General features: G+C 38.1%; 2 protein-coding genes, 1 long non-coding RNA gene and 1 pseudogene across 6 annotated transcripts; 3 read left to right on the forward strand and 1 right to left on the reverse strand.

Moving 5' to 3' along the window:
• Positions 1 to 7,360: 7,360 nt before the first annotated feature.
• Positions 7,361 to 66,759, forward strand: TARP (TCR gamma alternate reading frame protein). Of its 3 annotated transcripts, none has more exons than XM_074379805.1 (6): positions 7,361 to 7,859; positions 7,969 to 8,292; positions 44,527 to 44,580; positions 50,806 to 51,135; positions 56,516 to 56,563; positions 63,129 to 66,759. In XM_074379805.1, the coding sequence occupies exons 1-6, from the start codon at positions 7,817 to 7,819 to the stop codon at positions 63,149 to 63,151; spliced, it is 822 nt and encodes a 273-aa protein (XP_074235906.1). In that variant the 5' UTR covers positions 7,361 to 7,816; the 3' UTR covers positions 63,152 to 66,759. The 3 variants fall into 3 exon arrangements, with proteins under 3 accessions (XP_074235906.1, XP_074235905.1, XP_074235907.1); XM_074379804.1 differs by lacking the exon at positions 63,129 to 66,759 and adding an exon at positions 58,157 to 63,122 and having other exon boundaries at positions 7,610 to 7,859; XM_074379806.1 differs by lacking the exons at positions 7,361 to 7,859; positions 7,969 to 8,292; positions 44,527 to 44,580; positions 63,129 to 66,759 and adding exons at positions 25,277 to 25,489; positions 25,598 to 25,903; positions 48,627 to 48,686; positions 58,157 to 63,122.
• STARD3NL (STARD3 N-terminal like) lies at positions 66,753 to 115,221 on the reverse strand. 2 transcript variants are annotated; one of them, XM_010341319.3, is made up of 10 exons: positions 115,007 to 115,221; positions 110,493 to 110,577; positions 90,015 to 90,297; positions 83,175 to 83,252; positions 82,539 to 82,616; positions 80,608 to 80,661; positions 80,376 to 80,493; positions 78,001 to 78,096; positions 68,542 to 68,614; positions 66,753 to 67,492 (listed from the first exon to the last, which is right to left on the reverse strand). In XM_010341319.3, the coding sequence occupies exons 3-9, from the start codon at positions 90,237 to 90,239 to the stop codon at positions 68,559 to 68,561; spliced, it is 705 nt and encodes a 234-aa protein (XP_010339621.1). In that variant the 5' UTR covers positions 90,240 to 90,297; positions 110,493 to 110,577; positions 115,007 to 115,221; the 3' UTR covers positions 66,753 to 67,492; positions 68,542 to 68,558. The 2 variants fall into 2 exon arrangements, with proteins under 2 accessions (XP_010339621.1, XP_003930801.1); XM_003930752.4 differs by lacking the exon at positions 110,493 to 110,577.
• Positions 115,222 to 115,375: 154 nt separating this feature from the next.
• On the forward strand, positions 115,376 to 206,556 carry LOC141579974 (uncharacterized). The gene is made up of 7 exons (XR_012511966.1): positions 115,376 to 115,686; positions 115,935 to 115,986; positions 175,202 to 175,502; positions 176,032 to 176,228; positions 200,583 to 200,645; positions 201,439 to 201,506; positions 205,997 to 206,556. It is a non-coding gene; the product is annotated as an uncharacterized LOC141579974 (long non-coding RNA).
• On the forward strand, positions 163,891 to 164,298 carry LOC101042069 (small ribosomal subunit protein eS25 pseudogene; annotated as a pseudogene).
• Positions 206,557 to 283,909: the final 77,353 nt, after the last annotated feature.

Genomic DNA, 283,909 nt, shown 5'->3' on the forward strand with positions numbered 1-283,909 from the left:
AGGGCTAAGGAAATTGGGCTACCACAATGGTATTCCACATATATATTCCATGTATACATATATGCTGTATATATGTAATTGTAACCTATCAAGAGAAGATGAACAAAAGAGTGATGTCAGCTGCCCCTATTCTCCAGCCCAGAGTCCTTTGAACGAAGGGGAAGGCAGATTGCCTTGAGGGAGAATCTTATAATGTTCTAGTAAGTATATACGGTAGTGATTCTCCCTGCCTTTCCCCCAAAAGATCGAAGACCAATTACCTGAGAAATTTGTACACCTAGGAAAGGGAATAACCAGGTCTTTCAAGGCTGGTGGAGACAGCATCTGAGCTAATTTTGATACCAGAAAACCCATATTGTCCACGTGGTCCCCCATTAGAGTGAGGACACATAGAAGCTCCCACTCTTAATATTAGTTTTAAAGGCCCAAGTCTATCTCAAAGTGCGGTCAAATAGGTGGATGGACTGACTGTGGCCACTATGCTATGTCTGAGAATATGAGAGTGGATATGATGAATGGGCATAAAAAGGAGGCTGCCCCACCCCCGCAGAATCCAGGTGACCGTCATTCCTTTATTTCATTTGGAATCCATATGGCTTATTCTCTTTCACTGACTGGAACTCACACTCTGGCTATTGTAATCTGTTTTAAATCTTTTCTCCTGAAAATGTCTTGACTTTGAGACAGGTCTTAGAAAATGACTCTGCCTGTCTCAAAATGCAGTCACTTAGTCTCACTGATGAATTAGAGGCACCTGGCCAGTGTTAAGAATGAGAACATAATTATAAATGAAGAAACAGCAGGAGAAGAAGAAAGGGAAGCAACACTTACCGTGCAGAATTAATTTTCATTTAGAAAATATCACAGCTGTTATGCAGGAAGGAGATTAAACAAGTGTGGTCATGAGAAGAGGCTTCTGAATAATGATAGAGAAGCTGGAGATCACAAGAAACCCAGAGTCCAGAAGACTGAAGGGGAGCAGTGCTGGGTTCATGTGTATCTGGTCTTTTGCCTATTGGATCCTCTTTCTTCAAGAATTCTGAATCTTGAATTGGCCTTATAGTCCTGGCTTCTAGAACAGTGTTTCTCAAAGTGTGGTCTGTGGACCACCTGCATCAAAATCACATGAGGCTTTTAACTGAAAAAGTATAGGTTTGGGGAAGCACCCTGTACAATAAGACACAGTCTTGGAAGGAAAGCTGAAAATGTACATTTTAAAATAACCTCCAGAGCTGATTCTTATTCAAACTGATTTTTCAAAACTGCTGGCAGAGGATGAACTGCTCCTGCTTCCAGCCCTTCTCTGTCTGCTGGCCCGACTTAGCCTTCTTTCTTTACACACACACACACACACACACACACACACACACACACACACATGCACGCACACACACACACATCTGGTTCTTGAAAGCTGCCTTAGTCCCTATAATTTCTACTTTGTGCGAACCCCAGAGATCATATACTGGAAACCATCTAGTTTCCAGGTGAAGCGACAACACCCCCTATTTCTTGAGCATGGTCTACGCAGCTGGGACTGTGCTGTGTGCTCTGCTCACAGTCTCCTGTTTACTCTCCATGTGGCCCCATGACTCCCCTCTTTACAGATGAGGAAAAAGAGGTGAAATATCTTGCCCAAGACTACAGAGCTATCACGCTATTTTAAGGGACTGAAAACCTCCTTCTACTAGGACCTCTGAGTGACACGCTCCAATGCTGGCTCAGATGGTAGGCATGGGTTTTTGTCAGGAACTGCTGTTTTCTGCTTGTCCCTTCCTCTGGAGTAAGCAGCACACTCATGGGTCTATAGCAGGCATCCCCAAACTACAGCCCCGCGGGCCGCATGTGGCCCCCTGAGGCCATTTAACCGGCCCCCCCCCCGCCGCACTTCAGGAAGGGGCACCTCTTTCATTGGTAGTCAGTGAGAGGAGCACAGTATGTGACGGCCCTCCAACGGTCTGAGGGATAGTGAACTGGCCCCCTGTGTAAAAAGTTTGGGGATGCCTGGTCTATAGCGTAAGATGGTTACATGAAGCAGATTTGTCACCAGCCAGGTCTGGCTTCTGTCACAACTTTGATTTTCCTTAGCTGTTACAGACTTGGAAAAGCTATTTAAAATAACAGCCTTACTCCCTCATTTTTAAACTGAAGACAATATTTCTTCTACAGAGTTATTCTAGGATTGAATAAAGTAATGACCATAAACCAACTAGCACCATGCTAGAGTTTCACCGGTGTCCAACCAATGATTGCTATTATTGCTATTTATGCCATCAACATTCTTTAAGCCTTTCTCAGAACTCTAGCCATTGGTCACTCCTCCCTTCACCCTGTGGTCAGATTTCTGTCTCTTCTCTGGGACGTCTTTCTTCTTCCCGCACTTCTCTCATCAGTTACCTCCTTGTACCACCAGGGAAACAGCAGTTCGGGCCCTAAGCCGGCCGCTGCCATAACTCGGGAAAGTATGACTCAGGCTCACAGTTTGAAGCATGTCACTCTGGGCTCCTCTCCCCCGGTCAGGATCAGAGATGTGCTAAGCCGCCTTGCCTTCCTTTGGGCCGTCCTGTTTCCAGGTCAGTTTCTTACCTAAGGACCTGCAGAGAGGCAGCGAGGCTTTGGGTCATCCCTGCCTCACTGCTCTCTCCCTGATAGCTGGCTGGTGGCTCATCAGGCTGGAGCAACTGGCCCATGTCCTGGGGCACCAGGGAGGCTTGGTCATCCTGCAGTGCTTGGCCTGCACCAGGATCAGCTACATCCACTGGTACCAGCAGCAGAAGGGCCCGGCCCTGAGGGGCTCCGCCAGCTGGCCATGTCCAAGTTCGATGTGCAGTGGGATTCCATCTTGAAAGCATATAAAATCACAGCCAAGGGTGGCAGCAGCTGGATCCCTGGCAGTGCTGAAGCTGGAGACAGGCATCAAGGGCGTGCATTACTGCACTGTCTGGGACCTGGGCAGCCCACACACTGCCCCAGCCCTGCACAAAAAGGACTCTTCCTCCCAATACAACAAGGCCTTGGGCATTTTCACTGACTCTTGGTTCCTTGGATTTCCCTGGGGCGTAGAAGGAAAAAAAGTCCTGTCCCTTGTCCCTCAGCATCCCCATCTATCCTAGATGTCCCTTCCCTGGTCCCACTACAGATGAGGCTCTCGGCCTGTGCAGACTCAGAAATCTGTCTATTTTGTTGAAAGGGGCCTGTTTAAAGATGCTCCAGTTCAGAGTCTTTGAAGCCTCCGCAGGGTAACCTGTGCTCCTGAATCCAGGCACCATTAGCCACGTGGACTAGTGGATTCAGGAGTCCATTTAGTTGGACTAAAACTAATTTTACCTGTTTCTCTTTGCTTTTGTTAAATGCAGCAACTAGAAGAATTTAAGTATGTGCCTCACATGGGTGACTCATATTTATTTCTATTGGACAGTACTGTTAGAGACTGATCATTTAAGAATCTGACCATCTCCCCTGGAGAATGCACAAATATAATATTTTGCAAGAGATTTCAAGGGTGGAGAACTCTCTGAGATTTAGCACAAAATGATTGAAAAGCTGGGACTGGAAGCCCATTCCTGTTTCCGGCTTCCAAGCTCTTGCCCCTGGGACTGTTACCATTTTGCAATAGGATCAGCAATTGGAAGCAAAGGAAACAAGATTGCCCACTTCTCAGTATTTTCCTCCACGGACAGGGTGCACAGGAACTGATGTGAGCAGACAGTCAGCGTGGCAGGGTGATGCAATACTCCCGGGATGAGACACTGGGACTTTGCCTTCCACTTCTCCTTGAATACCACCCCCACTTCTCGAGACTTTTGTTCTCCCATTTGACAAATGAAGATGTTCAGCCAAATGTCTACTAAATTATGTGACTATGATTTTTGTATTAAAGCAAAAACCATACAAATAAGAACACTATGCCCGCTACCTTCATATAATGCAGTTTTCTTTAACAGAAAAAAATGAAAGAAAAAAAAAAAAAAAAGAAAAGAAAGCTTGTGTTACTGATCCTCAACACCAAACAGGAAACCCCCTGCCAATTTATGTGCAGAAGAAAAAAAAAATTCTTTGAAGTATAAGCTGAATTTAAATGCCTTTTCAAGGGAATGCTTACACACTGTTGATGAGAATGTAAATTAGTACAATCTCTCTGGAAAACAGTATGGAAATTTCTCAAAGAACTAAAAATAGAAATACCACTTAATCCAGCAACTCCATGACTGGATATCCACCCAAAGAAAAAGAAATTATTATATTAGACTGCACTCATATTTATTGCCGCACTGTTCACAACAGCAAAACTGTGGAATCAACCTAAATGTCCATCAGTGGATGACTGGATAAAGAAAATGTGGTATATATACATGCACACAATGGAATACTATTCATTCATAAAAAATGAAATCCTGTTTTTTGCAGAAACATGCAAGAAACTGGAGGCTATAATCTAAGTGAAACAACTTAGAAATAGACAAATACTGGATGTTCTCACTTGTAAGTGGGAGCTAAATAATGTGTACATGTGGACACAGGGTGTGGAATGAGACTTCGGTGGCTTGTAAGGGTGGTAGGGAGCAGAAGGAGTACAGACAGAAATTAAATAATTTCATATCACAGTGCATATTATCCAGGTGTGGGGTATACTAAAAGCCAAGACTTCACCACTATGCATATTATGTGTGTAACACAATTGCACTTGTATGCCCTAAATTTATGCAAATAAAAAACAAAAACAAACAGCGTTCCAATGGGAGACTGAAAGTTTATGTAGGACTTGATGAGATCAACGAAAAAGATGAATGAATGTAAGTAAAGTCCAAACCATCCTGAAGAAACTCATGTTCCTTCGCTCATCATAAGTCCATCATGTTCCTTCTCTCATCGTCCACCTCCCTCAACTTCAGTTTTTGTGCCTGAGATTGCTAATTAAGACACGCCTTCCTTCTGAAGCAGCCCAACGTCTCCAGCCTCTACTGAAGGCTCGAGTCAGGGCTAAGGCCTTTCAGCTTGTGTCAGAAGGACAGGGGCAGTAGAGGAGTAAACTTTCATTCTGTTTTGGGGATGTTCCTTCATTTCATTTTTCTGATTGTGCTGATAAAACTGAATGGGCACAGAGAGAAGATATCCCCTCCGCTTCCTGCCCCCTCTCTCAGCGCTTGACTCCGAATAAGAGGAAATTTGGTGAAATGGTGATTACTGAGATGTGGCCAAAAGAGGAGCAAGCTCCCCGGTCCCCTCCTTACAGAACAACATCTTTCATTTCGTCAAGAGGAGATGCTTCTACTGCAGTGATCCTTCACCACCACAAACCTCCACCTTCACTCCTTACCAGTACCTGCTCCACTCTTCATGAGTGCTGTGACCTTGAGCGAGGTCTTACATTTCCTAGTCATCATCTCCAAAATAGAGGAAATGACAGTGTCCAAAGTTTATCTCCCTCTGAATTATACCACTTGGTTTCAGCCTCAACCTCCAGGGTAATAGACTAGCTTAGAGACCAAGATTGTATCTCTCTTAAGTGATATCACCTTCAGGGTCATCATCACCAGACTTCTCAACTTTTATTTCTTAGAAATGGTCCCAAGTTCTTTCTCTCTCATCGTCACTTGTGTCGGGGAGCCTTCCAGCTAGTCTGTCTCAGCAAGACAAGAGCGTGGCTGGTGCATCACTGCTGATGACCTGGGGCAAGTTCACAGAAGGCAGTGTGGCAGAGGATAAGTTTCCAAGGGATTGGTCCGTGTCAGGCACTGCCCTAAGCACTTTACCTGGGCTAAAGTTTATTCTTCACAACATCCAGTAAGGTAGGCCATGATTTTATTCTCATTCGGTAGATGAGAAAACAGAGGCAGGACAAACTATTCAAAGAGCCCAGGCTTTGCAGCCAGACAGAATGAATCTTAAATCTGTCACCAAGGTTTAATAAGTGTTAAACCTTGACCCATTACCTGACCTGCTTTGAGCAGGGCCTTGTGAAGATTATACTAAATTTATGGGATTAAATATGATAGTGGCTACAAAGTTCTTGACACATTACAGGCATTCAGTAAGTGTCCATTGCTTGGGAACTCTTCAAAAACTGTATTTTAAATGGTGAAGTTTTGTTAATATCAGAACAACAAATAAATACTGCAATGGCCGTCCATTCCCTCACTCCTTCAGTCTTTTATCTATTCAACAAACAACTGGGATTAGAGAGATAAACAGCACCTGATCATACTCCCCTGGGAACTCTAACTGGAGTCTGGCATGAGAGAGAAATGGGTGAACAGGCCAAGGCTTGGGCAGGAGGGAGGTGCTAGGAGAGAGGAAGGCACTAGGTGGCACTAAGAGAAAGCAATTTGAAGCATCTCCATCCCGGACTTCCTGGGTGAGGGAAGCTTCCTGGGGAAGACTGCCTGAGGCTGAGCCCAAAAGAATGAATGGGAATTAGCCAGGAAAAGTGTAGTAGACAGCAGTCCAGACAACACATTGCCAGTCAACCCATAGAAGTGGATCGTGGAATTCTAGGCAGACAGTGACTGAATGAAGATGGAAGGACAGGGAGGTGGTAGCCGCATCATAGAGAGCCTCTTATCCAAAGAACCCTGGACTTCATCTTCCCAGGCAGGCAGAAACGAGGGAGGAATTTAGAGTAGGGAAATGACTTGACCAGGTCAGTCTAGTGGGCATGGGGAAGGTGGGTAGGAGGGGCCAAGATAAGGCGCAGGGAGGTGCATGAGGTGGAGGCAGGGGTGAGCCAGGAAATGTTTAGGATGTAGAATCCTCAGGAATTGGAATGTGGTAAATAACTTAGAGGGGACAATTGAGGCTGATGCTCAGGTTCCCGGCTTGGGCAATGTGGGAACTCAGAAGTAGTTATGGACTGGAGGAAGGGAATGGGTTCACTTTGGCTATGAGCAGACTTGGTTTGAGGTCTCATGTCAGACGTACTTGAAAATGTGTAAGAGTTAGCTAGATGTGTGTACAGACAGTTTTTGATTTAACTGAGGTCCAACTTAAGAAAGATTTTTTTCTACTTTATGATGGTGCAAAAGTGATACAGATTTGATAGAAAACGTAATTTCACTTTTGATCTTTCTCCAGGACAGTGATACAAAGTTATGATACTCTCTTGCAATGCTGGAGCTGTGGCAGTGAGCCACAGCTCCCAGTGGGTAAATTAAGAATGGGAATCTGGAACACAGAAGCTTTTAAACGGTGCATTGGGGAAGTTCAGTTTATAGCAATACTCTGGGACAGATGAAATTGTCTTGGGTTAGAGAAAGAACAGACAATAGGAAACTGTGTCATCGAGGAGAAGCCGGGATTCGGCAGACATATATTATTCAGGTAGCTGAGGGAGGGGACACGAACCCGAACCTTCAACAGAAGCAAACCAACCAGAATGGAGGGCCCAGCCCCATGAAGGTGACCAGAAGGACCCCATGCTGCAGGCTGTGTGGGTAGCTGAGCAGAGCTAAGCAGCTTGACGAACCAGCATCTCTCCAACTGGTTGAAGACAAACTCTCGGAAGACAGTGCTCCATGGCACATCCCTGACAACCAACACCACCAGCCTGACAACTTGCTGGGGTGACCGCCAGGGGGTCTGAGGTGGCCGTCTGAACTATGTGGTCTGATCTCAGGCAGCAGGCCTTAGAGCACTGCCTTCACACAGACTGGAAGTGCTCACAGGTGGTGAGGACACCGCTTTACAATGATACAGGAGGCCTCATGTCACCCTCACTCATGGGAAGTTTGACTTGGTGGACTCAGCCAAGCCACAGAGGTCTAACACTTCTCTGTGGTGATTTCAGGCTGCCCTGGAGGAGAGCACAGTGCCTGCAGACATGTCACCGCTCCACGCATCGATGCTGGCAGTCCTCGGGGCTCGTAAGTAGTTTTGCTCCCCCCAATTCCTTGGGACTGTTATTCTCTATTGTTACCTATTTTTATAAATTCTACATTCTTGGTTTATTTACTCTTCCCCTTTTTCCCCCAGTGTGTGTATATGGTGCAGCTCACCTAGAGCAACCTCAAATTTCCAGTACCAAAACTCTGTCAAAAACAGCCCGCCTGGAATGTGTGGTGTTTGGAGTAACAATTTCTGCGACATCTATATATTGGTATCGAGAAAGACCTGGTGAAGCCATACAGCTCCTGGTGTATATTTCGTCTGATGGCAGTGTCAGAATGGAATCAGGCATTACGTCAGGCAAATTTGAGGTGGATAGGATACCCGAAACGTCTACATCTACCCTCACCATTCACAATGTAGAAAAAAAAGACATAGCAACCTACTATTGTGCCTTCTGGGAGGTGCACAGTGGCTGACAGTTACAGCTATCTCATTCAATAAATGTTTATTGAATCTGTATTTATAATTACAAATTGGGAAGCCACAGTTACCATCGGTGTGCTTGTAAACAGTCTTCTAGATAAACATTCATGTGGTGACTCTAGCTGGAGTTGCTAAATTCTATATTTTCTCAAAGCAGAAGCTTTGCATAAGTCTATACAAGTGGCCAGTCTCATCTTTTACAAGGTTCTACTCTCTCTCCAACAGCTTTTCTAGGTCACCCGTGTTTATTCATCTGGTTCAACCTCTCCTACTCACTATATTTTTTTTTCTGGCATAACATACACACATTTTTAGTGTGATTCTTTTGTACTAGTCAGCATGCATTACATCAGTTTTCTCCAATCTTCCTATCTCTCTTGAGTAAAAAATGGACATTACATTAAATGGTATTCATTTTTCTGAAGGTTAGCATGTAACAAACACAGCATGATCTAACCATGAGCAATGACAGATATAGCTCCTGCATACCTTGAGTGGTGAAGTTTGATTTTAATTCGTAAACACTTCCACTAATTAAGTCTATGTCAAAGTCTGCTTTGGATTGGGGTTTGAGGAAAAAATCGTTTTCTGGCTTAAGATTTCATTTATCCAACAATTACTTTTTTTTTTTTTTTTTTTTTTTTTTTTTTGAGACAGAGTTTCGCTCTTGTTACCCAGGCTGGAGTGCAATGGCGCGATCTCGGCTCACCGCAACCTCCGCCTCCTGGGTTCAGGCAATTCTCCTGCCTCAGCCTCCTGAGTAGCTGGGATTACAGGCATGCGCCACTACGCCCAGCTAGTTTTTTTGTATTTTTAGTAGAGACGGGGTTTCACCATGTTGACCAGGATGGTCTTGATCTTTCGACCTCGTGATCCACCCGCCTCGGCCTCCCAAAGTGCTGGGATTACAGGCTTGAGCCACCGCGCCCGGCCACAATTACTTTTTGATAGACTACTTTGAGCTGGGCATTACACACGGCAGAAATGACAAGGCCCGTAAGCTCTGCAGAGGCTCGAGGTTGCTTTCGTTAAACTCCTTTCTGCTACTGGGCTGCCATTCACCACTAAAATGAAAGTCCTCAGTTTGAATATAACTCATGATTGTAAATCTCTCATGAATTTTTGTTACTTGTAGTTCAACTTAGGCTTTGTGATTTATTATTATTGGTGGTGGTGTTTTAATTTATTGTTATTTTTTTGCCATGAAACGCTTTCTTGAAATGTGATCTTACAAATATAAAATAGAGAAAAGTAGATTTCCACCAGTAAAGAGTTGAGGGATGGATGATTCTTAGTCTCATCTTCTCAAATAGCTCTGATACTTTGATTTTTCAACAGCCCAATAATTATCTGAGTATCACGTATAATGTACAAAGTGGTCAAGGTCCAGATAGAACTCCCCTTACCACGGACTAGCTGTGTGGCAAGGCCTTTAGCGTCTCTGGCTCCATTTCCTCACCCGTGAAGCAAAGGTCCTGCAGTTACCATATGGGGTGGCTGTGAGAACTTCAGAGCTGATGTGTATAAAGGATTTGGCCCAGTGCTTCACATATTATGACAGCCCAGTGTTATCTGACAAGAAACAAAATTAGATACAACAGACAAATAACAACAAGCACACATATATAGTCTTGTGTCCCTTAATGACAGGAATATATCCTGAGAAATGCATCTTTTGGCAGTTTCCTTGTTGTGCAGATATTGTAGAGTGCCCTTAACACACACCTAGATGGTATAGCCTGCTACGCACCTAGGATATATGGTATAGCCTATTGCTCCTAGGCTACAAACCTGCACACCACGTTACTATGCTGAATACTACAGGCTATTGTAACTCTGATCAGTATTTGTGTATCTAAGCATAGCATAGAAAAGGTATAGTAAAAATACAGTGTAAAAGAAAAACCGCTACACATGTATAGGGCAGTTTTATTATAATTTGTCCATCTTTGACTGAAACATGCAGTGTATGACTGTATATACAAGAAAACACACACACACACACACACACACACACACACACACACACACACACCCTTCATAGATCCAGGGCTTAGTACTACATCTCTCATAGTGTGGCTATCACACTTTGTAGAGAGAATAGATAAATACGAAGAATCTCTTACAAGAGGTCATCCCAGATTAATTTAATTCTAACATTTTGGTCATGGTTCCCTAAGATTCACACACAGCTGGAGAGGACAGCGGCCTTGTGTATAGCACAGACCACCATTATGGGGAAAAAGTCCAAACTTACAGTCGTTTACTCCTTCCCACTTCTTCTTTTGGCTAAGGTGAGCTTCACCAGGGACATTTTGGACACACCAAAGGAAAACTAGCCAGAGGCAAAGCAGTTCTGTCTAAGCTAATATTTGCCAGTTAAATGGTTTAAATTTCTGAATCATAGAAACACTGACAGCATCTTATTAGAATATACTGTACTGCATATAGTAGGGGCTCAATGAATATCTGTTGAGTTGAGATTGATATTTTCATTATTATTGAGGTGTTCATTTTACCAAATGGGTCAGGGGGTTGTATGGATGGATGCTGTGAATATTCTGATGATTTGGATTCAACTTATTTTCTCTTATACCTGAGGTGGGTGAGATACAATGACTCTGGATAATAGAACCAACATTATATTATCTAGTTAACATAAAATTTGAATAAAATCTAAGGAAATCTTGGAAAGCAATATTTTCATATACCATATCATTATCATTATCTTCCTGGCTGATCCAGGAGAAAATTAGAAGGGAAAAATAATGGTCGCGGATTTCTGAGGAAGCAAAGCAAGGTAGAGCCTCTTTTTATCACCTGGCATTGGCAAACCCACCTCTTCAGCATTTTTGTTTAACTTTGGATTCAAAAGCATTTGCCAATAAAGATAAACGTCATATACATCATTAACAAAATATTGCTATAATAAGCCATGTATGAATGTTGCATACCACTTTAGGGTTTGCATTTAATCCTGAAGTGGTCACTTCCCTTCATGTCTGTTTATACTATTTTCCCATTTACTGAGCGGGGAGGGGTCTCCTTATATAGTGCTTCATTGTTAATAAGTCAATATCTGTTGTTTCTGGGATGTTCTTTTTGTGCATTAAAAACTTAAAAATTTAAAAAAAAAAAAAAAACAAAAACGGAGCCGGGCGCGGTGGCTCAAGCCTGTAATCCCAGCACTTTGGGAGGCTGAGGTGGGTGGATCACGAGGTCAAGAGATCGAGACCATCCTGGTCAACATAGTGAAACCCCGTCTCTACTAAGAATACAAAAAATTAGCTGGGCATGATGGCGCGTGCCTGTAATCCCAGCTACTCAGGAGGCTGAGGCAGGAGAATTGCCTGAACCCGGGAGGCGGAGGTTGCGGTGAGCCAAGATTGTGCCATTGCACTCCAGCCTGGGTAACAAGAGCGAAACTCCGTCTCAAAAAAAAAAAAAAAAAAAGAAAAAGAAAAAACGGAAACTCCCCACGCATACAAGTACTATAGAAAAAGTAATGTCTACTGCCCAAGAGTCATTGTACAGAAACCACAATTCTAGAAGTTGCTGTATCCACCTGAAAATCCATGTTGACTGTTTTTTCTTGGGTGCTTTTTGCCTTCAGTCCTGTGAATGGGTTCACAAAAGGCAGCCTGGGGTAGGGAAAAAGGGCACAGACTTTGAAATGCTTATCTCCAGACATTGCCATCATGAGTATTTTTATTCATGTCATCTATGTACTTTTGAAATGGCTTAATAGAGAACACATCACTTTTGAATTTTATTTTAAAATTTACTTTAAAAAAGAAATCATGTTTCATAATATTAAACATGTCTCTGCATATGACTGAACACCTAGAGACAATATGTAAAATTTGTTGGTTAGAATGGCCTGGAAGGGGCCTGCTTGACTGCCTTTTTTTTTTTTTTTTTTTTTATTTTTTTGAGACAGTGTCTCTCTCTGTTGCCCAGGCTAGAGTGCAGTGGCACGATCTAAGCTCACTGCAACCTCCACCTCCTGGGTTCAAGCAATTCTCCTGCCTCGGCCTCCCAAGTAGCTGGGACTACAGGTGCATGCCACCACATCCAGCTAATTTTTTGTATTTTTAGTAGAGATGGGGTTTCACCATGTTAGCCAGGATGGTCTTGATCTCCTGACCTCATGATCCTCCTGCCTCGGCCTCCCAAAGTGAATTTTGCTTCTCTTTCAAAATGAAATCTTATCTTTTCTCCTGTTTCCTACTGATCACTCCACTGAGCTAAAGAAAATGTTAGTGATTTGAGTGCTCAAGGCAGCTTATTGGACTTGTATGTCTTTGTTGAGCACTAGGATTTTCAAGCCTGTAGATCCAAGATCTTGTGAAAAAATAAACAACTTTTTTTTTTTTTCAGTGAGTTAATTGATATAGAAGATAATGGCCACTCCCACCCACGCCTTTTGGATACTGGGCATCAGCTGTGGAGTAAATGGCCCTGTATATTGGCCAATGGAGGAGGATGCAGTCAACTGAAGGTCTCTTGTCAAGGAGAGAATGCTGACCCCACTCTCCTATTTCCCAGCTGCCTGCTGGTACACAAAGAACACCTGCAGGGTAAGGAAGAGCATCCATGCAGCCCAGCGTGGTCAGACTTTTAAGGCAGAGTCAGGTGGAAAATGGTCTTGGATGAGCAAAGGAGGAAATCATTCAGATGGCCCAATAAGTGGGTTATGTTTGACCCCAAATAAGTAAGACAATCTAAAGAGCAAGACGGTTTTATCTAGTTTCGTTTCACTTTCCACAAAACCACGAAGATCCCATCTCCAACAGAACAGATGTGTGACTGTTCCCTGAGTGAAAAAACAGGAAACTGGACAAATCTTTTGAGATCATCATCAACTGGTACTTCTTTAGATGATTTCTTTTTTTCTTTTTTGGATGTTTTATGTGACTTTAATTTATCAGTTTGTTTGAAGTTGTTCATAGCATGCTATGCTGAAAGTATTTACAACTAAACTTAAACAAGTACAAGTCAGCGCAACAAAAGACTATGAATTTACTTTAGTCAAATGATCTAATTATATTCCGTGGAATTTCCATTCCACTGAGACATTAATCAGCTAAGGTATTTATTGAACCTCAGCATAGACACACTGTATTTCAGCCTAAAGTGTTTGTTGGGGGAGGAGAATGAAGTAACAGTGCAATCATTGCTTGAGAAATTTTATTTCACTCGTTGGTTGTGGCAGAAAATACCAACTACATATTTTTCTCTAATCTTCCTATTTTTTTCAATATCTCCATTTATATGACATACTTATTTCAAGAGTATCAAAACAAGAATGATTTAAATAGGAGCGTGTATATTATTTGTAATGCCTTTGTTCTTCAGTTAAGTGAATGGGTATCAAATACTTGTCTCATTAAATAAATCACCAACATGTAATAGAATCAAATAAGAAATGTAAAAGTGATACACATTTAGATAAATGATTATTATGCTTTATGATTATAATGATTCATGAACTGATAATATGATTAATCCAGTTGTGCTCATAGTGTTCTTTAAAACAATAACTAAGTTTAAAATAAGGAAACCACCTCAACTCTCATTAAATGATTGAGACTAGAGAAATGCCTGTCACGTTCATGTCAAGTAGAATTTATCCCTCATCCCCATTGCTATAATTGATGTGTCTCTTCTGTAGATCCCTAATTTAATTTCTTGACACCTTTAAGTCAACTTTTAACTAGCAAATTAGCAAAGTACTAATGGATTCAAAGGGATTGAATCACATGCTGACCATTAGTAATTTACTGTAGTCCTGTTCTCTTTATTTTTTACTTACTTATAAAGTTGGGCTGGGCTACACCTGTAATCCCAGCACTTTGGGAGGCTGAGGTGAGCAGATCACCTGAGGTCAGAAGTTTGAGAGCAGCCTGACCAACATGGAGAAACCCCTTCTCTATTAAATACACAAAATTTGCTGGGTGTGACAGCACGTGCCTGTAATACCAATTACTAGTGAGGTTGAGGCAGGAGAATCTCTTGAACCTGGGAGGCAGAGGTTGCAGTGAGCCAAGATCGTGCCACTGCACTCCAGCCTGGGCAACTAGAGTGAAACTCTGTCTCAAAAATTAATTAATTAATTAATTAAAGTTCCAGAGTAATTATTAAAACTCCGTATTTGTATTCTGAAATTGGTATAATTTGAATTTGTAGTCTATGGGTCAGTAGATTTCTCTGACTTTCCTATTTTCTTTGTTTAGCCACAGATAAACAGAAAAATCAGTGAGTATGTGTACAGAGTTAAATACAGACTATTCTCTGAATAAGCTCAGTTCTTTGTGAAAATAAAGAATATAGTAAATGTTCTGATAAGAGTATAATAATAGTAGCTATTGTTTATTGAGTCCTTATGTGCGTGGTACTTTGTACTGCGTGCTTCGTGTCATTTTTTCCTAACAAATTACTGGAAGACAGCTATTATTATTATTATCTCCTTTTTATAGATATCTTCTAGGAACAAATTTTAGACTGATAAATTAAGACACTTGATAGCCAGCAGTGAGGCTGGGATTTGATTTTATAGTCAAATAGACTGTAAAATCTATTGCCTCAAACAGACTATAAAATCTATTGCCTCAATTTCCCAGTGATAAGAAAAACAAAACCAAACATGTACTTTTAAATGGAGACATTTTGGGGGGAAATAGAAGATTGTATTATTCATGTTATGATTAGTTTTTTTTTTTTTTCCACCTGCAGCATTAAGCGCCATTCTCTAGGGTCACATGACCCTAGTTAAATTGATGCTTACAGGGTTTATTTACTCCAAGACAATCTGCAGAGCATTCTCTACAGAGAACTTTCTTATGCAGTCAAGTTTTTCTGACTTCCAGATTCTGAGATTGTTTTTTTCAACAAGAAAAAAAAGCATAACCAAAACTGTGTTTATTGAGCAACAGAAAAGCAGCGAGATGGAACACAAAGATGTTCCTCCTGATTATCACCTGTCTGCTGCACTCCCTTACTGTCAGTCTGCTGGGAAGCCCAGAAATGTTATCCAAAGGTGGACAGGAAAGTGAGGAAAGGCTGAGACCCAACTGCAGCCTGGCCTGAGATGGCCACATCATGTTCTGCTTCCTGTGTAACTGCCCAGAGAGGGCTTGGATGGGCAGAGGGCCAAGTCAGTGTCAGGCCTGGAACTTTACATGCTTTTCTCACTTAGATATTATCAACCCCTTTCTTAGAGAAGGAACTGGGGATTCAGAGAGACTGTAGCCTCCAAGATCACGTAGGCATCACTAGTAGCAGAGAAGGGAGGTAGAGCGAGTGTGACTGTCAATGAAACTTACCCTCCTTCCACCACACCACGCTCGCCTAGCAAGAACTGGCATAAATGACAAGGGAGGAAGAGGGCCTCAGACTTCTCCGTATATTCACAAGGATGTGGAATGTGTTCCTGTAAGTGTTCCCAAGCATGGAATTTGGTCCTTTAATGTAAAAGGTTGAAGCAGAAAGACTTCCAATTTACCAGATGAAACATAATGCAGCGATCAAACAGCCTGACTCTTTGGAGTAACTACCAATAGGATTACCACTATACTATTCACTTATTCTTCAAAGGAAAAAATGAAACGTAGTCCTTGATTCCATGACATAGATAAATGTTCTGAGAAGGAAGAAGTTAATGGATCACTGGGAAGGCTTCATAGAGCCAGAAGATTCAAGTAAAAGTCTTGCCAAGTAAGAAAACGAGAAAGTTCATTTGTGCCACACACAGCCTGGTTGCAACAGTAAAAACTAGCTTTTGTCATCACATTTTCTAATACTGAAAGGACGTATCTTAAGAAAAAAGCATCCCAAATTTACAGATATGCTTTTATTTATAGGACTTAATTATTTTTTGAATCAAACTCTTCAGTTAACTAATTTTACTACTTCCTTGGGTACAGGATAAGTGAGACATTTGCAGCCAGTTTCCTCCTTGCCATGTTTGCTGTGGACATGGGAAACCTCTCTGGGGGAAGAGGATGGGCACAGCAGACCCATCACTGGTCATGCTGTACGCCACCAACCAGAGCCTCCACTAAGAGGGCAAGGCTGAGGGCCCCACCACGCCTCGTGACGGGGAGTTCCTTTGTCTAGAGATGTTATTTATTATCATTCAAGTCAAGGAACTAAAATCCTAAGAAGAGCATACCCCAAAGCCAAAATTAGCTCTGTGCTCATCCCGTTTCAACAAGGAGGCAGAGGAGAGAGGATGGAGGTGAAGGATATGGAATCCACTGAGTTTCCACTTGATGTCAAGCCTGTCATGCACCTATTCAAGCCAATGTTTGATAGGGCATGTCAATGTCATTTTCATAGTTGAGGACACTGGGCGTCAGATAGCAACAAGTCAAGCTAACAGCAGGCTGAACTGGAATTAAAAGCAGGACTGAATGATTGCATGCTCACCTGTACAGAACACTATGTGGACTTGCTTGGTATTGAAGAAACAGGGTTTAGTTCCAACTCTACCATTTACTAGCTGAGAGGCCGTACATTACCCCCTCTTTCCTGTGGAGAATCCCTTCCTGTCTCAAACTGTTGTTTGGATTAAATGAGCCAATGTTTGTCAAAGTGTTTTGGAAATTGTAAACACTATATCAAAGTAAAGAGTTCTAGTTTTATTTTAACACATTTTATTCATTCCAGTATGATTTCTCATATGAATTATCTCCTAGAAATAAGGGGCTTTAACAATCCCTAAAACATATGACTTCGATGTAGCAAAAATGAAATGAAAGTAGCAGGTAACAAGTGGTCTAGCAAAGCCGCAGTGATGTATGCTGAGTGATAGAGGTATTTGCAGTAATATCCACTCTAATTCCTCAAGAAAAGCAGATGGTAGCAAAGAAGAGTAGATGATATTGCCCATTGAGTGATTCGCATTTTTACATAGTTCAGTGGGAGTTTCATTTTGTCGCAATCTCAGCTGACACTCAAAGCTCAGGGCAATGGTAGTAATCCAAAAGAAGGGGACTGAACCAGAGTTTCTCAGTGGTGGGCAATCCCCTTTCCAGCAGATACTGGCAATGTCTGAGGACATTTTTTGTCGTCACAAGCAGAGTGAAAACGCTACCGGTATCTAGCGAGTAGAGGCCAGAGGTGCTTCTCAACATCCTGCAATGCACAGGACAGCCCACAACGAAGAATTATCCAGACCAAAATGTCAATAGTGGAGAGGCTGAGAAACCCTGGGATAGCTGGCTGTGTTTCTCAAAGATTTGCTAAGAGGCAGACAACGTTGATAACTCCAACCTTTGGCTCATGAACAATATCCAGCCTAAATACAGTAAGAGCTGAGAGAATTCCTGGGGACTCTAATTTTGCAAAGACTTTCTGTGAAAAGCACTGTTGGAAGTTCCCTGGAAACCCCTTCCTTTCCCAGTGAGGAGGTGACAAGGTAGCCCTCCTACTTCCACTCCCAGGTCCTGCAGCCACTATGGGTCCAGGGCAGAGCCCTGTGTGCAGATCATGGAAGTGTTGGGTCTGTGCTGTGAGCATTTGGTGGGCAGAGAAACCAGTGAGGACTCTCACCTGGAAAAGTGGACAGGTGGCTTCAGGTCATAGCACACTTGGTAACTTAGTTAGATAATCCTGATGAAACAACAATAATGAAGAGGAATCTTTCTAAAAGTTTCTAAGAATGAATAAGATAACAAGGTGAATAACTTTTACTGTGGCAAACGGACTGATTATTATGGTGTCATATAGTTATGGGTAAAGGTCCATTTGCTGCTGACCAATTAACTACCTCAGAAATGACTGACCTGGGCACAGGGCCGGGAGACACCCATTTTCTCTGTGAACACTCTACAAGTTTCCCTTTCCTCATCCTGGAATGGCTTCTCGGCTCCGGGTCACCTGTCTCCTCAGCCTTCTTGGGCACCCAGCCTGAGCAGATGGGATGTCACAGCTACAGATAGATACACGTGTGCTCTTCACTCTGGGAATGTGAACTTGTTCCCCTAATACTCAGATTGGCTGAGGGATATATTTTTTAAGATGTATGTTTTATTTCTTGATAACTTTGGTTTCATTGAAAACACTATTTTGTTTCTAGTTGAAATTGGCTAAAAACAGTTGAAGCAAGTGAAAATCTTTATTTCATTAGCAGAAATGAAGCGTATATTTTCACTGTAGGGCATCCAGATAGAACTTTTCATACACACTCAGATACTAACAAATACCAAATCAGGCTTTTGAGGATCTTACATCTTTTCAAGGTCAATTATAGACAAAGAGCTGCAAGCATATATAAAATTCTGTATATAAATTCTATATATAAAATTCTGTCTCCTCTCCTTTAGTTGTTAATATAAAATTCCCAGAAAAGAAGAAGACATGATGACCCAATATAATGGTCTCCAGGAACCTCGCATGACATTAGAGCCAAGGTAATGAGCACTTGCCCCGTTATCATGTGTGACCACATCCTTCCCAGTGTGGAAGAGCCTCATCCAGCCCTCCACCCTGGCTAGGCCTCAGCCTCAGCTTGCAGCACTTCCTGTGTTCCTCAGGCGATGCCTCTGTGATCACAGGAAACCAGAAAGGGAGTCAGATGACTATCAATTGCACCCCACAAATGCCAGTAACTTTACCCCTAAGTGTCTGATTTGACATCATTTCCTATTGACTTAGGCTCCTATTTAGAGACTATATTTGTTGAAACTGCATGATTATTTCAGAGAAGGCAAGATCCATTATGTCATTTCTTAGAGACTTCTAGTCATGGTGAAATACTCAGGGTGAAAATGCTGGCAAGGAACAATATGGAATTCATATCCACTCAGCTCCCATTGGCTGCCAGAAAATGTGATAGATACCCTACATGTTCAGAATCTCGGGTGATTGTCATAAGAACCTGGTAAATAAACTTTATGAAAGAAATAACTGATGCTTAGACAGGGGCAGGTATCTGTCCAAATAGTTCATGCTCTTTCAATTGCACTATTGGGCCACTTTGAATGCCTTTAGTGTTTATTAATTTTATAGGAATAGGGCCAGGTGCCATGGCTCAGGCCTATAATCCTAGTGCTTTCAGAGGTTGAGGCAGGCAGATCACTTGACCTCAGGAATTCGAGACCAGCCTGGTCAACAGGGTGAAACCCTGTCTCTATAAAAACACAAAAATTAGCCAGGTGTGGAGGGGCATGCCTGTAGTCCTGGCTATTCCAGAAGCTGAAGTGGGAGGATCACTTGAACGCAGGAGGCAGAGGTTGCAGAGAGCCAAGATTGCACTACTGCACACCTGCCAGGGCTACAGAGCAAGATCCAGTCTCAAAAACAAACAAACAAACAAACAAACAAACAAAACTTTATAGGAATGAACTGTGGCATTTGTGAGGAACTATAGGCTGGCCCAGACCTACTGCCCAGCCCTGCAGAGCCAGGTCAGACAGAATGGGCAGTGACTCAAGAAGCCAAGGCTAAAGAGTCATGTTGAACAAATATCTGGAAGAGTTCCCCCCTCCCACCCCATGCTCACCCTGCCCCCCCACCAGCATTCTGCCTTAGGACCCTTCTTACTGGAGGGAAAAAGGCTAAGAAAACAGAAAATTCTCTCTGTTCTTGTGAACTTGCTTTAGCAGATAATACTATGGGTGGGATACATGGAGAGGGATCAACACTTCATGGCCCAGACTTAAGGAAATAATCAAAATGTGTAATGAGGATCATGTTTTGGAAACATGTGGCCAACATATTTTTATTCTCCCAAATAAATCAGGTCGCCTTTCGCCCTTTCTTTATTATAGCTATATTATAGCTATCTTTATTATAGCTAATCCAAATATAATATGGATTATATTTAGCTAATTATGGATTATAATAATTATAATAATTATATATAATATAATATATAATATAATAATTATAATTATTATAATAACTATAATCCATAATTTTCTACCCATAGAAAAATATGGTAGTTTCCCAGAACGAACTCAAGATTCGAATTAATTGTGAGATGTCGGGCTTAAAAATTGGGTTCAATTTTTTTTTTAAGAGTTTTCTAAAGTTGTGAATCTCTCATTCATAGGCCAAAAGTCCACCCTGGCAAACTAAGAACACAGAATTTTCTTTCAGGTGTTAGATATGAAGACTCAGCATATGACGTCAGTGACATTAATACCCACCCAGGGAGAAGCATTGTTCCTTCTGGCTGGGAAGTGTGAGATGGTGGGGAGAGTGAGAGGGGCAGAGGGTTACCTAGAGGTACTTCCTGGTTCCCTTGCCTCTGAGGTTCTTATACCAGAGGGGATAGAAAGCCCAATGGAAACCCAAGATAGACGGAAGGAGAATCTACGTGTGTCTGGTTCCGGGCAAGCTTCCCTGATACAGCCTGATAGAACTTCATCAAAAGTGGAAGGCATTTGCAAAGCTGAGGCCAAACCAGTACCACTTTCCACAAAGGCTGTGCGTGTAGGAAGCCCAGATGCCTCTCAGGGTCTCTGAGATGATATAAAGGTACTGAGGGGGCCAGGAGAGCACAGCGCCTGGGATTCGGATGAGAAGCTGCAGGATGGGAACTTTGCATCCCAAGGCCATAGTGTGGAGTCAATTGTGGCAAGTTCAGTCTGGTTATTACACTAGCCAGTTCAGAGGAAGAGTGAAATCCCCGAGATCAGCAAGGCAAAGTCCTAGCAGTTGTTGAGGATGCAGCGAGCAGCAGGAAGACAACTCTGAACTCGCTCACACACCCTGGCCCTGAGTAGCAATGTGATCCTGGGGATGAGGAGGAGGAAGAGAGAGAAACGCAGAAAAGCCTAAGCAGGCACCACAAAGAGACAGAGGCCATCCGAAAGAGACTGCTCTAACCTGGTGGAAATTCTTTTAAGTTGGTAAGTTTAGTGCCTCTCCGCAATGTCAGAACGAGCAAGAGATGACAAGTATAGGTTGTATACATTTTCTTTCTGTATTGAATGATAGCCTGTGTGTGTTCCACCACTGTGCCCCACTCAAAGGTACCTGGGTGGCTGTGCCCTGCTCCAAGTCACTTGGGTAAGGGAGGGCAGAGGGAACCAAAATCCCATCTCACACACCCCCACCCCCACCCCGCTGCACATTCCGGGGCTGGGTGGTGACAGCCTGGAGAAAGGGCGTCTTTATCTAATTACTCTGCCCAAAGGCATCCTTTTGTTAATTAGCAAAAAGGAGCCTGTTTTGAGCTCTGGGCAGTGCGGGTGCTGTTAGGAGGTAATTAGTGATAGAGCCACACAGACAAGATACAAGGTTTTAAACAAACTGAATCCATGTAGCTTCCTAACCCCAAGGAAAGACAAAATTCGTTTACACAAAAATAATCATTAAAAAACTAATGAAAATAATGTGTGAATTCAGCCACCAGACATTACATTCCAGAGCCTTGAGAAAAATTGATGGTCAAGAAAAAAAGTCATTCGCATAAGCGACACCATGGCGTGAAGTCAAGGAGCGCGGACTCTGGAGTCAGAGGCTTGAGTCCACTTGAGCATCTACAGCTTTGTCTTCTCTTTGGCAGAGAGAGTAGTTCCCCTGCCAGTGACTGTTGTGAGGATCAGTTGAGATAAATAGAAAATGCTGAGCCTCCAGCCTGGAGTAGAGAAAGGACTCAATAAGTACTAATTACCAGTGCTTGTTATTTAATTTCACTTTTGTCTGTATCCCCTTGTGCGAAATGGTTTGAGCAATTAAGAAAAGCCTTCCCTCAGGGACATTGCCTTGTTTCAATCTTCACTAGATACACTTATCTCTGCCTCCACCTCCACCTCCACCGTGTCTATCTCTATCTCCCTGTTGTCCATCTAATTATTTGTAAATGAGCTGGTGGGTTGGTGTTGTTGCAGCCTGGCTAATGTTATCCTGAGATTTCTGAAACCTCAGGAGTGGCGCGTGGAATGGCAGCCCCTGCTGGAACCATTTACCTGCTTTCCTAACACCTGCCACCCCACACAGCTCACACTGACCTGAGGCCTCTGGCCTGTCCTTGGAGGCAAAGACCGTGTAGACAAGATACCTGGTTACCAGCAATCATCTGCAGTTTCCTCAGAGCTAATGATATTGCTTTTCTCTTTGCCCAGATTATGTGAGAAACTTTTAAAAAATAATTTAATGTGCTCTCTTGATATTTCAGGTGTTCATTGAAAAGTCTATGCCATTTTCCATCTCCCTCTCTTTTCCTAGTTGGCTAATCAAAATAATACAACCAGAAATATTTGTATCTGCAACAGAAAAGGATAAATTTATTTGTGCACATTATATACATATTATATACATTATGCATATGTGTGTGTGCATACATATATATGTATAATTGATATATTTGGAAGAAATAAAAGGTTTTGTTAAGCACAGAGGTTCTAGAGTTAGATCCTCTGTTGCAAATTACTGAGGACAATTCACTTCACTGTTGCCAAAACAAAGTACATGCTTAAACAAAATGCCTGCTCTGTAAAAACGCCTTGGTCTTGAATAAATTGCCTGCTGTGTCAAAGCCTCTATTTTCTCATCTGGAAAATGGGACCAGTAATAAGAACCCTCATTTAATTGATAATGGACAAAAGTCCTTGCAGCACAAAGCCTGCCGCAGACAATGCCCTCAATTAATGCAAACTATTGATATTATGAAGTGCCTATTTTCTGACAATGTTTTCAATAATATAAATTGTCCTTTTGTTCACTTGTTTGAAATAATAAAATACAAAAAAGTGTCTTAAAAGTGGCCATTTGTCTTTCTTCTTGACTCCTAGTAACCCTTTCCCGCATTTAGGGAATTTTCACCTCATGGGCTTTGGTGAATGAATTCATCTCCCTCTACAGAAAAGAAAAATGCCTAATGCATTTTCTCAGTCTTTATTCCAAGTAGTCAGGTAGACCCTGGACTCCAGCAATTAGACACACTCCTCACAACCTCCCCACCACACACACACACACACACACACACACACACACGGCTGCTGGAGTGGCAGGGTCTGGAAGGTACTGTCTGGCAGGGTTGGAGTGTGCACGGGTGAGTTCCAGGTGGCCAAGGCTGCCCTAGCTGTGGCAGCTCCAGGGTCCTAAGGCGGGCCCTGCAGACTAGCTCAGCCTGCGGCGTGGGCACCCTCTCCTCCTCATTCCCAGGACAGATCCTGTGCAGGAGAAGAGTGAGTCCTCCTACTTGTAGCCACAGGCCCATTGGTCTACTGACCTCTGCCTCCTCAATATTCAACTCCCCAGCACTGAGTGTCTCAGAAATGGTATTTATCAGAAAAGAGGGTGAAGGGGGCAGCTGCTTTAGGAGGAGCCATCCGAACCAGCCATTTCCTCTCCTGTCTCCTCAAAAGGAGCCAAGCTGTTGGTGTTCACACCTGTCCCACACGACATGAGCCAGAGCTGGACAGAAGTGTCAGGGACAACCACTGTCCAAGGTTAAAGGAGCCCTGAGGCACCAGAAGATCTCCAAGAAAACCACATGGAAATCATCAAATGGAACTGACTGGAGGAAAAGAGAAGTTCTGTAATGTGGGAAAATGAAGTACTAACAATATTTGACCAATTTCCCTTGATTTAGCCGGGTTACTACTTCAAAACAGTCAGCAAAGCACTTTAGCAAAGTTGAGGTGGGAGGGGTTGGAAGTGGAGGGATGGAACTGTGCATGGTGGTGCATGCCTGTAGTCGTAGCTACTCAAGAGGCTGAGGCAGGAGGATGGCCGGAGCCTAGGAATACAAAGCTGCAGTGAGCCATGATTACACCACTGCACTCCAGCCGGGGCAGCATAGCAAGACCCTATCTCTATAAAAATAAAAATAAAAAGTAAGGGGGAGATAAAAATGTAGTAGTAGTAGTAATATCTAATAATTACTGGAAATTTACTGTATGTCAGGAATTATACTATGTGTATTTAATTAGTCTGCATAAAATTTTGATATAGCTGTTATTATTATATTCATTTTCAGATGGGAGATTTGAGGCACAGATATTAAGAAGTTTGCACAGGGTCAGGCATCCAGTCCCTAAGTGGTAAAGGTGAATAGATAGACATTAAAAAGTGTTTCAGTGGGGCACAGAGGCTCACGCCTGTAATCCCAGCCCTTTGAGAGGCTGAGGCAGGCCGACCACTTGAACTCCGGAGTTGGAGACCAGCCTGGGCAACATGGCGAAACTCCATCTCTACAAAAAATACAAAATTAGCCAGATATGGTGGTGAGTGCCTGTAGTCCCAGCTGCTCAAGAGGCTGGGGTGGGAGGAGGCTGGGGCGGGAGGATCGCTTGCGCCTGAGAGGTTGACGCTGCAGTGAGCTGTGAGTGTGTCATTGCATTCCAGTGTTTGTGACAAGAGCTTGTCTCAAAAAAATACAATAAATAAAAAATGCTCCAATGATGTGGGTAGTTGCTCAGAATATAAGATGAACTGAAAGAATACAGAACACTATACATGTAAATATATCTACAGTCAATAAAATCGTATTAAGATTTACACATCTGCAATAAAAAAATCTACAAGTGAACATATCATAATGCGAATAGTAGCAGGCCTTAGTGATATGACTGTGGACGTTTTTATCGTTATCTTTCCCCATTGCTTTGAGTTTATCTGACAAGCACCGTTACCAGCATCTTCTACCTATCAACTGTGTGACTTCTGTGGAGTGACTTGATGATTCTGGGCCTCATTCCCTCCTGAAAATGAAAATTCCAAGTCTCCATATTACGTGATCATTGTGAAGATTAGAAAGGTGAAAAACACGTAGAAAAAAAAGAGCTAGAAAATAGAAAATGCTCATTAAGTTTTTGTTATTATAAATGTTAATGCTTATAAATATGCAATAATTAAAAATATTATGCTGAGGAAAAGTGTTCATAAACAACTAGGCAATTAGAAATCCTTCTCATTTCCATGGAAATTAAGGAACACTCATGGGCCCCCTCGCATTTGTGTGGGGGACCCCGTGGAGACTGCTAGCCTAATCTGAGATACGCAGGGTGAGCAGGATGGGGGCGCAGTGCTGAGCCTGCAGACGACACTAAAGGACCCCGAAAACCACTTTCTTTTTTCTCCCCAATTCAGGCCACGCCCTCCAGCCCCTTACCCAAGGTGTCTAGCCACTAGGTGTGCGCTTCCGTGCCTTGTCCTTGGGGACACCGCCTGGCAGACAGAATGTCGCTGCTGGAAGCATTCGCCCTCTCCTCCTTCTGGGCTCGTGAGTCGCTGTCCGAATATTCCAGTCTAGATCAGTGACTAAAATCATTCTTCGTTTCCTTCTTCCACTCTCAGATGCTCACTGGAAATTCTCCTCTTTTGCTTACAGTTGGACTTGGATTATCAAAAGTGGAGCAGCTCCAGGTATCCATTTCCACGGAAATAAAGAAAAGTATTGACATACCTTGCAAGATATCGAGCACAAACTTTGAAACAGATGTCATTCATTGGTACCGGCAGAAACCGAATCGGGCTCTGGAGCACCTGATCTATACTGCCTTAACGAAATCCTCAGCTGGCGGCAGCATGGGTAAGAGGAGCAACAAATTGGAGGCAAGAAAGAATCCTAAAACGTCCACTTCAATCCTTACCATCAAGTCCATAGAGAAAGAAGACATGGCTGTTTACTACTGTGCTGCCTGGGAATACACGGTATCAGAACTGTTGAGACAACACGCACAAGTTCCCTTCCCCGGGGCTGCGCCCACCACATCCTTCCCGACGGGGGCAACCACAGCCGGTCCCCAGCTGGGCTCCCAGACTCAGGCTCGCCTTCTCTGAGGCTCTTCCGGGGGCTTTCCAGGAAGCTGTTTCGGGTTGTGCTGACACCTTCGTTCCAGGCTGATCCCAGGAATTGTGCTCCCGAATCTTTATTTGATACTATTTCTTAATGAGTGTTAAAGACTTGTCTGGGGACTGAGAGGACACAGGTCATGCCACCGTCCATCATATCACCACCTAGAGACTTCCCGTAAATAGAAAGGTGCAGTTGAGAGAGGCATCCTTATAACAGACAGTCAAGACAACCCATCTGCAGAGTAACTATCACTGGCACAGTTTACAACTAAAGAAATGAAAGCTTAGAGAATTGGGGTTGCATGATCTGCCAGATGAGTCATGCTCTTTGAGCTGGTCTATGACATCATACTGAACAGTTTAAGGATCGCAATTCTCTGAGTGAATGACAGGATATCCGGGATAAATTTGGGAAGGAATAAGTGCCTTTTTTTACTGGGAGGGGTAAGGAGGAGAATTTGCCAGCATGAGATTGTAGGAATAGAGCTCCAAGTCACCCTAGGCTCCACTGGGACATGTTGGAATAACCCTTGATCTTACCTGTAAAGGAAGAGAGAATGGTATCGTGCTTGTGCGTGTGTGTGTGTGTGTGTGTGTAAGTTCTCTACAGTGTTCTCAATTATTTGCATATATTAGCTCCTTTAACCCACACTATCTATAAGATCTGGTTGGTTGTTCTCATCAAACATATATAACTCCTGAAATAAGTGGAGTATTATTAGTTCATGCACTTGTCCAAATCACAGAGCTGATATGTGGCAGGACAGTCTAGGGACCCAGGTCATCTGGTTTCTCTTGAAAATGACACTAAACTGTTTCTTAGTCACAGGAGTAAAAAAGAAAAGAAACATTGCTCCTATCCCTGTGGAGGAGACAGAACTGACCATCATGCAACTTTAACTGACACAAATTACTACTGCGTGCTGAAACATGTGCCCAGGATTCCAGTGATTAGATGTATTCACAGAATAAGTAAAATGCCAATAAACTTCCAATTGACTTTCCAGTATAGAAACATAAAAAATTGGGGTTTTTCATTTCTATGTATGTGACAGGTACTGTTATCTACACTTTATGTTCATTATCTTTATTAAGTGATAATGTAAATTTCTTAAGTCTTGGAAGCCATTAAGACACTGATAGCTGTAGAAAGTAAGACACAAAAATTTCAAATAACTCAGCTGATGTTAGATAGGGTAAGTGGTCTTAGAAGGGTGCATATTGTCATAGGTCACTAATAGTAATATTCAGATGAGCTTTTGAAGGACCAAATATATTTTCAAACATAAAGTTAAAAGAACAGAATGTAAAACTGTAAATGTAAAACCCATTAAAAATGTTGAATCCTGTGTAATAATCCAAACAAATATATTGCTGTTATAAACTTGTAGAGAACATGCTTAAAAATAACTACTGATTGCTCTTGTATTCTTTAATTAATTAACTAACGTTCTGCTAGAGTCTTCTCAAAATATTTTCATCACTTTGCAACACATTTGGTCAGATTTTCTTCAGGGAGGATCAGGTACTTATCCAAGCTTCATGTTTACCAACTTTGTGATCTGGGATGTCATGTGTGCCACACTGTTCTTGTCTGTCAGAGGGAGATAAAGTGTAAAGGAAGTAATGCAAGAAAATGTTTAGAACAATGTTAGCAAGCCTACAATAGATGTTTGATATAACATTAATTTTAAAGTGCATGTAAAAATGAACTTTATTTAAAAACTCCCCTCTCTGTGACATAGTGTTGATAAGACTGTTCCGAAGTCCAAGGTGAGTTCCCACAGATTGCCCTGTGGGTCCCTCCAACAATTTCAATCAAGTTTCCTCCTGAGGTGCACCCTCATTATAAGTGAAACTGGATTTCTCTGAGTTATAATCTGCATTTTGACATCGCAATTAATTATAAAGCAAATACTCCACTGTATTTCAAATAGAAATGACTATAGCCTTTTGAATGAGGTGTGAATAATGCTAGTGTAAAATTTCAGTTTGCCTTTTTTAAAATTGTAAAATACCGTCCATGTTTTATGCTCCTGGGTCCCAAATCCCCAAAACATTAGCAGAAGGATCAATTTTACACGAGATAAAGAAAGCCATATGCTCATATCTCTGGAACAATGTTGTACAGTCTGAAAATCAAGGGGGGAACAGCTAAGTTTGAAGGAGAATTAGTTCAACTCCAGAGCTGCCTCCATCCCGTTCCACAGATTCATTGCTGTGAGATCATGGTCTCTACTCCATCAGTGGTCAGTGCAATGCTCCTGGGAACTGGTCAGCTCTGCAGTAGGCCATGAAGTCCCCCGAGGCCACCTGATCCACCACAGTTTTCTCTCTCACCAAGTCACACCCTCTCCCCACTGACCAGGGCCAGCCAGCAACCAGCATCCTTCTCCTGGGGAAATGGTTCAGCAGACAGGAGGATGTCCCTGCTAGGAATATTCCTATTTTTCTCCCTCTGCAGCTGTGAGTTGCTCCTCAATTATTTCAATATAGATGAGCAATGAAAGTGATTTTTTTTGTTGTTGTTCTATCACCCAGGCTGGAGTGTGGTGGTGCGATCTCAGCTCACTGCAACCTCTGCCTCCTGGGTACAGGCAATTCTCTCTCATGCCTCAGCCTCTCAAGTAGCTAAGATTACAGGTGTGAACCAACGTGCCCAGCTTATTTTTGTATTTTTAGTAGAGATGGGGTTTTGTCATGAAGAAGAGAAAAAGAGGCCACCACCAACTCTGCTCAATACTTTACCCCTATCTCCACGGAGTAACAAGTTTTAATGTGCAGAAAAGTGGGTGTCAAAACCATAGCCTGAGGACATTGGCGGATGCCTCCTATGGCTGGAAATGCACCACCTCTGGAGTAGGAGCAGCAACAATTGTGAAGATACATTCTCAAGTCCCAGTTTCACCCTGCCTGTTTAAGACAGGAGCTGAATGAAAATAGCAGAGAATGTCTCCGTTCCCCACCTCTCACCACCATATTGTCTTGAGTAAAAACAGCAGTAGAATGCAGTGAAGAGGGCTTCAAAAGACAGACTGTATCTGGGGAGTGGAACAAAGGGAAGACTCAAAGCCAAGAACAAGGGACGACCAGAGAAATCTAAAGTCTCTGACGTCCTGTGAAGAACTCCAATCCTGGTAACTTAGCAGCAACAACAAACTTCTAACCCAGTCTAACTCCTAGCTAGATTAGCACAAACTCACATTAAAGGTCTGGCAGAAGGAAAGATGTAGGCATTTTTAAGCATCAAATGTAATTATCTCAATATCTATTGTGTTACACAATGTAGTCCCCTTTTAATAAAATGTCTAAGTAGCTTACCCCAAAACAAGAAGGAACACAGTCTGAAGCCACCAAGCAATCATTCAGATCAGACTCTGATATGACTCAGATGTTTGAGCTGTCAGGCAGGAAATTTAAAGTAACTGATGAGTACGTTAAAGGCTGCAATGGAAAAGGTAGACAACATACAAGATCAGATCAGAGAATTTCAGCAAAGAGACAGCAATTACATTTTTAAAAATCGAATGAAAGTGCAAGACATAAAAAAAAAAAAAAAGCCACAGTAACAGAAATCAAGGATGCCTTTGAATGGCTCACCAGTAGACCCAATAGAGATAAGGAAAGACTTGGTTAACATGAAGGTAGGCCACTAGATATTACCCAAATTGCAAAGGAGATAAGAAAGAATAAGAGAGAAAGCATATCTTTATGGAACAACAGAACTATGGACAATATCATATTTTCAAACATATTTGTAATGAATCCTAGAAACAAGAGACAAAGGAGCAGAAGAAACATTTGAAAAAGTAATGGCTGAGAATATTCCGAATGTAGTGATAGATATCAAACCACGGAACCAAAAAACTAAGAAAACACCAACCAGGCTAAATATTAAAAACAAAACAAAACACCGAGTCATATTAGATTTAAACTGCGGAAAACCAAAAATAAAGAGAAACTCTCGGAGGCCAAGAGGGAAAAAGCAGATTTTCCGTCAGAAACCACGCAAACAGAAGACATTGGAGTGAAATCTTTAAAGTGTTGAATGAAAAACTATCACTTGGCATAAAGACATCTTCAGGCACGGTAAAAACTGAGAGAATTTATTGCCAGTAGATACACTTCACAGGAAATGTTAGAAGAAGTTATTCAGGCAAAAAAAAATGATATGGGTCAAAAACTTCACCTAAAGAAATGATAAGTACTGGAAATAGAATAAATGAAGGTAAAACATTGTCCTTTAAATCTTATTTCTAAATTGCTGTAAAACAGGAGTTGGCAAACTATTTTTTGTAAAGGGCTAAAGAATAAATATATTCTATGTTGGCAGACAACATAGTCTCTGTCCTAACTACTCAAATGGGCTATTGAAGCACAAAAGTCCTTGCTACTCTTAGGTCTGGAGGGACGTGGAACTGTTAGAACAACCAGGAGGGCATCTGTATTGAAAGGGCCACAGCCAACCCGTCTTACTTTGAGTTCCCCAGGAAGTGAACCTCAGGCTAGTGAACCTGATGAAAGCTAATTTGCTTGGGAGATGCAGGAAGACTAGAAGGAGAGTGAGGAATTGATGTTAAGAAAAGGAAGGCAGATCGTTAAGTTAGTTTAATTAACCGGATAATAAATGAGCAATAGGCGCCTCATAGAGGTTCAAAAAACTAAGTGATCAACTAAACAATAATTTCTTGTTCTTCTGTGCCTGTAATTTGTGGGACTGGTCATGTAAAATAAATGAAATCACAGACCCCTATGTTATCTGATGGTCAGTGTGGTGGTGAACCAGGGAATCTTGCTAAGTGTCAGAACATGACAAGAAAGTAACCACAGAACAGAAAAATGTTCCTGGTGTTATCTTAAGTTATAAAGGCAGATCTTAAAATTGAGCACACATCTTATATCTACCCTGTGAAACAAATGAAAAGGATGAGCATATATTAGCCTGTAAGGAAATACACCAAACTTTTCATAATAATTGCCTCTGGGTGGTGGGGACAAAAAGAGATTGTTTTCTCCCCTGTGTTTCTTTATGACTCCTCTGAATCTACGCTTGTTTTATTAAAAGAAATAACAACGACCTTCGTTTTTGAAATGTATTAAAAACGTTTTGTTTTAGCGGATCACCTGAGGTCGGGAGTTCAAGACCAGCCTGACCAACATGGTGAAACCCCATCTTAAAAAAAAAAAAAAAGTTTTGTTTTAAAAGTATACTTCGAGGACACCTGTAAGTTCCCATTTAATGGTAACATTTGAAAGTAAGAGAATCTGAAGCAAGTTTTCTCTGGCTGGGCTGTCTATAGGATAAAGCTGGGTCTTACGTAATTTAGCTCTTCCCTTAGCCTAGATTTACAGCTGTGAAAAACAACCATGTTATAACACTTGCCCCAGCTGGGTGCAGTGTCTCATGCCCGTAATCCCAGCACGTTGGGAGGCCGAGGCGGGTGGATCACGAGGTTAGGAGATGGAGACCATCCTGGCCAACTTGTTGAAACCCCGTCCCTACTAAAAATACAAAAATTATCTGGGCATGGTGGCACGTGCCTGTAATCCCAGCTACTTGGGAGGCTGAGGCAGGAGAATCGCTTGAACCAGGGAGTTGGAGGTTGCACTCCAACCTGGTGACAGACCAAGACTCTGTCTCAAAACAACAACAAAACAAAACAAACAAAAAAAACTTGCCCGTGAGGCACCTCAAAGGCAGACTTTAAGGTTTCTCTCTTTCTCTTTCTCTCTGTTTTAGACCAATAAAGAATGTTTATCCTTTAACAAGAAAATGGCTCTTTACACAAACATCTTCAGATAGTAAAAATCACACAGCAATGAGAAATCTACTGATATGATATATTGAGTTAGAAAACCGGTTACACAGGATGTTTGAGTGAATAGCATGGGTCCCTTCCCCTGCAGTCTACAGGTATTAGCTGTGTGTTCAGAGTGCGCTTCCTCTTTTCACATCAGACCTCAGATTTTCTCTGTGATTAGAATACCCCATATTTGGCCACCTCTCTGGACAAGTGCTTATAGAATGCTGCTCCTGCTCCCGGGCATCCTGATGGCCTCCCTGTGGACGTGTGAGTTGCTTTAGCCAAGGGACATCTCGTTCATTGGAAGGGAGGCACAGAAAGTGTGGATATTTATTTATTTTTATTGTAGATATTTATTTATTTTTATTGTTTTAAGTTCAGGGGTACATGTGCAGGTTTGTTATATAGGTAAACTTGTGTCATGGCGGTTTGTTGTACAGATTATTTTGTCACCCAGGTGCTAAACCTGGTACTCATTCATTATTTTTCCTTATCCTCTCCCTCCTCCTACCCTCCGCCCTCTGATAGGCACCAGTGTCTGTTGTTTCCCTCTTTGCGTCCATGTGTTTTCAACATTTAGTTCTCACTTATAAGTGAGAACATGTGGTATTTGGTTTTCCGTTCCTGTGTCAGTTTGCTAAGGATAATGGCCTCCAGCTCCACCCATGTCCCTGAAAGGACATGATTTTGTTCTTTTTATGGCTGCATGGTATTCTGAGGTATCCCCATCAATCCCATTACTGGGCATATACCCAAAGGAATTTAAATCATTCTATTATAAAGACACATCCATGCATATGTTTATTGCAGCGCTATTCACAATAGCAAAGACATGAATCAACCTAAGTGTAGACATTTAAATAGCACCATTTTCAGGTGGAACAAAGCCACATGGTCATTCAAGCTAAGCTGACAAATTCCACCATTACCTTGAATTCTTCAGGAAGAAAATGTAAACTTTACACTCAAGCTTTCCCTTAATATATAACAACCATACTATCTTAAAGAACATCAACATTTCATATTGAAAAATTTCAAAATTTTTGTTTTTTCTTTCAGACACAAGTGGAGACAATCTCATAACACAACTTGTAACATCCATCACCAAGAAAAAAGGAAATACAGCATTTCTTGAATGCCGAATAAAACCCAATACCTTTAAGAAGAATGTATGTGTACACTGGTACCACCAGAAGCCAGACCGATCCCTAAAACGAATTCTGTATATCTCCTCAAATGAAAATATTGTCCATGAACAAGGTTTTAGTGAGGAAAGATATGAAGCAAAGAAACGGCAAAATGACTTGTCCTCCAGCCTGAGAATACACCGAGTCACAGAGGAGGACGCAGGGATGTATTACTGTGCTTGCTGGGACACACTGTGTCAAATGCTCCACTGTAACTGAACAAAAAGGCCTTCATAGCCCCTTACACCTGTGCAAACACACACACCTCCTCCTTTCTACCTCCCAGAGGCAACCTGGCTGCTGGCTACAGAGCACTTTTCTCTGGTGTGTTTGTCCTGAGCAAAGTCTGAGCAGGATCCCAAAAGCCCAATATCTGATGCTTCTTTCAATGAGAAACTTTATTATCCAGCCTCACCCCTCTGCAGCCTGCATTGGATTTTGGGCTGGTTTATTAACTTTGAGTGAATGAAAGAGTGCTAGAAAATACAAGGCCTTTTGAGTGACATAGACCTGGGTTTCGAATTGCTGCTGGGAATACTGACAGTGTGATCTAGGAAAGTTCCTAATGCTTTTTCATTCTGTTTAGCCAGCTTCAAGTGGGGCTAACATTAGCCACCTCATAGATTCACTGAGGTTTGAATGAGCCTCCATATATGAAAGTTTCTGACCTAGTGCTCAACAAATCACTTCCTTTGTGTCCTTTCCCATTATGACTAAATCATTGAGCCATCTCAGCTAAAATAGCTAAAATAAAATTATTAAAATATAAAATAAAAAGCTAAAATAGTGATACTTAGAGACTCTATTTTGAGGTGAAGTTTCACTCTTGTTGCTCTGGCTGGAATGCAATGGCATGATCTCAGCTCACTGCAACCTCCATCTCCTGGGTTCAAGTGATTCTCCTGCCTCAGTCTCCCAAGTAGCTGGGTAGCTGGGATTACAGGCATGCACCACTCGCCCAGCTAATTTTTTTTTTTTTTTCAGTAGAGATGAAGTTTCTCCATGTTGGCCAGGCTGATCTCGAACTCCTGACCTGAGGTCATCCACCCACCTCAGCCTCCCAAAGTGCTGGGATTACAGGCATGAGCCACCACACCTGGCCGCTTAGAAACTCTTAAAAAATAGGCCAGGCATGGTGGCTCACACCTGTTGTAATCCCAGCACTTCTGGAGGCCAAGGTAGAAGGATCGCTTTAGGCTAGGAATTTCAGACCAGTTCAGGCAACATAATGAGACCTGTCTCTGAAAAACATGCAAAAATTATCTGGCTGTGGAGGTAGTCACTTGTAGCCCTAGCTATTTGGAAGGCTAAGGTGGGAGGATTACTTGAGCCCAGAAATTCGAGGCCTCAGTAAGCTATGATGGTGCCCCTGCCTCCCAGCCTGGGTAACAGAGCTAGAGCTTGTCTCTAAATAAATATAAATCACGTCTTACATCGTCCCCCAAACAACAGTAAATTATAACATGAATTCTGAAAAACTAAAAACGCACATGGGAAGAGTGGAGGGTAATGAACCAAAAAGGCTTCTTTCCTCTAAAATTTTGCTTCAGTCACAGCAGAGTATAACATCACAGTGTCTAAAGCAGTAAATACACGAATTGTTAATATTTATCACACTGCAAGTTTTGGGCACACTCCTAATCTATAAACATACATAGTATTGCAAGAGGTTGCAAGAGTTTAATCCCATTTGTTCCTCCAATACTCCTGATCATGCATAGTTACTCACAACTCTGACTAAATATGGTGAAAACGGGAGAGGAAACAGAGGTCAAAGATAGAGGTATTTGAAGTAACACTTCATCATTCTCAGCAAACCGACACAAGAACAGAAAGCCAAACACCGCATGTTCTCACTCATAGGTGGGTGTTGAACAATGAGAACACGTGGACTCAGGGAGAGGAGCATCACACACTGGGGGCAGTTGTGGGGGTTGGGGAGAGACAGTTGGGGTGGGGAGAGAGGGGAGGATGGGGAGGGATAACACGGGGAGAAACGCCAGATATAGTATGCACCTAAAGTAAAATAAATAAATAAATAAATACAAACAAACAATAGGAGGGAATTGCTCCAAAGGGGAAGTTAACATTGATTTATTATAAGCGAAGTGTTTTCATCAGATCTGGGATTTGATAGTTTCTTCACACCAAATACCACTGCAGCAGCTCTCACTGCGAAGGACTTTTCATTGGTTCCGAAACAAACCTTTCCCTCCCCGTCACACAGCAAGGGCTCCACCGCATCTTCAGTCCTAACCTGTGGTCCCTTGTAGCGGCTACTCCAACTAGCCACGGGCAATGTCAACCTCATGGGTTTTCCTTGTGTCTTTGGCTTGAGTTTGTAGGTTGACTTTACTCCTTTCTCATCATTTCATAATAATTTTTGTGTCCACAGTCGACTGTTTTCAGAGCCTCTCATTGCTCTTCCTCGCTTTTCAGATGGAGACAACAAAATGAGAATATCTCAGGACCAACTCTCCTCCAGCCGCAGAGTAGACAGAGCAGTGCACATAGGCTGCAAGCTGTCTGAGCTTCCCCTCGAGAACAGCACTGTGTACTGGTATCAACGAAAGGAAGGGGAGCCCCTGAAGTGAATCCTTTATGGCTCAGCAAAAAATGACAAGCAAGACAGGCCTAATCCCCGTTTGGAGGCAGATATAGATGATAATATCTTTTACCTGATCATTAACGATGTTGCCAACTTGGATGAAGCCACCTATTACTGTGCCTGATGGGATATCACAGTGTCACAGCGTCAGAAGGGACCTGTAAGAAAATCTTCCTTTGACCACCCCCGACTGCTTTCACACTCATGCAGCCACAGCAGACTAACGCTCTTGTTCATTGGTTCACAGCCTGTTTGAACAGGGAAGGCCTTGGAATATATTTCGCCCAATGTCCCCACTTCAAATGAGGAAGCTGGGCCACAGACAGCAAGTGACTTGTGTCCAGCTAGTTAGCCACAGAGGTAGGGCCACACTGCGTTTCAGATTCTCAGTCCAGTGCCTCTTCCTGCCTCCCTTGTGGTCAGTGCTGAATTTCTTTTGGCAAAATCACATTTTTTTCAAATGGGAACTGTGACAACTATGTGTTGTCTTCCTCAGTGGTACCCCCAGGCCCCAATCAAGTCGGATATAGACCAAACATGTATGTGATTACCACACTGCTGAGAAGGGGACAAAATGTCAGCAGGGATGAACTCCACGCTCCATCTACCCATGTCGTTTTCCCACAGCTACTTACTGCCCTTTTTTTCTGTAGCTTCCTATCTGTTATGAAACCCATACTAATTGGAGCGATTGCCCTGGTGTACCCATCACACATATGGGCATGTGAGAAGTAGAGATTAACTTTTTATCTGACTAGATTAGTAAATTCTTATAATAGAAGGATCTGCTGAACCAAGGCTGGGGTTTCCTCCTCTTCGCTCTGAAACCTGAAACCAATCCTAACTGTCTAGCCGTGCACATGGTTCACATTGGGCAGCCCTGGCCTGCTTTCTGCCTTGAGAGAGTGACTTAGGACTTGTTCATGTCCTAGGCCTTACCAGCTACACCTTGAAAATAGCAAGAACAATAGTAGCAACCGTATCTATATGATTACATCATAGCTCAGTACCTTTCTTTTTGGATGTCTGATAAATAGCCAAAAAAAATTATTGATTCCAATTCCACTCCCTTCCCCTAATCTCCAAGCATGTATTATTTTTCTCTTCAGACTTTCTTACTGCGGTACATGGCAAGCATATATTGTATCATCTAATGCAATGGCAAGGGTGTTTTCTCAAGCAGATAGTGTTTTGTTGATCTGCATTTTTTATTTCTCCTGGTAATGAGAGAAGAGGTGAGGAGACCCAACTATTATTGAGTTTCCTGTGATGTAAGATCTGAAGGGAGGTTATGGGAACCCTGGAAACTAGTTTCACCTGCCAGAAAGTCACCCACAAACCAGGCCCAACTCTGTGTGGCCCAATCTGAGATTGGAATAGGCTGTGTCAACAGGGCTCCCGACTGAAACACTGTGGACTCAGTGCAGAGAACACCCAGTCTTCTCTCTAACTTACTGCAGGTTTAGAAACTCTTTGTGTTTCCGCTGACATGTGCAGGGTAATAGACAAGCCATGACAGCAATGATTGTCATTCTGAAGTGCATGGCCCAAATGGTCCCATGGATGCTATAATCTCCTGGTGTCACTGAAAGACAAATAAAAAGAAGGTAAATTGTAAGATATAATTCGTTATTCAGATTCAACTAGCCTCATTCCTCACAGATTATTTTGCTAGGTGTTTGCAGTGACTACGCATTGCTTTTGAGAATATCCAAGTTAACCATTTCATCTGCTTTTTATTTCATTTGACATGTTCTGTGATTCCTAGAAAGCAACACCCAGTATCCTACATATGGCCATTTGAGATACAGATTCTCTGTATTATACAGACCTAGACTACACCTGGAAACTGTGTTTCTCCCATGCACATCTTTCCAATTACATTCAAACAGTGAAGTAATTGATGAACAGGGTTTGGGATCTTGAAAACTTGAGTAAAATCCTAGCTCAGTTTGAACTCCCTAATTCTGTTTCCTCACATGACTTTTAATGGTAATAACAATTTATGGGGTAAAGCTGAAAGAGATAAATGCATAATTGGTGCCTGATTTTTGGTAGACCCTATATTTATGAGTTTTCTTTCACTATCAGAGAGCACAGGCTTATGGATTGCCATCCTGGATCAGGGGGAAGGGAAGTGAAAAGGAGATTTGGGGCTTAGAGTAGAATATTAATTTCTCAAGACATTCCAGACACAAGAGTCTTTTATGTAAATGTTTCTTGTTTGCCCAAAAGACACAAGTGTTTCATCAGGCATGTTTGCCTGTGGGGGCAATATCAGTTGAAAAGTGGCTATAATATGCATAGTGGCGTGTTAAATACCGCAATTGCAAAAGAAACCCTAAAAGACTAAATCATCAGGTTAAGAATGAAGACAGATGGCAAAATTGCTAAAAGGCAGAATCTGCTTGAGAGTGCAGTGACCTGACCTCTTGCAGAGACTGCTCTGGTGTTTTCAGAAACAAGTGAAGATCTATTGTACTATATTGTAATATATCTGATATCATCCAAGTGATAACATATGTGAAATCAAATTATGCTAAATTATGAAAGTTAGTGGTTCAGAGATTGTCAATATGTGATTTTTTTTATCTCTTGTACGTATCAGATAATGTGTTTATTTCACTTCAGGCAGTTGTCTGCCCATGTTTCTTCTCCGACGTGTCTTAACTGACTTCTATACCCAATTTAGTTAAGATCCGTTAAAATTTCTAAAAGATAAACCAATGTGAAAAAATGTGCAAATGATTATTTTGGTTCATGTTGGCAACCAAATCCTGAAATGAAATATGAGATACATCTTTATTACCTTTTGATGGTCTAACAAATTTGGCTGGAGCTGTTCTCTATGAAAGTGATTAACACCAAACTTGAAAAAGTAATGCAAAACTTCAAGCAATGCAGTGCCAACTTGTGCTTTACCTCACTTGATTTACTTGTTGTTTATATATTTATTCATTCATAACCCATCTTCTTGGAAACAGGATTTAAGTTGCCTCAGTTAGTTATCTCAAGACATGACAAATGTGGGAGGGGGGAAGTTTGTGTTCCAAAGCATAGGGTTAGAAGCAAAATTTCTCATCTTTATACACATTCATTTAGGTTTCATTTTATGCCTTTAATAAAAAACTGGACATTATGGTCTTCACATAGCTCTTTATTTTTTTGTAAATTTAATAAAAGATGTTATAATTTGTTACTTACTTTTTTACATTTTATTACTTACATCCTTCTCTTGAAATGTAGACACTTTCTAAGACTTCTGATACTTCCCCACGTGGTCCTGGGATAAGGAAAAGCAGAAGACAAATAGGAATTGAGTGGGCAGCAGCCCGTCTGTGACAGGTGCAAACGGTAATTGACAGTCTGAAGTAACAATAACTTAGAAGTTTCAGATAAAAAGACACAGAAACAGAATATTTCCATTTTACCTTGCGAAGTGAAGTCTCTCTGTCTGAATTACTGCATAATCAGTTTTTAGCACCTGCTGTGTCCCAGGCTCTATTATGAATATCGTACAAAATTCCTGGGAAATAGGTCTAATTCTCTTCTTAAAAGATGAGGAAACCAAGGCTCTTAGAAGTGTCTGCTCAAGGGCACAGCACCAAGAATGGAAGAACTGGAATCCGAACCTGGGTTTTCTCATTTTAAAGTGTCTTTTTTTTCCTCATTCCCAGCTTCCTGAGATAATAATTTATTGCATAAGAATCTTTTAAAAACTCAAGTAAACCTGTTAATGTTTATTGCTCCAGCCACTCTGTCCGTCGCCACCATCACTGCAGCAACGCAGGTCCTCGGTTGCCTCTTACTGGTTTCTGGGGACCACCTGTACAGCCATCTGCTTCACCTTAACTGCTGTCCTGGTCACTGCCCCTTCCTTTCTGCTCGACATTTATCTTCCCAAAGTGCAAATGTGATCATGTCACTTTTCTCCCTAAATCTTCTAGCAGGTCTTCCATTATCTATCCTTCTTTGAAAAACATTTATTTGAAAATACTATAAAAACAGAAAATCTTCCACATTCTTACTTTTTAAAAATTAATGTGTTAAGATTCTCCTACCCTATATCCATCCCGTGCCCCTTTACCCAATGGATACAATTATTCTCCTACATGTTCCTTCTAGCTTTGTAATTTTAATCTATTTGGGTCCTATGTTACATGAGGTGAGGTAGAGTGGTATTTTTATTTTCCCAAAGAATTATTTTCCTAATGTCCATTTCTAAACAATCCATCATCATCTTACAATTTTTTTTTTTTTTTTTTTTTTTTTTTGAGACGGAGTTTCACTCTTGTTACCCAGGCTGGAGTGCAATGGCACGATCTCGGCTCACCGCAACCTCCACCTCCTGGGTTCAGGCAATTCTCCTGCCTCAGCCTCCTGAGTAGCTGGGACTACAGGCACGCGCCACCATGCCCAGCTAATTTTTTGTATTTTTATTAGAGACGGGGTTTCACCATGTTGACCAGGATGGTCTCGATCTCTCGACCTCGTGATCCGCCCGCCTCGGCCTCCCAAAGTGCTGGGATTACAGGCGTGAGCCACCATGCCCGGCCCCCATCATCTTACAATTTTAAAATGTTACAGTGTGTTTTAAATAGCCACACATACTTGACACATTTTCTGGAGAATTTCTGTTTTATTTGTCTGTCTCATTATTCTTACATCATTATCTTACTATCTCAGTAGCTTTGTGATAAGTATTAAGACCTGCTATGCCAAATGTCTATTTGCTGAACCATTTTTTAGAAAATTCTTTTTCTATCATTTCATATTTATTCATCCCTATACAATTTAAAATGAACTTATCTAGCCCAGCATTAAACCTTATACCCTAGAGCAACAACATGTCATAGTAATTTTGACTGAAATTGGTGAAAATTTATAGATGAATTTAAGATGTATTGGCCTCTTTATGGTAGGAGCTTTTGATCCATCAATGTATGTTTCTCCATTTATTTAGATTTTATTGTATGCCTTTAGGAAAACTGAATACTGTGTTCTTCATATCGTTGTTGTATTTTTTGTAAATTTAATAAAATAGTTTACAATTCATTACTTTTTTACATTTTATTACTTAAATCCTTCATGGCTCTTGAAATATTGACAGCTTCTAAGACATCTGATGCTTCCCCTCATGGTCCTAGAATAAGGAAGACCAGAGGACAGAGAGATTGAATGGGCATCACTCCATCTGTGACAGGTGTAAAGGGTAATCGGCAGCTGCAAGTAATAATTTTGAATTTTCTATTAAAAAGAAACCCTTTCCAAACATAATTTCCACTCAACCCTGTTGTCCTCTCCATTGGATTGGGAGCTGTGAGCTGCCATGGATGGATAGGTGCCCTCTGTGACCTCATTCTTACCTTCCTGAATGAGGACTCATGGTACTTCGGCTGGAGCACGGGTAGATCTTGAGTGGACAGAGAGGTTGTCACGCACGGCCTGTCCTCAGTCCTTTCAACTGAACACCTCATCTGTACTCAGGAGATCACACAGCAGACTCTGGTTTAAGATTGCAGATTTTTCAACATATCAGATAACTGGATTTTGGAGGGGGGTGTCATGGCATGGTTTAAATAAAGAATCTATTATTTCATGGGAGATAGAATTCTACAAATTTCTTCTGCTATTCCAGGAAAAATAATAGTCATTGCAGAACACATTTTCTTTTTTGGCATTGCTTTGGTAAAGTATCACGTTGCCAAATGGTAGAGGTGGCTTTTTGAAAGTAGAGACCTTTGTTTAAATTTCTCAAGTATGTCTGCGTTGACACATTTGCATTTTCAGTTACTAAAGAGCTTCCTCCTTTCAGAACTATCTTCCCAAATCGCTAACAGAGAGGCCCTGGTGTTTGTGAGAACAGGAGAGCTTTTCCTTTGATGTAATCTCAAAGCAATTTCGACAAATTCAGCACCTGGAAATTAAAAGAAAAAAAAGACAATTCTGAATACTCTTCCTAGTAATTTAGAAAAATAGTGGGTTGACCCATTGAGCCTGCTGTTTTCTCTTCCTGCTTCCCCCCCGCCCCCATTTCCCTTTTCTGTTGGTGCTTTTCAAAAATTACTACCTTAAAAGAAAACAGGTAATTTATTAGGGAAAATGACAAACTATCAGATGTCACAATACCTATATTCAAGGACTTCCAAAAAAGCCAGAAGATCAAATTGCTACTTCAAAGTTGTTGGATTGCTAGTCATGTCATGAAGATCAGAAGGTTGAGATTTTTGTAGAAGCTTAGACCAGTGTGATAGCACCAGTTGGATCAAGATATTTGCAGAGGGGACTAAGCTCATAATAACTCCACCTGGTAAGTAACTTTTTTTTTCTGCTTTTATCCCCGTAATGAAAAACTGATAGATGCTTTATAGAAAAAAATGATCAACCTTATCTGAACCTTTCACATTCCTGGCCTCAGTATACAAACAGCAATTTTGCCTGTCTGTAAGCAGATTGAAATTCTACACACACACACACACACACACACACACACACACCCCGTAGACTCTGGCTAGAAATTAAAATGTTTTGAGAACCGTGTCTGTATACCATTGGCGTAAGTCCTTGGTCCAAGGACACTTTTTTGTAGGTCTTTTAAGTAAGAGACATAAAAATGGAATTTTATTAATTACCCCTTCTCTGTATTTTGAGATATAACATAGTGCTCCCTTCTTCTGGTAGCCTGCCAAACCCATATTATTAATTTTTATCTCATCCTGAGAAACAGTGAAGAAAAAATGAATTCTTATAGTAAATTACTATAGAAGGTCAATACATCCCATTTGTTACTGCTCTTGTTTCTTTGAAGGAGGTTAAGGTCATTCAACATTTATACTATTGGAACTCTGCTGTATCACCTGGAAATGGCCCAGTTTAATAGAATTTGTAAGTTCAAACAGCCATTTCAGCTCCATGGTGAATGAAAAGAGTCTTCATGATTTTACATCTTCATTTGTTCATTCATCCTCTCAGCAAATATTAATTGAATTGTTCTGGATGTTAGAGATAAAAAGGCAAACAAGACGCAGTCTCAACACTCAAAAGCTGCCAGTCTGGCAGATAAGTATTCTAGATTCTGGCTTGGCTGGGCCCTGCCTGTGTTCTTTGGCCTGTGGCTGCCAGAGAAGCGAAGGTCTTGGGTTCATGAGCTCATTTTCTTTCTTAATTTGTGTAGTAGTTATTGCTTATAAGATCTATGTATTGTGTTTGGTGGAATAATTTGATAAAATGACCCAATATTGTCCCCTTAAGGAGAAAATTAATATTAGTAAAGTTTATTGAGAGCCAGATACCATCCTAATAGTTTCAGTGCATTATCTCATTCCTCATCAGACCTATACAGGAGATCCTCTTATTTTCATTTCACAGATGAGGATACCGAGGCCTAGAGAAGATCAGTTATTTTCTTAAAGTCACATGACTAGTCACTGTGGCAGTTTAGGATCTAGCTAAGGCTGTCTGGATATTCCAAAGTGCCTCATCTGGACCCTTATGTGATGTTTAGAAATATTAAGTCATATTTTTATACTTTGAATATTTCCTCTTCTGTAGCTTGATTGCATGAATAGACACTTTAGTTGACTGTTTTTGTAGTAACAAGTCACAATTTGTATTACTATTTGTACATGAATACAATTCTTCTGCTTCTAATTATGACACTGAAATGCTCTCTCCTCCAAAAAGTCATGTGGAATGTGAATTTATTAAATACTCAAAATATAATTTTTAGGTTATTTCTATAGAATGGGTCATTTTGACATCATTCCACTCAGTTGTCTTTCTGTATTGGCATCAAATTTGCTAGATATGTTGAAACTAATAAAGGAGCTATTGCAACTATGCTATATTGCAGTACTAAGCTGCATAACTTGGAGCTGCCTCAGATTCTCTGGTGAGTAGCACAAAATTTAATTCAATGATCGGGAAACTGTAAGGGTATTTCCAAGTCAAAAGGAGCAGTCTTTCAGCAATGAATCATCATTAAGAATTCATTTTTGTAACAACTCTTCTAGTATTCTATCAGTGAGAACTGGATTCTAAAAAGAAGTTACTTTATTTATTTTTATTTATTTATGTATTTATTTTTTGAGATAGAGTCTCTGTCACACAGGCTGGAGTGCAGTGGCATGATCTCTGATCACTGCAAACTCCACTTCCCGAGTTCAAGCGATTCTCTTGCTTCTGCTTCCTAAGTAGCTGGAATTACAGGCACCTACCACCATGCCTGGCTAATTCTTTTGTATTTTTAGTAGAGACGAAGTTTCATCATGTTGGCCAGGCTGGTTTTGAACTCCCAACCTCAAGTGGTCTGCCCCCACCTCAGCCTCCCAAAGTGCTAGGATTACAAGAACGAGCCATTGCACCCGGCCAAAAAGAAGTTACTTTAGAATCAATCTAGATACCCATCCCTCCATACATATGAATCACAAAATACCTGTAAATCATATTGAATTATCTATTTATTAAATGTCAAACTTAAGTATACTATTATTCTTTCTCTTTGAAAATTAGGAAAATACTAACTCTAAATTACACTTAAGACAAAGTGCATACACGAAAACTCTTTAGGGAAGATTTAGAAGATTCAGGCAAAATCATGAGAAAAGGTAAAATCAGACTCTCCAATGTATATGACACAAGGAGAGAATGTACATAACCCAAAGTGTGCAGGATAGGGTAAGGTCGGTTCTTAAATTCCTAATTACATTCAGGTCTATTGTGGTTTTGTTTGAGCTTTGTCTTGGCTTAATGTCAACGGGGCCAATTTTTATGTATTTATGTAAATACTGAAAAAAATGTTGGCACAATTTTAAAACAAACACAAAGGGAGTTTCTTATAAAGGCTTCTCAGGTGGTGGGCAAGAGTTTGGCAAAAAAATCAAGGTGTTCGGTCCCGGAACAAAGCTCATCATTACAGGTACGTTTTCTTTAAATTTTGCAATGTAAAGAAGGATGGGAGGTAGGCATGCAGCAGCTGGCTCAGAATTCTAGGATCCCCTCCTGGTTTGGTCACTAATCATGGTGAAATCTCTAGAATTCAAGTGACTTAGATCATGCCTTAGGAGTCAGACCTTCTCCTGCTCTAATATGGGAGACATTACTAAGAAGCTTTGACCAACTGTGGCTCTCTAAAGGAGGGAGACCTTTGGTATCTCTCTTTGAAAGTTTTGTAAACAAGTTTAGTTTAGAAATTTTATTTCTTCAATTTTAAAAATAACCAATGGAAAAGAGTGAAAACGAATCAGCTCTCCTCATCATTTGGTCACTGAAAGATGAAATATTTGATAATTTGACCAAAGGATGATTAACATCAAGTGTCAAAGTATTTAACAGTGTGACCATATTCAAAAGTGACATAAGCTGCATTTATTGTTTTTATAAATCAGTTCAATAAGTTAATTTATTATTTGTTAGCCTAAGCTTAAAGATGCAATTTTGCTTGGATGAGAGAAAGCATCTTATAAAGATACTCTTAGTCTATTAGATCCACTGAAATGAAGGTTTTCAGAGAATTTTCACAAAGTTCATAAAGCATTGAAAAAAGGGAAAGCAATTATATATTTTTGTTTCCTTAGTGGTTGAGATCATATGATAAAAGGAACTTATAAATTAACAAGTGACCTCCCAATTCTCTTTTATTCAAATGACTTAATGTAAATTATAGCAATCAAATTCATAATTTGTAATTTTCTGAGAAGTGATTTTTCAGGAAAATGTGGTACAGGAAAAAGTACAGACTTTCTTTCTTGATGACTCGTGGGTCTACTACTTTCTATGTACTGTAACTGTGCTTTAGGAAGAGTGCTTTGATTCACCAATTATTCAAATTATAAAAATAATGATTAATTATAGAAAAATTGGAAAACACACAAAAATAAAAAAAATTACAATTTTAAGTTCACCCTCATCACATTATCATTTTATTATACTTTCGTTTCAACATTTTTCTATGCTTTTTGTCTATTTTAGAAAGTTGGAATCATAGGAAATACACAATAATAGATCTGGCTTTTTCACCTTCACACTACTTCATAAACATTTTTTTCAAATGTCCTTAATATTTTTCAATAACAGAACAAAGTTGAAACTTCTGATTTCCAGTTGATCTGTACAATAAATATAATGGAGATTATTTATCTCATATGAATGTTGTAAAGATTAAATGAAATTAAATATGGAATTACCTGCCAGAATGCCTGGCACTTGGTAGGTGATAGAAATATTAATTTCTCTTCCAGAATTCAAGTTATGACCCATGAGAGGTCTTTATAAACTCGGGAATACAGATAAATGTATCAATCCCCATCTGTTCAACAGCTCACTTCAGAACAAATATCACTATCTGTAAAATGCTTTCTATTTCTAAACGACTAACTGTACTTGCTTCCAAAAGTAATTAGAATGTTTTGTGTATTATCTCTAACATAATCTGCCTGAATAAAAGGTGATTTTTCATTTTCCAGAGAAAATATATAGAAGTTTAAGAAAAATCTATATTTTTCCCTTCCCCCAACTTCATTATGTAAACTTACAAGAATCTAGTAAAACAGTCAAATGTCTACTTATAACTTCAATTTCTTAACTGGATCATACCTGCAAAGTTAAAAATTATATCAATAGCAGTATCAGTTGAGAAATATTACCTTTTGTGCCCTTATATTTAATTAAAAATTTTGTTTCAATGCTTCACATGCATCTAAAACATCTACCTTAGAGCAAATTTCTAAGCCATCTGAGGTCTCAGTGTCCATTTTGGAATCCCCATAGGATGGTGTCTCTGAATATTTTATCCCAAGAAACAATTATCCACTCACAAAATAAAAGGAATTTCTTTTTTTTTTTTTTCCAATTTATTCTGTTCTTCTACATTTGTATGAAGTAAGTAAAAACTGCAGGGACCTTAGCCCCACTAATAATGACCAAATCCATGATAAATTTCTTTGCTTTTTTTTTCTTTTATCAGTGCATTTTACCAAAACTAGCATTCATTGAGTTCATTTCATGTTGATATCTCATCTAGTTCGTACTTTTGGATCAAAGCGGAGTGTTAGAAGAACATTTTTAAATATGAGAGGTTACACAAGGACTGTAACATACATTAGACAACTCCCCATATAACGAGAGAAAATTTTGGGAAAGAAAGCCTCATTTTATGTTCTGGCACTTTCTATCTAAATTTAGTATGTAGGTGTCCCTATCACAGAGGTAGGATTTGCAAACATAATTCTCTATTCCTGTGTCTTATGTGAGCCTGATCTTACAAAACAATCAACTGCTGGAGACAAAAGAGAAGCATGCTATAATGCACAAACCATATGTTATTTACTTAAGCTACCTGTTTTCAAAATCTATTTGAGAAGACCTAAATTAAAATACACAAGTATAGTCAGACCGTTAGGTAAACACAGATGATCAAAAGCTCTATGGAAAGGAGAAGGAAAAATGCCTGTGATTGTCTAGCAAGGAGCACAGGTTAAAATTTTATGCTCAAAGGCAGGAGAAAAAGGTAGGGGAATACATACTTCTTACTAACTGTAAAAAGCAGCACACCAAATCTTCAAATATAATATATTTTCCATTACAAAATTAGAAAAGGTCTTTGATGCATGAGTCCTTTAGAAGGAAATAGAAGAGTGGGCTTTGCCTTCAACTTCCGTTTTGGAAAATGAAAGGAATGGCCATGAAGCAAACCCATTGTATATTACTGCATCCGTTCTGTGGGAATCCCGACATTTAATGAAATGAACAGACGGTGATGCTCAGCAGACATGATCATGCAGATAACATGTAGTGATTTAAAGTGATAACAGAAAGATGGATTTGAGGACCATGCCTCCTGCCATTTCTCTAGCCATTCTGCCTTGAAGGGCCAAAACAGGAGTTTTAAGTTGGACTTTTGCATGAATTCAGAAGACAGTCTGAGGCTGAAATTTCTGATAAAACTTGGAATGCAGATATGTCGTGCTGCTGACTAGGAAAAAGAGCCATTTGTTTTGGAAAACACAAATGAAGAATTTCCATACACTGACTGCATATATTAGACTTTAGTCAGGGTTCCCTTTGATTTTCTTAACACAGCAGATAAGGCAAATGATAGCCTATTAAAAATTGGGCGTGTGGAAAGCATGTTTCCTGTGTTGTTGGGGATGGTGGCTTTGAGAATCCTAGGCACGTCAGAGCAAAGTGGAATGCAAACGGAGGAATTGAGAAATGATTCCTCCTGCTTAATTGCTGTGGATTTAACTGCCACTCCAAAATGCTGATTTTTTTTTTTTTTAGTAAGGGATTAAAATGCCATGTCAAGGCACACAATAATAGCAAACAGATTGCTAATCGTAACAATGATGATGATATCATCACCATAACCTCTTGTATTTCCATAGCATTTTTTAATTTTTTGAGACAGGGTCTTCCTCTGTTGCCCAGGTGGGAGTGCAGTGGTGCAATCAAGGCTCACTGCAGCTTCAAACTGTTAGGATCAAGCGACCCTCCTGCCCCAGCCTCTCGAGTAGCTGGGACTACAGGCATGCATATCATGCTCAGCTGATATATTTTTTTTAATTTTTAGTAAAGATGGGGTCTCACTATGTACTATGCTGTCCAGGCTGGCCTCGAAGTTCCGAGCTCAAGCAATCCTCCCACTTCAGCCTCCCAAAGTGCTGGGATTACAGGCATGAGCCACCGCACTGGGACCTGTAACATTTTGATCAAATTGCTTGTTTATAGCTTCTTTCATTTTGGTCTCACTTCAGTGCCGGTAGCGATGTTGAACTGATTTCCACTAGTATCGCTGTTTTTAGATAAATAAAACACCAAAAGCTTTAAGCTATCTGATTTGTTGAGCAACATAACTTTTATGAGCAAAATGAATGACGACTGGAACCCTGGTGTTTTGAGAATCTCAGACCACGAGAATTTGAAGAACTCAGGGAAACTGACTTAAGTTTTTGAGATGGATTGAATCACTGTGGGATTATTATTTTAAGAAACTCTTTGGTAGTGGAACAACACTTGTCGTCACAGGTGGGTATCAGAAGAATACAATATTTCCAAGGCAATAGAGGGAAGGGAAGAAATGATTAAATTGGAACAATGTAATAATGTTTAGAAAAAAAAGAGGAATTTGATGGGGATTTGATGTAGAAATCTTAGGAGAGACTTTAGAACAAATGCTTATACTAAAAGAGAACCGAGATAATATTGTACAAATATCATGATAGGATTTGGCTTTGTGCATATATGGACTTCTATAAAGTACTCACATATGATGTATGAAATGTTATTAAAATATTTGTTCCTGAGACAAAATGTATTATGACAGGTAAGTCTGTGATAGACTCTATCAAGTGGACACATGTTCACCTCTGATGGTCCAGCATGTTGTGAAAGAACCCAGGTGTTGGAGTCAGGTCGACCTGGAACTCCAGCTCCACCACTCACTGCTTAGCAAACTTGGGTGATTATTCTCTGGCCTCAGTTTTCTAATCCATAAAATGGGATAGCAGTATGCATTCAGCATGGTTGTATGAGAATTGTAGAAGATAGTGTGAATTAAGTACTTGGCACACTGTCCAAAAACAGTGGTTTTTAGACAAAGACAATAATGGAGCTTTAAAACAGTTACATTACATATAGGACAGATACAAATTCTGGGAGAGACATCAAAAGTCAAAATATAGATATGCTGATTTATACAGACTTTCTCATTAATAGTTACCCTATTAATTTATTAAAAACCAGTCTAAACAACATACCCCTGGTGTGTTCTTAGTTATGCTTAAACTTCAAATGAAATTCCAAAATAAAATGTGCTTTTGGTTAATATTTTCTAAAGCAAAACAAAATTTTGATAAGTGCATTACTGGAAAAGATTAACACAAGAGTATTTCTGAAAATCAATAAAACTTTTTAATAGGAGTTTTGCAAATGTTGCCATTTTGCTTCTAAATTCAAGACATGGTGAATAATTTGGAGGTACAGCTGTAAATACTGGCTCACCCAAAAACCTGGAGGGTGCAGATGTGAAATTGAGATATTATATATATAAAGTTAGATATTAACCAGAAGGACTGCACATGGTATACACATTGAAGCTACACAGTCAACTTGATAGACAGTATGTATATGTGGAAGTAGATTCCCACTAAAGCAAGTGACTGTGTATTTATTGTTAACAATAAAAGTGAAAAAAATGGCTAGGCATAGTGGCTCACACCTATAATTCCAGCACTTTGGAAGGCTGAGGCAGGCAGATCACTTGAGCGCAGGAGTTTGAGACCAGCCTGGTTAACATGGTGAAATGTGTCTCTACAACAAACAAATAGGAGTTTGAGACCAGCCTGATTAACATGGTGAAATGTGTCTCTACAACAAACAAATATTAGCCAGGCATAGTAGTGCATGCCTGTAGTCCCAGCTACTTGGGAGGCTGAGGTGGGAGGATCACTTGAGCCTGGAAAGTTGAGGCTGGAGTGAGCCGTGATTGTGCCACTGCATTCCAGCCTGGGCAACAGAGCAAGCCCCAGTCTAAAAAAAAATAATAATAATAAAATAAATATGGCATATCACAGAATAAGTAAATGAAGAGTGGGAGTATGCAAAATTGTGCAACATAAGAATGTATGTTATTTGGCCAAAGACTGTAAGTTATAAAGGATGGGAAAGGGAAGTGGGAAAAGGACCAAAGAGTCTCATCTGTAGAGAGATCTTTAAAGTTATTTGATCTTCTTTCCCTTTCCCCTGCCATCCACTTTGAAAACATGCTTCACTGTGATGAAACAAGAGATTAAAAAATAAAATGAATCTGTTCATGAACGTTGGAAGCCTTGGTAGGAGGCAGGTAAAAATCACACTCCATCACAGCTTGGGCAAAATAAACAAAGGCCAGGTTTTCATCCAGCATCTGACAGTTGAGAGCCGTGACTTTTGGCAAGTTATTTAGTTTCTTGATCCTCTTTTCAACGTCTGTAAAATAAGCACAATAATAAGTACTGTGCAACCTATCCTGGGTGAAAGGCCATGGTGGACACCAGCTCACTAGCAACTTCTCTTTTTGTTGTTATGTACTAGGCCATTCCAAACCATGCAATGTGTGTGTTTCTCTAATAATTCTTTTAAATTCATATTCCATTTCTCCCCATAGATGAATATATTGGTGCAGACATTTCCCCCAAGCCCACTGTTTTTCTTCCTTCAATTGCTGAAACAAACCTCCACAAGGCTGGAACGTATCTTTGTCTTCTTGAGAAATTTTTCCCGGATGTTATTAATATACATTGGCAAGAAAAGAATAGCAGTATGATTCTGGAATCCCAGGAGGGAAACACCATAAAGACTAATGACACATACATGAAATTTAGCTGGTTAACGGTGCCAGAGAAGTCACTGCATAAAGAACACAGATGTATCATCAGACACGAGAATAATAAAAAAGGAGTTGATCAAGAAATTATCTTTCCTCCAATAAAGACAGGTACGTGTCTATATATATCATCTCTCAGAACACTTCTTTGAAAGGGAATGCTGCACCTTTTGTCTTTCAGTATTAATGAAAAACAAATATAAATGTTTCTTAAATGTTGCTTAGTGGTAGCATAAACGCCCTGCTATTTTTCTGCAGAATTAAAATGGTATAGGTTTTGGAGAAAACAAAAGGGAAGAAGTTACTGAAGCTTTCTCAGACTCAGCTCCATTATCCAAAATAAGAAAGTGAAATGCTGTTTTTTAGCTGTTAGATGGATTAAAGGAAAGAACATACACGGAAGCATCTAGCAACCTAGCACATGGGAAATGCTCAAAACGAGTTCTCCCTTCTTGTGATGACTTCGCTTGATTGGAAAATAAGAACAAGTATACGTCTTTCAGGAATGTTCTACCCAAGCAGGCAGAGCCACTCACCTCACTCTTGCTACCCACAAAGTTTAACCTAGAAATGATGGGTTCGTTGTTGACAAAATGACATTTATCTGAAGAAGCCAAAGCGTGGCTCTACGCAAAAGAGAATAGTCTTGGCCCCTGCAGTTTTATGAAGGCCTTGGGTTTTTCAGATTTTTATTTTCTATATTACCATACGGTAATATTTCATAATTAAAGGTTGGTAAGGCTTACGTGTACAAACGTTCGTCCATTTTCCATAATAAATGCATTTTCTGCCATTGGTAAGTGCAGCTTAATAAACATTTATTGTACTATGATGACATGCCAGGCTTAGGCTGTGGAAATGTAGATGAATAGAGGAGGATGAGTTACTGTCCCAGTGAGGATGCATGGCAGGGCAGAGAATGTGCTTTTTTCCTGATCTCTCAGGATCACCCATGATTCATGCATGAGGTCCCAAAACAGTGCCTTCGGTGCAGATTGTGTAGATCTCTAGACAATCAGGCAGAGGGCTGAACGTGCCCTGGCCCAGTGGTCCAAGCCCTCACTGTGTGTCAAAATTCTGAGTATGAGTGTAACAGTCCAGCAGCTCCAGAGTGGCCACGGAAAAGACCAATTTTGTGCTTTTCCCTATGGTTAACAAGTCCTTTTCAGCTAATGGGAAATGAGCATTAACAATATGTTTGCAGACCTTTGCCATGTACCATTCCAGATATCTAGGGCAAGTCTTTAGCTTCTCAGATCCTAAGTTTCTGCAGTGATCAAATGTGATTTCAAAAGTTACCTTGACTTGCTCCTGGGGCTACGATGGAGAGCAAAGAAAACAATGGCAGGGAAAATGGTTTGCTTTCAAAACGCTAGCATGGATGTGTTCATTTGTGTATTTAGTGTATTAGGTACAGCCTTTCCTAAAACTAACTGAAGTAGGGTTAAAAAACAATCCCAATTTTCTATTTTCTTTGCTGAGACACAAAGGGGAGGCAAATGTGCAAGGCTTGAGGTTAGTCTTACCACCGTGCTTAAATGTCCAATTAGTAAGTTCTGATTTTTCTTCTCTTTTCATTTTCTTTCTTTTTCTTTTTTTGAGACCGAGTCTTGCACTGTTGCCTGGGCTGGAGTGCAGTGGTGCGATCTCAGCTCACCACAACCTCCACCTTTCAGGTTCAAGTGATTCTTCTGCCTCAGCCTCTCAAGTAGCTGGGATTATAGACACATGCCACCATGCCCAGCTAATTTTGTATTTTTAGTAGAGACGGGGTTTCTCCATATTGGTCAGGCTGGTCTCAAACTCCTGACCTTAAGTGATCTGCCCACCTCAGCCTCCCAACGTGCTGGGATAACAGGTGTGAGGCATTGCGCCCAGCCAGGTTCTGATTTTTCTAGTGATCAGTGCAAAATAAAAAGTATAGTAAGTTACAGGGCAGTGAATATCATACAGGAAAGAAGTTACAGTTTTATAATGTGTTTTACTTTACACTAAATTCTAAAAGTAATTTTTTTTTTTTTTTTTTTTGAGACGGAGTTTCACTCTTGTCGCCCAGGCTGGAGCGCTGTGGTGGGATCTCGGCTCACTGCAACTTCCACCTCCCTGGTGCAAGTGATTCTCCTACCTCAGCCCCCTGAGTAGTTGGGATTACAGGCACCTGCCACCATACTTGGCTAATTTTTGTATTTTTAGTAGAGACGGGGTTTCAGCATGTTGGCCAGGCTGGTCTCGAACTCCTGACCTCAGGTGATCCATCTGCCTCGGCCTCCCAAAGTGCTGGGATTACTGGTGTAAGCCACCGCTCTCAGCCTAAAAGTAAAATGTCTTTCATGCTCTTCTCAAGACAACTAAGTTAAGAAGGACACTTCTCTTAATGTCATTCAACAGTAGATTTCTAATGCTCTTTATTGGAAGTTTGTTTTTCTGATAAAAGCTAAAAATGTAACAAGGAAGTGATCATATTATATAATAATGAAGTACTTCTGAAGCACTTCAATGTGACAAGTCACAATATCAATGTGACTTGACCTTGACCTTACTTTCTAGTCCCAGAAATAATCGCACTAGGATGCTGAGCTCCTGTAATAAAAAGGAGATAAAACTAATCTAGTCCACATTGGCAACCAACCTTGATTGTGAGAGAGGGAACTCAGGATACACTTACAGATTTTATTATGAGGAATTGTTACTTTGTTTTTTGCCTCAGTCAATGCATAGAAATAAGTTATAGTCATTTTCATTTACCTTTTAATAAATAAAGCCACCATAAGGAAAATAAAAAGACATTGAAAACCCTTTAAAGTCAGACCTTAAAGATATTTGGACATGAGACATGGTAACTAACATTTTCATCTGTGGGACTTACCCAGAACCTATACCTCACGCCCATTTTATAGAATACACGAAATAAAGATCTTACTGAACAGAATCATATCCGTATAGACAGGAATACATCTACTCGAAAAATAATAAACCAAAACACCAATGTGACTCTGTTTTCTCCTATCTGTTTAAAAATATGTTGTCTTTGTATCCATATTTGTTGCTTCCTTTTTTTTTTTGTTTTTGTTTTTTACATCACAGATACTTTCAGCTCTCACCTCAGGTTTTATTCAGAGAACTATCAATGTGGCTTGACCTTGACCTCTCTTTCTAGTTCCAGAAATAATTGCACTAAGATGCTGAGCTCCTGTAATAAAAAAGACCATCTGCTGAGAATAATTAACATACTGAAAGAGATTTTCTTAGAGTACACAATGGTGAAATTATATTGTCTCTTTATAAATTACTTTATATCTATTTCTGTGGATTATTTCTACAAAGTACTTTTCACATGTCCAGTTTCGTTATTTTTATTTTTCAAACCAGAACATTTATTGCGTGACTAATCATTGAAATTCTTAAGATGAACTGGATGCTGCAACAGCTGCCCTCTTGGTTTTAGGTGTTGTTCCCTCAGGGAATCCATGCCTGAACCTGCAGTATACAATTTTTAGGTGCCTCATGCGACCACTCCTGGTGGTATTTCATCTTTCAGCCTTGGCACTCCAGTTATACTTTCTCTTGCGCTTGGCGGGGCAGCCACATTTGCCACAGGTGGACTTCTGAAGGTGGTAGGTCTTAGAACCACAGTGGCGGTGGCCGGCCGGGTGCGGTGGCTCACGCCTGTAATCCCAGCACTTTGGGAGGCCAAGGTGGGTGAATCACCAGGTCAAGAGATCGAGACCATTCTGGTCAACATGGTGAAACCCTGTCTCTACTAAAAATACAAAAAATTAGTTGGGCATGGTGGCGCATGCCTGCAATCCCAGCTACTCGGGAGGCTGAGGCGGGAGAATTGCCTGAACCCATGAGGCGGAGCATGTGTCTTATTGCGAACCTTCCCGAAAGGTTGACACTCCCTTCCTTGTCTTGCTTCTGTGGCCGAGACTGGAAGACGTGCAATTTTTTTTATTCCCCTACAACTACTGTCTGAATACTGGCTCTGCTATTTACTAGTAGGATTCTCAGCAAGTTGCCTGAACCTGTTTTTTTTTTTTTTTTTTTTTTAAGACAGAATCTCTGTTGCCCGGGCTGGAGTGCAGTGGTGCAATCTTGGCTGACTGCAACCTCTGCCTCTCGGGTTCAAGCAATTCTCCTGCCTCAGTCTCCCAAGTAGCTGGGACTACAGGTGCATGCCACCAGGCACGGCTAATTTTTTTGTATTTTTAGTAGAGACAGCGTTTCGCCATGTTAGCCAGGATGGCCTCAATCGCCTGACCTTGTGATCTGCCCACCTCAGCCTCCCAAAGTGAGCCATGGCGCCCGGCCTGGCCTGCACTTTTTAAACGTTATTTCCTCATTCAGAACATGGGGCCATTCATAATACAACTCACTTAAGTGTTATTGGGGAATTAAACAAACAAACAAAAAATGCATGGGAAGCATTTAACATAGTGCCTGGTGCAATAATAAGCGCTCAGTAGATGTTAGCTTTTATTAATATTGTCATGTTCAGAAACACTATACCTCCAGAAAACCATGTGTTGGAACTGGGGGCCTTGGGGATGTGCATGATTTGGAAAGGTATGGCTGCTTTTTTCTGGTTAGATGAGAATTCTCCTAAGCCAGACTCCTTCAAACATGTAAGATTCTGTTGTGGATTCTAGAACTGAAAGGATTCTCTGCCAGGTGTGGTGACTTATCCCTGTAATCCCAGCATTTCGGGAGAACAAAGCAGGAAGATTGTTTGAGCCCAGGATTTTTGAGACCAGCTGGACAAGATGGTGAAATTCTGTCTCTACAAAATCACAAAGATTAGCTGGGCACGGTGGCGTGTGCCTGTAGTCCCAGCTACTCGGGAGGCTGAGATGGGAGGATCACCTGAGCCTGGGGAGGTTGAGGCTTCAATAAGCTTTGATGATACCGCTGTACTCCACTTCAGTCTGGGTGACAGTGAGACTTTGCCTCAAAAAAACCCCCAAATTATTCTTTTTGCTGATATCATGACAGCAGTGTGCGCTAAAGACTGTAAAGCAGCCACTTGCTCTATTTTTCCATTGAACAAGCATTTATCAGAAACAGACTTTGTGGCAGGCACTGTGTTAGGAGCTATGAATATGGAAGGAAAACCAAATGGTCTTGGATACTATACTCCAGTTGTGATAAAAAAAGAAAAAGATGTGTTCTTCATGAACGTTAACATTTTTATGTACAAAACATAAAATATGAATTAGATCTACCTAATTACATAGAATCAGACCAATTATTTCTGGAATTGTGGGTTCATATTTTTAATAACTGTCCTCCTGCTTCTCTGTTGACAGATTTTTATAAATATTCATTTAATTACACAACATGCATGCGTGCATGCACACACACACGCACACGCACACATGCACACACACGCATGCACACACGTGCACACACACGCACACACACGCACACACACACACCCCTTGACAAATAATGAGCATGAACAATTGACTAGCACTTGCTCTCATTCTTCTAGATGTCATCTCAATGGATCCCAAAGACAGTTGTTCGAAAGATACAAATGGTAAGTTTTGTGTTTTTTATTTCATCCTGATCATTTTAACTTTTCAACTTCTTGAGCTTGAAAAATCAGGAAATGGATTTTTCTAGGTTGGATGTTGCAGAATGAACTTAGTGATATTTTACATTAGGCCCTCATTTTCTGAGAGTTGTATTAACAAAGCAAACTGCTGCTTTGGGTATGAGATGACTGTAAATTAGAGGATACAGTGATATGATTTTAATTATTTCAAAAAAGAGACTTCATTTATTCCTGTGTCTTGTTTTCATGACTAGGGAAACATGATACCATGTTGCTTCTAGAGTTGTTTGGTTTTAGTCTTTGCACTTTCTACTAGCTAATAACACGACCTAGTGTTTATCAAGTGCTTTTTACACAGAGGGGCTTGGGCTATGTTCTGTACTTTCTTGTTTAATCCTCTTAATACTTCTATAAATTGGTACAACATTTTATTCTCCCATTTTTACAGTCCCTTTAATTATACAAATCCTTTATACATGTCACACAGCTAGCTCGGGGATTTCAAATCAGGCCATCAAGTAAAGAGTCCATGCACTTACTAAGTTCTGTATTCTTTTTCTGCAATAGAGTCAGATAGCAAGAAATTCCAGAGCCAGGGACCTGAGACAAAATGGACGTAATGTGAGGATGGCTGGGTGCCTAGGCTTTGGAGACTGGACTTTAACTCAGGCTCTTTTAATGATTAGATGTAATGACCTGTATTTTGTGAGTAACATGTTTCTCATCAGCCAATCAAGAACAATTACACCAAATTCATAGTTATTGAAGAGATAAGGGCATGCATGTGAGATGTCTGGCATAGTGTTTAGCAGACACAGAATCAGTACTGGTTTCCGGTCTTTTCTCTCTGCATTCGCACAAAGAATGTGACTAGAAGCATGGACTCTAGCCCTGCTCAACTTTCCTCTATTTCCAATACCAAGAGGGCTCTGGACTTCAGCTGCCACACCAGGCAAGGAGGGGCAGTAACATCTCACTTAACCAAGGGCAGGGAGTTATAAACACATCACTTCTTGAGATCCTTTTCCACACCAAGGAGTGATGTTTCTGGAGTTCTGACTTTAGGAAGACAAAACACGTAATGTGGAAATTTCCACAGGAAGAGACTCAGCCTCGTAGCTCATGGACTAGCCACTGTGGTCCACCATCATTGTCTTTACTTATTCCTTGACATCACATATATCTTGCAAAACTTCAAATGATATTCAATGATATCACCCAATAATAGCATAGCCATAATTAGAGACATTTAGGAGAGACAGGTGAGTGTGCCACAACTACCTAACACATCAGCGAATCTGGATTAACCACTTTCTTTGATTTTCTATGGTGCAACCTTGCTTATTAATAGTTTGCAATGTTTAACTGACTTTAGCAGAGGTTGTTAATCAACTTGAAAGCTGAATTCTGACTTGTCTTGCTCTTAGTGGTGGTGGAAGTAGTAGATGTTTACTTTTATGTTTTGGTGGTGGTGGAATATCACTTCAATGTAGATCATCAGAAGTAAGTATTTGTGAACCCCTCTCCCAATAACATGTCTTAGTCTGAAAAAAGATCATGTGAAATTTCTCTTAGATGCACTGCTGCTGCAGCTCACAAACACCTCTGCATATTACACATACCTCCTCCTGCTCCTCAAGAGTGTGATCTATTTTGCCATCATCACCTTCTCTCTGCTTAGAGGAACGGCTGCCTGCTGCAAGGGGGAGAGATCGTAACAGACGGCAGCATAAGGAGGCCATCTTTTCTTCATTGTTTATTGTCTTTAGAAGCGTCTGCTGAGGATCTAGCTGGGCTTTTTTCCTGGGTTGGGGCAATCTCAGTTCTCATGTGTGTGCTATTCTATCATTATTGTACAATGGTTTTCAAACCAGCGGGCACACAGAAAACCTCACTCTGTAATAACAATGAGGAATAGCCATGGCAGTCTCTAGCATCACTCTCTCCATATTCTCCACAGCTCCTTCAGCCAAGCCAAATAGCCACAGTGTAGACAGCCTGCGGCTTCCAGCCTCCTTCCTCCCTTAGTGTTCTTTAATCAGATAACTGCCTGGAAGCCTTTCATTTTACACGCCCTGAAGCAGCCTTCTTTCTAGTTGAATTATGTAGTGTGTTTATCATAACAGGCAAAATAAATTTTTTAAAAATGAAAAGCTGACTTTTGTCCATGTGTATTTTAATTGGGTGACATTGAATTGAACATCCAAGGTAAGACACGGCATGGCAACTGGGCTATGGAATTCTATATTTGTTGTAAGAATGGTCCAACACCTCATTTCTAATTATTTCCCTGAGATAGTGGTTATGACACCTTCTAAGAGGACTCACAACCAAATGAAGGAGCCCATGTGCTTTTCTTATAAAGGTCACCCGAGTAAAATTCATTTGGTTTAGGACATTCCAGTGGCAATCGGACACCATCTACTGTGACGCGTACTTTGTGAGCTCAGCTCTAGTATGTTTCACAGACACTGTATTTCCTGATCCTCACAATATCCTCATGAGAGCTGTCCTAACACCAAAGAGGCAGTGTGACGGAGAGGTTAAGCACATGCTCTCTGGTCTCAGGAATCCTGGGTATGGTATTTAGTATCTGTGTGGCCTCAGGCAAGTTACAGGAACTCTATGTGCCATAATCTCCTCATGCAAAATGAAGTCATAATGCACCGTTTCCTGGAGTTATGTGGATTATATGAGTTAATAACACCTGGCACATGCAAGTCCTCTACAGTATCAGCACGAACTGTTGGTAGTTTTACTTTACCGTAATAAACCAAAAAGTATCTGATACAAGCCTCAATCATCTGAGAAGTTTATTTTGCCCAGGTTAAGGGCATGCCCAGAAGAAAATAACACGGAATCACAGAAACAGTCTATGATCTGTGCCTTTCTCCAAAGATGAAGTTGAGGGCCTCGACATTTATAAAGGATAGGTGAGCTGGAGAAGAAAGAGGGAGAGTGTCACAGTCCACATGTTGTAAGAGCAAGAGAGCAGGCAGGGGAAGTGCCAATTATGTATTCATGTTGCGCTCAGTAAATCAGCACTTTACATAAGATAAGGTGAACATAGAGTAGCTACCTCTGGAGCTATTTAACCTTTTATCTGTAGCTGTCTGTGTAGGCACAAAAGGAAAGGCACTTTCTTGCATGATCCAGTTTTTGGGTTCTTTATTTCTTTTTTCGAGACAGAATCTCGCTCTGTCGCCAGAGTGAAGTGCAGTGGGGTGATCTCGGCTCATTGTAGCCTCCACCTCCCAGGTTCCAGTGATTCCCCTGCCTCAGCCTCTTGAGTAGCTGGGACTATAGGCACGCAGCACCACACCCGGCTAATTTTTAAAATATTTTAGTAGAAACGAAGTTTCACCATGTTGGACAGGATGGTCTCGATCTGACCTTGTGATCTGCCCACCTCGATCTCCCAAAGTGCTGGGATAACAGGCGTGAGCCAGCACCCCGGCCTGGCTTATTTTTATTCTAAAAAATAGCATGGTGAATTGGGGTCCTGAGTTTTTCTTTTCCTTTCACAGTAGATTCCACACATATGCAAAAGCACTAACAGTGAGCTCTACTCTTACCTCTCTGCAGAAAGGTTAGGTGATGGGAATAGGGACTCAGTGAGTATCTACTATGTACCAGGCATCCAGAAAACCTTGATTAGCCAGTTGAGGTCAGTACAGTTTATAGATTAGAAAGACTAAATTATCTACTCAAGGTCACCATTTTTAAAGTAATAGTCATAATTTAAAGCTAGGTTTCTCTGAACCCAGAGCCCATATATTCATACACACACACAAACGCACACATATTTATCCAATATAACATCTTTTCTTTCATCTTTTCAACTGGGGAAAACAAAACGAAAATACGCATTGTTTCTTTACTAAAGGCATCCTTCTGGGAGTCAATGAGAATTTTCTTAAGGAAACGAAGGAAACTTGTGTTTCTCCTCATCTATACTCCAAGCTACTGGTTCGTCACTCATTTCCCCTTTGTTTTTCTCTTTGGGTAAAATTGACCTACTCTGGAATTACGATAATTGCGTCGCCGGCTGTAAAGAGTATAGAAATTCTATCTCTGTGTGTGTCCGAGATGTGTAGCTGCTCTTTTTGAGGGTGCTAATGGACTGTCTCCGGCGCAGTTAATGGTGCTCTCTGGTTATGGATAGCATTCTGACACCCCAGCTCCTCCCAGAGACTAATCAGGCCCAGAGATCTGCAGAATCACCTTGGAGGAGATTCTTTGGAACATCTAGGTGCATTTCTGAGTTAGGAGGTAGAAGAAATTATGCATCTTTCTCGGTCTAGTACATTTCTACCACAGCACAGCTACCACCTATAGGGAGGGCACATGGTGCAGGAGGAATACTAGTCACCCTTCACAGCTAGTTAGAGCCCTGGCCACTTAATCTGGCTCTAACTCTCTGTACCATTTGTTTTCTTTTTCTTTTCGTTTTTTTTTTTTTTTTTTTTTTTTTTTTTTGAGATGGAGTCTCATTCTGTCACCTGGGCTAGAGTGCAGTGATGCAATCTTGGCTCACTGCAACCGTCACCTCCCAGGTTAAAGTGATTCTCTTGCCTCAGTTTCCCAAGTAGCCAGGATTACAGGCTCCCACCACTATAACTGGGTAATTTTAGTAGAGATCGGGTTTTGCCATGTTGGCCAGGCTGGTCTCGAACTGCTGACCTCAGGTGATCTGCCCACTTCGGTCTCCCAAAGTGCTAGGATTACAGGTGTGAGCCACCACACCCAGCCCCTATTTGTTCTTAATCATCCCACATTGACTAAGGTCATCTATCTTTAGAAGAACGTGTTTAGATTAAACAATTTCAGATTTCTACCTAAAGTTACAAATTCAGTGATTAACATCCTGATGAAGTAATGACAGCAGTCACTCATATAGTACTCACCAAGTATCCAGTACTGGCTTAAGGATGTGTTCACTCATTTAATTCTCACAAAAACTCTGTATGTACAATTACCTTTGTTCTGTGGGTGGAGAAACTGAGGCAGAGGGGGCTAAAGAACTTTCCCATAGCCAAACAGCTACTAAGAAACAGGGCTGGGATTTGAACTCAAGCAGCCTGGCTCCAGGAGCGCTGCTCTTACCTTCTATATTATTTCCTCCTAGAGTGAAAACAGATTACTTGTAGTTTCAATTAAAACAGGAAAATGTTCTTCCTTATTATGCTAAGAACTAGGAAGAAAACTGTCTCTTTAGCTGTTCACATTTCCACCCCTTGCTCCTATGCTGTTCAGATAATTAGAGGGTTGTAGGCCAGCTTGCCAGTTTTTCGATGCTGGTGAGACTTACATGCTGAACTCCCATCCACCAAATAAGACTTCTGTGATTAAAGACCAAAGCACGTGGTTGGATTAAATAGTACGGAACAGGCAGCACTCACAGGTGTGCAATGGAAAAATTAGGCAAAGATTTATACAGTTCGACATAAAAGCATGTCTCAATGGTCACCACAGAGCTAGCGTATTTCATACACTTGTCAACTAAAAAAAGAAAAAAATTATTAAAACAACTCCACATATTTCTCAACTATAAAAAAGGAAAACTTCAGTGCAACAGTTCTCAAAATATTTATAATTATGCATTCTTTCTTTCTTTCTTCCTTTTTTTTTTTTTTTTTGAGACGGAGTTTCGCTCTTGTTACCCAGGCTGGAGTGCAATGGCGCGATCTCGGCTCACCGCAACCTCCGCCTCCTGGGTTCAGGCAATTCTCCTGCCTCAGCCTTCTGAGGAGCTGGGATTACAGGCACGTACCACCATGCCCAGCTAATTTTTTGTATTTTTGGTAGAGACGGGGTTTCACCATGTTGACCAGGATGGTCTCGATCTCTTGACCTCGTGATCCACCCGCCTCGGCCTTCCAAAGTGCTGGGATTACAGGCTTGAGCCACTGTGCCCGGCCAATTATGCATTCTTTCTACTGTTTTGGAATTCCTTTCCTCAAAGATTTCATTTTTGAAGGTTTTTGGTCTATCAAGAAGGTCATAGTCAATGCTTTATTTTCCCTGTTGTACTAATCAAAGTCCTGTATAACTGCCAGTGAGAAATTCTGCGTAGTGCGATAACCAGATACTACACCAATATAATGCAGCCACACAGCTAGAAACTCAAGCTTTTCCTTAGCCATGAAAAATTATTTGAGTAAATACATAGCTTCCATTATGTTTGGTTAGGTTCTTTTTCATTTGTTTGCCTTTTCTGCTGTGTTTGAGTAATAGTGAGTAACAACCACTTACTGAGCACCAGGAATTCTGCTCAGCAACTTGCGTTCTCTCTCTCGGATGCTCTCAACTGCATCACCTTACAGCTATTATACTCATTTCACTGATGAGAAAACCAAGCCTTGAGGTTAAAAAATATGCCCAGTTAATCACTGAGTGAGTCCCAGAGTTCACATGATTCCAGGACTGTCTGACTTAAGACCTGCTGCCTTATCCATCGTACCAGGGGCTCTCCTTTTGGGAGCCTCTATCACAGACCAGGCATCAGGGCTTTAGAAAACCCTGCTTTCATAATTCTAATGTGCAGCCATGGTGGAGGCCGGCAAGTGACTGAAATGGCGCCTGAACTCCAGCTCTGCTCCATGCAAGCCATGAGGAAACATCACGGAGCCCACTACACACGTGTGGAACCCATGCCACCTGAAAGGCGTTGTTTTCATGGAACCCATCTATTTCTCAAGGAAACAAAAGGTGTGTACCAAGATTTATGTGCAAGGATGTTCATTCACAATGGCACTATTTCAAAGAGCCCCAAAATAACCCAGATGAACAATCAGAAAGTCATAGGGTCCAACGTGCACCTTAAAAATATGTACCTGGTTTAACTCATTTCCCGTTCAGAAAAAGGGCAGCTCGCTACCAGTGCTCATTTCATTTTACATGAACATGCGCTTTGAAGCTGAAGTAAATCTGACTGGTTTTCAATGTGAAAATAAAACATAAAAACTGTTGTTGGAGTTATTTCTAAACAGAACTTGTCATTTGTCCTAATGCAACATCATACGCATTTCTGTTACATTAGGATTAGAGATGAGTATTTTGGGGGCAAATAAGACATGAGTTAAAAACTGGAAAATAGATGAGTGGTGTTGTGGTGCTGAGAAATAATATTCATAGCATAATCCTATTAATCCTATTGTGCAATAAACACATTTGAATGTTTACACACTTCAAAAACACTCAAATTCTTTAGATAAATCTGATGTACATATATAAGTATATATGTACATGTAGATATGTTCTCATTTCTCCTTCTTACACAGAGAATATACAATATACATTATTCTGCACATCTCTTTTCATTTATAAATCCTAGAGCTCTTTTTATGTCTGTATACAGGGACACTTCACTACAGGGATTTTTCTTTTTTTTCTTTTTTGAGACAGTCTTGCGCTATTGTCGAGGCTGGAGTGTAGTGGTTGATCTCGGCTCACTGCGACCTCCGCCTCCTGGGTTCAAGCGATTCTCCTGCCTCAGCCTCTTGAGTACCTGAGATTATAGGCTCCCACCACCATGCCCAACTGATTTTTCCATTTTTAGTAGAGACAGGGTTTCACCATGTTGGCCAGGCTGGTCTTGAACTCCTGACCTCAAGTGATCCACCCGCCTCAGCCTCCCAAAGTGCGGGGATTACAGGCATGAGCGAGTCAACTTGCCCAGCTAACTACAGGTATTTTTCACTGGTTATCATACTTTTAATCAATGTCTTGGTTTAGTTCCAATCTTTTGCTATTATAAAAAACACTGAAATAAGTAATAGTGTTTTATGTCATTTGAACATGTGCCCTGGTAATTCTGATAGGTACTGCCAACCTGCCCTCCATAGAAATAGCCCTAGTCCCTTCTGCAAAGTGTGTGTGCTGAGAGCGTACTGCTAACATTGAAGTTTTGCTAATTTGACAGGTGAAAATAGTATCACACTGTGGTTTCAATTTGCTTTTTTCTTACTGTGAGTGAAGATAAACATCTTTTTATGTTTAAGATCTATTTTATATTATCTGTGCCATATTTGCTCATGTCCCTTGACCATTTCTTTCTAGAGTAACAGTATAGGCATGACACTCATTTATTTATATGTGTGTCTGTGTATTTCTGCAGACAAAGATAAAACAAAATGTTCAATCTACGGTAGGTGGGTGAAAACATGACAAGTGATTGTGTGTTTTCTGTTTTCTCTAGTGAATCCTTTTAAAACGTAAACAGTTACATACATGAGAATTAAAACAATGTGTTATTGAACATTGAGAAGGTTTTTTTGTTTGCTTACAATCAGCTTCAGTTTGTGTGAAACATGTTATTTTGGAAACTGTAAGTAGAGAATCCTATCTGTAAAAGTAAGACCAAACAGACTTTAAAAAGATCAAATTCAATTTAGATATATTCCTTGATCCTCATGAATTGACTGGATCTCTTTAGGACAAATACCTGGACTCTCTAAAGAAATCTGGAATGATTTCTGCATTGGGAGAGGAAACTTTCAAATCACTAATGGCTTTGTGCGGCTGACATCACTGGCTGGGGTACTGGGCAATGCCTCCTGTGGTTTCACACTTCTTAGCAATTTCCTTCCCCAACGCAGGCTGGGCTGCCCGGAACTTCAGCAGTGTAGACAGGGAACGCAGTGGTGGTGGCGGAGGAGGCAGAGTGGCTGGCGGGAGGGTGCTGATGTGGCTGTGTTGTATTTTCTCAGGCTTCTTTTGTTTACGTGCTCTGTCAAATGTGGTTGATTCGTGGAAAATGCTCAAAGTCAAACCGGCCCCTACTGGCTGGGGCTGTGCAAGGGGTGGCTAGGGTGTTGTAAGCCAAAATGAGGACAGTTAAACCACAACCAACTTTGCTCACTTTCAAGAGCCCACGGCTAATGGAAATAAAATCTCCATCTTCACACATACACGATTGCTATCAAACACATTCTGCACACTGTGGGTAGGTGGGGCTCCCTGCATCTGCATTTGATATTCAAGGTTCATTAGCTACTAGGAGAGTTGGGAATCTGATGCCCAGGACTGTCCAGACACTGCACCTTGGGTCCATTCTCATGACACTGTTCCAAAGAGCAGAGGACATCTTGCATCACAGAGGTGATCCTAACATTCCATCCAGTGTCTGTACTTCCAGAAGTATCTGATTCAAAGACGCTACTGCCTTTAGTTTCATTTCCTCAGTGTAAACAGGGTGACACAAGACTCCTGAACCTATTAGGACAGGCAGATCATAGATGTGGGGAACAGGGTTTTGCTTCTTTCTCCATAGGAATTCCAGGATACAGAAGCCCTGAGTTCAACTGTGTAACTGAATGTCATAAACGGAATCATATGAAGTCCTTCTACAGAGACAAAATGACTTCAGCGCCAACCAGAGCAAGGATTACTAGAGGACATTAACATCAGATAAATGAGTGATAGGGGTCCATCAGAGGATTGCTCAGCAATGTGAGCATAAAGGAAAAACGGCTCCACTCCTACCCCACCAAAACATGGCAGAGTGGGTGTTCGGGCTCCTGTGCTGAATCTATGCAGTCCCAGGGGAAAATATAACTCATCGTTGAGATAATCACTGTAGGCTCCCACAGTCTGACTTCCTAGCATATTCAAATGCTATACCTCATTCCTCTTGGTCTGTGCTTAGAGAGCTGACTTCTGAGCCAGCTTTGGCTTCCTTTGAGGATTGGCAGCATCCTAGGGGTTCACCCCAGCATGTCAGGGTGAGAGCTCCTTCTCAGGTTAAATTAACAACCTGATGGGCAGCTTAATCATCATCTATGGGCTTGGTGCCTATGTAACTCCAATTCTGACACAGGAGATTCTCACTCAGATAATACCATTGAGTTCTAAGGTTTTAGTCTCAAGGCCAGACATTGGAGATTTTCCTCACCTTTTCTCCACTATGAGACGCTCATCCTGGTTAGACTCCAGCCTCCTAGCAAGCCTCCCTGTTGCACTGTTGAGATCTGATCCACTCTTAGAAGAAGCACAGATAGAAGTGACGTGATATGCACAAAAGGTCCGTTTCTACCCATGATCATCACCGCTACAGGCAATTAGGTTTTTCTTGAATGACACAATGAATGATGAAAGAAAACTAAGACATCCTGACTTCCCATGAATTATTAAGGGGAGTATTCATGTTTGAAAAAAATAACACACAGTATAATTTGGTTCATTTTAATTGAAATTGGCTGAACCCAAAGGAAACATGATATGAATGGTTCAAGTCATTTTGTGCATTCAAAATATGAGTATTTAGAATATTTCAGAACAATCAGAGAAAAACATGATTTCATGATAAAAATAATATAAATGACGGGTGACACTCTACACATATTCACAATCTCTCTTTTTTCTTTGCAAGTCCAACACTTTAGGTCATATACATAATGCAAAACAAGAAAAATAAAACTAGCCACAGTGACATGATGCATTCTATTATACTTTTTAAAACTGTACAAAGAGCACATGTGCATGAGTTAAAAAACACAAAGGGAATGTAGGGTGTTAAAAAAGAAATACAAAATAAATCTTGAGACGTAAAACAAAAAAATGCCATTCTGCAAATTGAAATAAAAAGGTATTTTGCTTACTAAAAAAGTGTTATTTCAATATATTAAGTCTTCTGATTAGGAATACGGCACAAGACTTTCCTCACCTATTCATTAACACATCAGACTCAAGTCTCACTGAAGAGAGGATGAATCATGACATTACCTTACAAGCCACAGGCAGGCGACTAAATGTGCATGGATATGGTACAATGTCTGCGAGGTATTACAATAAATAAATCTTTATTAGCTGTTAAAGTCAGCAGTGGATATCACCATTTTATTATCAACAGGGAGACTCCATTGCCAGCCTCTTTTTGCCTCCGATGACTTTCTGTGAGGGTTTTTCACACTTAGAAAAAGAGAAAAGACAAAAGTATTTGAGAAATAGCATTAAAAGACAAAATGCCACAGTCACCTTAGGTGTACATAAAAGTCTGTGTGCCGAAGAGGGGCTGTGACAGATACACGAAGGATCATGGGTGTGGCCACACTAGAATTTATGTTAAAATATTTCAGAAAAGGCTCAACTACCAGCACGCCCACATTTTTGCTTTGTGTCTACGTGACTGTGGTGGAGAGATGCGGTGGAGGTATGCGGGGGACTGAGGACGCAGGCACAGGGGCTCCAGGCGCCGTGACCTTGACTGCCTCTACCACCCAGTCAGCCTCTGTCCCGGCTTCCCAGTGACTTACAATCTGGCAACATTTTCCTTCTGTGGTTAAACTGTCAGGCAGATTTGCTGCTACTACAATTTACTTCTTTTGCCTTCTGTGTATGAGGTTGAAATGATTTTCATTGATGATTTAGAGGAATTTAACAATGTGTTTTACTTTGAAGCCCATTAAGCATGACTGCTTTGCATGTACAGCAGCTTGCATTTCAGAAGCTCCAAAATCCTTGAGAAATATCCCAGTGTGGGGCTGAAGTGGACCTGGTACCAGACAGCATGGGCCCAAGCCCCAGCTCTGCCCCTACTTCTAGCCATGCAACCTGGGATACGTGATCCATTCTATGCCTCTGCTGCCTCAGGCGTCAAATGGAGGTGATAACAGCACCTGCGTCTCACAGGACTGCTGTCCTTTAACAGAGATTACCACTTGTCATTGAAACAATGGCATGTGACTTGCATGTAGACATTCTGGCTAACTAAACAAACATAAATTCATCTTTATTCCTCAGAAATTTAGAAATCTGAGTTCGTTTTCAAACCTCACAAATGTATACCTATACAAAAAATGTTGAGACACTTGACATTAATATAATGTGACTGATAAATTCATTCAAGACGAATCTGGTTATACTTATATTCTTATTCTCTGAATTCTACTTTGTCTCTACTCAAAGGAAATCCCCATACTTAACTATTTTGTTGTTACAGTTTCATTTGAAAAACTTACTTTAACAAAAGTAGTACTCATAGTTCTAAAAGTGGTTTCTCACTGTCTTGTTTTTCCTCAGCTTCATCAGATCCTACATGGTACAGAAGGGGAAGAAGGAAAAGTATTTCATTCTATTACAGTAACAAACTATTTTAAATAGTTTAAATATGTTTAAAATTATAACATATACACATAAAAGCATTAAACATATGTTTAATCCTCAAGAGGTTTAGGTTAACAAACTGCTATTTGAAAGTTTTACTTTATTTCTTGTAAGAGGAAAGCCTTTAAACAATAATCTATCACTTAAACTAATCTGTCAAAATGGATTTCACTTATGAACAAAGAATATTCATGGAGACCAAAATTATTATCAATCACTGTTCTTCCTCCATCTCTTTGCTAACAAGCTTGTATATATTTTTTACATGCAAAAATGTTAAGCTTGGCACAAATAATTGAATCTAGGTGTTTCTAGCAATGGCTGGAGCAGGTGAGCAAGACAGCAGTGAGAGAGCACTGTGGCAGTGACCACTGTCTGGCCCTTCAGGATCAATGTCTAATGAGCTTCAGGATATTCCTAGATTTGACCTGGCCATTCCACTCTGGAATTCTTTCCTTAGGATATACCTATCCCTGATGAAATAATGCTTATTATTTATTATGTAGATTTTCCCACTAAAAATTAGAAAAGAAAGCTAAGTATGTGAGAATAGAAGAAAGGTTAATGCTATAGTCCCATAAAATATCTTGCATGCACTTAAAATTATGGTTATAGATAATTTGTAACAAACATAAAAATGCATACACTGTAAGGTAAAAGCAAATGTGTAACAAACAAAATTTTATATGCCATGAGATCACATTTGATAAAATTAAAAAAATACATGTGTACAAACAAGAAAGAGTAGGAGAAAATAACCACAAAAGTTTTATATATTTTTCTGGATATTGCAACATTTCTACCATAAACCTGAATTGACTTCATTATTTTTGAATTATAATTTTAAAAAGCAGAATGTGAATAATATAGGCAGCATGGGCACAATGATGTGAGTGCACACACCACGCACACACACAGAGCAAGAAGGAAACTAAACTGTCAACACTGATGCTATGGCTTAGTGTAAAGGATAGGTGATTTCTAATTTTTGTTCTTTCCACTTTTTTAAATGCATGACTTTCATAATCAGGGAAGGGGGATAAAACAAAAAGGGGAATCCTGAGAGAAGACCAAGATAGTAGGTGAGATGCCATCAATTCACACATAAAAGCCACAGCCTCTCCTAACCGCATCTGAACCTTGTTAGATAGCATACTTTAAAAAGGATATTTTTTTTCCTTAGGAGAATGTCTACTTGAATTATAGCCAAGGACAAACTTGGTATAGGGCAAGAATGCCTAAGAATCTGAAGAAAACATTTTAACCTCATAAATGTCACATGGTTACGTTGAATTTATAGGAAAATCAATAAAGACATAACTGTTGAATGTTTTACTTTCTAGCCTATTAACGCACTGTCCACCATAGAGGCAGGAGGTGGCGAACTGCCTGATCTCACTGTGGAAGGAGGCTGAGGAACATGGTTAAACCACATCTTCCTGTTCCCAGGCTCACTTTCACCTGCTAGGCCAGCGGCACTGAAACTACAATGAGTTGCTGTGTCTTGGAATTATCTGGGAGCCCTAAATAAAGCCAAACCTTTAATTAAAACATAACAGTATGTCTTCTTTACATATTTTAAAAGGGACTTCTGGCTATGGCCAAGTGAAGAAGTCAGTGAATCCTCTCCCTGACAAGCACCCCCAAAATGTGGCAAAATGGGCAAAACTAGGATCTCACCACTGGGAAAGTGACCAAAGGTATACAGCAACCGGAGAAATGTTTATGTCTGAAACACTGCAGAATTCAGGGAACAGCAGTGGTGTCTCGCCTGGAGCCGCTCCTGTTCCTCCCCAACCCCCTAATACCCAGCTCAATAGGCATGGAGGCTCTACCAGGATGGGGCAGGCCGTGGGGACTGGCAGCAAAGCTACTCCATTGAAGGGAGATCACTTAATTTGGAATGGGGAGCCACGTTCATGCCCAGTGACGCTAATAGTGAAGTGACAAATTCAGAGACAGGCGAGCAGAAAGGGCCAACTACTCTGGGAGCCTGAATTGTGGTCACCGCTGGGACAAGCACATGCCCGGCTGGGGCTGTCTCTATGCACAGAGGAGACCCGAGACAGCCTAAGCCAGCCAGCCAATTAGCCTGAGCTCTGAGCATATGCAGAGAGAGCAGGAAAGGACTTAGCGGAAAGTAAGAGCTGGGGGAGGACTTGAAAACGGCCTGAACTCTGAAGGTGCCGTCCGACCCGTGTACGTTTCTACCTGGCAGAGGACAGAAGCCTGGATCCAGGTGTTTGAGTGTAATCCTCTTGTCTAATCACTAACTAGGCTCTGCCTAATCAGTAAGCTCTAGACGTGGGTAACTCCCATGAAGCTAGGCTTAAAAATGCAGGTAAGAATTAAAAAGGAAAAAACACAATGGGCAATAAAACAAAAAAAACTGAGAGAAAACAGAAGCATCCACATCGTAGGATGTGTAGATTTCACGGATTTAGCACAGACGATTTACTAAACAAATCAAGAGCAGTAACAGCAAACTTTTATGAAGAAAATAAAAATCCAGAGTCACTTTATTTTCAGCAAAATACTTTTCATCAAAAAATACAAGATATGCAAAGAATTAAGAAAGTGTGAGCATTCCCAGGAAAAAAAATTACAGTCAAAACAACTATCTCTGAGTGAGAGAAAAAGACTGAAGAAGAGCTGAAGAGCTCAGAGACTTGTAGATAACATCAGGCATCAATCAACCATGTAATGGGAATCCCAGAAGGAGGGAAAAGTCAGAAAAATGTTTGAAGAATTAATGGTCTAAATTTCTCAAATTGGTTGAGAAATATGAATCTATACATTTTATAAGCAGAATAAACACAGATTAGGATACATACAAAGAGGTCAACATGTAGACACATCCGTGTCAACTTGCTAAAAGCCAAGGAATACATTCAAATGAAAACACAACATATCAAAATTCACACAATATCACAAAAGCAATTCCTAGAGAAAAATTTATGGCTTTAAATGGCTGTATCAGAAAAGAAAGAAAATAGCATCATACCAATCATATAAGTATTCACCTTAAGAAAGCAGAATTAAAAAAATAGAAATTGGCTTGGCACAAAATCAGTTTATAGTAAACTGATTTTGGCAAATGTGTCAACTCAGTTCAATGGGGAAAAGTTGTCTTTTCAACAACTGGTGCTGTTCAACTGGATATCCAAAAGCAAAACAATGAATTGATCCTTTACCTTCTCCACATTTGAAAGTTAATTCAAAATGTATTATAATTTTAATTGAAAGATGTAAAAGTATAAAACCTTTCGGAAGAAAACATCAGAAAATCTTCATGACACAGAGTTAAGGTAAAGAGTTTTTAGACATGACCACATATATTATTCATAAGAGAACAAATTTATAAACCACACTTAATCAAAATTTAAAACCTATGCTTCAGAAGACTCTATAAAGAAATGAAAAGGCAAACAATAGACTGGGAAAAATATTTGTAAATCATATGTTAAAGAACTTTTATCTGGAATGTACAAAGAATTCTTACAACTCAAGAATAAAAAGACAACACAATTACAATTATGGCAAAAGGCCTGAAATAGATTTTTCTCTAAAGAAGACTTATGAATTACATATAATAGAAACATGAAAAATATCTCAGTGTCACTACAGAGATACAAATTAAAACCACAATTGGATACCACTTTAAACCTGCTAGCCTGGCTATAATCAAAAAGACCCAATACTAAGCATTGGTGAGTATATGGAGAAACTGAAATGCACATACAGCAATTCCCCTTATCCCTGGATGCCTGAAACCACAGATAGTACTATCCCCCAAATATTATGTTTTTTTCTTATACATACATACCTATGAAAAAGTTTACTATATGATGAACATGACAAAGTTCTGCATAGGATTTTTTTTTCTTATTAAGTTTGGAACGGTCACTTTTTCACTTAAAGGAAGCATTTTATGGCTTCTCTTTGGCATATATGAATTGACGGAGTTACTACTTTGCCATTATTAAGTGAAATAAGGATGGCTTGAACACAAGAACTGTGATACCGGGATGGTCGATCTGATAACCTGGATGGCTCCTAAGTGACTACCAGGTGGGTGTGGATCCACAGTGTGGATCTGCTGGACACAGGGATGATTCATGTTCTGGGTAGGACGAAGCAGGACAGTATGCGATTTCATCATGCTGCTCAGAACAGCACACAATTAAAAACATAAGGACTTTTTATTTCTAGAATTTTCCATTTAATATTTTCAGACCTCGGTTGACCTCAGGTAAGTGAAACTGTAGATAAGAAGAGACTTGGAGGGAACGTAAAATAAAACAGCCATGATCAAGAACAGTATGACAATTTTTTAAAAAGTTAACAGAAACTTGCCACAGGATGTGGCAAGTCCTCTGTTAGAAATATATTCAAGAAAAATAAAAATAAACATCCAAACAGAGGCATGTATATAAATGTTCATAGCTGGATTACTTATGATAGCCAAAAGGTGGAAAAAAATCTAACTGTCCATCAACTTGTGAATACAGACAAAATATTGTATATCCATCTAATGGAATAATATTTGGGCATAAAGAGGAACAAAACACTGATATGTGCTACAACATGATTGGTCCTCAAACCATATGGTAAGCAAAAGAGGCTGTATGCAAAAAAAAAAAAAAAACAACCATGTATCATATCACTACATTTACATTAAATGCCCAGGAAAGGTAAATCTGTCAAGATACAAAGATCAGTGGTTACTTGGGATCAGAGGTAAAAGTGGGGATTAACTGCAAATGAGCATGAAAGAAGTTTTTCAAGTGATGAAGCTGTTCTAAAATTACTCTGTCATGTTGATTAAAAAACTATGAATTTACTAAAAATCATGCAATTATACATTTATAATAGATGAATTTTATTATATGCAAATTATATCTCAATCAAGCTTTTTAAAAAAGTGAACATTATTCAGTATCCCTGGCAGTAATTTTTCAATAATTTTCAAAATTTTAATTCAAAGATGGAAAAAACTGTGCTTCAAATCTATTTGATACACATAGGGTGATCACAGAAACGATCATTTAAACAAGAACACTGCTGAGAGCTACAGGGGATTCTAATAGTAACTACACAGGGGAACCAGAAGGTGGCAAGGCTGCTGCCTGGCTACTCTGGGGAGCTGGCAACCTAGAATTGTAATGAATGTCTTATCTAGACTTGCATAGGACAGGCTATATTATGCAATTGAACAACTCCTCATTTTAAGTTGGTCTTTCCATGGTCTAGGTCGGGAGGTGACAAATTATCCTTTCTTTGCCATCACAACTAGTTCATTTAAGTGCTCTGACCGCACAATTTCAACCCAGTCATCTGAGAGAGGATCATGCTTCCTTGTTCTTTCTATTGAATACACAGGGACGCGGGATGTGGTCTGATCAACAGGCAAGTCTGCAAACAAACTATTTGTATACCCTTTATAAGTATATCTAATAAACCATTGCTACTTCTCTGATACTAAAATTCAGGCTGCTCCTTCACAAGGAAAAATGCTAACATTTTTGTTTACGGTGCCTCTGATTTCTTTCCTTTTTCTTCTCGTCCCTTTCTTCAACAGTTAATAAGTCTAATATAAGCCAGGTATTGTATTAGGTGCTGGAGAAAAGAAGACAAAAAAGGCACGTCAAGCCTTTTTTGGACACCCTCACGTGTATTAGGGAAGTCAGTGCTGTAGCAGGGCAACAGCAGCTTAGAACCTCAGCTACTTAAACGCTTGAATTTTTAGCTATTGGCATAATGGAAAAGCTTTGCTCTAGAGTAGTCTTCTTTCTCCTACGTATATAAATTTCAGTAACAGTTTTCGATTTTAATTATTTCCTAAATTGAACATTCAGACAATGCAAATATAATAAGGTAATCCATTCTGACCACTCCTTCTCTGCCTATTACTAATCTGTCTTTTGTCAAACAAAGCAGCTACACAGTGCAACATCATGAAAATGTTTTCATTCTTCTTTACCTTCCTAACTCAAGGAAATAGTAGTGCTCCAGAGTACCACTAGGTGGTGGTAAATGACAAAGGTGAAAGGCCCGGATGGCTCCAAGAACTAGAAAGCTGGATGAGGCATGCTTGAGGCGGTGTTCCTAATGTCACTACTGTTCTATGTTCTGAAGTCTAGTTGAGAAAATACATTAGTACTGAGAAACTGTATTAGTCTTAGAAAAAGAAGTAGAAATGCATGAACTCTAATATGAACTTTCTTTTTTCAAAAAATCCTATGACACAAAACATCTCAATGAAATAATCCTTATAATGAGGCAATCAACGATTTAATACCTAATTCTAGTTTTTACTATTCTAGCAACAGATTTTCTACTAATCCATTATCTGTACTACACCTGGCTCCATGTTTGTGTGTTGTACACTGCTTTCACCAATAGTCCGGAATTTCAAGTTAACTTGGGAGTTCCTCTCGCACACTGCTATTTCACATTGCTGCACCTTCGATCGTTCAGCTCTTTCTGCCTGGAATCTGTTTTATCACTTGTGTGTGTGTGTGTGTGTGTGTGTGTGTGTGTGTGTGTGAAAATATTAACTAGGCCTAATACAGGGAATACAATGATGTAATCTCTAACTCAAGTTTACATCCCAGCAGTAGAAACAGACCAGTCAACATGGAAGGCAGTGCAGACAACACAGGATGATGGGGCTGGGGCAGAGGTCAAAACGAACACACAGGGGACATTCTAACTAAGACTGCTGGGAGTGATGGGGAGGGCACGCATGGCTGGAAAGAAATTGGGAACATGTGAATGGCGACTAGGATTGCAGAGGAGATCAGAATGGAAACAGCAAGGTGGACAGTGGCTGGAGGCCTCTAGAGCACAGCATTTCAGAGGAGCCATGAACAGCACACGAGAAGGCAGTCACAAGGTGAGAAGCTAGACAATGGTGACAGTGCCTACAGGGGGCGCTTTCAGCCAAGCTAACATCTATTGATTTCTTTATCCTTTATGCTAAGGCTTTTGAGCAGGGACTGGCATGACTAATTCTATATTTTCATAAATACCAAGAGGTATTTAGGAGTTATAAGCATGAACTCTAGCAGTGGACCCCAGGTTCAAATCCCAGCTACACCGCTTATTATCAGTGTGATATTGGGTAAATTGCCTCAATTCTCTGTGCCTCAATTTGCTCATCTCTACATTAGGCATAATATGAGTTTTACGTCACAGAGTGGAGGCAGTTAGCAAACATCTAATATGCCAGGCATTAAGAATATGAAAACAAGTTAGACACAATATGACAAGAGATCAGTGGTAAGACACAGAGCTCTAAGAAATGAATGTAATGGAGGAGTGATTAGACGCTACGGTTTGTAATCTGTATCTCAGAAGATAAGCAGATAAGGGAGAAGTCAATGACTGAATATTAATAATGCTTAGACCAGCACCTAACACTTAAAGTGTTAGCAATTTTTAAAATAATGTTTTTTTTTAACCAAAGAAAAATACATTTAACATAAAATTTACCATTTGAACCATTTTTAAGCATGCCATCTAGTGGCATTAAGTTCATCTATGCTGTCATACAGCCATCAACACCATCCGCCTTCAAAATGGCAACCCCTATTCTACTTTGTTTCTGTGAATTTCACTTCTCTAGGTACCTCACATTAAGTGAAATCATACGACAGTCCTTTTGTGTCTGGCTTATTTTACTTAGCATAATGTGTTAATAGTTCATATATGTTACAATATGTGTCAGAATTCCATTCTCTTTTTAAATAGAGACAAGGTCTCACTATGTTGCCCAGGCTGGTCTTGAGCTCCTGGGCTCAAGCAGTTCTCCCACCTCAGCCTCCCAAAGTGCTGCGATTATAAGCGTGAGCCACTGCATCCAGCTTTCCATTCCTTTTTAATGCAGAATAATATTCCATTGGATGTACATACATTGTGTTTATCCAGTCATCTGTTGACGGCTGTTGGAGCTGTTTCCATCATTTAGCCACTGTGAATACTGGTGCTATGAGCATGGGTATACACATATCTGATGTAGTCTCTGCTTTCACTTCCTTTGAGTACATACCCAGAGTGAATCATATGGTAACTTTATGCTTAATCTTTTAAGGAAACGCCATACTGTTTTCTACTGGGGCTATACCATTTTACATTCTCACCTGTAATGCACAAGGGGTCCAATTTCTGCATATCCTCACCAATACTTATTTTCTGTCTCTTTGTTTTGCTTTTTGTAACAGTCATTCTAGTGGGTAAGAAGTGGTATCTTGCTGTGGTTCTGATTTGCATTTTCCTAATGACTAGTGATGTTAAGCATCTTTTATGTGCTTATTGGCCATTTGTATATCCTCTTTGGAGAAATGCCTATCAAAACCTTTGCATATTTAACCAGGTTGCTTATTTTTGTTGTTGAGTGTGATATTTTTTTTTTTTTTTTGACGGAGTTTCGCTTATTACCCAGGCTGGAGTGTAATGGCGCAATCTTGGCTCACCGCAGCCTCCGCCTCCTGGGTTCAGGCAATTCTCCTGCCTCAGTCTCCCGAGTAGCTGGGATTACAGGCACGTGCCACCATGCCCAGCTAATTTTTTTTGTATTTTTAGTAGAGATGGGGTTTCACCATGTTGACCAGGATGGTCTCGATCTCTTGACCTCGTGATCCATCTGCCTGGGCCTCCCAAAGTGCTGGGATTACAGGCGTGAGCCACCGCGCCCGGCCCTGTGATTGTTATTTTTAACAGAGTACTGTGGTTGCTGGTTAGTGAAAGACAAAACCGGAGGCAGGGAGACCAAGGCTGCTGCAGAAACAGCAGAAAGTAATGCTGAAATGAGGTTGGAGCTGATAAGAAGTGGTAGGATTTGAATGAGAAAATGGAGGTAGAAATAAGGGAGAGAGGCTGGAAACAGCTTTGTGAATGATGAGATGTGAGCTATAAGAAAGGGGTGGAGCCAGCAGTGAGGCTCTGGTGTTTGATCTGGACAACTGGGTGAACAGTGCTGCCATTCTCAGACACAGGAGTCCTAGAGGGAGGCTGGTTTGGTGCTGAACAGGAATAATGAGAGCACTAGGACCCTTCCTGTTGTCTGTGTGTCTTCTAAGATACATACCACAAACCATGGTGTCTAATCATTCTTCCCTGACATTTATTTTTACAACTCTATGCCTTACTGCTGGTCTCAGGTGAGACTGTGCCTCACCTATTTTCACATTCCTAATTCCTGGCATGTTAGATGTTAGCTAAGTGTATTGAGAAATAGAGGTGGTAGGGGAAGGGAGGAAGAGCAGAGCCTTTGAGAGATACAAGCACAATAATATTCAAAGTTTTTTTACCTGCTTCAGATTCAGGAGGGGAATAAAACTGACCATCAGAAAGACCACCAGGTATAAGTGCTTCCCTCTCTGAAGCATCCTGAACTATCAGAAGTCCTGGAAAAGAAGAAATTCAGATGTTGGGAATGAGGTCGCCTTTCTGGTAGTTTCTTGGGAAGATTAAGTAAAATAAAATGGCATTATTTTTATAACGAAATACTTTTAGAAAAAGAGGTACTTAAAATATTTTTCAAGCAAACAGTAAGTTTCATTAACAGATGACAAACAACACTCTAAGGACAGATAACCAGGCAGTTTAAATAATTGTCTCATGAGGCTGGGCATAGTGGCTCACACCTGTAATGGCAGCACTTTGGGAGGTTAAGGATGGAGGATCGCTTGAGTCCAGGAGTTTGAGACCAGCCTGGGCAATAAGCAAGACCCTGTCTCTATAAAAAATTTAAAAATTAGCCAACTATGGTAGTGCATGCCTGTAGTCCCAGCTATTGAAGAGGCTGAGTGGGCGGATTGCTTGAGTCCAGTAAGTCAAGGCTGCAGTGAGCTGTGATTGTGCCACTGCACTTCAGCCTGGGTGACAAAGTGAGACTCTGTCTCAGATTAAATAAATAAACAGCCTCATCTTAACTCAGTATTTACCTCTTTCCCTTGTGAATACCCACCTTCCTACAACAAAGCACACCATCAAAACCAAAACACAAAGTAAAATAAAAAACACAGTCAGCTCCTACAAATGGTCTACTGGCTACATCTGGTGAGATATGTCAGATGTAAAGTACAATATAGGGATGGTCTTTTATAAATATACAAAGAACAATTAAGATGACAAAGAAATATTTGTGCAACAAGAATGTTTCAAAGAAAAGAAGTCTCTTATAAAACAAAGGAAGGGGAAGAAAGCAGGATGCCAACAGCTGAGGAACCCTAACATGTGAAAGGCCATTGAAACTTAAGTTCTTTTGACTGAAAGCTGAGCTAACCTTAAGATAAAGTAGGAAGGAGCACCAGGCCAAACAGCAGATGCCAGGTATGTGTGTCATACCTGCTACTGACAATGAAGAGAAGTACTATTCCAGGATTTTCATTAATTGTATCTTCTGCTTTATTAGTCACTTTGAATGTGGTTTAATCCCATAACCATTCAAACCTCAGTCATAGTAACAGTTGATATGTTTTCAGTAAAGTTCGGTTTCATATTTACATACAATTTAAAAAGACTTTGATTGCCTTTACTTATACCTTCTCCGTAATACACTTTCACAAAGGAATAGAGGGCAGAGGATAGAAGATACCCCTTGGTCTCATTAATGTGTTTTTAAAATCTACTCTCGAATTATAATTCTTTTCTTATATATTTCTTCTATGTAAATGAGATTTTCCAATAAAACCATTTGCAAGATTATTTTTCATCCTGATGTTTCTTGAAGTTAGAGTCATGCTTAACTTTCTGTAAGATACTTTTTTTTCCTATGAGGCAGGGCAAATTGAACCAGATGACTAGAAAAAGTATAAAAACAGCATGTCTTAAGACTGCATGGGTGTCTGAAACGAGCTTTGATAATTTTACCTTTAAGATAGGTGGGTGGGGCATGTGGGCTTCCATTAAGGACATTATATGGAGAAGAATTCCAGCTCGGTAATTTACCATAAAGCTCAATCAATCATTTGGCCTTCCTAGTTAACATTCTGGGATACTCAAAGCCACGATGAGATTATAGCAGCTTTGGCAGGACTCATGAGTACACCATGCTAGCTATGACTCAGCTACTCAGAGGATGGTAAAAGGCTGAGCATCGCTCTGGCTTGCTGTCATCCTCCTGTGAATAGCCTTCATCCTAAACCCCCCAATCATCTCCAGCCCTAGGCATTTAACGGTTCTAACTGCGGACCACCTGAAACCACCAACTAATGTATGGATGACCATGGGAGACTGAAGAATCACTGGCTTGTATTTAGCATAGTTGCCTCTACACACTTAAAATTAGTTTTATTTTCTCTGCTCCTAAACAGCACAGTTCTATTTACATGCACAAAATGCTTAGTGTCCTGCCTATTGCTAACGGGGAGAAAAGAACAAGGTGTCTGGGGAGAAAGAGGTGCTGGCTAGTTTTTGTTATTGCTTCAATGCCCTCTTCACCAGGGTTCACATTTTCTTCCCGGTGAAGCCCGGTCCAACAGCTAGAGAGGGGAGCTGATTTCTATTACTTATCTTTTCATCCACCCAACCCTTCTATCAATTTCTGCTGTAGCCACTAAAGAATGGAGACCCCACCACTGCCTAACTCCACCCATCGGTAGCTCCATTCACATCAAGACACCACATCTCTTCCAGCCTGATACCCAGCCAGGCTCAGGAGGCTGATTTGAGAGGAACTTACTGTTTTCTTCTTCTGCTTCTTGAGGTAACACTTTGAAATCTAGGAACCATGTCTCAATCCAGGCGAGTATGAATGAAATGATGGGCAGCACATAGCCAAAAGCCCCTTGAGAGAAAAGCTGGAAGAAAAGATATGACCAGGAAAGGGAAATGCAGTTACCACAAACTCACACTGGACAACAAGGCTTCGTCACTGAAGATAGTAACTATATAGAAAAAGTGGTAGGTCATACCTTTGAAAGGATCACTTTTGCTAGTAAAAAGGCACTGGTCACTGCCGTTGTCAACTGCAAGACACATGATCCAGCACTGTTCACATTAGGCATCTCACACTGTGAAGGCACCTCCCACTCCTCAAGAGACCCGTCTGAGCTAGGAGCAGGCAATGCCTAAAAACCTGTGTCTAGCCCTGCTCCTCCCCATATCACTCAGTCTCTATCCCCAAGACCCACACTGGAGCAAAACAGGCTTTTATGTGACACAATCCCAAATGACTGCATGTCTTCTCCCACATTTCGGTAGGCTGGTGTGCTGGGTAACTGTTTTATCCACCAGAAGGTACAATTCCAAAGCTTCTACAAGCACATGAAAAGAGACCAGTAAAATGCGTAGGTGGTGTCTTCCCAGGGGTTATGAAGCCCAGACATCTCATCACACCTGAGTCCTACCACTGTGTCCTTCAACTAATATTTTTAGCATGATGAAATCTGACCAAAATGAATACCAATAGTAGCTTGATTGACAGAAGGGTGGAAAGGGAGCACCAAGAATCTTGCTCAGTAAGTATTAACAAAGTTGCAGACACACACACACACACACACACACACACACACAGTAAGCTGCTTGGGAGAGGAGGTGGTTTAGCATTTTACATTCTGACACTAACTAACTTTACAGGCACTAAGCACTCTTTTCATTCCAGCTGACTTCTCCTCCTTTCAGCTTCTAGACTTTTCTCTGAAAATGTTTTTTTTAAACAAGAATCAGAAGCAATAAAATGGATTTGCTAAATTAGACTTATTCTTCAGATAATCTGAAAGCAGATATTGAAGACACTGTCTTACAGCTCTCACTGAATATCTGTATGTCAAACATGCTTCTAAAGCAAACATTGAGAGCAATGGTCTGACAAATACTAGCATACGTATGGGGACTCAGGAATACAATATTCCAAAGGGGTTTGATGTAGAAAACGTAGAAAAATGGGAGGGTACAATCATCAAAAGCTATGATGATATCAGCAAGAGAGTACTCAGTATTCAGGAAAGGGAGTCAAGTCTGGCCAACACTGTCAGCCTATATCCGTGAAATGAGAGCTTCCAGATTAACAGACAGTCTGATCTCTGCTCTGTGATTCTGCAAATGCTCAGAAGAGATGGCCCAGGCTGACGTGGCCCCCTGGTGGACTCAGGAGGGCAGCACAAGTCCTATTCCCAGCTGGACAAACCCAGGCCTGGGCCACCCAGACCCGAGGTCTCGCCCTCTAATGGCAGAACTGCAGGTTATTTCTGAGCAGTTTCCTCTAGTCTGAGGAGCTCAACATTTTCTTCCCACAAAACTGACTTACTAAAGCTTTGCAAAAGGTGAATATTCAGACATCTGTCAGGCAGAATTGCTAGTAATTCTTCTATCAATCTCTAAATATTTATTGAGGGTAGCAAAGCCCTCTGTGCCAGATGCAAAGAAACAGAGGAGTAAAAAGGTCCTTGTCCTTGAGAAGCCCAAGGCAACAACAGAAAGAGGGAGAGCTCTTCCCTCCAAGATGGGGGGTCAGAGGGAAGAAACGAGGGGGTTAAGGCTATTATCTAAATAAGTATGGACCATGTCATGAAAACAATCACTAAGCATTTTTAACCCAATATTTTCCAAGTATTTTTGTGACAGAGGTACCACTCCCATCTCTTACTTGCAAAATGAGGTAGAGGGTGGCTTGGTGTTGGGCTTCTAGATTCCTCATTTGGCTCAGCACCAAGAGACAAATTGAGTTACTCATTAACACTGGAAAGAAGCCCTGGAGTTTTAAGCCTACTTAAGTATGGAGGAAATGGGACTCAGGAAAGCTAGTGGGATTACAATCATATCTTCTCCCAGCCCAGACCTATTGAGAGCAGGACCTGGCCACCAGCACTGGAGGAGACGACCCACTCACACAGGGCATACTCACCGCTATTGCCCACCAATGGCGCAGTCTGCACACAGCGTATGCAAGTATTAATACTTTAAATCGAAAAACTGCCAAAAGCTGAAAACAATAAAGAGATGTTTTAAAAAATATATATATATAAATGACATAGCTTTATGAGGAACTCACCAGACTGTCTTCCTTATTGTGATTTAGCTAGAGACTAGTCTGTAAACCAGCATTTGGGAATCCCTTGCACTAGAACTTAATGTAAGAGCAAATTAGGTTTCACATTAATCTTCCATTATGAAAGAAAGAACAAGGCAAGAAAAAGGGTAGCATTAACAGGTGAATTTTCCTTTCAATGACTAGATATGTCCATGGGTTCTATTTCAGCCATGTGAAAGAAGAAAGGCTCTCCACCAAGAAAACAGGAATGGCTCCTTCTGCTGCCCTCCCTTATCTGTCATTCATTTTTTATTTTCTTGAGATGACCAGACAATTCCTTAGTAAGAGAGGGAGAGAACACTGAATGGGTGGGGAATTAAAAGAAAAGGAAAATATGGTCAGTGTTCAAAACAAGAAAAAAAAAGGCATAGAATTTGAAGTCCATTTAGAGGAAATCTGCCTTTTGGGTCAGTTTTATTACATTTCAAATGAAACATAAAAAATACTTACAAATATATCAAAATATGAAGAGTAGTAGTCATACTGCACCACCTCTTTCTCTAACGTATTCTCAATGCCTCCATTCACCTAGAAAAGAGTAAGAAGAAACAAGGAGAGGTTTATGCGTGGAAATACAACAAGGGTAAGATTTCCTATCCAACTTTCCTATTTTCTCAGAACCCAGAAATGTTAAAATATGAAAGAAAAGAACTCTCACAATTTTAATAGAAAAGGCCTGGATAGCACTTTCTGATTCCTCAATTCTGAATTCATTCATTCAACAGATATAAATGTATAGTGAAAACTAATGACTTCCGTAGTTCATATTTGGGCAAATGGTAAGAAAATTATTTTTTCCCTTCTAAGATAAAGTCTTCCATCATTCAAATGTATATTTTTAGAGAAAGTGATTCACCTTCATCCAGGACTCCCTCACTTTCTGATCACTCTCCACAGTCTTATGTTCTGGAAAGCCAAGGCTCCCCTGACCTCCTGCCAAACATCAGTGATGACCACTAGCATGACATAGGGTAGAAGTGTAAACATTCTCTGTGGTTTCTCATTTTTATTTTTCCTGGCATTTAAAGATTCTGCACTTTTATCAATTTAAATATTTTTTAACATGAATAGATAACGAAATAAGGACAGTACTAGACCTGAATCCTAAGGGAGAAAGTTACAGTAAATAATGAAACTCAAACCTGATACAACTTTCTGTCCTCTCCCAATTCTACCATCAAAATAAATTTTAAATTATCGAGTTCAAAATTGGACAAATTAAACTATGGAGCATAATATTTTTAAAAAAAATCCAGTAAGGGGGCATATGTCGGCAGCTAATGCAGCACCGAGCAGGGTTAAGCGTTGGGGCCGTGGATGAGCCTAATCAGAGGAAGATGTGCAAAAATAAATTCAGATTTCCAACTCGGAGCATGGTCCTGGCAAACAAATGCAGAGGGTCTGAAAAAGGACAAAAGGAAGGACAGTTAACTAGAGATCTGGATAAGAAGGAAAACATTAATTAGGAACACCTTTGCCAGGTTCCGATTTGAATGAAAGTTGTCACAAGGGAAGGGTATTCTGGGCTTAGATATCTTTTCAAGTATTTGTATTTGTTATGTAAATGAAAGCATACTATAAATACTCTCCTTTTCCCTAAAATCCCTTACACAGGTCTACATTTCTGTGTAATTAGCACAAATCATTTGTAGACCCACTTGGCAATAGATCATTACAAATGAATAGAATTGAAAACCTGGAAGGAAGGAGGAATAATGATTGACAGACACCCAACCACCCAGTCTCATTACTGTGTCTCCAGACTGAGGAAACTTACCAATATCCAGAATATTAACAGAATAAGTATTCCAAGCAGATACAGCAAAGAGGGGCTCTCTACCACAGAGAGACCTCCCCTTTCTATTCCTGGGAGAACAGGAATCAAAGCTGCCAATACAGTTTTGCGACAAATAGCCCACAGCTTTTTTCTGATATCTGCATACCTTAAAATACTCTCATTTCAAGTTGCCTTTAAATAGACATTATCTAAAATTTATATCTCTAGCCCTATCTTATACTCTAAATCCTCATTTCAAAATTTTGTCTCTAGCTCAAGACGTCTTAAACAGCCTAGTTTAGTTTCATACAAAATCTCTTCCCAGTCAGTTCTGGTACTTCTCTTCTAGGTTTCATCACTGGAAACTTTAGAGTCATCTAAAGACATACTGGGAATGATAAAACCAGCCTATCAACAAGTCTTCTCATACTCCTTCCTCCAGTGACTCTCAGATTAGTTCTTTCCTTCCTATTCTCACCACCTTGTGTTCTTACTGCCTACCTATCCAGCCTGCACACCACTGCCACAGTGATCTCTATCCATTCCCCAAATATTTGCTGATTATCTATGATGCACCAGGCACTGTTCTAAATCCAGGAAATACTTCAGTAAACAAAATAATATGTCTTCATGGAGATTATATTCTGGCAAGGTGAGAGAGATGGCAAGTAAGAAAATAAATGCTCCCAGGCCCTTCTCCCTCCCCCCAAAATAAATTAAATAAAATAAATAAAAAATAAAATAAAATAAAATAAAATAAAATAAAATAAAATAAAATATAAAATAAAATAAAATAAAATATAAAATAAAATAAAATAAAATAAAATAAAATAAAATAAATGCTACACAGAAAATAGAAGCAGGTTATTGTGACAGAATAATGAAGACATTTAAATTGATACTGGCAAGATAAGAAGTTGATTTCTACAAAAAGATAAAGGAAATTAATCATTTCATATAGAAGAAACAACTAGTAGAAGAGTCCCAAGATAGAAAGAAGTTTATTCCTGTCTGAGAACAGAAGGAGGCAAGTGTGCTCCTCCTCTGAGAGCCAGGAACAGAGGGTGGGAAGGAGTCTGAGAGGCCTCTGGGGGCTCTGCAAGCCAAGGCACAACATTTGGATTTTATTCTAAATGCCATGGCCTGCCAGTGAAGACTTGTAACAGATCGTGACAGGATCTGACTTTTCTTTTTCACAGGTTACCCTAACTACTGTGAGAAGAATGGACTGCAAGGTGAGTGGAAGCAGGCATCAGGAGTGCAGTCTGGATGAGTGATAAATGAGACTTGGTGGAGGCTGGAAACAGTAGCAATGAAGAGAAGCGGTCATATTTTGAATATATTTTAGAAACAGATCTGACAGGACTTACTTTTAGACTGGATATGAAGCATGAAAAATACAAAACAACAAGCAAATCAAAAATGCGTTTTGACTTTTGGCCCGTCTCTGTGTTGGCTTACTGATGAAGAAGGGGAAAAGCAGGTGTGTGTATGTGTTGGGGGAAGCATGTTAAGTCAGACATCCAACTGGAAAGGTCGAAAAGGCTGTGATGTAGATTGTGAGTCACTGACTTCTGAAAAAAAAATCTCAAAATCATGTTTTCCAATCTGTTCCAGAACCTGTAACAGCTCACCATTGCAGTAAATACAAATCCTTCTATATCCCTTTTAATAACTTGAATAACCTAGCACCAGCCTATTTATACAATTTCATTTCCAGTAGGCACCTTACTTTCTGGCCAGGCTAGTATTTTCTCGGCCTCTGTTCCTGTCCCTTCCAAATACACACACTTGAGCGCACACGCCCCATGCATAAGCACACACTCTTGCATCAGTACTTCCATGCACCTTGATCTCCAAACCCTCTCCTCAAGCTCCCAAACTGAAGAATCATCCTTCCCAGATCATCCTCCCATCTTCACTGCTACCTATCTTTCCAAACCCAATTCATAGTCCATCTGTTCCATTCACTCCTTCAAACAGTCCAAGCCACTGATCTCCCTCATCTGAATTTCTGTTATACTTGGTCATCACAATTTATGGAGCACAGTAGAAATGAAGTAACAGAATCAGAATTAGCAGGGTAATAAGTACCTGAAACTTAAATGTAACAATAGTGAGAAAACGGCAACCAGCATTTTTTTCCTCTTTCTGGGTTAAATTTATTTAATAATAAATTATATAACTTCTAATTGTGCAGACCTTTGTATCTTCAAAGGGGCTGCTGTGTACATCTTTCCATTTGATCTTCACATGGACCCATGAGGAAGGCAAGACCAGTATTAGTTTACTGAACTGATGGAAAAACCAAGGCCCAGAGAACTTATTAAACAGCTTGCCTAAGGCCAAAGACCTGGTCATGACAGCTCTAAGTAAAATTAGGAGGATTCTGACATTTTCTAGTATACCAGTTAGAAAATAAGAAGAAAAATGTCACTAAGCACTGATAAAGGCTTTTTTTCTGAACCATAGTCTCAATCGAGTATCAAAAGCTAAAAAGAAAACCAACTTCCTTTCGACTGTCACTACTTTGATTCCTGTTGATACTGTCTGCAGAGTCTAGGAGAGAGTCTGTGGAGGGAACAGAGTCCTCAAGGAACCCAAGCCATGATTAATTCCACATCCAACTTGGGAAATCAGTCTACTCAAAGGTGGACCAAGAGGCTTTGGATAGAATCAAAACCATCCTTTTGACTGACCAAAAGGAGATCAGCAGCCCTAAGACCTTCCAGAAGGAAAATGAACTAAGGTGGTATTAGGCTTCTTTGGCTCACCAGAGCCCTGCACTTGAGGCCGGATGGTGCCCGTCAGGTCCCTGGAGCAAGGAGGGAAGGTGGCTGACTAAGGTGGAAGCCATACATGAAGGCAAAGTACTTTGGTTATTGTTATAATGGCAGAGAACAGCTGGCTACCCATATTCTAAAGGCTTAGCATCCTTTATGACATTTTCTTTCTTCTTTTGAAGACTACATTGCAAGGCAGTATAAGATTATGTGCCATATTTATTCAGCTAAACTCTAAATCCCATATAGTTTTTTTTTGCTAGAGCTTACAACACCTGAATTAGAAACCTGTTCTCTGGTACTCGGTAAATGTAAAGACATGTTACAAAAAAAAAAAAAAATGGGTTTGAATGATTAGAGATTTATAGCAAGACAAAAAAACAAAACAAATGCTACTGTATGTAGTGAAAATGCCAAGTCAAGATGACAATTCAAAACAAACAGAACTAAAAACTGGACGTTGAAAAACAATCATACTAAAAAAAGTTAAGATGTTCTTGCTTAAAGATCATATACCCTTTTCCAACTTTTTAATTTTACAACTGGGGCAACTAGTAATTGGTGGGAAAGTGAGGATAAAAACACATTTCAAAATTGCTAGGCCTGATGATTTTTCATGTATGACATGTTGCATGCAGATGTAAATACATAACTTGTCTGTGAACAAGAACAGGGGGCAGCCTACCTCATTTCCACTTCCCTGAAGAAAATAGAAAGGAGGGAAATGAGAAGTGTGATCCCTTGAACCCCACCACAGTTCTGCCCCATGACTTCCCTCTTTTAAAGGCACACAGTAATATATGCAGCCAAAGAAAAGAATGCCTGGACTTGGTGTTGGCGATAAAATAACTTTTAAGTGTGCCCCCTTAAAACTGCTGCTGTGTTTACTGTTAAAAGATGCATTTCAGGCCAGGCGCGGTGGCTCAAGCCTGTAATCCCAGCACTTTGGGAGGCCGAGGCGGGTGCATCACGAGGTCAAGAGATCAAGACCATGCTGGTCAACATGGTGAAACCCCATCTCTACTAAAAATACAAAAAAATTAGCTGGGCATGGTGGCACGTGCCTGTAATCCCAGCTACTCAGGAGGCTGAGGCATGAGAATTGCCTGAACCCAGGAGGCGAACGTTGCGGTGAGCTGAGATCGCACCATTGCACTCCAGCCTGGGTAACAAGAGCAAAACTCCGTCTCAAAAAAAAAAAAGATGCATTTCCTTTTCATCTCTCATTATATAGCTATCGTTTTGAAAACATACTACTCCTTTAAAATATACATTAATTATTTTCTTTAATGTGCACATATATATGAAACAAATAGTAAAAAGAGACTCTAAATTACTATGTCATATCAATGTCCTGTCTGGTTATAAACAAAATGTAGGTATTCCCACAGTGCAAAATTAACAGAAGAAAAATCTGTTTATAGAAACATAACAGTGGATTCATGTTCCATGTCACTGTGATTATGGGACAAATATTATTTTCTATTGTAACTGTCTACTTTCATAATGAGTTTTATTCCTCTATTAGTATTCATGATGAAGTTAAATGAGATTTGATGACCCTAATTGTTAAGAGATTAGAGTCTAGAATTGAAATTACTGCTATGAATTAGATTATCAAAATTTAGATTAAGATGTTGCTTCTTGCTGTTAAAAGGCAAATTTTAAAATAATTTTCAAACAGGAATCTCAGCATCTTTTCATATCTTCTATATTGTAATAAATTCTCATAAAGCATCTAGTACTGTGCCTAGCAAAGACTAAACCCCTAAAAATAAACAATAGGTAATAATTATTACTAACTAGGTCATAGCAAACATTTCCTGGAAATAAAGGAACTGCTGAAAATAGGAAAGCAGGTACTTTTTGCCTGTGAGGAAAAACTTCTGGAGGAGTTCACCTATTTGTTGGTAAGGAATGTCAACTATCAGACCAAAGGCTTTGGGAAGAAAACATATATATTGGGTTATATAAAAATATTATTAAAATGAATTTCATCTGTTTATTTTGATTTTTATTAATGTGGCAACTAGAGAATTTTAAATTACATATATAATAAGTTGCATTATATTTCTATTGGACAGTACTGGTCTAAACAATTAGTTGGTAACACAGAATAACTGCATAAACCTCCAAATGCCTCCAGGACAACTTTTCTGATGAAATATAAGTAAGTAATCTCTTTGCAAGAAAGTAAAGAACAAAGATATGCAAAATTTTAAACGTGGGAATTAGAAAAGTACATGAAACACCTAAAATTTATTCCAAAAGCAGTCTACACTTTTCTGGCAGAAGGATGGGCAAACTTTTTCTGAAAAAGGCTAGAGAATAAATATTTTTGCCTTTGTGGGTCAGAGGGTCTCTGTCACAACTATTCAACTGCAACTACTCAGTGCAAAAGCCAGCCATAAACAATATGTAAACAGACAGGCCTGGCTGTGTTCCAATAAAACTTTATTAAAACAGGCCTACTGAATCTGTCCCACAGCCTATAGTTTTTCAACTCCCGTTACAGAGCAAAACACCAGTAATTTAAATTTCTAAATCTCAGACAACATGATTTTTAAACTGACCACATTTGCCTTAAACAATAATATTAAAGAATAAGAAAGGTCCAAGATGGAAATTACTAAATGAGATGATAAATGACAAGAAAAACAAACAAACAAAAAAAACCCTGTTGTCTTTGGAAACATTTCTTAAAAAGTCAAGAAAGAACCAGCAACTTACATTTAATTCTATTATCCACAGTAATGTTACAAATAAGAGGTCAAAGGTGACAAACAAACAGAAAGTCCTCCTGACATCAGATATGCCTTTCTTTTCCCTTCCTTCATAGGACTCAATCCTGGCCATGAGTTGTGTGGGGTTGATGGAATGGATGTCTCGCAGAGAAGCATGGGAGCTCTGGCTCCCGGTGAGAGCATTCTCCATGTTTTCTGGCAGGTGGTTCATCCTGGAGGAGGGTTACAGGAGCCTTCTTCCAACCTCACCATCCCTAAAGAGAGGACACCTTTGGGAAATAAAAGAGACACAAAGTTAAATCCGAGTTGATCAAATTACAACTGTGCTACCCTCTCCACTGTGGAACAATTTCTCTAACTGAACAACAGAGTACCTTGACTGATTTATGTTTTCATGAAGACATAAAGAGAAAGAGAAATGAGAAGTAACACTTAATGTTTTAGAGTAATACTACTACAAAATAGCTGTTTTAGCAAAGAATGGCAACAGAGAAGAAGCAAACTGACTGTAGGAAAGAGCGAAAAGAGCATGTTAACCGCAACTGAACGGTGTTTCTGATGACCTGAAGTAAGCCACTTGGCGAATAAATCATGCCCATTATCTTGCTGTGCCAGGGAGAAAACCTCCACAGTCCTGTACATATAATTATGCATGGGCTAGAAAATCATTTACTGAATGCTTTCCTTAAGCAGAGCGTGTAAATTAGCTATAAAAAGCTTATTTCCAAGCCTGGGTAAGATGGCAAGAACCTGTCCATACAAAAAAGAAAAAACAAAAATTAGCGGAGCATGGCAGCACATGCCTATAGTCCTAACCACCCAGGAGTAGGGTAGGAGTTCCACTTGAGCCCAAGAGTTGAAGTTATGATCATACTGGATTCCAGCCTGGGTAATAGAGTAAGACACTGCCTCAAACAAAAAACAAAAACAAAAACAAAACAAAAATCACACAAAAATCCTTACTTCCTGAGGAACTTCTTTCCGTCAGAAGTACCTAATAAACTAAAGTTAGCATTTCCCCATCCTCTTAATAAACAAGCATGTTTCTAGGCCTCTTCTTGGAAAAGAAGTGCACACACTCCAAAAAGTTTAGCACCATGCAAGCCACCTGACCGATAATCGCAGAAGGTATAGTCCTATACAGAGATGCAGACCCCTCAACATCAGAGAGTGCTTTTATAATAAAAATAAAAGATGAGTAATTGAAATCATCTGATCTGCTTATGGATGGGACAAAGACATTAAAAAAAGTGTGGTGGTCAAACTGCCTAGCTTCCTTTTCTGTAGGACCTCTCCCTGTGGGATTATATACAAGAACGAGAAGCATTGCACTAGCTTCTTCATGAGGCTTGAAGCGACACAGCACATTAAGGGCAGACAGGTACATTCAGCTAGGTGACACATTTTGAGATGGGTGAAATGGAGAAAGCATGCCTCAGAGCAGTGTGGGGTGGAGAGCGTGGGGGGCAACAGGAGGAGGACTACATCTACCCAGCTGCTTCTTGCTGCCTATTGCCACCTGTCAAATTCCTCCTAACAGTGGCTTAACTCTACTACATTTCTAGTTACTTCATCTGGACAAGGTGGCCTTTCTTTAAAGCCAGATAGAACATTCCTAGATATGGCATTTCATTTGAATCTCGATGGAAGACACAAAAACTGGGTGTGGGACTGGCTAGCCTAGGTGCTGGAACCCTACAGACTGGAGTCAAGCCGCCTGCCCAGCAGAGCCAGAGGCTGCAGGTTCTTGAGGCAATACCAAGAGAGCTGACAAAGTGCAGAAAATGTGTCATGGAATTTTCATATGCATATGCAATAAAGTTATAAATTTTTGGTATGCATATGCACCAATATCATGTGTGGATCTTGGTTAATGCCTAATACCTGAACCATGTGATTCTGGCACTCATTGAGAGAGAGTGAGCACTTCCTTTTAATGAGTAAAGAGAAGGATCATTTCTTAAAGCCACTTTCTACTCTCTGGTTATTGGATTTCATCCTAATCATATTCTTCAGAAAGCTGAAGTATGGTGTGAGTTCCCTCAGAGAGGTTTTTCTGAATGCTCCCCATATTCCAACCTGCAGGAAGCGTCAGATGCATTTCCCCCAAGCTCCCCTAAGACTGTGGATGTGCCACTTATGGCACTGCTTACCACACTAGGCCTTAATTATCCACTTCGCTGACTCTCCCACTAACTAGTATACTCCTTAAAGGCCCTAAATTTGACCACAGTACATGACAGACAGCAGGAACAGAACAAATATCAACTGTGCTAATTCTATCTAGCATCTAGCATAGATGCCAGCAGAGAGCAGGCTCTCAGCAATCTCTGTTGAGTTCAGGAGATGACAACTCTTTGTTTTTGATTCTGAAAAACAGCCTGGGTATTTTTCCAGATGTCATTTCAGATGTATTAAATATTCAGTCCAGGGTACTGAGATCCTCTCTGGGGTTGGCTTAAGGAAACCCATACCTTTCTAAAGAGGGTGCTAAGTATTGATTAGCTGTATATACAGGAAGCTAAATCTGCAATTCAGGATTTATCCCAACTGTGTGGAAAGTATGGGAGTGAAGAATTAGAAAATAAATAAAAACATTTGTGTGAGAAGATGAGAATCCCTTTGGTTGTTTTTTGAAAAAGAGGCTGGTACCTTGTTTTATAGCAATGTGTAACCATCCTCCTCTGTGCTACAGTATCAGTCAGCTACTTCTATTTATGCTATATTAACAAACCACTAAAAAAATCAATGGCTTAAAGTAACCTGCATTTATTCTCAGGCTCACAGGTCTGTAGGCTGCCTGCATGTCACCTGATTTTCACTCTGTATCCATGATGGGTACAGAGCCGGACCAAAACATCAGCTCCATTTGCTTCTGCACAGATGTGACACTACCCAGATAGTGGACAGCAGCTGCTTTGGGGCCGGAGCTATCACTAGCTTGCATTTTACAGCAGCCTCACAATCTCTCAGCCTTCCTAGGAGGAGAAGAGAGGGACTGTGCACCTCCTGCTGACAGCCAAGCCAAGTCTCTCAACCCAACCACCCAGCCCTCTCAGCACTACTAATGGCAGCAGCCAGGACACTGGATGTTTTCCTCCAAGAAAACGTTGGAATAACAGACATTAAAAATATTTAATTTAGACAGGCCTTAGTCATTATCTTAGCTAAAGGTCTGGGGATGATTTGGCTTAGAGACATGTTTTGCTTGGTCTTGTACAGTGTTTCTTAAGATACTGACTTAATAGCTAATGTTTTAATTAATTACCTTTTTCCCAGATTTCCAGCTTCTCTTGAGAAGTCAAAAGGTATAGAACCACCAGGCCTACATTCTCTCACCATGATAATAAAGCCAAGCTGCTGACCACTTTGAGTGGGGCATGCACTCTAGGCCTCAATCTTTGGCTGGCCTGGAGGCATTTGAGTTTGCCAGCCTGATCTTTCTGACTCTTTTTACAGGCAAAACCAGTGGGGCCTACATGGCTCCATTTAAGAGATATTTCAAGATGGCATATAGTTAGGATTAAAACTTGGCTCTTTCCTCTCCATTGCCCTGCCTCACCCCAGGTTCATAGAAGGAAGTAGGAGACACATCAGGAGGTGTTCACTTGGTGTGCAAAATACAGTCATGGGATTTGAGAGTCCCGAAGGACAGGCTGCCATGGGTGTGCCCACTGTATCCTGGGACTGGGTGCCCCTGAAAGCAGGAGGCAGCCTGAGCCGGCTGTCTTGCAAGGCCCCCATACTGTTATGAGACCTGGCTAATGACATATAAGTCCTGTTTAGAGCCCTCACCTTCCAAGATGAAGCACCTAGAAGTGCGGAATGGGAACAATGAGGGAAAACCTGACGTTTATAAACTTACCTTGCCAGTATGAGAAAGAGGCCTGAAAAAACACAGATGCTTTAAAAATAAGCATGCATAGAGAAGAGAGGGATGTGGGGAGGAAGCTCATTCAGAGCACTAAAAACACAGCAAGACAGAGTCACCTTCATATTCTAAAGGCCCCCATGTGACATGAGGAACATTATGCCATGCTACGAAGACCTGGACAACTGACATGTCAAATTTAACCAGTAATCCAAAGTTTCATAAAATAAAAAGTTCTGCTTAATGTTTGCCTGTATGAGGCTGTCTACATTTTGAAAACACCTCAAAGGTGGTTTGTAGATAAGATATTATTAAAAAAAGAAAAAAGTGGCTGGCACAGTGAATCACAAATATAATCCTGGTACTTTGGGAAGCCAAATAGTTTGAGAGCAGACTGGGCAACAGAGTGAGTCCTCATCTTTACAAAATATTTAAAAAGTAGCTGGGCATTGTGGTGTAGTTTTGTAGTCTTAGCTACTCATGATTCTGAGGCAGGAGGATCACCTGAGCCCAGGAGTTCCAGCCTACAGTGAGCTATGATCATGCCACTACACTCTAGCCTGGGAGACAGAACAAAGCATTGCCTCAAAAAAGAAAAAAAGAAGAAAATAAAAAAGAAAAGGTAATGCCATTTCACATTATCAGAAATTCATGGGAAAGGACTGGCAGTGGGCAAGGTTAGGGAGCTAATGCCTGTGTATGACATTCCAGCCTCCTGAGTCTGAGAACCTTCACCAAGAAGCTCTATAGGAAGTTTCATAAAGCCAAAAGCAAACAAATCTTTCTTTGGCAAACTGCCCATTACAACTATGTTGACATTTCAAAGCAGCCTTGTTTTCCTGTATGCCACATATGCTCCACGTTAAATACAATGTCTAGAGAAAAACAGGTGTTTAAAAAGTCATTATTATAGTCCCAATTTTAGAAATGGTTTTTCTAAAAATTTAGTTTCATAGATTACATCCAAATTAATAGCTGAGGCAACAGAGAGCCACTATATAGGAAAATATGGGTAAAAACCAGTCATCTCAAAATAATATGTGAAAAATTCTATAAGGCATTTAAATAAACTCACCCAGCCAATTTGGTATTACTTCAAATTAAAAAATATTCCAGAGTCAAAGAATCAAATTTTGTCAACAAACTCCTAATGTGCCAAGTGAAAATGAGTGAAATGTTTTAAAAAATAAATTTTAAAAAGGGGTTTATGTATAAAATGCTACGAAGCATTTCACAGATATATATCATCAGGTCTACAATGGGGAATAATTTTGAAACAAAGTAAGACTGAGAGTTACACTATTAAATCAACACATAATGAATCAGAGTAGATGTGCTATATCCTTAAAGGAACAAAACAGCTCACAAGCCAAGCAATAAGAACAAGCTGACAGGCACATGCTCAGGCCTAAAGAGAAGAGGAAATGTGCCCATCAGAAAGAGGATGAGTCGGCCAGGAAAACACAGGAAAAGGAATGTCATAATCCAATGTGACACTCCTGTAAGTATCTCCCATCCACTGGCCAAGTAATTCCTATAATTAATTGACAACAATTTAATAATCCTCTGCATACCTCTCACATCCTTCTTCTAATTCCATGTTTCTGATTACAGTGGCACAGTGAATAACAAATGTAATCCTGGTACTGGATTACAATGTAATATTTTAGGTAAGGAAACAACTGACTGGTCAGGTTGAAGCAAACAGTCTACACGGCAGTTAAGGTGTTCACTGCAGACACTGAGATATGTGCCTACTCATGCAAGGCAAAGCCACTTGCAACTAGGCTGCGTAAGCTACTGACTAATCAGGTTTCTCTGTCAATAAAAAGGAGGTCTGGGTTCAAACACTAATAAGGTCACAAATGTGATGAGATGACATTGAGTAGTTTTTTTGGGAGATGTGGTCTAGATGTGTTTCTAATGACCTAAATTGGCATCGTCAGTTACAAACTGCTCTTTGGGAACTTCTAAATATATTATTCAGACACAATCTAAGTGATGGTAGCTATCACAAAATATTGGCACATTCTGTATATAGTAAGCAAGTGGTAATTCCAAATAAGAATTATAGAAAGGTTGAATCATCACTCATATTCTTCTTGTATCTCTTTATAAATTTATAGGTAATTATCAATAATTTTCCTTAACTGGAATTATCATGTGGATTACAGTTAGCAAGCTCAAAACAAAGCTAGAATCACTGAATCTACTATACGATAATACTACCACATTTATTTATTCTGATTTGCAAGTATTTGGGTATGATTACTAATTTATACCCAATAAAAGTCAGAGGAGGTTCAGAGCCCACCCAAAGATTTTTAGCAAGTACACAATAACTCAAGGTGTATAATTAACCTCTGAAAATTCTGACATATATTCTTTCAACTCAGCAAATATGGCTAAGACTTGGATTTTTAAAAATTAAGAAGTTTGGGTGGGCGCAGTAGCTCACGCTTGTAATCCCAACATTTTGGGAGGCTGAGGTGGGTGGATCACATGAGGTCTGGAGTTTGAGATCAGCCTGTCCAACATGGTAAAACCCCATCTCTACTAAAAATATAAAAATTAGCCAGGCGTGGTGATGTGCGCCTATAGTCCCAGCTACTTAGGAGGCTGAGTCAGGAGAATTGCTTGAACCCGAGAGGCAGGGGTTGCAGTGAGCTGAGATTGTGTCACTTTACTCCAGCCTGGTCGACAGAGTGAGACTCAGTCCAAATATATATATATATATGTCTCTCTTTCTCTCTCTCTCTATGTGTCTGTCTACCTATCTATCTGTCTATCTCTACATGTGTCTATCTACATGTCTATATATAGACATACATACATATATAAAATCAGGTTTAATATTCACCCCTCAGTATCAATGTACATGTTAACAGAAAGAATAGAGATACTAAATGTTTTAAAATGGAAGATAAAATCACAATGAAAGGTTTTGACCTTTATTTTTTAGCCTATTTGATATTTTGATAATATGAATACAGATTATTTGAATACTATAATTAATTTTATAAAAGAGATAATTATTTTTACCTCTACAGTCACAGACTATATGCTATTTTGAGAGGATAAGCCATATTTACAAAATTGATCACAAAACTAGACTACCAAAAACACATAATAAATCTTGCTATAAGGAACTCTACAGAGAACTAGAAGTGCATAAAATAAAATTTCATAACGTAGTAATACTTTCTAAAAGAACACTGAGCTAAAAATATTTAAAGAGTAAAACAAACTATAGAAAATGACAATAAAAACAGTGAAAAGCTGTAAACTTGAGCTTACTATCAAATTCACTACCTTAAAGTACTTTAATTACTTTTAAAATAAAGAATAAAATTAAATAATTAGGCACTTAAATAATAAAAGTTAGGAAGCTGCAACTATTCTATATGGAAAAGAAAAAAGAAAAATAATGAATATAATTAGTAAATTCAAAAGGAGAATGAGGAGAACTGTTGCAAGCTGGGGAGTGGGAAGAATGTGATTCTTCATAAGAAAAACTCTACTTTTGTACTTGATGAACACTTCATAAACAAATTAAAAATATATAGATAAACCCAATAATCAGTCCTTTTAAAGGGTAAATATAAAGTACTAATGAAGGGAGTACTAACAAAGGAAAACAAGTACCACTACAGAAGAGGTCACTTTTAAAGTATAAGTAATATTTTAATTCCATTTGAAAACCATAACTAAAGTCAATACTCTGGAAATATATAAATTACAGTAAGACGAAGCAAATGACCTGAAGAGAATAAACCATCCCCCCCCAAAAAAATATTGAAAAAAGTGAAAAAGAATTATTTAGCAAAGGGACTGGAGTCTGACAGTTTTATAGGCATTTCAATATTTGAAATAAAAGACAAAATACTACATATTTATTAAGAACATTAAAAAAGAATGCTACCCTATTATTAAATAAAGCTAGGATAATATTGACATCTGAACAAGAACATGTAATAACACAAGAATATAAAAGACTGCAACATACAACACAAGTATAAACTAAACTGACATATTAATACAACATAATTATACATTACATAACACTGTATATCACATATTAACATAATAACAAAATGAAAAGAGCTTCCTTACACTAAGACTTACTGTGTCGGGCACAATGCTGAGTACTTAAGATACATTACGCCATTTAAACCTCAGAACAGCTCCCACGAGTAGGACAAAGATACCAGAGCTTATTCCTAAAACCTCACATAATTCAAATCGCACGTAGATAAAAACTAAACCTAGTAAGAGGACAGACATTTCTGTTTACTCATTAAAATGTTTCACTGCATTTCAAAAGCATGCACGAACACAAGTTACAATTCATTTGGGCCAAAAGCTTTAAAACTGTGTACATTTTGACTGGTTTTTAATTGAAGGCAGGGGGCGGGGAATGTGAATAATTTCAGACTTTGTAGGACAACTCTTAATTTCTAAACAGGTATCTGTTTCACTCCCTTAAAATGTGGCTCTCCACATCTCTTATTCTGAAAGAGACATAAAAAAACACATAGACATAGAGAAGGATTTTGGAAAGAGCCACAGAGAAACACATCCCTGACATAAGAAAAACAGCACTGTAAGCTGAAAGAAAATTGGAAACTGACCGCTGGCCTCAGGTGACAAGGAGGAACAAAGAGGGAGGAGTGTGTGCCCAATCTTCAGGGGCCATATGTGTGGAAATAGAGGGCAGACTTTTATTTATCAGTGGAAGCCAGAAGTCTGAATTTTAATAGGAAATTTTCCAAATATTAAGCATTAGTTCAATTTTTTAAAAAAGCACTTAGTCGACAGCAGATTTCTTAGATAAGCAAATTAATTTTATTTATTATTAAATAAATAATCATTTATTAAATGGTTTCTTGGGACCTTCATTCAGGTAGACCTCAAACTCTTTAATCTTGCCTAATCTAACACTGGCCTACTTCTCCACAGCCACTTCATCATGCTAAAAAATAACAAGCAGTTCTCTAAAGACATCACGTTCTCACAAACCTCTGCTTGCATTTTTCTCTCCAGCAGCACCTCAAGTGCCACTCTCCTTATCTCTAATGTGCTGATTCATTTGATAAGACTTAATTCAAAGGCCATGTTCCCAGGAAAACTTTTGTTTCCTCTTACTCTTCTAAAGCTCTCTGCCCCTACCAGAGAAGAGTGTATACAGACCTCTATAATTACATCTATCATGCCACATCAAGATTACTTTTTCTGTCTCATTTAAAAAAGCAAGCAAGCAAACAACAGCAACAACAACACTTTGTTAACAAGAGCTCACTTTTATGATTTTGTGATTCACACATTTACCAGTTCCTTCAATCTGGAGGAGTGAGAGAAGAAACTAGACACAGAAAGAGAGAGTGAAAGAAAAAAAGGCAGAGCAGTCAATTAAAATAGCATCAGAAACAAAACACTAAAAATAAATTTAATAAAAGATATGTAATATCTCAAAACTGAAAGCTACATAATATTGCTGAGAGAAATGGAAGAAGCTAAAAATAAATTGTGAGCTATACCATGTTCGTGGATTGGAAGAATTCATACTGTTAAAATATCAATTCTCCCCACACTGATCTACAGATTCAACTCAATGCCAATCATAATCTCACCACACTTTTTTTTTTTTTTTAATAGAAATGGACAAGCTAATTCTAAAATGTATACAAAATGCAAAGAAATGAGCTGTCCAAAGCAATCTGGGAGAAGAACAAAAATAGAAGACACATTACCTAGCTTAAAAACTTTCCACAAAGCTTCAGTATTCAAAACAGTATGGTACTAGCATAAGAATAAACAAACAGGTCAATAGAACATAGAGAGTATAGAAACAGACCCACACATATATGGTCATTTCAGTTTTGACCAAAATGTAAAAGCAATTCAATGGTGAAAATAGTCTGTTTTCTGCAAACAGTGCTTGAATAACCAGGTATCAAAACTGAAAAAAACCTTCAAACCCTAACTCACACTACGTAAAAAATAATTTAGATGATTTACAGACCTAAATATAAAAATTAAAAATACAAAGCTTTTAGATGTGCAGGACGGTATTTTTGCAATCCTTTTTGCAAAGCTTTCTTAGAGAAGACACAAAAAGCTATAATCATTAAAAAAATTATGTAGGCTGTCATGAAGGGGTTCCCCCTGGTCCATTTGGGACAACTTAAACATGAAAATGAATAATGACAGTAATGTTGGAATTTACATTGGACAAATTAAAAAATTCCATGAATCCATGATAATATTGTAATAAAAGACAGACGGGATGGGAAGAATTCTTCTATACAGAAAAAAGTCAGATAAAAATGTAAAAGGAATAATAAAATTAGAAAAATCAATGGTTTGCAACTCCCAATGTAGTAACCAATTCAGGCAAGGATCATTTATGGATGCTAGCAATTATTAAAATGTTGTTGGTGAATACGATATTATAGTTTCAAAGCAGCATCTCTCAGATTATTTAATAATTTCATTGGGGATGGAGATGATATGCTTTAACAATGGAGAGATCTGGTAGTCACCACCTGAACCAAGTAAGCAAACAGCATCACCATACTGGAGCAAGCTGGCATTACCCGCCTTCTGATATGCTGCAATAAGAACTACATAACATCAATTATGATAAACCCTTGCCAGAAGTGTTTTATTTGAATTTAGTCATTAAAAATAATCGAGAAAAAAAAAACAGTATATGGGACATTTTACAAGTCAACTGGACTCTATCCTGGACTCTTCAGATAAGTCAATGTGGTGAAAAACAAAAATAAAAAGGATAGTGGTGTAAACACTCTTCAAATAGAAAAGAGCATAAAGAGACACAAGCATCAAACGCAATACACAAGCCTAGACTGAATCTTGAATTAAAAAACAAACACCACAAAAGACAATTGGAGAACCGATCACAGTTGAGTATCCTAGTTATGTAGGAGAATTCCCTTTTTCTTAGGAGATGCACATGGAAGTGCTGAAGGGTAAGTGTCATCATGTATGCAACTTATTTCCGATTCATTTGGAAAAGTGTGAGGGCATAAGGTTGCTCTGGGATGGCACTGCTGTGTCTGTACCTGTCTATATATGGTATATACATATATACACACAGTATAAACACATTTAAACTCACATTGCATACAGTATACATATGCCTATGTGCCATAGTCCCTCTCCCCAACCTTATCTGCAGTTTCACTTTCCAGTTTCAGTTACCTGTGGTCAACTTCTTGAACTAAAAAAATACTACACAGAAAATTCCAGAAATAAATGTTCATGAGTTTTTAACTGTGCGTCATTATGAGTGGCGTGATGAAATCTCCCACTATCTCACTCCATCCCACCCAGAACATGAATCATCCCTTTGTCCAGTATGCCACACTGCCTATGCTATCTGCCCATTATCGCATAAGTGAAACCAAATTGTTTATAGGGATTTGGTACTATCTGTTGTTTCAGGCAACCCCTTGTTGGGGGGCTTGGTATTTACTGTCCATGGATAAGAGGGAATTACTGTATAGCAAAGAAAGCAAAGGCAAATTGTCAAGGCAAAGAAAATCATTAGACCAGCTTTGCTATAAGTATGTGCTATACTTGAAGGCAAAGAAAAAGCAAACATCCTCAAAAATCTCTTAAATCCTGCAATAAAACAGAACACATATGGATCTTGTAAACCTTTGTATAATAATTCTTATGTACACAACATTTTGAGATGCACTAATAGACTTACAGGAAAACCCATATAAGAATTCCGGACACCCAATCATTCCACTCTTAACACAACTACCAAATAACCTAAACACAAATGGAGATAGTTAAAGCCTTCTAAAGTGTGTGTGACTAAACACAGAAGTCATTCTATTTGCATTTTGAGCCAATGTCACTTATGTAACTGAAAATGGTCTTTTATAATTGCTACTTTATAAGGCACATGTCAAATAGTGGAGTCACATCATGCAATGGTTTGGGGTCTAAAGTTTCCTCAGACCTTTAGTAAAAACACATATAACATATACCACAAGCTTTTACAAGCTAGGTTGCTCCTTTACTTGTTCCCTGCACTAGAACTCTGGGACCCCTGGGGAAAGACAGATCGTTTACAAACCACCACCAAACATGGCTCAGATACACCATGTGTTATTTAATTCACTTGGCTGACTTATTACACTTGGTCCCACATTTCATCTGCACTTCCTTCTGCTCCTCCCTTTACTTTCCTTTAAGAATATCAACAGCCCAACTCTATGCTAACATCTTTATATATTATTTCCATGGTGTTATTCGTAATTTTTATTTTCTAGGTCTATTTTCCAGTGTTACATTCATTCAGCATGTAATTAATGCTTTCATTCCACCTTAATAAATCTGTCACTCTTCAATGCTTTGTGTTCTGCACTTTTCCCAAACATACACATCCAAGGCTGCCTGTTAAAAAGTTTGGTCTTTGTTTTGTAGTCTTGTTTCATTCAATGATTTCTGTTACCACCAGCAGAAAAAAGTAATTGTGTGCATATAACAGAACTTAACCTTTCAATAATATGCTTTGAGACTCAGATACATTTAGAAATTAACATCAGTGACTTAGAAAAATTAAAGGGAAAAAATACATGCCATGGTCCTTTTAAGTCACTCCTCTGGCAGACATGAATTTATCTCCTGAACTCCATCTTTTTTTTTAAAGCAATGTAATTTCTATGTGATCTATTTCCTATAGGAATATTAAAACTATTACTAAACTTTCATTTGACATATAATGCAGAGAGAAATATTAAGATTTAAAGATGGCTGGGCAAATGCATATCAATGTTTTTGTAATTTATGAGACAAACCTAAAATGTATATTGAGAAGCTGAATCTGGATGTGATCTACATGGTTTAAGGACTGCACTTGATGCTGTTTGAAAATTCAAAGTTTGTCAAGAATATACCACATCTACTTCATTCACTCCACAAATATGTTTGAGTACTAAAATTGTGTCAGGTCCTCTTCTGAGCGTTCCCATGGTGATTAACAAAACAACAACAAAAAAAATCTATCCTCACAGAGTTTACCTTCTACAGGAAGGGGATAGAAGACAAAGTAGGGCTGGAAACATTGTCATTTTAAACTGAGAGGTCAAGATGACTTCATTGAGCAGGTGGCATCCGAGCAATTACTAGCAGGAGATAAGGGAGAAATGCCAGGTGGATACGAGGAGAAAGGGCATTGCAGATAGAGGGAACAACAAGGGCAAAAGTTCTGAGGATGGGTGGAGCTGGTCACAGATGAGTGCAGCCAGAAGGCCAGCCAGGCTGGAGCTAAGTGAGAAAGGGGAAAAGCATCAGACGATGACAGATCAGTTAACAAAGGGATGAGCCTTGTGTACGGGCCACTGAAAAGATTTACTCTGAATGAGATGGGAAGACATTGGAAGATTTTCAGTAAAAGAGAAAAATAATGTAGCTTAAGGTTTAAGAGGCTCTCTGGTTGCTCTGCTAAAAGAAGCAAGCAAGTGGGGAAACCCGTTAGGAGATCAAAGCAATAATTCAGGAGAGAGATGATGTACTGAGCCCACAGAATAGGGTGAGGGCAATGGAGGAGATGAAAATAGGTTGGTTCTAAATAAAGTGCCCAAAGCATGTGGTGACAGATTAGCCACGGAGTATGGGAGAAAATGAGAACTAGAACAGAACTGCAAGATTCATAGCTTGTAGTGGTGGAGATGCTATTTAGTAAAAGGGGGAAGCTAGAGAAGGGGCAGTTTTAAGCAAGAATATCAGTTCAGTTTAGATATAAAGTATGAGATGCTTATTAATATCCAAGTCAAGATAAAGTAAGCAGCTAGATATGAATCAGGAACCCAGGGGAGCAGAGATGAAATTTTAAAACATAAAACATGCAGAAATAAGAATATTCTTCTATGCCACACAAAAATGAAAAAAAAAAAAAACTAATAAATTGTATCTATTTGTAGAACAAAAAATAATTATAAAGTGGCCCCTACATAAGTCCACTAACAGTTTCAATTTTGGTAAACCGTAGGTGTTGAACACTGAAAAAAAATTAACACCACACAGGCATTTAAAAGGATTCAAAGGTAATACAAGAGCTCTCATGCTCTCAGCAGAACCTACATCTAGCCAAGAGGAAAGATATATAAATAATGCAAGGCAATGACTGAAGAGACAGAAAAAATCAAGTATATATTATTGACAATAACCACACTATTAGGGCTGTTGCTTGGTCTAGGGAAAGAAGAGCAAGCCAGAAACAGGACAGGCATTTGACAATATATGTAAGTTGTTCCATAGACTACAGGCTGGCAAAATGGGAGGAAGCCACACAGTCATTCAGTAATGTTGGGTGGTACGAAACACTTGTTAGCTCACCAACCCTGCAGGGGTCAACAACTTGGTAGTCAGTTATTTCACTGGCAAGGCCTGAGTCAGACAGCTGGCTGGCATGATGGAGCTGGATCTCAACACTCATTCAATGCAAGTCTCACCTCAAGAGGGGCCCTGGGGATTAAGAATGTTCTTTCATTTGTTTCTCTCTCTTTTTTTAGAAGCTACTGTCAGGTAGCCCAAAGTAACTGAAACAACAGGGTCTCTATAGCTACCTTCCTCCAGCTTCTATTGTCTCTTCAACCTTTCATTCTCTGCCTAGCGGATTTCTCCTGGCATTCAAATTGATTTTGCAGCTATTCCCCCTTTTCTCAGCTTCAGCTCTAACTCCTAAACTTAAATACAGCCATGTGTCACTTAATAACAGGGATACATTCTGAGAAATGCATCATTAGGTGACTTCCTCATGATGCAAACATCAGTGTTAACTGACACAAACCTAGATGGTAGAGCCCACTACATACCTAGGCTATATGATGCAGCCTATTGCATCTAGGCTACAAATCTGTATAGCATGTTATCGTGCTGAACACTGTGAGCAACCGTAACACAATGAGAAGTATTTGCAGATCTAAACATAGAAACAATACAGTAAAAATACAGTATTATAATTTTATGGGACCACCATCATATATGCAGTCCACTGTTGACCTAAATGTTGTTATGCAGCACCTGGCTGTATTTTCTCCACAGCTCACCTAGAAACTCCTTTGTCTTAATCTTCCAGGTCACAGAGCTATTTGTAACCCAATTTTTCCTTTAGGAGACAAATAAGGTCACATCCACAAGTACAAAATACTGCTGATTTTTTTGGTTGCTGTCTGTCATTTTCCAGAACTTTTCCTTGGTCCTCCATAACAAAATCTACCTACAGTTTTCCTTAAAAAGTCACACAATACATCAGTTATAAAATACCTGATAACTAGTGTGAAGTTACCACTATTTTTGCCAATTTTGACTCATTAGTTCTGTCACCCATCAGTAGACCAGCGCCCGAGGAGTCGCGGTGCTCCTCAGTGTACATACAAATATTCCTACAAATAGAGATGTATCTACCAGCCTTGGCAATGAATGAGTCAAGAGTCACTACTATCTAGACAGGTGAAGGTCCCTCAAGTAAGGAACTTGAAATATTTCCACTGCATCTGAGGACATTTCTGAATTACATGCCATTCCTTCAGTACTTACTATAAGCAATTTTCAAACAAATGCTGTCAACTTTCAGCACAGAACCTGAGATCTTACTAATCTAGATCTGAAAGTCAATAGTATCCATGGCAGTGAGCTCACTGCTCTCCTAGGAATCATAGGCAAGTGGTTAAAAGTGTACTCTTCTTTTAGTAACTATCCTTCATCCCAGAGAATGTATTCATCACACATTCTTCAAGGCCTCCCTAGACCTATCTTTCTATACAGAGAAAACAGAAGCTGAATTCCTAGGGGCCAGCTGGTATGTAGTCAGCAAAGCCAGCACAGCTATTCATAGACAAAGCTAGGTTTCTTTTCATTCAACAACATAAACCTCCTCAAGAATGTGGGAGATAAGTGTTCTTGAAAATGTCACTCCAGCTGACAGAGCCATCTTCTACTCACTGTCCCTTTAGTGGCTCTTGGTTGGTGGAAGTGGCAGACTAACAGCAATGCTAGGGAAGATATAACATCAACTGCCCCAGGAGACAGCTGAGACCAACTCCCTATGTCACAAAATAGAGCAGGTTAATGAAAGGCATGCCATTCACGTCTATGCTCAGGAGTACCTACCAACAGGCAGAAGTTACATATGATATCTCCTATGATGTCATATACAAGAACGGCACAGATGTCCAAAAAGAAATTATGAATCATACCGCAGATGAAGGTTTATAGTCCAAAGCTTAGTGCATGTGACAGATAGGGAACATCAATCTCAAAATCTTGATGCCTAGGTTTTAAAGATCCCAGTATCATTTTTTTCTCAGAGGCTTCTTAGGCAGTCACAGAGAAAATCAGACCCTCAAGAAGATCAGCATCAGAAGTAACCTCCTGATCCCCTTTATCAGCCTAACTCATGCTTCAGAAAACAGCATCACACAAAGACCACTAATCACAAGATTCAATTCAACTACAGGCTAAAATACTCAGAAAGTAAACTGCACTTTACAGTCTAATGAGAACAAACTCAGAGCACGTTACAGAGGCAGAGAATACAATGAAAGTAGTAGGATCTCTAACTTCATAAGGCTCTCAATAAAGGTTTGAAACTAGCACCATTCCTGAAAACATTTGCTCTCAAGTGATTTAACAAAACAAATTTATAGGAACCATATATATATATATATATATATATATATATATATATATATACATATATACACACACACACACACACACATATATACACACACATAATATGTATATACTATATCTATTATAATACATATAGTGCCTATAAATACTTTAAAATGATTAAGGTAAGACTAACCAATAATAATCAGTAAAATCTTCTTTACAGTTTACCTAAAGAAAATGTATTAAATTTGATTCTGCTGACTCCATCCTCCAAAGAGTCAGAATGGAGACCAACTCCATCCCTTTACTATCTCTCATCAATTTCCCTCACTATTTCTCAATCATCTCTCACCCACATTATTCCAACAATTCAATCTTACTTATCTCCCAAACATTCATCTCTCTACTCAAAATACTATCTCCTTCACCCAGTGCTTACCATTTTTAGTTTCCTTGCATAGGACATGATAGGATTGGGTCCCCTCCAATTCTTATGTTGAAATGTAATCCCCAGTGTTGGAGGTGGAGCCTGGTGGGAGGTGTTCGGATCATTTGGGTGGATCCCTCATGGCTTAGCACCATCCCCTTGGTGATGAGTGAGTTCTCACTCTATGTTCATGTGAGATCTGGTTGTTTAAAAATGTATGGCATCTCCCTCCCCTCTCTCTTGCTCCCACTCTTGCCATGTGACATCTGCTCCCGCTTTTCCTTCTGCCATGATTATAAGCCTCCTAAGGCCTCACCAAAAGCCAAGAAATGCTTCCTGTACAGCCTGCAGAACTGTGAGCCAATTAAACGTCTTTTGTCTATAAATTATCCAGCCTAAGATATCTATACCAAGTGACACAAAGGGACTACCACAGGAAGCTTCACCATCCTGCCTTTGCCCCAGTTCTCCCTCTGCCTAGAATGCCTTTTCCTTGAACCACCAAACTACCATATTAACAGCAAGAATAAGCCTATTCATTTTTCAAGGTAGCTTAAGTATCACTTCCTCAATGAAACTTTTTCTGACCACCTATGTCTGATATATATTTGATATACCTTTCTTTAAGAGCATCTCTAGTCTTTCACGTTTCACATATTGTTCATGTCTTCTTCTCAGTACTATACTGAAAACTCCTAGAAAACATTCTATATTCTTAGCACCCAAAGAAATGCTTGGCATGTGTTAGGCATTCGGTTAGTTTAAAAACTGCAACTAACACTGTATGAAAGTACAAAGTCTGAGTACTTGCTCACTAAAGTTAGACAAACTTACACATATGGTTGGAGTTTCAACATATTATAGTCTTCCCTTGGTATTTGCAGGGAATTGGTTCTAGGACCACCTGCATACATGGATGGGTTCCATATCCTGTGAAAACTACTTTAGGTCAGGTCCCTGTTTTCTTAAAAAAATTCACATACAACTGGAACTGTACAGTTCAAACCTGTGTTATTCAAGGGTCAGCAGTATATTAAATAGGCCAAGCCAAGAATAACCTCCAGATAATTTCATTTACAATGAAATTCTGTCTTTGACTTTACAGACAGAAATCACTACACATGTAGGAACCCATCTAACCCAAACAGACATATTTATTAAACATCTCCCATAAGTAAAACACTATGCTAAACGCTGTGGGAGAAATAAAATGGAAAAGACACAGTCCTGATCATCAATCTTACATAACTGAGTTCTGATTATTTATTACCCCCTTTATCAAGCTTGAACAACTTGAACAAATTGATAAAGGAGATAACACAGTTACATACATAATTAAAATCAGAGTCAAAAATAATTCTAATACAAAGAAGATCGAACTTCAGGTTTGTATGACCAGAAATGCTTAATGAAAGGGCAGCCTTAGAGAAAATGAGATTTCCAAAGAAATGAAAAGTCATGTTCCAAGGAAAAGGTAGACTATATTAAAAAAAGCAGCACAAGCAGGTCTGTGAACAGCAAATAGCTGGACAATCTGGAGAGGCCCATGTGAAGGAGCCACAGGAAGTGCAGCTGGAATGGAATGTGTACACAGAGCACAGAGCACCAGGAAGTCAGCCTGGAAGTGTGTGCCTGCCTTTACCCCAAGGGCATCGGAGGAGGCCAGGGTCCTGAGGACAAGGAAAATGTTCCAAAGGCCAGCAAGGGTTCACTGTTTCTAAAAAGCTGGCAAAGAGCCTCGTCACTGAAACACAGCAAACATGGACTCCTCCAGTTACAGGCTGTCAACAAAGGGGTATGGTCATGGTTTCTCCAGGATACAGCTCGTCAATTCCAGAAATGATGCTTTCTCAGTGTCCTGTAAAATATCTATTTTAATACCTAGACAAGTGGAAGTCATGAAAGAAATAGTTATGAATAACGCTTTTCAAAATTAGGAAGAGTAAGTAACTTCTGAACTGAGTCTGTGGAACACTCAAATTTCAGATTGGGCTGGATGGTCCCTTCTAGTCCGGAAGCCCCACCTAACCCGCCCTCATTTCCACAGTCTTCAATGAAGAGGATCCTTTGCCCTCGAAACAGAATTTACCTCATTTCCTAAATCAAATGAATGCACACTTCCCTATGACGTCACACTGCTGCAGTCCACACAAAGAAGGCTGCAAGCTGATGGCCTTGGGCCAAATCTTGTCTGTATAGAGGTGATGGTATTTGTTGGCTTGCACAATCTCTCTTTCTTTTTCTCTCTCTTTCTTTCTGAAGGAGTCCTGTTCTGTCACCTAAGCTAAAGTGCAGTGGTGCAACCTTGGTTCATGACAACCTCTGCCTCTTGGGTTCAAGTGATTCTCCTGCCTCAGCCTCTCGAGTAGCTGGGATTACAGGCACCTGCCACCATGCCCAGCTAATTTTTGTATTTTTATTACAGACGGGGTTTCACTATGTTGACCAGGCTCGTCTTGAATACAATGTTTCTTAAACACAGAATGAACTGCAATATTAAAGATGTGAGTTTTTCACATAAATAAAATCCAGATTTCATGCTCCACTTGAAAGTCAGGCAATTGTGGCAATACTCCCCCATTTACCAGTCTGCCACCTAGCCACCTCGCTCACTCCCAGCCCTGCCTGGTCCCTGCCAGCATGTATTTTTCCTCCTGGCTTATAAGGTCCGTGAAGCCCTAATAGTTGGTAGCCAGTCTGAGTCAGCTTTGTTGAGTGAGAGCTCAGCAAGAGCATTTCCTCGTTTCACATCCCAGTATTGCTGCTTACTAGTTGTGTAACCTTAAACAAGTTACTTAACCTCTCTATGCCTACATTTCTTCTTCCATAAAGCAGGAACAATTGTACTGCAACTTACCTTAGAGGGTTGCTGTAGGAATCAATCAGTTTATATAAAACCGGTTCTCAATGGTGTAGTCAGGGAAGAATGGGGCATTCTGTGCTCTCCCTGCCACATCCCCAAGACCTGAGGCATCTGGCAATGTCTGGAGGCATTCTTACTTGTCATGACTAGAGGAGGTGGCACTAGCACCTAGTGGGTAGGGGCCAGAGATGCTGCTAAACATCCTACGATGCATAGGACAGTCCCACAACAAAGAATTACCCAGCCCAAAATGTCTACAGTGCTGAGGAATAGAGCCCGTGACATAAAGCATTTAGAACAGCTCCTGGCACCAAGAAAGCCTTCTATATGCATCAGTTATTACCACAAATGCGGAAGGTAAGTGTTGGGTGGTGGTCCTCCCTCGGCTAGAGAAAAGTTTAATGCCCTCTGTGTTACCTTTGAGGAATTTAACATACAATAAAAGTATAAAAAGGTACTTGAAATTCTGGTTCTACATCATTAATTTAATAAGTGCTTAATTAGAAAAAAATTCTAAGAATATATTTTCCTGAAACAAAAAGCAACCAACAATATACTTCGGTGAGCAATAATGCACAATATTTGAGAAGTATACTGTCCTGGAAAATAAAAGACACAGAAACCCATGATTACTGCAACTTACAAGGTCCTGGGCCAAACTCCTCCAAACTCCAGCTTGAACACTGAGGATGCTTGCTAGTGTCACAATACTATTTTGAAAACTGTAACTAGAAAGGAAGAAGAGAAGGGTTTTAAACTAAAGAGCCTACTGAACTTGATACCATACCCATGCCTATTCAGGAAGATCCTCCGGGTTTAAATAGCTCAGAGTCAGGGATTCCTGGTGAGAGTTAAAGCTTTTATCTTAATTCACCACAAGAGGTATCTTCCAGATCCAGGTCAACTCATAAATAAAGCAAGCAAAACAATTGGAAAGGCCTGACACATCGCGTCAGAGGCTTCCAGGAGTTCCAACACAGGACATCAGAACCTATAACAGCCTGCTACAAGCCCCTGAAGCCATGAACCACATGTACTGACCAGGCTTCTTAGCCCAGCACTGCAAGTAACACAGGGCCAGTCTCTCCCGGCCTCAGTTTTCTCATCTGTCATATTAAAAAGTAGAAATTGTTGTTACTGTTTTCCAACATCATAAACACAGAGAACATTGATTTTATTTGTGACAGTGTGCCTTCAACACTTATAGCCCAAAGATGTGAGTTCCTCTCAAAGGACCCCTTGATAATTGCAGAAGGCAGACCCTTAACTAAAACAGAAAAGAGGTTCTATGGAATCAAAGCTGAGAAAAGCCTAACAGTGTCTCTCTCAAAAAAAAAAAAAAAAAAAAAAAAAAGATAGAAGTGTAAATAAAACAACAGGGCTCTACAATCTGCAAAAAAAACTGTATGCATATAACACAAATTGTCAAGTCTTTTAAGCTCTGGTCAACACATATTTTAACATCTGTGTATATAATAGTGCACTACCAAAGATATCAGGATTGGTAACAGGTGTTGAAGAAAGACTCCCAAAAGTGCTAAGAGAAAAGAAGGCTTCTGTTAAAGAGACACAGGAAATGCTTTACTGACAAAGCAGCATTTGAGTGGACTTAGACAGGTAGAATTTTGGCTGGCTGAAGTTGTCTATCCAGAGGGCATTCCAGGCACAGCAAGTAATGGCACTGAAGCTGGAAAGCCTGAGGCAAAGACCAGGAGTCCAATTAGGGACGCTGGGCACACAGCAAAATATGGTGGTCAAATCATGATGACTTGGGTCTTCAGAATGTGGGTATTAGTTGCATGAACAATCTTAAATAACAGAGATAGTCAGAATGTCCAGTTTTGATATTTTGGTCTAAATAGCACAAAGTGGCTTTTGCTTAAACTTAAGGATCTTCCAATATATTTTTTTAAAAGATACTAATCCCCTTAAATTTATTGTAAAGAAAAAGATAATTTCTATTAAGTTACAGGACAGTCAAGAAGACATACAGAAAGTAAATTAAACTATGTATTATTCTGTTGTTATTCGTCTACCATATTCTACTCATAATTACTAAAATAAGTAAACCTTAGAAATAAATAATAGGTATTTTAAAATTTTAAGACCATTGTAACAGCTTTCTCAACCATATTAATTTATAAACTGATTTTGACTTATTTTTAAACATAGTACTAAGAAAGAGAAGTTACATTACTGACCTAAGGGCTTTTTCAATTATAGGAGGAAACTCTACTTGCTAAGAGAAACTATGAGTTTGCAAACTCTAGGCAATATTCCCATACCTCTAAGCATAAGGTTAAGGCTCGGAAAACAGTAACACATTTTAAATTCCTTTTCAAACATTTCTAAAATTAAAACAAAAATTTAAAAGTCATTTTTAAACCACAGCTTTCTATTAACAGAAAACGGACTCATCCAGAAAGTTTATATACCTATTCATTGTTTAGAAAAGGGAAGGAAAATAAGGCAAAGGATTATTGTAGCCCAAGAAGAAGCAATGTCACATGTTTTTAAAACTAACTTTTACAGATTTAGGGACAGTAAGTTCATGATGTTGAATTATATTTTTATCTACACAGAAATATCTTGATAGGGGACTTTCATGAAGAAATATAGCAGAAAAAACACAAGCCTCAAAATGAGCAGGGTGAAAATCTGGTATCAGTTTGGCCATTATCTTCATTATTTTAAAATTCACTGACCTTCTGTGGCCCTCCACAGCCCCAGCTCTAAACTAAGAGTGGTGAATAACGTGATCTCTAAAATGCCACATCATAAAACATAATTTTAAGTAATAGAGATTTGTAGCTGCGCAGGGTAGCAAGCTTGGGGGTATGTGGGAATACGGCAGCGGGGGGGGGGGGGGCGGTGGGATACAATGAATTAGGTGTTGGAGTAAAGCTAACGGGAGTTCAAATCCAGGCTCCATCAGTACTAGCTCAGTAGTTGAAGTATAAGTTTCCTTTACTGTCAAAAAGGCTTAATATTTTCCTTTGCAACATGTTGGAACAAATAGAATGTTATGTAACATACCCGGCATATCATAGGCACTAAATAAAGGCAAGCGTTATGTTCCTGGTCAGTGATACAAGTTCTAATGCAAAACAATAATCAATGTGCCAATGCAGCTTCCTAGAATTTGGCTTGGAGAAGCCAATTTCCAAGTGGACGGCAGGTACTTGGAAATCGCCCTGCTTTCCAAGTGGACGGCAGGTACAGGTAATAAGAAAGAGGATTCACCGTTGGAAGTAGCAAGGATTAAAAGCAGGGAGCTGATGAAAAAGCAAAGACTTTGAGTTCTGCATATAACAATGGAAAGGAAACAAACTACATGGGGTAAGGTGCTGTAGGAAACAAGATCTTTTCATTTAAGAGGGCCTCTGGAGAAAAAATACATACACAATGAATTACTGCAATGATCTCATAATGAAAACAAAGCAGAAAGTTGGTTAGAGTATATGGGTATCACTAAAAGAAAACAAGACTTTGTAACATACAAATTGTCTTTCCCTTGCCTGCCTGTAATTCTCACATGGGATGCCAGATGATCCAATCCCTGGACACCTCTCCAGTGTCACCTCTGACCACTGTCTCCTCACCTGACCCTCCCCTTGGATCACTCAGCTCCAGCCACACGAGCTTCCCTTTGTCTCTGGAACATGCCAAATTCATTCTTCCTTTAGCTCCTTTGCACTGTTTATATCTCCGTAGAAACTTCCAGCCCATTTTCTCTTGGCTTACTCAGCTAAACATTCAGTTATCACCAAAACCATCCCCTCCTCAGGGAGGTCTTCCCTGACCACTCCATTTCTCCACACACCCCAGCCACTCTCAAGCTCCTTACCCAGTAATATCTTTTCTGACATTTATTCCTATCTAAACTTATCTTTTTGATTTACATGTTTATTGTATTCTCCAACAAAAGTTAAAATCTTTGAGGGCAGGGGCCTTATCTAAATTGCTCACTACACAATCTCTAACACCCATAACAATGGGTGGCATAGGCAGTCATCAGATAAACTGCCCAATGAATAAATCCGAATGATGTTAATCACCATCCTTCTGTGAACATTAAGTAAGATAATATCCCTCAGAGTCTGTTTCATTTCATTTCTTTCATGCCGTTTTAGGCAATGCAATAATGCAGTTTTAAAAGATCTGTATTTGATACAGCTAGATTTTAAAGGGAATGACTTCTACATGACAACATTATTGTACGTTTTCACTTTATGAACATTAATAATCCACTACCTTGATTATCAGAATCCATAAATTAAAAAAAGAATAGGACAATTTGTCTGCTGAGATCCTGCTTCTAGAAAGAGGCGTATGCATAGATGGTACATAGATGGAAATTACCTTTCAGAACTCTTCCTAACAAGGAAATACAGCAAACTAGACTAATTCCAGTAAAGATTTAATTAGACTCGTTGCTAAACTTATCCAAACTAGTACTGTGTCAAGTGATGAATTCAGTGATTCCATCTGTGAAATAGAGGACAAATGACATAGTGAACAAAGAAAAGTTCCACAATGTCAACCCATGTTTAAACTAAAAGAGAAAGAGAGAAAAAAAAATCCCTAACCCTAAATCAGAAGTAATCAAGCAACTAAGATTTCAAAAAATGGTGAGATATCTATGAATAGGCAAAGCACTGAACTGAAAACACAACGAGAACATTCATGATTTGTGCTTTAATTGTTGTTTTGAACACGACTTTCCTCAATGAATAGAAGAGGCTCACAACCGCCTGTGTCTGGACAACCCACGCATTACACCCCATCACCAATTCCTGGTCCCTCTGGCGGGCCTATAGCGCCAGCACGAGGTCGACCCCACCGGGGACTCCTCGGGGTCCGCAGGCTGGAGGAATGGGGACCACCACTACCTGTAATCATCCCTGAATGCCTGGCCCACGCCCTGAGAGCAGCTGGGCTCACATTCTGCAACTTCACTTTTGTGTCCATTATGAGCACAGCCCGCCTGGCCCCTCCTCCTCCCCCGGGGGCTCGCGCAGGGCTCAGTAAACAGAACAGGAAACGGCTACGGCCTCCGTTGGCTAGTCTCCTGTGAGCAACCCCCATGCAAGTCCTCTGACCCGCGGGACTCAGTTTTCCAACCTGTCAAATAGGGGAACAAGAAACCCAGCCTACCTCAACGGGTGGTTCCGGGCCGGCCGCCCCAGGCTGGCCCGGAGACTGCGGCTCCGCGGTCGCGCCCGGGCCTGAGGGGCGGGGCTCGGCAGGGCGGGACCCGGGACCCAGCCCACCGGGCAACACACAGCCAGCCCACCACCCGCACCCAGCAGCCCCGGGACCTCCGGACTCGTGACGTCAGCACGCTGACGTCGACGCACAGAACTCGCATCTCGCTCGAGGTACCAAAGACCCGGCTGGGGCCTGAGTGGCTCCTTAGAGGAGCCAACCGATTGGTCAGATGACCTGTTAATCTTTCACTGACCAGTAAACGCCCTGGAAAGGAGGCAGAGGGCGGGCCGGCCTGCCTGGAGGATGGGTGGGAAATCTGGGAATCCAGCTTTGAAACACAGAGCTGGTTGGACTTTCCCTCATTTTGCATCACACCGGTTCAGTAAGCGTTCGCTTCCTCTTCGTCCGCGATTCTGCGCCTTCCGCTTCCCTTCAGTCATTCGCTGGGGGTCTATGCTTCAGCTCGTGGGAATGAGTTTCAGGGCCCCTTGGGCACCTCATGCTGAACCCTTCAGGAATGAAAACAGAGCATACCATTTCTGTGCCGGTACTCATCCCAAGAGTCACGTCTTCTAACTCTCACCTCCCCCAGACCTATTTAGGACACCCTTTCTCTGCACTAAGAGGTAGTCACATTTAATTGTAACTATATGGCTGTTTACCCACGAAGTTGGGCATCTTTTATTGTTTTATTTAAAATTTAATTAAACTTTTATGCCAATAGATGCTATAGTTATGCACATTTTTAAAAGTACAGAGGTATACAGTGAACATTCTTTGGCTCCCCATTTGATTATTTTAAATTATACGAATAAGATTATGTACATTCTAAAAAAAGTTTAAACATTACGAATTATGCTTATATCCCTTTCAGGCACTAATTACAACCCAGTCCCTAGATGATGACTCCTAGTTCCTGTGCATTTGTAAGTGTACATGTTATTTTTTTACACTCAGCATTGAGATCTTTCCATATCTATATATAAATCTACCTCATTCTCTGAAAATGCTGCATGCCTTCAGAACCAATATGTGTGTGTGTGTGTGTGTGTGTGTGTGTGTGTGTAGGTATATATATATATGTGTGTGTGTATGTGTGTGTATATATATATATAATTAATATATAATTTCCCCACCCTCAGATATGTTTGGTTATTAATATGAGAATCAGTGCTACCATAAACACATGTGTAAGTGCCTTTTTGTACTTATGTCCAAGTACTCTCTAGAGTACAGATACCAACAAGAGAATGTACTGCATCATAGAGTATGCACGACGTAAATCCTTAATAGATTTCACTGACTTGTTCCCTTGACTATTTGTTATAACTTACATTCCTTACCCCCAGTATTTGAGCAATCTTTTCCCTGTATCCTTGCCAAAATTGATAAAATACAATTTAAAAAAATATTTCTAAACTGATAGCTGTGAAAACCTTTTAAAGGATAACACATATACAAAATAAGTGCAATAATCAATAAGTGCTTGTCTTGGTGACAGTGTGAACAAACTTGTGTAACCATGCTTCATACCAAAAATTTTAAATGTTTACCAGCAACATAGAAGCTTTCCTCATGCTCAGTCTTAGTCATTATGTCCCTACACACAGGTAGCCACAATTCTGAATCATATCACCAAATTTGTTTTGCCTTCTTTTGAATGTTTATACATAGTATGTGCTCTTATATGGCTCTTTTTGCTTAATACTATATTCGTAAGATTGATCCATATTAAAGAATGTAATAGTTTCATTTTCATTTTTGTATATAATTCCAAAATTTACTTGTCTTCTGTTGTTTGACATTAAGTTATTCAAAGTTTGGGGTAATTACAAATGACACTGCTGTCAATATTCTTGTAACTGTCTTATGATGCACATAGTTATACATTTGATTTTGAAAGATCCCTAAACGTAGTATTACTCTGCACAGGGCATATTTTCAATATACTCAACATTAGTAGACACTGCCAAATAGTTCTTATGTTTTACTGATTTATACATGCACTAACTGTGAATGAAAATTTCAGTTACTCTGCATCTTTGTCAACACTTACTATACTCATTTGTGTTTTGTGTTATTCCTTTTTCTTTTCCTTTTTAAATGTTATACATTCTGGTGACTATGTAGAGGTGTCACATTGTGGATTTAATTGAATTTACTCATGTGTGGCCTCTGGAGTCTCAGAGAAATTGGTGGAAACCATTCCTGAGGAAGCCCAGATATTAGACTTACTAGACAAAATTTAAGTCAACTATCTTACATATGCTCAAAGAACTAAAGGAAACCACGAACATAAAACCTGAAGGAAACTAGTGGAATGATGTATAAACAAAAGGAAAATACCAGTAAAAAGATAGAAATTATCAAAAGGAACCAAATAGAAAATCTTGGGCTTGCAAGTACAATAACTGAAATGAAAACTTCACTTGAGAATTTCAAGGGACAATTTTAGCATGTCAAAGGATGAATCAGTAAACTTGAAGATAGGAAAATTGAAATTATTCAGTCTTAGGAACAGAAAGAAATAACAAGAAAGGAAAATGAGCAAAGCCTAAGGTACCTATGGGACATCAACAAGGATGCCAAAATACATATTACAGAAGTCCCACAAGAGAGAAAAAAAAGAGAAAGTACATTAGAAGAGAAAAATGTCTCAAAATTCTCCAAATTTGGAAAAGAAAAAGAGAAAGATTTAATTAAAGTCAGAAATGAAAGTGGAGACATTGTATCAACCTTATAGAAATAAAAAGGATTATAAGATACATCTGTGAACAGTTGTGTTCTGACAAATTAAATAACCTGAATGAAAAGGACATGTTCCTGGAAACACACAAATTACCAAAACTAACTCAAGAAAAAAGAGGCAATATAACCAGATCTATAACAAATAGATTTAATCAGTCCTTTAAAAACAACTGCAACAAAGCCTAAAAAACAAAAGTCAAAGACCAGATGGCTTCACTGGTGAATTCTCCCGGACATTTAAAGAAATAACACCAATGCTTTTCAAATTCTTCCAAAAAATTGAAGAGGAGGGAACATTCCTAACTGATTCTATGAGACTAGTAGTAGTCTCAGTTAGGAATGTTCCCTCCTCGTCATCCAAAGCCAGGTGAAGACACCATAAGAAAAAGAGAGACCAATATTTCTGTAGGAATGTAGAGTCAAAATTCTCAACCAAATATCAGCTATTTGAATCCAAGGGCAAATTAAAAGATTATACACTATGATCAAGTGGGATGTATCCTAGGAAATGAGACCACCTACCTTACTTCATTTACAAAAATTAACTCAGAATAGGTCAAAGACTAAATACCAGAGCTAAAACCATAAACTGTTAGAAGAAAACTTAGGGGTAAATCTTGGTAAAGCTTTGGATTTGGCGATGGATTCCTTGGTAGCAGAACAAAATCATAAACATCAACAAAAAAAATTTTGCTATTAACGGTACTCATCAACATTAAAAAGGCTTTGCATCAAAGAACATTATCAAGAATATGAAGAATCAATCTACAGAATAGAAGAAAATATTTGCAAATTTAGCTGATAAGGGTCTAGTATTCAGAATATATGGAGAATTTCTCAACTCAACAACAAAAAGACAACTAAAAGGAAAATAAACAGAATAGACATTTCTTCAAAGAAGATATACAAATTGCCAACAAGACATGCAGATATGATCAAAATCATTAGTTAATAGGGAAATGAAAATCAAAACCACAGTGGAGTCCTACTTCACAACCACTAGAATGACAAGAAATTGGAACCCTTGGGCATTTCTGGTGAGAATGTAAATAGGGAGGCTGCTATGAAAAATATTTTGGTTATTCATCAAAAAATTAAGCATAGATTTAACATATGACTCATCATTTTCAATTTTATTTTATACCCAAAAGAATTAAAAGCATGTACTCAAACAAGTATAGGTACACATATGTTCATAGTATCACCATTCAACAAGAGCCAAAAGTTGGAAACATCCCAAATATACATCAACAGATTAATGGACAGAAAAATAATATGATGTATACATACTATGGAATATTATTTAGCATTAAGAGGAACAAAATGCTGAAATACGCTACAATGTGGTTAAACCTGAACATTATGCAAGATGAAAGAAACCAGACACAAGAGATTACATATTTTGTGATTCCATTTATATGAAATATTCAGAATAGGTAAAGCCATGCAGACAGAATACATATTGGTGCTTATCAGGGTCTGGGAGTAGGGGGAGGATGGGAGAAAGTGCTTATGGGATAAAGGGTTTTCCTTTGGGGTGATGAAAATATTTTGGAACTAGATAGAAATGGTAGTTGTACAACATTTGATATACACTAAGTAAACACTAATGAATTGTTCACTTTCAAATGGTTAAGTTTATGTTATGTGAATTTCAACTCAATTACAAAACATTAATTTAATGGCCCAACCACTACAAAAAGAAATGTGTTCAGAAGAAGTTTTTTCTCTTCCCAAACTTCCATGGACTGAGGTAGTAGGGAGCTCTATAGATATTGTAAATATGAAAGAACTATCTAAATTACTTGAAATATTTGCAATGTTCCACTTAAATTATGACAGTGTAAAAATTGAAATTACTAGGGAAAGTTCTACCGTTATATCCCTGATTCATCTACCAGTCATCCTGCCACTTTGCATTTTAAACTAGGTATACCTTTTGTTTTCTGCCCCAGAACTGGGGCTTAGAAATATTTGTTGAATAAAATGATACAATTAACATGTTAGTTTATAATTTCATGAAAATACAATGATTTTTTTCAAATACATTCTCTATACTGCCTCTACTGAATCCATATGAGACTGATGAAAGCCTGAAGTTTTGCAAGAAAAACCTTGATAATGGAAATCAGTAATACCCATTAGCGTAGATGGAAAAGGAGTTTTAAATGTGTAATCTATTAAAGAAGTAGAATTGACAAAAGCTGACAATTGCCTTTGTTTGGGAAAATAAAGGGGTGGGGAAAAGTTGACTGGTTAAGGAATTTTGCCATTAACTTAAACCAGGAATTCAGGAGGAAGGCTATAAACTCACTCTTGAACAGTTCATATCTGAGATAGGTGTAGTTCATCTGGATGTCTAGAAGACAAGTAGATGATAAACCTGGAGAGCTGGGGAGAGACATCATCATGTGTATGGGAAGAGTGCACAGACTGAGAAGGAAAGAGCACCAATGGTAGAATCTTGGGAATACCATTATTTAGAGTAGGCTGAAGCAGAAGAGACCAAAAGGAAACATGGACACAGTGAACTCAGGTCAGAGAAGAAACATAGGGAGAAGTCATGGCTGACTAGAAAATATAGTGTCCCGAATGTGAAGTGATAAAAATTTTAAATCAAGTAATAAGTGATATGGAGCAAAAATTAAGAGAACACAGAATAGAAATCCTAACAGAATGACACAGATATTTGAATATTTACTTAAATAGATCAATTGCAGTTTTAATCTTCAAAGATGTAAGTGATATAAAGCAGTAAGTGGAAGAAGAAAAAAGACAAGCATTATGGGAAAAAATGGAGGGAGCAATGTGTGAGTCTACCATTCATTCAATCTTGACTGCATGTAAATTTATATAGAACTTACTGAAAATTCAACTTCAACTGCAGCAATTTAACTATCAGAAGTGGAAAAGACAGAGCTAATGATGATTTATGAGCCCAGAGCTAATGTTAGAGCTTTGTAGAACTTTGCCAACCCAAACCATCAGTAAATTTGGTCATTTCCATCCTAGTCTCTTCTTCTCTGAGGGATTTGATTGCATTTTGGTGAAGCAGTTTAGCTCACTGCGGTCTATCATGTGACACAGGACCACAACTCCCATGAGAATCCTCTCCTGCTTCACTGAGTGAGTCAAGACAGCCAGGAAGGAGGCACTCTCTGCCACTCTGACTCACCATGCATGGGACTGAGCTGGTGACCTGGGGAGGGAGCTGCTGCATCTCTCTGACTTGTGGACCCAGTGTTAGCCAAAGCTGGTCAAACCACCAATTCCACACTTCAAATTAGGCCTCTGACTTGCAAAGCTGCCAAGAAGTCATACAGAGGTCATTGGTCTATTCTTCCCAGCTATGTTTGTAAAGATTTCACACAGTTTATGTTGGCAAGAAGATGCTCCTAAAGATTCTAGTGGTAACGTGTGAGGAAGGGCCAACATAATGGCAGAATATCCAGGAAAGCAATGTTTACAGTTTTCATTAATTATTTTCAAAGGGAGTTATCCACATTGCCTTTTGGACTTATTGGGGATTTTCTTAGTCTTTTTGTAAGCATGTGAAACCTGATGCTGATTCTGTGTTTAAAAAAGAATTCAAATGAACCATTGTTAGTAATTCTTAACTTTTGGCAGCAAAATATTCCTATAAAAGTTTCTCTATAAAATTATTCTATCCATAAAAGTTGCTTTTTTAAAAAAGAAAAATAATACAAATGGATGAAATTATAATAATCAATATTCATTTGTGGTGAACTCACTAAAGAACTTTTTGTTTGTTTGCTTTAAAAATTAGCCTGTTTAAAATTTTAGGGAAAAGAAAATTGGACCTATATGACTCTCTCCCTCCCTGTTTTTCTTCCCTTCCCTTCCCTTCCTTCCTTCTTCCTTTCTTCCTTCCTTCTTTCCTTCTTTCCTTCCTCTTTTAGCTACAGAAAAAAGAAAATTTAGAAAAACAGTTTTCACACCTGGCTGTATTATCAATGCTGGATTCCAACAGTTTCAAAAAAAGTTTTTCTTTCACAGAAGTTCACTAATATCTGGTTATAACAAAGTAGACAGTACTTAGACCAATTACCTACATGAGATAAACTTGCATAACGTGTTCATTTCAACTTTTGACTTTAAAAATACATCACTTACATAAGTGTCATAGGAATACATTCTGCTTGCGTAAATGTGTAGTGTGTGTAGAGTGAAAATCTTCTTTCATATACACCCTTTTTCAGTCCCTCCCCAAAGATGATTACTGTTAACTATGTAGGTATAGCCTTTATAACTTTCTCCCTATATTAACATTGTATACATTAATCTTTTAAAATAGTATACTGAACAGGTAAAACACATAAGCTATAATTTTAAAACATCTTTACTTTTGTTTCCTATAGTCTCTCCTTAAACAAGCTAAGTAGGATTTTTTTTTTTTTTTTTTTTTTTTTTTTTTTTTTTTTTTTTTTTTTTTTTTTTTTTGCCAATGGAGATTAAAACTGGGCATGTCTATTGACTCTTCTGTTCATTCCTAGCTCACTCTAAGTTGTAAACTATAGTCCTATACCAGAAATTTGAATGCCTAGTCTTTTATATTGATCAGCATTTCATTCTCCTCTCAGAGGAAAGCTATCCTCTTTCTTTTAGCTGGGTCCTTTACATATAGACATCTTGCTGCTGGATAAAAGCATGCTGTCTTTTTCTCCTGTCTTTCCAACTAGCTTCCTTCCCCACTCTCTGACAGTGATAGTTGATCCCAATTGAAGTTGGAGCTGGAGGGATGGAGAATGGAGGAGAAGGAGAAGTCAGGGAGAGAGTCAGGTAGGAATGTTGTTAATTTTAATGAAATTTTGTAAGATGGCCCTGTGGTCTCTGGGCCAGGGTATTTTGCTTTGTTTTGTTTTGTTTCAATGTGGTTAACAAAATTTTATATCATAATATAAAATTTACCATCTTAGCCATAGTGTTAACTATATTCACATTGTTGTACAACTCATCTCTAGACCTTTTTCGTCTCACAAACTGAAACTCTATATACCTGTTGAACAACAACCCGTTTTCCCCTTTTCCCCAACCCCCATTCTACTTTCTCATTCAATGAGTTTGACTACTTGAGATGCCTCATCTAAAAAGAATCAGTAAGCCAATCTGCTTGTGATTGATTTGTTTAAGTTAGCAAAATATCTTCAAGGTTCAACTGTGTTGTAGTGTGTGATGAGATTTTTTTTTTTTTATGGCTAAATAACATTGCATATGTATTCCACATTTAAAAAATCCTTTCTTCCTTTAATTGACATTTGAGCTGCTCTCACCTCTTGGCTATTGTGAGTAATGCTGCAGTGAACATTGGTGTGCAAATATCTCTTTAAGATCCCACTTTCAATTCCTTGGATATATACCCAGAAGTGAGATTGCTGGATCATATGTAACTCTCTTTTTAATTTTTAAAAGAAACATCATGCTGTTTTTCATGGCAGCTACACAATTTTACTTTCCTACTGTTAGTGCACAGGGGTTCCAATTCTCTATATCTTATGACATCAAAATGTCTTGACAATGCTTGTTATTTCCTGGTTTATTTTGTTTGTTTTTGTGATACCTATTGTGGTTTTGATGTGCATTTTTCTAATGTTTAGTGATACTGAGCATCTCGACATATGCTTTTTGACCATTTGTATGTCTTCTTTGGAGAAATATTTGTTTGAGTCCTTTGCCAGTTTTTTAATCGAGTTACTTGGGTTTTTTTTTTTTTCTTTTTTTGGGTTGCTGTTGAGTTGTAGGAGTCTTTTATATATTCTATTATTTATCCTTTGGCAGATACATGGTTTGAAAATATTTCTCTCATTCTGTAGGTTGCCTTTTCACTCTGTGAATTGTTTCCTTTGATGCACATACGTTTTTAAGTTTGATATAGTCCCATTTGTCTATTTTTGCTTTGGTTTCCTGTACTTTTGATGTCATAATAAAATAATTTAAGAAATTCTTGTGTTAAAAAGGAATTCAAATAAAAGCATTGTTAATAATTTTCAACTTTTGGCAGCATGATATTGATACAAAAGTTTATTTATAAAATTATGCTATCCATAAAAGTTGCTTTTTTAAAAAAGAAAAATAATGCAAGCAGATAGCAGCATAATAATCAATGTTCATTTGTGATGAACTCACTCACTATAAGCAAACCATTACTAAATCCAGTATTATGAAGCTTTTTTACTATAATTTCTTATCAGAGTTTCAGAGTTTTTGATCTTCTGTTTAAATGTTTAATGCATTTAGTTTTTATCTATGGTGTAGCTTAAAGGTCCATCTTTGTTCTGTTGCATGTTTATAGTCAATTTTCCCAGCACCATTTGTTGAAGAGATAATCCTTACCTCATTGTATGGTCTTGACATCTTTGACCAAGATCATTTGACCATATGCACAAGGGTTTATTTCTGGCCTCTATATTCTGTTCCATTGGTCAGAATGTTTGTCTTTATGTCATTATGACAGTTTTTATTACTGTAGCTTTATAACGTTTTGAAATTGGGAAGTGTGAGGCCTCTAACTTTTTTCTTTTTCACCCTTTTGGCTATTTGGGAGTCCCTTGATTTTCTGAGTGAATTTTAGAATTGTTTTTGCTATTTTTGCAAAATAAAATGACATTGCTGTTTTTATAAAGATTGCCTTGAATTTGTAGATTGCATTGGGTGGTATTAAGCTTTCTCATAAACATAGAATATCTTTTTATTTATTTGTGTATTTTATTTATTTATTTATTTATTATTGCATTTTAGGTTTGGGGGTACATGTGAAGAACATGCAAGATTGTTGCATAGATACACATGTGGCAGTGTGATTTGCTGCCTTCCTCCCCCTCATCTATATCAGGCATTTCTCCCCATGCTATCCCCCGCCAACTCCCCAACCCCTGCTGTCCCTCCCCTATTTCCCTCCAACAGACCCGAGCGTGTAGTGCTCCCCTTCCTGTGTCCATGTGTTCTCATTGTTCAACACCCGCCTATGAGTGAGAACATGCGGTGTTTGATTTTCTACTCCTGTGTCAGTTTGCTGAGAATGATGGCTTCCAGGTTCATCCATGTCCCTATAAAGGACACGAACTCATCGTTTTTAATGGCTGTGTAATATTCCATGGTATATATGTGCCACATTTTCCCTGTCCAGTCTATCATCAATGGGCATTTGGGTTGGTTCCAGGTCTTTGCTATTGTAAACTGTGCTACAATGAACATTCGTGTGCATGTGTCCTTATAGTAGAATTATTTATAATACTTTGGATATATACCCAGGAATGGGATTGCTGGATCAAATGGAATTTCTATGTCTAGGTCCTTGAAGAATAGCCACACTGTCTTCCACAATGGTTGAACTAATTTACACTCCCACCAACAGTGTAAAAGTGTTCCTATTTCTCCACATCCTCTCCAGCATCTGTTGTCTCCAGATTTTTTAATGATTGCCATTCTAACTGGCATGAGATGAGTTGGCAACCAACAGAATGGGAAAAAATTTTTGCAGTCTACCCATCTGATAAAGGGCTGATATCCAGAATTTACAAAGAACTAAAACAGATTTAGAAGAAAAAAACAAACAAGCCTATTCAAAAGTGGGCAAAGGATATGAGCAGACACTTTACAAAAGAAGACATACATGAGGCCAACAAACATATGAAAAAATGCTCATCATCACTGGTTATTAGAGAAATGCAAATCAAAACTATTTGTGTATTTTTCAATTTCCTTGAGCAATATTTTATAGTCTCTAGTGGACACTTTTTTCTTTTCCTTGTTTAAATTTATTTCTAAGGATTTTATTTTTTTATGGTATTGTAATTGAAATTATTTTCTAAAATTTCCTTTTGGATTGTTTATTGTTAGTGTATATAAATGCAACTAATTTTGTGTGTTGTTTGTAAATCAACTTTGCTGAATTTATTCATTGGTTCTGACAGGTTTTTTGATGAACTTTTAGGGTTTTATAAAATATAAAACCACATTGTCTATAAACAGGAATAATTTTACATTTACCTTTTCAATTTGGATGCCTCTTGTATGTTTTTCTTGTGTAATTGTCCTAGGACTTCCAATGCTATGTTGAATAGAAGTGGTGAGAATGAGCATCTGTGCCATATTCCTGATCTTAGAGGAAAAAACTTTCAGGTTTTTATCATTGAGTATGATGTTAGCTGAGGGGTTCTCATATATGGCCTTAATTATATTGAGGTATGTTCCTTCTTTTCCTCTCCTATTATGTGTTTTTATCATGAAAGTGTGTTAAATTTTGTCAAATGCTTTTTCTTCATTGATTGAGATGATTATGTGGTTTTTTTTTTTTTGGTTTTTTTTTTTTTTTTTTTTTTTTGAGACGGAGTTTCGCTCTTATTACTCAGGCTGGAGCGCAATGGCACAATCTCGGCTCACTGCAACCTCCGCCTCCTGGGTTCAAGCAATTCTCCTGCCTCAGCCTCCTGAGTAGCTGGGACTACAGGCACGTGCCACCATGCCCAGCTTATGTTTTGTATTTTTAGTAGAGACGGGGTTTCACCATGTTGACCAGGATGGTCTCGATCTCCTGACCTCGTGATCCACCTGCCTCGGCCTCCTAAAGTGCTGGGATTACAGGCGTGAGCCACCGCGCCTGGCCGAGTATGTGGTTTTTATCCTTCACCCTGTTAATGTTATGTTTTACATTGATTGATTTTCATGTGTTGAACCATCTTTACATTCCAGGAATAAATCTTGCTTGCTCAGGGTATATAATTCTTTTAATTTGCTGTTGATTCAAATTGCTAGTATTTTGTTTAGAATTTTTGCATTAACATTCACTGTAGATATTAGTCTGAGTTTTTCTTTTCTTATAGTAATTTTTCTTTTCCTATCAGGGTAATGTTGACTTCATTAACTGAGTTTGGAAGCATTCCCTCTCAATATTTTGGAAGATTTTGAGGAGTTTTGGTATAAATTGTCCTTTAAATATTTCTTTTTAGAATTCTTCAATGAAGCCATTTGATAATGGGCTTTTTTTGGGAGGGGAATTTTTGATAACCAGTTTGATCTCCTTACCAGTTATAAATATGTTCAGATTTTTAATTTCTTCATGATTCAGTCTTTGTAGGTTGTATGTCTCTAGCTATTTGTTTCTTCTAGGTTCTCTATTTTGTTGTTGTATAATTGTTCATAGCAATCTCATATAATTTTTATTTCTGTTGTATCAGATGCATCTGTTCTGTTGAGGTGTAACTTTACATCATTAATTTAGGATTTTTCATATTTTTTGATGTATGCATTTACCACTATAAACTTCCCTCTTAGTACTGCTTTCATTGTATCTTATCAGTTTTGGTACATTGTGGTTTCATTTTCCTTGGTCCCAAGATATTTTCTAAATTCCTATATGATTTTTTTTCACCTTGTTTAAGAGTGTGGTATTTAATTTCCACATATTTGTAAACTTTCCAGTTTTCTTTCTGCTATTGTTTTCTGGTTTTATTCCATTGTGGTTGTAAATGATACTTGGTATGATTTCAGTCTTTTTAAATTTGTTAAGACTTGTTTTGCGGCCTAACATATTGTCTGTCCTGAAGAATTTTTCCATGTGCATATGAGAAAAATGTATATTCTACTGTTTTAGGTACAGTGTTCTGTATATGCTATAGTCCAGTTGATCTATAGTGTTTGGCAAATTCTCTGTTTCTTTATTGATCATCTGTCTGGTTATTCTATCTACTATTGAAAGTAGAATATTGAAGTCTCCTGCTATTTTTGTTGTTGTTTATTTCTCCCTTCAATTATGTCAATTTTTTCCTTATATATTTGGGACCTCTGATGTTAAGAGTATGTTTGCTTATGATTGTGATAGCTCTCTGGTGAATTGAACCTTTTGTCATTATAAAGTGTCCTTCTTTGTTGCTAGGGCAGTTTCAGACTTAACCCATTTATGCCTGAAGTTGCAATTTTTGAATTTTTGCAATTAGACCTTGGTGGTGACCTTGAGCAGTAGGTCCCACATGCTTAGCATTCCAATAATGGATCATTAAGTATAAATGGCTAAAGTCTATTTTGTCTGATATAAGTCTGGCTACCTGATATGGTTTGGATTTGTGTCCCATACCAAATCTCATGTTGAATCGTAATCTCCAGTTTTGGAGGTGGGGCCTGGTAGGAGATGGTTGGATCATGGGTATGGTTTTTTACGAATTGTTTAGCACCATCCACTTGGTGCTGTTCTCATGATAGTGAGTGAGTTCTCACAAGATCTGGTTAAAAGTGTGTAGCTCCTCCCACCTCCATCACTTTTGCTCCTGCTTCTGCCATGTAACAATTTGGCTCCCCCTTTGCCTTGTGCCATGTTTGTAAGTTTCCTGGGGCTTCCCCAGAAGCTGTGCAGATACCAATGTCATGTTTTCTGTACAGTCTGCAGAACTGTGAGCCAATTAAACCTCTTTTTGTGATAAATTACCCAGTCTCAGATACTTCTTTATAGCAATGCCAGAATGGACTAACACACCACTTTTGTTTCTTTTGGTTACTATTTGCATGGAATATAGTTTTATATTCTTTCACTTGCAGTCTCTATGTGTCCTTAGATCTAAAGTCTCTTTTATATAGCATATAGGTGGATTTTTAAAAAATCCATTCAGGCAAACTATGCCTCTTGATTGGTGTTTTAATCCATTTACATTTAAAGTAATTACTGATAGAAAAATACTTTTGCCATGTGTTAATAGTTTTCTGTATGTCTTGAAGCTATTTTACCCTCTTTTCCTCTCCTGCTGCCTTCCTTTTGTGTTTGGTTGATTTTTATAGTGACATGCTTTGATTCTTCTCTTACTTTCTTTTGTGGATCTTCTATAGAAATTTTCTTAGTGGTTAGAATGGGAAGTACATAAAACATCTTAAGGTTAAAACAATCTATTTTAAACTGCTAAAAACTTCAATTGCATATAAAAACGACTCTACATTTCTGTCCCCTGCTGATTTTATGTTATTGATATCACAAATTACATTGTTTATATTGTATATCTGTTGACATAGATTTATAGTTATTTTTATGCTTTAGTCTTTTAAGTTCAATACCAGAATAAAAGTGATTACAATACTAGAGGATTCCATATTTATTTATACATTTACGTTTCCCAGAAAACTTTACATTTTCATATGCTTTTATATTGCTGTTGTAAAGTAAAAATAAAAAACGAAGCCCCTCAGTACTGAATGGACTCCCTCCTGGCCAAGGGGACTCAATAAAGACCTTAAAAACTGAGTTCTCGGTCATGATGGGGTGGGAAATCATATATGCCTTATAATACCGCCTCCCTTTTGGGGTTTAGGTTAAAAAATCTGACCATAATTAATATTAAAATAGAGATTATAAGACTAACAGAACAGGCTCTCCATGACCATAAGATACCAAATTATAAATAGGATCTAAGGCCATACAAGTAAGGGTTTAAGTCATTTACTCCTACACTTAGATAATAAACTATGTTTTAAGTGCCACAAGGTTTTTCTCTTTCTCTAGCAGCTAAACAAGCACTGGCCTTGAGGTAAGCAATGCTGAAGCACTTGCAGCTCACCAAACATGGACTAACTGTGCCCCTCTCTTCCTCAAGCCATAACTACAGTGTCGATTGAACAAGACACTGATTTTAGTTACTTTCCTCTGAAAAGAAGACCACCAACAATGAACTGTTTCTGGCCAGTTTACAGGGGTTATGCACTTGAGTGCCTTTGTGTCCTGAAAAGATCCTTTGACATACAGGGCCTAATTGTAATATAGTTACATGTTAAGGCTCCACCCCAAAGTGAACATGGGTTATGACCCATGTAATGTGCATGTATGTTCAATACACATGCATTAGAACCACCTTCATGAATATTCATAGCTCCTCCTATAACCAGTTAAGTATGTATGTTTAGCCAACTTACTCAGCATAAACCTCCTACACTAACCCCTATTCCTTTGAAGTGCCTGTTTCTGGGTCTTTGTCAGAGGCCATGCTTCCTAGTGTCCAGAATGGCCACCTTGCATGCTGTAACCCTTTACAATAAGAAAAGTCTCCTCCTCCAAATCTTTTGAGACAGAATCTTGCTCTGTTGCCCAGGCTGGAGTGCAGTGGCAGGATCTCAGCTCACTGCAACCTCCACCTCCCAGGTTCAAGGGATTCTCCTGCCTCAGCCCCCTGAGTAGCTGGCACTACAGGTGTGTGCCATCACACCTAGCTAATTTGTGTATTTTTAGTGGAGATGGGGTTTCACTATGTTGGCCAGGTTGATCTTGAACTCCTGACCTCAAGTGATCTGCCTGCCTTGGCCTCCAAAAGTGCTGATTACATGTATGAATCACCATACCTAGCTTCCTTCTCCAAATTTGTGAAGAGTTTGTAATTTTTTTTTAAATTAACATCTAATGTCCTTTCATTTTGACTTGAAGGACTCCCTTTAGCATTTCTTGTAGGATAGGTCTAGAGGTGTTAAATTCCCTCAACTTATTTATCTAGAAAAGTCTTAATTTGTACTTAATTTTTTGAAAAATAGTTTTGCTGGATAGTGTTTTTGATTTGCAGTTATTTTCTTTTTTCAGCACTTTGAATATATTACCCCACTCCCTCTGGCATGCACGGTTTCTACTGAGAAACCTGCTGATAATCTTACAGGATTGGTTCCTTCGTCAATGATGAGTCACTTTTGCTGCTTTCAAGATTTTTTCATTGTGACTTGACAGTTTGATTACAGTATGTCTTGGTGTAAACCTTTTTTATTTTATCCTAGGTGAAGTTCTTTGAGCTTCTTGAATTTGTATGTCAATTTCCTTCCTCAAATTTGGGAAGTTTTTGGTCATTATTTCTTCAAATAGACTTTCTTCCCCTTTCCTCTCTCTTTTCCCTCTTGAATTACTGTAATGTGTATATTGGTTGGCTTAATGGTGTTCTGTAAGACCTTTAGTCTCTTTTCATTTTTCTTCATTCTTTTTTCTTTTCACTCCCTAACTTAATAATTTCAGATGAACTGTCTTCAAGTTGACTGATTCTTTCTTCTACTTGGTCTACCATTAAATACTTAATGTAAATTTTTAAAGTTTAGCTGTTGTACACTTCAGCTCCAAAATTTCTGTTGTTTTTTTTAATGTTTTTATCTCTTTGTTGATATTTTCATTTTATTCATCCATTGTTTTCCTGATTTCATTTAGTTGTATATCTTCATTCTCCTTTAGTTAAGCAAGCAGCATTAACATGATTATTATTCCTTTTTAACTTTCATTTTTAAATTTTAGGGATACATGTGTGGTTTTTTTAAACCTTTATTTGAAATTCAGAGGTACATGTACAGGTTTCTTAAGGTAAACTTGTGTCATGGGGGGTTGCTGTACAGATTATTTCATCACCCAGGTTTTAAGCCTAGTACTCGTTAGTTATTTTTCCTGATCCTCCTCTTCCTCCCATTCCTCCTCCCTTTGGTAGGCCCCAGTGCATGTTATACCCATGTATGTGTCCATGTGTTCTCATCATTTAGCTGCTACTTATAAGTGAGAATATGAGGTATTTGGTTTCCTGTTTCTGCATTAGTTCACTAAAAATAATGGCCTGCAGCTTCATTCATGTTCCTGCAAAGGGCATAATCTTGTTTTTTTTTATGGCTGTGTAATACTCCATGGTGTATATGTACATTTTCTTTATACAGTCTAATACTGATGGGCATTTAGATTGATTCAGTGTTTTTGCTATTGTGAATAGTGCTGCAATAAACATGCATGCATGTGTCTTTATAATAGAACAATTTGTATTCCTTTGACTATATACCCAGTAATGGGATTGCTAGGTCAAATGGTAGTTCTGTCTTTACGTCTTTGAGAAATTGTCACACTGTCTTCCACAATGGTTGAACTAATTTGCATGCCCACCAACAATGTATAAGTGTTCCTTTTTCTCCACCACCTTGCCAACATCTGTTATTTTTTGACCTTTCAATATTAGCCATTCTGACTGGTATGAAATGGTATCTCATTGTTACATTTCTCTAGTGATCAGTGAGGATGAGCTTTTTTTATATGCTTTTTGGCTGTATCTGTGTCTTCTTTTGAAAACTGTCTGTTCATATTCTTTGTCCACTTTTTTATGGGATTGTTTTTCTCTTGTAAATTTGTTTAAGTTTCTTATAGATGTTGGATATTAGACCTTTGCCAGATGCATAGTTTGCAAACATTTTCTCCCGTTCTGTAGGTTGTCTGTTTACTCTATTGATAGTTTCTTTCGTTGTACGAAATCTCTTTAGTTTAACTAGATCCCATTTGCCAATTTTTGCTTTTGTGTGATTGCTTTTGGCATCTTTGTCATGAAATCTTTTTCCATTCCTATGCCCAGGATGGTATTGCCTAGGTTGTCTTTTAGGGTTTTTATATTTTTTGGTTTTATATTTAAATCTTTAATTCATCTTGAGTTAACTTTTGTCTATAGTATAAGGATGGGGTACAGTTTCAATCTTCTGCATATGGCTAGCCATAACCAGCACCATTTATTGAATAGGGAATCATTTTCCAATTGCTTGTTTTTGTCAGAGTTGTTGACTATCAGATAGTTGTAGGTGTGTGGTCTCATTTCTGGCCTCTATTCTGTTCTATTGGTCTATATGTTTGTTTTTGTATCAGTACATTCTGTTTTGGTTACTGTAGCCCTGTAGTATAGTTTGAAATCAGGTAGTATGATGCCTCCAGCTTTGTTCTTTTTGCTTAGGATTGCTTTGGCTATTCAGGCTCCTTTTTAGTTCCATGTGAATTGTAAAATAGATTTTTTCTAGTTCTGTGAAGAATCTCAAGTTTAATAGGAATAGCAATGAATTTATGTTACTTTGAGCAGTATTTCCATTTAAAAAATAATGATTCTTTGTATCCAGGAGCATGGAATGTTTTTTCATTTGTTTGTGTCATCTCCAATTTTTTGAGCAGTGCTTTGTTGTACTCCTTGTAGAGTACAATAAAAGGACTTTTTGTCTCCCTAGTTAGCTGTATCCCTAGGTATCTTATTCTTGTTGTGGCAAGTGTAAATGGGATTACATCCTTAATTTGGCTCTCAGTTTGACTATTGTTGTTATATAGGAATGCCAGTGGTTTCTGTACATTGATTTTGTATCCTGAGACTTTCCTGAAGTTGTTTATCAGCTTAAGGAGCTTTCGTGCTGAGACTATAGGGTTTTTTGGATATAGCATCATGTCATCTTCAAACAGGGTTAGTTGACTTCCTCTCTTCCTATTTGGATGCGCTTTATGTCTTTCTCTTGCCTGATTGCCCTGGCCAGAATTTCCAATACTATGTTGAATAGAAGTGGTGAGAAAGGGCATCCTTGTCTTGTGCTGGTTTTCAAGGGGAATTCTTCCAGCTTTTGTCCATTCAGTATCATATTGGCTGTGGGTTTGTGATATATGGCTCTTATTATTCAGAGGTATGTTCCTCAGTACCTAATTTATTGAGAGGTTTTAAAATGAATGGATGTTGAATTTTACCAAAAGCATTTTCTGCATCTATTGAGATAATCATGTGGGTTATGTCTTCTGTTCTGTTTATGTGATGAATCCCATTTGTAGATTTGTATATGTTGAACCAGCCTTGTAACCTAGGGATAAAGTCTAGTTGATTATGGTGGGTATGCTTTCTGATGTGCTGCTGAATTTGGTTTACCAGTGTTTTGCAGAGGATTTTTGCATCAATGTTTATCAAGGATATAGGCCTGAGGTTTTCTTTTTTTGTTGTATCTCTGCCTGGCTTTTATATCAGTATGATCCAGAACTCATAGAATGAGTTATGAGGTGTGCCTCCTCCTCATTTTTTTTTTTTTTTTTTTTTTTTTTTTTTTGGGAATAGTTTCACTAGGAATAGAACCAGCTCTTCTTCTTCTATCTGAATTCTGATAGAATTCAGCTGTGAATCCATCTGGTGCTGGGCTTTTTAAAGTTAGTAGTCTATTTATTACTGCCTCAATTTCAGAGCTTGTTATTGGTCTGTTTAGAAATTCAATTTCTTCCTGGTTCATTCTTGAGAGGGTGTTATGTGTCCAGGAATTAATGTGTCTCTTCTAGATTTTCTAGTTTATGTGCATAGAAGTGTTCATAATATTCTCTGATGGTTCTTTGCATTTCTGGGGGCTCAGTGGTACTATCTCCCTGATTGTGGTTTATTTGAATCTTCTCTTTTGTCTTTTTTATTAGTCTATCTAGGAATCTATCTATTTTGTTAACACCACATGTTCTCACTCATAAGTGGATATTGAACAATGGGAACACATGGACACAGGAAGGGGAACATCACTCACCAGGGCCTGTTGGGGGATGGGAGTCTAGGGGAAGGATAGCAGGTGGTGGGGGGATTGGAGAGGGGTAGCATTAGGAGAAATACCTAATGTAGATGATGAGGGGGTGATGGATGCAGCAAACAACCATGGCATATGTATACCTATGTAACAAACCTGCACATTCTCCAACTTGAAGTGTTAAAAAAACAAACAAACAAACAAAAAACTTTCCATTTTGTTGGTCTTTTGTATTCTTTTTTGTTGCAATTTCATTTATTTCTGCTGTGATCTTTGTTATTTCTTTGTTCTACTAATTTTGGGCTTAGTTTACTCTTGCTTTTCTAGTTCTTTAAGATGTCTCAATAGGGTGTTTAAATTTTATACTTTTTGATGTAGCATGTATTGCTATAAACATCTCTTTTATACAGGTTTTGCTGTATCCCATACATTTTGGTATGCTGTGTTCCCATTTTCATTTGCTTCAAGAAATTTTTCAATTTCCTTCTTAATTTTCATAATGACCCAACTGTCATTCAGGAACATAATATTTAATTTCTGTATGTATAGTTTCCAAAGTTCTTCTTATTGATTTCTACTTTTATTTTATTGAGGTCAGTGAAGATACTTGGTATGATTTCAGTTTTCCTTGAATATTTTAATACTTGTTTTGCGGCCTAACATATAGTCTATCCTTCAGAATGATCCATGTGCTGAGGAGAAGAATATATGTTCTGCAGCCATTTGTTAAAATGTTCTGCAAATATCTATTAGATCCATTTGGTCCATAGTGCAGATTATGTCTGATGTTTCTTTGTTGATTTTTTTTGGTCTGAATGGTCTGTCCAATACTGATAGATGGCTGTTGAAGTCTTATGTATTGGGATTTACATCTAGGTTTAGCTCTAATAATATTTTATTTATACATCTGGGTGCTCCAGTGTTTGCTGCATATAAATTTACCATTGTTATATCTTCCTGTTGAAATGACCTTTTTACTAGCGTATAATGACCCTGTTTATCTTTTTATAGTTTTTGTTTTGAAATCAATTTTATCTAATAAAAGTATAGCTACTCCTGCACTGCTTTTATTTCTGTGTGTTTCTTGTAGGCAGCAGATAGTTTTTTTTTTTTTTTTTTTTTTTTTTAAAAAAAGCTTATTCAGTCACTTGGTTTTTTGACTGGAGAATTTAGTCCACTTACATTCAATGTTATTATTGGTAAGTAAGGACTTATTTTGCTATTTGTGGTATGATTGTTTTATGATTTTCCCTCCCTCCCTTCCTTTCTTCCTTCCTTCCCTCCTCTTTCATTTTTTCCTTCCTATCTTTCTTTTAGTGAAGGCGATTTTCTTTGGTGGTATATTTTAATTTCTTGCTTGTGTGTGTGTGTGTGTGTGTGTGTGTGTGTGTATTTGCTATAGGTTTTTTTATTTGAGGTTACCATGAGGCTTGATTATTACATCATATAACCTGTTATTTTATACTGATGACAACTCTGATTGCAAAAAAAATGCAAAGAGAAAATGAATAAAAACTCTTTGCATTTTAACTTTATCCCCATTCACTCTTAAACTTTTTGTTTTTTCCATTTATATCTTATTATTCCATGTCTTTAAAATTTGTATAGTTATTATTTTTATGGATTTATAGATTCATCTATTTGTATTTCTACTTAAGGTAAGAGTAGTTTACACACCACAATTACAGTGTTATAATATTCTGTGTTTGTGTATTTAGTTTTGGTAGTGAGTTTCATACCTTCAGGGTTTGTTTTAAATTGCTTATTAATGTCCTCTTCTTTCAGACTGAATAACTTCCTTTAGCCTTTCTTACAGGACAGATCTACTGTTGACGAAGTCCTTTAGCTTTTGTTTGTCTGGGTATGTCTTTATTTCTCCATCATATTGAAAGAATATTTTTGCCAGATATAATATTCTAGAATAAAAGTTTTTTTTTTCTTGCACTTTGAATGTGTCATGCTACTCTCTCTTGGCCTGTATGGTTTCCACTAAGAATACATCTAATCTAATATATCTAATCTACATCTAATTTGAGAATTGTATTAGATCTGAGAATACATCTAATCTAATACATCTGCTGCCAGATATATTAGAACTTCTTTATATGTTATTTGTTCCTTTCCTCTTGCTGTTTTTAGTATCCTTTCTTTATTCTTGACCCTTGGGAGTTTGATTGTTAAATGTCTTGGGGTAGTCTTATTTGGGTTAAATCTGTCTGTTGTTCTATAACCTCCTAGTGCTTAAATATTGATATATGTCTCTAGGTTTATAAAGTTTCTGTTATCTCTGTGAATAAACTTTCTACCCTTATCTCTCTCTCTACCTCTTCTTTCAGGTAATAACTCTTAGATTTGCTCTTTTTAGGCTATTTTTTAGATATTGCAGGCATGCTTCATTATTTTTATTTTGTATTCTTTCACCTTCTCTGACTGTATGTTTTCAAATTACCTGTCTTCAAGCTCACTGATTCTTTCCTCTGCTTGATCAATTCTGTGATTGAGAGACTCTGATGTTCCTCAGTTTCTCAATTGGTTTAGCTCTAGAATTTCTGCTTGATTTTTAAAAATTATTTCAATCTCTTTGTTAAATTTATCTGATAGATTTTGAGTTTCTCCTCTGTGTTATCTTGAAGTTCATTTGGTTTCCTCAAAACAGCTATTTTGAATTCTCTGTCTGCAAGGTCACATATTTCTGTCAATCTTGGATAGGTCACTGGTGCTTTGTTTAGTTTGTTTGATGAGGTTATGTTTTCCTGGGTGGTCTTGATTCTGGTGGATGTTTGTGTCTGGACATTGAGCAGTTAGGTATTTATTCCAATGTTTGCAGTCTTAGCTTGTTTGCACCCATCCTTCTTAAAAATACTTTTTCAGGTATTCAAATGAAATTGAGTGCTGTCATCTAAGTCTTTGGTCACTGTAGCTATACCTGCATTAGAGGACACCTCAAGCTCAGTACCATTGTGGCTCTTGAAGACTTGTAGTGCTACCACATTGGTGGTCTTGGGTAAGATCTAGAGGAATTCCCTGAATTAAAAGGCAGAGTGTCTTATTCTCTTCCTTTACTTTCCTCCAAACAAATGAAGTCTATCTCCTGATGTTACATTGAGTAGACTTGAGAGAGGTGTGACACAAGCATTTTCATGGCCACCACTGCTGGGATTGTGATGGGTCATACCTGAAGCCAACACAGTACTTGGTTTTGCCCAAGACCTGTGGTGACTGCTGCCTGTTACCACTGATGTTTATTCAAGGCCCAAGGGCTCTTTACTCAGGAGGTGGTGAATCCTGCCAGGCCTGCATCTTTCCCTTCAGGACAGCAGAGTCTTTTTTGGCCCAGGGTGGGTCTAGAAATGCCATCCAGGAGCTACACCCTGGCATTGAAAACCTTAGAAATCTATTTGGTGCTTTATTTTACTGTGGCCAAGCTGAGACCCAAGTTGCAAGACATCCTTTTCACTCTTCCCTCTCTTTTCCTCAAACACAAGAAGTCCCTCCTCATGGCCATCATAGTTGGGAATGTAGAGAGTCACACCCAAACCAGTACAATCATGGATCTTGCTCAGGGCCTGTGGCAACTACTGCCTGTCTACTGCTGAAGTTTATGTGAGGTCTAAGGGCTTTTTAGTCAGCAAGTGATAAATCCTGCCAAGACTGAGTCTTTCCATTCAGTGCAGCGGTTTCCCTTCTGTTATCTGGGAACCAGGGCCTGGATTCTTAGCTTTTGGACTCTGCTGAGTGCTTTATTTTACTGTGGCCCACCTGGTGTCCAAGTTTCAGAACAAAGTTCTCTTTTTTCTTCCCTTTCCTCTCTTCAAGCAGAAGAAAGGAGTCTCTCTCAGACCTGTGAGTGGTGATGCCTGGGGTTGCAGGAGTGATGATACAAGCACCTCTTTGGCTGCCCCAGCTGGAATGTCACTAAGTCACGTGTACCTCAAGACCACTGGCTCTGAGCCCAGCATAGTGCCGAGTTTTGCCTAGGAATTGAAGTTCTCGTGACCCAGAATGCCTTTCAAATTAATTTAGGAGCCTAGAGCCTTATAGCCCGCAGCGGTGGAGCTTGCCTGAATTCGGGTTCCAACGGCTGGGATAAATGGTTCCCCTCTGGCTAGCACTGATCCACATGCTCCCTTTATGGATGCCAGCTGAATTCTGCCCTGCCTTGTCTTCTGTTGTGACAGGCCAGCACTAAGTTCTAATGCAAATTTCCACGATTATTTTGTTATCTTTCCCCCAAGCAAACAGATTCTCTCTTGGTGCCACAAAGTCACTGCGAGGAATGGGAGAGGGATGGTGACAACAATTAGAGACTGTTTTTACCTATCCTCTTCAGTGCCTCTTTTTTTGTTATGATGTTAAATGTTATGATGTTAAAACTAGTTACTGTGTTCACTCACCTAATAGTTGGCTCTCATGAAGGTGCTTTCTTCTGTGGACAGTCGTTCAGTTTGGTGTTCCTGCAGGTGAGTGGGGGACAATTGCTGGGGGGTTGTATCTGGCCATCTTGCTGCGTGTCCTCCCCTCCCAGCTCTCTTTATTGAATGGTGTGTTTATTCTCACACGTCTGTCATCTATGGTTTCCATATGTAAGTAGATCTACTTTTGAGCTCTCACTTCTATTTGCTTGATTTGTCTATCCCTGAGCTAGTACCTGACAGTCTTAAATACTATTGCTTTATATAGTACGCCCACTCCCCTTCTTGTTGCTTTTCAAATTTGTCTTTAAAATTCTTGGTCTTTTGTCAACTTCCATGAAAAAGTCTGGTAAGACTTTGTGTTTATATTTAATTTGTGGATTTATTTGAAGATAATTACTGACTCCTTAATATGGAGTTTTCCAGTCTTTGGAGTTGATAATTTTCCCCATTAATTTAGGTGTTTTTTTTCTGTCCTTCAGTAATGTGTTTTGGGGTCTTTTGTAACAGATCATTAGAATGATTTGCACAATAAGAGATTAACAACTACTAATAAAATACAATTATAAAAATATACTGTAAGAAAAAGTTTGTGAGTGAGGTCTCTCTCTCCCTCAAAATATCTTATTGTACTATACTCACCTGCTTTTGGACCTTGATTGAATGTGGGTAATGGAAACCAGGGAATCTGGCCACCCAGATTAATTTGTAATTGTGCCTAATTTATAAATTAAACTTTCTTATAGGTAAGTATGTACAGGAACAAACATATGATATATAGAGTTAAGTACTATCTGTGGTTTCAAGCATCCACTAGGGGTCTTGGACCACATCCCTTCCTGATAAGGGAGAACGACTGTAGACAGTAATGGAATATGATAATATAAAGACTTTCATCCATTCTTTCCCAATTCATGTATCATATATTTATCTTTCTTATTTTATTGTTTTGACTACAATATCAGTGTTAAAAGGCAACTGTGAATGCCCTCTGCTGTTTCTTTTATTTTCTATTTCAATGATTTTTATTCTAATCTTTACTCTATATTTTTTGTTTTCTTCAGGATATTCTTGTTCTTTTATAATATCTTGATTTGAATATTTAATTTTCATTTAATTTTTAATATATGCTTTCAATTCTAATAAATTTACCTCTAAGTGTCACTTTAGCTGCATCTCATAAATTTTGATATATAGTACTTTTATAGATGTTAATTTATGACTATTCTATTGTAATATCCTCATTGCATTTTAAAGGTTTCAAATATTGAAGCTTAAGGGAAATTTTCCTTGAAACAATCTTTATTGTTTATTTCCAATTGTATTGTATTATAGTCAGAGATTATACATGCTATTCATTCTTTGACCAGATATCAGCAAAGAATATTCAATGTGTTTCCACTTTTCTGAAGGATCTATGTACACATTAAAAGAATATATTTCATAGCCAGTGTCTTGGCTCACACTTGTAATCCCAGTACTTTAGGAGGCTGAGGCGGGAAAATTGCTACAGGCCAGAAATTTGAGAACAGCTTGGGCAACATAGTGAGACATCGTATCTACAACAAACTTAAAAAATTAGCTGAGCATAATGGCATATTCTTGTGGTCCCAGCTACTCAGGAGGCTGAGATGTGGGGAATGCTTGAGTCCAGGGGTTCAAGGTTTTGGTAAGCTGTAATCATAACACTGCACTCAAGCCTGGGCAGCAGAATGAGACTCTGTCTCTAAAACAAACAAACAAACAAACAAACAACAAACAAACAAAGCACATTATTCATGTATTTGTTGGGAGCACTGTTTATATACATACTGCATCCATCCATCCAATCAAGTCGTTTAGTTTTATTTTTAAATGTACTATATCTTTTGATATTTTTTTGTCCACTAGACTTGAACCTTTTGATAGATGCATGTAAAAATCTCCCACCATAATTCTGGATATGTATTATTTCTCTGTATCTCTGTCAATTTTTGCTATATATATAAATTTATTGTACTAAGGGATGCATAAGATTTACCATTTTAGCTATTTCTGAGAGTACAATTCAGTGTCATTAATTATATGCATGATGACGTACAACCCTATTTCCAAAACAATTTTATTGCCCCAAATAGAAGCTGTGTAACCATTAAGTAAAACTTGCTTAATCTTCCTCCTATGATCTCTGTTACTTTCTAATCTACTATCTGTCTCTATCAATTTGCCTATTCTTATGTAAGTGGAATTATAAATATTTGTCTTTTGTGCTTGACTTATTTTACTTAGTATAATGTCTTCAAGGTTCATTCGTGTTGTAGCATGTATCAGAAATTTGGTTTTAATGGTTGAATAATATTCCACTGTGTGCATATACCACACAGTAGTATAAACAAAATTTTATTTATTCATTTATCTTTTGATGAATAGATGAATTGTTTCCATCTTACGGTTATTGTGAGTTGTGCTGCTATGATCATTGGCATACAAGTATCTTTTTCAGTCCCTGCTTTCAATTCTTTTGTGTGTATACCTTGGCATTGAATTGATGGCTTATGTGGTAATTCTGTGTTAGCTTTTTAGACAATATTTTAATGTAATACACATAAAATTGACCATCTTAAGCATTTTCAAGTGTACAGTTTAAAGGCATCGAGTACATTTGCATTGTTGTGCTACCATCTCACCATTCATCCACAGAACGATTAATCTTGCAAAACTGAAATTTTGTATCATTAAACAATAATTCCTCTCCTCCCCTCCCACTAGTCCATGCAAATCATCATTCTACTTCATGTCTCTGTGAATTTGACTACTCTAGGTACCTAATGTAAGTGAAATAGTACAATGTCTATCCTCTGGTGACAGGCCTATTTCCTTTAGCCTAATGTTTTTGAGATTCATCCATGCTGTAGCTTGTTTTAATTCTTTATTCCTTTTCATGGCTGAACATTCCATTTTATGTCCATACAGCATTTTGTTTATCCATTAATCCTTCAATGAACACTTGGGCTGGATATCCACCAGCAATGCACAAGGTTTCAATTTCTCTACGTCCTTGCCAATATTTGTTATGTTAATCATTGTTTTTAAATAGCCACCCTGTTGGGTATGAAATTATATCTTGTGGTTTTGTTTTGTATTTATCTAATGATTAATGATGTTGAACATTTTTATGTGCTTATTACCAATTTGTATATTTTCTTTGAATCAATTTTGTTGGTTTGCAGTCACATACAATTTATAGAGTCTTAATAGATTCTTTATTTTATTATTCCATGATGTATATCCATTTATCTCTACTGAACATTGCAAACTTTAAAATATGTAAGTTATCTCTACTGTTCCCTTCAGTCTTTCCTTTTGAAACACCTACTATGTATGCATTGGAGCTTCTCATTCTCTTCTGTATGCATCATAATTGCTCTTTCATTTGAATATGTTATTATTTTATTTCTGTACTGCGCATGGAACTTCCTCAGTACCATCCTCCATTTTTCTAACTTACCGTGTCCCATTACTTTCATTGACTTTACATTGCATTTCTGAAATCTTTGGTTCTTTTTCAAAATTGTCATTTTCAGTTTCATTATTTTTATTTATGTCTAATAGATGCTATTACTTCTTCACATACATTCGAAACCCACTGATTTTAAAACTTTCATCAGAAAATTGTGATTATTGAGTTTGTTAATTGTCTTTCTTATGTTTTGGATGGAAAGGTCTCTCTCTCTCTCTCTCTCTCTCTCTCTCTCTCTCTCTCTCTCTCTGGGTCTCAGGTTTGAGGTTGCCTCTACTAGTATCACATGGCTTCCCAGTGCAGAACTAGGTTTCCATAATATAATGAGCTCTTAAGTTCTTCTGTGATAGTGACATAATACAGATTCAGGTGTGAGCCAGTGAGCAGTTGGTTTTCGTTTTTGTTTGGAAGGCTGTTTCTGTGTCCTCCCATTTCCTATGCTTATGCCCATTGCTTCCTAAAAGCTGTAACCACATGCTTTTTGGTCACAGTTTGTTGGGTATTCCTCAGCCCCCTTCCCCTAACTCCATTTCCTTTCATGTCCAGGGCAGCTTTACCCCAATTCCAGGCATTAAGTCTTGAGTGAGACTCTCTGATTCCTTGTCTTGAATGGATCTTTTTCTGGCCTCTTTGCCTCAGGTAATTGGCATCCTCAGACCCTGCTTCCACATCCAGGTCTCCAGAGGCCTGTGAGTTTAGCACTGGTGGCCACTTTGAATTTTCTTGTTTCTGGTTCAGAGAGTATATTACTTTCAAGCTCAGTTATGTCTTTTTATATCTTTCCCTGCATTGGAGTGATAAAAAATTTTGTTAACACTTAAAAAAAACCAAAAAGATAGAATCTAGTTGTTATCCAGGCTTGAGTCCAGTGGCAGGATCTGTGCTCACTGCAAACTCCGCCTCCCAGGTTCAAACAATTCTTCTGCCTCAGCCTCTGGAGTAGCTGGGATTACAGGCATGCTCCACCATGCCTAGCTACTTTTTGTATTTTTAGGAGAGATGCAGTTTCACCATGTTGGCCAGGCTGGACTCGAACTCCTGACAGCAAGTGATCTGTCAGCCTTAGCCTCCCAAGTTGCTGAGATTACAGGCGTGAGCCACCGTGCCTGGCCACCACTTTATTAATAAATCTATAGGTTGTATTTCTATTCTTTTAGTGGCCATGATTAATTTTTTTAATGTGGAGAAATATAGCTTTCTTACAATGGAGTTTATGAAAACATATTAATTCTATTTAAAGAACAATTGTAAAATACTAAATGTATTTTGCATTTCTGTTTTGTAAAGAATAATGAATTTTCACATTTGTAGAAAGAAAATTCGTGATATTGTCAGTAGTTATGGTGAAGCTAGGAAGTATAGACTGTCAGAAAGAAGTGGATTAACTCATTTTCCATGTTCTCAGAGAAAGAACATACAAAGTAGTCATTTTGCAATAAATCCTGTTTTTTTCTTTCAGCATTACAGTTGAAAAAATTATCTGTGTATCTTTTCCTTTTCCTTCATTACTTTCTATTTTTTAAAAACAAACTTACAGAAAAGTTAAACAATATGATAGTGAACATTTATATTAACATGCATCCATATCTCACTGGTTAACATATTGCCACATATTCTTTCTCTCATACACTCTCACACACTTAGTGTGTGTGGTGTGCAAGTGTGTGAGCGTGTGTGTGTATGTGTGTATCTCCCATGAATCATTTGAAAGAAAATTGCAGACAGCATGAGATTCACCCTAAATACTTCAGCATGCAACTACTTAGAATAAGGGAATTTTCTTACATAGTCACTCTATGGTGGCACACCTAAAAAATTATAAATAATTCTGCAATATCTAATATGTAATCCATATTTAAATTATCATGAATTGTCCAAGAATTACTTTTATTTTGTTTTATTTTTCTTATACTAACAGCTTGACTATACATTCCCTCTGTTTTCTGTAAATTGTTGTTTGGGTCTAGAGGCTTTTCAATAAGATTCAGAGCAAATATTTTTGGCAGTAATACTTCATAGATGATTTTTTAGCCCCATTATAATCACATCAGAGGGCCAATTATGTCAAAATGTCTTAGCAACTATTAGTGACTCATGCTAAGTTCGATCACCTTGTTAAGGTACCGGATTACAGATCTCCCAATTTTAAGATACATTTCTTTTTCTAATTAGTAAATTGTAGGATAATATTTGTCATATTCTGTTCCTTAATGACTTGTCCCTTAATAATTTTATGAGACATTAATAAAACATGTATGAATCATTGTACTTGGGTTTGCAAAATGGTAATTTTTAAATTTTACCATTCTATCTATATTTGTTAGGTGATATTTTTGTAAAGAAGACATCTTCCTTCTCTTTTTCTCTTTTTCTTTTTTGTATTCTTATAGAATATTACTATGGACTGTTTGATTAAAAATTATTTTAATTGTTCTAATCACTTACAGTCTTTATATATATTTTTTTGATGTTTAAATTGTCCCAAATGTGACCTCTAGGAGGCACATAAGTGTAGTCACTGTGTCTTTTTAAATATGACTCCACTAACCATTGAACCTCTTCTTGCTTTTTATCACAAGTTGTCCCAGGCTCATCTTGCTCTTTTCTATCCAAAGATCTAGAGGAGCCATTTCTCCAAGTACTGGTTCCTTGTAAGTGGGGAACTGTACCCAGAAACTAAGATCTGAACATTAAGTATGCTAATTACTGTTTCAGTATTATTCTTTATAGGCTCTTTCATGAATTATAGCTAATAGGTATATTTTTTAAAAGTAGGACCTCATATTGATATCTCCATTTCAAACTTAATATTGCATGCATTTTTCTTCAACTTCTTTCATTTTATATTTGACAATCTTTTTCTATGACACTAGAATAATGTTGGTTCTTAATAATATTAAAGTATTTGTTTGCTTTATTTCATAATATGCCTAAGATAATTTCAAAATTATAGTACCAATAGTACTGCTAATAATGAGTTTATGGGCTAAAGTTCAATATTTCTTTGCAGATTTTTTGTCTTTATAAATAACACTAAGTACATGTAGTCAGAGTAGTGTGTTACAAAATTACTTGAAATCATTATATCTTTCCTATGTTGTTGTCTGATCAAAACTGAATAATTTGGCTTATTTGTTTTGTTTTAGAAAGAGTTAGCTTTATTGAGGTATAATTTACACAAAATAAAATTCATAAATTTTAAATGCAAAATTGATGACTTAAACAAATATATTCATCTTCATAATACAGAACATTTCCACCACCCCCAAAAAGTTGCTTTATGTCCTTTTCAGTGAATCCCTTCCTCCATCCCTTAGGCCCTGGCAAACATTGATTTCATTTTTACTACGATAGTGTTTTCTCTTTTAGAATTTCATATAAGTGACATCATACTGTCCATAGTATTTTGGTTTGACTTCTTTCACTTAGCACAATGCTTTTAACAGGAGTCCCTGTTGTTTCACGGAGCTGTTGTTCCTTTTTATTGCTGAGTGGTATTCCATTGTATGGATGTACAAAGGTTTGTTTGGTTTACTTGTGTAGTTTCCCATTTGGTTGACTATTAAAGTTGCTATGAACATTTGTGTGCAGATTTTTTTGTGTGAATACAAGTTTTCATTTTTCTTGGGTGAATGCCTACAGTGGGTTTCTAGATTATATAGTAAGCATATTTATAACTTTATAAGAAATGGCCAGACTTTTTCAGAATGCCTGTACCTTTTTGCATTCCCACCAGCAGTCTATGGAACTTCCAGTTGCTTAGCATTCTCACTTCATTTGGTCTTGTTAGATTTTAAAAATTTGAGCCATTATAATATGCTGTAGTCATATCCCACTGTGGTTTTAATTTTCATTTTTCCAGTTACTAAAGATGTTGAACCTCTTTTTAGATGCTCATTAACCATCCCTGAATCTTCTTTGCTTACGTGTCTATGAAATCTTTACCCAAGTTTTAATTGAGTTGTTTGACTCATTATTATTGAGTTGTAAGACTTTTGTACATATTCTGGATATAGATCACTTATGAAATATGGATTTTAAAAATGATTTATTCTATTCTGTGGTTTTTCATTTTCTTAACACTGATTTTTAAAGAGCTAAAATTTGTAACTTCATAAAGTCTACTTGATCATTTTCTTTTATTGTTTGTGCATTTTGTATTTCTGTTTAAAAAATCTTTGCCTAACCTTAGAGCAGTAAGGTTTTCATAGATTGAGATTCTTTTATTTGAGTATGGATGTACAAATGTCCAGTACCATTTATTAAAAGGATTATTCTTTCCATGTTGAATTGTTTTGGCACCTTTTTTGAAAATGAATTTGCTATTTGTGTATGGGTCTCTTTTCAGATCTCTGTTTTGCTCCATCGATCTATATGTATATCTTTATACAAATAACAGTGTCTGAGTTACTGTAGCCTTAAAATTAGAAGGTGTGCATATTCAAATTTGTTATTCTTTTTCAAAATTGTTTTGTTTACTCTACATTCTTTGCATTTCCATATAAATGACATAATCATCTTGTTCAGTTCAAACAAGATTGTGCTTCACAACACTGATTTGACTTTATGGAGTGGTGGTTATTTTGTTACCGATTCTGTCTCATTTTAAGTTAATCATCTGTTTGATTTCCAAACATTATGCCCTTATCTCATCTAGCTCTTTCCTTATGAGCTGCCTGTAAGGCCATTTTCTTTACATTGCAGTCTGAAATGACAGATCAAATATCAAATCCATATTTTCATTCATTTTTTTAACATTTATTTGAAAGGTGTCTTTTAAATACCAATTATATTTCTCCTCTATGAGTGATGTCATGTCTTATGGTCTAGCAGGAACAACAGCCAAAAAAGTAAATAAATAAAAGATAACGAATGCTGTAGTGAGAATAGAAGATGAGTAGATGGTTTAATGAGCCCACAGCAAGAACATGTAACCTACCTGGGGTGAGGGCATGGGTAGGGTATGTCTAGGGAGGCAGTAAGGAAAAGCACCTCAGAGGAAATGACATTTAAGCTCAGTTATTTGAAAGATAAGAAGTTAGTGATGGTGCCACCAGTAGAAGTAGGAAGTCCCAAGAAGAAGAAATAGGATACTGGAAGATGACTGAGTATGGCAAAAGGTAACATCAGAGGACACAGTGTTAAGCTACAAAGGGTCCTGTCTGTTATTCCTGTGGAGTGGCTGGGTCGATGGAATTACTTAGAACTTTCTATTATTTTGACAAGACACACGTATGACATTTATGTATACATGTTACTGATACAGAACAATGAGCATATACTATCTTATTGAATGGAGGGAAGGAATATACTGATTTTGACCAGGAGAGTATGAGAAAGGTTCATGAAAATGTGAAACAGGCTGTGAAGGCAGGATTGGGCCTGGCTGAAGTCCTGGAGTACAGTACTCAGATTCTTTACGTCATTCATACCTGTCAGACTCAGGACGACTTCTCATTGTTTCCAATTCAATTGCAAACTGTTTGTCCCACAGGCATACAGACATTAGGGTCTTGGTCCAGAACTAATATGACCTTTTCTCTGCCAAAATGATTTCTACGTTAAAAAAGAAAAATGGATTCAGTTTTACAAACATACATCTGTTACAGTGAGAGCATATCACATTTTCTTTGCACTGAGATCACTTTTCAAAATGCTAGAGCAAGGGGCATTATTGCTCTCAGAAGGCTCCCACAAGGTAGGGAAGAAAGATTCACTGCCTCAATCATTGGCCGGTTCATAAACTATTGTCTCCAGCTTCCAACTCACCTTTTCCTACTCTCCTTTCTCGTTCAGAGATGAAGCTCTGCAAGCTGTTTTCCTGGTTCTAGCACACTTCCTGTTAGATCATTTAATAGCCTAACCTGGGGCAGCTGCCTTACAAATAGAGACTGATTTTTCTCAAAATCTACCTCAATTATTCATGTTCTGGGGCCAATTAGAAGTCGAACTTAGGAAGAAATAGTTTATATTCTAAAATAATGATAAGATTTTGGTAATTTATATTAGCAGAAACCTTGGACATATGTATGAGACCATGGAGGAAAAGAATATAACACTGACAATGTCTATACTTATTGCTACCCATAGCAATTGTCTATATACATTTACCAGACATTCTGAATTTAATGTGTGAACCTCTGCAGGCAGAGTAGCTCTGACAGTCTACATAAACCTTGGGCTCAGCATTGGCTGACTTTCAACGAAGTTGAGATGCCGGGACTGCCATGGCAAAAGGAAGGAATCCAAAAATTTAGGAATGAATTAGGGTGAATTCATTGTATGCAGAATATGTACCCATACCACTACCCTATCTCCCCAGAGGGCCCAGAGGATACTCTCTTCACTAAGGCATTGACGGTTTTATTGATGAGTGATTGAGTGATGAGAGGAGCACCACTCTTTTTTTTTTTTTTTTTTTTTGAGACGGAGTCTTGCTCTGTTGCCCAGGATGGAGTGCAGTGACACAATCTGAGCTCACTGTAAACTCTGCCTCCCAGGTTCAAGTGATTCTCCTTACTCAGCCTCCAAAGCAGCCGGGACTATAGATGTACTCCTTGCCTGGCTAATTTTTTTACTTTTTATTTTTTATTTTTAACAGAGATGGGATTTCACCATGTTGGCCAGGCTGGTCTCAAACTCCTGACCTCTACCCACCTCAGCCTCTCAAAATGCTGAGATTACAGGCCTGAGCCACTGTGCCAGGCCAGGAGCACCAATCTTAACCTTAATGCTTTATTATGGGTGTATATGACAGTAGGAGATACCACCATTGAGATGTGCTTCCTGATGTCAATGAAGATATCGCGGTCTAGGAGCAGCAGAAGTGAAGTGGAAATGCTTAGCTGGCAAAGAGAACAAGAGAGTATTTTCCACAATAGGCTGCCGGGATGAAGTGGCAATGAAACATTTTTATATGAGATATTTGGCAGTGGTTTATTAATTTCAAGGACCCGAGGAATAAAATATACGGTTACCTTATAAAAGGGTCATGTGATCTGATCTATGCAATAGAAAAATCTCCAGGTCTAGTGGCTAGAAGCTAGCAAGCAAGAAGTAAACCTTTATTGCATCAAGCCACAGAAACTTTGGGATTGTTAGGAGTTTACCTGTCTTCACTAACGCAACTGGGGCATGAGAATAACACTTACTATTTTTCATTAGAAATAAGAATTGCCTATTGTCTGACACTGAAGCTGAAGCTTCTTTTAGTCTTTGTTTCTGCTTTGGTGTTGGATGGTTGGAGGGAAGAAGGAGGGAAGAGCGTGGGAGGGAAGAAAAGAGCCCCTCAGTGCATGAGTGAGAAACAGTGAAGGAAGGAATTACTCGAAAAACACGTAGATTAACTCTGAAATATAATCCAGCCACAAAGGACTGTGTGGCCAAGTTACCTTCTCAACCTTCACTGTAATTAAGTTTTCAGCCCTGCAGGCTTCAACCCACTGCTAAGTCTGAGGGAACAATTACTGAATTTGATCACTCTGTGACTTAGACAAAATGTAATTTTAGTGGTTGACTTGCATATATACACTTTCCCCCAATCAGCAAAATGGCCAGATCAGCTGATGCACTTTTTCCTATTCCTGCCTGATCATAAGAACCACCTGGGGTAACAGACATACGGATTTCTTCCCTGGCCCAGATACATCAGCCTTTCCAGGGGAGGGGTTCTGAACATCTATTTTAAAGAGTTTCTCAGAAAAACTTCATGATCAGGCAAGTTTGGAAACTTTGAGATACCATGGGGAAATATTTCTGAGAAAGAAAATAAGAGAGCTGTCAATTTACAAATGCTACAACATGTATTTGGCAATAACTACTCCCTTGACTAAACATATTTTTAAAGCAAAAAGTTTCCTGCTGATATCTTAAATTCTTTTCTGAGTTTGAAGATGAGTTTTCAGCTTCTCAATTCCGAATTTTTCCATGCCTCAGGTTCTATATCATCATCATGATGAATTGTGCAATTAGCATCTTTCATTGAGAATTGTAAGTAACCACTTATAAAACAGTATGTTATTATTATTATTTTTTTTTAAAAAGTACCATGACAGGTCGAGGTGGGAGGATCGCTTGAGCCTGGGAGTTTGGGACCAGCCTGGACACGATGGTGAACCCCGGTCTTTACAAAAATTATTAAAAACTTAGCCAGGCATGGTGGCACGTGATTGTTTTCCCAGCTACTCGGAAGGCTGAGATGGGAGGATCCATGAACCCAGGAGTTCAGGGTGGCAGTGAGCTATGATCACGCCACTGCACTTCAGCCTGGACAACAAAGGGAGACCCTGTCTCAAAACAAAACAAAAACAAAAACAAAACAGTGGAGGGAGAAGGGATTTTTAGAATGAAAAGGAAAAATAACCCATCTCACATGAAGGGAAGGAATGCTCTTTTTGAGCACTTACCATGAATGTTATATGCCACTATACAATATAATTGTCTTGGAAGTGGGGCAGGGGTGTCCATTTTACTGATGAGAAAACAGAAAAAAGAAGAGGCTTTCCCATGGACATAGGGTAAATTGTGGGCCAGGTATAAACCCAGATAATTTACTAGATAATGAACTTCATAACAAAATGGAGATGAAAGGTTGAGAATTCATTTGTATTTTACAAATAAAATTTTCTATAGCCAATGCAAGAAAAAAAATCTTGCAAATGCCTATGCTGACTTCTAGAAAATCTATACTGCTTTTGTATTGGTGATTGTGTTGATTATAGCAAGATCAATAAAGTCACAGACTGGTAGAATCTACAAGGGTGATGAGTGAGTTTAATGAACTACAGCAAACAGATAATGAATAAACACCATTTCCCACAAAAACAAATAAAATAAATATTGTCTAATGGATTTTAATTATGCAAAAGCAAACCATAGAACATTTTTTGGAAAAACTAATTTTTTGATGTTAGAATGTAAATTAAATATAATGGGACTTTAAATATTCTCTAGCTTCTCTCAATAGCTGGCTCATTGTTTTTAATTCTCCAGATGCTCTTTTGAATTTAGTGGCCTCTTATTTTCACTCTAATTTAACATATAAAATCAAACCATTTAGCTGTATACTTTTCTAATATCACTCTAAGCAAGATCTTCTAATTAAAAAGTTACTTTCTTGTTTATATTACTTTCCCTTCAAAGATAAAATATAAACATCTACCATAATCTGTGTCAGGCTATACTTTGTGGCAGACAGTATGTGAAGTATTTAAAGGGAAGATGTCAAACTGCTATGATATCAGACAACTTTCTAGAGAAGCATTACTAGTAGAAAATAATGCCACGGTATATTTATATAGTCCTTTAGAATTTATACTTGGCTTTCACAGAGATTTTGACTCATACTTATCAGACATGTTTATCATGTATACATTATATAAGTAACTTATTTATTCAGGTAAATTATGGAGGAAAGTACCAAGTCACCTTTTCTGTTGGAATAAAACTGTGTGAGGATTAGATTGAGATAATGTGTATAAGGAACACCCATAAGGTCTGCTCCATTGCAAATCTCTGGTAAAATTTATTCAGTGTTCAAAGTTGTTATAATTGTAACTGCCTCTGCAGCATGTTTATTTTGAAGTGAATAGTCCTATTGAAAATAGAAAATGTTACACATATTTGTTTTGATGATGGATGTGGCAAGAAACTTGAAAGTAGCATGTGATTTTGTTTAAAAATTGTATATGAAATACTGCAATAGGATCCTTAGAAGAGACGAGGTATTTATTTATATGAAAGCATATCACATATAGGATGGAAAATTACATTTGTATACAAAACTGGAAAGAAAACTACAATGAACTCATCATCAACTTTAACAAGCTGTCAAGTCATGGCTGGTCTTTTAAAATGTTTCCTTAACCCGTTCTTCCCTTTACTCTACCCACACACGTAATTTTCAAGCAAATTGGAGACATCATATCGTTAAATAACGTTTCAAATAAACTTTGATGCTATTAAATAAGGTAAAGTGTCACAATATAAGTCCGTTTTAAAGGATATGAGTCTTACGTCAATGTGATCTAAAGAACAAAAACTTGAGAAGTCTCATACTGTAAACATTAATCTTCTAAAAGAAAAGAAAGAAAACAATAATGATGTCTTATTTGGAATAAAACTCAAAATTATGTACATGTTTATTATGAAGCTCTCAAATATATGATTGGTGAAATAATAAAAATTGAAATTTTCAATATTGGTTTTTTTTTAATTGCATTTTAGGTTTTGGGGTACATGTGAAGAACATGCAAGATTGTTGCATAGGTACACACATGGCAGTGTGGTTTGCTGTCTTCCGTCCCCTCACCTGTATCTGTCATTTCTCCCCATGCTATCTCTTCCCACCTCCCCACCCCCCCGTCCCTCCCCCATTTCCCCCCAACGGACCCCAGTGTGTAGTGTTCCCCTCCCTGTGTCCATGGGTTCTCATTGTTCAACACCCGCCTATGAGTGAGAGTATACGGTGTTTGCTCTTGTGTCAGTTTGCTGAGAATGATGGTTTCCATATGTTTTTAATGAATATTACTTGAGAACACTACTTATTCTTTTAAAAAAGTAACAGAATATTAGAATGGTGATCAATTTAAAAATCTGGAGACAATAGATGCTAGAGAGGATGTGGAGAAATAGGAACACTTTTACATTGTTGGCGGGAGTATAAATTATTTCAACCATTATGGAAGACAGTGTGGGGATTCCTCAAGGATCTAGAAATAGAAATTCCGTTTGACTCAGCAATCCCATTACTGGGTATATATCCAAAGGATTATAAATTGTTCCATTATAAACACACATACGTTCATTGTTGCACTGTTTACAATAGCAAAGACCTGGAACCAACCCAAATACCTATCGATGATAGACTGGACAAGGAAAATGTTGCACATATACACCATGGAATACTATGCAGCCATAAAAAATGATCAGTTCATGTCCTTTGTAGGGACATGGATGAATCTGGGAACTATCATTCTCAGCAAACTGACACAAGAACGGAAAATCAAACACCACGTGTTTTCACTCATAGGCGGGTATTGAACAATGAGAACACATGGACACAAGGAGGGTAGCATCACTCACTGGGGTCTGTTGGAGGGCTAGGGGAGGGACAGTGGAGGGTAGGGAGGTGGGGAGGGATAACATGGGGAGAAATGCCAGATATAGATGACGGGGGGATGGAGGCAGCAAACCACATTGCCATGTATGTACCTCTGCAACAATCCTGCATAATCTGCACATGTACCCCAGAAACCAAAGTATAATTTTGTATATATGTGTGTATATATATATATATGAAAAAACAAAAAGTGACAAAATATTCTAAAATAAATGTTTCCAGTTATTACTGGTTCTGTGTTATTTGGTAAGCAGTATCTAGCAAGGTATGATTCACATTTCTCAAAAAGACAAATGAATCAGCAATTAAAGTAGAAATGACTATTTTTTTTTTCTTTTGAGATGAAGTTTCACTATTGTTGCCCAGGCTAGAGTGCAATGGCGTGATCTCAATTCACCTCAACCTCCGCCTCCTGAGTTCAAGCGATTCTCCTGCCTCAGCCTCTGAGTAGCTGGGATTACAGGCATGTGGCACCACACCTGGCTAATTTTGTATTTTTAGTAGAGATGGGTTTTTTCCATGTTTGTCAGGATGGTCTTGAACTGCTGACCTCAGGTGATCCATCTGCCTTGGCCTCCCTATATGTTGGGATTACAGGCATGAGCCACTGTGCCTGGCCATAACCATTTTTTTAAATGTATTTTGTTGTGATAATGAGAAATATGCATTTCAAAGAAGAAGATATGTCCAGGTGCATTGGCCCTGCATGGCATTGAACTGAGCTAATGACTTGGTGCAGGAATAGTCTCTGATAAGCACTGTAGGATATTCACCATTTCAAATGCTAGCAGAATCACAAACTAGCCCCAGAACAATGTGCAAAACATTTCTCTCCTATAATAATTTGTATTAGTTATCAATTGCTGTGTAACAAATTGCACCAACATTTGGAGGCTTAAAACAGCACATATGTATTATTTCATAGTCACTGTGGATTAGGAATCTGGACCCAGTTGGGTCCTCTCTTTCAGGGTTTTTCACAAGGCTGCAATGAAGGTGTTGGCTGCAGCCACTTCCAGGTTTATCTGGGGCAGGATATACTTATTCACTGGTTGCTGGCAGGATTCGGTTCCTCTCTCACTGTTGTAGTGATGGCCTTAGTTCCTCTCTTGGCCAGAGGTTGCTCCCAGTTTCTTGCCATGTGGGCTTCTCAGTTAAGTCTTTAAAGCTAGCAATAGACTATGCTAGCAAGACAGAAGTCTTACGATTTTCTGTAACTTAACCAATGGAAGTTTTCTATGCATTAGAAGTAAGTCACTAGATTCAGCCTACAGTAAAGGTGAGGGCATTATTCGAGGGTGTGGATACCAGGAGATGCAGATTATGAGGTATCATCTTGGAAGTGGGCCTTTATAGACTTCAACCCTCATACCCCTTTTCTTTCAGCCTTAAGATTTCTTTGTTTTCTACCATAACCTGTGAATGCCTTTGGCCTGAAATCTACTAAACTAAGACATTCACAAATGTAAGAAGATAAAGGAAATTGTGTTAATATAAGAAAAATTGAGGTTCTTAGGTAGAAATGATAAAATCAAGTCACAGAAGTAGATATAGAACATGATGTTCATCTTTATGGCAACGATTTCAGTATAAATCACGTGAATGTGTATAAACTATTAGTGTTGATTGATCAGCACAGCACCTTTTTGTGTTTTGAATATGAATGTGAACATCTTTTGTGTCCAGAATGTGCATGTCTTTAGGTGTGTGTCATCTAGTTCCCTACCAGCCCCTCTCACTGCTTCTTGGCATCTTAGAACTCTGGGTGACTTCTTGGGTTAATTAAGTAACCAGCCCAGCCCCAAATCACTGTTAGGACTCTGTGACATAAAATACCAATTGGCAAGAGTAGTCCCAGCTATTCTATGTATTTGAGATACCCCCATTTCCTAGTTTCTTTGTGAAGGAGTCTTTTTAGGACATCTTTAATGCTCTGGAATTGGATATTGAGTAACAGCACATAACTTTCATTGTTATGCTTAGTATAGGTCAGCAAATCCAGATAGTAAATACTTTGGTCTTTGTGGGCCGCATACGGTTTCTGTCACATGTTCTTTGTTTTGTTTATAACTCTTTAAAAACTAAAAACCCTCCCTAGCCCCGAGGCTGTTAAAAAAACAAAACAAAACAAAACAAAACAAAAAACAGGCTGCAAGCTAGATTTGACCTATGGGTTGTAGTTTCCCAACTCTGTTAGATACACTTTTTGGCCATTTTTTGATGTTCCAAAGCTGAAATGCCGTAATCCTCAAATTTGAGACAGACGTACTGCAAAGAGTGATTCAAATTTGCCTAATGAATGTGGTTAATATAATTCTTTTATATTAACTAAAATACTGGTTGAATATCAAACAGAATGAGAGTCATGGTGGCCACTTTGTAGGCCACTCTGACCTGGGAATTTACTGTGGGAAATTTGACTGCATTACCTTTGACATAATTTCTTGCCTTTCTTTTTTCTCTATTATTTATGAACTTCTCATTTATAAGATAGTGAATCCCTTGAATTGATGTTATAAGTAAAATTTCTTTTTTTTTTTTTTTTTTTTTTGTGAGACGGAGTTTCACTCTTATTACCCAGGCTGGAGTGCAATGGCACGATCTCGGCTCACCGCATCCTCCGCCTCCTGGGTTCAGGCAATTCTCCTGCCTCAGCCTCCTGAGTAGCTGGGATTACAGGCACACGCCACCATGCCCAGCTAATTTTTTGTATTTTTTAGTAGAGACGGGGTTTCACCATGTTGACCAGGATGGTCTCGATCTCTTGACCTCATGATCCACCCACCTCAAACCTCCCAAAGTGCTAGGATTACAGGCTTGAGCCACCGCGCCCGGCTATAAGTAAAATTTCAATGTCAAAAAAGGAATAGCACTCGAAGATATGTCCTCTCAGCAAGGCATTTTACTTCTATAGAAGGGTGGGGGGCACACAGATGGAGCATGGCCAGGCTCGCTTGGACAAGGCAGGGAGGGGTACTTATGCCTCATAGGGGGTTGTCCCTACTGCTGTGTCGACCCTTATAGGCTACGGTTAGACCACAGAAGCTAGACTAATCCTGATTGGCTACTTTTTTTTTTTCTTTTTTGAGATGGAGTCTTGCTCTGTTACCCAGGCTGGAGTGCAATGGCACGCTCTTGGCTCACCACAAACTCCTCCTCCTGGGTTCAAGCAATTCTCCTGTCTCAGTCTCCCAAGTAGTTGGGATTACAGGTGCAGGCCACCACACCTGGCTAATTTTTGTATTTTTAAGTAGAGAAGGGGTTTCACCATGTTGGTCAGGCTGGTCTCGAACCTCTGACCTCATGATCTGCCTGCCTCAGCCTCCCAAAGTGCTGGGATTACAGTTGTGAGCCACTGTGCTGGCCCCACTGTCTATTTTTTTTTTTTTTTTTTTTTAAAGAGTAGGGGTCTGAGCTGCAGTGGCAGGGTGGGTGTTTTGGCAGGAAGGACGGTTTCAGGCGGGTCAGAGCAGGCAGCTCAGGTAGCCAGGAATGACCAGGTGACTCGAATGAGTCAAGATGGGGGGATGGGGGAGCAGATGTGAACTACTAATTAGAACCAGTGGAGAAGGTTATTTACTAGAATTCCAAGGAAGTTAAACTTTAAAATAGAGAATTACAGAGTAAGAGAGCTGAACATACTGACATACTGACTCTGAATAGAAACTTGAGGTTCACTATAACATTGATTATCTTTTCTATCACATTTCCCACCTCTTTGTCTTTTGGTCATGCTTTTGGTGAGATTTCATTAATGTTTTTCTCTTTTAATTTCTGTAATGACCTTTAAAGTTACATCTCTAAAAGCTCTTTTCTGTTTTAAAAGTATTCATTTTTCATACCACCCTGTTCTTGTTTTATACATATAAAATCTTCTCTGATTGTTCTGAGGATATTAATTCAAGATAACAATTTTGAAGAAAACATCAAAAAACTCTCAGTGTGGGGTTCCCCCCCCCCCCAGTTATTCTGCTATTTTTTTTATTTCCTGTGGACAGTTTACCTCAAATGTCTCATAATGTTTCATTTCATTAACATTTCACAGTGAAGCTCTGAAAAGCAGATTGGAAGCTCTGTCTGGTTTAACTTGAGGGCTCCTCATTCATTCGCTGTTCTTGTTCCAACAAAATAAGTCAACAGAGGTATATCCCAACACTTACTAAGTTACTCAGAGAAGAAACTGCCAACTCTTGCCTTAGATAGGAGTTGGGAAGGAGCTTAGCTACCAGCCTTCCATGCATGTAGCAAAGAAGGAGACTGGAGGAGTTAATTGTATGCAATTTTTGTGCTGCCTACAGAAATTCAGTTTTGCCCTCTGCCTCATCATCACTTTCCTCTGCACTTAGTGTCCTCTAGTCCCGAGTCCCCCCCAGTCCTGGTGTGTGAACTGTCACTGTTCATGCTTGCCTTTGTGAGCATGGCTGCTTCCTTACCTCATTAAATCCATACATGTTCCGTTTTCTACAAATCGACTGAACTTGCTTTGCTGTTGCTGTCCCCATTTCCATGTTCCCCTTGTATTTGTCAGTTTAGATCTTATTTTCTCTTGAATGGTCTTTTTAGAGTATTTTCAGAGGGGGATTAGAGGCATAGTTGACTGACTCCATGTATTTATTATGTAATTTGGCTTCCTCTTGTTTTTGCTAATTTTAATTTTATTGGAATATATTCCTTAGTCATTCTCTTCAATGCAGACAGTGACTGGTAAATTGTATGATGTTTAATCAGTTAGGTTGCCTTTTCATTTAAATATTTGTTTAGCTGAGAAAAGATATTTTTTCTCAGAACTTAGAAGATTCTACTCCATTATCTTCTAGTGAGACACCTCATTTCCCTCTGACATAAAGTATATAAATAATTTATGGTTGTTAGCTGCCAGTGGACAGAAGCTTGAGAAGTTTTCCCCAACTTTATAGTAGGAAAGTGTTCCAATAAGTAGGAAAGTTAAAAAATGGTACAGGAAACACCCATGTACCTCCTACCTATGTAAGCCTTTAGCTATATTTGCTTGGTATCTCTCTCTCTGTACATTCTTTTGTGTAACCATTTGAAAATAAGTTGCAGCCCTCATGAGACTTCACCCCTAATTATTTAGCAAACATCTCCAAAGAATAAGGAAAATCTTCTATTAGCCACACTCCTCTTACTATAGCTAGGAAAATTAATACTTATTATTTTATGAGAAATATTTTATATGTTGTTCTCTCCTACTTTTTAGAATTTTTCCTTGACATTTTGATATTTTACTTTTGTGTGTACTAAAGTTGGAGTTTTCTTTTTCTTAAAAGGAAAGTTAACTTTAACTTTATTTTTTATTTTATTAAGAAAACTTTTAAGTTCAGGGTACATGTACAGGTTTGTTGTATAAGTAAACTTGTCATGTGAGTATGTTGTACAGATTATTTTATTACCTGAGTATCAAGCCTAGTACTCATTTTTCCCGATTCTCTCCCTCCTCCCTACCTCCACTCTCCAGCAGACCCCAGTGTATGTTATTTCCCTCTTTGTGTCAGTTCTCGTTATTTAGCTTCCATATGTAAGTGAGATCATGCAGTATTTGGTTTGCTGCTTGCTAAGGATAATGGCCTCCAGCTCCATCCATGTTCCTGCAAAGGACATGATCTCATTCTTTTTTTAATGGTTGCATAGTATTCTATATTGTGTATGTACCACATTTTCTTCATCCAATCTATCATTGATGGGCATTTAAGTTGATTCCATGTCATTGCTATTGTAAATAGTGCTGCAGTGAACATATGCATGCCCGTGTCTTTATGATGGAATGATTTATATTCCTTTGGGTGTATAGCCAGTAATGAGATTGTTGGTTTGAAAGGTAGTGCTGTCTTTAGGTCTTTGAGGAATTGTTACGGTGCTTTCCACAATAGTTGGACTAATTTACACTCCCACCAGCAGTGTATAAGCATTCCTTTTTCTCTGCAACCTTGCCAGCATCTGTCATTTTTTTTTGATTTTTTATAATAGCCATTCTGACTGATATGAGATAGTATCTTATTGTGGTTTTGATTTGCATTTCTCTAATGATCAGTGATGTTGAGGTTGGCCTCAATATCATCAGTTATATACTTGTTGGCCACATATATGTCTTCTTTTAAAAAGTGTCTGTTCAGGTCTTTTGCCTACTTTCTTATGGGGTGGGTTATTTTTCTCATAAATTTGTTTAAGTTCTTTTTAGATGCTCAACATTAGACCTTTGTCAGACACATAGTTTGCAAATATTTTCTCTCATTCTGAAGTTGTTTGTTTACTCTGTTGATAGTTCCTTTTGCTGTGAAGAAGCTCTTTAGTTTACTTAGATCACATTTCTCAATTTCTGCTTTTGTTGAAATTGCTTTTGGTGTCTTTGTCATGAAATCTTTCCCTGTTTCTATGTCCAGAATGTTTTCGCCTAGGCTGTCTTCCTGGGTTTTTATAGCTTTGGGTTTTGCATTCAAGTCTTTAATTTATCTTGAATTAATTTTTGTATATGGTGTAAGGAACAGGTCCAGTTTCAGTCTTCCGCATATGGCTTGCCAGTCATCCCACGGACATTTATTGAACAGGAAATCATTTCCCCATTGCTTGTTTTTGTCAACGTTGTTGAAGATCAGATGATCCTAGGTGTACGACCTTGTTTTTGGGCTCTCTGTTCTGTTCTGTTGGTGTAGGTATCTACTTTTGTACCAGTACCATCCTGTTTTGGTTACTGTAGCCCTGTAGTGTGGTTTGATGTTGGGTAACATGATGCCTCAAGCTTTGTTCTTTTTGCTGAGGATTGCCTTGGTTATTTGGACTCTTTTATTATTACATGTTAACTTTAAAATAGTATTTTCTAGTTATGGGAGGAATGTCATTGGTAGCTTGTTAGGAATAGCATTGATGGCTTTGGGCAGTATTGCCATTTTAAGAATATTGATTCTTCCTATTCATAAGCATGGAATGTTTTCCATTTTTTTGTGTCATCTCTGATTTATTTGAAAAGTCCTTTGTAGTTCTCCTTGTACTGCTCTCTCATCTCCCTGGTTATCTGTATTCCTAGATATTTTATTATTTTGTGGCAATTGTGAATGGAATTGCATTCCTGATTTGGCCTTCTGTTTGACTCTTATTGATGTATAGGAATGCTAGTGATTTTTACATACTGATTTTGCATCCTGTGACTTTGCTGAAGTTGTTTATCAGCTGAAGGAGCTTTTGGACTGAGGCTATTAGGTTTTCTAGATACAGGATTATGTAGTCTGCACACGGATAGTTTGACATCTTTTCTTCCTATTTGCATGTCCTTCATTTCTTTCTCTTGCCTGGTTGCTCTGGCCAGGACTTCCAATACTATGTTGAAAGAAGTGGTGAGAGAGAGCATCCTTGTCTTGTGCCATATTTCAAGGGGAATGCTTCTAGCTTTTGCCCGTTTAGTGTGGTGTTGGCTATGGGTTTGTCACAGATGGCTCTTATTATTTTGAGGTATGTTACTTCAATACCTGGTTTATTGAGAGTTTTTAGCTTGAAGGGATATTGCATTTTATTGAAAGCCTTTTCTGCAACTAATGAGATAATCCTGTGGGTTTTGTCTTTAGTTCTGTTTATGTGATGAATCACATCTGTTTATTTGTGTATGTTGAACCAACCTTGCCACCCAGGGATAACACCTACTTGATCATGGTGGATAAGCTTTATGATATACTGCTGGATTCAGTTTGCCAGTATTCTGTTGAGGATTTCTGAATAGTTAGGTTGCTAGCTAGACTAATAGCGAAGAAAAGAGAGAAGATTCAAATAAACACAATTACAAATGACAAAGGGGATATTACCACTGACTGCACAGAAATATAAATAACCATCAGAGACTATTATGAACACTTCTGTGAATAAATTCCTGGACACATAAACCCTCCCAAGACTGAGCCAGGAAGAAATTGAATCTGTGAACAGAATAATAACAAGCTCTGAAATTGAATCAATAATAAATAGCCCACCACCACAAAAAAAAAAAAAAAAAAAAAAGGCTAGGACCAGATGAATTCACAGCCAAATTCTACCAGATGTACATAGAAGAGCTGGTACCATTCCTATAAAAACTGTTTCAAAAAATCCTCCCTAATTCATTCTATGAGGCCAACAACATCCTGATACTAAAACCCACTGGAGACCAAAAAAAAAAAAAAAAAAAAAAGGCCAAAGTTGGATCTTTCTATGTGATTTCTTTTTAATCTACTCTGCTTAGCCCCTAAGTAGGCTCTTGCAATCTTACACAAAACCTTTTTCAGTTCTAGGACATTTTCTTTGATTTTACTACCTCCTCCCTTTGCTCTCTCTGTTGTCTGCCTCTGAAACTGTCTCTGCAACTTCTGGATATCCATGCTAGTTCTCTTATTCTTCCATGCTTTCTATTTCTTGGTTCTTTGGGATTCATTTAGGTAGGATTCCTTAGCTTGATCTTGCAGCTCACGAATTTGTTTCTCAGGTTTGTTCATTTTACTGTTTTTTCCACCTCTACCTTTTATATTTCATAATGAATTTTTGAATTTATTAGATTTCTATTGGAGTCTTTACTGAATACAAAATCTTCCTGAACTTCTCTGGGGATGGAAAAGAGAGATTTTCTTTTAGACATTTTCTAAAGTTTCATTTGGTTTTCCCTGTTAGCTCAATTTATTCCAGTGTTAGTTCTTTCATTTTGGAGCCGCTATTTCTAGTTTTTTGCAAAGGTATTGTGATTACTGGTTGTGTGATCATCTTTATTTGCATTTCCCTGCCAACCTTGTGGACATACTTTGTTTTTACTATAATCAGTTGTTTTTATTGTAATCACCTGGAAAAGGCATTAGTCATACCTGTGAATTACTAGGGCTGGATTTCTAAGGAATGTGTAGTATGTCTCTCAGAATTATTCTTGAGGATCAACAGGGGAAACAATTATCCATCACTTCCTGACCCTCACTGATCAAGGGTTCACCCACAGGTTTCCAATGCCCCTGAGCTTCTAGATTGCAAATGCATGCACGTGGAGTGGTCTTCTATGTCTTACGCTGCAGCAATGTGAAGCCCTTGAGCAGAAAGCATGAGCAATTGAGGTTATGTTAATATCACATGAGACAGAGGCTTCAGGGAACTATTTGTCACAGCTGTAGCTGAAATCAAAGGTGAGACTGAGAAGGTCTAAGGAAGTTATTAGTGGCACCTGGATCAGAATATGAGCTAGGAAATTTCAGGCAAAACATGTTATCCTTTTAGTAATGGTTTTTATGAGATGCCTGAGAATCTTAAAGCAAAGGAAGTTTCTGCTTGCAGTTTCCTGACATGGTAAGGACAACAACATATCCAAATGAGCCTCAGGTGCACAAGCTCGCACAGTTCTTTAAACTTGGTTAGACCAGAATAGTCAAACACCACTTCACCTCTTCTCATTGACACTTTTGGAATTGGCTCCTAATTTCAGAGTCTATCCGACACCAGCCATTGACAACATGATTGTGAGGCAGTGGGCCAGCATTAGGAGATGTGGAAGTAGCTAACGGCACACACTATACTATCTTCACCTCCAGTGCAGGGACGTTTGTCCTTGGAAGTCTCTCAAAGACAAAAGGTCTTTACTCCTTGTGATTTTTAGCACCTTCCCAAAAATACTACAGACCCGGACTTTACTGGACATCTCAGAACAAGATAATAAATTTCAATCCTTATTAGATCTGATGAATATTATGTATGTTATTCCTGTTTACTAGGGGAAATTATTTTCTGACAACAGTGATATGTAAGTTTTTACTGAAGTAACTTCATTTTATAAATAAACAATAACAGGAGGTTACTATGTAATTGAAACCAGGACAAAAAAGGGAAATGTTATCAGAAATTTGCCTCTAACTCCCAATTGTTATAGAAAGCTTCCACAATTTATACTATTTCCCTTTTAAAGCTTCCATTTAAAAAATGTTATTGCAAGAGCAAAGAGAACCAGGAGAGAAATAATTCTTTCTTTCTTTCTTTTTTTTTTTTTTTTGAGACAGAGTCTCACAGTTGCCCATGCTGGAATGTAATGGCATGATCATCGCTCACTGTAGCCTCGACCTCCATGGGCTCAGGAGATCCTTGCACATCACTCTCCTGGGTATTTGGGACTGTATGTGCTATGATGCCCAGTTAAGTTTTTATATATATATATATATATTTTTTTTTTTTGGTAGAGATGAGGTTTTGCCATGTTGCCCAGGCTGGTGGTCTCAAACTCCTGGGCTCAATTCATTTGCCCGCCTTAGCCTCCCAAAGTGCTGTGATTACAGGCATGAGTCATCATGCAGATGGAGAAGAGGCTTTTGGGTACTAGAATATTTGAGATATAATCAGTGACTATGTTAAGGGTATGATGTAAACAGTGAAGGAGAAGAGAGCTACAAGCTGACTTCAGATTTCAAGCATGGGTTAATAAAGGTGGGTATTGATATAGCCAGTTGATATTGGGTATAGACAAGGGAGAAGGAAAAGGATGCACAGTAGTGGGAAGACATTCATTTAAGAAACATTAGATGTAGGTACTTCTCAAAAAGGAAACAGTTTCATCTGGCTGGTAAAAAGTTTGTCCATAGCTCAAGAGGCAGAAGGAATTGAGATGAAAATAAAGATATGAAGTCAAAAGCACACTGATGATAGCTAAAAACGATATGAATTAATTTTACTTGTTCTTTGTGTGTATCAAGGCAGAGAACTGAGAAAAGATCCAAAATTAAAGAATGTAGCTTTTTGTCGGACATCTTAGCATGTTTGTAGTGTTCGCTGCTGCTCTCCGAGCTTTGCAATGCCTCCCAAGGACGACAAAAAGAGGAAAGATGCTGGAAAGTCAGCCAAGAAAGACAAAGACCCAGTGAACAAATCCGGGGGCAAGGCCAAAAAGAAGAAGTAGTCCAAAGGCAAAGTTCGGGACAAGCTCAATAACTTAGTCTTGTTTGACAAAGCTACCTATGACAAACTCTGTAAGGAAGTTCCCAACTATAAACTTACAACTCCAGCTGTGGTCTCTGAGAGATTGAAGATTCGAGGCTCCCTTGCCAGGGCAGCCCTTCAGGAGCTCCTTAGCAAAGGACTTATGGAACTAGTTTCAAAGCACAGAGCTCAAGTAATTTACACCAGAAATACCAAGGGTGGAGAAGCTTCAGCTGCTGGTGAAGATGCATGAATAGGTCCAACCAACTGTACATTTGGAAAAATAAAACTTTATTAAATAAAAAAAAATAAAGAATGCATTAGTCTGTTTTCATGTTGCTGATAAAGACATACCTGAGACTGAGTAATTTATAAAGAAAAAGAGGTTTATAGACTCACATTTCCACGTGGCTGGGGAGGCCTCACAATCATGGTGGAAGGCGAAAGGCATGTCTTACATGGTAACAGGCAAGAGAGAAATTTGTGCAGGGAAACTCCCCCTTTAAAACCATCAGTTTTCATGAGACTTATTCATTATCATTAGAAAAGCATGGGAAAGGCCCACCCCCATGATTCAATTACCTTCTACTGTGTCCCTCCTATGACACATGGGAATTATGGGAGCTACAACTCAGGATGACATTTGGGTGGGGATACAGCCAAACCATATCAAAGATTATCTGAAAGAGACTCCACTTATAGAAATGAGAATAGAAAGCCGGGCGCGGTGGCTCAAGCCTGTAATCCCAGCACTTTGGGAGGCTGAGGCGGGTGGATCACGAGGTCAAGAGATCGAGACCATCCTGGTCAACATGGTGAAACCCCGTCTCTACTAAAGATACAAAAAATTAGCTGGGCATGGTGGCACGAGCCTGTAATCCCAGCTACTCAGGAGGCTGAGGCAGGAGAATTGCCTGAGCCCAGGAGGCGGAGGTTGCGGTGAGCCGAGATCGCGCCATTGCACTCCAGCCTGGGTAACAAGAGCGAAACTCCGTCTCAAAAAAAAAAAAAAAAAAAAAAAAAAAAAAAAATAGAAATAACAAAACTGTGTGTTTTGGAAACCAAGAGCATATCAAATTTTAAAAAGAAAGGCCAGTTGTAGTGGCTCACACCTGTAATCCCAGCACTTTGAGAGGCTAATGCAGGAGGACTGCTTAAAGCCAGCAGTTTGAGACCAGTATGGGCAACATAAAAAGACTCCATCTCTACAAAAAATATGTAAAACTAGCTGTGCATTGTGGTGGTATATGCCTGTAGTCCCAATTACTCATTAGGCTGAGGCGGGAGGATCACTTAGAGCCCAGGGGTTTGAGGCTACAGTGAACTGTGATGGTGCCGCTGCACTCCACCCTGGGTGACAGAGCAAGACCCTGTCTCTTAAAAACGCAAGGGGATAGACAGTGTCATATAAAGTAAAGAGATATAACTAAAGATATAAACTAAAATATAAACTAAGATATAAGATATAAACTAAGATATAGACTAAAAATGACGATTAAATTTGGCTGTAATGTTATTATGGACCCCAACAGAGCAATTTCAATAGTGTGCTGAGAATGGGAGCCAGAATTCAGCAGAAGTGCAAACGCCAGATAAGGTAGTCTGGGTTTACCTCTCTTCCTGATTAATCTGAACTTGTGAGATTAAAACATAGCTCTTAGAGAATGAAATTCAAGGGAAGGTACTTGTTTTTATTTCTGTTTTGGTGTGGGCGTAAAAGTAAAGGAGCAGATGGGGAAGAAGAGATTGAATATGTAGGGGGAATAGTGGATAACTGAAGGTTGTACATGGGGCCCAGGGCTGGCTGGTTTGCTGTCACTGTTAGACCAGAGGAAAAGAGGTAAAAATGGCGGTAAATACATTTTTGGATGGACAGTTCAGAATTTAAAAAAAAAAACAAAAACAAAACAAAACACGCACAAGCAAATGAACCATTGAATACTTTAAGCAAAATCTAGAGAGAGATTACGATTGAAAACATTGTGAGAACAGGGAAAAAGGAGACTGGGTTGGACTATGATTTTTTTTTTTGAGAAAGAATCGCACTCTGTCACCTAGGCTGGAGTGCAGTGGTGCAATCTCTGCCTGAGTAAGTAGCTGGGACTGCAGATGCGTGCCACCATGCCTGGCTAATTTTTAAATTTTTCATAGAGATGGGGTTTCACCACATTGGGCAGGCTGGTCTTGAACTCTTGGCCTCAAGTGATCTGCCTGCTTCGGACTCCCAAAATGTTGGGATTACAGGCATGAGCCACTGCACCTGGCTGGATTGTGAATTTAATGGAAGAAAAAGGCTGGTCTAGATTTAGAAGAGTCATTGCATGGAACAGAGGGGAAATTTTACCATGAGCAAATAAAAGTGAGAAAGGACATGAAAAGTGACTGGCCTCGCTTTCTTTTAAAAATTTGATATGCTTTTGGTTTTCAGAACACACTATTTTGTTATTTCTATTATTATTTGTTTTTCTTTAGGTTTTTTGTTGTTGTTGTTGTTGTTATTGTTGTTGTTGTTGTTGTTGTTTTAAGACGGAGTTTCACTCTTGTTGCCCAGGCTGGAGTACAATGGTGTGGTCTCGGCTTTCTGCCGGGGTTCAAGTGATTCTCTGCCTTCCATGTTCAAGCGATCCTCCTTTTTCAGCCTCGTGAGTAGCTGGGATTACAGACATGTGTCACCATGCCTGGCTAATTTTTGTATTTTTAGTAGAGACGGGGTTTCTCAGTATTGGCCAGGCAGGTCTTGAATTCCTGACCTCAGGTGATCCACCCGCCTCGGCCTCTCAAAGTGCTGGGATTACAGGCGTGAGCGACCGTGCCTAGCCTCTATTCTTTTTTCTGTAAGTGGGGTCTCTTTCACATATTATTTGATGTGGTTTGGCTGTGTCCCTGCCCAGTTTTCGAAAGAAGACATACAAGTGGCCAAAAAAAATATACAGAAATGCTCAACATCACTAATAATGAAAGAACTGCAATTAAAACCACAGTGGGATGCCATTTTACAGCAGTCAGAATGGCTACTATGACAAAGTAAAAAATAACAGATGGCAAGGATGTAGAAAAAAGGGAATGCTCATACACTGTCAGTTGGATCTACGGCCTCTATGGAAAACAATATAAAGATTTCTCAAAGAACTGAAAATAGAACAGCCATTCAATTCAGTAATCCCGCTACGGAGTGTCAACCCAAATAAAAAGAAATCATTGTATAAAAATGGTATTTGCACTCATTTGTTTATTTCAGTGCTATTCAGAACTGTAAACTCATGAAATCAATCACATGTCCATCAATGTTTGATAAGATAAAGAAAATGTGCTACATGTGTATTCTATACCATGGAATACTACAATGACATAAAAAAGGGATGAAATCATATATTTTACAACAACATGAATGGAAGTGAAGGCCATTATCCAAAATGAAATAACTCAGAAACAGTCAAATACTCTCTGTTCTCATTTATAAGTAAGGGCTACATAATATATCCTGGTAACAAAACTGCACTTGCACCCCCAAATCTATTTTTTTAAACAGCCAAAAAAAAAAAAAAAAAAAAAGTACCAATAGGAGGTGCCCATGGCTCTGTGAGGAAAGAGACCCAGAAGTTTGGTTTCATCAATTTGCAGGGTCCTTGACTTTCTCTAGCAGTGCTCAGTCCTTTTTCAGGAAGAAAAATTGGATTGTTTCTAGTCTTTTGTCCAAAGGTCAGACAATATTCGGAGTGAGTGTGGCAGGAGGATAGGATGTAGGTAAACTGAGGTACTAGTGAGAAGGGAGAGAGATCAATCATCACGATCAGGTAGGTTGTAAAGCTACTGGTGAGATGGCACGTACAGTGGGGTCGGGGGAGGTGAGGTGTCAAGGAGGGGAGGGCTCTGGGAGTAAAGTCAAGGTCAGGGAGAAGAACATTCTCTGAGAAGTGGAAGGTCAGGAGGTTGTGGTGAGAGTCTGAACATTGTAATCTAGGATTTCTGGAGCCTAAGCACAATCTTGAGGCCAGCATTGAACCAGACTAGGCTTTGAGCAGAGAGGAGAGAGAGAATCAAATAATTATTTCTATCATATTTAACTATATCTTCATCAATGTCAGATCAATACGGGAGGATAAAGCAATGCAGTAGTTATGAACTCACAACTCACAAAACTCAGTGGTGATCCTGTCCCTTTTATCTTATCATTTAAGGGAAATCTAGTTAAAAGTGGCCATTAATCAGAGCCTGGGAAGTGCTGACTATTTGAAGGGGTGGAAAAGCTAATTATTAGACATGCCCTCAATCACCACTCAAGCATAATGTGACTATGAGCCATCACTGGCGGTAATATTTTCAAGGTGCTTATACCACAGGAAATATCATGTTACATATTTATTTCAATGTATTTTAACAAAATGCCATGAAATGGAATAATTTGATACTAGGTGTAATGTTTAAAGATACGTCAAAAGAGAGGATGACTTAGCCTAGAGGTTATGAAACACTATGGAAAAAATGGAAATCTTGGGCTGTTCTCATTAACTATTGTGGATAACCACTGTATTTCCCAATGTGCAAAGTATGCAAATTGTGGAAGATTCACAAAAATGTTTTTGGAAAATGGCAACAAGAAAGTAGATAAATGATTTTTCCTCCAGGGCAGATCATTAGGCTTTACCTTGGTTTTCTGCTGTCTCTTAATTGTATCACCTACAACTCACATAGAAACTAGAGGATACACACACAATTTCTGTTTTTGTTACATATTTGTCATTGTTGAAAGCTTCATTAACTTTTTTCACCGCAAAAGGATATGACCTTAGAATCCTGAAAGAGTAAAAAGTATTCTGGCATTCTTGGATCACTTTACAACCTTATTCAGATTTTCTTTTTTTCTTTTTTTTTTTTTAACTTTTATTTTAGGTTCAGGAGCACATGTGTAGGTTTGTTATGTAGATAAAGTTGTGTCACAGGGGTTAGTTGTACAGATTATTTCATCACCTAGATACTAAGCCTAGTACTCAATAGTTGTTTTTCAGATTTTCTAGCCTCTTTCTACAGAATTGGTGCTCTGACCTCAAGAAGGAAAGGGAAAAGTTTTACAACCGAAACAAGATCCATTGCCAATCTAAGCGACTTTTTAATGTATCTTGAACTGGGCTGGTGAAGTTCAGTAATCAGAATGATAAAAGCATCCTTTTCTTTGCCTTGCTGGTTTAGAGTGTTTGTGTACTCTGGGTTTACGTTTTTAAAAAGTTCATCCTTGAACTTAAGTTTTCTGTTTCATCAGCAACATTTATTTGAATTGGCCTAAAATATGCCTTCTGATAGAATGAGGTATCCTCCAAAGTTCTGACCCCAAACTCTGCTGCTTAATCAAGGGCATATACATTTTCTTAAAAAGACACTGTGTGACCAGTCGAATGTAAATGTTTAAAATTCAGAAGCACAGGAGGGCAGCCTGCTTTGATTTAGTTTGCAACTTTCCTGCTGCAAAACTGCCTCAAGCAATGTAATACAAGTTCCAGCCAACTTCATTTCTTTTAATAAGAGAAAATAAAAGTTGAAAATAAAATTTAAAAATAAAAAAGCATGTTGTAAGTGCTTCTTAAACCATCTCAGGATCACAGAAGGACAGAAATAAATAGTTGGCTTTGATGAACCCAAAGTGGTGGGATGGTGACAGGAACTGATTGAGAAGCTGGTGACAGACTTCTAGAATCCTTGTCCTCATGTAATAATTAACACTACACACACTAAATGTCTTTTAGTTTTTCTGACTCCAAAATTTTAGCCTTGCTTGATTTATTATTTGCCCTAGGACATTTTTATTTACAGAAATGGATTTAGTCCCAGTGAGCTCCAGATATGGAACAGAATTTACATAATCTTTTCCATACCAGGAGCTCACTGGAACTAAATTGGAATACATCTCTGCTCACCTCAATCCTACCCTAAAGATAACTTGATAACATAGTTTCTATTTCAAAGAAGAAAGGCCATTTAATTAAAAAGGCTTTAAATTGTACATTTCTCTGATTCTCAACACAGTCAGGTATTTTCTTTCTAGAACTCCTTGGGAAGTTCTTTCAGTGAGACAGAGCTGTTGGGCACAGTGAGCACTGAGGCAGACATGTTATTTCTGAAGGAAAATCCTCTCCTCAGATAGTTCAGAAAGGGAGGGAGAGCTTTATTTGTCTTGTGGTTCTATTTTGCTTTACTGCACTTTGTAATAAACACTCTGGTCGAAAGACCAAGTTCTGATGAAGTGGCACAAAACTACGTGTCATCCCATAGTCTTAGAAAAGAAGGTCACTGTGTTTTTATTTTGAGCATACCATAACATGGGATCCCATCACAATCTTTGAAAACTGAACTATAACAACACAACTGATGTTTGGATTGCCTATAAACCACAATAGAATAGCCACAATGCCAGCAAGTTTCCTTCCTTCATTTCAGCCAAGTGTTCTAAAAGCTATATCCTGGAATTGTATTGTAGAATAGTAATGATTTCTGGAGTAAAAATGGTTTTAGAAGAAAATGACTGATTAGTTCTAATGCAGCATGGGGTGCCTTAGACAGAAATTTTAGCTTTTTTTGCACCCCAGTAACTGTGAAATAGAGGCCAAATCCTTTGGAGCCCTCCATTTAACAGATGAGAAGGTTGATGTTGAAGGCAATGAGCTTCCTTACCTGTAAATGAAAAAAATCAAAAGCTTGAATTTGATGATCCATTAGACCTTTCTATAATTCTAAGCTTTTTCTTTTTGCTTTGGGAGGGATTCCATTACTGGTGTAAAACTTACTGCTCAATACTCTCCATTTTAGAAATAAATGACTTCTCAGGAAATCTTTTTTTAATTCATAGGAAAATTAATAAATTAATAGTATGTACTAACAAAAATGATTTGCTTCCTAATTACCTCTAGAGTTGATTGAGAAGTAAGTATGTGCAAGTCTGCTTCCTGGAAGATCTTGGAGACTAAGATACAGGCACATCTCATAACCATGCGAGAGAGTAATCAGACTCCTAATGGTAACCATGAAGCAAGGCTCAGGAGTTAGGCAGCATTTACTTATCACTTGTTGCTGTTGATGTTCACCAGGACACTTTTCCCTCTCCTGTAGAGGGCCTGAGCTGCTGTGGTGGTTTCAGAAAAATAAGAGCCAGTCCTTGAGGATGGGCTGATTACAGCCTGGTGGGAAGTAAGTTGGAAAGCGCTGGAAGATGATGCATAGCTTATTTCCATTCTGACTTTGGATTGTTTGTGAACAGCTCTCTCTGATTAGTTGAGAATTGACTATATGTCTGTATTAATACATGTCCATAACAAATTGGACAATTCATCAAGGTCATTTCCAGCTTGGTCATTTCATGATCCTCAAATCCAAGTTCAGTTAGCATTTACTTCATGTATATTCTTCATCACAATTCTCTACTCACAGATACAGAAATATTTCCCTGAGAAAGAACATTGGTATAGAGTGAAATTATATGAGAAACATCTGTCACTGCATTGGAAACTTTAACTTTCATTTGCTGTTCAATTGCACATACCCCTAGCTCTATAACAAATGATAATGACACCAATTATTTTTAAAGAAATAATTTGTAGGTTATTCTCTTGGGATTGAGCTGCTGAGATTTCACCCAATTCACATCCAAGTCTATGAAACCAAAATACACTGCTTTAATCTATCCAAGGTGATTTAATCCATGCAGAGTAATTCTCCAGATAGTAGAGGATTTTCAGGCATTAATATTATAGCTTGTGTTTACAACGAGGTCAGATGTTGCCATAAAGGAATGTTAGTTACTCCTTCTTGGATTAAAAAAAGGGATGGCCATTGAGACAAAGATGGAAAGGAAGTTCTTTCACTGTGGGGATGATTAAAGAAGGTGGGAAGGAGAAGAGGTAATTCCGGGCAATTGCATGGCTAAGACTGAAAATCTCTCCAAATTCAGCCACCTTGGGGGATCTTATAAAAATTGCTTTATATATAAACTGAATAATGTCTTAATTATAAGACTGAAGTTGTGGGTGAACCAAGCCTACAATGGCGTAGAAGTATCATAGTTGAAAGTGCCACCACGGAGACATTTCTTCTCCCTATGGAGAAACTACCACAGGCAAGAGATGGATGAGTGTGGTGCTTGTAGATCGCTAAAGCACACCTCTTGTATTCACCAACCACAGCATGGCTGGTACTCTGCAACAATACTGTACAGCAGGGACCATACCTGGGTGGCTATGTTCCTTGTGTTTCAACAGCGACACCGTGTGGTAGCAATTATATAAAAGAGGGGCATTCATCACCAACAGAGCAGATATTCTGCTTTTCTTTCAGGATGAAATTTAAGCATCTCTGGGAGATAATGAAATTCTCCTAGGAAGGAGGATCCTAGGGAAGGAAGGGAACAAATGGCTGTAATCCAAATAGGCCATGCCACTATCTGAAAGGGACCCTTTCCTTCCCTCCTCTTCAAAAAGATGATAAAGAAATATTTCCTTCCATCAGGAATTATCTCTTCACTCAACAGAGAAAATTAGGATTAATCAGTTTGAGGCCTCAAAGGATCCAGTATGAATGGCAAAGCAATTCTACAGCTCAAAACTTTAATGCCAACCCTATTCCCCAAATAATCTCTTTGCAGTAAGGGCCTTGGAGCAGAAGCTAAAAGCTTAGGCTTTGTCTCAGACCTACCTGGGATTAAGCCTAGGTTTGCAACTTTCTATCTATGACTTTGGAAAAGTTATCCAACTTTGGGCCTCACTTTTTCTACCTGTGAGATGAGAAAGAAACAGCACACTCCACAGAGAGATTTTGAGGACCTAATGCATTTTTTTAAAAAAAACTTTTTTCTCTCAGGCTGGAGTGCAGTGGTGCGATCTCAGCTCACTGCAACCTCTGCCTCCTGGGTTCAAGTGATTCTTCTGCATCTGCCTCTATAGTAGCTAGGATTACAGATGCACACCATGATGCCTGGCTAATTTTTGTATTTTTAGTAGAGACAGGGTTTGGCCATGTTGGCCAGGCTGGTCTCGAACTCCTTAACTCAAGTGATTCACCTGCCTCGGCCTCGCAAAGTGCTGGGATTACAAGCATGTGCCACCATGCCTGGTACTAATCCGTATAGAGTTTTTATACCAGTGCTGGATCCAGTCAACCGACATTTACTGGATGCCGTAGTACTTTTATCTTTTAGTAGTATCTGGCTGTTTACTTTGCTCTTGGGTCCTCTCTTACTTTCATTAATTCAAGAGTTTTGCATAATCTTGTAATCAGGTATTGATTATTATATGACTTATTCTGTTTTAACTTCACATCTACATTTCTGAAATGCACTCCAACGTGAAATTATATTTTTGTTAGTGTTTTAGAATAAATGGCCATTGCTTGAAAGTTCTGGCGAAGTGCAAGGATCACAAAGTTGAATACCCCCAGAGACCAGGCAGGAATATAATTAATTAAAGCACATGAGATGAGAAGCAGCAGTAGTGCCTGATACGAAGAGTGTCTTTTCCCTCTGTGGGAGCAGCCTCGTCCCATCAGGTGACTGTTAGGAGATAGAGAAAGACTTAGTGTTACCAGGTCTTCTATTTTTCAAGAAAAGTAAAACAGACAATTTTATTGTGTAGAATTCTCTCATCTTAACTATTGACTAGTCATCCAGTTGTTTGAAAACGCAATGGACCAATCAAGGCATATTTGTGAGCCATGTCTAGGCTCTGCCAATTTGCAGCCTCTCCATCACTTTCTCAGGGAGATACAACTTTGGATGAATATCACCTAGTGGTGAGAATTGTAATTAAGAGACAAAAACATGCTTTACAGTGTATGATTCCAATGCTAAGTATGAAATGGTGATGGTTATCTTCTAATCTTTTCTAAAGTTATTAGCCATAAATGCCAGTGGAGTCCATCAGCATTAACATCTTTAATCACAAACAGTGGTGCCATGCTGTATTTCACTCTCATGACCCTAGTGGCTACAGAAGGGCTGTCCAGTAGTGCATGTATAAGATCTCTTATATTCCAGTCTACGGTTTCTGGGGCTTCTGTTTTTAAAACTTTGGATCGTTTGTTTTTGGGACCTACTCTCCCAAATCTATGTTCTAATTTTTACCTTGTCTAGAGCTGACATAAAGTAGAGAGGAGAGAAATGGAAAGAAATCATGGAGTGAGAACATCAAAAACAACTTATGTACCACCTTTGTTCAATTCCTTTTCGTTTACCTGTGCTAGCTCCTGAGGCTGAGTTTTCTTATAACATCATTTATGTTAGTTTGTTTCTTTGTATCCTAAAATATCTCTTTGCATATCCGTAAGGCACAAAATTATGGCCTTCTAATAAACCAGAGGTCAGCAAATTATAGCCTGTGGGCCAAATATGGCCTGATGCCTGTTTTTTTGAATAAATTTTTATTAGGGCACAGGCATGCTCCTTTGTTTACGTGTTGTAGATGCCTTCTTTCTAGAATCACAGAGTTGGGTAGTTGTAACTTATGACTTATAAAGCCTGACATGTTTACTATCTGGCCCCTTACAAAAAGAAATTGCCAGCCCCTGCAATAAGATTTTTAAAAACACTGTTTGCATAATATATATTTTCTTATCTTTTTGATTATAATCTTTTGGTATACCCATATTTTAAGCGTGTTTTTTTTAAACAAAATATTGCTGAATTATATTTAATCCAATCTTGATTTTTATTTAACTGGCCAATTCAGTTGAACTACTATATTCAGGTTTATTTTTGCCATCCTATTTTGTGTTTTTAAGTAATATTGTTTTCCTTCATACTTCATTTTTTTCATTTTTTTCAAGGTTTTAATAGTTTTTTTGGCAAAAATTCATATTACCCAATGATATTCTGGAGAGTTTATATTTCATTTCTATTATTTGAATAGTTTTCTACATTTAATGTGTACACATGACTTTGCAAAGTTCAGTGTTACTTTTATCCTTTACTTGGAAAGTACAGATTCTTAGAAGACATAATAATAATATGTTACATCTGTCTCAGATGTAACATATTATTATTTCCCTATTTTAGTTCTGACTTATTTTTGTATTCATGAAACAGTTTGTAAATAATAATTGAATATTTTATATCGTCAATTGTTGTTGATATTGACCATGCTGTTTGTCAGTTCCTTTATTTGCCACTGTTTCTTGCTTCTTTGTTCTTCCTTTAGGTTGCATTTCCTTTTGCTGGAAGCACATTTTTAAAAAGATGAAGGTCTACTATACATGCAATTGGAGTTCTAGAAGGGGAGAAGACAAGAATGGGGAAGAAACAATATTTCAAGAGGAAATCTCTCAAGAATTTGCCAAGTTTGACCCAAAACATCAAGCAGTCGGTTTAAGAATTATGTAAGCCCCAGCTGGGTAAATACAATGAAACCACACTTTGGCACATCAGAGTCAAACTGAAGGAAATCAAAACAGTAATAAAATGTTGAAAAGACACATTACCTTCAAACCAGCTACAAGAAGGTAAATAGCTAATTTACTAAAACAAATTATGGAAGCCAGAAAACAAATTTAATGACATCTTTAATGATAAGATTACTGCCAATTTAGAATTCTCTGCCAGCCTAAAGTATACTCCAGAATTGAAGGTGAAATAAAGATATTTCTAGACAAAATAAGCCTGAGAGATTTAATCATTGACAAATATTGCAGTAGGTACTACAGAATTCTTTAGGCAGAAGGAAAATGATCAAGAAAGAAATACAGAAATGGAGGAGGAAAAAGTAAATCAGTGATGTTGGTAAATACATGGATACATTTAAAAATTTAACTATTCAGTATATGTTGAATGGTTTTAATTCAATGTAATTCAATATATGTTGAATTAAATGCATGGCAATAACATAAAAAGCTAGTGGGGGGTTAATAGAATTAAAAATTATAACACTGTCTCATTGCCTATAAAGTGATAAGAATCTGGGCCTAAATATATCTAAAACAGCTTTTTAAATATAATATATAACTTAATTGGCACCCTTTTTCTTCTGTCCAGAGGTAGTGGAAACAAAGGATGTTTTACAACCGATGGCATCAATAAAATATGATTCACAAAGTCTGCCACATAAAGTGATGACTTAAAAAATATAAAGTGTTCCTTCTTTATTCTGGACTTGGAGCTTGCTGTCTATTACTCGACACTGGTTATATTGGAACATTTGGAAAGCCTAAGTAACTTACATCAAGCATCAGGTAATCGATTCCTTTATTTCCACTCTCTCAATTTTTTTCAGATGTATGATTCTTATATACATGTTCTTAGAAGCAGAGCAGCTGGAATGAAATATTAGTGTGCATAGGATAATAAGATTCTATAATTTACATCCTTGATAGAATATCCTGTAACTTTGTTGACAAATTTGTCACACTTCTTTTTTTTTATTTTTTAAATTGCATTTTAGGTTTTGGGGTACATGCGAAGAACATGCAAGATTGTTGCATAGGTACACACATGGCAGTGTGGTTTGCCGCCTTCCTTCCCCTCACCTAAATTTGTCACACTTCTATTTTAAAGTCCAGCTTCTGTTCAATTCTGTCCTATTGTGCAGTAAGCATCAATTGTAAGGGAGAGTCTTATTTGTAAACTATATCCAGTGGGATTACGTCCGTTCATAATTATGCAGATCTCCCTGCCCAAAGTGGCAAAAGGAAGACATGAATGATACCTACAGGATCTCAGTGACATAATGAATACCCTGTATCTGCAGTGCAAGGTAGGTTGTGTAGCAGGCCAGTTCCTTTGGACCCAACCATATTGCTATCACAGAGGAAAGGCTTGGGGCATAAACCTGATAGTTTTGGTTTCCTACAGTCTCAATCTAATGTTTCATTCCTCTGTCCTTGCTTATTTTATCCTCATTAGGTTCACACAGAGTTTAAATTTATTCTCCACCCAAAAACCCACAGGAATCAAGCAAATGTGTTTTGATGGATTTCTGTAGTTTCCTTTCAGAACCAGATGTTGGACAGCAGCCATCTTAGAAAAAACACTTGCTAGATGAGGCAGGTTAAAAAGGGAAGGAAGCTCGAAAAAGAAATCAATTGGAAAAAAAGTTGCTCAGCATATTCATATATAAGAAATCTAATTCCATACTAGATATTAGCATTTCAAAGATTCAAAGTGTATAGTCACTGGAAGCGACATGGAGGCCCACTCACCAAGGTCAGCCTGGCCACAGCCACTGATGAATACCCAATTCTGCCAGCAGCAGAAGCCGGCACTGAGTGCTTGAAATGACATCATTCTCCAGGTGCACTGTGCATCAGAGAAAAGGAAATAATTAGACCTTTTGAAGATTACTGAACACTGGTTCTGAATTGATACTAATTCTAAGAGAACCAAAAGTCAATGTGGTCACTCCTGTGGCACTGCAGGGTACAGTCCCCTTCCCAGTGCTTTCATGGGCTGACATTGAGTGTCTGTGGCTTTTCCAGGTGCACCAGTCAGAGTAGGGGCTTGTAGAAGTCAGGTGATCAGTGGGGTTTGGCTTAGATCCACTCCAGAGTGGGCTGAGTGTACCCCTGCCTTCATCCTGTGGTTATTTCCACAATTCTAGAATGCTTAATTCAAATAGTCATATTGAGTAAATGACAGAATTCCCAGCAGTTTTTATATGTTAGTGGCATCAGAATTGCTAGGAGGGCTTGTTCCAACACAGATTGTTGTGTTTCTGATTCTATAGGTCAGGAATAGTATCCAGGAATTGCATTTTTGACAAGTTCTGAAATGATACTAATGTTGTTGATATAGGTGTCACTCTTTAAGGAAAACTTATTTGAGCCATGGAACTACTTAAATATTTTACTTTTGTGTTAATTGCTTGCCATACGTATATGAGACTACAGAGATGCTATTTGGAACGTAAGTGATAAGATTATTTGAGTCCTATATCTGTACATGCAAGAGTGATAATTTCAATTTCACTCAAAACTCTATGAAACATTTTTTATTCTACCCCCATATTTTGTTTTACAGTTTAAATATATTTTATGTTTTACAGTTTATATATTTTTATATTGTGTATCTATTAAATCATTTTAGATATAGTTATTTTAATAGTTTTGTCTGTTAACCTTTATTCTAGAGATATAAGTAATTTGTATACCACTATTACAGTATTAGGGTATTCTGAATTTGAGTGATCATTTTGCCAGTGAGTTTTTATACTTTCATATGTTTTTATGTTACTAATTATTATCCTTTAATTTCAGCTTGAATAATTCCCTGTGGCATTTCTTGTAAAGTAGGTCTATTGGTGATGAACTCTCTTAGTTTTTGTTTATCTGGAAAATTCTTTATTGTTCCTTCATTCTACAGGATAACTCTGCCACGTAAAGAATTAGTTTTTTGTTTTTTCTCTTCTCCTTCTGAAATCCCTATAATATAAATGTTAGTTATTTGAATGGTGCTTCATACACTCCACATGCCTTCTTTATTCCTTTTCACTGTTCTTTTGTTTTTTCCCTCTGACTGAATATTTTCACATTCCCTGTCTTTTACTTCACAGATTCTTTCTTCTGCTTGATCTAATCTGCTGGTGATGCTCTCTGTTGCATTTTAAAAATTTCATTTTCTGTATTCTTTAACTCTGAAATTTTTGTTTGTTGCTTTTCATTTCTCTCTGTTGATTTTATAGCTTTGCTTGTATATTGCTTTCTTAATTTAATTAAGTTGTCTGTCAGTGTTTTCTTGCAGCTTGTTGAGTTACCTTATAGTAATTTTGAATTATTTGTCATATACCTCATAGATTTCCATTTCTCTGGAGTCAGTTGTTAAAATATTATTGTGTTCTCTTGGCAGTGACATGTTTCTTTGTTTTTTTTTTTACGTTTAGATATATTTAAATATATAAATAATTACTATAGTTTTACAGTTACCTATAGTATTCAGTACAGTAACATATTCATGGGTTTATAGCTTAGGGGCAATAGACTGTACCATATAGCCTAGTTTATAGTAGATTATGTCATCTAGGTTTGTGTAAGTATACTTTATGATATTTGAATAACAACAAAATCACCTAATGATGCATTTCTTAGAAAATATTCTCATGTTAAGTGACACGTGACTGTAATAGAAAAAGAAGAGAGAAAGAAACACTTCCTAACTAATTTCTATGAGACCAATATTTTTCTAATGCCAAAATCGAATATATCACACACATAAAACTACAGGCCACAGATCCTTATATATACCAAACTACACTAGCAAATTGAATCTAACTGATTCTGAAAGGACCATTTATCATGACCAGATGAATCTTTCCAAGAATGAAAGGGTGTTTCAATGTAAGAAAATCAATTATCATAATATATGTCACATTAATAGAACAAATAAAAAATCACCATGATTATCTCAGTTGATTCATAATATCTTTTTGATTTTAGATTTTTTTCTTTTTTTCTTGATAATTGTATTAGTCTGTTTTTATGCTACTAATAAAGACATACCCATTACTGGGAAGAAAAAGATGTTTAATTGGACTTACAGTTCCACATGGCTGTGGAGGCCTCAGCATCATGGTGGGAGGCAAAAGGCACTTCTTACATGGTGGCGACAAGAGAAAATGAGGAAGAAGCAAAAGCAAAAACCTCTGATAAATACATCAGATATAATGAGATGCATTCGCTATCAAGAGAATAGCATGGAAAAGACTGGTCCCCATGATTTCATTACCTCCCCCCAGGTCCCTCCCACACCATGAGAATTCTGGGAGACACAATTCAAGCTGAGATTTGAATGGGGACACAGCCAAACCATATCAATAATGTTCTTTGATGTACAAAGTTTCTAATTTAAAATAACATTCAATTATCTATTTTTTCTTCTGTTTTTTTTTTTTTTTTTTTTTTTTTTGGTACCATTTATAAGAATTGACTGCCAAATCCAACATCATGACAATGTATTCCTTTTAAATTTTCTCTTAAGAATTTTACAGTTTCACCTCTTACATTTAGGTTCTTAATCCACTTTGAGTTAATTTTTGCATATGATGTGAGGAAGAAATCAAACTTTATTGATTTACATGTAGTTATCCAGTTGCCCCAGCACCATTTGTTGAAGAACTATTTTTCAGAAAAAGTATTTAACAAAATTCAGCACACTTTCATGATAAAAATACTGCTTTTAAGACATAATAATGCTTGCCTTGGACTGAGGGAAGTGAGTGAATAGGAGAGAGAATTAGAAGATTTGTACCAACGGTTTCTAAAACCAGACAGGAACCCTAGAGAATTGTCGTCAGGCTTTTCCCGGTTGTTTTCAACTGGCACGAACCACCAATGTTTATTAAAACCAGCATATCTGATTCTACCTTGGCAATCTGTACACGTTTTCCTTTACAAACTCCAAAGGATCACGTGTGATTTTGCTGCTTGTATTTTATTCTCTAGTTTGCTAGTTATATCCTTTTTCATAGCTGTTTAAGCATATTAGGAAACTTAACTGTCATGTGAGAAACTACCTTAATACAATGGTAGTCTTCAAGCTACTCCAGAGATGCTCACAGACTAAATTAAGATGTTTGATGAGATGCTATCAATTTTATGTGTACTTTTGACCAGAATATGTGTCCACTTGTGTTGTTAGCCTAAGGCGTCAGAAATGTTGAGTCCTCAATATGTCGAATGTATTATTATATCATAAATATTAGGTGTCTTTTGGTACTTCAATCCCTGTTTCTTTATCTATGGTCCGTGTCCCACAAATTAATGTCTGGCTTATCTATGTTAATTCATGTGAGGACTTCTGACTATGTCTTAAAAATCACTTGCTTATTCATTATTATACCTATACATTTGGTGCGTTTCACTTAGGTCTTACAAACAACTAACTTACTCCTTGTCTATGTTTAACATGGATTTTAAGTTTTATTCATCCTATTTTTTCCTTGTATTCTATAACAAAGTGAAATATTTCCATTTAATGCATAAAACACACATTACACTAATTAATGGAAAATGTCATTTAAATATGATTAACTATGTCTAAAGCATTACAGGTATTATTCTTGTAACAGAACTTCAGGATTTTATCTGATGAATACAAATGACATCACATTAAATAGTGATAAACTGAATTTTACTGGCCAATGCTCTTGCCTCCCTAATACAAGACCCTATCCTATCCAAATTTTCTGACAAGTAATTTGGGCAGTCCTCAGAGTTCCTCAGGTACGCTCACAAATAGTCTGCCTCATCTGAGCACTGTGGTTCTTTGGTAGATAAAATGTACTTGTGTTTTAGGCATGGGACACAATTACTCTCTAGAAGGTGTATGAGCCACCAACACAAATACTTATATTCTGTTGTCATTTAGCATTTGTTTTAAATTCTCTTCATCTCTCTGAGGTTCTTAGATATGAATCCAGTGTGGAAGCTAGGTAAAACCAGATCTCAATGATTCTGAGTTATTCTAAGAATAGTATAGTGTCTGGGGTAGCCTTACTAGATCAAGCCCAGTCTTGAAGCTTCCTTAATAATCACCTTTTAATGACACCATCACTTTGTTCCAATGGGCGTCTTGTGGTTTTACTCCACTGATTCATTAGGAGTAACTATTTAATTGTGTAAATGGCTGGCTTTGGCTGAGACATCCCACACACACATGTATATCACATAATAATTATTCCAAATCTTTGTAACTACCTTAGATGATAGGTAACATGACAGTTGAGAACCTGTTTTTCCACAGGGATAAGGAAACTTGCCTAAGTATTATAGTCACTGCTAGGCCTGCCCTGCTTCCTCTTAATTCTTATAATACTGAAGGTGACTGCACATGTATTTATACCATCTTAAAGTGACTGAGGACAGGAGATGCTGTTACTAACATATAACTTCCAAATGCAAGATGGCACTAGTGGAGAAATAAATTGTTTCTGGAACCTGATAGTTAGCTCCAGGTGATAGGGCTTGTACCATTCTGTCAGGCTGATTGTTGTAGTACAGGTTGACATTAAGTTGGTGAGCAAAAACTGGACAGATGATCAATCCGATGTTGGTTTCAAGGAGTCTCCTTCATGTCTTTGATATCCTTGACAGCAAGGAAGAGGAAATTTTTATAAGACCTTATAAATATCACAGTTTCTATCCTTTAGCCACAGATGCTATTCTATTGACTGTTAGAAATTCTGTACTAAAAGACTGTTTATCTGACTAACAGAAGTTTTAGAATTAACAAAAGGAACTCTAAATAGTAGCCTTCTCATAAAGACCTATCTACTTGGGCATAGCAATTTGGAAACTAAGAAATGGTCTATTTCCTTTGAGAAAAATTTTGGACCAAGATGCAACATTTAATGAGATCCCTGGAACTCAGAGTCAATGGCATAGTTCAGAACAATCAAATTAAATATGGTTTGAGGTTTTGCAATAAAATCTCATATGCTCTTAAGCAAAAAATGAAACTCCCTTCCCAAAGTCTAGGAAAAAACGTAAACTGATGATACTAAAAAACAGGTTAAACCAAACCAGAGGAAACAGACAGTAGGATAGGACGTTCTGCCAACACATGATGGACTGGAACAGATAGTCACATACATTATCATTTTCCAAAACATCCTCTCTCCTGGAAGCCAGTGTTACCGCTTGGCCTGCCAAAGGCCATGTGACCAGCCATTAATAACAAACTCAGATCAACCATATCCTATACAGTCTTAACCCTTGAATTTCACGACAGTAACATTTAAAGATGAGTTGGCATATTTATTTGTTGAAGAAATTTGAAGATCTGCAGTAGCCTAGAAGAAGTTGTTTCAAGGGACATAGTTCTTTCAGAAGTTATGTTGTCTGCTTTCAGAAAGACCTTAGACTCTCATGTTTTAAGTTCAACAATTCAGGGAAGACATTTACTATTTCACTATGTGTATGATAGCTCAAAGGTACTTCCATGATAAGAAATGTGGCTGAGCCGGGCGCGGTGGCTCAAGCCTGTAATCCCAGCACTTTGGGAGGCCGAGGCGGGTGGATCACGAGGTCAAGAGATCGAGACCATCCTGGTCAACATGGTGAAACCCCGTCTCTACTAAAAATACAAAAAATTAGCTGGGCATGGTGGCGTGTGCCTGTAATCGCAGCTACTCAGGAGGCTGAGGCAGGAGAATTGCCTGAACCCAGGAGGCGGACTTGCGGTGAGCCGAGATCGCGCCATTGCACTCCAGCCTGGGTAACAAGAGCTAAACTCCGTCTCAAAAAAAAAAAAAAAAAAAGAAATGTGGCTGAATGTTAACTTTCTCATATCAGAAGATGACAGTTAAAAATTTGCCTTGCATTTTAAACCAATCACAACAATTTATAAGAAATTATTTTCTGCACTTAAATATTCCTCTATCAATTTTTTTAAAAGAGGCATTTTACATAAACATGTGAAATAACAATTTTTTAAAGTACTAAAATGGTAGTTTTTCCTCTCTAGGTAAACATTGTACTTGAAATTTTAATCAATGTCTTAATTTAATCCTACAAGTAACTCTGTTCTGCAACATAGAAAGTTGAAAAACATAAAGCCCCAGAGGGGCTAAGTAATGATTCCATTCAGTATGGGAGCTTGGTTTATGCAATTAATGCCTCCTTTTCCAGCAATATCCACAATATTCCCAGGGAAAATACCAAATTGTCTTTGAAACTGAAATATGCATTTCTTAGTGAACTTCTATTTCAATTTTTTTTATTATGGTAAAATTCACATAACGTAAAATTTATCATCTTAAGCATTTTAAAGTCCAATAACATTAAGTATGTTCATATTGTTGTACAATCATCACCACTATCTATCTCCAGAACTGTTTTCATCTTGTAAACTGTAACTGTATACTGATCAAACAATAATTTAATCAGTAATTAAGTAATCAGGATGGGAGGTTCTGCCAACATATGATGGACTGGAATAGATAGTCACATACATTATCATTTTCCAAAACATCCTCTCTCCTGGAAGCCAGTATTACCACTTGGCCTGCCAAAGGCCATGTGACCAGCCATTAATAACAAACTGAGATCAACCATATCCTATATAGAAACACATCAAAATCTAATTCACCACAGTCAAGTAGGCTTCATCCCTTGGATGCAACATACACAAATACATAAATGTGATTATTCACATAAACAGAACTAAAGACAAAACCCACATGATTATCTCAATAAATGCTCAAAAGACTTTCAATAAAATTCAACATCAATTCATGTTAAAAACTCTTTAGCTATTGAAGGAGTATATCTCAAAATAATAAAAGCCATCTATGACAAACCCACGGCCAACATTATACTGAATGGGCAAAATCTGGAACCTTTCCCCTTGAAATCTAGCACAAGACAAGGAGGCCCTCTCTCACCACTCCTATTCAACATAGTATTGGAAGTCCCAGTCAGAGCAGTCAGGGAAGAGAAAGAAATAAAAGGCATTTAAATAGGAAGAGAGGAAGTCAAACTATCTTTGTTTGACGTCAATGTGATTCTATATCTAGAAAACCCCACAGTCTCAGTCTAAAAGCTCCTTCATCTGATAGACAAAGTTTCAGCAAAGTTTCAGGATACAAAAGCAATGTACAAAAAGCACTAGAATTCCTATACACCAGCAACAGCCACACTGAAGCCAAATCAGAAATTAGATCCCATTCACAATTGCCACAAAAGAATAAAATACCTAGGAAAACAGCTAACCTAGAAGGTGAAAGATCTCTACAATGAGAATTAGAAAACACTACTCAAAGAAATCAGAGGTGACACAAACAAATAAAAAACATATCATGCTCATGGGTAGGAAGAATCAACATCATTAAAATGACCATAATGATCCAATTAATTTATGGATTCAATAATATTCCTATTATTGAAATTAAATTCAATGATATTCCTATTATTTATCATTTAAAATGGCCATAATGAGCCAAGAAATTTACAGATTCAATGATATTTTCTACCAATGACATTCTTCACAGAACTAGAAAAAAAACTATTTAAAAATTCATATGGAACCAAAAAAGAGCCCAAATAGTCAAGGCAATCCTAAGCAAACAAAGCAAAGCTGAAGGCATTATGTTACCCACTTCAAGCTACATTATAGGGTCTATAGCAACCAAAACAACATGGTACTGGTACAAAAATAGGCACATGATGGATGAAACAGAATACAGAGTCAGAAATAAGATTGTACACCTATGATCACCTGATCTTTGACAAAGCTGACAAAAACAAGCAATGGGAAAAAGACTCCCTATTCAATAAATGGTGCTGAGATAACTGGCTAGCCATATGCAGAAGGCTGAAGCTGGACCCCCTCCTTACACTGTACACAAAAATCAACTTAAGATGGAGTAAAACTGAAAACTATAAAAACCCTGGAAGACAACCTAAGTAATACCATCCTGGACATAGGAATGAGCAAATATTTGAAGACAAAGACAACAAAAGTAAAAGTTGACAAAAAGGATCTAATTAAACTTAAGAGCTTCTGCACAGCAAGATAAACTATCAACAGAGTAAACAAGATACAGAAGGGGAGAAAATATCTGCAAACTATGTATTTGACAAAGGTTTAATATCCAGCATCTGTAAGAGAACTTAAATTTACAAGAGAAATTTAATTGTCAGCAAAGGACATGAACAAACACCTTTTTTTAAGAAGACATACGTGAGGCCAATAAGCATGTGAAGAAAAGCTCAATATCACTGATCATTAGAGAAATGCAAATCAAAACTACAATAAGATATCATCTCACCTCAGTGAGAATGGTTATTATTAAAAAGTCAAAAAGTAACAGATGCTGGTGAGTTGTTGAGAAGGGAGCATTTATACACTGTTGGTGGGCGTGTAAATTATTACAACCATTGTGGAAAGCAGCATGGTGATTCCCCAAAGAGCTAAAAGCAGAACTACCATTCTACCTAGCAATCCCATAACTGAGTATATACCCAGAGGACTAGAAAACATAACTACCATAAAGACACTTGCATGTGAATGTTCATTGCAGCGCTATTCACAATAGCGAAGACAATAAATCAACCTAAATGCTCATCATCAGTGACAGAGTGGATAAAGAAAATTAACCACCATGGAATACTATGCAGCCATAAAAAACAAGATTATATCTTTTGCAGAAGTATGGATGGAGCTGGAAAACTATTCACATCCACCATGGAATACTATGCAGTCATAAGAAACAAGATTACGTCTTTTCCAGAAATGTGGAAGTAGCTGGAATACTATTGTCATCAACCATAGAATACTATGCAGCCATAAAAATCAAAATTACATCTTTTGCAGAAATATAGATGGATCTGGAGATTCTTATCCTCAGCAAACTAACCCAGGAAAAGAAAACCAAATACCACATAATTTCATATATAAGTGGGAGCTAAACAATGAGAACTTATGAACACAAATAAGGGAATGATAGACACTGGGTTCTATGTAACGATGGTAATTGGATGGAGGGAGAAGAGTAGAAAAGATAACTTGGGTACTGGGCTTCATTCCTGGGTGATTTAATAATCTGTACAACAAACCCTCGTGATATGAGTTTACCTATGTAACAGACTTCACATGTACCCCCAAACCTAAAATTAAAGTTAAAAAATAATAGACACTCAGTTGATTACATTAACTGTTCACATTTGCAAACAAATCACTATGAGGAGGATTCAGTATATACAACAGAGGAAAGAATTAGTATTTCAAAACTCAAAAAATACAGGAATTGGAATAAATTGATGGATAAATTAAGTAGTAGATGAGAACAGATAAAAAAACTGATATACTGAAATACTGGTCAATAGATACTGTGTCTGCAATTTTTTCACATTTCTCCAGTTACCTCTTTCTTCTGATACAATAATTAATTTATGCTTTCACCACCGTCACCAAGTTTTTTACCCATCACAGCCCTGTGCTCATTCTTTAGTTCATAGAAAATGACTACATTAAATGCTCTTCATAATGAAGGAAAACACATTGAAAATTAAAATGTAAATAAAGCTGGAAATAGATTTGTAAAATTTATATTAAGCAACTGGCTATTTTTAATGTAAAGAAAATGGTTGGCTGGGCACAGTGGCTCATGCTTGTAATCCCAGCACTTTGGGAGGCCAAGGCGAGCAGATCACCTGGGGTGAGTAGTTTGAGACCAGCCTGGCCAACATGGTGAAACCCCATCTCTACTGAAAATACAAAAATTAGCCAGGTGTGGTGGTACATGCCTGTTAGTCCCAGCTACTTGGGAGGCTGAGGCAGGAAAATTGCTTGAACCTGGGAGGTGGAGGTTGCAGTGAGCCGAGATCACGTTATTGCACTCCAAACTGGGCAACACACCAAGACTCCGTATCAAAAAAAAAAAAAAAAAAAAAAAGAAAAGAAAAAGAAAAAAAAAGAAAAGGGAATGTTTAGAGATAAATAAGAAAAAAATAACAATTTTAATTTTAAAAATAGAAAAAGAACATGATGATTCATATGACTGGCTAAGGGTGGGATGAGACCCTTTTGCATCAGTTGATATACCCAGCTCTGGGCACAGGAGGGACTTGCTTGACAAGTACAAGGGGAGATTGCTATTCTCTGCAGCCGGTAGAAATGAAAATTGTCTTCCAAACAAGTTGTACCAATTTAGATACGTATTATCAGAACTTAAAGCTAATTCCACTTTTACAATCTGTCCAAAAAGTTTGAAACTGATTTTGGCACTGATTTTATAGGAGAAAATCAAGATAGAAGATAAAACTGAAGACTGAAGTTTGAGTAACAAGAATTTCTAGGGTTGAAGATTAATGAAATAAACTAGTCAAGAGAGAAAAGAGATTTTCAGGGAAGTAGATGGAAACTAGGAAGTGTAATGTCAAGGAAATCAGAGAGCAAAATGTAATTTCAACAGGAAGTCAACCTTTAGAGAATCAGCTAACATGATTTTCCAGTGGATGAAATTGACCCATTTAGAAACTGATACTGGAATACTGTCTCAAACTTGTTTGACACTTAATATCATTTTTGGAAGTTGTAAAATGCACCTGGTGCTCACCACTTGTTTAAATGAAGAATACATATACACATTCACTTTTGTCTTTAAAAATCTCATTTTCAAATCAAAACGAAATGGGAAATGGATCTAAAATTTGAATCTCAGGCTCTTAGACAAGGCAATACTGCTTTATTATTTTGCTTAGATAGCCCATCAAAATACAAACTATTTAAGAAGTCAGCTGCTGCTATAAAGGTCGTCTGGAAAGTCCAGAGTAGGACCATGTGCTGCTGCTGGGAAAGAAAAATTGTCTTCTGGGCTCGTGAGCTGGTGTATTTGTCTGCTGAGTGGCTTCAGTGGTTTTTATCTGCTCCTGAAAGAGCCAGAGAAAGGGATAAAACAGGACTGTAATCTACACCACAAAGAGCTGGAGGAGAACAGTAGCCAAGTGAGTGTTTTGTTTGTGTGCTGCCCCCTCTGGCACATTGTATTGCTGCAGGAATTGTATCGGTTTTTAATCAGCATTCAAATATCAGTAATCCAACTTTGGTATTCATTGGTTTTTTTTAGTACAGCTTTCTAATAACCCAAAAGAGCTAGTACCTGCAACTCCCAAATTACAATTTTCAAAGCATAGTAATATCATGGCATGAAGGGTAAGTGCCTCCCATAGTCTTACACATTCATGGAATAGACCCAGAGAAAATACTAGCTAGAACAGTTAAAAACTGATTTTTGCTTTCAGTTAGGCAATCTCTCTGCAGATTGTCAGCATCCACAGGTTTTGATACATGTTGGGGTCAGCTGCAGATACCAATGGATGACTGTACTGATTCCATTTCAAATCATGAAAATAGACTGTAGATCTGTCATGGTTTGGATCTTTGAAATTCACATGGACTCCGAGGTTCAACACTGGGCATTGAAAATTCTCTCTTCTTCTTCTTTTTTTTTTTTTTTTTGTTCCTGAAAAGCTCAGGGATTGATCTAAAGAATAAATTATAAGGATATTTCATTAAAAATATCAAACTGATTAGCAAAGATGAACAAAAGAACAAAACTCAATTCTTATGGAAATATGAGGAAGTAGATGTCTTTTCTTTAGTAAGTGAGAAAACTGTCTCATATCTTCAGGAGGAAAACTGCAATAGGAACCAAATCTGTAATTCCTTATTGAGTCAACATTGATATTGGTAGGAATTTATTCTAAGAATCTAACAAGTCAAGTGTCTGAATAGCTAAGAATAAGTACTGTAAGCTTTAAAACAACCTACATGTTTAACAGTGATGGAATTGTATTCCATTCTTTGAGTGTTGTTGATTTTATGTCCTTTAAAATGTTGTGGGAGCATATTTAACGTGGAGGCACGTTGTGTTATTTTTCTTGCCAACAGTTGAATATGAAAAAAATTTAAGCCCACAGAAAAAATGGAATGAATTGCACCTAAAACATCCATGTAACTACACCTAGATTCTTTAAACTTTTATTAAACTTACTTTATCACAGATCTATCCATTTATTGCTGTCCACCCATCAATTCATCTTTTTTTTTTTGTAATGCATTTCAAAATAAGATGCAGTTCACTTCCATCTAAATACTTTAGGTTGCATATGATTAACTGATATCAATATTTTTTATACTTTTCTAGGTAAAATTCACATAAGTAAAATGCACAGATCTTAAGTGGGCCATTAAACAAATGTTGACACATGCCTACACTTGTATAATGCAAACCCCTGTCAATGTCAAATGTTACAATCACCGAGAAAGTTTCATTGCCTCTTTCTCACTTTCAGCCTTGTCCTGCCACAGCAAACACTCTTGCAATTTTTTCTATCATAGATAAGCTTTGCCTGCTATAGAACTGCATATTAATAAACTCATACAATGTACACTAGACAGTTAAGCTTTTTTCACTCAGCATTATTTTTCGAGATCTGCCCATATTGTTTGTGTATAGGTGGCTCATTCCTTTGTATTGGTGAAATCTACTCCAGCATATAAAAACACTACATTTTATTCAGTCTCCTGTTGAGGGACACCTGGGCTGGGAAAGGTGTAATGTGCAACATGTAATGTGTTCTTAAATCATCAGCATTACAGCAGGGAATCCCCTTGGTGGTAGATTTTGGAGACCAACTTTGCTACTTACATGCTTTCTAGGTCTTCTGCAATTAACCTTCAATAATTAACAAATAATTTACCCCTTTGAATTACTAGACTGCATGTGATAATACTGTAAGGAGCTGATAAAAGACAACGTTGAGCTATAACTCAAGTCTCTTTCCCTGAAATCATTGGGAAGAACAAAAATGCTTGGCTGGAAGAGCCACCACAGATGACTGTCTCCCCACAGAAGGCTGTAAAGTCACCAAAGTGCTGTCTGTGGAAAAACATCTTGTGAAAAACTCTTTTCTAAACAAAGACTCAGACTGGAGTCCTGTGCCTGGATTAGAAAGCCACCTCATAAAATCTCCCAGTTATTTTTTCTCTTTTTTACAAAGATGGTGAATTGACCTTTCCTTGTTTCCTAGGGAGAACAGGATGAATAAAAGAAATAAAGTATTTTACGAAAGACAATTAAGAATAAACAATGTAGGAGGGAGGGGGAAATCTAAGCTTATATGAAAGGGTAAAAAATGACAACTAAGTGCATTACCTCATCTCATTAAACCCATGCAACAGGCACACGTTAAGTTTCAGTTTCGCTGACAAAGGGGGAGTAGTCAAGTGATATGACTTCGTAAAAATCACAAAAAGTGTATTACTCGTGAACCATAAGTCTTGTGCCTTTATTCATAAAGCAAAATTCTTGTGCCTTTATTTGTAAACCAAAATTCTCTCTGATTTATCTGAAGACCCTTAAATGTGCCATTAAATTTACAACATTTTTTAGAAGTTGTGTCTTAATTTGAGGCATCGTGACTTTTGTTTGTCACTGAAGCCAAAAGGCAAAACAGGGGTCATTTGCAATGAACAGCTAATTACCTTGGTGGTCTTTAGGTAGATTCCGAGAAGCTCAAGCCTTCCTGAGGGACTCACACAGCAGAGTTGGAAAATGGGATTGGAGGCTGAAGAGCCAGCCCTGATTTTTCTCTGTCCACTCTTACTCAGAAGGAGAATGATTGAAGAGCACAAGATTGCTGATAGGGAAGGAACAGAACCTGGACTTTCTCACTTTTGATTTGAAAATCAAGCCATTGGATGAGGCTTAGTTAGGGCCACAGTGAGGACTCTCGAACACTGTGGTTCCCTGGTGCCCTAGGCCTCCTTCTACACTTATTTCTTTTTATGCAAAAGGAGCCGGAATTAGGCCTTTGGCCAATCTGCTGTGTGAGGGCCTCAGAGAGCAGGCCTGAACCACAGGAAGACCAAGGGATCCTGCAGTTGCCTGAATTACTCTTCCAAGAAAGCCTAAGAGAAGGATCACTTGGCAGAATAGTAGGCAGAGCCCTGGATGTGGAATCAGAAGATGGCTTTCAACCCCAGCCCTACGCAAGAGGTTAGGGGTTAACTCTTGAAGGTTTCGTTTTCCAATATAGGTTGATAGTATACCAAAGGAAATACTTTTTTATGTTAAAGCACCTGCTACAGATCTCAGTCTTAACATCCTCAGTTAGAACGGTTTACTCAGATTTTTCTTAAGCACTCTTTTACTTAACACTTTGTGTTAGGCATTCATGATTGCCTAAAGACAAACAATTTAATGATTGAAAACTTAAGTCCAGCTATCTCAGTCTGACTCTCAGCTCCACTTCTGGTAAGTGGAGAGAGATTGGAAAGTTATTCAACCTGTCTCTGCTTAGTTTTCTCATTTGTTAAATAAGTACCTTTCTCAAGGTTATTATAAGTATGACATGAGTTAATATTTGTAAATGACTTACAATAGCTCCTGGCCCATGAAAGTGCAATCTACTTTGCTATTATTGTTATTAGCCATGATACCTGCTTTGAAGACAGGAATGATTATAGAGATGAGAATAGCAATATATTTAGCTCTTATTCCAATAAAGGTATTGGTCCAAAGGATACAGTAGTCAACTTGCATGTGAGCTAGAAAGTTTATAATAACTTACTTGAAATCAGAAGTCATCAACCAACCAAGAATAGTTATGGATCACTGCCCCTCTCCGTGCCAAAGAAATGAAAAGAAGCTATTAATCTGTCCAGACATTTCAGGTTTGGGCTGATGCAGCGTCCTGTTATGGAATAGGATCTACCAGTGCCCCAGAGCTCCTAAGTGGATCCCTTCAACTCCATCAACCACCATAACTAGCATGGGTGAAGTGGGGAGCAATCCCAGGGAGAGACCTGTGAGCCCCTCATGGTGTCTCCTTTGGGGGTCAACTACTCAGCTCAGGCCTGCTGTCTGTATAATCTCTTTTCTCAGAATTACAACAGTCTCTGCTGGCCTCTCCTATTGGACCTCCCCTTTCTTTTCCCAGATTCCTCTCTCCAGGGGGAGAGATTATAAAGAATAAAAGAATTGCACAAGATTAGAAAGAATAAAAGAATTGCACAACTCCTTCCCTTTCTGCCTTTGCTAAAATTATCCTGATGCACTGGCCACAAAATACCAGTCACTTAAGAAGAGGAGTCTGCCAGGAGTGTGTTGGGAGAGAAGATAAACACGAGGACCAGTTGGAGAAGGCAAGGCAAAATTAAGAAGGCAAGCCAGAGTCAGAAACCACCTGTCAGCACCACAGTGTCTAACAGCTGGCAGGGTGTGGACACCTGAAAGTGAAGCCAAAAAAGGGAACCAGAAAAGGTAATTATTTCTAGGGTAATTTTTTTTTTTTAAAAATAGAGTCATCTTTTTAAAAAAATAGAATCAGGCTACATTCACAGTTATCCTATTGGATTTATTAAAGGTACAATTCATTGGGTTTAACTCTCTCTTTCTCTCTCTCTCTCTCTCTCTCTCTCTATATATATATATATATATATATATGTATACTCAGTAATAAAATATTTTTTATATATCTATCATATACATACATATTTATGTAAGTAAATATATATATATTACTATTGAGTTTTACTAAGAAAGTTATAGACTCCCAAGAAATCATTAAAAACATACTATACTAGTCTTTCAAGGGAGAGGAAATTCTCAGTTTATTCTCCCTAAATGCAGTTAACCATTATGTAGAAACAGTCCAGAGAACGAAGCCCATAGAAGCATCATGAGGTTGAGTCAAGCAGCGAAGTGAGGGGGTGTACTCTCACCTGTACCCCCTGGAGGCAGGAAGACAGACCTCATGCGGCATCAGGATTGAGTTTCATCCCTTTCCTGATCCAGGTGGATACCCAGAGCTCATTCTCTTTAGTCCTCATTTGCAGGTGCAGAAGCTTGCCTTTCCAGACTCCATTGCCTTTCTCAATGTCAAGGCCACAACATCTTTTTAAGAAAGCCTTACATCTTGGCTCACTGAAGAGAGGGAAGTTCTGATTGAGGACACTTGGAATAGGACTGTCTTGGTTCACAGACAGTTCATGCTGAATAATCAATAAGTGATAGGTGGGCATTTATTTTTGTATGATAACCAGGAGAGCAATCTAAGTCCTCTTCAAGAGATGTGTACAGAGTTGTCTTAAAGGTAGTGGACCCTGCAATTATTGGTTCAGCTTAGAATGGACTGCCGTCTCTCTGGCAGAGGCTGGACCAGCTCCTGACTCCTTTGCATCTGGTCCCTTTAGGTGTGGTTCCCTTGCATGGGGGTCCACTGAGTTCCTCACAGGTCATGTGCCCTCCCCATCCCAGACCTAGGTTCCCTTATGGGGAGATGGTGGTCTGGTTTTTCACTGAATCTCCTTGTAGGATAATATTAATATCATAAACTCTACCTTGATTCCATCAGGACCTAGTGCTTTTTACTCTCAAAGCCTGTGTTGACAAACGTTCTTTTTAGAAGTTATTAATTTCTTTGCCATTTATCGGACTAGCTGGCTGACTGACATTGGTGCTGGATCTTCATTTCTGTTCCCAGCTCCATGCTTACATTTCCCCCATAGAATCCAAGATATATCATAACATGGACTATATTTGGCCTTTTTCACACAGCTTACCCTGCATGTTGAGATCTAGAGACCCTCCAGTAAGAACCTGAGAAAAATAACCTTTCATTTCAAGTTCAGGCACAATCTCCCTAGTAGATAGCTCCTGGGGACGGACGACTATTTTACATTCAATCAAGTCTTGTATGTTCGAAATACAATTACTTCCAAATTGGAAGAAGATGCTTTCAAATATTGAATTTCCTTCCATTAGGTAAGCATCATCTACTTTAGCCTGGAGCCCAGGGCCTCATCCTAACATACCCAAGCATTCTGGCCTCTACCTCTGTGTTACTAAAGTCAGTTCTTTTGCTTTTCATTATTTCTGACACAAGTTAAAGGAATTAAGACAGTTTCTCTTCTCTTCAGCTTTCCAAGAACCACTGCCACAGCCTTCCAAGATTTTCAATAGATTCAATATTTTAGCGTTTAGAGAATCTAAGAAGTGGAGAGTGAAATGAAAAGGAGAACAAAGAGAAAACAAAGACTTTATTCCTGCTCCCAAGCCATAGCCTCTCTCTTTCCCCTCATCCTCCTGTTTATCAGCCTGATTTTCCTCCGTAATTCCCTTCATGTGGACAATTAGGAGTTCTACCAGTTCCTTCTTTACGACCGTGTGAAAATCAAGTTCTAATGAACATAAGGAGGGGGCCTGGCCCCTGCTCAGGTCTCAAGAGACCAAACCATGACTTTTTCAGTTCCTCAGGTTTTAGGGCCTATAGGAACTCTTCAAAGCCCAGCTTCCTTACACCATCTTTCACTTTTGGAGAATATTTTTGAAGGAATTGATCAGCATAGGTGATTCTGGTGGAGGTTGGTGGTGGGGAAGAGTTCTTCCTCAGCCCCTTGCTCTAACTGCCCTGAGTGCGGCTGGAGGTCTCAAGTCAAGAAGAGTTCTGAAGCCCAAATTTGATTTTGTCCAATTCAAGGGCTATTTTGAAATAGAGTGGTTATGATCGGCTAAGTCATTTGGGAAACATTTTCTGAAATTTTAGCTTCGGATTAAATGGTAGGGGGAGATCCTGATCTCTGGTGAGTTGAATGGAAATACGGTTTTCCAAGAGAAGTGAGAAAACTTCTTTAGCACATGAGGGCTGAAATAAATATCCTAAATCTCTTCCACAGACTAGCAGATGCTCCTCTAGCTGAAAGACTCCAAAAGCTAAGTTCCTGGCCATGGCAGGACAAAGGCTGGCCATCTCCCGTTTGCCTCCACCTCCCTTCTTGATAAATGATGCCAGCTGCAGACTGGTTTCAGCTGGTCTGCAGAGGATGCACAGTTCCTGGAATTTTCCCTACTTTTAACCTTTTACCATATGGAACCTAATTATAATGCATTAGAATAGTAAATCTCCATCTCCAAAGCAAACATGGGTCATTTGTCACCGTATGTCTCATACACATAATATGTATATGTTTCATGCCCTTCATGAATATTCATAATATTTTCCAATACCCTGTTGAATATGTATGTTCCACCTTTCCATTTAGCATAAATACTTACTTCTTTCTCTCATTTGAAATGTGGATTTACATTCTAGGTTGGAGACTTGCTTTCCACCTGCCGAACATAATCTCCTTAGAAATAAAGTTCTCCTTTGCATTTGCTGGTATTGTGACTTTTTAAAAATTCCCTACATACCTCACTTCTTTGTCAACCCAATCTGAGCATGGCATTACACATCCTATTTTTAGACCTCTGATGCTAATTTAAGACACTGATTTTGCATTCATTTATTCAGTTAACAGAACATCCTAAATTCAAGTGAGGGCACCACTTTCAATGTAATAAAACAGTGCTCTAAGTTCCCTTCTAAAACAATGAATTTGAATGCATTGCCTAAGCAAATCTTTTAAAGTTTCATGTGTTGTAAATTAGGAAACCATTGGAACATAAGACCATAAAAGCATCCCCAGAACTTTAGAATAAAAAATAATCTTATAAAGAAAGAAACAGAATCCTAAAATGAGAATGTTAGACTAAAGTCATACATTCACCAACTTCATAGTTGTCAAAACCCTAGAACCCATACTGACTTTTATTTTTTCCTTTTTAAGGGATGAAATATTTCAAACACATAGAAAGGAGTAGAGAAGAACATATTCAACATTCTTCACATAAAGTGTTACCCTATTTTAGTAAAAACCTTTCAGCCTGAATTTTAGAACGCTGTATACCACTCCATTGATCCTATTTTCTTTCTTCCTCCTCAGAGTTAACATCCTTCTCAGTTTACTGCTCATCATTTCCTGACATGCTTTCCTGCTTTGACATAATATTTAATTATCCCCAAATGTATATACAATGTTTTCATGATTTTTAACTTTTTCTGTTTGTAGTTTTCATCTCTATATTTCACGTAATGTTGAAATTCTGTGTAACAAAGAATATAAAAATACTCTGATAATGTTACCAATTTTTTCTAATGACATAGAAATCACATCACTTTTATTTCCTGGGTTTAGTTACTAAGTAGTTAGGATATGAGATCCCAAAATATGATATTTCCAGAAAGTGAATATGCACATCGACATTTTAAAGATAAATGGAGAAGCCCATGAAGCAGCCAGAAGAAACAGGAGAACAGAAGAAAGATTAAGGAATGTGATGTTGTCACAGAGGATCATCAAAGTGTTGAAGTGGTTAACAGTGTCAACAATGACAGGCACTGTTTTAGGAGGTATTATGGGAATGATCAGTTTTCATGTAGGAAGGAATGAGGGGAATCGAAGAATTTATTTTACCACAAGATAGAAAAGCATTCCATCTTTTTCTCTGCCCACAGTCCCTAATGCACACAATAAAGTTCTTTCACTTAGAGAAACTTATGTGACAGTGCCCAGAATAAAAGAATTTCAGACTTTATAAATAAACTACACACAAATAGTCTCTGTGAAATAGTTCAGAGTACAGTTTCTTCTTATCTGTTAATATTTCCACCTATAAGGATATAACTTCAAAAAGCATTGCTTATCAAAACTAAACCCTGTACAAATCCTTACCCATTATGCTTTGTTGCCTTCTCCAAAAGAAACTTGAGAGTTGGGGTTTGGATTCAGTTGGAATTCCATCATCAGCACTTCACTGGGCAACACTGGGCATGTTATTTAACCACTATGAGCTTCAACTTCCTCTCTCTTAAGTGGAAATAATAGGTTTGTTTTGAGGATAAGTCAGTTAATACATGCAGTAAGTGCTTAACGGATTGCAGTAATGCTGAGGCTCTAGTAGATATTTTAAAATGCCATTGCTTTTCTTTTTGTTACCTCTTCTTCTCTACATCTGTATCCCACTCTTTTATGTTTGCAAGTACTGTGTAACTTATGGCTTTGGTTTGCATGTACTTATTTGTAACTGCTATTCATATAAACAGTGTGATTGTCTCCTTGATAAAATCGAGTTCCCGCCCTCCTCAGAACTTTTTTTTTCTTTACTCTCAGCACTTGTATGGCATCTCACTCTTAGTATGTGACAAATTAGACTGAAGAACAAAATCATGATAATCTTGACAGATGAAGAAAATGTATATGATGAAATTCAACATTCACGATTTAAGAAAAACACATATTTTTAGCAAACTAGGTTAGAACAGAACCTTGATAATCTGAAAAAGAAAATCTACAAAAAAACCAAAACAACAGGACATCAGCAAATGTCATACTTTGTGATAAATATGAAATTATTCCCTTTGAAGTTGGAAAAAAGGCAAAGACCTTAGCTTTTCTAAGTAGAATTTTGCTCAAGTTCATAGTTAAATAGTCAATATCAGGCATCCCCAAACTTTTTACATAGGAGGCCAGTTCACTGTCCCTCAGACCGTTGGAGGGCCGCCACATACTGTGCTCCTCTCACTGACCACCAATGAAAGAGGTGCCCCTTCCTGAAGTGCGGTGGGGGGCCGGATAAATGGCCTCAGGGAGTTTGGGGATGCCTGGTCAATATAATAAGGCAACAAAAAAGACATTAAAGGTATAAAATTTGGAAATAAAGAAAAGTAAACTAGTATATGCAGTCAATATGATTACATGTAAAAATTAAAATAATTCATAGATGAATCATAAGAATTAGAGTGTTCTGCAAGATTGTTGTGTACAAAATTATTGAAAGGTCATTTCATTTCCCTATATTGAAAACGGTTAGAAAATAAAAGTTAACAAATGCTTTTATGATAACATCACAACATCATATGCCTAGGAATAAATCCAACTAAAGTTGTGCTAGGCCTCTATCCAGAAAGCCACAAACATTAAGAGAAATTAAAGAAAACGTAAACCTAAATTGTGTGTAATAAAATGTGATGGATTAAAATACTCTGTCTTATATTAATTCTCCATGAAATGATGCAGTTAAAACTCTTATAGGCTTATATCTTTTGTATTTTGACATACTAATTCTAAAATGTGTAAAGAAATTCAGAAGAATTAAGGTAGCCAAGATCTCCTTAAAGAAGAAATGCAAGATAAAGATTTAGCAGATATCGAAACTTATTATAAAGCTACAGCAATTAAGACAGTGAGGTACTGTGACATGAATAGGCAAATATATCAATGTATATTGGAAACATGCCAGAAAAACCAGAAATCATCTGCTGCCTATGAGAACAGCTGACACTGGAAAATAAAGCTTCTCAGTTCTGGTTGGACTCCACCTTGCACTGGAGTATTCTGATGGTTGAGGGGTTTTGGGCACCAGGAGCAGCTGTGTTGGGATGTGCTACACCTACAGTGTGCTCAGTGTGGCTGCCTTGCTCCCATTACATTTCAGTGCCTTTGTCTAGAAAATTAATCTCTAGCTCACTGAAATTTACTTCATAAATGTTATTGGTGTAATGACCTCATCACTTTGTCTACAACTGGGGATGAATTCCAAGATTCCCAAGGAGAGGAGGGGAACCAGAGGATGTCACGTTTAGGTACAGTAGTGCACTGCAGGAGGCTGCTGGTTCTTTGAGGTCAATTTTTGTGAGCAAGTCATATCAGTTGAATTTGTCTACTAAACTCCTGAATTCAACTGGTAGGCCTTTGGGGATAAATAAGAACAGTTGCTACAAGGAACAGATAGATCACTCTAGCTCCCAATTCTGGTGGCCAAATGCTATGATCATAAACCAGCCGAGCTTGAAAGGATTATTAAAATCTCCAAAGGAAGCTGGAGAAGCAAGGGAGGAAAGACTGGGGTTCAAGTGTCACAGCAGAAGTCCCGTCTCTGGGAGCCTGAGATGATAACATAAGGAAGGAAGATGTGAGTCTCTCTCAAGTACATGGTGAACTGGCATTTGGTGACTTTTCAATCAGAGAGTAATAAATGCTGGAATTTATGGATGCAGGAAGATGTAAGTGGAGGTTTCAGTCCCCCTAATCCAACTCTCTGTGTAGAAGGGGCTAGACGTCCAGAGGCTGACTAAACGGAGGTTTTAATGCTGGCGTTCTTTCTTTTACTTCAATAACCTTGTTTATACTTGGAAGTTAATCCTTTTATTCTTCCCAACAACTCTTCTGCTTTTTGAAAATGAGCTGGACGAAGCTCTAAACTAGTTTCTATAAAAGTATTTTGAACTGTTTGACATTTAAAAAAAAATGTGTTCAGATGATAAAGTCTCAAATAGTTTCCTATTTGGAAAAGATACTCGCAAAGTAGATTAGGGATACTTAATGAAGACATGGATCATTTACTAGTAAAGTTCAAATATTTTTGATAATTTTTAAAAGGAAAACATTGCATTGCTGGGTAAAGACTGAGGAAAAGCATAGAGAGAAATATGACAAAAATAGATTTTTAAAAAGTTTTTTATTAAATGAAAAGTATGATAATGGTTTCAGGTATAGCTGAATCCAGATACTCTCACAATATGACCAGAAAGTATTCTATATTCATCTGTCATCTCTGAATTTCTTTTCACTATTTTTATTCTCTGAAAGACTCTTACCGCTTGGGGATAAAAATGCAGCCATAAAAACAGATGAGTTCATGTCCTTTGCAGGGACATGGATGAAGCTGGAAACCATCATTCTCAGCAAACTAAAACAAGAACAGAAAACCAAACACTGCATGTTCTCACTCATAAGTGGGAGTTAAACAACGAGAACACATGGACATAGGGAGGGGAACATCACACATGGGGGCCTATCAAGGGATGAGAGGGTAGGGAAGGAATAGTATTAGGAGAAATACCTAATGTAGACGGCAGGTTGATGGGTGCAGCAAGCCACCATGGCAAGTGTATACCTGTGTAGCAAACCTGCACTTTCTGCACATGTATCTCAGAATTTAAAATATATATAGAGAGAGGGAGAACCTGAACAACTTAAGTCTTCTTTTTCCCACCTTCACAACTCCAGTGAAAGGACTGCATGCCTGAGTCGTGTAGATAAAAAATGTGAAGGGAGATTTTCCCAAAGTGATGCTGTGCTGATAAACATATTTGTCCACTGCAAAATAGTTATTCATTACATGGAGCTGCTATAAGCATCTGTCTCAGAAAGTATTTGCCATGCTTATAAACTTCATCAGTCTTACCAGCATACCTTCTTCACTCTAGGAAGATACTTGGGTTGTCTTCACTCCTGACATTTGCCTCAGTTTTAGATCTTCACAATTTCAGGTGAGTAGAGGTCGCTGAAATCCGTGATGTACCATGTTTTCTTTTCTAGGGATCTTTTTTGTAGTTTTAAAACCAGTGCTATTTTTCAAGTTGCTCTTTTCCTATTTAATAACGTACTTAATTTATGTGAATTTTAAAGATGTGGCCCATAATTATTTGGTCCATAGTTTTGGCCAAGTCTGTCCTCAAAAGAATGCTTGATGAGATACTTTAATTTCAAAAGTAAACTTCCCCACCACTAATTCATTCAACAGCTATTTACTAAGTGCTTGCTAATTACTGTAACTATTTAAGCACAGAGTCTATTCATTAACAACTTAGGATCTCTGTCCACAAAATCCCAAAGTAATGAACCTATTTCTCCAACTTCAGATCTATTCCTTCCCTCCCTAATGGAAGCTTAGACTTCTCTCTAAGAAATTTAAATTTTGTCCGCAAAAATCTTGATATTTCATCTTAACCAAAGTTATATTTGAAGGCAGGAATCAGTAAGTGGGGTCTGATACAAACAGCACCATTTATAACAAACAGAAACAAGACACTTGCCAGCTTTGAGTCTTGTTTTGGTAAATTGAACATGCACCCAAACTCTCATCCCTATGTAAGATTTCTGCAACTTAATTAAAATAGTATGCATTACAAACTCCTTAAAGCTAGCTTATATATCAGAAAACCTAACTGAAGTGGTCCTACGAGGCTCTGTGGTAATTCTATATTCTTCAAAAAACCTATAATAAAATATATACATAGATAAGTAATAGATTTTTTTTCTTCTGTTATCCCTGTTTTTCAGGAAGAAGCAAAAGGCAACCTAATGAACTGGAGACAATTGGTGGTGGTTTATAATAATTTAGTCCAAAGGTATGTTGGAGTTTGTAGAAAATGGCATGGAATTCTCTCCTTTTGTTCCTGTCTAGGCTCTTGGTGGCTGCCAACGTTCTCATTCATCTTCATGGCCAGAAACCTGCAGACAACTAGAAGAATGCAAGTTACAGTATCTAAAGCAGGCGTCCCCATACTTTTTACACAGGGGGCCAGTTCACTGTCCCTCAGACTGTTGGAGGGCCGCCACATACTGTGCTCCTCTCACTGACCACCAATGAAAGAGGTGCCCCTTCCTGAAGGGGGGGGCGTCGGATAAATGGCCTCAGGGGGCCGCATGCGGCCCGCGGGCCGTAGTTTGGGGACTCCTGATCTAAAGCATACAGTTGTTATAGTAAATACAAACACAGTCAAAGACTATGGCAAACTCTGGCATTTCTGAAAATAGACACATCCATGTGCCATGCTTGGCAGGGGGCATATGGGTGACAATCCAGGCTGGCCACTAAGTGAGCCACCAGCTCTCTCTGGTCTTGTTTCAGGGGCCAGATTTCCTTTGAGGATTCTGGGTAAGCTCTTGGCCTTTCCTGCCTGGCTGACCGGGAAACCTACACCATGAATCAAAAGAACTGGTAGGTGATGAGATAGGGTTCAGACTTTTGGCCCTCTAGATCTGATCTCTCCACTTCATTCCAGAAAACAGGCAAAGAACTCATCCTCTTTGCAAAATTAGGAGAAATACTTAATGTAGATGATGGCTTGATGGGTGCAGCAAACCACCATGGCAAGCGTATGCCCATGTAACAAACCTGCGTGTTCTGCACATATATCTCAGAATTTAAGTATATATGTGTGTGTGTGTTATATAAATAAAATGAATATATATATGAATATATATGTGTGTGTATATATATATATGTATATGTATATATATACATATACATATAAAATAAACCTGAACAACTTAAGTCTTCATTTTCCTACCTTTGCAAATCCAGTGAAAAGAGTGCATGCCTGAGTCATGAGAGAAGGTTTTCCAAGGGAACACAAAATCCAAATTCAGCTTAGATTCAGAAAGTCACTGCACCAAAGAGCCCATGAACCACTCCCCGCAGAATCAGGGAAAGCAGTTCTGGGCCAACCAAGGTGGTATTTTCTAAGGAAAATGGCCTGCCTTCCTTATACCTACTTGTGTTTGCAGCTCCGAGCTCAAGAGTGAACTGATGATCCCAGACTAGAGGCATAGAGAGCCATTCCTATTCATTGTGGACATCTAAGACAGTAGATATCAGAATGGAAACCTGTTACATTCAGAGATTTCACCACGTCTTTGTATGCAAAGCACTTTTAATGACAAAATACTGGGGAGAATTTGAGGAGTGAAACCAACTAACTCACTAATGCATTTTTAAATCCCTCTTTCATTCACATTCACTTGTACGGTATGATAAATTCAAGCAGATGCGCCGGAAATTTCTTAGCATAATGAACAAAAAAGTGGTTTTGCGATTACATCACTATTCCTGATGGCCCCCAGTCTAAACCTTTCTTTTTATATTATACGCCATTATTATTTATTCTTTCTATCATGTGACTTGCCTTTTCCTCCAAATAAAACAAACTTCAGCTTACGGCTTTGACATCTATTCAAACACTAGGTCTCCTTCAGGTATTAATATGATTACTGTTTTCTGTTAAGATGTGAACTTCAGTATCCTATCAGCTGCTTATTGAAAAGAATAATCAAAGACAGGGCCCAAAATAACCCCAACCAACTTCCCCAATTTGCAGACTGACAACTAAGTCTGGCCTGCAAATATTTTGTTTGGCTGCTCCAGTTATTTTTGTTTTGTTTTGTCTTGGTTTTGTAATTGAAGTTAAATGACTTCTGGCAGAAGATCCTTTCTCAAATTTCACAGGCCCACAACTCTCTGTTGCCTTATACCCTAGCCTGATTTCAACATTTTTGTAACCTTCATGAAACTTATAGGCATTTGGGTTTGTGATGCCTCTCAGGTAGGTGGATCACCTGAGGTCAGGAGTTCAAGATCAGCCTGTCCAACATGGTAAAGCTCCTTCTCTACTAAAAATACAAAGTTAGTCAGGCATAGTGGTGTGTGCTTATAGTCCCAGCCACGGGAGAGGCTGCAGCAGGAGAGTCGCTTGAACCCAGGAGGCAGAGATTACAGTGAGGCAAGATCATGCCACTGCACTTCAGGCTAGGTGACAAAGTGAGACTCCATCTCAAAAAAAAGGAAGAAGAAGAAAAAAAGAAAATCCTGACAAATAGAGTAGAGCCAGGGAAAGTCATGAAGAGAGGCTTCTCACATTTGTGTGCCTGATAACAAAAAAGACTCTAGAAAAACCACAAACTTGAATAAAGCCATTTGCAGTCTTATACAAAAAATAAACAAATACCTTTGAGCAGCAACCGCCTGTCCAACCTTGGACTGGCACCACCCTCCTTATTGCTCTTTCTAGGCAAAGATAATTATTTTAAAACAATTATGCAATCCTCCTCATTTTTTCCTTTAAAACTCTTTATCTTTCTTTACCTCCCTGAATATGCGCGTAGTTTGCATATTCCTATTGCAGTGTCCTATTTCCAAATAAACATCATTTCTTTTAGAAACTTCTTTTTGTTATTTAGGCTGGCCAGTTCATGGAATCATTCCAATCAAACCAAACACAATCTTCTCTAAATTTACAGTTATTCTTGGAAGACTCAATGTATGCTTAAACTATACAACAACATTCTGTGTTTATTTTTAAAAGAAGTTGGGCTCTAGGCTCAGAAAATACAGGTAGAGTTTAATTGATGTAAATATCTGGTGAGATAACTTGGAAGTTGTGCAGTCTGTAGCATCATTATTTGGTTGCAAGATGCATTATATCCCTGACCTTTCTCACTGAATCTCAGTAGCATTTTCTAGTCATTGTGACCAAAGGAAAAAAGCTTCCTAAAATGTTTGCATTGTCCCTGAGTGGCTCTACCATCCCCATTGAGGTATAACTTTTGCGATGAGAATTTATGTGGCAGATTACCCTCATTTTTTCATTGTCAAAAGCTGATCTTTCTTTAACTCCTCTATATTCAGTATCCTTTGGCATCCACTACTTGGTTCCAGTTTGACTTTTGTCCTAGAAAATGCTGTGACTTCCCAGGGACTGCCGTAATAGCGGCTTCCTCCAGGATATAGTCCATTCTGACTAAGTAACAGGGCTTGCTTGCTGCTGCTTCAGGGATGCTAGTATAAAGTCTCTTCCCAACCTGCATTTCGGTCCCTCAAAGAACCTCTGTGTATGCTTCCACTAAACTTCTTTTTGGGCCTTCCTAGATTGACTTCCAGTATACTTTGGGCTCTTTCATTGCCGCAGATAGTCTGCTCCCTAGAAACCCTGGGTGATTTACAGATCCAGTATTGGCATCATGGCTGGAGTGGAAAATCAACAGCATCCTGATTGGGTTTGATACTTAATTTGATACTCATATTTTAAGAACATTACCATGGACCATATGTCAATTTCAACTTCCTTCACCCATGCTTTAACCTGGTTACTACTTGTGCCTCTTTCGGCCCTTAACTACCTCCTTTCTCAGGCCAATGTGGTACTGTGTGCCAATTACAAAGCTGGCGTTCTCTAGGCTAGTAGCAAATTCTAGGATGATGATAACCCACCAAATTACAGGGACTACAGTTTCCAGTACCATAGCTCTCTGGGATTTCCCCCACTGTGGGTCCCTGCCACTAATGAATTCAACATGTGCTTGATACTAGTTGATTCCCTGACACCCTCAGCTCAAGGACTTGTAGCACCGCTGGTAATGGGACAGGTTCCCTCTTGCATGCCCACCTACCCAGATCATACACCAGCTCTCTCTGACCTTTTCCTTGATATGAATTGCTGCTTTTCTACCAAGCTAGACATGAAGCCGTCATTGTCAGCAATTTGACCAGTGGCTCTCTATTGCAAGGGCTATCCAGGTACTCACCTGACCTCATGAAATTCTTCTCTGGGGGAATAAACAGCTATTCCCCATGGACCCAGAGATTCTCATAGCCAAATAAACCATGTCTCCAGCTACTCACCAATACATTGCCAAAACCAGAATTAAAAGAAAGCCTGATCTTTGCAGGAGTATGAGTTTGTTTTGTTTTTGTTTTTTCTTTTAGTTATACATTTCTCATTCCACTTTCTTTTTTGCTGTGACCCAGCAGCAATTATCAGAGGGATCTACATAAGCCAATTTCAGCATAACTGACAAATGGTCAATAATTTATTGGTCTTTCCATAAATGTAAGTCTGGACTCTTAAGACAAGGCAGACCTTGGTGAAGCATCTTTCTGTAAGGATGCCAGCTATCTAGGCAGCTATATCCTACACCAGATCCTCAACTGCACTTACATTGGTGTCACCCTTTTACATGTGTGTCTCTGCATTTCTCTTAACTTTCCTAACCTTTCTGTATCCTAAGAAAAATAACAAAATCTGGAATTCAAGTCTTTATCTACCTCCCTCCTTACCAGAGTTGGCACTATTCATCTTCTATCAAGTGGAGACATCCAGGCCATGTGTACAGATGCACACGTGCGCGGCCCATTGAGAAGACTGGCTTTATTCCAATTCTGGCCACTCCTCTTGTTGTAGACTGCTCCTAAATTAGTTGTTTGAGGTAAGTAGTACCAACAATGCATTATGAAATGCGAACATGTCTAATGGACTCTGCGGAATATCAGTGTGTGTAAGCTGCATAGACAGTGACTAAAACTTTTCTTTGTAAATGTTTTCCTTATAGTTAGTCACTAAAAATTACAGAGCTTTGGTCACCAAAAATGTATTTCTTATGCATAATCATTGACCAGAAATGTAACCTGATTCTGAATTTGAAACAGGGCATTTTATTCTGGTTTTCTTCATGGGAAGTGGCTGAATTTGGTAGAGTAGAAATAGAAAGTTAGGAGTTTAAGAAGAAGAACAAGATGCATAATGCACAAATTACCCATTGAAATGTTCAACACATCAAATTTTAATATTTGAAATTTAAAACATCTAAGGAATATTATAACACTGGCTTTCAAAAGAACTAACCTATATCTGATAATATTGCTATATTTGATAATAGCAATCCTAATTGGGATAACAGAATAGCTCATGTGGTTTTGATTTGCATTACCCTAATGATTAGTGACCTTGAGCGTTTTTCGTATACTTATTGGTCATTTTTGTCTTCTTTTAAGAAAGGTCTATGCATGTCTTTTGCCCATTTTTAATGAATTGTTTTGGATATATTTAGTCATACAAAATTAAATCATGTCATGTGTTGCAACACAGATGCAACTTGAGGTCATTATATTAAGCGAAATAAGCCAGGCATAGAAAGAAATATCACATGTTCTCACTTGCATGTGGGAACTAAAAAAGTTCATCTCATGGAGGTAGTTATTAGAATAGATAGCTGAGGCTAACAAGGGTGTGTGGGTTGAGGGCAGATGAAGAGAGAGGTTGGTTAATAGATACAAATATACAGTTTGATAGAAGAAATATTCTGATGTTTGACAGCAGAATAATGCAACTATTGTTAATAACAATGCATTGTGTATTTCAAAATAGCTAGAAGAGAGGACTTGAAATGTCCCCAACACATAGAAATGGTAAATACTCCAGGCCATGGATACCCAGAATTTCATGACTTGGTTATTTAACATTCTATGCATGTAACAAAATATCACATGTACCCTATAAATATGTACAAATGTCATGTATCTATTAAAAAATTCTGGTCGTATAGATTCACTTGCTCAAATGCAGCCAATGTTGCAAATGCACCTGTAAGGTCACAATTCCAGATCATACACATTTCTTCACAATGTCTTTTTATACTCCCTCATCAATGGCCAGATCTGACATCTGACAAAACATTTTTTCATGTGACAACAGCCCTTTTTAAGGAGAATTGCAGACTAAATATATATATACTGTGTTACTAACAGAAAAGTTTGGCATGGATATAAGAAAATCTGTCATGAAAAGTCAATGACGTACTCCTTTTTTAAGGAGCATAAACTGTGGGACATTAGGAAAAACAATTTAAAACATACAAAAATTCTACTTCTAAGAATTTTGACACATACTTAATATAAAGATACATATTCAAAAAATCAACAAAACAAATATATGACAAAATTGATTAACAACATACATACTCCATACAACAGAATACTATATTATCATATTTCTTAATGTAGATCTATACTAAATGTTTTTTAAAATATTCAAAAGAGTATCAAGTGAAAAAATAAGTTATGAAACATACCTGGCTGGTTAAAGTTTTATAAAATATATTCATATGTTTTTATAATATCTGAATAGAGATACATTAGTATGTAATAGTGGTGATGATCTCTGAATGGTGGAGCTTTAGGTAACACTATGTATTTATTGCTTTACTACTTTGAATTTTTCTGAAATGAATTTGGATTGTTTATATAATAAATATGCTAAGTGTAATAAAAAGGATAACATTGCCCAGCACCCAAACCCTAGTCACTATGAAATGAAAGTAGGTCCATAAATTTGTAGAGTAACCTTGTGGGCTTTCTACTTTTGTGCAAAGTACCAGCTCCTTTTCTTTGGAAACTCCTGCCCTACGTTAAATGCCAGATGGGTCAGCCAAAAACCCTCGGTGGTCTTAGCTTTTACTGTAAGTTAAATGACCTCATTTTAACATGAAGTTTGAATAAAATTTACAGTCTAGATATAGAATGGTTACCTCCTCTTTTTTTTTTTTTTAATACAATCTTGCATCTGTCTATGGGATTTGAGGTTTTCCTAGTTCCCTCTTTTTATTAAAACATTTTCTTCTCAACATGGACATTTAAAAAAAATATAAGTATACAAACTTTAATTTATTTGTAAGAATAATTTTATATTTTAAAAATAGGATACATACATGTATGAGTATACAGTATGGCTGACACAGACCACGTCCACACTGGTAAGCTTTTGAGAACCATTTACACTATGTTAACAGTAGTACTGGTGCAGGCAGACAGAGGAAGAATAAATAATAGTGCTTCAGGAAGTGTAGTGATTGAGAGGGTCAGTAAAGAGAGCACCTCATTGCACATGCTAGAGCAGAAACAACTCCCCTGTAGTGACATGTGCACAGTTCCAGATCTCCACAACAAAGATAGCCCAACTCATCAGAACAAACCACCTCCCAATGCAGCTGGCAACTGCAGGGGTAGAACTCAGGCATAGCAGGCACAGGAATAGGGAGACTGGAGCCAGGGACAAATGCTGAGGGAAGAGTTCCAATGAGCATGTGTGTTCATACATACATACTGCCAACAAAGAGCATTGTGCTGTGTAACACTGCACTGTGTAATCACCACTCACTGGATTCCATGATGGAGAATAAAAAGCCTCTTTTTTTTCCTACATATTTATATCATTCGATACAGTTAGAATGGGAGCTATTTCAGAAATAGAAAATCTTCTATGCATGTCTACTTGTTTTCAGGAGAGGCCATTTACTTATTTAATGCTTTACACTGCACTCAGAACTAATCCTCAGAAGTGGGTACATTTAACAAGTAAACTAAATAAAGCATAAGGAGATTTTTGCCCAAACCACCAAGCTAGAAAATGGCAGGTCAGAAAAGACTTGACTGAACTCCTATCTTCTAATTTCAAAGTAAATTCTTTATACTGTAGAGCAACGATCAATCAAGTCATAGAAAGCAATCCAAAATGGCTGGTTACAAGCATAGTCTGAGGCTATGTGCATTAAGTTTGCTTCAATATGTTTAATTGCATTTTAATTATTTACTGCTGATTTTAAGATATAAGACCAGGAAGAGAGGCCACTTCCTGCATACTTAGCTTAAACTATGAAGTGTGTCATATTCAATATTCTGTGTCCTTTAGGACTAAGGCAGGGCTATATTTTGTCTAATAGCATAATCTACTATGCTTACATTTGTATCCCTCTCAGTATTAGTTGTCTAAATACTAAAATATGAAACCTCATAAATACTAGGGTTTTAATAACACATAATTATACAAACAACCGCTAAATTTAAGAATTTTTTTATCATAAGACCAAAGTTGTCTGTCATTACTGATTTGTTTCAGGTTTTTCTTCAAGAGGTTGAGTTGATCACCTATAGGTGCACAAAGTAGTGGTGTTTACATAAGGAGAAAGAGGTCTAATATCCAAAGTTGCATTTACTCAAAGTCAAGTGATAGACGTTGCTGATCATAAGAAAGCAAATGTGAAAATGACAATTCTTCCATATATTGAATGTATACTGTACGTCATGTGCTTTAGACATTATCTTTAAACTTCACTGCAATAGTGTTTTACAGGGGAGGGAAGCAAAGTACAAGATGGAGAATACCCAACTCAACAAGCTAAAAAATGGCAGTCAAGATCTTACACAATTTTTGTTTGAGTTTAAAGTCCCACTTTCCATGAAACTGAAGAACCTCCATAATTCCACCTAGCCCCTACAGTAATTCTTATGCTTTCCCAGTGCCGTCACATAATAAATGTTTTACATATTTGTTGCTGAAATACCAATTAAAACAAGTGTTTATCATTATATTCACATGTATGGCCAATGGGAATTTCTGCAACACACAAAAATCTGAAAGACACGAAATTTTTGTTACTATAAACATAAATCCTGCCTATTCTTTCCTGAAAGGTGTGATATAAAATATTTAAACTTGCTTATTGAGAATAAAGAAGTTTTCTGCTCAGCTTTGAATCAATTCCAAACCAGAGAAACTCTTGTGTTGCGGTTTGAAACAAAGTGCTGAAATAATACATGTCCCTTGCTAGACTGTAAACCGCAGTCCCTTCATTCAGATGACCTCAAGGTCTGACCAGTGAGTACTCAGCTGCTTCTTCCGGTTACCTTTTTATGCTGGCTTGTCCTTAATATAGCTAATGCTCCCCAGATGTAGCAGCCACTGGCCCTCTTTAACCCTTGCTGGTCTCACATGCCGCACTGACTGCTTTTCACAGACACAAGATGAAAATGGAGAAAACAGCACATATTTTCAGTGCCCTGGGGGCCTGGCAATGGCATGTAGGAAAACCTACCAAATGAATGGGTTTTTATTTTAAAGACTTGAATTTTGATAATTTTAAGATTATGTAAAAAGAGAGAGAATCAGATAAAATCACCTAGAGGCCATTATCTAGCTTCAGCAAACTTATTTTATGTATAACCTTACCCATATTCCCCACCCCAAATTATTTTGTAGTAAATCCAGACAACATTTTACTTTATAAATAAACATTTCAGTACTTAACTCTAAAAAATTAATTCCTGAATATTGCCAAATATTGAGTCAGTGTTCAAATTTCTGATTATCATTTTTTTTTGAACAAAAGTAAGAAAAGTATACTTGGAAGTTCTGGGCAGGGCAATCAGGCAAGAGAAAGAAATAAAAGATATTGAAATAGGAAGAGAGGAAGTCAAATTGTCACTGTTTGCAGATGACATGATTGTATATTTAGAAAACCCCATTGTCTTAGCCCAAAGTCTTAAGCTGATAAGCAACTTCAGCAAAGTCTCAGGATACAAAATCAATGTGCAAAAATCACAAGCAATCCTATACACCAATAATAGCCAAATCATGAGAGAACTCCCATTCACAACTGCTACAAAGAGAATAAAATACCTAGGAATACAACTTACAAGGCATGTGAAGGACCTCTTCAAGGAGAACTGCAAACCATTCAACAAGGAAATAAGAGTAAACAAATGGAAAAAACATTCCATGCCCCTGGATAGGAAGAATCAATATTGTGAAAATGGCCATACTGCCCAAAGTAATTTACAGATTCAGTACTATCCCTTTCAAGCTACTATTGACTTTCTTCACTGAATTAGAAAAAAAAAAACTACTTTAAATTTCATATGGAACCAAAAAAGAGCCTGCATAGCCAAGACAATCCTAAGCAAAAGAACAAAGCTATAAGCATTATGCTACCTGACTTCAAACTATACAAGTCTACAGTAATCAAAACAGCATGGTACTGGAACCAAAACAGATATATAGACCAATGGAACAGAACAGAGGCCTCAGAAATAATACCACACATCTGCAACCATCTGATCTTTGACAAACCTGACAAAAACGAGCAATGAGGAAGGGATTCCCTATTTAATAAATGGCTTTAAGAAAACTGGCTAGCCGTATGCAGGAAACTAAAACTGGACCCCTTCCTTACACCTTATAGAAAAATTAACTCAAGATGGATTAAAAACTTAAACATAAGTCCTAAAACCATAAAAATCCTAGAAGGAAACCTAGCCAAAACCACTCAGGACATAGGCATGGGCAAAGACTTCATGACTAAAACACCAAAAGCATTGGCAACAGAAGCCAGAATTGACAAATGGGATTTGTCAATTAAACTAAAGAGCTTCTGTACAGCAAAAGAAACTATCATCAGAGTGAACAGGCAACTTATACAGAATGGAAGAAAATTTTTGCGATGGATCTATCTGACAAAGGGCTAATATCCAGAATCTACAGAGAACTTAAACAAATTTATCAAAAAAACAAAACAAAACAAAACAAAACAAAAAACAACAACAACCAAAAAAACCACTGTCAAAAAGTGGGCAAAGAATATGAAGAGACACATCTCAAAAGAAGACATTTATGCAGCCCACAAACATATGAAAAAAAGCTCATCATCACTGATCATTAGAGAAGTGCAAATCAAAACTACAATGAGATAGCATCTCACGCCAGTTAGAATAGCATTCACTAAAAAGTCAGAAAACAATAGATGCTGGGGGGGAAGTGGAGAATTAGAAACGCTTTTACACTGTTGATGGGAGTGTAAAGTAGTTCGACCATTGTGGAAGACAGTGTGGTGATTCCTCAAAGATCTAGAACTAGAAATACCATTTGACCCAGCAATCTCATTATACTCAAGGGATTATCGATCGTTCTGCTACAAAGACACATGCATACATATGTTTATCTCGGCACTGTTCACAATAGCAAAGACTTGGAACCAGCCAAAATACCAATCAATAATAGTCTGAATAAAGAAAATGTGGCACATACACACCATGGAATACTATGCAGCCATAAAAAAGGATGAGTTCATGTCCTTTTCAGGGACATGGATGAAGTGGGAAACCATCATTCTCAGCAAACTAACACAAGAACAGAAAACCAAACATCGCATGTTCTCAGTGGGAGTCAAAAAATGAGAACACATGGACATAGGGTGGGGAACATCACACACCAGGGCCTGTTGAGGGGTGGGGGCTAGGACAGGGATAGCATTAGGAGAAATAAGTAATGCAGATGATGGGTTGATGGGTGCAGCAAACCGCCATGGCACGTGTATACCTATGTAACAAACCTGGATGTTCTGCACATGTACCCCAGAACTTAAAGTATAAAAAAAAGGGCCAAATGGGTGACTTGAAAGACAAGTGCCTCCAATTAACTTTTTAATGTTACAAATTTTTCTAGTTTCTTTGAATCAGGGTCCAAATAAGGCCTACATGTAATTCTTAATATGTAATTTATATACTTTTTAAGTCTCTTTTCACCTGTTGTTTTCTCCTTCCATCTTTCTTTTACTCTTTGAAGTTTATTTGCTGAAGAAACACAATTATTTGTCCTGCAGGATTTTTCTGCTTGCAGCCCCATAATGTAGTTTAACAAATTCTTCTGTCTTTTGTATTTTCTATAGTTAGCAATTGCATATAGAGGACTAATCAGAATCAGGTTTGCTTTTTCTGAAAAGACTTCTTCATAGGAGGTGTTTTGTTTCTCTAAAGGGAGGCATCAAATATCTGGTTATTTTTTCTTTTTTGATATCATCAGTAATTGATGCTTCATGTTTACATCCATAATTCATTTTGAGTTACAAAAGGGTACCATGCCAATTTTATATATATTTTTTTCATTAAGTTGCTGATATGTCACAATAAAGAAAATCTTGCTCTTGTTTACTATGTGATTACCCAGGGGTTCTATTGTCTATGAGTTTTCAAATTAATGAATTGGTTCATTAATATCTTCCAATTACAAACTAATGCTTTTTAAGTATCACTATGCATTCACGGGTTTAAATTTATTTGATGTATTTAAGTCTTTTGTAATTTTTCCCTAATTGATCCTTATGTTGCCTCACCTTTGACAGTCTCTGTTAGTTGACTTTTACATCTTTGACCTGAAGCTAATAATCTTTGACAGTTTCCTTGTCATCTGGTGTGACAAGAGTTTCCAAGATGATCTTGTATATTTCCTGTCCCCAACCTTGCCATAGCCTTTTCTCTGGGGAACTCTGGTTCCTTTGTGAATTTTGAGTATTGGGGGCACTTAATGATACTGGGTGTGTCAGTATTTCTTGGCCATTTTGTTGAAAAATTAGATTTTTTTTTAAAGCAGAAAATGCTGTCAACTTATATTGATATTTCAAATTAAGGACTAAAAGGTCTTTACTTAATCTCTTCTCACATTGGTTTATCCTTTCTTCATTGCCAATAATCTTGCCTGTGAAAGACATAGGATTATGCAGTATAATATCAGAGAGATAATGAATCATGGAGGTGGGTCTTTCTCATGATAGTGAATAAGTCTCACAAGATCTGATGGTTTTATAAAGGGAAGTTTCCATGCACAAACTCTCTTCTCTTGTCTGCTGCCATGCAAAACATGCTTTTCACCTTCTGCCATGACTGTGAGACCTTCCCAGCCACATGGAGTTGTAAGTCCATTAAACCTTTTGTGTGTGTGTGTGAATTGCCCATAAGCAGCATGAAAATGGACTAATACAATGGAGTATTTTGGTTTTTGCCCTCAGGGCATATATCGTCAGAGCTGTACAGTTACAAACTATTTTTTAAAGTTACTTGGATTAGTTATTTTCTATGTGATTATGCCAGTAACTAGTTACACATTTAGATTTGGTTTATTTTAATGTTTTTAGGAATTTAAAAAATACACTTTTTATCATATAAAATGTTCACATGGTTTCAAAGTCAATTATGTAAAACAAGATATATTCAGTGAATCTATCTCCTATTCTTGTTCCTCCATTCTACTCACTCTGTACCCTTAAAATGAGATAGCAACATTAGGATTGATACATATAACTATTACATACTATCTTTTTTCTTTTATTATCATTGCATATTCATAGTGCTACAATTAACTATATACTAATACTCACTACCAGACCTTAAATTGATACAATTCTAGTCATTTTAATTCTCTGAAAGTTATCCTCTAGCAGATAATTCTGGAATAACTCACTGGATGTTGACAAAGTTTGGCTTTATACTTGAAAACCTGTTTATCCAGTTATGAAATACTTGGCTCAGTTTTTATTTTCTAGTTTTCTCTAGAAGTCGTAAGTGTTGCTATTGAAAATTTTAAACAATCCAGTTTTATTTGTAACAAGTCACTTAGATATTTTGTACAAATACCAAAATAATGAATTCACTTTTTTAAAAGGCTAATCATTTTATTAGAATTTTCACAGTGTTCTCATTCTACTTTTCCAACTACATAATGTGACTTGGCAACATTTATATATATATATATATATATATATATATATATATATACACACACACATATATATATACACACACACACATATATACATAGATTTATATTTATATGTACATATATTTATATTTATATATAGATAGATTTATATTTATATATATCGATTTTTATATATATATATATATATATAGACTTTAGAAAAGTTTGTTTTTAGTTGTAGTTTTTTTCGTATTTCTCTAGCTTCATTACTTGGACTTTCTTTTCATTATACGTATGTTGTTTCTTATTTTCACATCTTCCATAAGACCAAATGTATCCGAAGTTTCCAGAGGTCTGATATCTGAGTTGCACCCATCAATAATCCAACTTTGAGTGAGAAAGCAAATTTTTGTGAACATAGACCAAGGATAGACACGATTGACAAGAGGGTAAGCTGAGTGCATATTCTCTAGGACTCAGACAACCAGCAGGCTGTTTCCTAGTAATCCTATGGCTTCTTGTTTTGTTAAGTGGTCAAAATAAAAAATTACATGAAAATTGCATTTGAGATTATACAGAGTTTCCAAAGTAAAGTTTACTAAACAGTCCCAGGGGAAATTATTTATCATTCATTGCTAAGCAAAACTTTGTTTTTCTCATGTTTCCTTCTCTCGATGACAGTCATCTTAACTATACTTTCCATTTTCCCCACTGGGTGCTAAAAATCTTAGCCAAATTGTGCCTCAATCTTGCAATAATAAACACAATTATGCAGAGATTCTTGTTGCATGCCTGTATTCTTTGTCCCAGCATCTACATCAAAGATTCTTTAAGCTCACAGGAAAGTTGTTACACAATGCTTAATTTGAATATGTATTTTTTGGAGGAAAAGTCTGGATATTTCAATAGATTCTGGCTCCTAAAAGGGGTCTGTGATGCTGAAAGAATGTTTTATGTTTATTATTTTACTTATGAAACAGAAGCTTGTCTTCTAGTTTAATTTTAAACCCTCAGTGATTTATATCAACATGAGTGGTTTACTTTCTGAATTTTGTCTCAACCAAATATAATTAATAATGAACTGATGAGTTTACAGTGCAGACTTTAATCACTGGAAATAAAGTCATGCTTTTATAAGTCTAGACTATGTAATATAGGGAGAAAAAAATTAAGCCTTTTTACTACAAATACTATTAAGAACCTGATAAAAATTTATTAACTGGATTTGTTTTTCTTTGGAAAGAAGGCTAGTATTATATGTGAGTATTCTAAATAGTATCCACCTTAAAATAGGTTGAGACATGAAGCACTTCAATAAAGTCACTTATCTCTACACAAGTTAGTTCTATATTCTTTCTTTTCTAAATTTTTCTTCCTCCTGTCATTGCATTGTGTTTCCTTGAGCATGGATAAATGTCTTGCAGTCTTTTGGTGAACATTTATTGCATTGGTCATGGGCTTATTACCATATATCAGAAGCCTCTGGAGAAATGCTTCCATTTACTTAACCAAGAATTTAGGTCTACAAATATTTCCCTTGTTCCATGATAAAGACAAAACACATTGCAAGATAGAGTTCTTAATAGAAGGGTTTTACATCAAATATATATCTGGCCTATACAATTATTATATCTAAAATTTGTTAATTTTATCCCCAGCTATATTTTAATATGGTTACTTGTTTAGAGAACATAATACTGTAAGACAAACTGAGATATAGTGACAAAATATTATCAGGAATGTGGATTGATAATGTATCAAGCTTCAACACCATCAAAGAAGAGAGTTAGAAATTGGCAACTTGAAAACCCACTGATCAAACATTAATTTATAGATGTCAATGAGAATGTATAGGCAGTAACCTCAAATACGTATGATGAATTATAACAAACACTACAATTCTATCTATCTATTGATCGATCTATCAATCGATCTATCGATCGATCGATCTATCATCTATCTATCTTGTGGGTGGAGAAGGGCATGTATTACCTGTTAAATCAATGATGACCAAGCTTGGAAGGCATAAATTCAGTGTCTCAACTAAATGTATAATTGAATAAATTCACTTACCTGGAAGGCATTCATTTATATTTCACCAATGATTTAACTATTTGTAGCAACATTTTCAGTCTTCTTCTAAAAAATTGAGTTGTGATTGACAAATAAAAAATTCTACTTATTTGAGGTAGATAATGTGGTGTTTTGATATATCTTGTGTAAAGATTCTCACAATGAAGCTAACATATGTATCACCTGACCTAATTATCATATTTTGTGGTAAGAATACTTAAGGCCTACTCTCTTAGCAAATTTCAAATATATGATATATCATTATTAACTATAGTTACCATGTTGTATATTAGATCCCTATAACTTAGTCATCTTAAAACTGGGAATTTTGTACTCTTTGAACAACACCTCCCCATTTCCCCTGCTCCCTATCCCAAATCAACCACCATGCCACCCTCTTTTTCTCTAAGTTTGACTATTTTGTATTTCACATATAAGTGATATAATTCAGGATATGTCTTTCTGTGTCTGTCTTATTTCACTTGGTGTGTTGTCCTCCAAGTTCATCCAAGATGTTGCAAATGACATGATTTTCTTTTTTAAAGCTGAATATTTTTCATTGAACATATATATGTATGAATGTATCATAATTTCTTTATCTACTCATTCATTGATAGACCCTTAGATTGCTTTCTTATCTTGGCTACCAGAATACAATAAGTTTGTAATTCTATGAACAACATATTGGCATAAAATAAAAAAGAGGTCTGTTCACTTAAGAAATAATATTAACTTCTGATTTTGAACTCACTTGGAAATATAGCTGTAATCCTCATTTTTCTTGCAATAGCCTAAGAAGTTAGCTCTGAATAATTTCTTCCTTCTTTGCTATTTAGTGCAATTAGATTAATCTCTTTAAAATTTAGATAATTTAGATTTGACTTGACATTTCAAAGTATTCAGAAAGTGGCTAATGATTAAACATTGAATAATATTAATATATATGATTTTCCATGACATTAATAAAAACATCTAGGTAGAATTTCCCAAATCATTTGCACTTTAAAGAAATGGTTACACATTTTTGGTTTGTTGAGTTATTCAATTAACTTGAATGAATAGTTAACCTGTAATTTGATGGATCTGAGGTGGAAAGAAAAATATTTGAGGTTGGAATTTGTTTATGTAAATTTTTAAAATAAATTGTGGAGTCAGCTTAAATGCCTAATGTGGACCCTGATACTGACACTCTTTCTTCCTGCTGATTCAATTCATAGAACCAGTGGCACTTAAGTGGCCAGATAGGTTACAAGCTTATTAAAGTAAGCAAAGGCTCACCCATTGCTTGTGGTGAGACATGTGATTTTAATTATAGGAAAGGTCAATAAACATTGGTGCTATGGTTAGATAGGAGCTCATTAGAGCTTATAGCTTGCCAGTTTACACATACACAAACACAAGAACTCTGAAATAAAGGTGGGTTTCTGTATTTGTTTCTCTATTCTACTGATAATCTTCTAGAGGGATCATAAAGCTTCAAATATAACACTATCTTAAAAAAGCAAAAATATAAAGACCAATAATGGACTAGCTTTCAGTTTACCTTTCTCACACCCATCCTCCAGCTCCCACTCTGAAGTCTCACTGGGGCCATATTACTCAGTTATTTATCCTTAAGTCACATAATCCCATTTCTCTACTGCTTCATATTTTCCCTATCTGTACTCTAACCCTAGCCAAAAACAAAAGACCCAATAAATAAATAAATAAATAAAATAAAATCAAAGAAAACTCCAAAAAGGTTTTGTTTAACTTCTCTCCCATTCCTCTTCTCATCAAATGAATTCCTTAGAAGTCAGGTCATGATCATGGGGAAAAATGCCAGATACAGGTGATGGGGAGGAAGGCAGCAAACCACATTGCCATGTGTGTACCTATGCAACAATCCTTCATGTTCTTCACATGTACCCCCAAACCTAAAATGCAATAAAATAAAAATAAAATTAAAAAAGAAGTCAGGTCATGATTAATAATGCTAGTTTTCAGTAGAATCATTCTACTAATTTAACAGAAATCAGAATAATAAAGATAGAAAACTGAACACTGTTCACACTTTCTTGTTCTTCTGCATTTTTATGCTATCATCCTAAAAAAAAATCCCAGATTTTACTGTGTTATCCCTACATACAAAGCACAGCAGAGAAAATTTAATAAATTGTAACTTATTTTTCAGTAGCTTCATCTGGCTCAATTTATGTTATTTTTCTTTTTTTAAATTTTATTTTGTTTTCAATTGACAAGTAATAATTGTTTTTATTTATGGGGTACAATGTGACGTTTTGGTATGTGTTTACATTAAAGAAGGGGAAGAACAGCAGGTATTTGAAGTTCAAGAAAGCTTTAAAGAAGAGTTGGATCTTGGGCTGGTGTTTGAAGGAGGCTACCACTCTTTCCCTTCTCTTCACTGCCAGGAGAAAGATAAATCTAAGTTCACTGCCCATACTCTCTTTTCACTATCTGTTGTGTCAGCATCTTGTATCTGGTTTTAGGACTCCACAGAAAATTATATTTTTAAATTATCAGAGCCAATCACCTCCCCTCAATATTAATCTTCCTCGACCTCAACCTTTTAAAAAATTTACCCTCTACCAGTTTTAGGTGTCCAGTTAGGTGGTAGAAAGTACATTTATGTTGTCTTTTTTCTTTCAACCTTCATCAATCACAATTAAAGATTATATGCTTACTAAATAGAATGTGGATGACGTTTCATCTCTATTTTCTACTTCTCCATACTTTCTGTAGTCCCACTATCCAAAACTAAGCACTGCACAAAAGTTTCCAACGCTGTGTCATATTGATCAGCTTTTTGAACACAGGAGATAAACAGGAAGTATATGCCATGTTCCATCGGCGCTGAGGAACCATGTGCACAACTGATCATCGCTGACTGAAAGAAGGCTCTGAACCCTGCACACAAGATGTCATGTGTGGTTACAGGTACCATTTTATAGACCAAATGAGCTTTCATCTGCTTTGGGTAAGCTATGCAAAATAAATCTGTTCTATGGACTCCACCTGCCACGTAGGGTGGTTTATACAGTTTTACGTAAAAACTGAACAAATGAGCTTTCATCTGCTTTGGGTAAGCTATGTAAAATAGATCTGTTCTACGGACTCCACCTGCCACATAAGGTGGTTTATACAGTTTTATGTAAGAACTATCAGTGGAAAACAAAATCCTAATAAAATGGCTAAATTTAAAACAAAACAGAACAGTTGCCAATATAATGCATCTTTATTCCCACATTGTTATCTGCTTTTGGAGGACCTGTAAAACCACAGAGCCCATAGTAGGTGAATTGTACTGTATGTAAATCATAACTAAATAAAAAATGCATAACTAAGTACTCTAGATTGCAAATTCAAGAAAATGTATACAGGTATCATCTGCTCACACTAAAATACTTTAAAGTAAATACAGACAGTTTAGTAGATTTAAGGCAATAGGATGGCTTTGCTACTTTTCCAAAATTAAGTGGCAGCAAAAGAGAAAACACATTTCTCTATTTTACCAAATGTGCTTCTTTAATTTTAAGGGATCAGCAGTGGGATCCTCTGTTAGCCAAGACTATAGGAGAAGAGAGAGAGAGACAGTGACCAGAACTTAGCAGCTGAGTGGGTTTATTCATGAGCTCATGGGTACCACATGCAATACTTGAGAAAGAGGCCTTATGGACACTACATTTGCAGGTGGGGAGCAGATATAGGAAACTGTATCTGTATTCTCATGTTTGATGTACTTGTTTTTCACAATTCTTCCCTATGGTCACAGAAGTTTACTTAGAACTCAGAATACTCAATGCTGTGCTATAAGTGGTAACGAATACATGGAAACAAATTATTTTTCCACTGCCCACACTCATATTTCTTCCAGGGAGATTCTGAACACAGCAATTACAAAGTTGAAAATAGTTCCATCATTTTCCAAAAGATGAAAACATGTTCACGAACACATTCATAATTTGTTGAATATAAATTTTAACAATATGATAAGCATTTGTAGGAATACATAAATAAAATGCTTTCCCAAAGATAATGTTATCACTTTGAGTAATAGCCATTTGATTGCTGCCTTTGCTTTTGACACAGTGATAGGAGAATGTTATGGTCACTGCAGTTTGATAAATGACTTTCCCATCATATTTTCATTTTGTGGGTTTAGGTCAGACACTCTACTGTGACTTGGTTGGTGTGGAGGCTGGTGTTTCACTGTATTTTTAGAATATTTAGTCTATTTAGAAAGTTTGCATAATTTTGGTTACAGTGACTAAAGTGACTAGGATTAAAATAAGACTGGCTTTTACAAAAACAAACTCTTATAGCATTAGAAGATGGCAGTTCATGCCAGTGTGCTTCGCAAAGTCCTTCAGATTCCAGGATTCAGTGCTTAAGATGGAAAATAGGGGTTCTCAGGGAGAAGAGACAATGTTTTGTCTCTGTTATTATAGGAATACAATATTCCTGAAAGGCAAAATGAAATAAATGTTTATTTGATCAGCGTTCTTGGTCTAGTGTAGAGATGGCAAGTGAGTTTCATTTGTTTTACCAACTCTGAAAAATTGACAGTGGCTTCCTGAAGGACTCTATGGAAAAGGGCTAGGATGGCTACCAAGGACTGAGCATTAAAGGAGAGGCGGGCTATGTGTAACTTATTTTGATATTTCTGGACTCATGGGAAGTGAAAGAAATATACTCAAATACTCCATTTCTAGCTGATATTTCCTGGATACTTGATGCCGTACTTCAAGTCTACTGAATCAGAAATCCCCTGTGGGCTTATTTTTCAAAATAAATTCTCATATTTATAATGTATGAAGACATAAAATATACATTCACAGCTATTTCCTGTATACATGTGTATGTGTGCATATGTTACATATGTGTATATATCTATGAATGCATGTATTTCTTGTTTTTTAACCATAGTAAAGTAATTTAAATTTTAATTTTTTAAGAACTGTGCTTGAAAAAGCTAGTTGAGATGAAACCAACTTTTGCTTAACAGTTAAATTAAATACTATGGATTTTAGTGAGAATTGAAATAGCTGGAAATTATACAGAAGGGTTCCTAGATGAGCAATATGTATGCGTGGTGGTCTGTATTTAGAGTCTAAAAACCAACAAGCACCTTTTCTGCCTCAATGTGTGTATATCTAGGTAATAAAAGTTTTAGACACTTCCCAGTGTATTACAAATTGTCTCTAAAAGATTTATATTCATGTTACAAAATATGTCTGCTCATGTCTTTTTTTGTTAGAGAAGTGAAAGTTTTAGTTTTTTCTTAGTCATCTGTAAGATTCCTTTATATATTCTGGTTACGAATCCTTTGTAATTGTGTAAATTTCAAGTAGATTTTTTCAGTTTGTGGATTGCTTGTTCATTCTGTTTATGGCGACTTTTGATGAAAAGAAGTTCTTAATTTTAATATAGTCAAACTTCTTCATCTTTTCTTTGTGATTTATGCTTTGTTGTGCCTTGTTTAGGAAATTCTTCCCCACTCTGATGTCATAAAGATATTCTTATATATGAGAAGTGAATTCTCAAGACACAGTAACCAATCTATGCTTCTTTCAGTGATATCTGAGACACACTCTTGTGAATCAAGTTTTCATGTATGTTTAGGCATTTTTTCCAGTTCTCTATTCTTTTCTATTACTTATATCTCAATTTTGGTAGCAGAATCATAGTGTCTCATTTCCTACAGCTTATAATAAGTCTTCGTATCTGATACTGCAGGCCCACTTAATACCACCACCCATTTTCCAATGTGGTTCTTCTTCAGAAGTTTCTTGACTATTTCTGGATTTTGCACTTTCATATAAATTTTAGGATCAGCTTCTCAACTTCCACGGTAAATACTTGTTTTGGCTCAGGTTGCCTAGGAAAAGGTCTCTGAGGTGGGAAATCGCTCTGTGCAGGGGTTTATATCCATGCAACCAGCACCAAGGAGTGAGACAAATGGGAGAAGAGAGAAAAATTGAATTGTGGCACAGAAGCATCAGAGGCCTCAGTGGATATCATGGGGAGCTCTGGAGCTGGGAATGCTCTTCAGAGAATACCCAAATCAGGTTAAAGGGGCCAAGTGCCTTAATCCCCTTATCTACCAGTCATTGCATGTGAACTGCTTCTGCAGGGGAAACAACATCTGGCAAGGCAGCTTCCTTCAGCCAAAGGAAGTTCTTACAGAAAGAGTCAACAATAAACTCTCAGCAGTCAGTGCCGAAGGTAGCTTGGAGAAAAAGTGCTTTGATAGATAAAAGTGCCTCTTAGTCTTTATAGGCTGCGATAACAAAAATACATAGACTGAGTAGCTTGAACAACAGAAATTTATTTCTCACCGTTCTGGAGCCTGGGAAGTTCAAGGTCAAATTGTCCACAGGTCTGGTGTCTGGTGAGAGCCTGCTTCCTGGTTGGCAGATTCTGTGTCCTTGTCATAGCCTCACATGGCAGAGAGTAGAGAAAGCAAGATGTCCTCTGACTTTTTCTAAGGGCACTCATCCCATTCATGAAGACTTTACCCTCAAGGCCTAACTACATCCCAAAGTCCCATCTCCTAATAATACTATTGCCTTAGAGATTAGGATTTCAACCTGTGAATTTTGGTGGAATATTAGCATTTGGTTGATAGTATTGATTTTGAGTGGTACACTACAGCTTCCACTACAGCGGAGCTCCTTCAGGATTCTGATTATTCGCTTTTCTTCAGAAATTTATAAGAGCAACACAAGTAGAATTAATTGTAGATCCTACCTGATTGCTCAAATAAGAAATCATTAAAGTTACTCAAGACTGTAACTCATAACTCCCCTTCTTTACTACCATATCTAGACTCCTTCCCTTCCACTAGCACCCCTGCTGGTCTATGTGACTTACAGAAGACCCGACCCAAACCTGAAGATCAGATACTGATTATTATGCCATGCTCAGGACATGGCACCTGAACTCATCTATTTACTGTCAAACTGGGCAAGGGAGTGGCAGGAGATGATCCATTAGATCACTCAGGTGCCCAGCTTAGTTTTCCTTACTAGCACTGCATAACAGTAGCCCGACCTCCTCCTGATGATCAGAGCATATCATCCCCTTTACTTGTCTGCTGTTCTCCTAACACAAGTGGTCTGCAGGGACTGTAGTGGGCAGTAGGCATATCATAAAGCCCAGTCAAACTCTAGCTATTTCCTTTGTGGAAGTACTCCCTCTATGAAAACCAGGAACTCTAGACCTACAGGTTAGAGAGACATACTGGAGGATGGCACCTCATGTTTTTAGGGATCTCTGTTTAATTTGGTGATCTCTGAGGCATACTCCTGTGAGTCAAGTTGACTCCTCAGTTAATCTTCAAAAGGCCATTCAATTGTTCTATTAGGCTAGTATATTCTGGGTTGTGTATTTTGTGATAGGATCCACAGATCCCACTGTTCCCATGAACACGTGTCCACTGCTGTACCATCTATGGTATTGGTCCAAGACCATGTTGGGTAGTATGCTTTGCTCTGTCCTGTGAATCACTGTTGAGGCCTTCAGTTGTTCTGACCAGGGTCTTGAAGGTAAGAAAGGCAAACCATACTCACAATATGCGTCAATTCTAAATGAGATAAATTGCTGCTCCTATCAAGTGTAAAAATTGTCCTATATTAGTTTCCTAGAGCTTCAGTAACAAACTACCACAAACTGGATGGCTTTAAACAACAGAAAATAGGCCAGGGGCAATGGCTCATGCCTATAATTGCAGTACTTTGGGAGGCTGAGGTGGGCGAATCACTTCAGGAGTTCAAGACCAGCCTGGCTAACATGGCAAAACCCCGTCTCTACTAAAAATACAAAAATTAGCCAGGAGTGGTGATGGGCACCTGTAATCCCAGCTACATGGGAGGCTGAGGCAGGAGAATTGCTTGAACTCAGGAGGCAGAGGTTGCAGTGAGCCGAAATCATGCCATTGCATTCCAGCCTGGGAGACAAGAGTGAAATTCTGTTGCAAAACAAAAACAAAAACAAAAAACATTACATTTAACGGCAAAAACAGCAATTGCTTTTGCACCAACCTAATATTTTAGGGGAACCGTTCTTTGAATCTGTAGTTTAATACAGGGAAAATTGAGTTTTTATTCAGAAATACTTTATTTCTTTCCATTTGTTTAGGTATCTTTGATGATTTTTATCAAAATTTCATAATTTGCTTTGTTAGAGGCTTGTATACCTTTTAATATAATTATTCTTAGATATTTTTATAAATTTAGTTGGCACTGAAAATGTCTTTTTTGTTTTTTGGTTTTTTTGAGATAGTGTCTAGCTCTGTCATCCAGACTGAAATGCCGTGGCACGATCTTGGCTCACTGCAACCTCTGCCTCCCAGGTTCAAGCAATTCTCCTGTATCAGCCTCTCAAGTAGCTGAGACTACAGGTGCAAGCCACCATGCTCCCCTAATTTTTGTATTTTTAGTAGAGACAGGGTTTCACCATATTAGACAGGCTGGTCTGGAACTCCTGACCTCAAATGACCCAACTGCCTCAGCCTCCCAAAATGCTAGGATGAAAGACGTGAACCACGGCACCAGACCAAAATACCTGTTTTTAAACTGTTTATAACTGCTTGTTCCTAATGCAGAAATACAACCAACTTTTCTATATTTTCAGTATAAAGAAACTTGTCAAACTTTTAAATTAAATTTCTTAGTTTTTCTGTAGCTCCTTTTAAATTTTTTTGTGTATAAAATTAAGTCACCTGCAAAAAAATGAGAATTTTGATTCTTCTTTTTCTTCTTAGTGCTTTTATTTTTTATTCAATTGCACATAGATCCTATAGTCAATGGTTAAACGGAAGTGATGGTAACAGGTATCCTTATCTTTTTCCTAATCTTAAAGGGAATACCTTCAACATTACACTGTTAGGTTTAGTGTTTCTTCTAATTTTTTATTTATTTGTTTTTACTTGCCTTTTATAAAATTAGTGGTATTCTTCTATTCTGAATATGCTAAACTATTTTAAAATTATCTATATGTACTGAATTTTTAAAAATGCCTTTCAATATCTATTAAGATCAGGGCCGGGCGCGGTGGCTCAAGCCTGTAATCCCAGCACTTTGGGAGGCCGAGGCGGGTGGATCACGAGGTCGAGAGATCGAGACCATCCTGGTCAACATGGTGAAACCCCGTCTCTACTAAAAATACAAAAAATTAGCTGGACATGGTGGCGCGTGCCTGTAATCCCAGCTACTGAGGAAGCTGAGGCAGGAGAATTGCCTGAACCCAGGAGGCGGAGGTTGCGGTGAGCCGAGATCGGGCCATTGCACTCCAGCCTGGGTAACAAGAGCGAAACTCTGTCTCAAAAAAAAAAAAAAAAAAAAAAAAAAAGATCATCATCTGTCTTTCTCTCTTTAATAATGTAATGCATTACATTAATGGATTTTCTAGTATCAAACTAACATTGTATATCTAGGATAAACTCACCTTACTCATGATGCACTAACTTCTTATGAATCATTACATATAAATTGTTAATCTTTAATTACTAATACTTTACATTTTTGTTTAAGAGTGTGATTGTTGTATAATTTTTATTTATGTGACAGTTGTAGTTAGGTTTAGACCTAAAAATGCTGAACTCATAAAATGAGATAAACTCTTTATTTTCTGGAAGAGCTTTTTAAAAAACTAAAATTATTATTGTTTCCTTGAATGTGTAGTAAAACTACTCTATAAAGTTGTCTGGGTTTGATGTTTTCTTTGTGGGAAATTTTTGTTGACTTTGAATCATCTTTGCTTAAGGGCACTATGTATTTCTTGCTATTTTCTGAGACATGAAGGGACTGGCAGGTGAATCATAGTATTATTACTTTACCAAATTATGCCAGCATCATTGTCTGTGAGAAAGAATATACTTACTGAAGTTCTATGAACAGTAGCTGGAAAGTACTGAATATTTTTGTTTATATAACAGAATTCCTGGTATCTCGTTAGGTATTACTTTGCAACTTATGGTCAAGTAACAAAAAACAAATTGTTAGTGTTATCTATATATTCCGTAAATTTGGATTTGCAAAGTAGTGACATTAGGACAGAAGATAAATTTCCTGAGTAGCAAAACTATATTGGCATTATTGCTGATTCAGAGCAATTTTCAGATTTTTAAATCATTTTTATTTATGCATGGTTTATTTCCTTTTCAGCATTCTCTGGGTATGGTGGCTAAAACTGAACTCCACTCCCTGGATGTGGGTAGACTATGTAAGGTGTACTGTCCCCTTGCTATATTTAGCTACAAATCTGTCCTTCTCATTTTCCAGTCTGACATGTAAAGAGCTTAGAAGTCATCACTCCTCACAAGAAGATAAAAACGGAATAAACTGAAAATCAGCAACTGTTATTAGAGGCATCAGATAATGAGAGCACAGGGCAGACTGCTGCTGCAGGCACTGGAGACAGAAGCAGATACTGGGAATCATAGTTTACAGGAGCTGAAGCCCCGGCGCAGAAACTGGAGGCTGGAACCAGTGCTGGTGAGAACATATAAACTACAAATGACAAATTGCTAGAGGCTCAGTGCAGATAAACTTGAGAGTTACAAACTCTGGGAGCCTAGCTTTGGGAGGGCCTTTATATTTTTGTTTTACCTCCAAGAGCACCACCATGTTCTTTTAGTGAAGACTGAAGAAAAAAATCCCAGTTGTTCTGGCAGGGGGAGTAATCATTTTTAAATACACACAAAGCTCTCTGCTGTCTTTAATAAAAACCTGCCCTCAAGGGAGATTGTTTTGCCAGAGCCTAATCTAGGGAAAGAGAGATACCCAACTCTAGCCCCCTTTAGCCTTCCCATCTCACCTAAAGGATAATAAAAACCCAAGAAGCACTTGTGAAAGTCACAGTGCAGGGAACAGCCTCACTATAAAGCTAAGACTTCATTGTACAATTTCAGAATGGTTCTCTTCTTCCATGCTTTACCTCCACATCAATAGGGCTCCTACATAATAATGATGGATTACAAGAAGAACTGCAGGGCTCATAGGGTATTTATGGAGTCTCCAGGGAAACACAAAGACAACAAGTGAAACAAAAACAAAGACACTAAAAAACAATTCCAGCCTCTGACACCTACAGCTATAGCAAACATTGAACATGGCCTAACTCTTAGATAAAACTGTGATTCTAATATTGCATTGAACAGGTGTGGCCACCCCAATATTGACTGAAGAGGCAGTTTTTGACCCTGTTGTTGGGGGTTATTTTGTTTCTGTTGTTGTTGTTTCCCAGTGGTGCCAGTAAGTCAGATCCTTCATTTATATGTTTCATCTTACGTGTGACTCTGCTTGTTGTATGTTTATGCTTGTTAATGATCAGTCACATTGAAGGTTTTTTTGCTCCACCTTGATATTGTCTATTCCATGGATATCTGTCATTGTCCATTCCAGTCTGACATTGTCTGAATTAGATGAACATATTAATTTTATTAGGCTTTTAGATCTGTTAAGCTCTCGAAGCTCCTCTCTAAGCTGAATCAAGCCGATTAATAATCCTCCCACTTACTCATCTCCAGTTATCTTTGGTCGTAATGTTAAGAATTTGCATAAGAAAGACTTTTTCAAGTTTCCTTGTTAAAAAGCTTGCTGAAGTTCAGATATAGTGGGACAGTGTAAGTAGAATATACAATTAGCAAATTCCAATATAGAAAGCGATAGAAGTCTAGTGTACGAAGACATACTGATTTCAACATTTGGCAACTTCAAGTTCTCCCTAATCAGATTGTTGTTTTCATTTTCAACAACGGGTAAGAATAAGGCCATACTGGGTCTTTGTGATAGGTGAGACAATTAGAAAGAATTTTACAAGACAAGATTCTAATAAAAAAAGGTAAGTCTAAAAATATAGATAAAATAACAAATATCGGCTTTGGAGGAGTTATGTCAGTTACGTCTGTTTTTATCAGGAGAGAATCAACATATATGTAGGTTACAGATGCTTCAGGGCCTGGGTTCTGAGAGGGGCTACCATGGTTGTTAGCACACCAGCCCTGCTGCTTCCATCTGCTGTTGAGACTTTGAGAAACTGATTTAGCCATTAATTTCCATATCTGTGAAATGTGGCTAGTAATAGCTCCTACCTCAAACATGGCTGTGATGATGCCTACTGGAATATAGCAAGTGAAGAGTGTATGTTACTTCTGTCAATTTTCACAAGAACAGAGATGTCATGGTAAGTACGATATTTCTGGAAGATAAATAAAATTGGTGTGGATGATGGGCAAGTAGGATGGTTAAGGCAGAATACTAACAATACTAGTATTGGTATAATACTAATACCAAAAGGTATCCAGGATTTAGTTGTAGCTGGACAACAGACTTCAACAACTTGGGCTAAATTGTCTTTATAAATCTTTCCAAGAGCACACAACTGAATGGAGATGAGAGCTGACATGGTAGGGTGGGCAGGGATGAGGGTCCATAATAGGAAATTCCAAGGAAACTTTCCAGTAGGAAATGAAAATTTGTTTTATTCTTCCCATTTTATTATCCAGCATTGCATTTCAAGACACCTCAAAATTCTACTGTGACAAGAAATGACAATTTTCTCTAGGGACAATTCAAAGTAGATTAAAACCCCATCTCTACTGAAAATACAAAAATTTAGCCAGGTGTGGTGGCACGCACCTGTAGTTCCAGCTACTCAGGAGGCTGAGGTAGGAGAATTGTGCTAACATCTTGCCACTGCACTCCCGCCTGGGCAACAAAGCAAGACCTGACTCAAATTGAAAAAAAACAAAAAAGACACCAAACCAAAACAAACAAACACACACACACACACACACACACACACACACACACACGAAAATCAGAAAAGCCAAACAAGAAAACTATAGAAAGAAAAGTTAGCTATAAATCATCTAATAAGAAAAGCTGTTCAGTCAGTGGTCTTAGCTATCCGACACTCTAAGTCGCTCAACCAGGGTCCTTGGAGGAAACATGAGGTGATAGGCCTATCTAATTTGTTTTAGGATCAAGAACCCAATAATGCTGCCATTTATTGCTAAATTGCCTTAGTGATTTTGTTATAAACTGCCTGTCTCCTTTAGTGGATGTCTTAGCTAAATATGGATGCTGACACACAGGCTAAGAGGGAGATGTGGGGACCCTGAAATTTTTGGAAGCATAATACTAACGCGATGTTTTTTTTTTTTAATCCTTCAAATGCATTAGGAAAAAAAAAAAGCTTGTGTAAGATCCTCCGTACTATTAAGAATTATATAATATTTTGAAAAGTGTTAATGGAATTTTCTATTTTTCCTTGATTTTTATTATTGATGAACTTTTCCCAAGCCATCTATTATCCAGGAGAATATTAAAACTGTAATAAAACTGTACAAGAAAACAGTGTTCCGCTTTGACTTCAAAAACAAACTCCCCAAAACTGCCTAAAAGAGCATAAAGTTTAATAAGTGATGGATGGAACACCTCAGTTGGGAGATAAGAATGTGAGTGGTTGCCTGGAGGCCTGTGGGTAATCTTCTGGACTTGGGAGAGAACAGAATTAGTATTCAGAATCTGCATAGCCTTTGCTACGTCAGCACCACGCGGCACCAAGGAACATTTTGTGAGCCAAGCTGATGATGCCCATGGGTCATCCTAGCCCTCAGGGTGAGCTCCCACTGCAGATGTCTGCATTGCCCATTGGTTGTGCAGCAAAAGAGTCCCTGCTGCCCTAAGACTGTCAACTTGTCTAAATTACCACAGTAAGCAACCAATCCATACACCCAGCATACTTCCAAGCCTCCAAATAGGGGATGGTTTTAAGGTACTCAAGGAAGCAGTGGAAATATGGAAAGTTTTGGGTGGTTTTGTTTAGATCCATCTCAAAAACCCTTCACCCGCTCCACCTCCAGCCCCCAGAAGAGGGAGTGGTGGAGCCTTTGGCCCTGATGAAATAAGCATAATGCAACCATTAAAGAGCACAGATTTTCTTTTATCCTGCTGGTGTCTGTTTTCCTGCCATTCTGCTGTGAGTTACTTAAAAAAAAGAAAAATGGCTAATGGAACTGAAGAGGACTTGACTGGCAGAATATTTACTATCAGAGAGGACATATAAGTCGGTAGAAGCATATTATTTAACATTTAAAAGTACACATTTTGAAGCCAGGATCATTATATTTTTAGGTTTCAGGCTTTGCGCAAACTACTCATATGAGTCTGTGTTTTCTCATTTGTGAAATAAGGATAATGCTGTCCTCAGCCCTATGAGACTGACCTACATGGAAAGTTACACCCACACATAGAGCCACATAGTAGACCTGGTCACGTCATGCTCATCTGCTGTCACTATGCTCATCTGCATTTGTTGAGCACATATTATCTTCAGCTGCTGTAAATTGCCTCCACTGAAGATAAAATTCTAAGAGACCAGCAAGCACAGGGATGCCTTAGTGTTCCTGGATACCCAGTATTCACATGCCTGAGGTCTACTTTCCCTCGCAGGAGGAGTGCACCGAGGAGAAGGTGCTAATGGACTACTGATTTCTTAACCATTCTGTGCTATTTTAAGAATATACACACGATATTCTATGGCCCAGGATATCTATTTGGGATTCCAGCCAATTACTATGTCATCTTGGTCTCAAGTTTTGGGTAAGCTGGGAAATGAGAGATTTTGTACAAAATATTTTATTGTATGAAGATATGCTTTTGAATGTTATTCTATGAGTAATAGGTACATAGTCTATCAGAAGATATAAATGACAAATAACTTCTTTTGTCCTTGAGAAACTTACGATACAGTGGGAGAAACTTATTAGTGCCTCCTAAACACGCAAAAAAATGAAAACCCATAAGGCAAGGAGATTCAAATTGTTTTTCAGCATTCAGTTCTTCTGGACATACATCCTAAATCAAAACTGTCATTTTAAAAAAGACACAACTTACAAATGTCTTTTCCTGAGTACATTTTCAATGAGGTTGCTATAAAAGTTTAAAAAAAAATGTATAAAGAAGAGTACATTATCCAGGGCAGAAGAAATAGATCTCAAGCCTGTACCTATAAGTCATTCATCACATGGTCGCTCAGAACCACAGCTTTGAGGGAAGAGGCAAAGAGGAAGAAGACTCAAATTTTACCAGAGCTAAGATCATAAAAGTGTCTTCTTCTGAGGAAAAAGAGAGAGAGAGAGAGAGAGAGGAGGAAAGGAAGGAAGGAAGGGGGAAAGGCTGGCATTATTTTACTTGCTAATTTGTAAGTGCAATTAAGGTTAAAGTCGTACTTCCCTTCACAAGAAAACAACGACCCAAAGTTGAAGGAGCAAGAAAGCTTTGTTTGTAAAGAAGTTTTCAAGATGCTGTTTTTCTCCTGGAAAATGTGGTTTATCTAATTGATAGCTAAGGAAAACCATCTTTTTAAACTTCCCACTCAATGAGTCACTCTGGGGTGTGTCTGCCTTGTAGCATCCTGTGAGATCCAGTAATCTAAAGTGGCATGACCCAGGCAGCCCCAACCTCATGCGTCAAGCCGAGCTACCGGCGCTGGGAAACCAGAGAGAGCCCAGTTTTCTAAACAGAGTGGTTAACAAAATTGCATGTTATGAAATGGGGTTTCATCCTTTAAAGGATCATTACCTATTTTTAAAAAGAACCTGTCGAATAATTCCTATCACCCCCAGATGTCTACAGTTGGTAAAGGCCAGGTAATTAACCCCACGGAAGGGCAAGTATTATTTCCTTAGGGTTTCTTCATGTATACCTTGAAGATAATTTCCATGCTGCCAACAGTTGCATTAAATGGAGGTGAAATGGAGAATTTGGATGTGTTCTCCAAACTTAACTTGAGACACTGACAAAGCATTATGTATTCTGAGCCAGACAGCCAACAGGACATCAAAATCTGTGGAAATAAACGCAAAACTAGTCTGAAAGTCTTAGCCATTAGTATGGAGTCTTGTCCTGTGCAGCAATTGATCCATTTTTGACAGCTAAAAATTTTTAGCCAACAGAATGTTGGAGCTGATGTGTATAAAAGCATGATGTGCATGATGGACCTTAGGAAAAAACAAAATAAGGGCATTCAGTTTTCCAAAAGAAGAGGTGTGTGTGCATAGACGGCTTAGGGCAGTTATTGGTGTAGGGTGTCCATGCTCTTGGCTTTTTGAAGAAAGAACTGGACAAAACACACAAAGCAAGGAAATAATAAAGCAACAAAAGCAGAGATTTATTGAAAATAAAAGCACACTCCACAAGGTGGTAGCAGGCCTAAGCAAGTGGCTCAAGGGCACAGTTAAAGAATATTCTGGGGTTTAAAAATCCTCTAGAGGATTCTCACTGGTTACTTGGTGTATGCCGTATATAAATGAAGGGGTTGAAGTGAGGTTACAAAGTTATTTACTTGGTGTACACCCTATGCAAATGAGGGGTGGTTTTCTGCTATAGCTGAAGTAGAGTTACAAAGTTATTTACTTGGACTTAGAAGGTTGGATTTTTTTCCATTTAATTAAATTCTAGGAGGTCCTTAGGTTCCCTGCCTCCAGACTCTGTTTTCTTGTCTCAGGGATTTCTGGAGAACAGAAAAGGAGTTAGAAATAATGTCAAGCCGTTTTTCTGAAAAACGGTCTACTTTATTTATTATCTGGATATCACATGAGAATGTGACAAGACAGTACTTTGGATTCTTTGAAATTTATCTAATCAAACTTCCAGAGTTAATTATTTGGAATAAAATGTAGAGGCTGCAAAGTCGGCTAACAAAATATAAGGGCTACCTTGCACTGGGGTGGCGGGGGATGCGGGGGGCTTTACTCCAATCTTCAGGGATTAATGAATGAGGTAAGGTAGGGTCTTGGAGAGAATAAATTGAACACCGATAAGTTATACCAGATTGTTTAAGTTTTAAGAGAGGTGCTTAGGTTTGTATGGGATTTCCTTTTGCGGAAGTGGCAATGTATAGGGGCTGTCCTTAACTTCTCTCCCCTCTCTCACATGATTAGCACTAAGATGAAAATATAGTAGACATTGGGTAACACAAAGTTAGAGAAGAAAATGAATTGAAAATACAGCATTGCTATGTTAGATAAAAGAGGTGTGACAAGAAAAGATCTCAATGCTGGAATGAGTTAAATAGATCACAACCTGAGAATTCTAGGAACCTTATTATAATATGCAAATGGTGCGCCTCTAGCCACTTCAGACAGCATTTTCAGCACATTAGGGCTTTTAAAACAATCACCACATTATAGACCTAGGAGAATTCTCCAGAGATTTAGGCCTGAGAAAACATATGTTTTTTGGTTTTTTGGTGTTTTCCTGACTTCTCATTAGCAACAGTGTAATTTTCACTGCTCTTCCATCCAAGAAACATCACAATTATATCCCCAGATCACAATGATCAGCTCTGGTGACAGATGTGGAAACTCATGGTCACCATGAGAGACAGTGAAGTCTGTCTTCAGTCATAGTTGGCTGCTGGAAATGAAGATAAAGGACTGGCAAACTACTCTGTTGTGGCTACAGACAGAATTCCTGTAGGACAGTGAATGGCTAATGAATCCTTTATACTAGCTTTTGAACCTCTTCCTCAATATTTCCAAAAAGCATTATTTCAGATTATCTGTTTTTTCTGAAAGCACGCATAATATCAGTAGTAGGCGACATGGTTTTATTTGGTACATGATAACATTAAAAAAATAGGATGATGATGAGTTTAGATAGAGAATTCAGATACGGAAATAGTAGGCGAATAATAATACTAATAGTACCATGGATATGATAAGAATCACAGTTTTCATGTGAATGGCTGAAATCCGTCCTGTGTTAATACTTTTTGTTAGATGTATCTCATAGTTGTATAGATGGCAATTTCTAGAATCAAAACAATGAACTCCTAAGAAACTGGAAAATGAACAAAGCTGGAAATTTGAACTTGATCACACATATCACCAGAGACTTCAACTCACAAGACAGACCACCACCTTGAAATCTGAAGAGACAGATGAATACAAGTAATTGCAGCTGAAACTTTGGTACCAGAAACAAAAGCTCTTGACAATGTATACTGATAAGAATGGTTAAATATGAATTTTAATAAATTATTTGAGGTTGAGTGTAGATTAGCTTGAGAGTAAAAGTCCTGCTAGGCCAGTCTTAGCTTGCCCTACACTTTCGTGAGTTTTAACTTCAGGATCCCCAATGGTTTCTCACAATGGAGACTGGAGAAGAAGAAAACTCATATGATCATATCAATAGATGCACAAAAAAGCATTTGACAAAATCCAATACCCATTCATGGGTTAAAAAATGAAAACCCCTCACCAAACTAAGAACAGAGGGAAACTTTCTTAACCTGATAAAGAACATCTATGGAAAACTAGAGTGGCTGGGCACAGTGGCTCACACCTGTAATCCCAGCACTTTGGGAGGCTGAGGTGGATGGATCATGAGGTCAGGAGTTCAAGACCAGCCTGACCAAGATGATAAAACCCTGTCTCTACTAAAAATACAAAAATTAGCCAGATGTGGTGGCTGGCATCTGTAATCCCAGCTACTCGGGAGGCTAAGGCAGATAATTGCTGGAACCCAGGAGGCAGAGGTTGCAGTGAGCTGAGATCGTGCCACTGTACTCCAGCCTGGGTGACAGAGAGAGACTCCATCTAAAAAACAGAAGAAAATAAAGAAAAACCTACAGCTAACATCATACCAAAAGAGGGGGAAAAATAGATGCTTTCCTCATAGTTGGAAAGAAAGCAAAGATATTCTGTCTTACCACATCTATTCAATATTGTACTACAAGTCCTAGGTAGTGCGATGAGATTCGTAAAAAGGAAACAAGATATAAGAAGCAAAACTGTCTGTTTTCACAGATAATAAACTTAAAAATAAATAAATAAATAAATAATAAATAAAATTGTAAACATAAAATGGAAAATTTAAAGGTAAAAATAAAAAAGTAGAAAATGAAAAAAATAGAAAAAACATCTTGGAACTAATAGTAGATTATGGCAAGGTTGCAGGATGCAAGTTAATATATAATAGTCTATTGTTTTTCTACCAGCAATGGAGAAGTTGAAATTTTCAAAGAAAAACACAATACCATTTATAATAGCACCAAAATAAAGCATTTACATAGACATTTAAGAAAATACATACAGAATCTCTATGCAGTAAATTGTAACATTGTAATTAAAGAAATCAAAGAAGATCTAAATATATAAAAAGATATTCCACTTTCATGGATTGGAAGACTCATTTTTTCTTGTTGCTTGTTTGTTTTGTTTGTTGAGACAGTTTCGTTCTGTCACTAGACTGGAGTGCTGTGGGGTGATTTTGGCTCACTACAGCCTCCAACTCCCTGGTTGAAGTGATTCTTTTGCCTTGGCCTCCTGATTATCTGAGATTACAGGCATGCGCCACCATGCCCAGCTAATTTTTGTATTTTTAGTAGAGACAGGGTTTTACCATGTTGGCCAGATGGTCTCAGTCTCCTGACCTCGTGATCCACCCGCTTCAGCCTACCAAAGTGCTGGTATTAGAGGCATGAGCCACTGCGCCTGGCTGGAAGGCTCAATATTTTTAAGATGTCCATTCTTATCAACTTAGTCTAGATATTAAATGGAATTATAATCAATATTCCAGCAAGCTATTTTATGAATATTGAAAAACTAATTCTAAAGTTTATATCAAACAGCAAAATACATGGAGTAGTCAATGCAATATGAAAAAGAACAAAGTCAGAGGACTGAGAGGGCCCAATTTCAAGACTTAATATAAAGATAAATTAAGACAGCATGTAATGATGAAAGATAGCCATTAGATTAATGATATAGTATAAAGAGCTCAGAAATAGATCCATACTGATATAGTCAACTGATTTTTGACAAGATCAAAGGCAATTCAATAGATAAATGATAGTCTTTTCAACAAAAGATACTGAAATAATTCAATATCCATATGTGAAAATAAATCCAGATAGCGATTACACCTTCACAAAAAATTAACAAAAAATGAATCTTAGATTTAAATAAAATCATAATACTATATAACTCACAGAAGAAAACATCAGAAAATTTAGGAGACCTTGGATTTGGTGAGTTTTTAAATGCAACACAAAACCACATTCCATGGAAAAAAGTTGTCATTATTAAAATTTAAATGCTTTGCTCTGTGAAAGGCAATGTTAAGAGAATCAAAAGACAAGACATGAAGTAGACGGAAATCCAAAACACTTATCAGATAAATAATTTGTTTGTAAAACATATAAATAACTCTTGAAATTTAACAAAGAAAATAAACAATTTAATTAAGAAATAAGCAAAAAGTCTGAAAAGAAATCTTACCAAAGAAGACATTTAGAGGGCAGACAAACATGTGAAAAGATGCTCAACATTATATGTCATTAGAAAATTGCAAATGAAAACAATAATGAAATACAACTACACGCCCATTAGAATGGCTAAAATAAAAACAAAAAAACTGGCAATACAAACTACTGGCAAAGACGCAGAGCAAAAGGAGCTCTCATTCATCGCTGTTAGAAATGGAAAATAACACTGACACTTCAGAAGACAATTTAGCAGTTTCTCACAATGCTAAAGACAATGTTACAAATCAGTCCCACAATTATGCTCCTAGGTAATTAAACAATTGAGTTAAAAACTTATGTCTGCCAGGCGCGTGGCTCACTCCTATAATCCCAGCACGTTGGGAGGCCGAGGTGGGTGGATCACGAGGTCAAGAGATCGAGACCATCCTGGTCAACATGGTGAAACCCCGTCTCTACAAAAAAATACAAAACATTAGCTGGGCATGGTGGCGCGTGCCTGTAATCCCAGCTACTCAGGAGGCTGAGGCAGGAGAATTGCCTGAACCCAGGGGGCGGAGGTTGCGGTGAGCCGAGATCGCGCCATTGCACTCCAGCCTGGGTAACAAGAGCAAAACGCTGTCTCAAAAACAAACAAACAAACAAAAAAACAACTTATGTCTGTAAAAGACCCTGTATGCTTATGTTTATAGCAGCTTATCTATAGCATATCCATACAATGAAATACTATTCAGCAATTAAGAAGTAAGCTATCAAGCCACAAAAACAAATAGAAAAACCTTAAATGTAGCTAGGCATGGTGGCGCGTGCCTGTAATCCCAGCTACTGTGGGGCTTGAGGCTCAAGAATCGCTTGAACTTGGGAGGTAGAAGTTGCAGCCAGCCTGTATTGTTGCACCACTGCACTTCAGCCTGAGCGATAGAGTGAGACTCTGTCTCAAAACAACAATAAGAACTACCAAAAAAACAAAAACAAAAACAAAAACAAAAACAAAACAAAACAAAACAAAAAAAACCCAACCAACAATAAAAAACCTTAAATGCATACTGCTAATTGAAAGAAGCCAGTCCTAAAAGATTGCATACTCTGGGAATTCCTCCCCAGTCTGTGCACCTTCCATCTCTGATATAGAAGCCCTAGAGCCCCACCTTTTCTCCACCCCTCCAGGGCTTGCCCTTGGGCTGTGACAGAGTTTGAGAGGTGTTGGGGACGGCTGAGGCAGTGTCAGAGGCCAACCCTGTGGTCCTTATTCTAGGAATGACTTGGGGTGGGGTGGCAGTGCTGTACCTGTGGCCAGTCAGCTGCTGCCATCTTTAACACAGTCCTCTCCCCCATGGTAAAGAGGGAATGGTCAGGCTGGATGCTGTCATTTTGTCCATTAAAAAAAAAAAGAGAGAGAGAAAAGAGAAAAGGAAAGAAAGAAAAATGAAAAGGCCATGCGTATTGTATCATCCAATTACAGGGCATTCTGGAAGAAGCAAAACTATAGACGTAGCAAAATGATGAGTAGTTGCCAAAGGTTCCAGGATAGAATGAAGCACAGATTTTTGGAGACTTTATGTATGGCATCATAATGGTGGACATAAAACCTTATACATTTTTCAAAATCCATAGAATTTTGTAGCTCAGAGAGTGGACACTAATATCTGCAGTATTTTAAAATACAAATTAGGACCCTGGGGATCTCAGCAAGGAACACTGACTGTGACAAGAGCATCTAACTGTAATGCAAGTGATGAAACAACTTCACTGCAGGGGACGGAGGGAAGAGGTGCTGACCTAAATGAGTAGAATTAAGTGGAGTCTAAGACTAAAGGCAAAAGAAACTGCATGTAAAAGCAATATTCTAGTTGATAATGTTGTTTCTCACTGGGTTACATGTTAACAGCTCTGATATTGCTACACGTGAATGCAAGTATTTGACAACTGAGTAAAAGGATGGCAGATGATGGGAGCCAGACTCATCACAGTTGGAGTGGGAGTTCACAGAGAAGTAATGCGAGGAGCCAGAATAATTATATGATAATGTATTTGAGCTGGATACATCAGTATGAACTCATGTTTAACTTAGTGTAAATATAGATAACTACATGTGAAAATATTTAGAGTTTATATTATGTAGATATGCAGGTATCTACATAACAGATATACATCTTAGCTGAGATGCCCCAAAAGAAAAGATACTCCACAAGCAACAAGCACCCCTAGTGTATAGATTTTTTTTTTTAACTCTCCAGTAGAAATCTTTTTATTTTTCTTGGCAAAAACTTTCACAATGCATAAAACTAATTTTCTCTACCACCTAGCCTCTTTTTTTAAAAAAATTGTACTTTAGGTTCTGAGGTACATGTGCGGATCATGCAGGGTTGTTGTATAGGTACATACATAGCCAGGTGGTTTGCTGCCTTCATTCCCCCTTCATCTATATCCAGCATTTCTCCTCCCCACCCTCCCCTCCTCTAGTTGCCGCCAACTGACCCCAGTGTGTGATGCTCCTCTCCCTGAGTCCATGTGTTCTCATCGTTCAACACCACCTATGAGTGAGAACATGCAGTGTTTGGTTTTCCGTTTTTGTGTCAGTTTGCTGAGAATGATGGTTTCCAGATTAATCCAAGTCCCATTTTCCAATAAAAGGAACTAAGGCACTTTAGAAAAACTATTAATTCTAAGACTAGGACAAGAAATATCTGTGGTGAGCTTAAAACATCTTGTTATGGTAGAAAGTAAGGAAATGCTAAGAAAATCATAAGAAAAACAAATGAAAGAAAACCTAAAACAAACCCACACATTGTTTGGAGTATGTCGAAAGTTTATAGAGCCAACTGAAAGAGTTTCCAATGGTCAAACTTGAAGCAATTTGAGAAAAAAAATAGTATTGTATTATAACCCAAAGTATAAAGCAAATATCCAGAAGCCCAAACAGATATAAATGCATAATTAAATAAACCAATAAATATAAGGGAAGAGACAAGTCACCCATGCAGAAAATTTCCAAGTAATATATGAAGATAGCCCACCTTCAAGAAGGAAGAGCTTAAGTTCCCACTATAACTATAAATGAAGAAAATCTGAATAAATTATGAACGTTACTTCATAATAATGGATCAATATTGACTCATTAATTCTAAAAAATATAAGGTACCAATGCAAGATATTAATAACAGAGGAAACTGTGTGAAAGATATACAAAAACTCTCTGTGATCTTTTATCTAATTATTTGTAAATCTTAAATGTTTCTAAAACAGAAGTCTATTTTGAATGTTTTTGTAAATAGCTTTTATTATTTTGAGATATGTTCCATCAATACTTAGTTTATTGAGGGTTTTTCAGCATAAAGATCTGTTGAATTTTGTAAAAGGCCTTCTCTGCATCTATTGGGATGGTCATATGGTTTTTGTCTTTGGTTCTGTTTATGTGATGGATTACAGTTACAGATTTTCGTATGTTGAACCAGCCTTGCATCCCCAGGATGAAGCCTACTTGATTGTGATGGATAAGCTTTTTGATGTGCTGTTGCATTTGGTTTGACAGTATTTTATTGAAGATTTTTTGCATCTATGTTCATCATGGATATTGGCCTGAAGTTTTCTTTTTTATTTTAGTCTCTGCAAGGTTTTGGTATCAGGATGATGTTTGTCTCATAAAAAGTTAGGAAGGATTCCCTTTTTTTCTATTGTTCAGAAGTTTCAGAAGGAATGGTACCAGCTCCTTGTTGTATGTCTGGTAGAATTAAAAGTTTTCATTTGTTTGTGTCATCTCTGATTTCTTTGAGGAGTGTTTTGTAATTCTCATAATAGAGATCTTTTACTTCATTGATTATTTGTATTCCTAGGTATTTATTCTTTTTGTGGCAATTGTAAATAGGATTGAATTCTCGATTTGTCTCTTGGCTTGAATGTTGCTGGTGTGTACAAATGCTAATTTTTGCACATTGATTTTGTATCTTGAAACTTTGCTGAAGTGAGCTTTTGGGTGGAGACTATGGAGTTTTCTAAATATAGAATCATGTCTGCCAACAGGGATAGTTTTGCCTTGCTCCACTTTTCAAGGGGAATGTTTCCAGGTTTTGTCTATCCAGTATGATGTTGGCTGTGGGTTTGTCATAGATGGATCTTATTTTTCTGAAGTATGTTCCTTCAATGCCTAATTTATTGAGGGTTTTTAACATTAAGTAATGTTGATTTTTTTTTTAAAGGAATTTTGATCTGTCACCAGGCTGGAGTGCAGTGGTGCAATCTCAGCGTACTGCAACCTCCGTCTCCCGGGTTCAAGTGATTCTTCTGTCTCAGCCTCTCAAGTAGCTGGGACTACAGGTGCACACCACCATGTTCAGCTAATTTTTGTATTTATAATAGAGACAGAGTTTCACTAATGTTGGCCAGGATGGTCTCTATATCCTGACCTTGTGATCCACTTGCCTTGGCCTCCCAAAGTGCTAGAATTACCGGCATGAGCCACTGCATCCAGCCATAATGTTGAATTTTACTGAAAGTCTTTCTGAATCTGTTGAGATAATCATATTGTTTGTGTTTGCAGTTCAGATTATGTGATGAATCACATTTACTGATCAGAATATGTTGAATCAAACTTGCATCCCAGGGATAAAGCCTACTTGATCATGGTAGTTGAGCTTTTTGATGTGCTACTAGATTTGATTTGGTAGTATTTCATTGAAGGTTTTAGCAACTATGTTTATCAAGAATATTGGCCTAAAGTTTTCTTTTTTGTGTTGTGTCTCTTGAATTTTGTTATCAGGATGACGCTGACCTTATTCACAGAGTTGAGGAGAAGTCTCTCCTTCTCAATTTTTTGAAATGGTTTTAATAAGAATGGTAACAGCTTTTCTTTATACATCTAGTAGAATTCAGCTGTGAATCTTTCTAGTCCTGGGCTGTTTTTTGTTTGGTAGGCTTTTTATTGCTGATCCAATTTCAGAACTAATTATTGGTCCATTTGGGGATTCAGTTTCTTCCTTGTTTAGTCTTAGAAGGTTGTATGTTTCCAGGAATTTACTCATTTCTTCTAGATTTTCTGGTTTGAGTGCATAGAGGTGTTCATAGTAGTCTTTGGGGAGAATTTTTGTATTTCTGTGAGGTTGTGGAATACTTTGCAGCCATAAAAAGAAAAAGATTATGTACTTTGCAACAACGTAGATAGAGCTGGAGGCCATTATCCTAAGTAAATTAACACAGAAATAAAAAACCAAATGCCACAGGTTCTCACTCATGAGTGGGAGCTAAACAATAAGAACACATGGACACAGAGAGGGAAACAACAGATACAAAGGCCTACTTAAGAGTGGAAAGTGGGAGGAGGAAGAGGATAAGAACAATTATCTATCAGTTACTATGCTTATTACCTGGGTAACAGAATAATGTGTATGCCCAACCCCCTGACACACAGTTTGCCTATATAAAAAACTTGCATGTACACCCCTGAACCTAAAATAAAAGTTTTTTTCAAAATGAAGAAGTAAAAGGGCTCTACAAGACAGTTCATCACTTCACCTGTGGGAAAAGCCACAGTATTAAATATTTTATGGCAAGTGAGAAGAATGCAGAATAGGTATTTCTGTGCTCACCAGAGAAATATAAATCTTTTGAAATTTTCACACATCATTTTTCGCTTTCTATTTGATATATTAAATTCATATATAATTTTTAAAAATTGTTTTCAGGGTTGAGGGGACAGATTTAACCAAAACCTGATGTTAGACAGCTAATATCCTGGGGTTTCCCTTTGTTCACATTTTGGAAATTTCTTTTACCTAGTTACTGTTCTGCATTCCCTGTGTCTTTCTTGGTCTTAGTTCATTCACTCATCTTTGTACATTTTATTGTCCAGTCATTTTCTAACAAAAACTGCATGAAAGGCAAATGTTCCAAAATATGTATGTTTCAAAGTATTGTTGTTCTATACTCACCCTTGATTGGTCTAATGGCTGGTTATAGAATTCAAAGTTGGAGATGATTAGTTGCTAAAATTTTACATGAATTCCTTTTCTTCTTATTTCCAGTATGGCCGGAAAGTAGTTCAAAGTCTAAATCCTTTGTATTTCACTTCTTTAATCTCACTAGATTTAGGGATATATTTAATCCATTACTGGTTGTGGAGTCATATTTTAATTATCATAACAGATAATTGGTGAGCTCTTTTAACATATAAAATCATGTCATTCAATTATGGGAAATGTATAATTGCTTTGATAATTTCATCTCTCTGTGTCCATTTTTTCTTTTGTAACTCTCATTTTTCAGATGTTGAACTTCATGGGTTGCTCTCATTATCTTTTCTTCTATTTTCATTTCTTTTTTTGATTGTGCCTGCTGAGATATTTACTCAGCTTCATCTTCCAACCCTCTACATATAGAAACGAATGCACATATATATATATACCCAATTAGTATATATAAATTAATGTACACTTGTGTATGTATATATGTAAAAATTTTCTTCCTCACTGTGTTCACCTTGTTTCTCTTCCTTAATCTGTTTCTCCCCTTCTGTTTTCTCTTCTTTCTCTTCTTCCTTCTTTACTCTCTTTGATTTCTCCTTCTTTTGGTTTTCCTTACTCTAATTCCATGACTCTTTCTCTTTTAAAATTTTTAAAAAATTGACAAATCACAATTGCATACATTTATGCAATATGTGTACAAGGGGGAGTGATAAAATGAAGTTAATTAACATATTCATTATCTCACTTAACTCTTTTTGTATTGAGATGTTTGAAATTCACCAACTTACATATTTTGAAATAAATAATACAATTGTTATTGACTACAGTCATCAGCTGTAGAATAGATTAAAAATTTATTCCTCCTGTCTAACTAAAACTTTGTACACTTTGACAAACAACTCCTAATTTTTCTCCCCAGTCTCTGGTAGTCATTATTCTACTCGCTACTTCTATGAGTTTTTAGATTTCCCCATATGGTGTAATTGTGCAGTTTTTGTCTTGTTGTGCTTGGCTTATTTCACTTAACATAAGTGAAATGACAAGAACACACAATAGAGAAACGACAATTTTAAAAATTAAGTAGTGCTGGGGAAACTGGATATCCACATGCAGAGGAATAAAATTGGATCTTGATCTCAGATCATAGAAAAAATTAACTCGAAATGGATTAGATATTTAAACATAGTACCTGAAATTGAAGAACTGCTAGAAGAAAACGTAGGGTGAAGCTCCATGGCATTGGCCCAAGCAATGATTGTTTGGAAATGACCGTGAAAGCACAGGCAGCAAAAGCAAAAATAGACAAATGAGACTGCATAAAACTTGGAAGCCTCTGCACAAAAAAAAAAAAATAACAGAGAAAATATTTTCAAACCATACATTTGATGAGGGACTAATATCCAGAATATACAAATAACACAAACAACACAATAACAAGAAAACAAACAATCCATTTAAAAAATAGGCAAAGGACCTGAAGAGACATTTTTAATAGGAAGACATAAAAATGACCAATGGGTTCATAAAAAAATGTTCAGCATCACTTATCATGTTGATTTTAACTTAAAGCTCCTTTTTTTCCATATAGAAACTCACTTTTCTTTAATCTCTGGCTAGGGTTCACAGGTCCAAAACTATCTGGTTCATTCTTTCCAATGAATAAATATCCAACCTTCTTCTAGGTTAAAAGATGCTGTTTTTGCCTGGGTTCTCTTGAAATAAAAGCCGGAGACTGAGGCATAAATAAATGGTTCAGGGAGAAAAAGTGTTAGGGGAATTAGGCAGAGAAAGTGGGAGAGCAATAAGCAATGATAAAAACATAAATCTGATGATTAATAACAAAAGGCACGCCCAATACACCAATGTTAGAGTTAATGTTGAAGCCTTTAATGTTTATATAAAAATTCCAGTGTTTAAAATGTTGCAGAATATAAAAATATGGAAATTTTCTTCTAACTTCATAAAGCTAGTGCAAAGGACATAAAGGAGACTTCACATTAAAATAATGAAATGATGTTCATGTGAAGATTTTCCTAGAATGCAAGAATGGTTTAACATCAAGATCTTCAAAAGGCTTTTGATAAAACATCCATTCCTTTTATAAACTTCATAGTCTAAGAATGAAGAGCTCTTTCCTTAATAATAAACATTCTTAAGCCAACATTCAATATCAACCTTAACAATAAAACATAGAAGGCATTCCCATTAAAGTTAGAAAAAAGATATGAATGCAAGCCGTGACTATAGCTTATTTTTGGTCTGGAAATTTAAAAGAACTTGTGGGTTCTTTATCACTGTGAAGGTGATATTAAAAGGTAAACATCTACAAATGCCACCTCCTCTGATCATGTAATTTCTTTCTGAGGGGCTCTATTCATTGAAGCCAATTCTAGGACATCTCCAGAGCTTTCTAAAAGTACAGAGAAAAAGGGTGAGAGAATGCTCAGGCCTTTCAGGAATTTAGCAAAAGATAGTTTACAGAGTTAAATAGAAGGTCTTTATATGCTGAGACTGAGAGCCAATCACAGCAATTCCATGATAATTGTAGGATTTACACACACATTCCAGACAGTCCCGAGGCCCTATTGCAAGCACAGTTAGAAGCATCCTTATGTGATAGAAGAGCATTTCTCATTGCAGTTGTGACTAGTTGTGGAGAGTTGTCACGGATGCATAAAAAGAAAGTCTTAGAATTTTTGAAGGTAGAAAGGGAAATCCCAGTACCTCTTTTGATGAATTTAAATATAAGATATCAGCCAAATGGAAACAGGACTTAAAAACCACTCAGGGAGATGGGCAGATCATGAGATCTTTGAGTTATAAGCTCTGGACTCAAGATTATCTACTTGCTCTCTAATGTTGGATAAGTAAATTACATGCCTTCTTGGACAAGTTGTCAGACAGGCAAACATCTGGCTCACAAAACCCCAGTATTAAATGGAAAAAAAAAAGGTTTCTGCAACTGAAATATTAATTCTAATATTTTTGAAAAACATTTATTTGGTTATTTTTTTCTTTGTAACCACAAATATAACGGAAATTCCAAGAATCTGGTAGGCCTGAGTTAAAGCTGAGACTGCTGAGGCTGCAAAATCCTACTGTGCAAGGTTACAGGGTTCTACCTACCTGTGGACCAGGTTCTACAAATTGAAGAGTACAGTCTTGGGGTTCAGCAGCATATCAAAGGGCATAACACTCAAGATTCTGAATAGATGAAGCCAATGACACCACAAATGGGGCCCATGCTAGATTTTGTCCAAGTTCCAATAATTCTTAGAAGAAGAATTATGATAATGAAGTAACGATCAACATTTATTGTGCTGGATAAGAACTATTAACTTCAGGATTCAGTCCCTTCAACTCTGAATTTCATGAATCCTTGTTAGATTCTTACCCTCCAGTGAAATTGGAAGAGTACAGGCAGAGCATGCATCATGTAAGCATGACATTGGTAGATCTCCTGATAGGGAAAACTAAAAAAGCACAAAACCTGGAAACAGCTCCAGTTAAGCACATCCAAAAGATGTTTTAAATGAGATTATTTCCATACATTACTGTATTAATTTTTGTTATGCTATCCTAGCAACTGTGTCAACCCCATTTCCAAACTGTAACCACAGTAGCAAGATTTAGGTACATACCGATGTTCAAAATATGAAATATGATGACATGCTAACTTAAGAAAATTTTTTATACATTGGGTTTAGTTAGTACTGTCTTGGTTGATACATTGAATCTTTGAGGCTTTTTTTGCTTCAGTAACAATTTCTATTTAATCACCATTAGCATCTTTGATCAAAGTACAGTGCATCTAGCCTTTTAGTAATACAGAGTAGAAAATGATCATTCAACACTTAACTCTAGAGACTGTCTAGGGCAAGCAATATGAAATTACTCCAAGACAAAGCAATTTTACTGTGAAGATCATGTTAGATAAGCAAACTGCCAAGATCAATTAAGTTGGAATATAATAGATAATGAGGAGCTTTGTATCATTTTGTTAGAATTATAATCTGGGAACTTATTTGCAACAAACCTAAAATTTGTACACATATTGGCCATTACTTCATTAATTTTGTTCTATAGAGACATAAATCTTATTCCATCTTCCTTATTTTTTAAAAAATTAATAAATTTAGTAATATAGTCTTCATTGTAAATGTTAATTTCTACTATTTTGATAAAGTAAGTGAAATTATTTTATCTTCAGCATTAACCTTTCTCCAAAGGGTATTTTATTTTTACTTCAAAATGCATCCTCACACATACTCTTTTTCTTTTTTCTTAACCTAACTCTTTCACTCTGTACTAAATGTTGCAATAATTCTCTCATATGATAAAAAATGAGGTACTCTTCTACTTTGGATCACTGTGAAAGTATTTAAAGATTTATTTTAAATGAAAAATAGCATTAAAATGGGTAAATTCAAGTGTAAAATCCGTATGATTCAAAACAAAGCCATAACGTGTGTACATCTGTAGGAATAAAATTGTCATATGTTAAAATATTTTTTCATTTTTTGCTCAGATTTTTACAATTCAAAATATATACTTCTTTTATTCACAGAAAGAAAAACATGTACCTCATGCTCTCTTTATGGTAATTCTATGAGAAGCATATTTCACTGTGATTTCTTGGTGTATTCTATTTTTTAATATCTTTTAAATAAGCATATCTGTCACAGATACCCACATTAGCTCAATTTATCATGAGTTCAGATGTCTCTCAATGTTTTCCAGAAACTTTATTCCAACTATAGACTCTCTGAGACTTAAGGGTTTCCTACACCAGAACTTATGTCAGACAGATCATTTAACAGCAACAGAATGCCACATCTCTTTCTAGTAATCAAAAAAATCGTAGCATATGTGATTATTAAATTTTTTACAATGAACATTAATTTTGATTTAGCTAGTTATTATTTGTTTTTACTAACCTCAGACCATGTGTAAAATTACAGCTTAAAATTGCATCTATGTGATTATCATACGTGTTATGACTAATGAAATTTGCAAGTATGAACACTAAGTCAGCTTTGCCTTGCCAGATGAGAAAACATGTTTTGTTTTCCAACAGAACTAAACATGATTGCTTTGCTAGATACTAACCGCAGACACTCAATATTCTTCATGCCCGCTTTGGTTCTCTTGTATTTCTGTAGGTAGAAGCCTGGGAGTGACACTCCCTAGACTCCCGAGCCAGCAGGGTTTTGAATCTATGTGAGGTACCATTAAGGAGACATACTCCCATAAGATTTAGAAGGCAGACAAAGCAGAAGCCATCTCTATGACAGTGGGCAGAAGTGTGGATCTCTCAGGCATGAATGTTTGCATAGTTTCTGCATTATCCTGCCATTCACCTTTCTGGATGACATGATGGAGTAGTTATAAACTCTGCAGCAGATTTCTGCAGGTCACTGACTCTGGATGGCGGTACTTCTGTCTCTTTGTAGCACTAAACCTAAAACTAACGTCTTTTGCCAGTTCAGGCTCTTAATGGTTTTGCAAGCACCTAATTCTAACCTAGCTAAAAAATAATAGATTCTGGCCGTTATTGGGAGTCCTACTGCCATATGGAACTAGAGAATCAAGATCTGGCTCTTTTCTCCTCTTACCATGTAGAAGGCAAGATATTAGAACAGTTTTCAGCACTCAAAATGAATATGTCAAATATTTACTTGCAACTAAATCTGATACGCCACCCTGTTAACTTGGTGTTTACAGCCACCTTGATAGGTAGGTTAAAAGTAAAAAAGATTTTTAAAAATCCTGTAAACAATTCTAACTTCAATGGTAAGATGTTGTAAAATAACAGTCCTCAAAAAGCCTGAGGATGAGGGGATCCAGAGACTGAGCAGTTAGTAGGAGCCATGGTGAAAGATGGGGGATCCCATTAAATTATGAACCACTCCCTTCTGCTCCCAAAACATGGTCATGTAGGCCAGAAACTGACAAAAATAAATGGCTTAGTTATGGTCTCTCAAGAGAGTAAACTAATTTGTATGTATTCCCATCATCTCATCTTTCCAAAAACTTTTCTGAAGGTTAAACAACGTTATTGTTTCAACATTAAAAAAAACCAGTATGCCATGGAAAAAAATACTAGTGTGCTCAGCTTCCTTAACCCCAGCTACAGTGGAGCCTATCATGTCTCTTTGCCAAAGGCACTTCATTTTAGTACAGTCTGCCTCTGTGGAAGTTACCTCTTTACTGAAGGTAGCTGTTGCCCTGCTTTTGCTATATCTCCCATCAGTATAGATTCAAAGTCTTATTTTCCACTCTCACATATACCCCCTATCTTCCAAGGAAAAAGAATACTCTATTAATGTGAGAGAACAAGATCTTCTCATATTCTCCCTCTCCCAAAAATGTCAGGACCTAGGTTTTGCCTGATTCATTATGTTAGGAATGGTAGGCATTTTAAGTAGTTTAGGGTCAAAGATCAGCGTAATAACAGCCGGGTTAGCCTTGTACTTTCACAAGACAATCCAAAACCGATTTAAAAAAACACAAAGCAAGTCTCCTGTAGAAGAGGGAAGCCTCAGAAAGACTTTGTCTAGTTCTGACGCTGTTTACAAGCTCCAGAAGCCTGGAAACAGAGAGTAGAAGTTTAACGGGGTTAGAACAATGGGCCACTATCAAAAAACTGTGGTACTTAAGAAATGTGTTTGATAACGATTTGACCTTCTATCAGGTACTCAAGATTCGAGCTTAAATAAAATTTTGTCAGATATGCTAGTAGAAATCATATAGATAAAAGATTAACATCAAAACCAACAATCAAAAAAACAGCATTAACATGAACTATTGCCTTTTCCAACTACAGTTTTGCTAAAAGCATTGGTTATTCAGATGGGGAAAGTAAACTACCTGCCCTTTCTAGCTATTTATACTGTCATTACCCTGATTGGAGACTCTAGGCTCCTGGGCCAGCTTCAGATCCTGGCCTGAAGTTCTGTAATAGTAGAACTTGGTATTTGAAAGGGAGTGGGGGAAAAGGTCATGAGCTGTACACATATTCTTAAAATTAGTCTTCTTAAGAGCTCATTAACTCCTTGCTCAATCTCCCACTGTCTTCCCATTGAACTCAGGAGAAATTCCATGTTCTTTAAACTGGCTTTTCCCCAAAGCAAACTGTTTTTGCTGTCCTTTGAGCAACTCATGCTCCTTTGGAAGTTTGTTCTCTGTTTTTCCTGGTGTTCCCCCAGTCCTGAGAGTCTGGTGTTCCTCTGCCCTTCTCCAAGTTTTATCCATAGTATTTCTTTGAAAAGCAACATTTTTTTTTCATTTTTGTAATATTTGCGTATACATATCACAATAACAGGCACAGACTGTCTAAGCTCAATTACCTATTACCTGTTTATTTCTTGGGTCTACAAGAGGATTTTAAATTCTTAGAAGCCGTGATCGCTGGCTTACATTTGTTTTCCTATTGCTAAGGCAAAACAGTTGAGCTCTTATTTTAGCAGATTTCAAAAGCAATGTCAGCTTATTTGTGAATGCTGTTTTAGTACATTAATCATAGGGTTTTTTTGCATATGCACATTTATGCTACTGGCATGTTTACATCTTGATCGAAACCTATACCCCATATGAAGAGTAAAAGCAGTGACTTTCTTGTTACACCATGGTAAGTTGATCCTATGGGAGTCATGGCCAATACCTGATTTTAAAATGGAAAATTTCTATTATAGACAAAGCACCTTGGTGAGTGGGGCTTTTTTATGGTTAACAGATGTTACATATTTCTTATTAATTGGAAAGAAAATGTTCTATACTCTTTGGGACATTTTAGGTGACAGATAATATGCTGAATACATTGCTGCCTAACTTGTGTCAGATTTTTATTACATTACCTTGAGGCCCACTGCACTTAGATCCAATCTTTTTTGTTGTTTTAGGAAAACATTTGTAAGAATAAGCTTTTAATAAAGGTAGACGATTTAAATAAATTGCTAATTTTAAAATATGAGACACTTTAGAAACTTGTAAAGAGTAAATGGCATTCTTCCCCTAAACCCTAGCACCAGAAATAACCACTATGAACAATTCAGTATAGGAGCTAGAAAACGACAGTATTTCAACTACTTTTGTAAATAACTTTCGGTAGAACTCATTCATTTATGCATTGTCTATGTTTGCTTTCCCATAACAACAGGGAAATTGAGTAGTTGTAACAAAGACTGTATGGTTCTGCTGCTACAAAGCATAAAATATATACTAACTGGCCTTTTACAGAAAAAGATTGCAGATTCCTAATTTACTATGGCATATACACTTCCAGATTTCCCATGTATGCACAAGATATAATTACGCTCTTAAAAAAAATCTTACTGAAGTGTAACATTCACATTCCAAATTGCACAAATCACAAGTGTATAACTTGATGAATTTTTACAAAGTGAATATACTCAATAAAACAGCACTCAGTTAAAGAAATAGTACATTACCAGCTCCTTGGAGGTTTCCTTTATTCAACTTTCCTGCCACAAATATTCCTTGACTTTATCCTGCTTTATAGCATCGTAGGTTCATTTTATCTGTTTTTGGACTTTATATAACTGAGATCGTAAATTACATGTTCCGTACCTGTCTTGGTTTGCTTAACATTAGGAGTCATCCATATTATTGTGTATCACAACACTTTGTTCATTCCTATAACCTATAGCATAATATTTTACTAGATAAGTGTACTACAGTTTACTTACCCATTGTACTTCTGGAGAACACTTGTGGCATTTTAAAATTTGAGATATTACAAATAATGGAAGAATAAACGTTTTTATGTGTCTTTTGGTGAACATATGTGGGCTTTTTGCACATATGTTTTTTTTTAAACTGATTAACAAACACCCTGTTCTGCAAGAAGTTTCCATGTCAAATCATGTAGAGCTGCCTGCGTCTGTAACAACAGCGTAGTATTTAATTGTATGATGTCCTGGAATATATTTCCCTGTTGGTCATTTAGTCACATGGCAGAAACCATGTGTTGCTGTTAAAATTCCCTTTCTTCTATGGCAATATGCCCTCCACATTTTTAGGTAGGCAGTTGGCTGCGTAGAATAAAGACTGCCAATAAAGGTACAACCATGTTACTAAGTTGTTAATAGCAGGATGTAGGTAGAAGTATGGCATGGCAGACTCCAAGATCTTTCCTAAAGAGATGAATGCCTACACAATTTGCTTCTGTATCTCCTTCCCTCCGTGCTGCCTGAAAGCACATACTGACATATCCTACCTTGAGGTTGAGGCTTATGCAGTGACCACAGGCAGGATCCTGGGCCCTGATATAATCAAGTGTTATATTTACCTTACACTGCCTCTCTGGGCTTTGACAAGAAAAGAGAAATGAATAGCCATCTTGTTTGAGCTACAGTGGTTCCTTCACCATTCATAACTGAAATAAATTATAACTTACACAAGTTAATTTCCAATTTTTGCTATTGTACACTATATAGCAGTGAATATTATACCATGTATCTTCATATTTTTATATGTCCATTTTGTAGAAAAAAATTCTACAGGCAGAATTACTAGGTCAAAAACTAAAGAGCACTTTAAACTATACATCCAGTACAATGTTCCTTCAAAATTGCATTAGTACAGACATAAGTGACATTTCTCTCTTAAATACACTGATTGTCAGATTGCTAAACCTCTTACATGTAAAAGAGCAACAATCATAACAAAACAAAAGAAGCAACGATCACACCCTAATTTTCCTTTTCACATATTTAGTGTGGGAAGAAAATTGAGCAGATTTTCCTTCAAGGGACCTATTTTTCTTTCTTTCTTTTTTTTTTTTTTTTTGTAACTTGTCTGTTCAAATACTTTGCCTACTTTTCCATTGTAGAGATTCCTTATAATTACTTTAACCAACGTTTATAATATAGTCTGTCCTTTAATTTTGTTTTGATTAGCTTTATATTTTTTTATATAGTAGAACAAATCTTTCCACATTCTTTTCAAATATAAGGTATTCATGCTCATTTGTCTTCCAGAAGAAATTTGAAGTTAAGCACACTCAAGTGCCAAAAAAAGTTAATAATTTGATTAAAGTTTTATTAAACATATTTAGTTTGGAGGAGGGCTGAGATAATCAACATATAAATAATACTGGATATTCTCATCTAGTCAGATGATGTCTCTCCATTAATTAAGTCTTGTAATCTAAGTAACATTCTGTAATACTTTTTCTAAGTGCATATCAAGATATTTTAGAGTTTTCAATGTAAATGGAAACTTTTTAGTTTTACAAATTCAATTAGGTTAAGTCTGATTCATGAGAACTCTTTTGAGTTTCATTTTGTCTTTTATTTGTCCTCTCACTGCAGGGTTTTTATCAATTTTTTATTTCATTCTCTGAAAATGGTATCAGTGGCTGTGGAATTTATGTTTAATTCTAATATGTATATTTTATTTTTCTTGTTATATTGCACTGGAAAGAAAACCAGAACAGCACTGAATACCATCAGCGAAAGTAGTCACGCTTTTTCTCTAACAGAAATTCCTTTAGCAATTCATCATTACGATGCTTCACATAGACTTCTTTAAAAAAATCAAATCAAGATACTGTGATGAATTTTTAGAATGTTTGCCTTCTTTAATACATGTTTTTTTAGTTTAGTATGTAACCGTCCACAACTAAGTCATCCTCCACTTCAGTTAGGCATCATAGCATTAGTCCAGTTACCCAGAAGTCTTAGCTTTGCTTCCTCTTTTCTACAGCCCACTTTCTGAATGTCAGCAAGTCCTCTCATGATTTTTTCTCCATTTCTACCATCTTAGTTAAAGCTTTTATGTCTTGACCATGCAGACCACAAAGACCACTAAAAATGAGACAGATAATAGACATGGTCTCTCATTTCTGGTTTCTGGTACCAAAGTCTAATTCAGAGGCTCAGCATAAAGCTATCAATTGGCAGTGTGTTTAGGCCCTATTGAAAGAGCCTAATTCAAGTCTTGAGACAGAAATTGAAAAGAATTATATTGGAAAATATTGTAGAATTCTGTATTCTAGAAATGTCTGTTACAGAAAGCGCCATGAACTAGAATTGTTTTACAGTCATAAAGAAAATATTTTGACCACTCTGAGGGATGTTCCTGGAGCTGGTTTCATTCTTACTCTAGCTATGTAACATTTTCGGGTCAGCAAAAAGGTCAAAAAACAGCCAGAGTTCAGAATGAATATGGATTTCAGATTTGTGAGAAAGAAAATTTGTATCTAAAGTCTAGAAAGATAGATCTTAGACATTCTGGCCATAATTCGTTTGTTATTGATACCATATGTTTGCAATGACATTCGATGGTGTAAGGGCAATACTTTTTGCCAAGACACAAAATCTTGTATGAAGCTTTCTGGTTTTGGCACCTCATGTAACAAAGATGTAATTTTGGTTATTTTCATTTTTTTATTCCTCCAAGTGCCTTGCCATTTATTCCATGAATCTCCATCTATTTCATGTCAAAATGATCAAGACAACTTTTTTTTTAAAAAAAAGATTTTTTGAGACTACCTTCTTTCCGATTATAAGAACACAGGAAGTAACAATTTGGCCTCTAATTTATCTCATAGGTGAAACTTTACTTCTTTCTTTTTTTCTAAGAAGTACCACCAGAATTTGATCTTAAAATGTATGGTTATGAGACTTGACTGTGGAATTTGCTTTCTGCTGATGCTGTGGGGGCTCCCTTCTAACCCAGATCAATTTACTCTGAAAATGACAAACGCTCCCCCACCCCAGAAGATGGAAGAATAAGTTGCATTCACTTGCTAGAGATTAATTAATTACTTAGAATTGCCTAGTGGCAATAATGTGTTGAATTCAAAAACAGGAAACTTCTGGTGCATGTACTTACGTCAGCAGTTGGCTTATTCCTTGATGCCAATGTTTCGGCTTTGTTTGGTGAACTGGTGGTTGAATTGATCCTTACTTGCTCTTTAGGCTGCCTCTGATCCTTCTGAGGACCAGAACCATCTGGATGGCTCATTTGACTTTGGTCAGAAAGGTTCTTAATCTTTAAGTACATCAGTTCAAGCAAAGAATCAGAAGATGAGAGTGGGAAATGAAAGGTGGCCCACTTTGGGATGCCAAGGTGGGTGGATTTCTTGAGCCCAGGAGTTGTGCATAACCAGCCTGGGCAACATGGAGAAACTCCATCTCTATGACAAACTGCAAAAAGTTAGCCAGGCTTCGAAGTGCATGCCTGTAGTCCCAGCTATCCAGGAGGCTGAGGTCAGAAGATTACCTGAACCTGGAAGGTCAAGGATTCAGTGAGCAGTGATTGTGCCACTGCACTCCATCCTGGGTGACAGAGTGAGATCCTATCTTAAAAAAAAAAAAAGAAAAGAAAAGAAAAAGGAAAAAGAAAAAAAAGAAAGACTAACAAAGCAAAAAAGAATTCAAATAGGCCTCTCCCAGGATTAACCATTTGGCTACAAAGAGTAAGGAGACTTCTACATCTTGGCAGTACTTGGTGAGGGTAGGAAATGATCACATCACGTTCTGATACAGTTTGAAAACTACTTCTAAAGAAATTTCTTAATGTAACACATTCACAAGTAAAGGTAATGTGATATCAGTGCTATCATTACATGGATGAGAGAAGGGGACCAATTAATGCTTTACAGCCTCTTCTCACTAGCATCTAAGAAGGGGAAACCCATGCAGCATTGCAGACCCATATGGAATCAGTCATTCACTATGTCCTTATTGACTTCACAAATTATCCATATGCATTGTGGTTATATTAGAAAGCATACGTAAGGAAAGATAATTTACTGATCTCATAACTCATATAATTTTAAGTGTATTACAGGGTCAAGTGTTCTTGTTCCAGTTGCAATTGCTGCATAACAACCACCCCAATCTCAGTGGCATACAATTGTATTAACAATAGCAACATTGGGGCTAGGTGTGGTGGCTCACGCCCGTAATCCTAGCACTTTGGGAGACTGAGGCAGGAGGATTGTGTGAGCTGAGGAATTTGAGAGCAGCCTGGGCAAAATGGCGAAACCTTTTCTCTACTAAAGATACAAAAAATTAGCTGGATCTGGTGATGCGCACCTGTAGTCCTAGCTACTTGGGAGGCTGAGGCACAAGAATCATTTGAACCCAGGAGAGGGAGGTTGCAGTGAGCCAAGATCATGTCACTGCACTCCAGCCTGGGTGACAGAGCAAGACTCTGCCTTAAAAAAAAAAAAAAAAAAAAAAGAAAAGAAATGAAAAAAACCAACAACAGTTGTATTCACAGATTTAGTCTGGACACAGGACGGATACTTATATGTCTGCTATGCCACATCAGGGGCATTTGCTTGGAAGACTTAAAGATTAGGGGTGACAACAGCTGGGGGCAAGAATCATCTGCTTGCATCTTCACTTGCACTTCTGGTAGTTGGTGCTTATTATTGGCTGGGACTTCAGATGGATTATTGGCCAAATTGCCTATGCACAGCCTCTGTGCGTGGGTTTTCCTGCCCTTCCCCACAGCATGTATAGCAGCTGGGTTTTAGGAACAAATGTCCTAAGTATATAGCTCAGAAGTGCAAGGTGTTCTTATCATCTAGCCTTGGAAGGCACACTGGTATTACTTCCATTATACTCAATTGGTCAAGATAGTCATAAAATGCCACCAGCTGGACAGTATCATTTTTCTTTGGGGGCTCAGAATAAACAGACAAAAAAGCCTCTGCCTGTTTATTCTTTAGAGGTAGTTTTGTGTTATATACAAAGAAAAATTTAGGGATATTGTCCTATTTCCCAGCGATCGAAGGAGACTGTGAATAAGAGACATTGACATGTCTCTATAGCAGTGCCAAGGAAAGAGGTATCCTTGTCTAAATAAGCAAGGCAGGATTACTCTTTCCAGACTCCAATCTGACAAACAGCAGATAGGACATAAGGCAGAAGTACCTTCGCTGGTGTCGCCTACAAAGCGACATGTTTGAGAACTCTAACTGTGTGTTCCAACTTGGGAGCTCAACAGTCAGTCTCCCAGATATGGAGGTATTTGAAGATAACGTGTGAAGAAAGCCAAGAAAACACAAAGGACAGCTCTTAGGATATACTTTACTGAAGATATATCACCCAGACAAGATGCCCAGAAAGTTCAGGATTTAAAAAGATCTAGAGTCTTCTAACTCACTTCCTATGGAAGTTTATTGTGAACAACAGTATCAAAGCAGCCTCCATTATCTAATCCTACAGACGGTTAAAGAACATCTATTACCCCCTGGAGCTTAATAGAGATGAAATCTTGAGATGTAAGTATAAATGCTTAGGATGACCGGGAAAATAGTTATAATTACGTTATACCCAGGTTTAGGTAAGCCAATTTCCATAATAAAATAAATCTTCATACATATGTGTAAATTTTCATATATATTATAAATCTTGATATATATAAGATAAAATAAATGTGTGTGTGTGTGTGTGTGTGTGTGTGTACTGCTTCTCTGGAGAACCTAACTAATACACTCTGAAAGTGAAATTCAAGTTGAATATTAATGGAGTTAAGGAATAAATAGCTATTAGAGGGAATATTGCCACTGTTTCAGACACTCTGGAGGAACTTAGGGAAGGCAAACTTAACAACATAAATGAAATGGATGTGTTCATTCATTTTAGGATAAAGACGTCCTGGGAAAGTTACACTGGCAAGAAAACTCACATTAAAGGAACTCTCAGAGGTAGTTAATGACGTTGAAAGCACAAAGAACAGATAGTTGGAAGCTGATTCAGACTTCGAAAGGAGTATGACAGCTTACCAAGGCATAGTAAAGATGCTCACTCCACATAGTAAGTCAAACAATGAGAAGAGGAGGGCCAACCTCATTCAAACTGTACTCCATAAGATTTTTACAAAGAAAATACTTTATTGCTTCATGTTTCTGATGTTTCAAATTATAGTATACTAAACAATTATTAGTTTTACTATTTAAAAAAATTTTCCTGTACATTTATAACCTACAACAAAAGAATTTTTAACGTGTTAACAAATTATTTTTAAAGGTCCCAGAACAATTGTAACTTTCCCCTTTGATGAACAAGGTCACGTTCCAGTTTCTCTTGCACAGTCATTTCTGTGGTTCCTCATTAGCATGCAAAGCCAGGACTGTCTGTTCTAGAGAGTGGAAGTGGGAAGGGAAATGAAATGGTATATATGGAGTGAAGCAAAACTGCAATGACCGTGACTGTGAAGAACAAGGTCAGAGATGGTGACAGTGTGCCTAGAAGAGAGAAAAAATAAATGCACTGTTACTAGGAGAAGAAAACTGGGAAGAGACCTTTGTGTGAAGACAACTCCAGGAGAAATATAGTTTAGAAAAAGAGAGTTGTGAGCTTTGGGAACAGCATAATTATTTAAGAAAAAATCAGATTTGTGAAATATGAGATACAATGGCGCACCAACGTTTGACAATTTGTGCTGTGGTCGGAGGACAAGAACACAGACCATCGTGGGTATAGCTAAAAGGAATACTTCTCATTCTCACGCCATCTCATGTGCCAGTTACCATGAATTTGGTGGGGCAAATTGATTTTTTGAAACCCATATTTATAAAGGTTTAAAAGCTCTGAATCTTTTAAATTGTGCTGGTTTAGGCATGACTTTGTAAAGATAGGGTTGTCCTCATTGAGGATTTGCCTCTTTGATGACAAATGTCTTCTTAAGGAGATGTTAGTTCAGTAATGTTATTTCAGCATTCTTGCCAACAAAGGAATGCACGTCAGGTGTCCTACAGTTCAGTGAAAAAGGACTTGCTCTAGGGGAGGAATTATGAACGAGAGGCTCCAGCTGAGCTAGAAGATGGTGCCCAGCAGGAGGGAACTGGAACAGATAGATTCCTGCTCTTTTAGAGCTTCAACAATCAAATCTATGGTTCTGTGGTTTGAAGAACACTCATCATTCACCATAGCTGGTTGACATAATTTACTAAGTTGAATCAAGTACAAAAGGAAAAAGTTCTTTATGATAGGCCAGATTCCATGAGTGGGAATTCCTTGGAGTCAAACAGGGAGAAAATACGCCCCAGTGTTAAAGACTTTCCAGAGACTTCTTCCATTCCACTTTCCACCCCTCCCTAAATCACTCGCCAAAGAAATGCTTTGCTGGACACTAAAGTGGCCACAGCTGTGCTCATAAGAAAACATCAGGATATAAAATTAATCATTGTTAACATATTTGGAGTGTGTATGCAGGGTTAAAGGACAGGTGCTGTTAAGATGATAGACATCATTGAAATATTTGCAAGTACTGCCAGCTTCTATGACCAAAAGCTTTCCAAACAGCTGTAATTATTTGAAGGTCAATGAACTAAAAGTTTCCCTGTATCAGCTTTAGGCAAAAAGGTCATTAATGCTTTAGGGGACTGTAATATCTGGAAGGGGCTGGCTTGACTCTCCCCTTCTATAGTTCTCTATCTTATCATTCTGAGATCCTCTTAAACTGCCAGGCTTTTGCAAGGCCAAAGTTGAGCCAGTGGCTGACTCTCCGACCAGCCACATAGGGCCCAGAGTTTTACCCTACCTGGATTGGCAAGATCTTCCATGACCTACGTAGCCTTATCCTCAGATGAGGATCACCACCTGATCCCCTCAAAAAGCCTGAGATCAGTCTTTCACGCTAGGTATGAAAAAAGAGAAGTAATTACTGTGTTTTATTCCATTAGTGTTTGAAAAAAGTCTGCAACTTATATGCAGGCGTCCCAAAGCATCTAAGATTGCAAGGATGGATAGAAGTTCCTTCAATCACAACAGAATTCCTGTTTTGCTCATTAAAAAAGGAGAGAGGACAGGCTGACAGATGCTACGGGTGCTTAGACCCACATGTTGCCCACAAAATTGGGATTATCCTCTAATTCTAAAGGGATAGCTTTGGTGACCATTTGGCCATTGGTGCCATCTCTCAGGAACCTGATAATAAACTACAATCTTTAAACTTGTACTATATCCAGGAGCTGTGCAGATGTAGAAAATATTTTCTTATATAAATTCCACATGTGTACAATGTAGGTATTATTTTCATTACACAAATATGATAAATGAGGCAATAATTTTCTCAAAGACATTCAGTTAAGCTGCCTGACTGCAAAGAGTTTCAGGCAATAAGATTTAGATTCCTTATCTTTAGTTTATCATCTTCCAAAGATGATGCTTTAATCATTGTCAGTTGGATATTGATCATAATGTTCTTTGAGCCCTTCCCCATGGGATTTGAAAAATCTGCTTCTAAGCATATCTGGAACTTTTTTTATTTTTATCTTTAAAGATAGGGGTCTCAGTATGCTGCCCAGGTTGGAGTGCCATGGCTATTTACAGGAGTGATCATAGTGCACTATAGTCTCAAACTCCTCAAGAGATCCTCCTGCCTCAGCCTCCTGAGTACAGTATACAGGCATGTGCTGCCACACCCAGTCATATCCTGAGCTTTTCACTGACAATAACAAAACTCTTACCTTGTCACTTCAGGCCATCTACTAAGAAGTCATAGATATTATTTCAGGGAAAGAAGTGCCTGGCTACAGATATTTTCCTTAAACTGACTTGAAGATAGTTTTGTTAGTGTCTCCCAAGCATAGTTTTAAATTCAGACCTGGTGCTTATGCAATACTCTGTATCTATCATGTCCTTGTTTTCAATAGTAATAACATATGAACTTAGAACAAATATTCTGTCCTTTTAAGAATTCACATTGGTGTATGAATACAAAGACTGCAAAATGTATTAAAAAGATTTATTATGTAAGAGATTCATTATGAAAGAGTTTCAAGATGAAAGAAACTCATCAAAGGGTTTGTATATTTCAAGAAAGTATGAGATCATCCAAATACATATTGCTAGGTTAAATATTCTTTCCATCACCAGATAAAAATCTGTCCTCCTTTGTGCTAGTGTAAAACTGAGGTCTTGGCTTCTTCAGCTGCCCTTGGCTCTGAAATCTTCAAGTCGCCACCCTTAGGGTTCCAAACACACACCCTACCTCACACCCCACACAGAGTTACTCTGCGTCCACACAGCTGAGCTCCATGTGGTGTTTTAACAGTCATAAGATCTAATTCCCACATCTTCTTCTGAGAGCTGAGATTTATGATCCCAATAAAGATTTCAACAGAAAGATGAGGGGAAACAGCTCAGAAGAACTTAGTTTAGAATGTTGCCCTGAAATTCCCTACTCATCACCCCATCAATCACAGATTAAAATAAAAGCACATATGAGCTAATATTACAGAGTCTAACAGGGTGAATATGTTTTGGAATTAGCAACAATCCTTTAATAAATCTGTATTATCTCTGAAACTCCCTTTCAGAACAGTGACCTTGATTTGAAATTAAAAAAAAATATCAGGCAAATCTGTTAAGACTTAATAAATAGGAAGTGGCCAAGACACTCTGAAAACAGATATCAAGGACCTCAGTTTCTCATGTTTACTTTTAATCATTTTAACAAGCAAGCAAACTTTGCAAGATTAGTGAGGTTCTGGTGTAAGAGATGTTTTCATAGTCCCTGATCAAGCCTCACCAGGCTTCCTACTAAAACACGGCAGGGATGAGAGTACCCCTCACCACTGCAGAGCCCAGAATGGTAGCTTATCTCGTTTCGAAACTTGGGAAGTTTCCACCACTTGGCCTATCAAACTCTCAAACTCAACTAAGAAACACAATTGGTGTCTCAGACCTAGAAATGGAGTAAATCTGATGGCCTGAATAAAGGTCAAAAATATTCTGTACATTTCTGCAGAAAACTGGCCTCCTCTTTATATGTTGCAGGCATTGCTTTTACAGGCAAACAATAAGGTTTCCTGTGTCTTTCTGATTCCCCATTCACCTCTCCAAAATCCTAGTCTCTCTCTTATGCATAATATGCCCTATTTTTTTTTTACCTCTCTATAGCAGTTTTAAAAAGATAATTATGGAAGTAATATATGCCTATTTGGGAACATCTGGAAAATTAGAAAATTACAAAAAAGAAATAATCATCAGAGACATCTGATGTTCATATTTCAGCCACTTTGCTGTTAAGCTGTTTAGCAGCCTTTGCACTGCCTGTCAGTCCTGGTCTCCTTGTTTGCCCTTCCTCCTAGATAACCGTTTCACATTCTTCTCTTCTTCAAATCTCAACATTTCCTCTCTGCTTCTCACTTTCAGTGGAAGGCTTAGATTTTTATATAGAATGAATCAGAATGGATCATTCCACAAAACACAGCAGGCAGAGGCTTCTGTCTCCATGCACTTGACTGTCCCGTCTCCTAGGGCCAACACCCTACTTTGCACTGAAACCTGTTTCCCACTCCTCCTCAAAGACTTTGCTTCTGGAATTATTTCCATTCCTGCCTCATCATTTTTTTTTTCTTTCTTAATAGGTCATTGCCAAGAAAAATGATGTACCATAACATCTTGAATTGTAACTTTTAAAAAGTCCCATTTTTCTGATTCCTCTACATCTCCAGAGAAACAGGCTGTGGGCATGTTTCCTGGATGATCAGGTGCACCAATGTGACAAGGCTGGTCCTGCCACAAGTTCCCCTTCTTGCTCTCCCCTGACCATGGCCTAGTGACATTCAAGCACATCCGTGATATTCCGTCCTGACTTTGCTGGCAAATCCCACCCTGATGTTCAATCAGGGCACTTGTATACAGGTGCCCACTTGCTCTTGTCTCTCCACCTGCTTGGTTGAGCCTGCTCCCTTGGTGCTCCCCCCATGTGACCCCCTGCAAGATATGTTGTGCCTCCCTCTTTAGAACCTGTGAGTACAGTAAATCCTTTAATTTACATGCCTCCCCAGTGTAATCCCCACAGCCATATTGGAATGTTCTTTAAAGATTCCACAGAGGATGCTTACTACTTCATTTATAACACATATCTCCATCTTAAAAAAATCCTCTTTTGACCCTCTATCTTTCTCGGCTTCTACCAATTTTAAGCTTCCCATTTCCAAGAAAAGTGCTTGCAAGAGTTGTTCACATTCAACATTTGTTCTTCTCTTCTCTCTTCAACCTACCCCACCATGGGCAACGAGCATACCCAAGTTGCTAAATCCAATGGTCCATGTTCAGTCCTGAGGTAATATGACCTCGCAACATCTTTTTCAGGCTGTATGCCATGCTGGCCATCACCACAGTTGGTTTCCTTGGCTTTTACGACACCTCCTTATACTTGCTTGGTTTCCAGGCGACTTCACTGGCTCTGTCCTTTCATGAGATTGGATCCGTATGTTTCCAACCAAAACCTGCTGCAAAATTTGCAGGGTGCAGTGCAGAATGAAAATGCAGGGCCTTTGTTAAAAAATTATTAACAGCTTCAAGACAGTGAGAGCAGAACATTCAATCAAGCATGAATCCCTCCTAAGCAAGAGGTCTCGTGTGACAGCAAAGATCACGTGGCCATGCAGCAGGCCCTGTTCCCATCCTCAGAACACAACGGGGCACTTGCTCAGTGCTTATCTACAAATGATCTCATCCACACCAGTTGGCTTTAGATGCCACATTCAGCAACAAGCCTCACATTTTATCTTCAACACTAATCTCTCCATTTAACTCGGAATTCAAATCTCAACAGTCTATTCTCTATGTGCACTTGAATATATAGAATGCACTCAACTTAATATGTCCAAAATGGAACTTTCATTTCCCACCCAAATCCTTCCCACAGTTCTCCCCATTTCAGTAAATACCAGCTCCATTTTTCCAGTTATTCAGGCTAAAATCATTATAGCCATCCTGAACTTCACACTATTCTCTCACATCCACATTTTATCCAACAAATCCTGCAAGCTCTACCTTCAAAATGTTTCCCAAATCTGACCAGTAAAGATCTTCAGCCACTTGCAACCCTGGTACAAGGTTCTGTCCCGAGTCACATGCTATCATGTGATTTAAATGTTTAAGGAAAAAAGATAAGGGTGATTAGTGATGACTAGAGCTATTGCAAAAAGCATTTGACAGGTAGACAATAAAGGTCAGAAATTCAGAGTAACGGCATAAAGAAATGAACTGATTTAGAAGGCATACCCATCACAAGGAGGGACATTTCAAAGGAAGAAGGTGACCTACCACCCTGTTACCTAGAAATTAAATAAGATGCTTTTCAGAGAACAAAAAAGTCTGTTATGCAAATAAATGTAATGCACAGCAGTTTGAGAAATACTAATGGGATTTTTTCGATTTTTTTATTGCTATTGTCAATTACAAATTGCTCATTCCTGAAGATGAAACTAAAATGAGCCATTGAGTAAATTACTTCCAAAACAAGCTAGAGGAAAATGTGTAAACTGTTAAGTGAGTAATAGTAAATCCTTACATGTTTTATAGAAACTTAAACTCTAGGCACTCATAATGTTTTATACCTTCAAAGACTATACATTTTTTTTTAAACTTATTACCTAAAATTGCATATATTATACTCCAGGTATGGTGGCTCATGCTTGTAATCCCAGCACTTTAGGAGGTCAAGGTAGGGGAATGGCTTAAGGCTAGGAGTTTGAGATCAGTCTGGGCAATATAGCAAGACCCCATCTCTGCAAAAACTTAAATAAATTAGCCAAGAATGGTGGCACACACCTGTAGTCCTAGCTACTTGTGAGGCTGAGGTGGGAAGATCACTTGAGCCCAGGACTTCAAGGCTGTGAGCTATGATGGCACCCTTGCACTCCAGTCTAGGTGACAGAGCAAGATCCTGTCTCTTAAAATTGTATTATTGAATGTTTAGAATACAACTATAAACATAAGAAGAAAATATAAATCAAAACAAAACAGCCACTGTAAACGTTTTGGTTTATAATATTCCAGATTTTTTTCTACTAAGTAAACATATAATAATGAAAAATTGTACTCATTACTGCTTAATAGCATGCTTTGTTGATGAAATAATTTTTCATGAATATTTATCAATGTAATTATGTTATCTCTTTCAAGCTATTAGCATAATAACAAATAACACATTATTAAAAATTAAACCATATTTACAGTTGAAAAGTTAAAGGAAAAAAGCACAAAATTTAACTTGGTCACGGCATGTAGTATTTTAATTTGAGGTTGGATTGATTTGCTAATATTTTACTTACAATTGTTTGTAGACTTCTTATTGTGGGATATTTGTTAGGTTTTGATTTCAAGACTATGCTAATTTATAAAATAAATTAGAAAATTCTATGTAAATTAGAATTGTTTTCTATGCTTTAAAACAATGTTTTTCAAATTATCTGTGGTGAAATATATTTTTCAATTTCCTATCCATCATACACTGCTAATTTGGTTAAAACAAAACAAAATAAATTATTAGAAAAATAAGAAGCCAAAAACAATAAAAGTAAAAGCTTAATTTCTTTATGATTCGATTCAATGGGCATGAAATTACTCTATCAAATGGCTTTAAAAGTTTCTGGATGCTGACTGTTATTGCCGTATTATTCTTGAGCATGTAACAAATAGTTGATGACCACCAGCAGTCCATGGACTACATTTTGAATAGCCCTACTTGAAAGAAGAGGCTTATTATTTTTAATAATGCATATTTACCAGTAAAATTGCTGTCAAAATATTACCATGATATATGCATTTTCATTTATTTACAAATCATATCTTTGATTAACATTATTTTAATAATATTCTGGATGCTTAGATTTTAAGTCCCCGGCATCCTGAAGACTTCAGTCTTTTATTGATTAATTCACAGGTACAATATACGATTAAAATAAGGTTTGCTCTTGCTAGTACTGTGAATAGATCTCTATTTTCCAGTAACATTCCTGATCATTTAAAATTATTGAACCAGTGTTTTAAATATCTGATTAGATCATTATTGTGTCTGACTCATATGATTGATGAAATCTTTTCTTTGAACAATGAATAGAAAAAACATTATTTAGCAGTGCTCTCTCTTCAGTCTGTGGCTTCTCTTCAGGAATATAATCATGCCACTTCTCCATTTTGGGAGGATTCCTTTAATGACAACTATATGGTAAAACCCACATAGTTGCAAATTACAGTGCAGTGTATAAGAGCAAACACACTGTTGAAGGGACTAGGCAGCACCCATACTTTCTTTCAAGAATATCTGTGGGTCCATGCATGTGCATTGGCCATCTGACATAAGAACTCAGAGACTCTGAGAACCAGGTCAATCAGTTAAACAAATGCTATTAAAGTGAAATTGAAATTCCTTTCTTTTATTAAGAAAAATAAAGTTCTATTTTTTTCTTCCTTTTTTTTTTTTTGAGATGCAGTCTCACTCTGTCACCCAGGCTGGAGTGCAATGGTGCAATCTCGGCTCACTGCAACCTCCACCACTCGGGTTCAAGCAATTCTCCTGTCTCAGCCTCCCAAGAAGCGGGGATCACAGGCATCTGGCACCACAATCAGGTAATTTTTGTATTTTTTTTAGTAGAGCCAGAGTTTCACCATGTTGTCCAGGCTGGTCTTCAACTCCTGACCTCAGGTGATCCACCTGCTTTGGCCTCCCGAAGTGCTAGGATTACAGGTGTGAGCCACTTCACCTGGCCCTAAAGTTCTATTTTTTTTTAATCCATCCTAATGGATTTTTAATGCAAACTTCACAGTTAAAAAGACCATGCCTTTAGAACACGTGTCTCAAAGGACAGCATAGTTCTCCAAGCATCTGTTGGTTTAAATGCAGATTTCCAGATCCCATTCCATAGTTACTGTATCAAAGTCCCAAAGAGAAAAAGGGGAGAGGAAAGGAGAAAGGAGTCTATCTGTTTAATAAACTCCCCAAGTGTTTCTTGTGCATATATATATATATATATATATATTTTTTTTTTTTTTTCTTTTTTGAGATAGTCTCGCTCTGTTGCCCAGGCTGGAGTGCAGTAGCATGATATCAGCTCACTGCAACCTTCATTTCCCAAGTTCAAGCAATTCTCATGCCTCAGCCTCTCAGGTAGCTGAGACTACAGGTTCGTGCTACTACTCTTGGCTAATTTTTGTATTTTTAGTAGAGATGGGTTTTGCCATGTTGGCCAGGCTGGTCTTGAACTCCTGACTTCAAGTGATCACCTGCCTTGGTCTCCCAAAGTTCTGGGATTACAGGCGTGAGCCACTGTGTCTAGTCAATATTTTGCAAACCCACGCTTCAGAGCAATTAAAAAAAATCATAAGTATTATATGTAATTCTCAAAAGCATCTTGCATAAAACTGGGCACCTTTATTGTGAAGTACTTTCATACTATGGCATCTTTTTCAGCTTTTTTCTCTATTATTTGAATTAGCCTATTATTTTTTCTGCTTTCTCTTGAGTCCATTTTAGCAATTTTTTATTTTCCTAGGCTATCATAATTTTAGTTGGTTTTTAAAGCAATATAAAATAATTTAATATGCTTTTCTTTTCCATACCTATCTGATTATATATGTCCCTATATAGAGATACAAACAGCTAGAGATATCTTCAAGGAAAATGGGAAAACAGATGTCTAAAATTTATTTAGCTTGAACACAAAGAGAATGTAAACTGTTAGAGATATCTTTAAGGGAAATTCAAGAAGAGAGGTTTAACATTTATTTTGCTCCAACACAAAGAAAAACAGAGTCAATTTTTTGAAGTCCACATAAAAGATGATAGTTTTGAAAGCTGTTAGTTGATAAAAAAAAAAAACAAGATTCTTGAAAGAATAATTTTTGAAAATCAAAAGGCAAAGATTTGAAAGATAAAGGTATAAAGTTAGCCTACAAATAAAAAATTAAGAGTGTGGTTTTCCAGGGAGTCAATAGAATGATGGAGAACCTGACAAGAATGGAGGTCAGAGTGACCTTCCGCATGGCTCAGAGGGATCACACAGAGAAGAGCAGAGATCATACTTGGAAAGAACTCAATCTCTGCCCTAAAGAAGACCATTATGGCCAGCTGAAGGGCAGTTGACAAGAGCCACGCCATACTGAAGGCTGTCCGTCATGTTCAGGGGAGTGCTGCACCCCGTCCTACCAAAGACAATTGTTAGCATTCCTTTTCGTTGTCTGCCATGAAGGTGTTCCTCTGATCGCTGCTATGCCTCACCCCATGAGCAATGTCACCCATGTACACATCCTGATGTTTCAGTCAGCCTGTGTAAACTCTACTATAGACATTTTTCAATAACTCAGCACTTTTTAAGGCTCATAAAAGAAAAGGGTAGAACTGTGGACACCCAAAGGGACTGGGTAGTGCAGAAGGAACAAGCAGCTCAACTTGGGTGGTTTCAGAAACAAAAACAAAAACAAAAACAAAAACAAAAACAAAAACAAAAACAAAGCAGTTCAAAATTTCACTTTGAACCAGGACAGAGGAAAGAGCCACTGCTGTATCATTAGTATCAGTATTTTTAGCAGAATCTATTGCCCTCAGGCTTCAGCTTTTCTTAGTGGAAAATCGCAACCACTCCTTAACTGATCTCCCTGAAACTGTTCTATCCACCCTCCAGTCTTTTCTGTGCATTGTTTGCAACAATTATCTTCCAAAAAATCGAATGTGGTCATGTTGCTACTCTAGATATTTTTATTACCCTGTTGTTACATACAGGAAGAAGCCCAAAGGCAGCAGCATTAACTGCACTGCCCTTCAAAACCCAGTCCCAGTCAAACTTTTAGCCTTATCCTATGCTGCTGCCTGTGCTTAAACTTATATTTTAGCCATTCCAAACAGGGCAGAGCTTTTTCATGCAATTGAATGTTCACTTACTGGTTCTTCCTCCTAGATTATCCTGAACTTGGTTCTCTGCCCAGCAAACTCCTTCCCATCTCAACTGCCTCTCAGGACCCTGCAGACAGTTATTTGCTTTCTCTTGCATTTACCGAGGTGCTTCATGCAGACTCATCTAAAGGTATCTGTCAGATTCTTTATCATTATTTGCTATGTCTCTCTCTCACCACTGGACTGACAGCTCCTTGAGAGCAGTGACTTGCTTCCACTTGCTCCTAGGAGCCACCCTATAGATGTTTGTTGAATGACTTAGTTCACAATGAGTGACAGAGCTGACTAATATAAAACTCAAATGACCTTTGTTCACACAACAAACTATATTATTTTGTTGTTATTGTTCTGATCCAGCTGTTTTTATGTACCTAAAAGTTTATTTTATTTGTTAATCATGCACCATTTCTCTACATTTGGCCAATCATTCCAGGCTGACAAGGTAGTTTTCTTTATCATTTTTTCAAAATTTTGAGTCTGTTATCCAAGGAATAGTGCTGTCTCTTTCAGCTGCATCTTCAGCAACGTTTATTATTGTGCCATCAATGTCCTCATCCAAGTTATAAATAACAGTTCTGGACAGAGCAGTTTACGTGACATTTATCTTATCTTCTCCAGCATTGTACTTTTTCTTCTTTTCTTTTCAACTGTATTGTGAATTCCTTAAGACAGGCATCATGGATCTCTCATGTTTATATATTTTTAACTTTCTTGATTTTAGTAAATACTACAGAATATCCTAATGTCCCTCAATGGTGATGGTAGAAAGCTGATTCTGAAATCAGATGACCTAGCGTCAGATCACATTTCCCCACCTGGGGATCAACTTAAACAAGTTCTTCAAACCCTTCAAGCTATTGATATAATATTTTCTCATGTACAAAATGTGGAAAATAGTAGTACCTATATCATAGAATTGTCTTGAGAGAATAAAACAGATAACGTATGTAGAATATTTAATGCTATACTTAATACAGAGTAAATGTTTCATATAACAATAGAGATTATTAGAGGTGTTGAATAAAACAAATAATGGAAATATCAATGTCATCAAATGTGCTAATCAGTGTCTACTTTGCTAGGCTGCCATTACAAAATACCACAGTCTGGGTGGCTTCAGCAACAGAAATCTATTTTCTCACAATTCTGGAGGCCAGATGTCCAAGATGAAGGTGTTGGCAAGGTTGGCTTTGTTCTGAGGACTTTATTCTTGGTTAGTAGATGGGCATCTTCTACTTGCATCTTCATGTCGTCTTTCCTCTGTACCTGTCTGTGCCCTAGTCTCCTCTACTTATAAGGGCACCAGTTTTATTTGATTAGAGCCCACCCCGATGAACTCCGTTAACCTTATTTATCTCTTTAAAGACCCAATCTCGAAATACAGTCATGTTCTTAGGCACTGAGGTTTAATATACCAAACATGATTTTTTTGGGATGGAACACAATTCAGGCTATGACAATCCATAATAGATATCACACCCATTCTAAGGAATGTCTAAGTTGCCATGACCAAGTATATAATCCATAACGACAACTCCCTGGCCCTTCTTTTTAGTTCGTTTTTTTTGTTTTTGGAGATGGAGTCTCGCTTTATCACCCAGGCTAGAGTGCAGTGGCAAGATCTTGGCTCACTGCAGCCATGATCTCCTGGGCTCAGGCAGTCATCCTGCCTCAGCCTCCAGAGTATCTGGGACTACAGGTGTGTGCCGCCACTATCAAGCTAATTTTTCTTGTGTGTGTATTTTTTTGTAGAGACAGAGTTTACTCATGTTACCTAGGCTGGTCTCAAACTCCTGGTCTCAAACCATGCACTGGCTCTGGCCTCCCAAAGTGCTGGGACTACAGGCGTGGGCCACCGTGCCAGGCCACGTGCTTTTCTTTTAAGAAGATTATGTGTCCCCAGCTTCTGTAATTTGGCTGGCAGTGCTTCCAGTGGAAGGGATAAATACTCATGCCCTATTGCCGTCAGGCTCAGCCATATGGCTCGATTTGGTCCGTGCAAAGTGAGTGTGTGTGCACACTCCACTACTGAGCAGAAGTTTTAAGAGCCATTGATTGTTTTATTTAGCTATCTTACTCTTTTCAGTCTGCCACAAGGACCGTATATTTCAAATAAGGGCTGCTTCTTCAGCCTAGTCCCCAGAATAAGCCCTTCTCAACTTTCAAACAGACCGATTGGGCAGAGCTGCCTTGATGAGAACCTGCTGCTAATGTACATCATCACGTGACAAATACATGGTTTTACTTAAGTTGCTGGGATTTGGAGGGATTATTACTGCACGAAAGCTGCCTAATATGATAGCCAACAATAGATTATCCACAGATGCATATAGAGCTTATTCCTTTTCCGTATTAATAGAAGGCATAGAAACCTGATACGCCATTGATAAGGTAATTCTAATAAACCCACACTGCAAAAAGAGGAGCAGAGTATCAAAAACTTCATGAGGAATCAAAGACTTACTTATTGGACATTGGACAGTCTTAGTATTTTTCTCATTTATACTATATGTAAGAACATGGCAGCTTCCCTCATGCATAAATTTTCTCTCGAATATAAAGGAATTAAAGCTTTTGCAGCCCTGCTTTCCCTGTTCTATAGAGAAGTCTTCTTCTGCTCTTGGAGAATCACAATGGATACAGAAAATAGGAACTGTCTGCCCTCACTTGGCAAACACAAAGACTCTCTAATGCAGCAGCACTTCATTCATACCAAGATCAAATTTACTAAAACACACGCTAAATTCACAACTCAATTAAGAACCATCCTTCAACTTTCTCTTATTTCCAGGTTTCTGAGTGAAGGTGACAAATGAGCCAAAATGTAAGGAATGAGCAGGATTTGGGCTGCTCAGACAGGAGAAGGACATTTAAAGCAGATGGTGCAGCTTAAACAAAGGCACGAAGTGTGTTGAATATAAGCAGTTGAGGGTGGTTGGTGCAGAGGGTGGAGGAGTGGCTACAGACAGGATTGAAAACGTAGCTGGAAGGCCATCCTTGGAGGCCAGTGTTCTTGATTCTACACCAGAGCACAACTCAAGAAACAATGGGTCAACACTCTTGAGTTTTATGAATCATAAATGTATATGTTTCTACTTGATTTAAAAATGACTTCTCCATAATAAATACATCCTTTTGCACAGCAGTTAAGAACACAGGTATTTTCAACAGACAGCTCAGTTCCATACTGTAACTTCACCAGAGGTGTGCCCTATTGAACCTGGGGACATTGATTAATCTGCCTGAGGCTCAGTTGTCACTTCTGAATAATGGCGTTAATAGTGATCATCATCCTTGTATAATGAGCATCATTGGCTATAAAGGTGCTTGTAAATTCTTGCAAAATATCAGAGTCAAAAGTAAAAGCTCCAGAAATGGTGCTTTCTGAAACTGTTGTTGTCACCATTGTTCAGAAATGAAAGGTTATTCATATGCCCCTAGGAGGTTTGACCACCTACACTCCTTTGTCGTGCTCTGACATTCTGAATACTGCTTCTTATCTGTTCTAAAAGGTGCTTAAGACAAAGCCGGTAAGAGACATGACCATTCCTTGATTGATGTGGACTAAATGGAAGGCCACAGTTATGCCTCTCAGTGCCTTTCTCAGCTCAAACAGAGCTAAGCTCACACAGTTCAAAGCCAGCTGAAGGCCTGACTTTACATGGTGACCACCCAGATACGACCATGGAGCAGGGAGAAAAGAATGTTCCTGGTGACTCCTCTTAAGGAGACTTCCTGAGAAATCAGTCCTCCTGGCCACTATCAAGGCTTAGGGGTAACTTGGATTGAAAACCGTGGCGATACATTAGTAGGCAACTTTCCTCCACGAAAATATTATTTTTCTTTCCTTTATTGAATTACTGGCTTTATTATTTTGAGATTTATTTGAGAGAAGAAATTTCTGCCTTCCTTAAATTAAAACCTGTGGTTAGGCAGTGGTTCTTTTCTACGTATGCCGTTTGGTAGGGTTTTGAAAAAAGAAGGGATGAAGGAAAAGAAAATGATGAGAATAAAACCACCAGTTGGCTTATTTCTTCTTAAATATTTTCTAGTGTTCTGGACAGTAAACTTTGGCATTTGTTTTGCACTATTTCCCCAAAATCTAACCAGAAAAGCTACTTCTCTTATCAATTAAATAATCATAATAAAATATGATGACCTAGTTTATGATATGTAATATCAGTTGAAGTGTCCTAGCTGCTTTTTGTTGACGATGGGTTGAGCATTCCCCTTAAATAACAGATTTCTGTTGGGTGATACTGATTATTCTAGATAATGTTGTTTAAAATAGAAGAATTACAGCAGTCACTTCTCTTTCTCTCCCCTGCCTATCTCCTCCATTTTCCTCTCTCACTGTCTCTTCTTCTTTCCTTCTGTCCTCTTTATTGAATTCTTTTGTTTATCTACCACTCATTAATTTAATCTATGTTACCAGCACTTAAAGACGCTTGGGGAATGGAACAGGGAATACTTGGAAAGAATCATAATGCAGAAAGATACAGCAGCCCCTCATCAATCATAAAGGTCAGATTTCTCAAAACACTCAAGGGAAAAAAATTAAGCACTTAAAGGCATAAATCAGATGGGTGTTTTGAACTAACATGCAGGCCTTTTAAACTGCATATTTTTATTACTTACGATAACTCAAATAGAATGTCCTCTGCTTTTCCTGTTTTCAAACTTCAAGTTCATGACTACCTCTAACTGGGTTCATTGAGTTTCCAGAGACACAGAGTGGCCTCAATGTTGGTGTGGAGAGTGAGAAAAAAAATTTTTAATAGCTGGCTAACTTGGTTTTGCTTATTAGGCAAATACGTTTACATATATGTCTGCCTGATTCTTAGGGTATAGCATGACATTGATGACAAGTGGGGAATTTTCCTGTTCATCACTCAAGCCCCAACAGATGTGAGATGCTCAGCTCAGAGTCTGTTTGCCAGGTGCTCCTTCTCACATGGCCTGGAGAGAGGTGTGGGGTAACTTATAAATATGCTTCTGCCAGGGAGTTGAGGGCATGCCCAGACTGGAGTATATTTCTTACAGAAAAAAAAAAAAAAAGACAGAATACCTGCAGAGTTGGGTAAAAGAGAGATCTGTGTTCACATCCATTTGGCTGTATGAATACCCTAGTAACAATAAATATTTTTATGTTTTTGTTCTGTTAAAAAAAAAATGCCGGTAGTCAGATCTTATGGAAACAATGGACTTAATTAGCAGAATATCTTAAACCACTTGAGATTAGCAGCTGAGTCACTGAAAGCATCGGTTAGAAAAGAACAGGACATTAAAGAAAGAGCTCAACTGCTCTCAATTAGAAAAACACAGGAATATGGGAACCAGAGAGAGGAGAAAAGAAAGAAGATATTTTTCTAAAGAGATGGCCCAGCCACGTGCTGACAATTTCCATGAGAATCTTTGGAAATTTTTATGTCCAACCTTAGGGTGCATTCTGTGCTGCCTGTAAGCTCCTTCTGTCTGTCTGAAACTGCAGTAAAGCTTGCGTAAATTGTTTCCTTGTAAAAATAATAGAAAGTTGTTGGATCTATATTCAATCAGTGCCATGATGTGAATAACAAAAAATAACAACAAGCACGGGGCATGAAATGATTTGACAGTATCTGAAAGTGACAGCTGGAGCTTTCTATGAGAGCATAAACTTCTCCAAGAATTCGCACTGCATGGGTAATGGAGGCAAAATTCTGGGTAGTGAGGAAAAAAATCCGGAAGTAGAGATACATTTATTGGAATTACCCAGCAAAGAAACTCAACTGCTGGGGAGTGGTTACTGTATATTGCTGATGGAGCTTTGCGTAAAACCTTTTGGAGTCCCCAAGGATAGAATAACTAACTGAGTTGAACAGAAAGGAATTCACCCTATGTACCAGAATTTGGTTGAATGAATGACTGCTTGCCTAATTTAATTCATTAATGATGTTGAGGCAGATAGTTCTTGCTAGACAAACTTTCCTTCAAATTCCTCAATATAATGTTCCTGCTAGGGGGCTAAATACAAACTGCTTATGAGAGCCATTGCTGAAGCCCAAAGGCTGTTCTCTAATTGGATTCTCCTCTCCATGTCCTCTCTGAAATCTCTCCTGTCCTACAGGGCTTCAGCATTGGAGCCTCTGAGTGCCAGCCAGGTAGACATGTATGAGGATTTTGCTTTCAGTTAGGGTCATAAAGCATTCAAGGACTTGAAGTAAGTCCACGAAGACCACCCTTTGGTGGCCCAGGAGACAAATCCTTAATTAGTATTGAGTTAAAGGCAATAAAAAATAAGTTTCCACATCCAAGACTATAAGCTTAGCCAAATCAAGAAGAGAAACCTAGACTAGAAGGAAAAAAGAATGGTAATAAGATGGGAGACATTTAGGGGATAGGACAGAGGAGATTGTCTCAGTTGAACTGATGGGTCCCAGGCTTGTATATATTAGCTGTCAGCCATTTGGTTTGGGTTTCTGGCTGTGTTGGTTCAACTTAAATGTACAGGTTCAGGACAGGTTGTGCAGAGAAAAAGCACAGAGAACTCAATGGTAGCTGAGTCCTCATTTGAGTGACAGAACCCAGAATGACACAAACATTCTGGTTCATTCCCCAAATCAATGCCCAAGGCTTTCTAATATAGTTGAAAGAACATCAAATTCACAAGGATTGATTCCAAACTTGTTGAACAAATTACTACTTTTTTGTTTGTTTGTCTTTATTTCAGGAGACCTGCTTCATGGATCTGAGCCTACACAAATTAAAATGTAAAAAACAAAAATACCTACCTTGCCAGGTTGTCTGTTAAGGATTAAATAAACTATGCCTGTGAAAGTAAATCATGCAGTGTTTAGCAAAAGTTGTTTGCATCTTTTTCTCCCTGCCTCTTTCCTTCCCTTTCTCTTTCTTTCTCTATCCTTCCTCTTTATCTTCCACAGTAGATACCTGAGAAGTGTTCCTACCTGTGAATGAGACGCACCAAGACTTTCACTGCAGTCCAATTTTCACACGTTATCACAGTGACCTTCAAGTGCATTCATCTGTTGGTTTCCTTTCATGCCGTCTCAGCTGGGGGGATTCTCTGTGTCCACACGGATGTAAGCAGAGGGTGATTGAAGCCCTGAGTCAGGGTGCCTTGGGAAAGATGAGTGGAAACCTCAGCAAACTCAAAGCATGTGTTTTATACATCAGGAGAGCACACAAGGGCAGACTATCTGTCAACTGTTTCCAGTGATGAGTAGGGAGGCCTTGCTGCGAGCACCCCACCAGTCACTGTTCAGCCTCCTCAGAGATGACTTATTACCCTTCTGCCCTGTAGCAAATTTATCTTAATAGCTAAAATGATACCAGTTTGGGAACATCCTCTCAAAAGCAGTTACCCATAGAGTTACAAAACAGGGCTTGAGCAGGCCATATATATATTCATGTAACCAAAATGGACCAAAAGTGCATTATTTATTTTGTAAGCAGATGAAAAAAGGTAACTGCAACCCAGGAAAAAGGTTTTGGAGGTATCTACCTGAGGGTGGTAGCTGAAACCATGCCACAGGGTGAGATCACTCAGGAAGAGAGTGGAAAGCAAAATTTAAGGAGCAGATAGAGAAAAATGAGATTGAAAAAGCATAGCCAGAGTAATGGGAATATACCCAGACTAAAGTGGTATCCCTGGAAAATCAAGGCTAAAAAGGTCAAGATGGCAGAGGGCTAGCAGGCTAAGAGTATAGATTGACATGCAGGTTGAGAAAGATGGAAAAGCCTTTCAATGGTATCCCATTTCTCTTAGAATAAGTTCCTACATTTTTCACAATGCCCAAATGCCCTTCAACCTCATCTTATATCGTTCTCATCCTCCTACTTCCAAGTCTCTGTTCCAATATCACTGGCTTTATTTTAGTTTCCCCAATGGGCCATGTTCCTCCTATCACAGAGCCTTTGTGCATGCTCTTCCTGTGCCTAGAATACTCTTCCATTTAGATGCACTTTAATTCATTTTTCCAGACTCAGATGAAGCATCGTTTTCTCAATAAAGTTTTCATGGCCAATTCAGGTCAAGTCAAATTCTTTAATTTTATAGAATCATGCTTCTATACTAGTACTATTCTCAATTTATAATTATGCATACATGTGTGTTTTTTGGTAAGCATGTCTCAGCCACTGGATTGTAAACTTCATTAGAGTGAGACTTGAGAAATTCTTAGCACAGCAGGATTTTAACTAAACGGCAATGGTTACCAACTGGAATAAAGTTTGATGTAGAAAGATACTTCCTGTACTTTCTTCCCATTAGTACGTGCCTAAACAATCCCATCAGAATTGCCTTGGTGTTTCTCCATGATTTGGCAGGCAAGATATACTATGGCCCATCTCAAAGCTATAAGCTTGTTGGTTAGGTTGGTATAGGAAAAGCCAAAAGGTAGATTTTACAGCCACTAGTTCTTAGTCTTTGGAAAGGCCACACACCCTTTTAAGAATCTGATGAAAACTGAATTCTTTTATGAGTTGAATTGTTTCCCCTCAAAAGAAATGTTGGAGTTCAAAATCCAGTGCCTATCAATGTGACCTTATTTGGAAACAGAATCTTCTCAGATGATCAAGTTAAATGTGGTCATTTGGGTGGTATCTAATCTAAAATAACTGATATCCTTATAAAAGGTGGAAATTTGGACACAAAGACAAAATTTGAATACAAGGAGACAACTATCTATAAGCCAAGGATGCCTGACGCTATCAGAAGCTAGGAGAGAAGGCTGAAATAGTTTCTTCTTCATGGCCCTCAGAAGGAACCAGCCCTGCTCATGCCTTGATTTCAGACTTACAGCCCCCAGAACTGTGTGGCAATATATTTCTGTTGTTTAAGCCTCTCAGTTTGTGATACTTTGTTAAAGCAGCCCCAGGAAGCTAACAGGGGTACTTTCTCTAGAAATAAGATTCCTTGAAAGCATACCCAACTTTGCATGTAATTTCCAGGTGTTTACAGATCCACTGATGACCAGGTTAATCACCTTATAGTATCAGAGATGCTATAAAATTCCTAAACCAAAATCCACTAAGATAAAGGCAAAGGAAAGAAGAAAATTGGCAACTATTTGTCACGTTTGGCCCTTACCTAGGCACCTGGCATATGTTACTTCACTAAATTCTCATAACCACTCTGCGAAATAAATGAAAATAGAGACCTGGAGAGATCGACCATCAAGCAGAAGTGCACACATTTAGAGAGTGACAGTGTTGGGAATAGGGCCTGAGTTTTCTTTTACCCCGAAATGAGTGCTTTTTCCATTCTTGCCCTGCCTCTGAGCATGAGTGACCTGTGAGAGCCAAAGCACATGATATGTGGCTTCCTGGGTTGTGAGGTTACCGTGAGACCAGGGTTATGTACGTGTCAGTGGCTTCAAGAGAAATTGGAGAAGAGTTTCTTTTTAAAGTTAAGAAGGAAAAAAAGATCCTTCCTTTTGACTGCTCTGCATTATTTTTTTGGCACTATTATAATTTCTTTGGAACTCTCTAAGGATTTTGGTATATAAGAATTTTTGTTCTTTCCAGGAAAGTATGGAGACAACAAAGTCTTAGGTCAAACTTATAAGTCAAATTGATGATGCCAATTATCAGCAAGAACTTCAGGATTTTCACACAGGTTTGATTTTGTTGGTCCATGGAGGATTGGTCAGGATCTCAGGGAACGAAGCCAGAGGTAGAAGACATCTAATATTTTGAGTGCTTATTGCTTGCAAAGCTGTGTGCTACACATGCTCTAAATGCCATTTCATTTAACCCTAACATTTCCCACACACCACTTTTTTTTTCATTTGTTTGTAAGAAGTGGAGGAAACTTAGGCTCATAGATGGTTCAAATGACTTGTCCAAGGTAACACAGTGTTAATAAGGGACTGGATCAGCATTTGAACTCAGGTAAGTATGTTTTCAAACCCTCATCCTTTCTATTATACTTCACAGCCTCCCTGAAAGACTGACATGCACTAAGCAATTTAACTCAGGAGGCTGGGAAACAAACCAGAAAAACAATGCATTGTTTCTCAATGATGCTTTGAACCTTTCCAGTGAGTGAAATACTTAAATCTGCTATTTTGGATATTCAGTTATGGTTTAACAAATTGCTTGAGAAGTAAAATTTCTAATCAGAAGAAAAGTTACCTATTCCAGAGGGTTCTTTCTGAGTTTATTGGGTTCTGCTTGACCAATAGGCCTGGCCAAATCTTCTTGTTTCAGGTCTTCCTCTCATGCAGGTTGGCTACTGGTCTGACCAGCCAAGGTCTGTGGAAGGCAGCATTGGTCACCAAAGCACAAACTTCCTCCCTTGTTCTTGCTCCTTTTCCTCTGTTGCCGCTGGGTCTACTCTGTGTGCCCTTTGGCTGAACTGGGAGTGGGAAGATCTGCTTGTGTTGGGACTTGCAGTAGAATGGACAGAACTAGTAATCTGGTCTACCCTGGCCTGCGGCTACTTTGGCCTCCACTTCCTTCAGTTGGTCTAACCTGATTGACCAGAGGTCCACAGAAGTGCTTGGGGCCAGAGCTCCAGCTAAGTAATGGTGATGATTTGCTTTGCTTGGTCTCCTGACCTTGCTTCGTTGTGGAACCCTAACAGGGAGAGTGAAGCGAAATATTCCTAAATCTCAGGCAAAATAACAACACATGACTTTAATCTTGTAATTGTCCCCAACATTCTGTATATGACTGCCAGCTTCCATATTTTTCTCTCCTGGACACAGTTAGATAAACACTGCCAAATCCTTGGTTTTAGATTCCTTAACTAAGCTCCATGTAAACCAACTACTTTCTGCGAAAACACTTCATCTTCAGACAAAATGACAACATTCCAGTGTTCTTTTACATCAGCCCAATTCTGATTAAACTTTGATGAGACTGCATTTCAATGGCAATCTTGCTTTCATTGGGCTTCATGACTTCTCCGTTTTTTTTAGCCCCAAACTTGAAGACCTTCTCTTTCTGTGTTATATATCTCTAAATAGCTAATTGTCCATTTATTAGGTATTGGTCCTATATTTTCAATCACAGAGTTTAATCTTATTTCCAAGTCTGGGGAACCTAAATCTAGCTTATTTATGTCTGACTTTGTTAAATTGATTAGCCAATGATCACTATTCTAGAGACACATGAATGCATCTAAATGGAAAATTTATTGACAAACTTATTCTTAAGCAGACTGGTTGTGCTGAATGATTACATATGGTAGGAGTCTAGGGAAAATTTTTACCTATCTCCATTCCAGGAACATCTACTGCAAGTTCCATAATAGCCTCTCATTCTTGTATTATCTGAGCTATTTGAATTATCTTAATAAAGCTGTTTCCTCTTTCTTGACTCAGGAAATACAGTCATGACTGAATAGGGAAGGTAAGAGGTTTAGAAAGAATAAGATGGACTTGAGAGTTTTCAAAATCACTTGATAACCCATTGTTGTCCAAGGACTACCTACATAATAATATACTTTCCATAGAAAGTTAAATTGAAAAAGTCCTTTGAAGTTCAGTATCTACACACTTGAATACATCATAATACTGAGTTTTAGTTGTTATGAGCAGACAAAATAAAACTCATTTTAAATGTATGGAACCACAAAAGCAGAGAAATTATTCCCTGAACCAGCAGGCTTCCTATTTAAGTCTACTTTCCTTCCTCACTGAAAGGCAACATCTACTATGAGGTGCATGGACATGGAAATAATTCCAAACTTCCGATAGGACGAGCCAACGGTTCATGGTTCAGGAAAGAATGTTTAGTCTGGAAATGCTGTAATTTAGAGGAACTTAAAGGGGAGGGATCTGAACCAAAAATCTCTAAAGTGCTGCTGCAGTGTGGCTTGTGCTGTTCTCAGGTTTATTTGTCAATATGCATCAACAGCCCTTTGGACTGAGAATTTATGGTGATGTTTTCTCCTCCTCCTCTACATTCTTCTTTTTTTCTTTTTCCACTCCTCCTCCTTCTCTTTCTTCTTGTCTTCTTTCTCTTTTCTCCTCCTCTTCCTCCTTCTCTTTTTCTTCTTTTTTTTTCTCCTTCTCCTCCTTCTTCACCTCTTTTTGCTGCTTGGGATATAGTTAGTTTGACCTATATAAGATTATAGGATTGTTATCGTCATAATATTTGTTGGTATTAAGGATAGGACATGTATGGATCTAAGTAATGTCATCAATGCCAAGATGGTCAAAGTCTTAAAATCCATCTAAATGTCTTTGCAGTGCTATAAATTACATTTTACATGATAAGAGTTATGGTGATAGGAACATGTGTTTACTGGGAGGAAATTATGAAAGGTGTTAAGTATAGGGAGGTTTAAGTTATAAGAAGCATCATAAAAGCATATACTTGTACTGGGCTTGAGATGTCATTTTGCCTACTCCCATTATTCTAATGTCTTCTTTAAGGTTATTAAAACGTCCTAAGATCATTCAAGGCAGAGCAGTCTACATTTCACTGTATTATCCCCAACTACGTTTTGCTAAGATGTACTTATATAGGACAGACATACCACAATCCCACAAGAAAGATATCATTTCTGGCATCAGGAGTAAAAGAAAACCAAGAGACCCTAAATTTCTTTAATACATTTATCAATACCCACATGCCTATCCCCAAAACTACACTTTTACTTAAACAAGTTAGTGTATATGGTTAACTGGGGACTTTTCAACAGTTAAGCTGGTGCCTCCTGGTTGGGAAACTAAGAACAGTGATCTCCCAACAGCTGTTTTCCCAGGCAGACTGAGAAACTAATCAACTAGGGCTGGAACATTACTAAATAAGGTATTTTAGGCTTGAAAAACCATTTCTCATAATAACCAATAATGCCTTGATTTCTTATTTTTCTCATAATTTTCTTTATTAAAACCATAGAGATCAAGTAAAAATTGTAATAATACTAGTGATGTTTAAGGAACAAGAGTACCTATTTTGCCATCAGTTATCTTGATGGAGGAAAAGAACACTTAGGTATGTGATTTAAACAATTGTATGTTAAAATGAATATGCAATATGCCATTGGAGATGATATAACTGCAACCACAGCACAACACACACATGTACTCAGATTACTTAAATCCTGTGTATGTTGTATTCACTGCACATTATTTCTAAATTATAGGATAGCTATAGCCCACTCCTTTAATGCTGGAGCTACATTACTTTTTCAACTTTAAATATAAAATAAGTATTAAAAATATGTGTTAATTTTTGCTCTAATGAAAACAATATAAATTTTAAAATTAGCATATCATAAAGATAAGCATCACTTTCCCTGAATAAACTATATGACAAATCATAGGCCCAATACTTTTTCTACATGTATATTTGGGCTAATAATTCTGGTTTAAAACAAATAAAATATATTCTATTCCTTTATTATCCCAGCATCATTCCTAAAAGAGGTGATTGTTGATATCAGAATATCTATAAATAAAATTTGTTTCTTAAAGAGATGTTCACCTACAAACCCTTCAAATATCATCAGTTATTCACAAGTCTTTGGCTGAGGGGACTCATTCTGTCATTCAATTTAATTATTTTGAGTCAACAATAGTGACAAGGATGGCATTCTGCATTTCAGGTGCTTTCTGTGGATGGAGGAAGATGAGATCGACATAAGTGGAAAAATGCAAAACCAACCCATGTACTGCAGGTGGCTATATAGGCACAGTGACTTGAAACAAACAAACAAATAAAAAAGTGAAGGTTTTTATTTGTTTGTTTGAGACATGGTCTCACTCTGTTGCCCAGGCTGGAGTGTAGTGGTGCGATCTTAGCTCACTGCAATCTCCACCTCCTGGGGTCAGACGATTCTCCCTGCTCAGCCTCCTGAGTATTTGGGACTATAGAGAATGTGAAGCTAGTAAAGGAAACCCAGCAAGAGGTGAGTGTTTCATTTTCAAATGATGTCAAATTTAACTCAGTGGGAAATAATGAGTAGTTAATTGAAAAATATCCCAACGACCTAAATTTCTTGGCCTTCATTAAATATTTAAAGAATTTTCAATTCCCAATTTTAGGAATATCGTTGTCCCAATTTTAGGAATATCGTTGAAGCCAGAAAGGTCGGGCCTCCTTGACTCTGTGTGGCCCATGAGAGAGAGAGAGAGTGATGGCTCTATCATAGGGATGGGCTGACAGAGTTGAAGGCAGGTGTGTGTAGAACACACCCTAAGACTTCTCTGGATCCTGGCAATTTGGAAGTGGCAAAGCTGCCTTGGGAGAGGTGGAAATAAATTGTTCCAATGCAGCATAAAGGCCCTGAGACATATGAAGCAGGATATCCAGAAAGTGGTACCCAGCCTGGCTCAGTCCACCATTAGTGGTACCACCTCTGCAGACAAGTGAGGCACTGGGATGCTGCACTTCATTAATAGGTACAAGTCCATACCTTGTTTAATAACCTTCTTCATTGTGACTCTGGTGGCTACTAGGAAGTTTTCACCTAAGACTGCAGAGTAAGCACTGAGAGGTGATCCAGTCATTACTTCTCAAGCCCTTTGGGCATTTAGAGAAAGAAGAAACTGTGCCAAGGAGTGAGGCTGGAAAGTCAGGAGCCTGATGAAAAGGGGTCTGTCCGCCATGCTATGGAGTCTCCACTTTACTTGTAAGTAGTAAAGAGCCACAGAGGCAGGGCACCATCAGATCCAGATAGCAGTCCTCACCAGATGTCAAATCCTTCTGGACTTTTTACTCCTTTCTGTGAAGTGGCTTAACAACTCAAACAGGCCAACTGAAAAACAAAAGGGTACCCATTTTGCATGGGCTTGCATAAAATAAAAGGAGTTTCCTTCTCTCTCTGAATAGGGTTGTGGCCTGCAAAGGGCAAAGACAAAGTCCCAGGGTTAAGCGTGGGATGTGCAGCTTGGAGAGGAGAGGAGAGGATCATTCTGTGGTTGGAGAGACAGGAAGTGGGGCAAACACAGTCAC

This window comes from Saimiri boliviensis, chromosome 10, assembly GCF_048565385.1.
Source record: "Saimiri boliviensis isolate mSaiBol1 chromosome 10, mSaiBol1.pri, whole genome shotgun sequence".
NCBI lineage: Eukaryota > Metazoa > Chordata > Mammalia > Primates > Cebidae > Saimiri > Saimiri boliviensis.

What these genes read in the sequence shown, in the direction of transcription:
- TARP (XM_074379804.1), top strand. Translation starts at nt 7,817, where the DNA reads ATGTCACCGCTCCACGCATCGATGCTGGCAGTCCTCGGGGCTC. An exon ending in TGCCTTCTGGGAGGTGCACA is followed by an intron (nt 8,293 to 44,526) that starts GTGGCTGACAGT and finishes GTGGTGGGCAAG; the next exon opens with AGTTTGGCAAAAAAATCAAG. An exon ending in AACAAAGCTCATCATTACAG is followed by an intron (nt 44,581 to 50,805) that starts GTACGTTTTCTT and finishes TTCTCCCCATAG; the next exon opens with ATGAATATATTGGTGCAGAC.
- STARD3NL (XM_003930752.4), bottom strand. Translation starts at nt 90,239, where the DNA reads ATGAACCACCTGCCAGAAAACATGGAGAATGCTCTCACCGGGAGCCAG. An exon ending in TGTGGATAATAGAATTAAAT is followed by an intron (nt 83,253 to 90,014) that starts GTAAGTTGCTGG and finishes ACTCTTTTCTAG; the next exon opens with GTGAATGGAGGCATTGAGAA. An exon ending in CCCTCCTGAATCTGAAGCAG is followed by an intron (nt 68,615 to 78,000) that starts GTAAAAAAACTT and finishes TGTACCATGTAG; the next exon opens with GATCTGATGAAGCTGAGGAA.